General features: G+C 52.6%; 2 protein-coding genes across 3 annotated transcripts; one reads left to right on the top strand and one right to left on the bottom strand.

Moving 5' to 3' along the window:
- Positions 1–10,766: 10,766 nt before the first annotated feature.
- On the bottom strand, positions 10,767–144,145 carry PC (pyruvate carboxylase). Its single transcript, XM_065407790.1, has 20 exons — positions 144,010–144,145; positions 143,335–143,519; positions 141,837–142,002; positions 141,209–141,354; positions 139,891–140,008; positions 139,507–139,658; positions 121,588–121,706; positions 91,272–91,434; positions 54,789–54,971; positions 17,246–17,390; positions 16,596–16,685; positions 15,378–15,599; positions 14,800–14,956; positions 14,290–14,530; positions 13,686–13,935; positions 13,138–13,382; positions 12,784–12,963; positions 12,333–12,584; positions 11,780–11,920; positions 10,767–11,015 (listed from the first exon to the last, which is right to left on the bottom strand). Exons 1-20 carry the CDS (start codon positions 144,143–144,145, stop codon positions 10,767–10,769), a joined length of 3,540 nt encoding a protein of 1,179 aa, XP_065263862.1.
- Positions 27,669–32,084, top strand: LRFN4 (leucine rich repeat and fibronectin type III domain containing 4). Of its 2 annotated transcripts, XM_065408256.1 has the most exons (3): positions 27,669–29,047; positions 31,382–31,730; positions 31,857–32,084. In XM_065408256.1, the coding sequence occupies exons 1-3, from the start codon at positions 27,669–27,671 to the stop codon at positions 32,082–32,084; spliced, it is 1,956 nt and encodes a 651-aa protein (XP_065264328.1). The 2 variants fall into 2 exon arrangements, with proteins under 2 accessions (XP_065264328.1, XP_065264327.1); XM_065408255.1 differs by having other exon boundaries at positions 31,382–32,084.
- Positions 144,146–237,961: the final 93,816 nt, after the last annotated feature.

The raw sequence follows: 237,961 nt of genomic DNA, 5'->3' as shown, positions 1-237,961 counted from the left end.
CCATTCCCTGCCCCCACCAATCCAATCAGGACCATTCTGCTCTGGATTTCCCAGTCCCCCTTGGCCCCATCCCCAGCTGTTCCTGCGTGAAGTGAGGTTTGCTCCCGGGCTGCTGCTGCTGCTTTGGGGAAGGTGTTTACATTACAAATCCCAGCTGTCCCCACTCCGGGAGTCTCCGGGGCTGACAGGAGCCCTGTGCTGTGGGGCCTGAGAATGCCTAGGAAGGGGGCAGGCTCATTCAACTCCAGGGCCCCAACCACACTCGGGAGAAATATCCATGACATAAAATCTGGGCACCGGCTTTGATTCAGGGTGGAGACACCTCCTCGGACATATCTAGGAGTTGGGGGGGGGGAATCGTCCATTCCTATAGCGCCAATTCCCCAGGCCCCTCCATGCCACCGTTTCCCCTCCCCCCACTTGCAGAGCTGTCACTGACCTGGACAGCTGGGGGGATCGTGGTGACTGGAGAATGTTGATCAGGGAATTAGGATTTATCTGAATTCCCCACCCCCCAATCCTCCGCCTTATTTGTGCTGCTGTCCTGAGGCGGGGGGCTGAGGTACAAATGCTTTAATGGGGGAGGGGGAGGCTGCGTCTTCCCCCTGCCCTCTTTTCTGTGGCTCAACTGACCGGTAGAGCCCCACACACCCACCAGGTCCCCCTCCCCCTACCTGCTCCCCTCCAACACCACAGAACACCTGGGCATTGGGGTCCCCAGGATCAGGGCAATTCCAGCCCTCCACCTGCATTGCCAGCCCCAGAGCATCCATTCACCAAGGGGGGTGTCGTAGCAGAGCCCCTAGGTCAGGGGGAATGGGGTAGGGCCACGCCATGGTCTGCACCCCACATATGACCATCTGGGCTGCGTTACCCCCGCCCCTCACCTACCCTCACCGTGACTGCAGCGGGGCGATGCCAAAGACCCAGCTTCCCCCCCCACATACTAACTGCAATCCCTTTAAATCTGGGGGTGGGGGTGGCTGCCTCTCCTCCTTGGGTAGATATTGGGGGACTCTGCCAATCCCCAGTGCCAAGAGGATGGGTAGAGGGACCTGTTCCCAGCTTAGCGGGGAGCTTCCCCCCAGAGGGGACCCTGCATCCCACTAAGCTGGGGCTGCTCTAACTGCATCCGTCCTGTCCCCCACCCCCTGCATGTACAGCGGTGGGGCAGTGGGTCCTGGCAAGGGTGTAGTAGGAGGTGTTGGGGTGCCAGGGCCTGGATCCTGTTTACAGTTTGGCTGTGGGAAACGAGCCAGACAGTTTGTTAGTAATTGTGAGTTTGTATCTTTGTCTGTTTGTGAGTCTAGTAAAATCAGGGAATTGAACGAGCTCTGAGCAGTGCTCCTCACTCCTGTCCAGCGGCCCCTGGCTACCCCTGCCTGCAACTCTCTGAGCACCCCACGGCGTGTCCCCTATGGCTAAGGCTTGTCTAGCTGTACATGCAGAGTCTGGCTGCCCCCCCGCCCACTTGCCACAAACTACGTGTTCCCATAGCCCAGCTGGGGGAGGGGGGGGATACTACCAGAACCCACAGAAAGGGGGGCAGCCAGGACCATGGCTTGGCTAGGGGGCAGTAATGGAGCCAGAGCAGAGACAGCAGCTATCCCACTGGTATCCGCCCCCCCCCCCCATTCCAATCAGACCCATGGGCCTCGCCAGCCTGGTATTGCCCCCCTCTCCCTGGATCAGCTGCATGAGCCCACCCAGGTTGGGTCCCATCACGGACTCCTTCAGCCTGGCAGCCCCTCCCCCTCCAATTGTGGCCAGTTGCTGATTGTCCAGCTGGCTGGTTAGGCCAAGGAACGCTGGGTTTTTCAGGGACCCGGCCAGGTTTGCAAACCAAGGGCTGCGCCCTTCCCAGAGCAATGCCTAGCGCCAGCCGCGCTGCCATCCTACAAGAAAGGAGGCAGCGGGCCCTGCTGGCCTGGGACGTCTGTGTCAGGCTCTGGCAAGCAGGGGCTTTGTGCCATCACACCCAGAATTGCCCTTAGCTCCCCCCACCCCAGTTCCAAATCCCAGCTCTGTGCCAGCGTGCCCCCTGCAGAGCCTGGCTGGTGTGCAAAGAGATGGAGCTGCTGCCCGCTGGCAATGTAAAGTGTCCTGCGCCTGCCCAGCTCTGGCACTGGCAGTATTAGCCAGTTGTTTGAGTGCTGCAGATGCCTGTGCCCACACACCCCTCCCTCCAGCAGTGGGGGTCTCCCCCCCACCACGCTGATGGCTATTAGAGGGGAGCGCCCACTCAGCCTTAACTCTGCCCGCTGTGGAGCGGGCAATCGCCGCTGTGGAGTCTCTGCACGCATGCCAGCTGCAGGCCCTGGGCTAGGTGGAGCTGTATTGAGCGGTGGAGGGGTTAGTTGGCACAGCTTGGCAGTGCTGTACTTGGCCCATGAGCTGATCTGCGTGGGGAGGGGGTGAGTGCCTCTGCCTCCCCTCCCTTGTGTATGATCAAAGGCTAGCGGCGCATGTGCACTGTGCTGGGGTGTGTACCTCACCCTGGCAGTGATAGGGTTAAGGGGCGCTAGAGAGGCCAATTAGCCCATTCTGGGGCACCTGGGCGTTTCCTCTTTGTGAAAGGCACCGCAGAGGGCTGCAGGCAGCGCTTGGGCCCTGTCCCTGAAGGGAGGCCAGGGAGCAAGCCCCGGGAAGTAGTGCGCTGGCTAGAGCCCGGTGTCTGCGGCGGGAAGGGTGGGAGTAATTGAGCTGGGCCATGGGTCTGGACTCTCCGTGTGGCCTGGCCGGACGCCGAGTTACCGCCCAGCTGGCCAAAGCCCAGAGGAGCGTGAGGCAGAGGGACTGCGATGCAGGGTCTTCCCAGGAGGAGGCGCCCTGGGCTGGCGAGTCTGTGACAACACCCCTTGGGAGCCCCAGCGGGCCTGGCTCCAGCTCTGCGTTTTGTGGGTGTTGCTAGCCGGGCCCAGGGGTCTCCTAGCATGGGGATTGTCAGCGGCCAGGTGAGTGCTGGGCCTGCTCCGGGCGGCTGCTGAAGGGCGAGTGGCGGCCCGGCGTTAGCAGTCGACTCAGGGCGAAGGAGCGGGTGGGTCAGGCTGGGAAGCAGGCGCGGGCTGAGTGCAGCGCCATGGCCAGAAGCATGGAGGGGGGTCTCTGGGTGCGTTGGTCAGAAAGGGCCGAGTGAAAGTTGCGGGGACGTTTCCATGCACTCCGTGTTTCCTGGCATCACCGTTCTGCGGCACTCGCTGGTCGGGAAGGGACCGAGTTGGCACCGGGCGCTGCACAAAGCCAGGTCGGGGCGGGGAATTCTGCAGTGCCCAGCAAGCCCCAGCTGTTGGCTATTTGCCTCCCTGAGGCTGGCAAGCGGCCCCTCCTCTCAGCCTTTGATCACCCAAGGCTGCTCCCCAGCACCCTGCACTCGCTCAGGTGGGAGTTAACCCTTGAGTTGCTTCTGTCCAACTCACCAGTGTCTCGCTTCATGAGCCAGGCAAGCAAAGGGCCAGCAAGGTGCCCAGGAATAACGACGGGCATAGAGACCCCCTTGGTGCCAGTTGGATGGGCTGGGCTGGGCACATCACCCAGCCCAGGGCATCGAAGAGGCTGTGCATCGTGAACTTCTCTGACTCGCTACGCTGGCGACGTGCCCACCGTGGCGGTCAGATCCACGGAGACCACAGGGTTATAGCGGGCAAGGCGACGGGGGGGCACAGAACGGGGACGTGCACCCGTCGACTGCCCCACCACAGCGAGGCCCTGCATGTCTCCCACCCGCTCTGTGGCCCGCACTCAGCCTGAGATAACAGCCCCCACGGGTGGCTTTCCAAGGCCACATGGAGTCGTAGCAGTTTAGGGCCATTGGGCTCATCAAGGCTGACCTCCTGGATGGCACAGGCCAGAGCTTGTCACCCAGTTCCCCTGTTGGAGCCCAAGCACTTGAGTTGGACGAAAGCATCTACCAGAAGGGCAGCCAGGCTGGGCCTGGAGCCATCAGGAGCTGGAGGCTCTACCATGTCCCTTAGGGGCATATTCCGATGGTTACTCACCCTGTGCTGAGGTGGATGTGAGCTGAGTAAGCAAACTGCACTAAGGCACGCCTCAGCCTCCATGTCACTGCAAACAGCCCATCCCGGCCCTGTTCCCCAGAGGGGCAGCAATGTACTGAGCGATCCTCAGCAAAGGCAGCTTCTCAGCCTGAAATCCAGCTCGCCCGCTGGCCTGTGGGCAAAGAGCGTGCTGGGTCGCCGATCCCAGCGGGACACGTGCCCATCGGACCCATGGCACCCCCCAGGCTGACAGCATCGACAGAGAATCTGCCCCCACAAAGCCACAACCCTGCGTGAGCTGCAAGGGACCCTGCCTGCTCTGCTGCCGCGTTACTAGAGCTCGGTGCCTGTGTGATCCCCCTATGCCCACTGCCACCCTAAGGGCCAGCGAACTGCGCACAGGGCCTGGGGCTGGCACCCTCTAGAGGGGACAGGAACCCATGTCCCAGTGCCCATCCCCCTGAGCCAACCAGGCAGTCCACCCTGCCCTGGGGCTGGCGCAGAGGGGAAAGGCTCCATCTCCCAACTGGAATAATTTCTGTTGCTAGTAGCGATGGCAGGCAGGAGCTCTCTACAGATGGCTGCTCCCGGGGGCTGGCAGCCTCCCCGTGCATGAGCCTGAGGGGGCGCCCAGCCGCCCATGAAGAGCTGTGGGCCCCTTGAGTGGAGTTTAATTTACCAGCCCACTGGAGCAGCGGGTGAAGGGGGTGGCATTCAGAACAGTGCAAAGGGCTGGCAAGGCTCTTGGGCGGTTGTGTGTGTGGGGGTGTACGGGGATGGCTGTGTACGGGAGGGATGGGTAAGGCTTTAAATCCTGATTTGAGGCCTTCAGTATCTCAGCCAGAGGTGCTGGGCCCATTGCGGAAGTGGGTGGGTGCGGTGCTGTGGCCTGCGATGTGCAGCTCAGACCAGATGAGCATGATGGTCCCTTCTGGCCTTGAAGTCTCTGAGCCTATGCTGGGTGGGACGGAGCAGCGGGGGTGGGACGGGGCTAGGCGTGTGGGGGAGGGTGATGGGGGGCTAGAGGGGTGGGTGGAGCAGATAGCTGTAGAGAGGAGTGTGTATGGGGCTAGAAAGAGCAGGATGTATGGGGATGGAGAGGTGAGCTAATCAATGTGTCAAGCACGCCCGGTGGAGGAAATGCCAGGCTAAAGGGTACCTGTAATATTGACCCTGGCAGTCGTCCTTTCCATGATCTCCTATCCAACCGGGTCATCACTGGGCACTGAACTAAAATCTTCACAGCCACAGCCCAGACCTTGGCCTCTTGAGCTAAAGGACTCGCAGAAGTAGGTTGTTATCCTCTGTATAGCGCAGACTGCCCAAGGAGGGCAGCTCGCTCTCACCCACCCGCCTATTTGCTACAAGGTTGGGCATTTGGACTCCTGGCTTCTATCCTCAGCTCAGGGCGTGGGGGGTCTAGTGGTTAGAGCAGGAGGGGGGGCTGTGAGTCACGGCTTTTGGGGGCTCTCCTGCTCAAGGAGGGGCGTGGGTCTAGTGGGGGAGGGGACGGACTGGCAGTGAGGACTTGTGGGGTCTAGTGGTTACACATCACACAGCCAGGTGCGTGGCTTATGCACAGCTGTGGTGCATGAGGGGTTTTGTGACTCAGTTTCTCTTTGAGTGGCTGGCTCTAGGGGTTACATTGCTTGGCCTGGTGCAGGGGGTAGGGGCTGGGGCTGAATGTGCCATCAGGCATTGACCAGCCATCAGCGCGCATGACTGGAAGAGCCTAGGCTGGAGCACTAAGGCCCAGTGCGGGCGCGAGGGGCAGGCTCGTGGGTTAAACAGGGTGGTTGTCAAGGTTGCTCCTGGGACGCCCAGGGACACAGGCCCTGGTGACACTCCACCTTGCAGAGACGTGCTGGCACTAGCTCTCCTTGAGCTCGCGGGCTAGCCAGGGTAGCCAGGCAGCAGCATGGGCTAGCAGCTCCGCGTGCAAACCCATCTCCCCCCACCCACAGACCCAGCATGGCTGCCCCATGCCACGGCCCATGCCGCCCCAGCTAGTCTCACGCACTGGCTCCATGAGTTAGATTGGGGGGGGCCAAACTTACTGACCCTTCGAGCCGCGTATGACAATCGTCAGCTGTCCGAGCCGGGGCGCGCCTGCTGGGGCTTTGGCCAGCCGAGAGGGGCCTGCCGGGGCTCCAGCCCTACTCCTGCTGAACCCCTCCCTGCTGGGCCGAAGCCAGAGGCGATGCGTGTGGGGGTGTGTAGTCATGTGCCCCCCGCACACACACACACAATTTTTGCCAGGATTTGCTGGCCTCACATGGTGCCGTTGGGCCCCCTCCCTGCACGGCAGCTACTGGAGCCACCAAGCTGGGAACTGCAGCCATGGGGAGCGGCCGCGGCAAACAGCTGGGAGCTGCAGGGAGGGGCTGAGGGCAAGTGTGTGTGTGGGGGATGTGACTCAAGCTGTTGGGGGGAACCTTTACATTGTGCCCCCCACTCTCAGCAGGTAGCAGTTGTCTCTGGCAGAAGCCCCTACCCCCACCACCCGCCACAGGGCAGAAGCCCCGAGCTCCCCTCTCCCCCCAGTCTGGTAGGCAGAGACAATCTGCTGGGGTGGGGAGGGGGGTTGCTCCCTATCTGATACTGGGCCAAACCCGGCCGTGGTTTTGTCCGGTATCAGCCAGGGGACGCTGTCTTTACCAGTGCGCCGCTCCTCCTGCGGCGTGGCCTCCTGTGCGTGGGTCCAGGCCATTTCAGTAACATGTACATGCAGGGGGTGGGGGACAGGACGGATGCAGTTAGAGCCGCCCCAGCTTAGTGGGATGCAGGGTCCAACATGTTCCAGGACCATGAGTGGCCACCGTAGGGAGTCGGGATGTCACCCCAGCTCCAAGTGCAGCCGTACCCAGGCACTGCAAGCCAAGGGGGCTCCCAGCCCAGCATGGCTGGCTGAGCCTGGGCGACCCTTCAAGTGTAGGTTGCCAGAGCTGTGTTGCTCAGGGGTCTGCCACATCCTCTGCCCCCCTGACCCTGGGGCAGCCTCAGCTGGACGCATGCTGGGGCCGTTGGCAGCCTGGGCTCTCACCTCTCACTTGAGCTTGGCTTCGCCATGCTGCCCTAAGAGCTCCCTGAGGAGCTTTGCCAAGGGACTAATACACCTCAGCTTGCTCTGAGCGGGCTGCGCTGTGTCCTGGCAAAGCCTCCCGGAGTGTGTGGCACCCTGAAGCATGCTGTGGCGAGCGCACGGCTGGAGCCAGCAGGCCGGGTCGTGGAGCTGAAGAGCTGCGGAGCTCACCCTTGTGGGCGCCTAAGTGGTGGGCTTGGCAGAGGCGTGGGGATCCTGCTGCGAGCCGGTGGAGAGGCCAGGGTAGCACACGCCCTGTCAATAGGGGACAGCCCTTGAGAGCGGCAGCGCGGCAGAGTGGAGTGACTGACATGGTAACAACGTGTGTGTGTGTGTGTGTTTAGTGGCCTCCCACTAACATGGGTTCAGAAGCGCAGATAACTATTATCCGCAGAGAGTAGAAAAGGGGAGACCAGACCCATGATCTCCCAGCCCAAAGACCGTCCCCTAGGCCCTAGGCAGGGGTAGGTCAGGCCTAGGCCAGGGTGATGGGGCTGAGAGTCAAGCGGCAGGCACAGCTGCAGAGTATTGTATTAATTCTCTTACCGCACAGAGTGAGCTGAATTATTAACGACCCCGGCAGCGTAACGAGCTGGTGGGAGCGGCTCAAGGAGCTGCCATGCCAGATTGCAATGTCCTTCAAACATTAGCGCCAACCCCTGCTCCCCAGCCAGGGGCTCCTGCCGCGCTCTGCCCGTTAACACACATCTCCCCTGGTGCTGAGATGTGGCTGCTTCTGGAGTGGGGGGCAGGGGCTGTTTACACAGGGATCTCTTGCCTGGTGCTGGGACACAGCCTCCTGTGGGGTGGGGTGCGGTGGGGGGGGGGGGGGGCTGTTTATTCCGGGGGCCTGCTGTGGAACGTCCCAGCTAGTAACACCCGGGCAGCACTTCACTAAGCATCTCCGCCCAGCGCCAGGCAACTGCTCCGCTCTGGGTTTGGAGCCAGCTGCCTCAGGGCTGAGCTGAGACCTGGCACCTCATGCAGCAGCCAGGCGCCCTGGTCCTGGGGACAAGACTTAGTGCCAGTCGGTTGGTGTGCGGGTGAAGGGAGCCCCCGTCTGGTCAGTGTCGGCAGTGCTGCCTGGGGATTGCAGGTACCAGTTGGTCTGCAGTTACCCACAGGATCTGTCGGGGGATGGCGCCCTGTATTCAATCCCCTGCCCTCCCTAAGTCAGCCAGCCCCCCCAGAGGGGAAAGACCCCATGACTCATTCCCACCCACCCCCGATTCCATGGAATCTCAGCCTAGCTCGCTACGCTGCCTGAGCTGACAGCAGCACGTTCGGTTTGCATAGCAGCTACTTGTAAGCCACGATTTTCCTTTCAGCTGGGAGGGTGGGAATGTTGAACGTGGAGCCTGGAGCCAAAGTGAGAGCGAAAAGTGCACCCGCTGCCCCTGATATCCCAGCCCTGGACCGTCCCCCCCCCAGCTCTGCTGGTGCCCCTTAGCCCTGCCCAGCAACAAAAGGCTGCTAGTTGGGACTGATGGGCTTCGGCTGAGCGGGGTGCACCCCACAAACAGGCAGCCACACCAGTGGCAGTTTGGAGTCTCTCCAGCAGGGGGCAGGCTGCCCCCAATTCTCTAGTCTTGTCACAAACTCAGCCAGGCCAGCAGTGAGCGGTTAGTGAGATGAGTTTTATTGCCCAGCTGGGGCTGGCCCCTCAAGGACCCCGAGTCACTGAGTCCTTCCCAAAATGGCCTTGACCCTTCCAGCCCAACGGGGCGCTGGGGAGGGGCCCTAACGGAATCCCGCTTGGCAGCTCCTGCACCGCAGACTGTCCTCACGGATGTGAGGTTTGTTCCCGTGCCCTCAGGCAGGGGGGAAGGGATCTCACCCCCTCCCCCAGCTCCGGGCAAACAACCCTGTAAACATCTGACACCCCTCCCCCCCTAAAACCCAGCATGATTGCTTTGGTCGCTACCCACTGGGTGCCCCCTCTCACCACCTCTCCGTGCAATGCCCCCACGGAGTTCCCCATCCAGATCGACACGAGGATGGGGGTCGCCGGGAGCAGGGATGGGGGCAATCCATGGCTGGTGATACCCCTGAGTCCCCCCCCCTGCTCTGAAGGGGGGAGGGGCGTACGTATTTGGGGGCAGGGATTGGCAATTAAGACAATAGAAAAGAAACCTGATTACGCATTAGACTAACCCAGGGTTCAAGCAGCAAGAGGAGCCCCCTCAGCTGAGGGGTCCCCTGAGACAGCATGGCAGGGGAAAGGAGCCCCTCCCTCCCCGCAGCCGGGGGCAGGACCCAGGAGCTCAGGTGGGGCACTGTTCTGCCCCAAGGGAGAAAGGAGTCATGGTTGAGCCGGGGGGGGGGGACGGGACAGCAGCTATTGGGGGGTATAGAAAGCAGTGGCAGCCTGTGGGGAAGGTGCCTCCCAGAGTTGGGGGGTACCTGGGCTGGAGGCACAGGGGGACAGCACCCCACATGGTGCAGGGGGGTAACTGGGCTGGATGGGGCAGCACTTCCTGGCAGTTGATGGGTATAATGCAATTGGCAGCAGAGTAAGTGGGATGGGAGGAGACAGCACCTCCCCGGCAATGCTTAGCCTCTGAGATCAGATACCCCCTGGTGGAGGCAGAGGGAACTGCACCCCTAGGCCGCATGATGCTGACATACACGTGGGACTTCTTTGTACAGTTATGAACTATCTGGGTGACTCCAGACTGGCCACTTTGCATCGCTGCCCTCTGGGGGGAAAGAGCTGATTGTGTCCGTGGGCTCAGGAGCTAAAGGACGGGGTCTGCCATGCCTGCTGCCTGGGCTGGAATCGGACCGGACTGCAAGACACACAAATGGAAGGCCCTGCATTGGCAAGGGCCTGCCAATGGGCCCATGGGACCCAGCAAGGACAATGCAGCTGAGAGCAGGGACTCCCTCCAGCACTCCGCAGGGAGGCAGAGGCCAAAGACCTGGAGCCGGAAACAAAGGGAGAACAGGGGTGAGCAGCAGGGACAGAGAGCAAAACAGGGTCTCAGGGCAGCAGGGCATGCTGGGGTCCTGGCTCCCACCAACACAGGCTCCGGCCTGAGGACCCTGCGACGCTGGATCCCAGGTGACTAATCAATGCTCCCTCGGCCTGGCCAGGCTGCCTGGCCTCGCTGCAGATCATCTCTGGGCGCGTCGCTCCCGGAGAAGGGAGAGTCTCTACAGCAGTCTGATGGCAGCTGGACTGTCTGGAGCTCACAGGGGGAGCAGGGGGGTTGGCACCCAAAGGCCCAGTCCTGGAGTTGCTGAGGCCGCATGGGTGCCTGGGGAAAGTGTGGGTCTGGCACACCAACAGGGTCACAGCCAAAAGACTGTGTAAAGACTGGGGCGTAACACAGCCCTGTCAATCCATGACAGGTGCACAGACACCCCCTGGTGGCGACAGGAGGAATTGCACACCAGGCTGCATGATCCACAGGCTCCCCTGATGGTGGTGGAAGGAACTGCACTTTCCCCATAAGGTGCGTGACTGAGGCTAAGCAGGACTCCAATGGGGATTGCAGGACTGGGTGGGGGGAGAGAAAAAAGCTGGTGCGTCTCCTGCAAGCAAAGGGTTAAAAGTGGGCATGGCATGCCCTTAAAGTGACAGTGTGCCGGCTGCATCCGACACATTGGGGGGCAGGTCTCTGTCCGGGATGTGGGAGGGGAAGCAGAATGCAGCGGGGGGGGGGGGGGGGGGGAGGAGGCGGGGCCTATTCGATTTCCAGGATGAGGTCATCCCCCTCTAGGTTCATGTCCGGTTTGACGTAGATCTTTTTGACTGTGCCAGCCACGGGGGAGTTGACTACGGTCTCCATCTTCATGGCGCTGAGCACACAGAGGGGCTGCCCCTTGTTGACCTTTGCCCCCTCCTCCACCTTGATGTCGATGACCTTGCCAGGCATGGGGGCCCCAATCTGGCCCTTGATGTCCTTCAGCGCCTTGGGGTGGAAATGCATCTCCTGGGGGGCGAGGCAGAGAGACAAGGTTAGTCAACACATCCAGGGGTGAAAGTAGAAATAGGGACTTACCGGTACGGGGCTGTGTTGGGGCTGGCTCTGGACCCCGGAAGGGGCGGGGATAGGGGGGTCAGAGCCAGCCCCGGCCCGCCCTGTACTGGTAAGTGCCTCCCCCTCCCCCGCCGGGGTAGCACCGGCAGCTGGGGGCTCCGGCAGCAGTTTAAAGGGGCTGCTACCGCCCCGGGCCTTTTAAACTGCTGCCGGAGCCCCCAGCTGCCGCTGCTACCCCAGGGCTCCAGCAGCAGGGCTCCGGGGGCTATTTAAAGGGCCCGGGGCTCCCCTACCTCTACCGCCCCGGGTCCTTTGAATAGCCCCCAGAGCCCCGCCGCTACTCCAGGGCTCGGGGGGCTATTTAAAGGGCCCAGGACCCCCCTGCTTCTACCGCCCCGGCCCTTTAAATAGCCCCTGTAGCCCCGCTGCTGCTACCCCAAGGCTCCAGCAGCGGGGCTCTGGCAGCAATTTAAAGGGCCTGGGGCTCCAGCCGCTGCTGAGAGCCCCAGGCCCTTTAAATTGCCGCCTGGGGAAGCCGGGCCGCCCCGGTACGGCGCACTGGCTCTTGCTGGTGTGCCGTACCGGGGTGTACCGGCTTACTTTCACCTCTGAACACATCTCATGCAACAAGGCCTTAGATCGGGCCAGACCCATGTGTTCAGCCTGCAACATCAGACCCAGAGGCTCTTCCAGCCCAGTATCTACCCCCTTGGCACCTTCATGGCTTGTGTGTCCTTGACCAGGATGGAGCGCAGCTGCCCATTGAGTTCGAAGAAGACCTCACGTTGGCCAGCCCGGTTCAGGTCTCCCAGCGCGAGGGCTTTGATGTGCAGGGTCTTTCCACGTTCCAGCTCCACCTGCAGGGGGAGACAGAGAGTGGTGAGGCCCACAGGGCTTCCTGAACCTGCAGAGAGTTGGGAGTCAATTACTCTCGGGGAGGGGCGCTGCCTTGAGTGTAACTGACACGGTGATGTTTCCTGAGTCTGCAGAGAGTCTGAGCTGATCACTCCGAGAATGGGGAGCCACCCCACCTGGAACTCCTCCCAGTGTCCCACTGATCCCAAAGGCCCCCCAAACATAGGGCTTGATAGTCTCCCTTAACCCTACACCCCACAATCCCCAACCCTCCCACTTCAAACTTCTCCGCAGGCTCCCCTGGACCCTACTCCCAGGTCCAACCAGCCCCCTCAGAGCCTTATGTCCCACCATAGAGCCCAGGGTGCAGGTCTCCCCACCCCGGTCTGGTCCCTCCCACCCTGACTCGCACACCTCGAACTCCTCGGCGATCTTGGGCCCCTCCAGGAAGAGGCGGGTGTTGAGGCACTCGACGGGGCCAAAGGTGGCCGTGAACTCCTTGAACTCGTCGAACACCTTGGGGTACATGGCGGCCGAGAGCACGTCCTCGGGGGTGATCTCCTCCTCCTGGTGCCGCGTGCGCAGCTCCTTCTCCAGCTGCTGGAAGTCCAGGGCAGGCAGCGAGGCCCCCGGGCGCCCCTCAATGCGGGGCAGGTCCTTCAGCACCTGGGGGGAGAGCGTCGGGATTCCATGCTGGGGGGCTGGAGCAATGGGAGCCCAGGGAAGGGGATACCCCACCCCACCTCGTGGTCCCCATGGCTCACCTTGTAGTGAAAGGGCTCAGGGAGAGGAACCTGATCTAGCCCTGCCCCCTACGTGCCCAGGATTCCCCTGCAGCCCCACCCCACCCATTGCCCAGCCCCACCTTGGAGCGGAAGGGCTCAGGGAAGCCCCCGTAGGGGATCCCGATGTAGCCCTGCAGGAACTCCACCACGGAGAGCGGGAAGGAGAGCTCGTCTGCCGTGGCCTCCACCTCCTGCCGCGACAGGTTGTTCTGCACCATGAACTGCGCCAGGTCCCCCACGATCTTCGATGACGGCGTCACCTGCACAGGCGGGAGACGGGTCAGTGCGGGCAGGCCCCTGTCCTGGGGCTAGTCGGAACTGGCGCCCCCTAGAGGGGAAAAGCCCCATGTCCCATTCCCCACCCTCCCGAGCCAGCCAGGCCCCCTGGGTGGGATCAGAGCTGGCGGCTCTAGAGGACTGTGGGCGGCTCTGACCTTGATGAGATCCCCCAGCAGCTTGTTGGCTTCGACGTAGGCCTTCTTGACCTGCTTGAACTTGTTGCCCAAACCCATGCTGTGGGCCTGGAAGTGCAGGTTGGTGTACTGGCCGCCCGGGATCTCGTTCTCGTACACGTCGGCGTTGCCCGACTTCATGGTGGCCGTGCAGTCGAAGGCGGCGTACAGGCCCCGCGCCATCTCCCAGTACTCGCTGTAGTCAAACACCTTCTCCATCTGGATGCCTGAAGCAGGGGAGAGGGAGGAAATGGGGCTCGTCCGGGCTGCAGGGGTCGGACTTGGCCCACCCTGGTGGGTGGGACAGAGGCGGGGCTCTGGGACTATCCACGGCTCCACAGAGCATGGGGGCAGAGCTGGGCCATGCATCGCCCTGGCTCTTTGCCCTAGCCCATCTCATGCTGTTCTTAGACTGGATCGGGACAGATGCCTTGTCTGACTCTGCGCCCTCCCTGCTCTAAGCACTAGATCCTCTTCCCCTCCCAGAGCCAGGCATAGAGCCCAGGGGCCCTGGCTCCTGCGGCTAGTACCTGTGTCCTGGCTGGTGCCCCGGGTGCAGGCCACCAAGGCGCCCATGCTGGGCTGCGAGGTCATGCCGGACATGGCGTCCACGGCCACATCGACGATGTCAGCGCCGCCGGCGGCGCAGGCGAGCATGGAGGCCACGCCCGCCCCGGAGGTGTCGTGGGTGTGGATGTGGATGGGTATCTCGGGGAAGCGCTGGCGCAGCGCCCCCACCAGCAGCTCCGAGGCGCGCGGCTTCAGCAGCCCAGCCATGTCCTGCAAGGGAGGAGAGGGCTCAGTGCAGGCGTGGGGGGCAGGAACAGGGGGAGGGTGGGGGAGGGGTGAACGGGGTAGGGAGCAGGGAAAACCAGGTGTGTGTGGGGGGCAGAGACGTGGGCAGGGGCTGTGGGAGTGGAGGGGGGAAGGTTGGGGCAGGAGGGGATGGGGAGGCAAGTAAGGCAGGGCGAGCGAGCTCCGGACACCCTCCCCCGTGCCATGATGCCCCCCAAAGAGTGGCATCTCAGTCCATGATGTCCTGAGCTATGGGTCCCCCCAGGCTCTGCTCCCCAGTGCTGCCAGTGCTCCCACCCGCAGCCCCCGGCTACCCCAGTCCTGGGCTCCCCTAGGTACCTTGATGCAGAGGATGTGCGTCCCCGCTTTCACCAGCTCCTCGGCCAGCTGGACGTAGTATTCCAGCGTGTATTTGGTGCGGGTGGGGTCGGCCACGTCTCCCGTGTAGGAGATTGCGGCCTCCACCACCCCCCCGGCTTGCCCCGCCGCCTCCATCCCCAGCAGCATGTTGGGCAGGTAATTGAGGGAGTCGAAGACACGGAAGATGTCCATGCCATTCTCCTTTGCCACTTCACAGAACCTGGGGGACCAGGGTCACCCGGTGAGTCCTGGGGGAGAAGGATCCCCATGGGGACTGGGTGCCAGGCCCCCCCCATGTAAAGTTATCCCTCCTGACCCACCCCACAGGTCTGGCGTCAGGGTGAGTCAGCCAGGTGACTCTGGAATCCCACCCCCTTTTCTCACCCCCTCCCCTGGGGGGTCTGAAGCCCTGACCCTCAATCCTATCCCAGGCTTGAGCTCCCCCGCCCAGCCCGGCTGATGCCCTGTCAGCCTGCCCCGCCGGCTCACTTGAAGACGGAGTTGTCGGGGTAGTTGGTGTACCCCACGGCGTTGGCCCCCCGCAGCAGCATCTGGAAGGGGATGTTGGGGATGAGCTCACGGAGCTCCTGCAGCCGCTGCCACGGGCACTCATACAGGAAGCGCATGGCGACGTCAAATGTGGCACCTAGGGGGCGGGGCAGAGAGGTGAGTAGGTGTGACTTGCCCCCACCCCCGGTGTTATCCACAAGTTCTCCCCTCAGCCCTGCCCCCACCCCAATCCCATGGTGGGTGTTCCCTAGAGGGGAAAGGCCTGTGTCCCATTCCCCTCCCCCCCCCCCCCCCCCGGGGACAGCCAGTTCCCCACCCTGGGGCTGGATCAGAACCAGTGCCCCCTAGAGTGGAAAAGTCCCATGTCCATTCCCTGCTGGGCCCTTGAGCCAACCAGTCCTCTTGCCCTAGGGCTCAATCAGAGCCAGCGCCCCCTAGAGGGGAAAGGCCCCATGTTCATTCCCTGCTGGGCCCTTGAGCCAACCAGTCCCCCTGCCCTAGGGCCGGATCAGAGCCAGCAGCCCCTAGAGGGGAAAGGCCCTGTGTCCTGCTCTTACCTCCCCAGTTCTCAATGCTGAAGAGATTGTTGAAATTGTGGGCCACGAAGGGCGAGATCTTCTTGAGGTCATGTGTGCGGACGCGGGTGGCTAGCAGGGACTGGTGAGCATCCCGGAAGGTCGTGTCCATGAGCAGCAGCCCAGGGTGCTGCCGCACAGCCTTGGCAAAGCCCTGGGGACCCTCCCGGAGCAGGATATCTCGGAAGCCAGTAGGGGGGTCACCTGAAAAGTGGGGGGCAGATTCCATTGCTGTAGGGTTCCAGAGAGACCCCCTACACCGCTTCCTGCAGCCCCCCAGGGTGTCGTTACTTAGCCTGGGAGGAGTCACTTACACTCAGCACTGCTGGCACTCGGGGGTGCTGTGCTGCAAGGAGTGGGGTGGGGACGCAATAGGGGGCGCTCTCCCTTACTCACAGTCAGCGACTGACCCCAGCGTAATGCTAGAGGGCGCCAGGAGAGGGGTCCCTGTATAAACAGCCCTTGCACCCCACCCCAGAGGCGGCTGCATCTCAGCACCGGGACGGGGATCCCTGTATATGACGTGCTCTGTGAGGCTGACGCCTGGTAAATCTTTTCTGTCTCCAGCTAGCCTGGGACCAGCTCCATGAAATGGATCGGACAGCTAAGCCGTGGGCCTGAGGTTCCCAGCGCGTGTGTGACCGATGTGCAGGGCTGGCTTTAATTAGCCAGGATGGCAGCCACGTCGGGTTATTAGCGCAGTTTATTTCTTTGTCAGCCGCTAATCCTCAGCCTGAACCAGGCATTAAGAGAATGAACAACGGTGGCTTACATCTCATTAAGGTTCTCCCGAGCAGCCTGTTAAATCCGTTTTGAGCTGATAGACCCCTAAGTGCTCCCTCCCCGGGCCAGGGAGCAGCCTGGAGAAGAATACAGCACAGCTAATGATTTGCTGGGCAGCCACCGAACTGGGAGCGCTGACTCCCAGCCCTCCCCCCGCCAACCCACTAGACCCCACTGCCCTCCGAAGGGAAGAACAGGGCAGAGAAAGGCCCTGACTCCTGGGAGCGGGGGAGGAAGTGGAGTCCAGCCACAAGGGCGGAAGGGAGGGCACGTGGCACAGGGAACCCAGGCATCCTGCTCCCCCTTACTCCATCCATGGGGAATGGGATGGGGCCATCGTGCGGGGGAGGGGCCTGTGGGCAGCAGACCCAGTGTGTGGGAGGTGCCGGGGGTGAGGCAGGAGAGGAGGGGACTCACCCAAAGGCACAGTGGGAACAACGGGATCAATGGGGGATGGGCGGGCCTTGACAGGGATGGGCGTGGTGGGGCCGTTGACCATCACGTGGCCTGAAGAGAGAATGTCAGAGTTAGAGGGCACAGCGCATGGAACACAGCCTGGGCCAGGTATCCCACCTCCCGCTGTACCAGCTGGGGATCCCGACTGGGGGCCCACCCCACCGTACCAGCCAGGGAGCCCACCCATGGCCCTTATGCTACAGAACCAGCTGGTGATCCCAGTCCTGAGCCTGACGCCGCGGTACGGGGTGGACATCATACCCATGGCCCTGACCCGTGGTACTGGATGGGGACTCCGCCCCCTGGCACCCCACAGATGGCCCCAACCCACAGCACCAGCTAAGGATCCTGCCTTCTGGGGGGCTCCTGCCTTCTGGGCCTACCCCGCAGTGCCGGTTGGGGATCCTGCCCCTGGGGCCAGACCTCATGGTACCAGCCTGGGATCCCACCCATGGCTCTGACCCCACAGATCTAGCCCATGGCCCTGTGGTACAAGATGGGGACCCCATACCTTGGGCCTGACCCCGCAGTACTGGAAAGGGACCCTGCTCGGGTCTGGCTGGGGAGCCCACCCATTGGTCTGAGCCTGTGTCCCAGCTCGGGGCCCATACCCAGATAACGTAGCAGCTTCTGGGCCCTGTTCTGGACCGGGCGCAGATTGAAGAGCTCAGGGTTCTCGTCAATGAACTGTGTGTCCACCGTGCCCCGCAGGAACTGGTCATTGCTCAGCACGTTTTGCAGGAAGGGGATGTTGGTCTGGGAACAAACAGTAACAGGCTATCAGCATGGCTCTGGCATCCCGTGGGTTAAATCCAGGCATTAACCCTTCCCCTCCTGGCCCCTGCAAGCCCGGGCCCAGAGCTGGATGCTAGGGTGGAGAAGATGAGACCTAGCACTGTCTATGCTGGGGCCTTGATTGGCTTAACTACCTCTCCCCAGGGTGTGAATTTTGTCACCCCCAGCCTGAGCTGATTGCTGACAGCTGCCCCAAGTGTTACCGAGTCAGCCACCTTCCTTCCCCAAGGGATTATGTCCTGGCCTGCTGCCAGGGTGATGTACCCCAGGAGAGGCGCTCCGAGGAGAAGTAGCTGGTTAGTAGAGCCTCTTACTCTCTTTGAATCAAATACGTTACAAGGAGGGGGGAGAAAAATTGTTCTCCTTAACCTCTGAGATAGGACAAGAAGCAATGGGCTTAAACTGCAGCAAGGGCGGTTTAAGCTGGACATTAGGAAAAACTTCCTAACTGTCAGGGTGGTTAAACACTGGAATAAATTGCCTAGGGAGGTTGTGGAATCTCCATCATTGAAGATTTTTAAGAGCAGGTTAGACAGACACCTGTCAGGGGTGGTCTAGATAATACTTAGTCCTGCCTTGAGTGCAGGGGACTGGACTAGATGATGTCTCAAGGTCCCTTCCAGTCCTATGATTTAATTCAGTTCTCCCTGCTCCCAGCCAATCAGCTCTCATCGCGCTGCAAATACTGCTAACAAATCTAATGACAGATCAAGGCCCATCTAGTACAAGATGTGACAATGGTAGCATGGTCTGGTGGGTTAGAGCAGAGGATGCTGAGGGTCGGGACTCCTGGGTTCTCTCCTTTGCTCTGGGAGGTTAGTGGTTAGAAATATGGGGGGAGAAGAGGAAGGGAACCAGGACTCCTCGATTCTATCCCTGGCCCTGGGAGAGGAGTGGTGTCTAATGGTTAGATCGGTGGGGGGTCATGGGTGATGGAAGTCAGGATGCCTGGGTTCTATTCCCAGCAGCACAGCTGTCCAGCTGCTTGTGTCCAAGGGATGGGGAGGGGCAGCTTGTGCATTGAGGGGGAGAATGGGGACTGGCTGCTGGATGGGAAAGGCTGGAGTAAGCTGAACCCCCCTGAGCGTTGTCAGAGCTGTCAAGAGGGATTAGACTCTGGGGAGCTGGACTGTGTCTCATGGGCTGGACGGAACAGTTGCTGCTTGGGGAAGGGCAGAGCACAGGGGTGCAATGGGGGATCTGGGTATTGCAGAGTGGGGCTCAGGGGTCAGTAGCTACACTGGGCTCTCCAGCCCCATAAACACTGGGGCAGGGCATGCTAGACTCCCCAGGAGCCTAGCCTTGAGGTCAAGGTGAAAGCGCTCTGACTCTCACAGGCACACAACCACAGCATAGGCTGGAACCAGTAAAAGATGCAGGACCGAATCTAGCCAGAAGAGGGCAGTGCCTCTCTCACACACCCCCTTACACAGAAGGGGAAACTGAGGTTCTATCCCCAGCTCTTGGAAGGGAGGGGAGGTCTAGTGGGTTAGTTCAGGATAAGGTTAGGGAATGGGATCAGGACACCTGGGTTCCCTGGTTCAGCAAGAGAAGAAGGGTCTAATGGTTGAGCAGGGGGTGGGGGTGGGAACTAGGACTCCTGGGTTCCATCCCCATCTCTGCTGCATGACCCTGAGCCCGCCTTGTCCCCTCCCTGCACCTCCATTTCCCACTCTGCCATGGCGACCCTGACCTGACCTGCGAAAACCACGCCGAGCCTCCTGTGAGCAAACCCCTCCTCTCCTAACAACTCCGTCATTTAATGTGCTGCTGAGGCCCTTAAACAGCCCCCTCTGGCCATGGCCAGCAATCCTGGCACCTGGCACTGCACGTTGAGAAGCTAAAGGGCTCCTGATCCCAGGAGAAAGGCCTTCATCAGGGATAATTATCCTGCTGAGAACTGATCGCCCTGCTCAGTGCCATCACCCAGGGATGGGGATATGGGCGCTGCACCCTCCATCCTGTGCCCTCCTTTCAGTACCCGCATGCCCGCTCCTCTGCCTGCATCGAGAGATGCTGCACTTCTTCTGTTCACTCGTGTGTTAAGGCCCAAATGATGCTGTCTGCAGCTGGGCTCCCCCACTGCTGCCCACAGAGGGGCCTCTGCTGCTGCCTTACCTGTACCCAGCACCTGATTTCCAGGAGACCAGCCTCCTGGGCTCTGTTCCCCGCTCTATCCCTGACTCACTACATCAGGGCAACCTTGCTGTAGTTTTTAAACGGGCAGATGGAAAAACCATGAACTCAAAAGAAACCCAAGGCGAAAAAGCAGAGCTGGGTTCTGTCACATACACAGAGCAGGGCTGATTCACTCCAGCAGAGGGCAGCAGGACAGCTAATACACACTTCAAATGCCTGCTGCACTCGGAGCTGCTGGGAAGTAGGGATAGAACCCAGGAGTCCAAACTCCCAGCCCCCCCGCTCTAACCTGCTAGAGACCCATTTCCCTCCTAGAGCAGGGGATAGACCCCAGAAGACCTGGATTCTCAGCCCCCGCTCCCTCCAACCCACTAGACCTCCCAGAGACGGGGCTAGAACAGACATCATTCCCTTCCACGATTCTGGTTAATAACCTCCCCGGCCAGTCAGTTAAGGAGGTGCCAAACCCAGGGCTCCTGGGTGAGATTCTGTATCCCACTAATGGCTCCTTAGCAGCCCCAGAGTGGGCCCAGCTCGGCAAATGTAATCCTAGCCCTATATTAGCTTTACTACGGTTCCCTTCCCCAGAGCTCTTGGTGGGGGGTAGCAGGAGGCTGTGCCTCACGGAAGGACAGGGGGGCTTAGAGGGGTGAAGCTGGGTTAGAAGGGCAAAAGGGACCAAAGCAGAGGGTGTGGGGGCTGTTTATACAGGGATCCGTCCCCATTCCCTGCCCTCCCAGCCAGCCTATCCCTCCGCCCTGGGGCTGCATCATAGCCAGCGCTCCCTACAGGGGAAAGGCCCATCCCCAATTGCCTGACCCCCCCCCACCCCTTACCCAGCCAGCCCCGCAGTAGGAGCAGTCTAAGTTCCTTCCCACCCTCTACTCTTGCTGCATTTCCTCATTAATGAATCGATCAGGGCACTCAGCAGCTAATGAAGGAAGAACATAAGCTAGGTGCAGGGAGAAGGGCCTTGGAGCAGAAGGCTCTTGGGTGAAGGAGGTTTCAGAGAGGGAGCTACCCCCTCAGTTCCCATCTAATTCCTCACCCCATGGTAGGGCTGTACCCTTCAATCAGGTCCCCAGAGCTCTAGGAGTGAATGTCCCTCAGCGATGGGGCTCTGAGCCCTTCTTTTGCAGATACTGACTACCAGCCCCCAGAGCTGGGGATGGAACCCAGGAGTCCTAGCTCCAAGCCCCCCCCCCCCCCGTAATCATTAGACTCCCCTCCCCGAGCTGGGTCTAAAACCTGGGAATCCTAACTCTGTGTCACTACTGCTCTAACCATTAGATCCAACTCCTGTAAGTTTGAGCAATTGCACTTCTGCTCAGTAGGGAGCAGTGGTGTGTCCCCTCCCCCCACAGTATCAGCTAACCCAATCCTAAACCTCTTCAACAGAAACCCCCTCATCGCCCCCCCGCCATAAATCCCATCACACCCAGGCTTAACCTTGCCCCCATTCGCCTAAGTGAACATCTGTTCAGCATCTGGCAGAGAGGAGAAAGACTCAGAGCCCCAGCTGGCATAAGCCAGCGCTCCCCGGGGGGGGGAAGGGGAGAAGAGAGCGCCTTCCCCTGCACAGCTCTACAATTGCCCCTCAGTCCTGAACTGCAATGCCCTGCCCTGGGCTTGTACCCCCCCGGCTCTGCCAATGCCCCTCAGTGCTGACCCCTAACCCCCTGGGTCTGCAGGGGGCAGTTGTGAAGTTTGTCCAGAGCACAGAACTGCTGGGCTCTCTGGTCCCCTGGGCTCTGCAGCGCATAAACTCCAGCCTTGGAAATGTGAATTGTGACAGGAGTCAGGAAGCTACAGACCCTGAGGGAAATCCCAGCTCCCTGTACTGGGGATTGAGGGGGCTGCAAACAGCCGGGCATTACAGGGCATTGGAAGGGGGGGGCAGTAAGGTCTAGTGGTTAGAGCACAGCACGGCTAGGAATCAGGCTTCCATTGCCAGCTCTGAGAGGGGAGGGGGGTCTAGTAGTTAGAGTAGAAGGGGCTGGGAGCCAGGACTCCTGGGTTCTGTTTTTGTGATTGGAAGTGTGATTCTGATTCCCTTTGTCCCTGCTCTAACCATTAGACTCCACTCCCTACCTGGAGCTGGGACCAGGCACCAGCCCCCTAATCCCCCCACCTGGCGAAAAAGGACCATGCACCACCATCTCCCCCCCCCCAAGTCCAGCTGAACCCCCCCACCCCATCCTGATATATGGGGACCTGCACCAGCCTCCACTCCCCCATCCCCCTCTTCCCCCAGCTCCAGCTGCCAGCCTTGCACCCCCTCTCCCTTCTGACCCCCTCCTGGTGTACAGTGACCGTGCATCATCCCCAGCCCCCTCCCTAATGAAAGGGGACCTTGCACCACCCTCCCCCCGCTTTAGTTCCAGCTGCCACCCCCCCTCCCACTCTTGCCCCCCCCAGCTGCCACCTCCCCCATCCTGGTGTATGTGGCTCATGCATGAGCCAGCTCACCCCCACCTGCCCTATCCCACCAGCTCCCAGCCCCCTTTCCCCACCTGCTGATCCCCCCCAATCCTGCTGGCACCATCCCCCCAGCCTTGCCCCCTCCCCCCTCAGCTGCCAGACACCCCCCCGCCCCGCACGGTGCAGAGGGACCATGTTTGCACGACACTCTCCCCCCACCCGGGAAGGGGCAGAGCCGGCGCCGCTCGGGGAGGGGAGGCAGGATCTTCGCGGCCGCGGGCTCCGCGCAGCTCTCCCATCCCCCACCCCGCGGCACAGCTCCGGCGCCCGGGCAGGGACAGGGGGGGGCGGGGGCGCGCGCGGTTTCCACCTCCCGCCGCCGTCTGCAGGGGGGGGCCTCGGCGCTGGGGTTTGGGGCTCGGCGCCAGGAAGCGGCGGGCGGGGGGGGGGGGGCAGCCGATACCCCTCCACTCCCAGCGGACCCGTGCGCCTCAGAATCGGACCCAAGGCGGGCAGGGAACGCAGGTGTGGGGAGGGGATGGGCCAGGGGATAGAACCCAGGAGTCCGGGAGACAGAGACGCGGGAGGGGGGTGCTGTCCCCTGCCTGGGACCGAGCTATAAAGGGATCGCACCCCTGAATGTTACAGCGGATGGGACCCAGGCATCCGGGAGGCTGCGTACCCACTGCCTGGAGATGTCAGATGACCCCCCGTGGATAGAACCCAGGCGTCCGGAGGCTCAGTGTTGGGGGTGACCATCCCCCCTTCCCGGATGTATAACTTGATTAGACAGCACGGACTGCACCCAACCCCCGGCGGATAGAATCCAGGCGTCCGGCGAGTCCCCCAGAGTGGATCTAGCCCTCGCCCGGATACTGGATTGAAAACGGATTGCACCCCCCCTTTGACGGGGGACAGAACCCAGGTGTCCGGGGAGCGGAGGGGGTGCCCGAGGGAGTGTATGTAACCCCCTGCCTGGAGCTATAGCTGGACTGGACAACACGGATTGCACCCCAGGTGGATAGAACCCAGGCGTCCGGGCGGGGGGCACAGGGGGTGCCCCCAGAGTGTACATGCCCGCCCCCCCTCGGATATATAACCGGATTGGACAATATCGATTGCACCCCCCACGCCGCCGGCGGAGAGAACCCAGGCGTCCGGCGATGCGGGTGGTGGGGGGTGTCTGTGCTGGTGCTGCAGGGGGCTGCTAGCCGTGGAGGGCGCTCGGATCTAGCCGCACACGCGTATCCCCGTTCATGCCACCGCCAGCCAGGCACAAGTTGAGCCGCGCCGCAGCGGAGAGGAGCCGCCGGGGGAGAGAGGGGCCTGCTGGCCCCCCGGGGCAGGGGGACGACTGGGATGGGGGGCCCCTTCGGCCGGGGTGACCCCGGTCCCCGGGCGTGAGCAGCCCGCAAGGACGCGCGGAGGCGGCGGGGGGGGGAATCGCAGTCCCGGGGATGAGCCAGGGCGCGGGTGGGGGGCCCGGAGACGGGAGACGTGGCCCCCCCTAGAGACAGAGCGCAAGGTAAAAGCATCGGCCGCTGCGCATGGGGCGGGGGGTGTCTGAGGAGGGGGGTCTGGATCGGAGATGGGGGGCAGGGGGTCTGGATCAGAGCTTGGGGAGGGCGTGTGGGGGCCTGAAACGGGGCTGAGGGAGGGGTGGATCAGGGACGTGGGGGCCAGAAGGGAGCTGAAAGGCCTGGAGGGGTGAGTGGCTGCGGGCTGGACTGGAGGAACCTGGAGGGGCTGCATCCGAGCTGGAGGGGAACCTGGGGGTCTGCAGAGGGGCTGCGAGGGAGCAGGAGGGAAGCTAGGCAGGGGATAGGGGGCTGGACTGGGGCTGTGCAGGAGCTAGGCAGGAGCTGGGGGGCTGGACTGGGGGGGAGCTAGGCAGGAGCTGGGGGGCTGGAGGGGGCGATGGGGGAGCAAGGCAGGAGCTGGGGGGCTGAATGTGTCTTATTAACTGTCAAAGCTCTGGTTGAAGGGCACCAGAGGGGTGTGTGCAGGGGAGGGGAGGAATAGCAGAGATCCACTCCCAATCTCTGGGCTGCTGGCCCCTTCCTGGCTAAGGACAGAGCCTGTGGGTGGGCTGGGTATGGGGGAGGGGTTCTGAGGGGGGTGGAAGGAAGCAGTGACCTGCCATCTTCCTGCCGCCCGTCCCAGTCAGAGGCCACCAGGGAAGGGGACAGCTGGTTGTAGTGACCCCATCCTTCCAAAGAACGACATCCCACCCACAGCAGAGCTGGGCACAGCTCCCCTCACCCACCCACCACCGGGAGGGGCAGTTCGGCACAGAGCAGTGGGTGCCTGGGGGAGACATGGACAGACATACTACTCTCCCCCAATGGCTTGCACACACACACACAATTGTGCCCACGCCTACGCACATGCATAAGTGCACCCAGATAAGCATGCAGACACTCAGAAGGGTGCACCTGGCAACACGTGCAGAGCCATGAGCACACACCAAAACCCCAGCTCCTCCACACACACAGGACCCCCAGAAATAAATAGGCACCGACAGAGCAAATGTTTCTTGCCTTCCTTCATTCCCAGAGCCAGGAATAGAACCCAGGAGTCCTGGTTATCAAACTCGAACCCACTAGCCTCCATCAGAAAGCCTGCTCCCTGGGTATATTCTCCCAGCCAGGCCTCCAGTCGGTCTTTGAGCCCTCTGACCCGGGTGCAGCTCCCCACCCCTTATGCTTCTGCTGGCTCTGCCTGAGCTTATGTACCATCAGGAGAGCAAAGAAGGTGACAACTGTGCCTCCCTTTGGAAGGGCCATGAGGGTTCTGGGGCAAATAGAATCGAGGAGTCCTGGCTCCCAGCCCTCCCTGCTCTAACCACTAGAACCTACTCCCCTCCCAGAGCTGGGAATAGCGCTTGGAACAAAATCAGGTTAGGATTCGGGACTCCTGGGTTCTATTCCTGGCTCTGCCACTGACCTTGGGCAAGTCCCTTTGTCGCTCTGTGCCTCAGTTTCCCCTTTGCAAAATGGGGAGAGTAATTCTCACTCCTGCTTTGGGAATTACTCAGGGAGCTGCCAGCCCAGCAAATTCTGGAGTGACACCTGTGTGGCTGCTTTGACACCAATAATTCTCTTCATGGGGGTGCCCCTTAGACACGCTTTCAGGTCTCTTTTGCCACAGATTTCCCCTTAAACACAATACAAACACTGCCAGAAATCTCTTCCCTGCCTTTCTTCAAATGCACTGGAAACAGGATTATGAATATGTTTATCCAGCCCTTCCCCTTGCAGCCTCTAGGATCCAGCCAGGGCCATAGGCAAGAGCAAAATTGACTAGAAATGCAAAGAGAAACTGACTAGTCTCTTTCATTGTTGGAGTTGAGTGAAATGGAGGGACCCAGGAGTCCTGACTCCCAGTCTCCTGTTCTTAGAGCTACATCACACTCCCTCCCAGAGCTGGGGAGGGAGCCCAGGAGTCCTGACCCCCAAACCCCTCCTTTTCCAGCATCTGTGGTAGGAACTCCACTTTGATTATTTGAGAGATCTGTTTCTGGGGGCATATGCAGGGGCATGTGGAGTTGGCAGAAAGTGGGGTGATGGGAGGGGTGCTCAGAGAAAGGGGGAGGGGAGGGAAAATGGCTATTTCTGTTTTACCTAGTGGTTATCTGAAGCCCTGACATGATTCCTCTAAAAAGACAAGGTGGGTGAGGTAACATCTTTTATTAGACCAGCGTCTGTTGGGGAGAGAGAAGCTTTCAAGCTACACAGAGCTCTTCATGTCCCTCTAAGGCAGCTCTGAGATTGTTCTCCTTGCACACTGCTGCATCCTAGACCCCCCCAGCCATAGTTAGCCAAGCAGCCTGGAGCGACTCCATCCATGCACCAGGGCCCTGGAGAAAGATGATCCTGCCTGACCCCCCCTCCCCCACCCCTGCCAATCATGTGCCCATGTCACTGGCGTTATCAGGACAACCTGAATGCTGGCGCTTATTAAATCAATAACTTCCCTCGGCACTACCCTGCAGGGTGTTGCACAGGAAATGGAGTGCTGGCGGGCTCCCAATCACCTCCGTGTTACCCCCCTACGCCCCACTGCCCCTCCCAAAGCTGACTCCCAGCCCCCCTGATCTAACCACTGTACGTAGAATGTAAGTTCTTTGGGCCACGGCCTGTTAGGATTCCTGGCTTCTAGCCCCAGATCCGTGAGGGGAGCAGTGTCTGTCTAGTGGCTAGAGGGGGTGGGGGCAATGCTGGGAGACAGGATTTCTGGCTCCTTTCAGGAATAGCAGCCATATCTGCTGTCCAGAAAACCAGTTCATCCCCTTCAGCCCTCATCTCTCTTCACCCCTCCCGATTGCCTTGCCGGGAGGCGGGGGGGGGGGGGGGGGAGGGAGTAAGCTAATGCAGCAGTGTGTCCAGTGGGGAGGATGCTGGGCTCTGGGATGGATGTAGGAACCGGGTAGCTCTTTAAAAATTCAGTGGCTGAACTATCGACCTGGCTGGTTCCCTGTCTGTGGCAGTGGGCAGTGGTGGGGGCGGCAGGATTATGGGGGGGAAGGTGAGTGGCATAGAGAACACAGGCCTGGGGAGACTGGGGAGGGACCCTGTCAGCGAGGGAAGGAGGTGACGTGGGGAGCACAGCTGGAGGGGGGAATCTGGGAGGGATCCAAGTCATGGGGGAGACGACTGGCATGGGGAGTGCAGGCTAGAGGTGGGGAAGGGTTCCCAGCAGTGGGGGAGACCCCCTCCACTCCCGGGTCTGGGATAGAACTCAGCACTGATGACTCCCAGCTCCTCCTGCTCTAAGCTGCCAGACCTCACTCCCCTCCGAGTGCAGAGAACAGAACCACAGGGCTCTATAGGCCACAACAGAGACCATAGGCCCTGGATTAGTTCCTAAGCACTTCCTATGGTCCCAGCTCCTGGAGTCATGGGACTGTACTAGAACTGAAGCTTCCATTTCTCATCGTTGTGGTTGGGGAGAAAAATTGGAAAACAAAACCCAGGTGTAGCTGACCCAGCCATATCTGCCTGAGTCTGCAGATAGCCTGAGCCGATGGCTCCAAGACAGGGGAGCAGACCTGATCTCAGTGGGGTGTTCCCTCCCATCCCCACTGCTCTGGGGGTACGGTCAGTTCCACCCACCCTAAGCAGCCATACCCCAGTTACTAGGGGGCCTGCTGACAACCAATCCTCTCTGTGCAGCTGTCATTATAAATGGGGCCAGGCCACACTACAGGGGTGGGCCCACTGTTTGTGAGAGGAGCTACAGTGCAGGGTTGGGGGCCATAGGGGGTGGGGCTGCAGTGCAGGAGGGGGCCATAGTATGTGGGGGTTGGGCTATAGACAGTGTTTGGAGCAGGGTTATGATGCAGGGGGTACAGCCCTGGTGAAGGGGTGTGGCTATGGTGTGGGGGTGGGGCTATAGAAGAGGGGTGTGGCCACAGTGTGGCAGGCAGATATCTGATGCCGAGGGTACCGCCCTGGTGCCGGGGCGTGGCTGTGGTATAGAGTTGGGGCTACAGTGCAGGGGTGTGGCTATGGCATGGAGGTGGGGCTCCCATACAGGGTGGGACTATGGTATGAGGGGTGTAACCTCATGCCCCAAGCTGCCTATACCCCTAGACCACCCTTTCCCCATGTCCCTGCTCTTGGCTCACTCCATTCTCTGATCCCCTCTCTCCTGCCAGGCACTGCCCACCCACCAACCATGGCTTGCCTGCTGCTGGTGCTGCTTCTGATGGCAGGGACCCTGATGTCCTGGGTTGCCTCCTGCCCCTTCCACTGTGTGTGCCAGAACCTCTCTGAGTCACTGAGCACCCTGTGTGCCAACAAGGGCCTGCTCTTCATCCCAGCCAACATTGACCGGCGCACAGTGGAGCTGCGCCTGGCCGACAACTACATCCGCGTGCTGGAGCCCCAGGACTTCCTCAACATGAGCGGCCTGGTGGACTTGACCCTCTCCCGCAACACCATCGACAGCATCCGGCCCTTCGCCTTTGGTGACCTGGAGAGCTTGCGTTCCCTGCACCTGGACAGCAACCGGCTGATGGAGATCGGCGAGGAGGCCCTGCGCGGGATGCTCAACCTGCAGCACCTCATCCTCAACAACAACCAGCTGGTGAGCATCTCGGCCGCCGCCTTTGACGACTTCCTGCTGACGCTGGAGGACCTGGACCTGTCCTACAACAACCTGCGCCATGTCCCCTGGGAGGGCATCCGAGGCATGATCTACCTGCACACCCTCAACCTGGACCACAACCTCATCGACTCCATCATGGAAGGCACGTTCTCCGAGCTCTACAAGCTGTCCCGCTTGGACATGACCTCCAACCGGTTGTATACCCTGCCCCCGGACCCGCTCTTCGCCCGCTCCCAGATGGGCATCATCAGTCCCACCCCCTACACTGCCACCATTGTGCTGAGCTTTGGGGGCAACCCCCTACATTGCAACTGTGAGCTGCTGTGGCTGCGGCGGCTGGCCCGGGAGGACGACATGGAGACATGTGCCTCGCCGCCCCATGTGGCCGGCCGCTACTTCTGGTCGGTGCCTGAGGAGGAGTTCACCTGCGAGCCGCCCCTCATCACCCGCCACACACACAAGCTGTGGGTGCTGGAGGGCCAGCGGGCCACCCTGAAGTGCCGTGCCATCGGGGATCCCGAGCCAGTGATCCACTGGGTGTCACCAGATGATAAGATCATCTCCAATTCCTCCCGGACCATCTCTTTCCGCAATGGCACCTTAGATGTGCTGGTAACCACAGTCCGGGACGACGGCTCCTACACCTGCATCGCCATCAATGCAGCGGGTGAGTCCACAGCCCTGGTGGACCTCAAGATTATCCCTTTGCCCCATCGGGGCAATGGGAGCAGCGGCCCGGTGCCACGCCACGACCCGGGCTCCTCTGACATTGCCACCAAGACAGCGGCCAACACCAGTGACTTGGGGGTGGAGGAGAGGAGCGTGGAGGTATCCGATGTGACAGCTGACTCGGCCTTGGTGCGCTGGGCTGTAGACAAGTCGGCCCACACTGCCTGGATGTACCAGATCCAGTACAACTGCACTGTGGATGACACCCTGATCTACAGGTAGGGGGCGCCGCAGCACGGATGAGATTGGGGGAGTGGGTAGGGATGGATGGCATGGCACAGGAGGCTCTGGGAAGAGAAAGCATGCTTGGTCATGCCCCAGCCACACCACCGGACCACCGAGAGTCTTGAGTAGGGGTGTGTGGCTGCAGTGCATTGCATTATGGGCATTCTCCAGGGAAGAGGGTGTGCCTGGAACACATGGCATCACGGATTTTCTCTAACATGGGGAGTGGCCACAGTAGATGGCATTATGGGTATTCTGCAGTGTAGGGGGCATGGCTGGGCCACACTGCGTTATGGGTTGTTCTGACTACTTCAGGGAAGCAGAGAGGGCTTAGCTGGGAATTAGTCTCTCTGCTCGTGTGGCACACAGCTGCTAATCCTGCCGGGTTCTGAGTGCTGTGTCCAAGCCCAGAGGCAGCTGCCAGGGACTCCTGTACAAATAGCTCCGTGCCCCAACCCAGAGATGGCTGCATCTCAGTGCTGGGCGAGGGATCCCTGTAAAAACAGCCCCCATGCCCCAACCCAGAGGAGATCTAAATCAGCACCAGGAGCTTGTTGGAGTGGCAACGGCAAGTCCATTGGGAGCCAGACGATGGGGGTCGGGGGTGGAGAAGGCCATGCCATCCCAGCGGTTTAGGCTGAGACTATTAAACTTCAGGCTAGAGATGCGAGTAGGGGCTAGACATATGGGGGTGGGGGCAAAAAAAGGGCAGCAATGCCGGGGTGGGGCCAGATGTAGGGAACCTGCGTTCAGAACTGCTGGGGGAGGGGAGTGTGGTCTAGTAGTTAAGGCAGGGGACTGGGAGCCAGGACTCCTGGATTCTACCACAGCACCCTTCTCTGTGCCTCAGTTTCCCCCTCTCAATCGTTGCCAATTTAGACAGTAAGCCCTTCCCCTATTTTGTATGTAGAGGTGACTCAATCCAGGTCTGGAAGCCCCTATAGGGGAGGAGACTTTGTAGGGCAGAGGGCTCTTCAACCAGCCAGCAAAGGCAGATCAAGACCCAATGGCTGGGAGCTGAAGCTTGACAAACTGAGGCTAGAAATGAGGCCAAATTTGTAACAAGGAGGGGGATTAACGACTGGAACAGCTGACTCAGGGATGGGTGGATTCCCCAGCACCTGAAGGCTTTTCCAAAGCATCTACATGCCGTAGGAATTTAAGTCCCCTCTTCAAAAGTGAGGTGGGGTCTGCACCCCAGAGGCAGTGTGGTCTGTTGGTTACATCACTGGACTTGGGACCCAGAACTCCTGTATTGTATTCTTGGCTTGGCCACTGACTGACCCTGGCCAATGACCACCCCCAGCACCTCAGTCCTTTGCAAAGTGTTTGAGCTCCAGGGATGAAAAGTGCTGGATAAGAACTAGGTGTTCTTATGAATGATTCTGGGGGCCCCATCTTGAAACACCTTAAAGGGTCCTGAGTGGTAGGTACTGAGCAATGTTTGGAAACCCTTTTGGGGGTCTCAGTGTGCACCCCCCCAAATCACAAGTCACTTGAGGCCTGTTGTTGAAGCTGCGTGGGTGAGGGCCCCTGACACCCTCGCTTGGCCAGAAACGACAGAGCAGGAGAAAGACTGAATGTGTTGGTCGATCACAGGAGGACTGTGAGCCACCATGAAAACCAAAGCGATCCTAGGCTGGGTCAGGCGAGTGATTTCAGTTGAGGTAGGGACGCATTAATGCCATTGGACAAGGCACTGGGAAGAGCTCAGTGGGAACACCATGTGCAGTTCTGGTCACCTGTGTTCTAGAAAGATGAATCAAACTGGCCCGGTGCAGAGAAGGGCTCCCAGGCTGATCAGGGGAGAGGAGAACTGATCTTACGAGAGGAGACGGAAAGAGCTGGGCCTGTTTAGCCTGGCCAGGCGAAGGCTGAGAGGGGATCTGCTCTCTGAAAATACACCAGAGGGGTTAACCTCAGGGAGGTAGAAGAGCTACTGAAGCTAAAAGACAGTGTTGGCACAAGAACAAATGGGGACAAACTGGCCGGGAATCAACTGAGACTGGAGCTGAGAAGATTTGTGCCCAACAGAGAAGAGAGGGTCTGGAGCAACCTCCCAGGAGAATCAGTGGGGGGGGGGGAACACCCCAATCATTTGAAGATGGGGCTGGATACGTTTCTGACTGGGATTCCATGCAGGGTTGGGTTGGCTGCAATAGCAGAGACCGGACTCAGAGACCCAGGAGACTCCTTCCAGTCCTGGGTCTTATGAGCCGCAGATCTGGGGCTGGATGCAGGCACGGCTGGGACATTCCCCAGCCTGGGGGGATCAGCGGGGCTGCTCAGAGTGGTCCTTTCTGCTCCCTAAAATCTCTCTCTTTCAGGATCATCCCGGCCAGCAGCCACCACTTCGTGCTGAAGCACCTGGTCCCAGGCGTGGACTACAATCTGTGCGTCCTGGCCATCTTCGACGACGCAGCCACCTCTCTGGCTGCGACGCGCCTGCTGGGCTGTGCCCAGTTCTCCACACAGGAGGCGTACCCAGACTGCCACTCGCTCCACGCCCACTTCCTGGGGGGCACTCTGACGGTCATTGTGGGGGGCATTATTGTGGTGACCCTGCTGGTTTTCACTGTGGTCATGATGGTGAAGTATAAGATCTGTGGCAGCGCCCACTCTGGCATGCCCAAAGTCTCCAACATGTACTCACAGACCAACGGCGGGCAGCCGGGGGTGCCCAATGGGATGCTGCTGCAGCGGGGGCGTGGGCCGAAGGCACAGCGCCGGAGGGCGAGGGGCAAGCCCGCCCGGCAGGAGACACCAGAGCGCAGGACGGCAGAGGGGGTGGTGGCGTGCCAGGGGGACCCGCCGGACCTGGGGACCTCCAAGGCCAAGCGGAGCTGCTCGTTGGACATGGGGGAGATCTCCGCCAGCGCCTGCTATGGTTATGCCAAGCGGCTGAGCATCATGTGGACTAAGCGCAGCCAGTCAGTGCACGGGATGCTGGCCAGCTGCGCGGCTGAGGGGGAGGGCAAGAGGGGCGGGGCTTTCACCAGCGCGGAGGAGCTGGAGGAGAGCGTGGTATGACCCAGGTGGGCAGGAGCTCACCGCACTGGAGCAGCCGGCTGAATGCCGGGGAGGGGACAGCTGAGCCGGGTGAGGAGGGCCTCAAAGCTGACACGGTGACACTCTACTGGATGTGGTGACAGCTGACTGGACATGGCAATGCACAAACCACCCTGGTAGCCACCTCTCTGAGCCGGTGACACTCCAGCCAACGTGGCAAACCCTGATCTGACCTGGCGACACTTGAGTCAATGTGGTGACCCCTGATCTGACGCAGTGACCCCAGGTCTGACACCACCAGGCCAGGGCCAGCACAGCAGCACCCCCTCTGACGCTGGATTTTCCCCAGGGAGAATGCCCAGTTGGCCAGACACAGAACCTCACATGGCTGGGCGTGGGTTTGGGTTTTGCCATTGGACCTGGTTTGACTCGACATCAGAGGCAGGGAATGTCTGGAAACCCCTGGCTCTTCCTGCTGGCACCCCCACCTTGATGCATATGGTTTGAGACCCACAGACTGGAAAAGGAGAGTTAAGGGGGGAATCGGTACTGGATCAGAGAAGGGGGGCCTGGACAGGCAATCAGTACCAGATCAGAGAGGGGGTGGGCTTGGATGGGAGACTGTTACTAGAAAGGAGAAGGGGGGTCCTTTTCAGGGAATGGGCCCCAGATCCGAGAGGGGGTGCCTGGACAAGGAGTAGGCTCTGGATTGGAGAGGGGCCCGGATGGGGGATGGGCCCTGGATTGGAGAGGGGCCTGGATGGGGGATGGGCCATGGGTCCTGGATAGGAGAGGGGCCTGGATGGGGGATGAGCGCTGGATTGGAGAGGGGCCTGGATGTGGGATAGGCCCTGGATCAGAGAGGAGAATGGGCCCTGGATTGGAGAGGAGGCCCGAAGGAGAATAAAAACTGGATCGCAGAGGGTGCACCTGGATGGGGAATTGGTACTGGGCTGGGGGCTGGACAGGAAATCAGCGCCAGACTGGACAGGGAATCGGTACCAAGTATTTTATGTTTTGTTTTTGTTTTTAAAATCATTTGCCTAAATAAATAAATAACCCTGAGTCATTGAGGGTTCGAGGTCTGGCAATGGCCGGAGAGCCGCCGAGATCGGTTTGTGAGCACTGGGCGAGGGAGCCCGGTATAAACAGCCCCTCTGCCCCACTCCAGAGGCTGCTGCATCTCTGCACTAGGTGGGGCATCCCTGGATTACCAGCCTGCTGCAGCAACTCTGCCTGTAACCATGTGTAACTGACGTGGCGATGTGCCAGGAGCCCGAGCCCATGCCCTGAGAAGGGAGAGCTGCCCTGAGCATGTGTGTGTGTGGTGTGATGTTGTGGGTCGCCAACCCGCACTGGGTGCCTGGCAAGGGCATGAGATTGTGGGAGCTGGGATGGGGGGAGGGGCTGTGGGGAGCTGGACTGAGAGCTGCAGCTCCAGACCTTGACATTTCTACACAACAAGAATTACCACGGCAACAACAGCCACATTAAAGAGCCTGTAGCCTTGAAAGTGAAAAATTTACTGGGCGCAGCGTAGCTGGGGATGGCAAGGTGAGAGCGTCTTGCTGTGGAAGAGATGCACCCTCCTCCCTCGAGAGATCATTAACTCCTCCCTCCCCCGTGAGATCCCAAAGGTGCACGTGCACTCGGGACAGTGCCCCTCCCCTCAGAGCGATCAGCTCAGGCTCTCGGCAGACTCAGGCTGGTGTCATTGTGGTGGTTACACTCGGGGTAGCTCCCTCTCTCAGAGCGATCAGCTCAGGCTCTCCGCAGACTCAGGCTGGTGTTATTGTAGTGGTTACACTCGGGGTAGCTCCCCCTCTCAGAGCAATTGGCTCAGGCTCTCAGCAGACTCAGGCAGGCACTGGTCACACCTGGGTCATCTCTTCTCCTCAACAACAATGCCTGGGAGCGGTAATCCTACCACAATCACCTGACTCCAGGAGCTCGGGCCTTGGGTCTGGGCCTGTAGCACCAGTGCCGTTGCCCAGCATAGGAGCGGTGCCCGGCATGGGACACCCTCAGACCCCATAGCAGTCACCTGCACTCAGAAACCCCCCACACTCAGAGCACCCCTATCCCCAGGGTGCCAGGCCACTGCGTTGGCTCTTCCACCTTCCAGGTGCTCTTTGGAGCACAAGGGAAGATAAAAGCCAGGCACTGATGACAACAGGGGAGGGGCGGGGAGTAGGGTTAAATGGGCTCCGCCAGGGGGTGGAATCTGACTGAGGAAGAAATTGGGAGCAGGAAGCAGAATGGAAGGGGAGCTGGGGATGAGACGGCTGGTCAGGGAAGGAGTAAAGAAATTGGGGTAGGGGAGGTATGGGCATGGATAGATAGAGGGGTGTAGGGAGGTAGGGGGGATGGATGGATAGAGGGGTGGATTGAGGGGTGTGAGGGGTAGGGAGGTGGAGGGGGATGGATGGATCGAGGGGTGGGGAGGTAAGGAGGTGGATGGCTGGCTGGAGGGGTGTTAAAAGGAGGGAGGGGGATGGATGGATTGAGGGGTGGGGGGGTAATGAGGTGGAGGGGGATGGCTGGCTGGAGGGGTGTTGAAAGCAGGTGGGGGGATGGATGGATTGAGGGGTGGGGGGTGGGGAGGTGGAGGGGGATGGCTTGCTGGAGGGGTGTTGAAAGGAGGGAGGGGGTGGATGGATTGAGGGGTGGGGGGTAAGGAGATGGAGGGGGATGGCTGCTGGAGGGGTGTTGAAAGGAGGGAGGGGGAGGGAGATGGATGGATGGCAGGGAGGTGGAGGGGGATGGATGGATTGAGGGGTGTGGGGGGTAGGGAGGTGGGGGATGGATGGATTGAGGGGTGGGGGTAAGGAGGTGAAGGAGGATGGCTGGCTGGAGGGGTGTTGAAAGGAGGGAGGGGGAGGGAGATGGATGGAGGGCAGGGAGGTGGAGGGGGATGGCTGGCTGGATTGAGGGGTAGGGAGGTGGAGGGGGTGGATGGATCGAGGGGTAGGGGGTAGGGAGGTGGAGGCGGATGGCTGTCTGGAGGGTCGTTGAAAGGAGGGAGGGGGATGGATGGATTGAGGGGTGTGAGAGGTAGGGAGGTGGAGGGGGATGGATGGATCGAGGGGTGGGGGTAGGGAGGTGGAGGGATGGATGGATTGAGGGGTGGGGGGGTACGGAGGTGGATGGCTGGCTGGAGGGGTGTTGAAAGGAGGAAGCGGGAGGGAGATGGATGGATGGAGGGCAGGGAGGTGGAGGGGGATGGATGGGTGGGTCATAGACATGGAGGGCTGTGTTTGGGGATGACTCACAGGTGTGGTGCTGACTTTCCCCAGCCGGTGTGGGGTCCTTAATGAAACCCAATTCTGTGGCCTTGGCCCAAGTGAGCTCGGCCAGGCGGGGGGGGGGGGGGGGGGGGAGGGGGAGGGAGGGGAAGGAGCCTGGCAGACAGGCGGGGATTAGATTGCAAAACTGCAGGGCTAGGGGAGAGACTCAGACTGGGCTGTCAAAGAAGGCTCAGGAATGCAGGTGCCCAGATCAGTGGGTTTGAGGCATTAAGGGACTGCACATCCCAGCCTGAAGCTGATGGGCAGATTCCCAAAAAGCCGATGGGCGTCCCCTGCAGCACTCATAGGTTTCAAGGCCAGAAGTGCCCTTTGCCCCTCTCGTCTGGTCTGTATAACCCAGGATCTCCCACAGCCATTCCTGCCTCCAGCCCAGATCTGCTGGTCGAGCTACAGCACAGCTTTGGAACGTCCGATCTTGATACAGAGACTCCAGTGAGGGAGAATGTGCATGGGAATCGAGTCTGTCCCAGACACGAATGATTGTGGTTTTCTCTAGACAAGGGAAGACAGAGCTACAAACACCAAGCTAGTGTGCTCCTGTACAATAAGATTCCAGGATTGTCACCTGTCTGAGTGTCACTCGGAGGCCTAGACTGTCTGTGGAGTCAGTGTGAAGGGATGGAAGCAGCTACAAGCATGGCTGAGAGCTCTTCTGGTTCAGAATATCCCCAGGTTCAATGATCACCGGGCTTTGCAGCCTGCTACCATCCAGTTTTTAAGTTCTCAGCCATTCTGACATGACAAATGTGGTGTAACAGCCACAATAAGGCATGTATCCATGCCATACTAAGAGTTCTAGACCATTGTGAGATCAGAGGTAACTCAACCAATCACCACCCTTGCTCTACAGCTAATTTGCATGCAACAATTTCACTGATTGAAGGAGGGAGATTGCCCAGTTGGTGAATTACTTGGCCCAGCTACCACACCTGTGTGATGGCCTGGGCTTTCAGCTACTAGTATAATAACAATCCCTCGCTCTTTTCATCCCTAGATCGCCAAGCGCTTTACAAAGGAGGTCAGAATCATCATTCCCATTGAACAGGTGGGAAAACTGAGGCACGGAGAGGGAATGTGACTTGCTCAGTGCCACCCAGTAGGCCAGTGGTTGAGTCAGGAATAGAACTCAGGTCTCCTGAGTCTCAATCCAGTAGACTAACCACAAGGCAGTGCTGCCATCATCAGTTTCCCTGTCCCAGACGCTCCAAAAATCATCAGGCTGAGAGAAATCACAAGATTGTCTTACCAAACATGTGACATTATTAAAAATCCATCCAGGTTCTGTTTACATTCTGGGCTTCTTAGCTTCTAGTGGGAGACGGTCCCCTAGTTATTAGTGTTATGCCTGGCCTAATACTTCAGTATATAAATAAATAAAATGAATTAAAAGGGACTAGAGGATGCTGATTAGCAACATGGACCCTTCTGGAGACGGAAAACTGGTGGCTGAAACCACTCAGCCAGCAATCAAAAACCACAGTCCATTTGCCATTGTGATCATGTGTCTGTTTCGGGGCTACTTCCTGCTTTGGGACGCTGGATGATTTCTAGGTCTGTCCAAGGAGATGGGTAAATGTAGCTACCGGCTTCTATTTAACACCCTAGCTCTGTGCAAAATAAGTCAGCAAACTTGAAAATCACATCATTGGCGAGGGACTGTAAACTGGAAACTCCGTGAGCAAACAGCCCCACATTTGTACCACAGACTCCACCCCAGCCCCCTGTCCTGCATGGCAATTTGCAGGGGTATCAGACCTTGTGTGGAGATCTCAAGGTGTTTCAAAACCCTGCCCTTTCGTCAGACAGCCCGCAAGCTGGTTTCCCACAGGGACGGGTCTCAAGGTGGAGATGCTCCCCAGCCTCAGGTTCCCCATTGTTCATGTCATCCCTTTCTCCACTCCCGCTGCGCACCCTGCTACACAGTCCCCTCCTTGGAGTTTGCATCCAGCCCATCCACTTCAGAGATTCACAGACTTTAAGTCCAGAAGGGCCCCTCAGACCATCTAAGCTGAAGTCCTGCATGGCCCAGGCCAGAGATTGTCACCCAGTTATCCCTGCATGGAGCCCCATAACTTGGGTTTGACTAAAGCATCTCCCACTTGGGGTTTGAAGCCATCAAGATGGAGAATCCACCCCTTCCCTGGGGATTTTGTTCCAATGGATCTTCACCCGCACTGTGAAACACGGGGGCGTTATTCCTCAGTGGAAGGTCTCTGGCTTTATCCTCTAGCCATTGGTTCATGTTCGGCCTCTGTCCATTAGATTAAAGAGTGTTAAGTGTTTAGACACCATAATCAAGCCGCCTCTTGAGCTTTATTACAAGAAGTTAAACAGATTTAAGTGTAGGCCAACTCCAAGTTAGATCAGTCTAGCCATGTTGGCCGGGTGGGAAAAAACCACGCCTCTGACCCACAGCGGTGGTGACAAAACCCCCAGGGCAGACGCAGCGGGGGCCACGGAAAAGTGCTTCAGGGATGCGGGGCTCCTTCTGTCGACGGCCGCTGTGTCTGCACTAGGGGGCTCTGCCAGTATCGGCTCGGCAGCGGCCTCAGTCTCTCACTGGCAGGCTTTTTTTCCAGTCCTCGAATAATTTTTGTGGCTCTTTTCTGCCCCCTCTCCTATTGTTCAACACCCTTTCTAACACCTGGCCCCCAGAAGTGGCCGCTCCCCCGCGCCATATGCAGAGGTAAAATCCCCTCCCTGCTCCTACTCCCTATTCCTCTGGCTACTCAGCCAAGGGTCGCACGCGGAGCTCACGGTCAGTAGCTCATCCTCTATGACCCCTGAACTCTGTCCGGAGACACTGCTCTCCGGGATAGTCCCTGTTCTATAGGCACGGCTTGCGTCCCTTCGATATCTGACCTTGTTGCCTTTGGCGGCATTAAAGCGCATGGTGTTTCAAATGGCCGAGCAGCCCAGAGAGCCCTGGAGAACTGCCCTGTCCTCCGCGTTATTTATTGCGGCGATGTGCCACCCACCAAGGTTTACTCTGACCTCCAGATCACTGATAAAGTCATTGAACAGCATGGGGCAGAGAACAGGTTCTAGCAGAATCTGGAGTCGCCGGACGCTCAGCGTCCTTACAAATCAGCCCCCGCACCCTGCTCCTCTCCCTTCCCAGCCCTGCAGGGATAAGCCAGATGCCAATGGATCTCTCTCAACCAAAGGCTGCGTGGAAGGGACTGATGTCCCTCTGAGACCCACTAACAGGCTGCAGCATGGATCAATAATGCAGCACCACAGCAGCGTGGGGACAAGCCCTGGTTGGCACAGCATGCCAGTCACATCAAAATCCATTCGGGGTCGCTGGGAGTGCAAAGTCCCTGCCTGGCAGGCAGGCTTGGGGGGGATGGGGTGGCGCAGAGGTGAACAGGGCTCTGCACATTGAGGACGTCAAGATGCCCCCACTTGTGGGAATGGCGGAGAAGGGGCATGTGCCATGCCTAGCTGTGGTGCCCAGCAAGAGGGAATGCTGGAAATGGCGCTGGATGGGGAATCCTGGATTCTATTCCTGGCTCAGGGAGGAGGAGAGTGGGATCTATTGGTAGAGCAGTGGGGAGAGGGGTTAGAGTCAGGACTCCTGGGTTCTATTCCTGGCAAGCAGGGGCAGGTTCAGTGCCCATACCTGCTGGGTGACCCTGGGCAAGTCGCTTCCCTTCTTTGGGTCTCTGTTCCCCACCCGCCCCTTGATTAGCCCATGGCAGCTCTTTGGGGCAACAGCAAGCGGAGCATTGTAAGCCATCACCACACACAGACGGGGGAGGGCTCCTGGACAATTGCATTTTAACCCGCATAAATTTGTAACATGCTGTCCCAGTCCTGGGCTCCCACCCCCCAGCTCTGCCAGTGCCCCTCAATCCCAACCCACAGCCTCCTGCTATCCCAGCCTGGGCTCCCTGCTCAGTCCTACTGATGCCCCTCAATCTTGACCTGCATTCCCCTGCTATCCCAGCCCTGGGATCCCCCCTGCAGCTCTGCTGGTGCCCCTCAGTCCCGACCCACAGCCCCCAGCTAGCTCAGCTCCACTGGAGCGGTTTTCTGCTACGTGTACACACTCGCTTTGGCTCATGCATCGCTAGCACAGATCAGCAGCAGGGAACAAGGTCTCGGAGCCCCGTGGGCTGTGGATAAACTCAGAGGAATTGCAGCTGCGTGTGGCAGCATCTGGAGTGAATTGTGCTGGGGTCACATGGGGAGAACTGTGCCAGGCCTAAACAAACTACAGGTCCCTCAATCCCAACCCGCACCCCCCTGCCACTCAAACCCTGTCCCCCCTCCCCGATTTGCCAATGCCCCTCAAGCTCAGCCTGCAGTCCCTGCTATCCCAGCCTGGGCTCCCTTGGCCCACTCCACAGCTCTGCCGGTGTCCCTCAATCCTGATCCGCAGCCCCTGGCTATTCAAGCCCGGGGCTCCCCCCACATGTTTAAAAATAGCCTCATCTGTCAAGACACTACACAGATCCTCACCTGAGCTTCTGTCCTCAAAATACACAGCCAGCCTCCTCGGGGAGGGGGTACTCAGGAGTGGGGTCTAGTGGTTGGTACAGGGGGAGCTGGGAGCCTGGATGCCTGGGTGCTCATCTGTGCCTCAGTTTCCCCCAGGTGGTTGTGATGTGCGAGATGTAGTTACGATTCCCTGGGCCCTGCCCCATGACAGGCTCCTGCTGTCTGACTCCACTGGCACCAGGACAGGATAGGCGAGAGAGCCGGCTGAGCTTTGCAGGGTGTGAGGGGATGGGATCCCAGCCAGCCCATTGATACTGTGGGCTCAGCTATCCCCCTCCCCTCACTCTGCAACCCCAGTGGGAGGGCCTGCAGCATGGTGCCCTGCAGGGGGCACTCCCGCCTTTTTGCCCTGCCAAGCAGAGCTTGGCGAGATCTAGCCAGGGCATTGCCGCCTCAGTAGTACTGCTGCTCCCTCTCCAGCCTGTCAGCACCATGGGCGGGTCCCATGAATGGCAGTAGTCTGCTCTGTGCCTCTCTGAGCTCTAATACAGAGGGGAAACTGAGGCACACAGCTGGGGTGGGACTTGACCAAGATCACCCACCAGGCCAGATCTGGGGATAGAACACACGAGTCTTGACTCCCAGCGCCCTACAACCCACCATCTCTAACCACTAGCCCCACTCCTCTCTCTGAGCTAGGATAGAACCCAGGAGTCCTGAATCTCAGCTCCCTCTGCTCTACCCACACTGCCTCTCCAGCTTGAGACATTGATTTCAAGGCCAGAAAGGACCGTTCTGTGACTCTGGAAGGAGAGTGGTGGCTAGTGATTACAGCAGGGAGGCTGAAAGCCAGGACTCCTGGGTTCTACCCCCAGGTCTAAGAGGGGAGTGGTGTCTAGTGGTTAGAGTAGGATTTGAGGATTCTGATCATCCAGCCAGCTCAACCTCTGGGATATCCTAGCCCTGAGACTCACCCCCAGCCATTCCTCCATGTCACTCAGTGACTTTTGCTTATATCAACTCTTTCAACTCCAAGAACAGCACTGAGCCTCAGTTCACCCCTCGGGTGGCGGGGCTGGGAACCCCAAATCGGCCATGCCTAGGAGCTGATCCCAGAATCCTTTGGGGCTGGAGGCGCCAGCCCTACCCCCTTCTTCACTCCCAGCTCTGCAGTGCCTCGGCTAGCTGTCCCTCCAGGCCCAATTAGCCCACTCTAATGAAGCACCCTGGCTAAGCCCTTCCGCCCATGGCATGGTTTAATGAGGTGGTCTTTGGGAAAGGCTGGGTTTTAATTAACTCCGCTGCCGGACAGTTCAGCCCCTCCCCCACTGCCCCCAGGGAAGAGGTTGCTCTTGGGGGTCAAGGAGGGTTGGATTTGATTCACTGCCAGTTTGGGTCTGTAAGGTGGCTCCTCAGGAATAAGGGATGGATATTGAAAGGGGGAGAAAAGCTGCCTATAGTGCTTAGACAGCTGGGACAATGTGTACACCAACCATCAGACCCCACTTCCCTCCCACAGCTGGGGACAGACCCCAGGAGACCTGATGCCCAGCCCCCTGCTCTAACGACTAGACCCCACTTCCCCCCCAGAGCTGGGGACAGAACCCAGGAGTCCTTGCTCACAGACCTCTCCCTGCCTACTCTAACTACTGGACCCCCCTCCCCTCCCAAAACCAAGAACAGAGCCCAGCAATCCTGATTTCCAGCCCTTCTTGCTCTAACCCCTAGACACCACTCTCAGCACAGATATAACCCAGAAGTCCTGGCTCCCAGTCCCTTCCGACTCAGAAGATCAGACCCCACGCCCCTCCCAGAATCATAGCTAGAACCCAGGAGCCCTGACTTCAGCCCCTCTAGCCACTAGACCACACTTCCCTGCCAGAGCTGGGGATAGAACTAGGGTTGGGCACAGAAACTGTTTACCCAAGAATCCCTCGCCCAGAGCTGAGATGCAGCCACCTCTGGGGTGGGGCATGGAGGCTGTTAATGCAGGGATCCCTTGCCTGGTCTGAGATGCAGCTGCCTCTGGGGTGGGGTGAAAGTCTGTTTTATTGTGACACTTGTTACACTGCACAATAATTTAGCCTAGGAAGTGAAGCAGAGTCCTTTGCCCAGTTGAAAATGCACTGGGGATTTAGGAAGACAGCGTGGGATCTTCAGAGTGGGAATTTGGCTTGGACACCTGGGTTTACAGCCCAAACACTGTGAAAAATCCTGAAGGATCATTAATAACCACAACTGGGCAAAACTTCAATGTATATCTTATCTGAAATGCAGCCCAGCGCCCCCTAGCTTTACCCTGAGGCATCAGGGTCAGCACTCACTGCAAGGGGAGAGCGCCCCCTACTGAGCCCCCACCCTGCTCCCTGCAGCACAGCGCCCCCTGGTGCCACACTAGGGCAGTGGGGAGAGCACTGACTGTGATGGGAGAGCGCCTCCTACTGATCTGTTCACACCCTGCTCCCTTGGCAAATCCTCCCTGCAGGACTAATTCCCAGCTGTGTGGATCTGGGTTAGAACTTCACTAGCCATTCACTCCGAGGTGCCCAATCAATTTGCCTTCCCCCTCTGCTGCCCAGCCCAGGACCAATCAGGAAGAATTATTAACACCCAGCCCTGGCTGATGGGGCTGATAATATCTGAGGCCAAACTGCCCACTCCCTAAAGTCCCCTCACTCCCCCGGCCTGGGGAATATCTCTCTGTCCCGTTTGCTCCCTGGGAGAAAGGAAACACCTTAGTGATAACTAACTGCAGAATAAAGAGGAGGAAGGAAGTACCACATAATCCACCAGGATCAACCACAGCTGATCTAATCTAATCTAATCTAATCTAGAATTACTCAGCCAGAAAGGCTATGTATGAGAGAAGGAGTGCGATCTAGTAGATAGAGCATTAGACTGGGAGTCAGGACACCTGGGTTCTATTCCCAGCTCTGCCACCGACCTTGGGCAAGTCACTTCCCCTATCAGTGCCTCAGTTTCCTTTCCCACCAGTTGTCTATTTAGACTGCGAGCTCTTTGAAGCAGGGACTATTTCGCACTGTGTACCTGTATGGTACCTGGCAGAACAGGAGCCCGGTCTTGGTTGGGGCCTTTAGGTGCCACTGGAATAATCATCCAAGTGGCATGCTGTGTGCCTAGTGTTCCAGGACAAGCAGATACAATCCCCGAAGTACTGTCAGGATCGAGAGTCAAGCAGACTCTTAAACTGGAAGATGAGACATGAAGGGACTCAGAATGACATGATCTTAATACACGATGCCTCAGGCATTTACTAGAGCTCCATGCTGCTGGGATCTCCACCCCCATTTGCTTCTAGCTCCAATGTTTTCCAAGTTACACTGGGCCCTGGGGTGGTCTCAGGTGGCTGAAAGGAGCATGTGTGTGTGTGTGTGTTTGCATGCATGCCTGTGCCAGGGAAAAGAGCCCAGAAGGCAGCTGGAATGGGGTGGAGCTGCTTTCTCGGTGAAGGACGGGGACTGAAGGGAACATGGTAAACTCTCCTCCTCTTGTATCTCGGTTACTGCAACACCCCTGCTGTTCCCAACTTGCCCTGCTCACGTCTATTCAGCAGGTGGCTGCAAAGATCATCCTCCCAGCCAATCGCTTTGAGCCTGTCCCCCCTCTTCCTGCATCCCTCCACTGCTCCCCCTTCTCCATCACACCAAACATAACCCACTCCTCTTCCCTTTCAAGGGGCCAATCTCCACCCAACCCATCAGCTCTCATTCACTCCTGAGATGTCAGCTCCCACCTCCGATCAGCCCGAGGTGCCGGCCTCCAGCGCCCACTTGATTTACAATCAAGCCCCTTTGTGCTTTTGCCCAGGCTGCTCTGCACACTTGGGAGGAGCTGCAAACAGCCTCACTGGCCTCCTTCATACTCTCCTGTGCCGTGAAGCCTACAAACAATCAGCGGTTAGGCTGCTGGTGTGCAGAGACCACTGCCCATCCTGCTGCCCAGTGCTGGGCCATTGTTTCCTTGGGCTCCCCCGTCTGTCTGTATCCACCGGTCGGCTCTTGTCTTTGCCTTAGATTGGAAGCTCATTAGGGCAGGGGCCGTCTTTCTGTTCTGTGTTTGTACAGCGCCTGGCACAAGGGGGTCCTGGTCCATGTCACGTCCGCAATACAAACGATACCTCAGGATCACAATAAACTCCCTGTATAGGGCAATCCCAGCTAGATCTGACACGTGACTGGAATCCCCCTGCAACTGACGCTGCTGGCAGGTGCCTCAGGTGAATTATGGGCTGGAAACACGATGCGCCAGCAACCCGTGGACGTAATTCATGGCTGATCATGGGGTGTCAGGAACTGGGATCCCCTCCGCAGGCCATCAATGCCATGGGTTGTATATCTACAGGGGAAGTGACTGCAGGTTGTAGGCAGCCTGACAGTAGCTGTCAGATTCAATAGCTGAGATCCCCTTATGGCTTCAGAGCACTCCTTGGCTTTGAAGGAGAGGGGGAGACAGGCAGAAATAGAGGCAGAGGGTAAGACAGCTGTGATATTAAGTGGGGACAGGAAATGGGATATGGGGCCTTCCCCCTCTAGGGGGCATTGGCTCCGTTCCAACCCCAGGGCAGGGGAACTGGCTGGCTCAGGCGGCAGGGAATGAGACACGGGGCCTCTCCCCTCTAGAGGGTGCTCCCTCCTATCTGGATCCAGGTCAGGGGACCAGATGGCTCAGAGAGATAGTGACTAAAAATCAATTCCATCCACTCCATGTGGGTCTCAGCCCAGTTTCCCATCACCAAACCTCTCTCATACATGCTTGCCCTGAGCTACATCATGTTCCAATTTTCCACCTTGCTTTGCATGGTCATCTGATTGGGGGGAGGTAAAACAGGGGGCTCTTCTGAGCTTGTAGACAGCATGGGGCGGCCATTAGTCAGGAGTGGACTCAGATCTGTGCAGCGCCTGGCATAACGGGGCTCTGATCCTTGCTTCCATCAAAACGTAGAGAAATACCAGCAATCATTTCGCACCCCCACGGCCAAGCAGTAGCAGATTTAGAGGATCTGCAGGTCAGTTTCCCATCGAAGGAGCAATCAGTGAAGTCTGGGGGAACACGGTTAGTGTTGCTAGTTTATTTAGACTATACACAGCAGTCCTGGGACAGAAGTGGTTGCACATGGCATGCACGATCCCTTCTCTCAGATATCTCTGCCTACACACTAGTGCCTGACTCCCAGGGATCGACTGAGTCTCATTAAGGAGATTCAAGCAGGGAGCAAACTCTCCAACTGCTTGCAATAGCTCCCCACAAGAAGGAAAAGCACCATCAAACTAACAACAACGTGGCATTTGTTCAAAGACTGGACCCCGCTGGCACGCTGGGAACTTGTGAGACAATGTGCAACAGCACCACCTGCTGACTGCCTCAGAATACTAGCTGTCAGGACTCCAGCCTGCAAACTCAACAGGGGCTATGAAGGAGCAGAGTGAGTCAGTAGGTTGGGACCTAGGCATTGAGCAACAGACCTGAGTTCTAGTCCTAGCTCTGCCATTGACCTTGTGCCTCCGTTTCTTCTCCTGCCCCTTGTCTGTCTAGAATGTACATTCTTGGGGGCAGTGACAGTGACTGTGTCCATGGGGGTCCATGTGCAACATGGGGGCCTCAGTCTCAGTCTCAGTCAGGGTCTGTGCAGCACCTGGGACTCCTGATCTCAGTGGGAGCCTCTAGGAGCTACCATAATCATCAAGTGGTGGGAAAAATGCCCCGGTATGTTTTTTATGACCACAGGGGGTCAAGGGCTGCGTGTCTCTGGTCATCTGCAATGAGCCTCTGGCCAAGTGCTGTACAGACCTCGACCGAGCTTGAGGCCCTTGCTGTGCTAGGTGCTGCACAGACACATAGTGAAAGGCAATCCCTGTCCTGAATAGCTAAACAAAGTTTAGGAAGGGAAACTGAGGCACACAGTGGGGACGGGACTTAGCCAAGGTCTCACAGGTCAGGCAGCACCAGGAATGGAACCTTGGAATCCCGACTCCCACTGGACCATGCTACCCACTAGACCACAGGACCTTTCACTCAACCCATCCCCAAGCCTGATTCCTGTTCCCTTATGGAAGTCTAGTTCCTAAGCTAGAAAGGTTCAGGAGATACAAGAAAGCCAGGGGTGGGCTTTAATGGGTACAGAGAGGAGTCTGTCTCCCCAGTTGCCAGTGCCAGCCTATGTACCCACCTGGGCAAAGCAGTCACTACAGCCCGGCGAGATTTCGAACTGCCTGCAAAGTGAGACAGTGAGAAATCACTGGGCGCACGGGACGGGACGGCCCCGAACTAAACATATTGGTATACGAGGAGAGGTAATTTAGTGCTAACAGGCCAGATGGTGCCAGCCAACCGTGCCGTGATCAAGACGGATCGGGGGACGCGCCAGCGCGTGGACTGAACAAACAATACAAACGGCACGGGTTGTTGGCGAGAGAAGGGTGAGTTATGGAGCAGAGGGAGGGGAGGTGTGAGCAATCTCTAGCAAGGTGGATGTGTGTATCTTAGAGATCTCACTACCAGGGGGTGTGTGTGTCTGTGTTCTCTAGCAAGGTGTCTGTGGCAGGGGGGCCGGGTGGGTGTCCTGGCTCTCGATCATACTTTTAAAGCAGGCAGTGTGGGCTAGTAGATAGAGCAGCACACCAAGACTCAGGGCACCTGGGAGCTATTCTGGGCTCTCCCACTGACCTTGGGCAAGTTTCTGTCCCTCTTGGTGCCTGTTTCCCCTCCCACCCGAATCAATCAATCAGCCAACCTACCCTAATCTATCTATCCATCATCCTTATCCAGCCCCATCATTACAGTATCTGGACACCTTGTAACCACAATGTATTTATTGTCACAACACCCCTGGGAGGTTGGTATTACCCCCAGTATAAAGACTGGGAAACTGAGGCCCTGCTAGGCTAAATAACTTAACCCCCCACCAATTACTAGATGACAATCCTCTCCCAGAGCTGAAGAGAACCCAGGAATCCTGATCCCGGCCCCCTGGTTTAGCCCACTAGACCCCACTCCCCTCCCAGAGCTAGGAAGAGAACCTGGGGTGTGCAGCAGTCTAGCCCAGCCCCCAATCCATTAGCCAATCCTGCCTCCCAATTAAGATTGTCAAGGTGACCCAGGGCTGCTTGCCTGGGCCCTGTCCTGCCTTAAAGAGCGGGATACATGGGGTTAAGGGCTCTGAGATGCCAGAAGAAACCTGCGGCAGCCTAGTCCCCATGCCCACGGCTCAGCAAAGCTGCCAGCCGTGCCCAGCTCCCTGAGCCCCACTCTCCTGCCTTTATTGCTGTCTAGATCAATAGCAGAGGCTGGCACGCAGAGCACATTTCAGTTGATGCTCTCCCGCCCCTCCCCGCCCCCTAACTCTTTTGCCTGGAAGCCACGGGAGCTGGGCCAGGCTATTGACCCCTGTGCCATTTGGGCCCCTGCCAGGGCCTGGGAAATGTGTGTCACGGCAGTGGAGGCCATGCTCTGGAGGCACCAGGCCCAGGGGAGGAGGGGAGGGCTGTTCTGAGGAGCCCACTGCTGCCACGGCTTGCGGAGTGGGAGCGGGGAGCCGGGCAGCGCTGCCAAGTTTGCCCAGCTGTGGGCAGAAGATGGGGCAAGTTCCTTCTGGCATCTCAGACCTCTTAACCCCACGGGGGAGGGGGATGTGGGAATCCTGAGCTGGTGACTTAGGGAGGGGACATGGTAATTGAGGCTGGAGGCACAGAAGCCCTGGGTGCAGCGTAACCCCTTCCTCCCTATCCTATCCTGCCAGTGACGGATCCCCCTGCCCACGTGATAGTGACACGGCCTGGGGGCACAGGCGGGTGCTATCAGCTTGCCAGGGAACTGACGCAGAGTCTGGATCCCTCCTTTTCCAGAGCCAGGCTGCAGGTTGCCTTCTGCTAGTTACAAACTGAGCCCACCGACCCCCAGGGGTTCAAAGGTCAGATAGATGCGCCGGGGCAGCTTGGGGGAAGTGCGGTCTAGTGATCAGAAGTCAGGACATGGGGGTTCTATTCCCAGCTTTGGGAAGGGAGTGGGGGCTAGTGGTTAGAGCAGGGGGAGGGCTGGGAGCCAGGGCTCCTGGGTTCCATTCCCAAGTATGGGAGGGATGTGAGCTCTGATACGTTAGCGCAGGGGGACGTTGTCAGGACTCCTGGGTTCTATTCGTGGGGGGGGTCTAATGGTTACAGCACAGGTGGAGCACAATGGAGGTTCAGATATCTGGGTTCTAGCCCCAGCTCTGGGAGGGGAGTGAGATCTAGTGGCTCTCTCTCCTCCTGCAGCTGAGAATAGAACCCAGGGGGTCCTGAGCCCCAGTCCGGTCCCTACACGCTAGGACCTCAACGCCTCACAGCCTGACGCAGCCTAAGAAACCCAGGAGGACTCTGGGCCCTTTGCAGAGGGGAAAGGACTGTATTCCACAAAGCGGAAAGCACCTGCCATTTCCTCTGGAACAGTAGGGTCAGCTGCAGGAGGTGGGGGCGGGGGGCCTAGAACGGCACCTCTCTAGCTGGGGGGAAGGGAAAAGGCTGATTTCTCAGGGGATCGTTTTCGCTAAGGATTTATCCAAAGCCGAAATGGGTGCTGAATATTCACGAGGTGTCCCCAGTCATGCTAGAATCCTAAGCAGATGCGACCAGGCAAGAGGGAGAAATTAACAAGCTGTCAGAGCGGCATGTGTAAATACAGCGCCTTGCCACAAAGCATCAACACAACCTTCCTGGCTCGGAACAGCCCCCAGAGTCCCCTGAGCAGGTCAGGCACATGGGACAACATGATCTCTCTTACGACGATTATCTTAATAGCATCTAGAGATCCTGCCTGAGATCAGGCGCTGCACGGATCCCCACCAACATTGGGGCTCTCATTGTACTGGGCACTGCCCAGACACACAGAGTGAGGCAGTCTCTGCCCCAAAGAGCTCACAGTCTGAACAGACAAATGGGGGGGAGAGGGGGGAACTGAGGTACAGAGGGGGAAGGGACTTGCCCAAGGTGACACAGCAGGTCAGTGGTACAGCCAGGAGGCCTGATTTCTGGCCCTTCTCAGCTCAAACCACTAGACCACTCTCCTGGTGCTGGGAATAGAACCCAGGAGTTCTGACTTCCCACCCCACTGCACTAACCACCACTCCCCTTCCAGTGGCAGGAATAGAACCCAGGACTCCTGATTCCCACACTCCTGCCCTAACCTACGCTGCCTCCCCAAGTCCTCCTTCAAGCCGGCTAGCCCCACGTCTGGAACATTTAGCTCCCTTTTCACTTCCCAAGCCCGTGATTTCTCTCAGTCTCTCGAGACCCCCATCCACCACTTGGGGACAGCAAAATAACCCTTTGCCCAGTCCAGGCTCTTCTCGTGCCAGCCTTTTCTTTGATTTATCTGTGGATCATTTCCATGCAGTGAAAATCCTGCTCCATTTTCCTTTACAGGCCCCTGGAATCTCGTTCCCCCAGCTGAGTCAAGGGCATATAATTAAGATCAAATCCCCCCCGACTGACCCCATCGTGCCGGCTGTGGTGCAATATATTCTCAGCTCATATGCAGACAGAGACTTATTAAGCCAAGCGCCTATAAAAACTGAATTCCCAGAACTGAGAGAGATGGCAGTGGAACACCAAGGAGTCGTTTATTTAAAGGCCCTGCTGCACGGCAAAATAAATGAACAGGAATGCAACCGAGCGGTTAAAATCCTACCTGAATCCTGAAACGTTGCTACAAACGCTAGACCAGATACTAGGGTGATGGGCAACCGTATAAAACCCATTGGCAATGTGTTAGTTAAGATCCTGTTTGGATGATCTCACAGATCTCTGGCTTCCATTATTAGGGCACTGCCTGGGTCCCAGACTGGAGCCCCCCCCAGGCCTGGCGTCATACACACACTGGCCCAAGAGACAGGCCCTGTCCCAGAGAGCTCACAACGAGGGGAAAGGGAGGTGCAGGGATTTCCTCAAGGGCAGGGCCAGGGCCAGAACCTGGTGACAGAGCTGCAGGGATGCTTTCCATATCTTCACTGCACATGCATTTTCCCCTCCTCTCCTCCCTCCCTCACAGTTGCCCATCAAGGAGCAGTGCCAGTGGGCACTGGACGGCTGGGGGCTTGGCACTGGGAGGGGGCTGACTGAAGGAGGGATTTTGTCACAGGGGTGGGGCAGAGTCATGGCACAGGGCCATGGAAGAAGGGCGGGGTCATGGCAAAGGAGATGGAAGGGCAGGGCTGGGAGGTGGGGTCATGGCCTATTGCCTCTCCAAGACCCAGTCTGACCAGTACATCAACCCGCCACTGCTCAGGGGAATAAAGTCTCCGCTCACTAGAGGAACTGATGGGGGCATGTGTGAGTAGAGGGGAGTTCAGCAGTTGTTACATCAATCCCACACAGGGGCGCAGCCCATGCGCCCCCCCCCCACCCCCGGTACCACTGCCTGGCATCAACCTAGCCCCTTCTCCAGTACTGATCTGACGGGTTTCCTGGTGCTGGGCACAGATTTCTCTCTCCAGCAGAGCTGGCACATGGGGACGATGCTTCTCTGCCCTGGAGGGATCTTTCAATACAAAGATCTCAATTCTCTCCCCCCCACCCCCACCAACATGCCTGCCTGACTCATGCTTTTCTGCCAAGGCAATGGGGCACACGTGTATCATCCCTGTGAGATCAGTGCCCCCCCCCCCCCCCCCAGCTTCCCAGGGTGATGTCTCGGGGACACTGAGTGGGCTGCTGAAGATGGCTGAGCCTGAGCTAGAGGAAGCAGGGCAGCATGGTCGAGTGGTTGGGGTCCAGTCGGTTAGAGCCGGGGTGAAGGCTGGGAGTCAGGACTCCTGGGTTCTGTCCGTGGCCCTGTGTGGGGTTTGGGGTCCAGTCGGTTAGAGCCGGGGGGAAGGCTGGGAGTCAGGACTCCTGGGTTCTGTCCCTAGCCCTGTGAGGGGAGTGGGGTCCAGTCGGTTAGAGCTGGGGTGAAGGCTGGGAGTCAGGACTCCTGGGTTCTGTCCGTGGCCCTGTGTGGGGTTTGGGGTCCAGTCGGTTAGAGCCGGGGGGAAGGCTGGGAGTCAGGACTCCTGGGTTCTGTCCCTAGCCCTGTGAGGGGAGTGGGGTCCAGTTGGTTAGAGCTGGGGTGAAGGCTGGGAGTCAGGACTCCTGGTTCTGTCCGTGGCCCTGTGTGGGGTTTGGGGTCCAGTCGGTTAGAGCAGGGGTGAAGGCTGGGAGTCAGGACTCCTGGGTTCTGTCCCTGTCCCTGTGTGGGGTTTGGGGTCCAGTCGGTTAGAGCGGGGGGGGAAGGCTGGGAGTCAGGACTCCTGGGCTCCGTTCCCAGCTCTGCTAGTGAACTTGGGGAAATCTCTTCTCCTCCGTGTGCCTCAGTTTCCCAGTGTGTGTAAAATGGGTATACACCATCCCAGAGGTAATGTGGATCAAACGAGTGTATTGAGAGCCAGCGTGGGCTAGTGGGAAGTGCACTCAGAACCCCTGGGTTCTATTCCTGGCTCTGCCACTGACGTGCTGTTTGGGCAAGTCCCTTTCCCGCTTTGTGCCTGTATCTCCACCTACCCCGTTGTCTGGTCAGACTGAGAGCTCCTCGGGGCAGGGACCATCTCTCACTGTGTGTCTGTGCAGTGCCTGGTGCAATGGGAGCCCCGAGCTAGGCCCCGCTCCCTCCGTAAACTAGGAATAGAACCCAGGAGTCCTAGCTCCCAGTCCCCCCTTCTCTAACCCACTAGATGTCTCTGTGAAGAACAGAAAAAGTATGGGAGGGGAAACTGGAGCACAGAGAGTCGAAGGGACCTGCCCAGGACCTGCCTGAATCAGTGGCAGAACTGGGAATAGAACCAGGTTCCTGTCCTGTCTCAGGGTTTCCCATTCCTTGGCTTGTTCTTGTGGCTCTTTTTCTGTGATGTTTTGAAGTGCGCACCCCAGAGCTGGATGCAGCATCTCAGGCACTGATGCTGCATACAGACGTGATGCCACCTCCCTGCCGATTTGCCCCAGGATTGTGTCCAACCTCAGCGCCACACCACACTGGGAGCATCACAACTGGGTCAGCTGCATTCCACCAGGACCACTTTCTGGAGCCTCTGCTCCCAGCATTCATAGGCCAGCAGGCCAGAAGGGATGACTGTGATCATCTGATCTCCTGCCTAACACAGGCCACACGCCTGCCCTGAATTAATTCCTGGCTGAACTACAGCCCATCTTGATTTAAACACTGCCAGCGATGGCAAATCCACCCCAGCCCTTGGGAAGTTGTTCTCCTGGTGAATTCCCCTCAGGGGTGAAAATTTGGGCCTTAGTTCCAGTCTGAATTTGTCCAGCTTCAACTTCCAGCCACTGGCTCTTGTTAGACCTTCGGCTGCCAGATTGAAGAGCCCAGTATCAAATATTTGTTCCCCATGCAGACTGGGATCAAGTCACCCCTTAACCTTCTCTTTGTTAAGCCAAACAGATGGAGTCTCCCACTCTAAGGGACGTTTTCCAACCCTTTAATCATTCTCGCTCTTCTCTGACCCCTCTCTAATTTATCAACCTCCTTGTTGAATTGTGGACACCAGAACTGGACGCAGGATTCTAGCAGCAGTCGCACCACTGCCACATACAGAGGTAATAATACCTCCCTAATGCTACTTGAGAGTCCCCTGTTAATACATCAACAGGTACAGTCCCCCATCCCCCCAACATGCTTCATTCACTCAAACTGACACAATCATTTTGTGCCTCTCTGATACATTGGGTTGGATTCTGCTCTCCTCCCGGCACCAATCTGGAGTGACCCACTGGGTTCTCTACAGAGGCTATATTCCCTCCCTGGTCCCAGTTGGTATCCCCCTGCTCACCCCCCCATCCCAGCATCCCATTAGATCTCTTAGCCACTGTGTTGCACTGGGAGCTCATGTGCAGCGGGTGGTGTGCATACACCCCACAGGAGTGGATGGCTCTCCCACCAGACCCCTGCTCTGATATAGCAGGGATCCCAAGGAGCAAAGAGGTTCTTTAGAGAGCATGCAAGGGAATGGATCCTCCAGCAATGCAAAGAAGCAATCAGACTGGACATTCCCACTGAGATGGCTTGTTTGCGCTCAGTTCTCCATCCCCGCCCCCCACCTTCCAGCCCTTGGGTCCAAACATCATTGAAAGAACAGGGCTGTTGCCCTAAATACCCAGGACTAATGCTCTCCAGCCACAAGGGGCAGGAGACAGCAATGAGGTAACTGACCAAGGGGGAGCACCTTTATTCACCCCCCTATTAGATGCCCCATAAACAGGAAGAGAGCCCCACACCAACACCTGAATAAAACCATACTCAAAGAGGGCTGACCCCCCACCATTCTGGGGTTCCAATGCCGCTCCAGAGGGTGGGGTCAGGATCCAAATACAGGATCAGGCCCAAAGGTCAGAGTTAATTCAGCCCCCTCTCCTTGGGGATGATGGAGATGGGGTGAGGGCCGCTGGCTTTTCTGTAGGTAATGCCAACCTGTTGACAGCCTAAGCTAATGAGGACGTCCCCCCAGGGACACCACCACTGTAATCACAGCAAACCTCCGGCTCTGCAGTGCTGCCCTGCCCCTCCAACCGATACCTGAGCAATGCCCCTCTTCCTCTGCACACCGAACATAAGGCCACCAGCTGGCTCTCCTGAACGCCACCATGACCAGCACCATATGTTGCTATCCTATCAGAACAAGCAGCGCTGGAACTAGCCCACACCAAGCCCGAGGGAGGGATTGTCTGACGGACAGGCAGTGCAAGGCCGCCTCTGACCCACCACTAATATCACAGTTGATGTGTGGGGTGGGGGGGTGGGAGGAGAGAGCTTGAAAGTGCAGTGCTTCCTACTGCCACTGGGGGCTGCATTGTTTGGCTGGAATGCAGGGTGCAGAACCTCTTGCCAGCATTGGGGACCTTGTCCGCCTCTACCCCCCAAAGGTTGCATTATACCCAGAGGCCACCAGGGGAGATTCTGAAGCACATGGTCTGCATGCAGCAGAGGGAAGAGGATCGGGCCAGGGAACACAGGCAGGGATGGGGCTGATTCAGCTCTGCCCCACTCTACTGCAGCGTGTAATACCTCCGGCTACAATCAGGGGATGCAGGGTGCAGTACCTCTGGCTACCACCGGGGGGAGGCAGGGTGTACTACCTCCTGCCACCACTGGGGGATGCATTGACCACTGCAAAGTGTAGCGTAGTACTTCCTGCCAGAACTTGGGGGTTGATTAAGCACTGCAGGGTGTACTACTTCCTGCTACCATCAGGGGTTGCATTGACCACTGCTGGGTGCAGTACCATCTGCCACCACTGGGGGATGCATTATATATAAGGACTTCAGATTTTAGGTTTAAATCAATAAAACACCACAATACAAAAGAAAAAAAAAAGAGGGAGAGAAATCAGTGTTTATTCAATAAACACTGGAAAATCACCAGAAATGGTTACTTGTATCTAAGGGCTTGTCTACACAGAGCAGTTAATGCAGACTACGGGGAGGTAATTTCAAAAAGAACTATTGTCTCGCACATTAATTGGTCCGTGTAGACCCTGCTGGTGTGCACGAAAGGTTCCCAAGTGTGCTTTAAAGTAGTGCAGTTTGAAACAGTACTACCTTAAAGCGCACTAGGGAATATTACATGGCGATTACCCATCATTGTATATTCTACTATAATGAGTAGTTTATACAATATACATTACTCATCACAGTATATCCATAGAGGAAGCCCTGAAAATTTTTTTGGACAGCTGCATAAAACTCAAAAATTGATAAAAATAAATCCTGAAAATGAAATTAATACATCCCCAAAACCAGAAGCACTAATTGCACACCACAGGGTGTAGTACCTCTGGCTACCACCAGATGATGCAGCCCACACTGCAGGCTGCAGAACCCCCTCCCGTCCCCACCCTGCCCCTCCACCACACCAGAACACTCCCTACTGGCTACTTCCCACAGTCCCCAGCAGAGGCCCCTGCAAAATGCATCAGGGCTCGCTCAGCCTCTCCTACCTTGACGCCTCGGATGCGGAACTCGGCCAGGGCTCGGCTCATCTTGGAGGCAGCCGTGGGGTGGTCCTTCCCATGGGCAATCACCTTGACCAGCAGGGAATCATAGTGAGGGGAGATGATAGCCCCCTGGAAGGCGGAAGCGCTATCCAGACGGATACCCATGCCCTCCCCGCTTCGGAAAACCTGCATGAGGGATACAGGAGAAAAGAAGCTTGAGGTTATGATTCTGCTCTCTCATTACAAATGCTATGGTAGCATTAATTCAGATGGGGCAGTGTTGTGATGGGGTAGAACAGACCCCACTGAAATTGGGATCCCAATGTGCTAGGTGCTGCACAGACCCCAACTGAGATCAGGGCCCCCCCGCGCCAGGCACTGCACAGACCCTGACTGAGATGAGGGTCCCCATTGTGTGGGCGCTGCACAGACCCCGACTGAGATCAGTGCCCCCATTATGCCAGGCGCTCAGTTGGGTCCTCCAGGTGCTACAGCAATATAAACAATCAGAACAAATGATCTTTCCCTTGTCAATGCTGCTTGTTGCCTTTTTTGATGCTCAGTTTGGGCAGTGCAACCAGCCCGGTCAGTTTCAATTTGTATTTCTAGTCAGTTTCATTTTTTAGTCTGAAGCCCTGGTCTGAGGCTGGGAGGTTCAGTCTGAAAATTCCCCTGGGGAACTCCAAAGAAAACACTGTTTACAGCGGGAGTATGAAAAAACCCCCACCACAGATCTATATGCACGGTGACGTTTCAATCATGCTTAGGCTCAGGGGGAAGCTAAGCGGACCTGACAGTGCCCCTTTAGACACACACAGCACAGCCACAGCATTTGCCAGCCTGGATCACATCACTGGACCTTCAAACCCAGTCTCCAGAAACAGTTGCTCATGAAAGCTTATGGAGAAGTGGGAAGTGCCCCCCCATCCCCCAAAGCATGTCACTGCTGGCTTGTGCCCTAGATTGGGGAAACTGGCTGGCTCAGGGGGGTAAGAGAGCTGGGATGCTAAATGGGGTCTGCATCAGACAGGGGTGGGGTGAGGGGGGATATAATATGGGGCCTTTCCCTTCTAGGGGGCACTGACTCCGATGTGGCCCCAGTGTGCAGGGACTGGCTAGCTCAGGGATGTGGGGAATCGGACACTGGGTCTTTCCCCTCCAGGGTGTGCTGGCTCCAATCTGGTCCCAGGCTGGGGATGCAGGGAAGTGGGGAATTGTGATACAGGGTCTTTCCTTTTTAGCAGTGATTTTAAGAGAGGTTAGAAGGGACAATTATTAAAGTTGCAGATATTATTCCCACAAGAAATTTTCTTCTTGGGAAATGTAGCTTGGTTGAAATGGCCGTTTTGCTGCAGGAAAGCTCGGGCTTGGACAACATTTTCCAGCTGCCTTGACGTAATATTATTATTTGTATTGCAGTGATGCCACGGACCAGGCCCCCACTGTGCTAGGTGCGGTACAGACACAGGACAAAGATGGTCCCTGCCCCAAGGAGCTTCCAATCTAAGTAAAACAGGAGTTCACTCCCCTTTTTAATTTGCCCCTCATTGGAAAAAAGAAGAAAAATTATTTTTAATAAGTGTGAAGGGGGAAGGAAAAAATGAGCATTTCTCATATTGAGATTCCTGCAGAAAATCCAAATTTTTTCTCATTGAAATATTTCAGAAGGTTAGGTGTTCTCCAGGAAATGTTTCCCACCAGTGCCCTGTTATGCCAGGCCCTGCACAGACCCTGACTGAGATCAGGGCCCCACTGTGCCGGGCGCTGCCCATACCCTGACCGAGATCAGGGCCCCATTGTGCCAGGCCCTGCACAGACCCTGACCGAGATCAGGGCCCCATTGTGCCAGGCCCTGCACAGACCCTGACCGAGATCAGGGCCCCATTGTGCCAGGCACTGCACAGACCCCGACCGAGATCAGGGCCCCATTGTGCCAGGCACTGCACAGACCCCAACTGAGATCAGGGCCCCTGTTGTGCAGGGTGAGTTGTGGTGATGTGAGATGACTTGTTGGGTCTTTGGGATTTCTCCTTTTGAAAGCAAGGGAAGGATTTTTCATAGGAACCCCTTGGATTTCGGGGCAGCATGTCTAGCAGCTGGAATAATTCATGCCCCAGCAACCTCCAGCCTCTCCCTTTTGCTGCTAATGAAGCTAATAAATCAGAACAATAAACAAGGACGAAGCTGGGGGGGTTGCTTACAAATGCTCCTTAATTGGGCTCCTTGTCAGAGGACGATTAAAGCTGTTTGCTTGTTTCTACAGTGGAGGAGCCTTTCCACACGTTACTGGAGGGGGACTGGCTGGGTCAGGGGCGCGCAGAAAGGGATCCAAGGTCTTTCCCTGGATCCAGTCCAACCTCACGTCTATTGTACTAATTTAGCTCCACTGTTAGCAGGACTCCCAGCCCCCCTTGCTCTAACCGCTAGATCTCAGAGATGGGGCTAGAACCCAGGAGTCCTGGAACTGCGATCCCTCCCGTCCTCCCACCTGATTCTAAAACTGAGGCAATAACCCAAGGTGAGTCTGCTGGCAGCCAAGGGGTTAAAGTGCAAGCCAGACTTCAGACAGGCTCCTGTTATTCCCTGCCTGTGATTGACAGCTGTCAGGTTGCCATCACAACAACCTGACATGGGATGACATAGGGTGAAAGTTAAATCAGATGCAGCGCAAACGTCTAGCTCCCGGGGGCTTCTGGCTCTGACTGCAGCAGCTTGTGAGAGATCTTCCCAACTCTCCCCAGTGGGCTGCAGCATGGGGCCGTGTGCAAGGCTGGCCTGAGCAAAGAGTGCCAGCTCCTGGAGTGACGTAACTGTGGAAGATCGCAGCTTCCATTGAAAAATAAAATGAGTTTCTAACCCTTTCGGTTGGGCACAAAAGCTGGAACTCATGACTGACGCCTGCCTGAGTCTTCAGAGAGCCTGAGCCGATCGCTCCAAGCAGGTGAGCTGCCCTGGGAACAGAATGCAGGAGTCCCGACACCCTACTCCACTTGCTCTACCCACTAGACCCCACGCCACTGCCAGCGTTGGGGATAGAATCCAGGAGTTCTGGCTCCCATCCCTGCTCTGACAAAGTGAGTAAGAGACCTTTTACTGCACTGGCTAAGGGTCACTTTTGGTTCAAGTGGCTGTGGAGCTAACGGACAAGGGGTCTAGGCCCTGCTCTCTCCGTTGGTGGCTTATGGGCTCTAGGCCCCACTCTCTCCGTGCATGGGTCACGGGTTCTAGTCCCCGCTTTCTCCGTGCATGGGTCATGGGTTCTAGGCCCCACTCTCCCCGTGTGTGGGTCGTGGGTTCTAGGCCCTGTTCTCTCCGTGCGTGGGTCATGGGTTCTAGGCCCTGCTCTCTCCGTGCGTGGGTCGTGGGTTCTAGTCCCTGCTCTCTCCGTGCGTGGGTCGTGGGTTCTAGTCCCTGCTCTCTCTGTGCGTGGGCCGTGGGTTCTAGTCCGTGCTCTCTCCTTCTGGGCCCCGCTCTCTCTGTGTGTGGATCGACGGTTCTAGTCCCCGTGGTGTTCAAGCCCCAGCTGGCTGTGTGGTGAATAAGCAACTCACTGAGATATGGGTTCTATCCCAGCTCTGGCAGGGGCGTGGTGTCTAGCAGTTAGAGCAGAGGAGCTGGGAGCCAGGACTCCTGGGTTCTATCCCCCAGCTCTGGGAGGGGAGTGGGGTCTAGAGCACAGGGGCTGTCTCTTCCCTGCATGTCAGCAATTCCCCTCCCCTCAATGGCACTGTCTCTGTGCAGATATATTCACAGCGTCGATGCTTATTAAAACCCACTCCCTGTGGGGAACCAGCCCTTTGACTGACATGCATGAGGATGCATGGGGGTGGGAGTTGAGCCAAAAAGAGGGCTCCCACCCCCAGCCCCCGTAGCCAACCCGCCCTGGCTCGCTTTCCTTCGCGGCTCCCTGACGGTATCTGAGTCGTACACGCCTGCCACAATGCTCACGTGCCCGGCAGGGTCCGGCTGGGAGACCGGGGCTGTGGGAGGCTCAGTAGGGGGCGCTGTGGTGCAAGGAGTGGGGCATACAATGCTCACCCACTCCAGCTGGGCTGGCCCTTGGGCTAGCTAATCCCATGTGAGCAGGAGGGATTCTACCCACTGGAATTCCACGGCCATATGTTCCTGGGGAGCCAGCTGCGGTCTCAGCCCTCACACAGCTGCCCCGGGGCTCTCTGCAGCTCAGGAGAGCACCTGAGACTCAGAGCCATCCTCTCCCCTTGCCTGATGCAGCGTGCCTCCTCCCAAAGGGTCCGGGCTGCAAGGCCCCTACGTGGCTTTGGACATACGGCACCGAGAGCCAGCTAGAGTCTCTCTCTGCTACTCTGGTGCAGCTGAGACAGGCAGCCAGTGCGGGAGGTCAAAGGAGAGACTGAGAGATCCAGGTTAGGACACTGGAGAAGGAGTCAAGACTCCTGGGTTCTGCCCCAGCTCTGGGAGGAGAGTGGGGTTTAGTGGTTAGAGCGGGGGGGCTGGGATGCCAAACAATTGGATTCTGTTCCCAGCTCTGCTGCTGACCTGCTGTGTGACCTTAGATACTTCACTTCCCCTCTCTGTGGCAGTCTCTCCTCCCAGCCACAAAGCTGGGCACTCAAGACAACTGGGATCCCTTCCCAGCTCCACAGCTGACTCGCCATGTGTTCTTGGGCAAGTCCTTTCACTTCTCTGTGCCTGTTTCCCCTTCCACCCTCTGTCTATTCCCACTGTGTGCTCCTGTCTCTCACTGTGTGTCTATGCAGCGCCCAGCACAATGGGGCACTAATCTTGGCCAGGGTCTGGTAGCATCCTTTTAAGACACATGCATAACCTCAACTCTGCCCTCTGGTGCATAGGCACAATCAAGGCTAAAACTGAAGAGGGTCAGAAACCTATTCTCCAGCACTGCAGCTTCCATTCTAAAGAAGTCAGTGTTTTATGCTAAAGTTTGGGGAGAAAAGCTAGAAAATGGGACCTGACTGTACCCAATGAGGAGATGCCTGCCTGAGTCTGCAGAGAGCCTGAGCCCATCGCTCCGAGAGGGGGGGAGCTGCCCCAAACGTAACTGACACAGCGACACTGCCTGAGCCCATAGCTCCGAGAAGGGGGAGCTGCCCTGGGTATCTCAATAGGGTGTGAACTCCCAGCCCTGTTGCTCAGAGGGTCCTTGGGAGCCCCACCCCAGCAGGGCAGCTCTGTGTGTGAGGCAGCCTTCCCCAACCCAAGCAGAGACATACGGCTTGTGGGGAAGTGAATTTCAAAGGGAAGGGATTGCTGCAGCTGTGGGGCTGAGGGGACCCCGGCAGGAGTGGGCCATGGCCACAGCACAGGGAGGTGGCAAGGGAGTAGGAGTCACAGGGGATCCATGTGTCTCAATGCCCGGAGTGACTCTTGGGGGGGATCCCTGCTGCTGTGGGAGGCGGAGAGAGGAGACCCCTTTCCCCCCCAGGTGTGGGGCATGGCTACAGGGGTCCTCCATTTCTCTTTGCTGCACTCTCTCCTGGCATGGGAGGTGGAGGGGAGGACTGATTAAAGCTACCAGCCAGGCCTAGTGTCCCTCGCTCAACAGCTAACAGGCTGGGATGTATCACCCTCATGCCTAGGAGCAGCTGGGCTGGGGAGTGGGGGGGAGACAGATGCACAAGGATGGTGCTCAGTTCACACTCCTCCGAGGGAGCCGGGAGGGCTGGGCGCTGGGGCAGGAGGGTGCCCCCGGGTGTGAACAGAAGGCTGGGATGATGGCATGAGACAGCCCCGCTCCCGCAGTTCAGCGGGGGTGGGGGCAGGAAAGGTTACAGTGTGTTTGTGGGGTAGACAGCGGCTCTGGCTTAACCTGCTGGGAAGCTGTGGCCAGTGTAGTCTGGGGGCACTGCAGTGGGTTGCAGGATGCCTGGGTTCTATCCCTGGCTCTGCCACTGGCTTATTGTTATCCAGTATATTGGCAGGTCCCTTCCCAGGTGTCCTGCACCCGAACATACTAGATCAGCGGCACAGCCAGGAATGGAACCCAGGCGTCCTGCGCCCCAACATACTAGATCAGCGGCACAGCCAGGAATGGAACCCAGGCATCCTGCGCCCCAATACAATAGATCAGCGGCACAGCCAGGAACGGAACCCAGGCATCCTGCGCCCCAATACAATAGATCAGTGGCACAGCCAGGAATGGAACCCAGGCGTCCTGCGCCCCAACATACTAGATCAGCGGCACAGCCAGGAATGGAACCCAGGCATCCTGCGCCCCAATACAATAGATCAGCGGCACAGCCAGGAACGGAACCCAGGCATCCTGCGCCCCAATACAATAGATCAGTGGCACAGCCAGGAATGGAACCCAGGCGTCCTGCGCCCTAAATACAATAGATCAGCGGCACAGCCAGGAACGGAACCCAGGAGTCCTGCGCCCCAATACAATAGATCAGCGGCACAGCCAGGAATACAGCTCAGGCGTCCTGGCACCCTGCCCAGCGCCCAACCCACTAGAACACACTGTCTGCCCTGCAGCGCTCCAGTGATGGTGTTCCCAAGTAATGGATATTTATTAACACCCCTCCTTACCTTAACCTAGCTGTGTGTGTGCGAATTACAAATGTGCCTTAATGATTAATGGTCAATTGGCCAGGAACTCTCTCTGCATAGGTTAGTTACTGGGCTATAAATACAGCTGCTCCAGCCTGGGATCCATCACCTGAAACCTCAGCTAAGAGCTTGGCTTCGACTCTTGATAAACCTATTTCTTTATCAAAATTAGATGCTTATAATAGCTACTATTAAAAGCCACAGCCATGAGTTCATGGGGAAAATGTGCCCTGCTGCTATTAGATGTATTACAGTAGTGCTTAGAGGCCCCCACCGAGATCAGGGACCCACTGTGCTGCGCATTGCATAGACGCCAACAGAGATCAGGACCCCCTTTGTGCCGGGTGTTACACAGACCTCAACTGAGATTGGGGCCTCCCTTGTTCTGGGTGTTGCACAGACCCCAACAGAGATCAGGGCCCCTTTTGTGACGGCTCTACATAGACCCCAACAGAGACTGGGGGGCCCCCCTTGGGCTGGGTGCTGAACAGACCCTGATTGAGAGGAAGTTTTTCCAGCCTAAATCCTCCCTTGACTCAATTTTATCCCCTCACTCCCAGTTAAATCCCCTGGACCCACCATCTGTGTATGAAAGTTGACTTTGAAGTAACTCCAGGAGAAGATCCCAAACATTCTCATAGGCAGTTTGACCTTCTGCATACCACCGGCCTGAGAATCACGCTCTAGCCTGTCCTGCCTCCAGCCCAGATCTGGTGGTCGAGCTAGACTGCAGCTTTTAGACAGATGACTGGTCTTGCTTTAGAAATTTCACGGGATGGAGAATCCACCTGTCACGATGTCCCACAATGAAACACACACACCAGAAGGAGAGCCACCATGAAACACATCCGCTTCTCTCTCTAAAGGAATTTGCTGGGATTTCCCTCTGGCAGCTACTGCCTCAGGTCCCAGAAAGTGATTTCACCCCTGTCTACGCCTGCTGGGAGACCATGACTGGGATACTGCATCTCGTTCTGGTGTCAACACATTGCAGAGGGGGTCTGACAAAAAGCCACTGGAATGACGAGGTCTAGAAAAAGTCTGCTGTGACTGCTACTGGAATCCTGTGTCCAGTTCTGGTGTCCCCAGTTCAAGAAGGAGGTTGCTAAACCGAGAGGGGTCTGATTGGGAAGAGCCATGAGAATGATTCCAGGACTGGAAAACATGCCTTATAGCAAGAAACTCCAGGAGCTCACTCTATTTAAGGTTGAGGGTGACTTGATCCCAGTCTGTAAGCAGTGTTCCCTCTAATTTTATACATCCATGTGCAGAATTTTATTATGTGCACCAATATGGAGGTGATGTGTGGCAGGGGTGGGGCCGAGGGGTTTGGAGTGTGGGAGGGGGCTCAGGACTGGGGCAGAGGGTTGGGATGCGGCGGGGGGTGAGGGCTCTGGCTGGGGGTACAGGCTCTGGGGTGGGGCTGGGGATGAGGAGTTTGCGGTGCAGGCTGCCCCGGGGCTGCGGCGGGGAGAGAGGACTCCCCCCAGTCCTCTCCTGCCGCAGCAGCCTGTGGCTGGAAGAGAGCGCCTCTCCCCACCATGGCAGCCCCGGGGCTGGGGGAGAGGTGCCTCTCCAGTCCAGGCCCCTGTGGCTGCACACCTGCATGGCCCTTGGTAGGGAACTTAGACTGTAAGTACATACACAGGGAACAGAAATGTGATAATAGGGGGCTCTTCAGTCTGGCAGCCAAAGGTCTAACAAAGTCCAGTGGCTGGAAATTGAAGCTGGACAAATTCAGACTGGAAAAAAGATGTACATTTTTACCCATGAGGGTAACTGACAATTGGAACAACTGACCAAGGACTGAGATGGATTCTTCAAGGTTGGATTTTTTTCTAAAATATCTGCTCTGGTTCAACCAGGAATGAATCCAGGGCTGTCCTATGGGCTGTGTTATACAGGAGATCAGACTAAATGATCACCATGGGCCCTTCTGGCCTGAGAACCTACACAAATCTGAGGTTTGGGGAACTCGATCTGTTTAGCTATTGACCTCAGCCCATAAGCACCTCCACAGGGAGATCTGGGAGAGCAGAGGGCTCTTCAATGCGGCAGACAAAGGCAGAAATGAGGCCCAACGGCTGGGAGCTGAAGCTGGACAAATTGCGACCAGACAGAAGGTGCAAATTTTTAACAGCTGACCTAGGGACTGGGTAGATTCTCCATCAGCCGGAGTTTTCAAATCAAGACTTGACTTCTCTCTGTCAGACAGAGTCTAGCCCAACCACCTGATCTGGGGCGAAGGCAGAAACGGCTGGGGGAAATTCTCAGGCCTGTGTTACACAGAACATCAGACTGGATGACAATGGTCCCTGCTGGCCTTGAAATCTATGGATCTATGGCGAGCGCAGAGAAAAGCCACAGAAACAATCTGAGGGCTGGGAAATGTGTCGTACAGTCAGAGACTTAAGGAGCTCAATCAGTTCAGCTTCTCAAAAGGATCAAGGGGTGACTTGGTTCCGGTGCATAAGGACCTTCCTGGGGAGAAAACACCAGGTACAAAAGGGCGCTTTAATAGAGCAGCGAGAGGCAGAACAAGACTCAATGGCTGGGAGTTACAGCCAGGCATGCGCCACTGAGAAACAAGGCATCAAGCATCAGTGATGGTGATTATTGGAACAAGCTCCCAAGAGAACTGGTGGATTCCCCATCTCTCGGCGTTTTCAAATCCAGCCTGGCTGCCTTTCCGGCAGGCGCTTGAGTCAAACACAAGTGACTGGGCTCAGTCCTGGGGGGCCGGAGGGACCCTCTCGTGCCTGTGTTGCACAGGAGGTTAGACTGGATGATCTTAACGGTCACTTCTGGCCTCAGACTCTATGAACACACTGCAGATTCTTCTCCGAGCTGAAGACAAAGTTGTCTTCCCCTTGTGGTGTGGTCTCAGGTGCTTACAAGGCAACTATTTTTCCTTGGCTGTCTCCAAAAATCTCAGTGATTTAAAGGAAGTTGACAAAGGGATATTATTTATGAGACTGACAAGGGAAGATGGGAGGCAGCTAATTAAGTGAGACAGGCGGAAGGACTCATCGGCAAGGGACTCAGGTCCCTTAACCTGCTGGATAATTAAAGAGCTGAGATGCTTTGGCTCTTTATATCCCAGATGGAAAAAAAAGACCTGTGTTTGCTTGGACCTGAGAGCTGGCTTTATGCACAGGGATAACTTACATGCAAACTGAAGGGAATGTGTTGTAATAATATAACAATACTGACTTCATTGATAGCATTTTTCATTGGTAGATCTCAAAGCACTCTACTAAAGAGGTCAGGATCATTATCCCCATTTTACAGATGGGGAAACTGAGGCACAGAGCGGGAAAGGAACTTGTCACACATCAGAACAGAGCCAGACACAGAACCCAGGAGTACATCTAACCATCAGCCCCCACTTGCTTCCCAGAGCTGTGAACTGAACCCCGGAGTCCTGACGAGTGCTGGCCAGACAACAAGAATCCGTTTTGCAAAAAATGGTGAGGTTTCACCGGTTGTTTCCATTCCGATGTGGAATGAAACCAAGACCTGTTGAAAATGTTCCTGGAAAAATGAGAGAGCAGCAGGCGGGGAGCTCCACACACAGAGCTCAAGTGGCTGCCGAGCTCCCGCCGTGGAGCTGGGAACTGAGAGCCCGGGAGGCAGCCACGTTCCCGGTCGGGAGCCTTGGTGCAGTTTGGAGGGGGAAGCCCAGGCAGCAACCTGGCTGGGAGCAGGGAGCCAGGATCTCAGGGGCAGCCTGGCTCTGAGCAGGGAGCCTGGGCTGCAGCCCGGCTGGAAGTAGGGAGCCAGGAGCCCGGGAGGCAGGCGGCTCTAGCTGGAGCGCCGCACCCATTCCAGGGAGACGGTCCAAGCTGCGAGTAGCTTTCATGGTTCCAGCATGGAGCTGGGAAATTGACAAGAATGAGCGCCAACAGCTGATATAAGTAACCAGCAGTGTCTACAGCAGAGGTGGGCAAATTACCGCCCGCGGGACCCTCCTGCCCGGCCCCTGAGCTCCTGCCCCAGGAGGCTAGCCCCCCGGCCCCTCCCCTGCTGTTCCCCCTCCCCCGCAGCCTCAGCTCGCCCCGCCGCCGGCGCAATGCTCTGGGCAGAGGGCTGCGAGCTCCTGGGGCAGCGCAGCTGCAGAGCCAGGGCCTGCAGGGCCGGCTCCAGGGTTTTTGCCGCCCCAAGCAGCAAAAAGAAAAAAAAAAAAAAAAAAAGCCGCCATCTACCGCCGCCGCTTCAGTCTTCAGCGGCAATTCGGCGGCTGGTCCTTCGCTCTGAGAGGGAGTGAGGGACCCGCCGCCGAATTGCCGGATGTGCCGCCCCTCTCCATTGGCCGCCCCAAGCACCTGCTTGCTGCGCTGGTGCCTGGAGCCAGCCCTGAGGGCCTGACCCAGTACTCTGTGCTGCACGGTGGTGTGGCTGGCTCCAGCCGGGCGGCGTGGCTGTAGCGCCGCCAGCCACCAGTGCTCCAGGCAGCGCGGTAAGGGAGCAGGGGGGGTTGGATAGAGGGCAGGGGAGTTCGGGGTGGTGGTCAGGGGTCGGGGGGGGTAGGGGTCAGGGTGGTCAGGGGACAGGGAGAAGGGGTGGTTGGATGGGGCAGGGGTCCCAGGGAGGCAGTCAGGAAGGACAGGGGGGATTGGATGGGGTGGCGGGGGGCAGTCAGGGACAGAGGTTCCTGGGGCTGTCAGGGGACAGGGAATGGGGGGGTTGGATGGGGCAGGAGTCCCGGGGGGGCTGTCAGGGGGCGAGAAGCAGGAGGGGTCGGATGGGGGCGGGGTCGGGCCAAGCCTGGCTGTTTGGGGAGGCACAGCCTCCCCTAACCGGCCCTCCATACAATTTTGGAAACCCGATGCGGCCCTCAGGCCAAAAAGTTTGCCTGCCCCTGCTCTACAGGGACATCACGTCACCCTAACTGCACCGACATAAGCCCTACGCCTCTCGTGGAGGTGGAGTTATGATGTCGGAGTGGTAGGGCCCTTACATCAGCAGGAGCAAGGCTGTAGCGTGTACACTGACTGACTGACACAACTAGATCGACATAAGCTGCCTTATGTTGACCTAACCGTGTAGGCCAGGCCTAAGACACCTGCCTGGCACAATTTTGGTTGAAAGTGACCCTGTATCATGAAAAGTTTTAGTTTTGATAAACTGGTATTTTCTCATAAAAAAATATTTTGTGAAAAAGTTCCCGACCAGCTTCTGGCACAGTGGGAGCTCCAATCTTGGTCAGGGTCTTTGCAGCTCCTGACACAAAGGGGCCCTGATTTCAGTTGAGGTCTGTGCAGTGGTGGAAAATAGGAGCCCCCAATCTCAACTGAGCCTTCTCTGTGCTACAATAATACATCTAATTGTTGTTATTATTATAATGGTAGCTCCTAGAGTTCCCACTCAAGATAAATTCAGGCTAGAAATACGGCACAAATTTTTAACAGAGGTGGATTAACCATTGGAACAACTGACGCGGGATCAGGATGGATTCTCCATCACTTGGAGGCTTTAAATCAAGAGCAAATGTTTCTCTAAAAGCTGTAGCTCGACCACCAGACAGGGGCAGGAGGCAAGAGTGGCTGGGGGGGATTCTCAGGCCTGGGTTATGCAGGGGGTCAGACCGGAGGATCTCATGCTCTCTTCTGGCCTTGAAATCGATGGATTTCTGAATGATCCCTTGGAAGAGGATAGGCACTGGGCTATACCTGCCACATAAAGGAAATCTAAATAAGATCAAGCTTTAAAATTAAAGTTCTCCCCCAGGAGCTTGTGAACAGATCACTGAGCCCAGAATTAACTAAAGACAGATGAGTCTCATAATGAGGGGATTTCATAACAGGTTCAGGAAGCCAATATAACTGGAGAGCTGCCCTGGACAAGACATGCATGGAGCAATGCAGGGCCTTGCAAATGGGGTGGGGAGAGAGGAGCGGGACATGGGAATGGAGCGGGCATAGCCTTTTTAAAAGAACGAGGAGGGTTCACATCTGGGATTCCTGGGCTCTACCCCTAGCTCTGGGAGAGGAGTGATGTTTAATGGTTAGAGCAGGAGCAAGGGCTGAGAGTCAGAACTCCTTGGTTCTAGCCCCAGCTCTGGGAGGCAGTGTTACCTTGTGGTCAGAGCAGGAGGAGGGGCTGGGAGTCAGGACTCCTGGCTTCTATTCTAGGCCATGGGAAGGCAGTATGGTCCACTGATTAGAGCCTGAGTGCCTGGAAGTCAGGACTCCTGGAGTCTATTCCCAACCCTGAGAGGAAATCAAGGTCTATTGGTTAGAGCAGGGGTGGCTGGGAGTCAGGTGGGTTCTAGCCTCTACTCTGGAAAGGGAGAGGGGGCTAGTGGCTAAAGTAAGCAAGTGACTGGGATCGTTCAGTAAAACACCACTGCAGCAGCCAGTAGATACAGAGCCTATATTTTGCAAAGCGCCGATTTTTTCTATTGCCAGGAGCTTGCGAGAACAGTAAGTGGGGTTGGGCTGGGGTTTCTCATCTCCATGAAGCAGGCAGGGCTAGAGATTGGTTCGGAGTTTACAGATCAGCACTAATTAACCTCAATTGTGCTGAGGCAGTGGTTCCTGCCAAGAGTTATTGCGTCTCTCCCCGAATTCATCGACAAACAAATCCCCGCAGTGGGTAAATAATGCAATTAGCAGTTACTCTGTTGAGTCACATTGCTAGGTCACGGGACAGCTCCCAGCATTTTTCCATTCACAGTTACTTCCAACAGCATTTTATTGGGGATGGAAGGCAGCCCGGTCTAGTGGTTAGGGGACTACACTGGGAGTCAGGGCTCCTGGGCTCTGTTCCCCACTCTGGGAGTGGAGAGAGGCCTAGTGGCAGAGAGGACTGGAAAGCAGAACTCCTGGGTTCTGATAACCACACAGAACTTCCCAATGACAGTGAAGCTGTGATTCACAATCCCCCAAAGCACAGAGGGGAATCACCCCGGTCCTTGGCAGTACAGAGTTTATGACACACAGGTCAGTGTCAGAGATTCCGTTGCTCACACTAGCTGCCTTCTGTGCCTTCCGCTTGACAGCATGCTGCAGGCACCTGGGCTGCTCGGCTTTCTATTAGCAAGCTAAATGAGGCAGAGAATGAAACCTAAAAGTAAGAGCTAATGGAAAACATTAACTGCTACTATGATCACCTGTTCTGGGGTCCACAAGGGATGGTGGAAAATCAGATACACATTTTTGAAACCACATTCAAGCGAAACTCTCCTCCCTTTGAGTGATGCCTCAACACTCTAGTAACACACATGCTGGTCCCCCACCCTCACCGATGGCACAGTGCACACGAGCACTGTGGGACAAAGGCGAATACGTGTTCTCTGCTCTGGCAAAACTCGGGTTTAGATCCAGCGTAGCAACAGGAGCTACTTACACTGGTTGTGCTTAAACACAGGCCTAAACCATCACAGTGGTCCTTCGAATGGCCCCTTCCGGCCTTAGAGGCTAGGAATCTATTCATCTCCTCCCTGAGTAGGTGCTTATAGACAGGGACCCCTTAACCTTCTCGTGGAGAAACTACATAGATGAACATCGTAAAGTCCCTCCTGGAAACAGACTCACTTTAAGGCCGCTCTGATCATCAGGTCTGAGCTCTCGTATAATCCAGTCTGTAGAATCTCCCCCGAGCTGTTTCTGTGTCCAGCCCAGATATGGAGATTGAGCCAGAGCGCAGCTTTTAGACAGATGTCTCGTCTTGATTACAAACGCCAAGTTATTCGTAGATTCTAAGGCCAGAAGGAACCACTGTGCTCATCTAGTCTGATCTCCTGTCTAATGCAGGGCACAGAACTGCGCTGAAATAATTCCTGGATGAACTAGAGCAGATTTCTTAGAAAAACATCCAACCTTAGTTTAAGAATCGCCAGTGATGGAGAATCCATCAGAGCCCTTGGTCAGTTGTTTCAATGGTTAATTGTCCTCATGGGTAAAAATTTGCACCTTATTTCCAGTCTGAATTTGTCTTGCTTCAACTTCCGGCCATTGGGTCTTGTTAGACCTTTGTCTGCTAGACTGAACAGCCCATTATCAAATTTCTATCCCCTGTGTAGGTACTTATAGACTGGGATCAAGTCACTCCTTAACTCTCTTTGTTAAGCAAACCAGATTGAGCTTCTGGTGGCTCTCACTACAAGGCATGTTTTCCAGCCCTTTAATCATTCTCGTGGCTCTTAAAGAATGAAGAATGTGTGCCAGCCTGGTATCCCATGTGAAACATACACCCCAAGGGCAAAGAATGTCTCTCAATGGTTCCCACAGGTAGCCCATATCTGGTGGTCGAGCTGGAGTGTAATAATAATAATCCCTAGCTCTCATGTAGCACATTTCTTTAGTAGATCTTAAAGTGCTTTGCAAAGGAAGTTGGTGACATTATCTCCATTTCACAGATGGACAAACTGAAGCACAGGGAGGGGATTTGCCCCCAGGCCAGCCAGCAGCTCAGAGATGGGAATAAAAGGCAGGTGTCCTGATTCCCAGCCCCCTCTGTTCTAACCCACTAGACCTCACTCCCCTCCCAGAGCAGAGTTTAGTAGTTATGGGTGGGGTGCGGGGGGGGGGGGGGCAGGGGGAGGAAGGGAAGAGGACTCCTGGGTTATACTCCCAGCTCTGCCACTGACTTCTTATATGATCTGGGGCTAGTCACTTACTTTCTCAATGCCTCAGTTTCTGCTTCTGCAAAGTGGGTGTAATAATAACTGAAAGGCAGTGTGGTCTAGCAGACAGTACATGGCCTCAGAACACCTGGGTTCTATTTCCACCATTGACCTACCGTATAACCATGGGCAAGTGTGGAGATAGCAAGAGTCACTAGACAAAAGTCTCTGGCCAGGGTTACGCAGGAGGTCAGGCTGGATGATCAGAATGGTCCCTTCTGACCTTGAAGTCTGTTCATCTTGTTTCCACCAGCTCTGATGCAGCTGCCCCCACCCACCCCCAGATCAGAATCACTGTCACTGACACGTGCTTTGTAAATGTCGCCCAGCTGCCTCTCTCCCAGCTGTCCGAGGGGGAAAGAAGAACCAACCTGCATTTGCGTTTCCACAGCCTGACACCTCACCCCCGCACAGCATGGCCTGGAAATGTCAAGGCAGCATGGAAGGGATTGGGGCGCTGGCAGGGGAAAGCTCAACAGACGTGGCGTTAGCTACAGGGACTTTTAAGGGCCTTGTTGATTCTATGTAGATTTCCCCCACAAATACACCTCTCTTTGCGGTATCTTTCAGGAGAATCTCCATCCACTGAGCGTCTCCTACAAGCACTGAATTTCCTTTTCCAGTGGAACATATATCATCTATATTACAGTAGCGCCTGGAGGCCACAACTGACGACAGGCCGATTTTGGTATGTGTATTATTAGTAGCATTATGGTAGCAGGTAGAGTCCCCCATTATGGTGTGTACATTCTTAACAGTGTTACGGTCACACCTGATACACTCCAAATGAGACCAACAATCCATTATGGTGTGTGTATTAGTAGTATTACGGTAGCTACTAGGGTGCCCGCTGCTGCCCAGACAGTCAGCTAGACTGTGAGCTCTTCAGGGCAGAGACTAAATAGACAAAGGGTAGAGGAGAAACTGAGGCACAGTGAGAAAAAGGGACCTACCTGGGGTCACGCAGCAAGTCAGGGACCCCATCCCTCCTGCTCTAACCACTAGAGACCACTTCCCTCCCACAGGTGGGGATAAGACCCAGGAGCCCTGACACTCACTGCAGTGCCCCCGCCACTACACCACACTCACGTGGGCAGCTCATGCCCACTGGTGCAAATGACGTCAGGAGCTAAAGGCCAACAGAGAATCAAGCACTCTGTCTAATCCATGCTGGCGTTTCTAGTGGGCCCATCCCTGGGGGATCTGGGCTCTGCTCTTCATGGGCTCTCAGCACCTTGGGGGTAGGAGCTTGGAAGCTCAGAGCTCATGGTGTTCAGCTCCCAGGGACAAAACAATAATCCCATGAAGATCAGGAGCAGAAGCACCAAGTTTTGAGGGTGTGTTTGACCCCAGCTGCCTGTGCCTCTCTCTCTCTCTCTCTCTCTCTCTCACACACACACACACACACACACACACACACACGCCCCTCAGCGAGGGGATGGCAGCCTCCCATACACAATGGCAGCTAGCTTTTCATTGTGCTTTCCACAATCAAGCTCAGGCACCACATGAGACACGTTAATTACAGTGGCGCCTGTGTGTTCAGCACAGTCCTTGGGCCTGATGAGTTTCGATCCACCCCTGGGGAGGAGGACGGAAGACGCACAGAGAGAGGATCAGAGACACGACCAGTGCGTGAGCCCTACAAAAACAAAGTGCTGGACCTCACTTCTTTTGGAGCCCTGCTGACACCATCCCGGGTCATCTTGCTCATGGGCAGCAAAAGGGGGGCAGGGGTGTCACTATACACCTGCCAGGACCCTTCGGCCTGTGCAGTGGTAAAGGGCTTCCCTCTGCCCCACCTTTGGAAGGGAAGGGAATGCCAGCAGCACTGACCACGGGGGAGGCAGGGACAAGGACGTAATGAAGGAGGGGGCCCAGGTCTCCCACCTCCAGGCCAGCTCTGAGCAGAGACCCAGCTGCCACTGCCTCACCTTCCAGTCATGCCCAAGGCCGCAGCGTGGGATAGCCCTGAGGCCGGGGACCCACCACCGATACAGGAGGTAACGGGCTGGGGCATCCACATCCCCAGCACCGGGGGACCCCTGCCAGACTTCCAGCAGTGTGGGCTGGGCGGGGAGGCCCTGGCACTTCCCTGAGCCCCTTGCCCTGGGGGAAGAGGGGGCGAGTTGCAGCCTGAATGCCAGGGCTTTCCAAGGGGAGCAGGGGCCTGTAGGTCTGCACGGTGCCTCCCTCTGTGCCCTGCCTGGCCCCCGGGACTCAGGGAAGGAAGCACTGGGATGTGCTGAGCCTGGGCTCCCTTGGCATGGCTGGGCCCAGCCTAGAGAGCACCGAGGGAGGTACCATGCAGCCTCACAGGCCCCCAGCACCTCTGCTCCACTTGCAAAGCCCTGGCATCCAGCCCCCCCTCCCACAGTTACCCCTGGGGCAGGGGGCTCAGGGAAATGCTGGGGTCTCCCCTCCCAGCCCAGAGTGCTGGAACTCCAGGAGGGGCTCCCCCAGGGCCAGTGCAAGGAAGTTTCGCCTAGGGCGCGAAACTTCCACCTTGCGCCCCTCCCCCCAGCCCTGCGGCAGCTCCCTGCTCCGCCCTGAGGCGCCCCACCCCCCCACGGCAGCTCCCCCCCTGCCCTGAGGCCCCCCCCCGAGGAGCCGTGCGGCAGCTTCCCACCCTAGGTCACCTCTGCTCCGCCTCCTCCCAGAGCACGCCACCCCCGCTCTAATTCTCCTCCCCTCCCAGGCTTGCGGCGCCAAACAGCTGATTGGCGCCGCAAGCCTGGGAGGCGGGAGAAGTGGAGCAGCGATGGCGTGCTCGGGGAGGGGGCGTAGCAGAGGTGAGCTGGGGTGGGGAGCCCCGCGGCAGCTCCCCCCTCCCCACCCTGAGGCCCCCCATCCACGGCAGCTCCCTACCCTCCCCCCCCCCGCCCGGGGAGCCGTGCGGCAGCTCCCCACCTCAGCTCACCTCTGCTCCGCCTCCTCCCCGAGCACGCCGCCCCCGCTCTAATTCTCCTCCCCTCCCAGGCTTGCGGCGCCAAAGGAGCTGATTGGCCCCACAAGCCTGGGAGGCGGGAGAAGTGGAGCAGCGATGGCGTGCTCGGGGAGGGGGCGTAGCAGAGGTGAGCTGGGGTGGGGAGCCCCGCGGCAGCTCCCCCCTCCCCACCCTGAGGCCCCCCATCCACGGCAGCTCCCTACCCTCCCCCCCCCCCCCCCCCCGCCCGGGGAGCCGTGCGGCAGCTCCCCACCTCAGCTCACCTCTGCTCCGCCTCCTCCCCGAGCACGCCGCCCCCGCTCTAATTCTCCTCCCCTCCCAGGCTTGCGGCGCCAAAGGAGCTGATTGGCCCCACAAGCCTGGGAGGCGGGAGAAGTGGAGTGGCTGCTGCGCTGGGAGAGGGAGTCTGAGCCACACGTGTCAGCGCGCCGCCGGCAGCCCAGCCCAGGAACGCTGTAAAAAAAAAATTGGGGGCACCGCTTTTTGGTGCCCCCAAATTTTGGCGCCCTAGGCAACCGCCTAGTTTGCCTTAATGGTAGCACCGGCCCTGGGCTCCCCTGTTGGGCAGGGATACAGGTGCCCCAGCCCGTTACCTCCTGCATGGGTACAAGGTCTCCAACCTCAGGGCCACCTTGCGCTGCTGTCTTGGGCATGACCAGGAGGGGAGGGGGGGGCTCCTAGGTCTATGCTCAGAGCCGACCAAGGAAGGGCAGGGGGAGGTCTGGGCCTCCCCTTTGTTGGGCCAGTCAGAAGTACCAGAATGCCATTCTGGATCACCAAAAAAGTGCTAGACTGCCCTCTGGAGCATCCCAGCACCGCTCATGCTCTGGACACAACCGCCCCCCCACACCCACACAATCAGAGACATAAAGCACCGCACCCACAGACACACAATCGGCCCCCCGCGCACACATACAATCAGACACACACAGCAGCAGGATCAAGGTCACATACACACTCTCTTGGTTCTGTTACCAGCTCTGGGCGGGTAGCAGTGTCTATTGGTTAAAGCATGGGGAGGGGGTGCTGGGAGCCAGAACACCTGGGTTCTATCGCTGGCTCTGTGATGGAAGTGGTGTCTAATAGGTAGAGCAGGGAGGGGTTGGGAGCCAAGATTCCTGGGTTCTACCCCCAGTTCTGGGAGGGAAGTGGGGTCCATGGCTACAACAGAGAAGGCTGGGAGTCAGGACTCCTGGGTTCTGTTCCCAGCTTCCTCCTCACTATTTTATTCATGCTGGCCTCACGAAAACTAGCTCTCCAAATGGCTTATCTTAACAAGCAGCTCTTCTCTCAAGCACTTGCTCAAAGAAACACACACAGGTTTATTTCACATTAAAGTAGCACAGAGGCTCTAACCATGCTCCTGCCAGGTGGGCGCTGCACAGATCCCAACCAAGATCGGGGCCCTTGTTGTGCCAGGTGCTGCACAGACCACGACCGAGTTCAGGGCCCGCATTGCACTGGGCGCCATACAGAGCTCAACTGAGATTGGGGCCCCCAGTGTGCCGGGCGCTGCACAGACCATAGCTAAGGTCGGGGCCCCCAGTGTGCCAGGCGCTGTGAGAGACAGTCCCAGCCCCAAAGACTTCACAGTCTAAATAGACAAGGGTAAGAGGGGAGACAGGCCCACAGAGCAGAAGAGACTTGCCCAGGTAACACAGCAGGCCCGGGCCCCACCAGCCTGCTCGATCCACCAGACCCCCTTCCTCTCCCAGAGGTGGGGATAGAACCCAGGAGTCCTGACCGCCCCCCTCCCAGAACTTGGAACAGAATCCAGGAATCTTTACCCACCGAACAACACTGCCTCTCTGTTCCTGGGAATCATTCCTGCCAGACTGCCGGGTCTGTATGAATTGAGGGATTTGTTTAAGCATTGACTGACATCTTTAGCAGGATGAAATGTCCCAGGTGGGGTTTTTTCTCTAATTCCGTGCTTTGATCAGCTCCAATCCACATCCCATGGAGCTGCTGTTTCCTCCGTCTGAACTTTAGCAACCCTGCTCTTTGCATGACACCTCCCCACACCCCACCTTAGCGGGAGTCTCAATTCATGGCAGAAAACAGGTTTTGACAGGTCCCTGTTTGTTAACCTTTTGACTGCAAAACCAAGCCTGGTTTTCGAGACCCAGATGCTGCTCCTTTTCCAACCAATAGATTCCTGCCACATCTTGTAGATTATGGGGGTTCAATCTCCCCGGGGATGGTACAAGCCTCACATTTAGGTTTGTTTCAAAGCTAGAGCCAGTAGAAATGTACTGACCACATTATTATCCCCCATCTTGGCTGGGGTCTGTGCAGCACCTGGCACAAGGGGGGCCCTGATTGCGATCAAAGTCTGTGCAGCGTCCGGAACAATGGTGTCCCTGTCTCAGGGAAAGGGGGAGATGAAGATTTTAGGCATGGTACATAGTTAATTTCTCAGTAATTAGGCCAGTAAACTACTCCTGTTAGTGGCAAAGCCTTCGCCATATCCCAGAGAGGCTGGATGTGACAGGCAACTCAGACAAAATGCACAGCCCAAATCCGGAGACACTCTTCAAAGCACATTAGGAATTTTCCCCACCTCCGCGGCGGCTGATTCACACCAGAGCATGCTGGTCCGGGGAGGCTGCATTCAATTAATTTTTTTGGAAGAGACGAGTCGCTAATCTATTCCTTTTCAAGCCCCCTAATTAGCCCTTTGATTAATTATGCATCCGTAAGCGGCTAAGGCAGCCTGCTTTTGAAGAGCCATTTCCTTGCATTTCACTACAGTTCCGGCTTGCAGAGAGTCTTACCTATTCCTGGCTCTGCACGGGCAGTGTGGTCTGCTGCTTGGAGCAGGGGGCTGGGAGTCAGGCCTCATGGAGTCTCTCCCCAGGGCTGGGAGGCTAGTGGGTTAGAGTGGAGGCAGGGAGTGCCTAAGAGTCAGGACTCCTGGGTTCCACTTCTGCCTCTACCACTGACCTTAGGCAAGTCCCTTCCCCTCTGTGTCAGGACTCCTTAGCTCTCTGTTCCCAGCACTGGGAGAGGAGTGGGGTCTAGTGGTTAGGGGTGAGGAGAGCTGGGAGTCAGGACTCCTGCATTCTATTCCTGCCATTGACCTACTGTGTGGCCTTAGGCAAGTCCCTCTGTTCAGGGGCAGCGGAAGCTTCCTAAAAGGGGGGGGGGCACCTGAACCGTGCCCCCCCCCATGCCAGCCCTTCCCCTGAGGCCCCACTTCTGCCCCTGCTCTCTCGCCCTTCCGGCCAGTAAAAAGTAGGAGGGCCATGGCCTCCTGGCCTTCCCCCGCCCTCCCCTCCGTTTCCCCTTGCATCCTTTGTCTCTTTAGCCTGTGAGCTCTTTGGGGCGGGGACTGTCTCTCCTTGTGTCCGTGCAGCATCCAGCACAACAAAGGGCCTGATCGCGGGCTCTGTGCAGCACCTGGCACAACGGGGCCTGATTTCCATGAGGAAATGCGCAGCCCCCAGCACGAAGGGGCAGCTGGTCCACAACTGCAGCTTCTAGGCGCTCCTGCCATCCCACTAATGAATAATAATGTAACAAACTTCCTTTGCAATTGCCCTTAAACGGGAGCAGCAGTGGGAGAACTGCGGGGGGAGGGGCAGGGAAGGATTTTAATAGCTGGGTCCTGGACTTTAAGTGCTTTTTATAAAGATGAGTTTCTGATCATATGTCAGCAGCAGCAAAGCATCAAAACACATTGATTCACTGCTGCAGCTGGGCTGGCTCCCAGCAGACATTAGGGGCTAATGATATTTATTCAGCCTATTATGCTCCCTGCATACCAAGGTGTGATCCCATTATCTATTAACCAGTGGGCCGGTCCTGTTCCACTATTCACACAAACAAGCCTTGATGGGGTGGAGCGGCACAACAGAGGACTAGTCGCTAATACATATTCATCTGGACATGTGCATTTCCAAATCCCATTGCCCCAGGGAGCGGAACGCTTCCAGAGCAGGGGAGAGATTGTTTATTATTGTGAGCAGGGCTCTGGACTGGGAGGCAGGACTCCTGGGTTCTATCCCTGGCTCTGGGAGGCAGCAGAGTCTAGTGGTTAGAGCAGGGGGGCTGGGTTCTATTCCTGACTCTGAGACTGACCTGGGGCAAGTCCCTTCTCCTGTCTTTTCCCTCTCCTGCTAGCTCTTTGGAGCAGGGACGGTCTCTCATGCTGTGTTTTGGCAGCACGTTTTGCAATGGGAAAGGTTGGGGTCTGAGCAGCGCTCAGCCCAATGGGTGCCATTGCCGGGACCTCTAGATGTTCCTGTAATACACGCAGTAATGCTCAGAGCTACCTCTGAGTTTGGGATGTGTGTGTACAGCTCCTAGCACAGCCGGGCTCTGATCCCTCATTGGTGGGCCTTGCTGCTACCGTACTACATCTAATCCCAGGGAAGAGAAACATTTCCCACCTCTAGAACCTAGCTGACTGTGCATTCCAGCTGGGCTCCGGGCCACCCTTATTAAAGGGCCAACAACTTATTTTATAAGGGAGCCTGTGGGTAGGGATACAACACAGCTGACTCAGGACCCCTCCCACCCCCTTCCAAGGCCTGTTATGTCAAGAACAATGACGGTCTCCAGCTCCCAGACCCCTCCCCCCCTCACATCACTCCCTTCAGAGCTGGGGATTGAGGCCATGAGTCCCGGTTCCTTTAACCCCTAGACCCCACCGCCTCCAGAGCTGGGGCCTAGCCCTCAGGTTCTAGTGCGTTAAAGCCGGGGGTGCTGGGAGGCAGGACTCCTGGGTTCTATTCCCAGTCCAAGGTAGCTGTAAGCCAAACAATAAATGTGACGGATGTTCCTCTCTCACCTTCCTGTCTTTTGGTGCTTTTGAGATGTGTTGCCATGGAAATCAGACCCCGAGGGAAGGTGGTGGTGGGGGAGATGAGCGTGGAATGGAAAGTGCCTGGTGCCCTTACTCCTCTGCTATCCCCCCGACATCATCCCTCACTGGCCCCAGCCCCCCAACGATCTCCCCTAAGGCAACACCAGGGCAGACTGGGGGAGGGCTCTGTGTCCCGTGGCGCCCTGGGTAGCCATACTTTTCCACAATACCTGTGCTCCCCCCAACCTCCTCCGGCAAACAGAATCCTCCTTGCCACCCACTTTAAGGCCTCTTCACGCTGTACAAATAGGCCCGAGCTTTGCTTTCAGGGTGTGACTGGCTTCCCCAGAATCCCCCTCCGCTCCCTGAGGTCTCTCCTACCCTGCGTGCCAAAAATTCAGCCGTCCTCACTCCCCTGGAGTGGCAAGATGCCTAGCTTGGGTGGCAAGAGTCCACTGCCTTGAGGCATCATTGACCATAGCAGAGACGGCACTAGTAATTTGGCCATAGCCCCCTGCGTCTCTCCCAACATCTCATGTTCCCGTGTGCCATCCCGCTCCATGTTTCCTCCCTACTGTTGCCAGATACCTTGGAATTACATTTCTCTCTCTTGCATTCAGCACTGCCCATGCTGCATGCTCCCCCATGACTGGGCTGTAGCACCAGTAGTTCAGGCCCGTGACTGGGCTCCCAGTATCAAGTGATTGCAGCTTCCATTTAAAAAAAAAAAAAAAAAAAAAAAAAAGAGGCAGTTTTTAGCCTTTGGGGAGAAAACCTGGAACATGTGGCTGATGCCAACCAGAGCCTGCAGAGAGCCTCAACTGATTAGGTCAAGGAATGGGTGGGGGAGTGGCCCTGAGTGTAACCGATGCAGCAGTGCCTACCTGAGTCTGCAGAGAGCCTGAGCTGATTGCTCTGAGAAAGGGAGCTGCCCCAGGCATCTCAATGGGGTGATAACTCCCTCTTCTCTGAGGCACCGCCAGCCCCAGCCCAGCAGGGGGCTCTGTGTATGGGTGGCGGGGCCCAGTACACTAACCTGCCCTAGGAGAAAGGAAGGATCATTATACACATTTTACAGATGAAGAAACTGCAGCACCAAGAGGGGAAATGACCTGCCCAAAGTCATTTAGGGAACAAGTGGCAGAGCTAAGAACAGAACCCAGGTGGGCTGAGTCCCATTCTGTCTCTTAACCATCAAAATGGGATTGATTTAGAGCAGTGGTGCCCAACCTTTTTCGTCTGGCGGGTGCCAGACGACGAACCACGGAGGACCGTGGTGGCGGACGAGCATCCGCCGAAATGCCGCCGACAAGCGGCAACGTCAATAGGCGTCTTTTGGCGGCGACGCCTCTGGATACTGCTGCTTGTTGGTGGCATTTCAGCGGATGCTCGTCCGCCGGCCAGTACGCAGGCGCACTTAGACGCCCCGGCGGGCGCCATGGCGCCCACGGGCACCGCGTTGGGGACCCCTGATTTAGAGAGCTGAAAGAGTAAGGGAGGAATTTACTCTATCTCAGTGGTTCCCAGTGTGGGAGGCCAGATCCCTGGGGGTCCGCTGTGAATTATGCGGGAATATGTCCCCTGAGCCAGGGCCGGAACAGCATTTTGCTGCATGGAGGGAGCCATTTTGTTCCCAAAATGGTGTACTCTGCCCAGCATGACCTCATCTGCACCGTGACTGAGAGGTCACGCAGGCAGGGCCATTCCTGCACTGGCGGACATGTGCAGGTAGTACTGGAAATGAAAGGGGTCCGGGACATTTCATCAGCTGCCAAAGGGGTCCTTCGTGGAAAAAAGTTTGAGACCCACTGCGCTCTCTGATCTGGGGAGCTGACAGAATTCAGATCCCAGTGCAGTAAAGCGGTTGAGCAGGGGCTTAAATACAGCAGGGGACTGCTCACCTGCTTGAAGTGATGCACGTGCTCAAGCAGTTTGCAGAATCAAGGCCCAGCTGCACTGGATTTAAGCACGTCCTTGAACGCTTTGCAGAATTGCACCCAAACATGTGAAATTGACAGAAGAGAAATGGGAATCATTTAGAACCCAGATGCCGCTTTCCAACTAAGCTTCCTTGCGGGGGGAAGAAAACCCAACAGTGCTACAGCTCTGTTTATTTTAGCACAAGTGGGGCTGGCTGCCTGTTTGCGTTAAATTATTTTCACACTCTGCCGCATGACCTTCCTCTTGTCTGTTATTTGAAAACGAATCGCTGGAAATTAAATTTGCACTGATTCGGGTTTTTTTTAAGCTTCTCAAGTTGGCAAACAGCTTAAAAAACTGTTGACAGCAAAACATTCCCAGCACTGCTGAGCGTGAGGCCGTCGCAAAGACATGTATTACAACAGCGCAGCCAGCTCTGGGATCCTGGTTCCTATGTTTTAATTCAAGGTGGGAGAAAGGTTTCCAAGGAGCAAGTTCCCACTTGAAATCAGTGCTTTGCCTAAATCAAAGCAGGGCCCAGCGACGTGGTGATTACAACATTTTCAATGGAAACATTTCAGAATAAGTTGAATCAAAATGGAGGATTGTGTTTTGGCTTTTTCATTTTGAAATAATTTTTTATTTTTTTCATTCATATGAATATATTAACACATGAATAGTTTGCATTTATATATAGATTTAGTGCTATAGAACATTTATATTTCCATATTATATATAATGTAAACATATATAAATGTAACCTATTAATGTGTTCTAATGGAGTATATTGTTATTATATGTAATATTCATATATGCTCTATTCAATGTTTTAGATGACAATGTTTCAATGAGGTCCTTTTTATGTTTCCAAAATGAAAAGATTGGGTTTTTTTTGTTCTGCTGTAAATTTAGAAATATGACTTTCTTAAACCCCAGAATTTTCCACGGGACAGAAATTCCATTTTCCAACTGGCCGGGTCTTTATATCTCAAGAGGCAGGGTCATGCATACATGGACAAGGAACTTCAGCCAGACTTACAAGCTGTGCCCTGGGACACCTGGACTCCGGAAAGGACTCAAGGATCCTGGTGGAAACCAATTGATCATGAGCTCCTGGGGCAATGCAGGGGCGTAGATCTAATGAGATCTGGGGGTGGATCAGCATGGGGTGTCAAGCAGGAGCAGGGAGATGGTGTCACCTCTGTATGGGGCACTGGTGACTGGGACACTGCGCCCAGCTCTGTGGTGCGCACTTTGAAATATCGCCATGAGAATAATCCAAGGGCTAGGAACACCTAAGAGTTAGGGAACAATATTTATTTAGTTTATCCAAGAGACGATTAAGAGGAGACATGATCATGATCCATTACCGATGCAGGGAGGAGATTCTGGAGAGCAGACAGCCCCTTAACATTGCAAAGGCAGAACCCAGCCCAACGGCTGGGAGCAGAAGCTGGACAAATTCAGACCAAAAACAAGGTGCCAATTTTTAACTGGGAGGGAGACTAACCATTGAACAGCTCACCCAGGGCCAGGGTGGATTTTCCATCACTTGGTATTTTTCAGTGGAATTTGGACACCTCTCTAAAAATTCTAGCTCGACCATCAGATCTGTGCTGGATCCAGGAATGGCTCAGGGGGCAGGGAATTCTCTGGCTTGTGTTATTCACAGAATTTAAGGCCAGAAGGGACCATCAGATCATCTAATCTGAACCTCCTGTGCAGCACAGGGCATTCAATTGGATCTAAACTCCCTTATATTGAGTTCAAAATCTTAGTCCTCAGGAGACTAACCTTTTGTGAGCCCCAGGCAGGGAATAGCACCCCAAGGGGCCCCCCATTCCTGACACCCCTGACATGGCAGGGAATTGCTGAGATGATCCCCACAGGTGACCTGTGCCCCATGCTTCAGAGGCAGGCGACAAACCTCTAATGTCCCTAACAATCTGACCAGGTGGAAATTTCTTCCTGACTCCCAATCTTGTGATCAGCTGGACCCTGAGACCATGAGCAAGACGTGCAGGAGGAGGGCAGACTGGATGTGCAGAATGGGCTCTTCTAGTTTTAAAACTAAATAAAATAAAATTCTATGAAAAAAACCCACCAAATTAAAGCAGCAGCCTGAATGCCATAGCATCTTCCTATCCTACTCCCTTGCCTAGGGGACTAGTGCCTGCGAATGTAACAGTCGGAAAAGGCACCCAAGCCAAGAGTTTGTTCTGCTGTTTAGAGACATCATTCAAAGCACTCTTTGGCACGGTCGGTATTGTGCTGTATCAGTTTAACAGTCCCCACCCTCAACACACACACACACACACACACCTCGCCCCCGCCGCACCTTTCCTTGCAAAGTCTGAAAGAAAAACCCATTTCCTTCAGAAAAATCGGAGCTTTTCAATAGCCCAGGGCAAGCAGGATTGTGGCTGAGTTACCCAGCTGGAGGGAGAGGTGAGCTTGGGAGTTCCAATGCTAGCGATCAGCAATGCCGTGCCACAGCCCCGGCATGGATCTCGAACAGCAGTCAAACGTGTGGTTTAGATGGAGGAAACTGGTGGGTCTCCTAGTGACCAGCCTTTTATCTTTAGCGCTTTAAAGCCAGAAATCCCAAAGTGCTTTGCTGAGGAGATCAATGCCATTTCGCTCAGTTTTACAGACGGGGAAACCGAGGCACAGGGAGGAGAAGGGCTGTGCCAACGTCACATAGTAGAGCTGGGCAGATTTCCCAAGTCCCTGTCCAGTAGTCTGCACCATACTGTCTCTAAGACACCCACTCACCCCTCCTACCACTGAGAGTTCTCTTTCCCAATATGCCCCACTTCACCTCTGCTAAGTGCTGAAGGTAGCCCCCCCCTTCTCGGAGGAGAAAGCCTCAGCCTGCGAGTGGAGGAGCCCTCGCCAGACTGTGTATGTCTGCAGCGTTTACGCTAATAAAACGATCACACACAACACAGCCGCAGCCGCCAGGATTCCCGAGCAGATGCCAAATCCAGCATGGGCTCTTTAGCTAGCTCTGCACTCCAGGCTCAGGGAGCAGATGGGAACTGAACTACATCTATTCGCAGTGGCTCAGCTGCTTTCCAAGCATAATTCTGGGATTGTCAAGTCCATAGATCCATAGATTTACAGCCAGAAGGGACTCTGGCATCCTGGATAGCACAGGCCAGAGAATGTCACCCAGATCCTCCTCTATTGAGCCCAGTCACTTGTGTTTGATTAAAGCATCTTCCACACAGGCTGGATTTGGAGACTCAGGAGAAGAACCCCCACCCCCCTTCCCTTGGGAGTTTGCACCGCTGGTTAATCGCCCACACTGCTAAAACGCTGTGCCCGATTTCTCCTTGGAATGGGTCTGGCTTTAACTTCCAGACCAGGGTTCTGGTTTGGCTTCGCTCCATTAGCCTGAAGAACCCTGGGTCTTCTCCCCGTGAAGGGGAGAAACGTCATCCCTTACTCTTCTTTACGAGAAGCTAAGCAGATGGTGTCTCTCATGCTAAGGCATTTTTTCCAGCCCTCAGATCATTGTGGTGGCTCTTCTCAGCCCCCTCTCCAACATCCAGCTGTCCCACGCACCACTTCTCCTCTGGTCCTGAACTATAGCCCAGCAGAGGCAGCGTGTCTGCTACGAACCAGGGCAAGACCCGTGGCTGATGGTTACATCCATAGGCCTGAAGGCCATGCTGATCATCCCAGTGTGACCTCCTGCATACCACAGGCTGGAGAACTCCCCTAGCCATTCCTGCCTCCAGCCCAAAATGGAGAGTTGAGCTAGCCGCTGGGTAACATTTTTGAAGTCACTTAAGCCCAGCTCCTCGAAAGGCACTGAGGTGCCTAACTCCCATTTAAATGAATGCAGGAGGAGCCAGGCCTGATTCACAGTGGTATTGCAGTGTCTAAAGATGCAGATAGGCAGCTAATGGCCTTTACAAACGCGCTCAGGGTAAGTGCCTGACTCCTCTGGAGAGGCAATGGAAATCATGTGCCTAACTCTCTTAGTCTGTGCAGCGCCTGGCATGAAGGGGGGCCTTCCCACCCAGCTTGATTGGAGCTAGGCAAGACCTCAATGTAAATTAAACAGTGGATTCCACAGAAAGTGGAAACGTGGAGGAACTGCTAAGGAGGAGCACAAAAGAACAGCACAAACATGTAAGGACAAAAATCAGAAAGGTTAAGGCACAAAATGAGTTATACCCAGCAAGGGACATAAAAGGGTACAAGAAGTGGCTCTTTAAATACATTAGGACCAAGAGAAAGATGAAGGAAAGTGCCGGTCCTCTACTTAGCAGATACTCAACCCAAGTAATATTAAAAACAAAGGGGAAGGAACACAAGCCAAAACAGGGAACAAATGGGTTAAAGAATATTTAGAGATATTAGATGTATTCAAGTCGGCAGGGCCTGCTCAAATTCATCTTAGGGTACTTAAGGAACTAGCTGAAGCAATTATCTTCAAGAACTCCTGGAGGACAGGTGAGGTCCCAGAGGACTGGGGAAGGACAAACATAGTATCTAACTTTAAAAAAGGGAACAAAGAGGACACAGAGAATAATAGACCAGTCAGCCTAACTTTGACGCCTGCAAAGATACTGGAACAGATTATTAAACAATCAATTTGTAAGTACCCCGAGGATAATGGGGTTATAAGGAACAGCCAGCATGGATTTGTCAAGAAAGAATCATGCCAAACCAACCTAATTTCCTTCTTGACAGTGTTAATGGCCTAGTGGATGGGGTGGAAGCAGTAGACGCAATGTATCTTGATTTTAGTAAGGCATTTGACACACTCCCAAGTGACATTCTCATAAACAAACTAAGGAAATGTAGCATAGGTGAAATTACTATAAGGAGGGTGCACAAATGGTTGAAAGATTGTACTCAAAGAATAGTTATCAATGGTTCACTGTCCAACTGGGAGGGCATATCTAGTGGGATCCCACAGGGGTCAGTCCTGGTTCTGTTCAATATTTTCATTAATGAGTTGGATAATGGAGTGCAGAGTAGGCTTATATTTGCAGAGGACACCAAGTTGGGAGGGGTTGCAAGTGCTTTGGAGGACAGGCTTAGAATTCAAAACAACTTTGACAAATTAGAGACCTGGTCTGAAATTAACAAGATGAAATGCAATACAGACAAATGCAAAGCACTGCACGTAGGAAGGAAAAAATCAAATGCACAGCTACAAAATGGGGAATAACTGGCGAGGCAGTAGTATTGCTGAGAAGGATCCAGAGTTATACCGGATCACAAATTGAATAGGAGTCAACAAGGTGATGCAGTCGCAAAAGAGACTAATATTCTGGGGTGTATTAACAGGAATGTCGTATGCAAGACCTGGGCGGTAACTGCCCTGCTCTGCTCAGCACTGGTGAGGCCTCAGTTGCAGAACTGTGTCCGGTTCTGGGTGCCACACTTCAGGAAAGATGTGGACCAACCGGAGAGTCCAGAGGAGAGCAACAAAAATGAGAAAAGGTTTAGAAAACCTGACCTGTGAGGAAAAGAAAAAACAATGGGCCTGTTTAGCCCTGAAAAGAGACAACCGAGTGACTGAGGAGAGGCCTGCCAAAGGTATTCCCGTATGTTACGGGCTGCTACAAAGAGGGCAGGGATCAACAGTTCTCCATGGGCACTCAAGGTAGGACAAGACATAATGGGCTCAATCTGCAGCAAGGGAGGAGATTTAGGCCAGATATGACGAAGAACTTTCGGACTCAAAGGGCAGCTAAGCTCTGGAGTGGACTCCTCGTCATTGGAGGTTTTTAAGAACAGGTTGGACAAACCCCTGTCAGGGATGGTCTAGGTTTACTTGGTTCTGGCTCCGTGCAGGGGCCTGGACTAGATCACCTCTCCAGGCCCCTTCCAGCGCCACATGTCTGTGATTTTATAAGTGCACAGTTGCTCCTTCCAATGTTTTTAGGGTTACAGAAGGGACCAAAGCCCTGACAGGAGTTTCTGCTGTTTGAGCTGCCAGGAATAGTCCTGACAGACCTCCCCAACCTGCACCACACTTCAAAAGCACTCTCCATCCCAGCTTAAACAGCGTACGGGCCGGATCAGCCTGGCCAACCCCCAGCCCACACCCTGCTACCACGGAGCGGAGTGCTACTCTGTGCCGTGTCAATTACCCTCTCCTTCCTCCTGCTCGCAGGCACTAAGCAGCAGCCCAGCCGCCTCGACCCCCTTGGCTCTGTGCAGAAAGGCAGCAGTGAAGCACTGAGGCGAAGGGGAAGCCGGGCAGAATTTCGGCTCAGTAAAGCAGACGTGATTGATGGCTCAACTCCCCAACTGCCCCTGCAGCCAAAGGGAGCTCACAGTCGTTCTGCTTTGTGCTTCTATGGGCACAAAGGAAGTAAGGAGCCGGGAGTCCTGAATCCCAGCTCAGCCCTGCTCTAACCCTCTCAACAGGTGAGATGGGAACCCAGGAGTCCTGGCTCCCAGCCCAGCCCCCATTCACTGGGCCATGCTGCCTCCCACGCCAAGAATCTGTCCTGCCCTCCAGAGCTCTGATGTGTGGAGCAGCAGAGACCTCCTCAGAAAGTGGCTTAGGTCAGCAGCCAAGGCCCAGCTAACCCCCTCTGAGCTCAATCACCCAGCCTGCAGGAAGGAGGGGGTCACGAGTGAGTGCTGCGAGGGGTGGGGGGTAGAGTAGGGAGGGCTGAGAACACAGTGGGGGTGGCAGGGGCTGGGATAGGGCCCAGAGTCTAATCACACTCACTACCTGCGTCTGGACTTCCTGCACTAACCCCTACCCCCACTCTCCTCCCACAATTGGAGAGGAACCCAGGAGTCCTGGCCACCAGCCCTTCTGCTCTGACTAGAGTATAGATCCCAGGAGGCCTGGCCCCCCATACATCCCACCAGAGCTCTGGCAGGGAGTATAGTCTAATGGCTACAACAAAGGGGATTTCAGCCAAAATCCTGGATTCTCTTTCTGGCTCGGGGAGGGGAGTGGGGTCCCATGGCTAGAGCAGGGGGGTGGAAGTCAGGAGGACTCCTGGCTTCTGTTCCCAGATCTGTCTCTGACCTGCTGTGTGACCTGAGGCAAGTCCCTCCCCATTTGGTACCTGTGTTTCCCTCCCACCCTTTGTCCATGAGATTATAAGATCTGGGGGACAGGTACAGTCCCTCACTGTGTCTGTGCGGTGCCCGGCCCAACTGGGCCCTGATCGTGGGGGGACCTGCAGACTTTACTATAATATTATTTTCTACTCCTAGTTAATAATTAAGAGACAGCTGCAGATGCAGCGTCTCCTCCTTAATCCCCAGGGCTTTTCAATCGGAGCTGGAACCGGCTGCATGTGAGACGGAACAGAAACTGCTAGCAGATACCGAGCTGGTGGCGCTGCGCTCCGGGCCAAGGACACTGGTCAAGGCAGAGAGCTGGCTAATTTGCTGAGCCAGCCAACCTTAACAGCACAGGCCGATAAGCTCCCCTGTTGCTGCTCAGACCCAGACCACAGGGAGTCTAAGCCAGCTGGATCACATCCCAAATTCACCCAGATCAGCTCTCATCTCCCCGCCTCGCATCACTTGACCTCAGAGAACAGAACCTAGGAGTCCTGGCTCCCAACCATCTCTGATCTAACCCCCCAGACCACACTCCCCTCCCAGAGTGAGACATGGAACCCAGGAGTCCTGCGTGGAGCATGCTGATGATGCTGTTTTGCTCCCAGCAGAAGCAGGAGATGTTAAATTAGCAGAAGTCACGACATCCTGGTGGGTGGCTCACGCTGCTGAGAGAAGAGATGCAAGGGCATTCCAGAGCTAGATGAATCCTGGCACGGAGTGTGGTACTGCAGAAAGACTTCATTCCAGCAAGCCGCCAAGCAAGTGGATGAACGGGTGCCTTGTGCTTAGTGCAAGCGATGCAGCCATGCCTGCCTGAGTCTGCAGAGAGTCTGAGCCGATCGCTCTGAGAGGGGTGGGGGATGTGCCCCAGGTGTAACTGATGCAGGAAAGCAGCCTGAATCTGCAGAGAGCCTGACAATGGAAGAAACACTGCAGCATACTCGGCAATCAGTTGAGAGTGAGGACTGCCCAATGGTTTGGCACGCTGCCCGCCAGGGTAAGCCCCCTGGCAGGCCGGGCCGGTTTGTTTACTTGCCGCGTCCACAGGTTCGGCCGATCGCAGCTCCCACTGGCCGCAGTTTGCCGTTCCAGCCAATGGGGGCTGCAGGAAGCGGCGCGGGCCAAGGGATGTGCTGGCTGCAGCTTCTTGCAGCCCCCATTGGCCTGAAACAGTGAACCGCAGCCAGTGAGAGCCGGGATCGGCCGAACCTGCGGACGCGGCAAGTAAACAAACCGGCCCGGCCCACCAGGGGGCTTACCCTGGCGGGCCGTGGGCCAAAGGTTGCCGATCCCTGGGTTAGAAGTTCTAGCCTGTGTTTTGGGAGATCTTGGTTCAAGTTTTTCCCACCCATGCACAGCTGGCCAGATGTATTGTGGGTTGGGGGTAGGGATTTCGCTTTCATCTGAAGCATCAGGGATCAGCCACCCCTGGAGATGGGACACTGGGTGGCATGGGCCAGAATCCTCTCTCTAGCTGCCTGGTGGGTGGGTCTTGCCCACATGCTCAGGGTCCAGCTGATCATCAGACTGGGGTTTGGGATGGAATTTCCCCCAGGTCAGATTGGCAGAGACCTTGGGGGTTTTCACCTCCCTCTGCAGCATGGGGCGCAGGTCACCTGCTGAGATCAGCTAGGCATGGCTCAGCGCAGGGGCCTTGGGAGCCCTTTGATCTCTCCTGTTCCCTGCCTGGGGCTCACAACCGATTAGTCTCCTGATGGCTGAAATGCTTTGGTTTAACTACTGTCTTGGGGCTCAATACAGGGGGAATTGAACAGCCTGAGATAGACAAGAGGTCAGACTGGGTAATCTATAGATCCCTTCTGGCCTTAAACTATGAAATTCCCTGCTCCACCACAGTCTCTCTGGGAGACTTTGGACCAGCCATCCAGCCTCTCTGGGCCTCAGTTTCCCCATCTGTAAAATGGGGATCATTCACCTTTCCGTATCTCCCACAGTGTGGTGAGGGTAAATGCCTTTGAGATTGCGAGGTGCTGAGACATTATGGTAACAGGTGTCCAGGTAAGCACTTAAGGTAGGTTATAAATAAACCAGGCAACTGCTCTGTCTAGAAGACTCAGGCTCCATGGTACAGGGCCCCTTGTTCTAATAAGTGGCTGCATCTGAAAAGCTCTGGGAATTGCTGAAAGCAGGAAATTGAAACCACTGGCCCACAGAGCAGCTAGCTAGAATCAAAGTGGGAGGCAGCGGTGTGTCCAGAGGAGCAGCCGACTGGGCCGGCTAATGAGGCATGGAAAGCAGTAGACGAGACAGCGTCTGCTCAGAGTGGGATCCCTGAAAGCATGGCAGGGTTGGAATTAGATAATGCCACGTTCCCCGCACGATGAATCCAACTGCAGGAGCGAAGTGGGAGGTTTAGACATACTCCAGGCTCCCGCTAAGCAGGATCTTGAGTGACAGCTCATTTGGAGACCAAAATGAAGGGAGGCAGCAGACAGAGCACTGGACTCGGAGTCAGGACTCCTGGGTTCTATTCCTACTTCTGCCACTGACCTTTGGCAGGTCCCTTCCCCTCTCTGTACCTCAGTTTCCTCTCTCCTGCTCTTCAGGGCAGGGACTGTCTCTCGGGTGTCTGGGCAGTGCCTGGCCCAAAGGGGCCCCGAACTCAGTAAGGATCCAGACAGCACCCGGCACAACAGGAGTGCTACCATAACACAAACAATAATCAAATGAGAGAGAATAAGCAGTATAGCTGGCTGGCAAAAAAAACTGGGGTTCCCATCACCTTTTTGTCCTGAATGAGGCCGAAAACTGAAATGTCAAAACTTTGCAGAAGTGGAATTCCACAATCGTTTGTTCTGGAAACACCAAGACGTTCCCACAGACAGAACGTTCTGGTGTTTCCGAAAAAACTACGCTGCTGGGGAGCTCGCTAGGCCCCAGCTTCCAAGCTCCCTGCCAGGCAGGCCACCAAGGAGCCGGGGGAGCCAAGAGAAAAACAGCAGGTTTCTATCAAAAGCTTTGTTGAAACGGACCCGCTCCCCTGAAATGTGGCCATTTTGACTCATCAGCCTTTTCAATTATGCAGCCAACTTATTGGCTGGTCCAATTATCACAGAAAACAGTGCAGATGAGTAACCATTGGAACAAACTGTCAAGGGCTAGGGTGGATTCTCCAGCTCTTGGTGTCTCCAAATCCGGACTGGTGCCTTTCTGGAAGATGGTTTAGTCCAACACAACTGACTGGGCTCAATACAAGGGGAGCTGGGTGAATTTTGCGGGTCTGTGTCCTACAGGAGGTCAGACAAGATGGCCAAGGGTCTCTCCTGGCCTTAAAAATCTATGAGCAACCTGGCTGCAGGGCACTTATTTGTGTTACTGTTTACCAGTCACAGATTGGTTTAAACCTTGGCGTATGAGTTTTGCCTCCAAAATTAGCTACTGCCATTAACTGCTGTAACACTGAATATTATTATACAGACTTTAAACATGTCCCCTCAAATTCATCTCCTCTCTACAGTGAGCAAACCCCATCTAGTCAATCTTTCTTCACAGGAGTTTTACTAGGTCTCTAATTATTCTAGTTGCCACTCTGTGAACCCCCTGTGATTGTGTAGTATGGATCGACAAAGCGTGTACACCACCCGGAGAGCCAAGCTATCCCCTTGCTGCCCCTTCCCCAAGGGAAATCCAAGGGTCCCCACCAACACACACACAGCCCTACCCATCCAACCCTGGGGTAAGGGCCTACGCCACTCCTACAAAACAAATTCCCGGCACCCATCATGCCCCTACTGACACTCCCACCATTCCCAGCACATCTGAATCCACACACATGCTCAGGCAAGGATCCTAGCCCCCCACCTTTCTACTCCCCAGCCCAGTCAAGAGAGCAGAATCGGTGGGGGCTCTCACAGCCCCTCCTCTCCTGCTGCCAGCTGGCAGGGGGGCTGGGGGGTGTATCCGTGCCAGACTCTTTTGCAGCGATCCCCAGTTGTTAGTTTGAGTGGCAAGAGCTGTCGCGTCGTTAGGAAGGGAACGGGGAGTCTGAACAGCCGAACGCCCACGCCCGGGGTTTGAATGGAGCAGCCTGTCATGCAGACGGAATACAAGTGCTTCTGTTTATCGCCAGCGCCCCAGAGAATCTAGCACAATGCCAGGGAATGCGAACTGCCAGGAAGGAAACTAGCAGGTTGATCTTCACATGCTGAAGCCTCCAACAGCCAGGGATAGAACCCAGGAATCCTGACTCTCAGCCCCCCCACCCCCAACTCTAACCCACTAACTCCCACTCCCATTCCCATCCCAGAGCTGGCTCTCACCACTTAGGCCCATTTAGGCCTTCCAGAGTTTGGAAGTTCCTAGCTGGAAACGTTACAGTTCTGGGGAAAGCGTGCTGGATTTTCAGCAGTTTTCAGCCAGAAGTCTCCCCGTTTGGGGCCAAATTGTTTCTTTCCAAATCATCCAGGTTTGGGCTGAAAATTTTCGCTTTTCAATGTCAAGTCAAACTGTTCTCCAACCAAGAGCAGATCCGCACTCTGCCCTTCCCCAGCAAGGTGCCAAACTGAGCCTGGTCGGCCCCCGCACAGAAGCGGGGCGGTGTCCTACCTCAATGCGGCCGGTGTCGGGCTGGAAGCCACGGGAGGGGTCCTCGGTGGTGACGCGGCACTGGATGGCACAGCCATTGATGCGTATGCTGTCCTGCCGCAGGCCCAACTCTGCCAGGCTCTTCCCCTCCGCGATGTGGATCTGGGCATGCACCAGGTCCACGCTGCCAAGAGAGCGGAGGAGGAGAGCTTGTGTTAACCTTCAACTGACCACAGCAGCGCCAGTGTCCACCAGAACCTAACCTCCTCCATAGAGCCCAAGTGTCCCCAAATAACTCCCAAATGGGGCCTCTGATCCCCATAGTCTATTACCTCTCATGGGGCCCCCATAATGTCCCACATCACCTGCCATAGCCTCTCCTCCTCCAGTGTCCCCCACTGTCCCCACAGAGCTGGGGATCTGCGGGTGCATTGATTCTATTGCCCTTTGGGATCACACAGGGTTTTCTAGCCACCAGTTTCAAAGTCATTGGCAAACACAGGCCAGGATTGGCACCCCCATTATTATACAAAAGGGGAAACTGAGGCACAGAGTGGCAGGACAGTCCCCTCCCTGCTCAGTGCCTCAGTTTCCTCTCCCATCCTTTGTCTATTGCTCTTCAGGGCAAGGACTGTCTCTCACTGCGTGCCCGTGCATTGCACTGCATGACGGGGCCCCGGGTCTGTGCAGTGCCCAGCACAATGCCCCTCTCCCGTGATCTTAGGGCCTCCGGATGCTACAGAAATACTACCTACAATCATAAGTTAAGCCTGTATTTAAATGCTGTGTTGAACAGCAAAGGGATTACTCAAGCAGGTACTTAACTACAAGCTCTTATGGGACCTTTTTAAAAAGGCTGTTCGGAGCCTAAATCCTATTGACTTTCAATAGGGCAAGTAACTCCCATTTAGGCCTTTGAAAGCTGCCCTCGATGTGCTTTGCTGAACCGGGGCCACAAAGCTGGGATTTTAGCCAGTGATAGCGCTTGTGTGATGCACAAGCCAGGCCCAAATCCAGCTTGCAGGCCCCAGCCAGTCCAATTCTGAACATGCCTGAGTGGGAGCGCTCTGAAGACAGGGAGCTGTTTTTACATAGTCCCATAGAGCCAAGTTCAAGCATTCAAAGTCATAAATTGGGCCTCCAATTTGGTTTAATTATCAAGCGATCTTAAAATAAAAAAAATAAAAAGAAATTTGGAGGGTTTATTTGCCTCTTGATTTTGAGCCTTTAGAAACTCGTAACTGAAGGTGGAGCTAATACTCACAATCTTAAAGCATTAAATATGTAGAGTCCTGCACAGATACAAAATTTGTATCCGCATCCAATCTGCAAAAATGATCCGCGGATATAAAGCAGAGATCCGCGAGGGGATATCTGCGGATTTGCAGGGCTCTATAAATATGCCATGTTTAGCTCAATGGCCACTGAGGGAGAAATTTGGGGTGGCTGCAAGATCCCAAAGAGGGACAAAGGAAAACTGAAGGAACAATCATTCCTAAGAACAAGATCTACCAGCTACACTGTAGCCTCAGGACAGACAACACAACAAAGAGTACACCAAAGAAACAGAGAACGGCTAACATCAAGGCATCCTCAAGTCCCTGATCTTCTCTAGTTTGGCGAGTTGGGTAAAAAAACAACAACAAAACACACACAGATTTTCCAGTGCATTGGCTAGTTTGAAATAGCAAAATAAAAATTCAGTCTGAACTGATTGTTTGGTAAATCAAGATGGAGAAGAAATCTGTTTGGGGTTGAACTAAAACTTTCACTTCAATTTTGTCGAAACAATGTTCTGTTCAACCAAAATCATTTCCTCTCCTTACCCCCCCACTTCGCCCTCCTGAGTTTTATTTCAATTGAACTTTTTGGAAATGTTAAAGTCAAATTAAAGGAAAATCTGAGACGAAAAGCTGTTCTGAATGTAAAGAATTCCCCTTCTCCCTCCAAAATTGGCCTTTTCAACATTTTTTAATTTGGGGGATTTATTTCCAGAAATGAACAATTCTGCAAAAATCGACAGAAATTCATGAAATGTTTTAGTGTTATCGAATGTACATTGTTTGCTGAAAAGCGTTTCAAATGACGAATACCACCCAGCTCTATCAAGGCACATGCTTAGGCCAGCTCCTTCTCAGAATGGTGAATAGATTTTAATAACCTTCTTATCATCCTGTCTGATCTCTTGCATTGGAATTAAGGAGGGTTCCCAATATTCTGCTGAGCTCCACCAACAAAATACACTCCCCTCACTGCCAGGGCTCTGCCTACAACATAAGCTCTGGCCTGGCATGGTAAATTCTATAGAGGTTTGACTGATGAGAGGGAGGCCTTATCTGGATTACCATGATGCTCTGGTGCTAGGCACTGTACAAACAGAACAAAGATCAACCCTGCCCCAACAGCTGACAAAATGTGTCAGTTCTGTTGGGCTCGGCTCCTTCTGGGTTTCAAAACTGTACGGGACCATCCAGTTCACCCAATTTGACCTTCAGGAGCATCTACCCCAGTCACTCCTGCCTCCAGCGCAGAGCTGGTGGGCGAGCTAGAGCTCAGCTTTTGGGTTTCAATGAGTTTTAGGCCACAAAGGACCAATAGATCATCCAATCTGACATCCTGTCTAGTGTAAGGGGACTGTTGCCCCCTTACTAACACTCAGTGGGGGTGTTTTGGTTGGCTAGCTCCCAGCACTAAAAGGGGAAGGGTCGATGGCAAATCAGGAGCCTGAGACTGACAGTCCCCAGGAACAATGGGGAGAGGCCAATGCTCCAGATCAGCCTGATTGACAGGGCGGGCAGGCTAATCAGAGAGTCGGGGGGGGGGGGGTCCCGTCCTCTGTGTGAACTGGAATGGTCTGAGTCAGACAGAGTGGGGCCAAGCTAAGGAGAGAGCAGGGGCCCGAGCTAAGTTGCTGGAAGCAGAGCTGCAGTCCCAAAGCCAGAGCACAGCCCAGAGAGAGCAGACCTGCCCTGGGGGGAGAGCTGCAGCAACCAGAGCCAGAGGGGCCAGACAAGCAGCCAGGAAGCAGGTCAGAGCTGGGAGCAGAGTCACAGAAGCAGCCTGCAGAGCAGACCTGTCCTGGGGGCAGAGCTGTAGCAACCAGAGCCAGAGAGGCCAGAGAAGCAGCCCAGGGAGCTGGAGGCAGAGCAGCAGCAGCAGTCGTGCTGAGGCAGAGTGGAGCTGGGGCTGGAGCAGGCCGGAGCTGGGTGCGGTGAGCAGCTGGGGAGAGGAGGGAGACCCTGGGCAGTGGGCCCAGCGCAGGGAGACGCTTCAGCCAAGAGGCTCTGCAGGCCAGACTTGGAAGGGGATCGTAACCCTGTCAGGGCGGGGGCGACGCTGGGAAAAAGGGTCCTGCCACCTAGAGCTTGAGAGCGTGTGGCCACCGCCAGAGCAAGTGTCCAACCCGCAGCGTCTCTGCGGCACAGCCAGGTCCTGAGAAGGAGCCTGGGACCTACAAGGAACAGACTGTGAACTGCCCTGACGTTCCAGAGACACTGTTTGTGATGTTCCCTGCCACAGAGCGGGGTGATGGGTTTTCCTTTAACCTTTCCCATTTTTCCTTATTCTTTTTTAAAATTAATTGTTAATTAAACAACTTGTATTTGCTTTAAATTGTATGAAATGATCAGTGGGTCAGGGAGGTGCCCAGTGCAGAGAGAGTACCCCGGAGTGGGGACACCCTAGCCCCTGTCCTGGGTGACCACAGCAGGGTTGGGGGTCGAGCCCCCCAGGAATCCTGGGCCCAGCCTTGTCGGGGTTTACGAGGACTCTGCCAGACAGGAGAGTGGAAGGGGAGTCTTCAAGGACAGGGAGGCCTCCGGGTAAAGGAAGTGGGAGCGAGGACTCAGATCCTTTCGCTAGCCCACTTCACCGGGGTAGTGCAGAAGCCAGGAAAGTTCCCCACAATAGCGGGACCATTCCCCCGCTTACACTAGCACAGGCAATTCTATCTCAGCCAGTTCCCCCTGAATTGAGTAGAAAGACTTTAGTTAGACCAAAGCATTTCGATCCTCAGGAGCCCTGCCTGTTGTGAGTCCCAGGCAGAGAACAGGGGAGCTGAGGGGCCTCCAATACCCCAGGCCCCTGCACTTGCAGGGAATTGCTGAGGTGAGTCACGCCCAGCGGATCCCAGCAGGCGACCCCTGCCCCATGCTGCAGAGGGAGGTGAAAACCCCCAAGGTCCCTGCCAATCTTGACCAGGGGGAAATTCCTTCCCAGCCCCCAATCTGGTGATCAGCTGGACCCTGAGGAGCTGGGCAAGACCCACCAGCCAGGCAGCTAGAGAGGAGTCGCTGAACCACCTCAGCGCACGGGCCCTGTCTCCAGCTTTGGCCAATCCCCGATGCTTCAGAGAAACACATCCAGTCTCGATTTAAAGGCTCCACATGACAGAGAATCCACCCCATCCCTGGGTCAGGTGTTTCAATGGTGAATCCCCTTTCTACTTAAAAACATCTGGCCTCACTTCTAACCTGAATTGGTCCAGCTTCACTTCCCAGCCAAGGGATCTCATTCTGCCTCGAAGAGCTCTCTGCTCTCCAGAACCTGCTCCCCACAGATTAGAGACCAGGACCAAAATACCCTCCTACGGACCGTTAGGAGATAGAATGGGGCAAATCCCCCACCCCCCATTACTGATTGGTTTGGAGCTGGACAAACAGGCTGGAAATCAGGTGCAGATATTTAAGAGGGAGGGGGATTAACCATTGAACAGCTGACCCAGGGACATAGCAGATTCTCCAGCATATGGTGTCTTCAGGTCAAGATCAGAGGTCTCACTTTAGAAAATTAGCCCTAGTTCAACAACGCTGGCCTGGGAGTCAGGACTCTGGGTTCCACTCCTGGCTCTGCTACTGCCCTTGGGCTAATCCCTTCGTCTCTCCGTGCCTCTGTTTCCCCTCCCGCCCTTTGTCTATTCAGACAGTGAGCCTTGGGGGCAGGATCCGTCTCTCACCATGTGTCTGAGCAGGGCCCAGATCTCAGCTAGGGTCTGAACAGCCTCCAGCATGGCGCGGTCCTGGTGTGTGACCAATAACAAAATCATAACGATAAGGATTGAGGTTTTTACAGCGCCATCAAAGTGAGAAGCGAGCCTTCAACGCTCAGTCAATAGGACAAACGCCTGACAAAGGCTCTAACAGACCATCAGCCCCTGCAACATGCACACGTTATGGGGTGATCGATATTTTATGATCCATGAACTCAAAGCTGGGTTATAAACGCAGCTGCTTTAAATGCACCTGCCTGTGACCTAATCCCAGGCAGCTCAGATCTTGCCTTCACATAGACAGAGAGAGAGATTCTGAGTGGGGCCTAGTAAGGGGAGGGGAAATGGGAGTCAGGAATCCTGGGTTCTCTTCCCAGCTCTGTGATTAAGGGGTTAGCGCATGGGGCTGGGAGTCATGTTTCCCACTCTAACCCATTAGACCCCACTGCCACTGTCCTCCCAGAGTCAGGGCTAGAACTAGGGCACCCTGTCTCCCAGCTCTAACCACAGGCTGGGACTGAGGCACATGGCTATAATAAAGGGGCTATTTTAAAACAGAGCCAGAAACTCCCAGAGTTAAGGCCAAAGGGGACCATGAGACAATCTAGGCTGCCCTCCTGTGTAGCACAGGCAGACTGTCACACAGTTCCCCTGTATTGAGCCCAACCACTTGGGTTGCCTAAGCATCTCCCAGCAAGGCCGCCAGTCTGGAGAATCCACCACTTCCCTTGGGAGTTTGCTCCAACGTTTAATCACCCACACTGCTAAAAACTGGTGCCTTATTTCTAATCTGAACATGTCAGACGCCCTGAACTCAGGCAGAAATTTTAAATGCTTTCGCTCAGCGGAGAGCCAACTTCATTATTAGTGTTAGAGTTGTACCCAGAAACCCCCAACCAATCACAGCCTCATTGTGCCTGGTGCTCCACAGACCTACAGCGAGAGACAGTCCTTGGCCCAAAGAGCTCGCAATCTAAACAAGGAGTGGGAGGGGAAACTGAGGCAGAGAGTGACAAAGGGACTTGCCCAAGTTCAGTGGCAGGACTATACAGGACCCACAAGTCCCAAGACCTAGCCCAAGGCCACCTCTACTATACCACACTGTGTCTGCTGAGTCAGAGGGGGTTATCCCAGCAGGCTGGGACCCCAAGGGGCTGCGGGTTGGGATTGAGGGGCACCGTCAGAGCTGTGGGGGAGCCTAGGGTTGGCATAGCAGGGGGCTGTTGGTCGGGATTGAGGGGCACCGTCAGAGCTGTGGGGGAGCCTAGGGCTGGCATAGCAGGGGGCTGTTGCAAGGCCGCCCAGGGGGGGCAAGTGGGGCAGTTTGCCCCAGGCCCCGCAGGGGCCCTGCGAGCCCTGGCCCGGCGGTGGTCCGGGTGTTCGGCGGCATGGGGTTCTTCAGTGCTGCCGAAGACGCGGAGCGACTGAAGGGCCCCCCGCTGCCGAAATGCCCCACAAGCTCTGGCCCGGCGGTGGTCCGGGTCTTCGGCGGCATTTCGGCAGTGGGGGGCCCTTCAGTCGCTCCGGGTCTGTGGAGGCATTTCGGCGGCGGGTTCTTCAGTGTTGCTGAAGATGTGGAGCGACTGAAGGGCCCCCCGCCGCTGAAATCCCACACCGCCGCCGGGTGAGTACAAGCGCCGCAGCTCCCCCGCTTTGCCCCAGACCCCCTGAATCCTCTGGGCGGCCCTGGGCTGTTGGTCAGGATTGAGGGGCACTGGCAGAGCTGTGGGGGAGCCTAGGGCTAGCATAGCAGGGGGCTGTTGGTCGGGATTGAGGGGCACCGGCAGAGCTGGGGTGTGTGAGTGAGTGAGTTTGTATGGCAATGGCAGCTCAATGATGTAGCTTTGCCTGTTACCTGCCCCTCTCCAATCACGTACCTCATTTTCACGGACAATGTATCCAGTGCTGTTGCCCCCGCCCCCCCCCCCCCCCGCCAAATACAGGGTGACTGACAGCACTGTTGCTGGGGTTACCACCCCATGCAGTACAGACAGGCAGAGCAGCTGGGAAACTGATGCCAGGCTTCAAGCCATGGCATGGGGCGGGGGGAGCGTAGGAGTCTGGTCTCTTTGGAGCTGGAGGCAGGCGAGCTCTGATTTAAGCAGCTCACGCTCTCAGCTCGGCCAGGTGCCTGTTCTGCCAAGGCAGGGGGCGCTCCATTCCCAGGGGAATCTGGAGAGTGACCGTAGCCCCTAATTAACAGCCCCTTGGGGCAATTGCTGGCTGCAGGGGAGGGGGCAGCAGTGGATATGATTTGCATGAAACGCTATGGGACAATGTCCCCCCATTGCACTGCAAACTCCAACTCTGGCCTCCCACCCCCCCCAGCTCTGCCAGTGCCCCTCAACCCTGACCCACAGCCCCCTGCTATCCCAGCCCAGGCTCCACCCCCAGCTCTGCCAGTGCCCCTCAACCCTGACCCACAGCCCCCTGCTATCCCAGCCCAGGCTCCACCCCCAGCTCTGCCAGTGCCCCTCAATCCCAATGGGGGGGGCTGCAGGTCAGGATTGAGGAGCATTAGCAGAGTTCATGGGGGTGGAGCCCAGGGCTGGGATCGCAGGGGGCTGTGGGTGGGGATTGAGGGGCACTGGCAGAGTGGCAATCACAGCAATTAATTAACAATTCCACCCTGCTCCTCCAGTCACACAAACAGATGGTGTGAATTGCTGCTATTATGGTTTATTAATCATTTCCATTTCTCCTGGCACAGGGCAGCTGCTGTTCCCGGCCTCTGGACCCAGTGCCCACCCTTCGGTCAGGCAAAGCCTGAGGCATCTCAGGAAGATCCAACTTCAGTCCTTAAAAGGGTGTTTTTAAAATTTCGGATGGATTTATTTCTTCATCACACTAGCCTGGGGAACTCATGGCCAATGGATCCCACTGCCATTCACCCTGCTTCCAAATGTAGGAATGAGGGGACAGGGAATGTGCCAGGAAGGTGGCAAATTCAGGAACAATCAATGGGGAATGCTTAATGCTGGTGCCCCTTCATCCCAGGCTGATTGCTGGTAGCCAGGGGCTTGCCAGATTATTCCCATTTGGAGAAGAAATAGATGGTCCCAGTCCACTATTTCTTTGGTGCCATCCTGTTCATTTTCTAAGCATACAGAGAAAGTTTTGTTCCTTGAGCACAGGAGGAACAAAGAGCTGGCAGTTGCCTTGGTCTGAAATCCCCGCACAAGTCTCCAGCCAGTCCTGTGCCCAAGAAGCCCTGTCTCTCACTTAGGGTCACTCTTGTGACTGCCTTGCTCACTATTTGGCTCTCCCATCCAGACGCTGCTGCAACCATTCAGCACCCCAGCCCCGGAACCGGCAATCAGGAAACCCCTGAGACTACACAATTTCGCTTCTGATCAACCTTGCCACGTGGAGCACTGCCTTAGACTTCTCCAGCTCTCACTTCAAAGAGGAGATTAATTGCTCTTCCTTCCATTTAGCCTGAAAGGCGCTTAGCACACCTATCAGCTGTAGCCAGGCCTATAAATCAAAGGCCTCCTGGATGGCAGCTATTATCACCTTCCAGTTGTAAGGACACAACACCAAACGGGCTTGGGGAACTCCTCACTACAAGATCCCTCTGCTATTCACCCTGCCTCAAAATGCTAGAACAAGGGAGACCATGGCAGGGGCGCTGGAATAATGTGTATAGTGGGGGAGCTGAGAGCCATTGAACCAAACTGTAACCCTGAATATCATGAAAACCACTTCAAACCAGGGGGTGCTGCCACACCCCCAGTTCCCCTAGTTCTAGCACCTCTGGACCATGGCCCACTGGGCTGATCAGCACTGTCTGATCATTGCTTCGTGCTCCCCCACCTAGTGCTTCTTGTCTTATACTTAGCCCGGAAGCTCTTTGAGGCTGGGACCATCTTTCCATGCTGGGTCTGTACAGCGCCTAGCACCATGGCTCTGGGAGGTGTAATACAAATAAAAAGTAATTGGTTGAGCTTACACCGAACTCGACAGCATGTCTCGGTCTGTCACACCATAACTTGAACTCCGCTTCTGAGCCATTCCCATCCTTCAGGGAAGGCCCTAGGAGCAGTGGCCAGCACCCTCTGGATCCTGGGGCATAGGGGACATGTGAAGGCCCTGACAGCCCTTCAGCACAGCCCCAGGGTACAAGCCTGAGCATCCCAGAGCTCCCCAGAGCCCAGCACTTCCCCCTCAGCTTCCCCATCACGCTCTTCAGACTACTTCTCCCGCAGAGGTAACCTAGCTCTGCAGCCAAGCCGCTCCGGGGGAGCTCAGCCCTACATCCAGCTCTAAGACATGAGAACCTCCAGCCCTCCTCCTTTCAGGCAGGGCCCAGCAGCAACCTTCTGTCCTGCTGTCTACCCACCTGGGCTCCAACAGCCCAACAACTGGGGCCAGCTCTACCCACCTACCATTGCAGCAGCCTCAGCCAGCTCCTGGCTCTCCCCCAGGCTCCTTACCCCAGAGAGAAGCAGCCCATCTGCTTTCCTCCCCAGTGCTGGGCTCTCCCCGGCTTCAGTCCAGCCCTCTGCACAGGTGTAGCAGGGCCAGGCTGGCTCGCCCTTAAAGGGGCAGGCCGTCTTGTTACACCCAGCTTCAAGCACCTCTGCTGTTGTCTGTGGATCAAACAGCTGGTTGCTGGCACCAGTTCAGGCTTCCCAGCAGAACACTCCCCCATCTCATCTCTGCCCACCCTCCCAACAGAGTGTGACACAGTGACACCCAGAGGGGAGGGGAAGGCCACACAGCCCCTGGCGTGGGGGGCTAATTGGGGGGGGGGGGCTGCCACGGGGGAAGGAGTGCAGGCATGCCGAGCCCTGGCGGGGGGGGGGAGATTGAGGGGGGCTCTGCCATGGGGGAAGGAGTGCGGACATGCCGAGCCCTGGCGGGCGGGGGGGGGGCTGCCATGGGAGAAGGAGGATTGCGGGCATGAAGAGCCCTGGCCTGGGGGGCAGATTGGGGGGGGCTGCCATGGGGGAAGGAGGATTGCGGGCATGCAGAGCCCTGGCGTGGGGGGCAGATTGGGGGGGCCCTGCCATGGGGGAAGGAGGATTGCAGACATGCAGAGCCCTGGCGTGGGGGGCAGATTGGGGGGGTTGCCATGGGGGAAGGAGGATTGTGGGCATGCAGAACCCTGGCGGGGGAGGGAATGGGGGAATGGGGTACAGCTGGGTCATTCCAAGCTCCTACCATGGGCGAAAATAGGGGACCCTGGAATGGGAGAATGGGGGGAGGGGAGGCAGACCCCAGCCATGGGGGAGGAGAATGGGGACCGTGGAATGGGGGGAGGGGAGCCCACACAGGGCCCCTCCCATGAGGAGAAGGTGGGAATGGGGAGGAATGGGGGACACACAGAGCCCCTGGCAGGGGAGAGATTGGAGGAAGTTGCAGGGAACCCTTGAAATAGAGGGGGCTGGGCAGGTGGCACTGGAGGGATGCCAGGGGCCCTGGTAGGGACAGAGCACTCGGCCGACAGAAGCTATGAAGCGTGTGACCTGCTAGTAGCAATTCTCATTAGTAACGGGGACAGCAAGCGAAGCGGGAAGGCAGCACATTCCAAAGTGACCTACAGGAAACGCTTCATATGCAGCCCACCCTTAGACTGGGGTACACGCTCCCACTAGACCCAGCTGCTCATCCCCCAGTCACATGATGCAAGAACAAGGGGCAGCCATCAAAAGGTGGCAAATTTAGAAGTGAGCAGTGTTACTCTGGGGAACTCCCCGCCACAAGACACAGTTGAGATGAAGAGCTGAGAAGGATTCCACAAGGGGACTGAACTTTTGTGTGGAGAAGGGAACTATCTGGAGTGAAACTAGTAGGAATTTAAAGACCCATCAAGAGCTTTGGGTTTGGTTTAACCCCATTCTGCTCCAAAGCTTAAGGCAACTGCTTACATAGGGGTCCCTCACCCAGCACTGAGATGCAGCTGCTTCTGGGGTGGGGCACTAGGACTGTTTAATATACAGGGATCCCTTGCCTGGCGCTGAGATGCAGACACCTCTGGGGTGGGGCACAGGGACTGTTTATACAGGGAACCCTTGCCAGGCACTGAGATGCAGCTGTCTCTGGGGTGGGGCATGCGGGTTGTTTACACAAGGATCCCTCATCCGGCACTCACATGAGACTGTGCAGCACTACTGTCCTCCCAACATTACCGTATGTTTTGGAACTATGACAGATGGTGAACGTGCATGTCAGGAAGTGCATGTCATTGGTTTGAGAAGAATGTTGGGAACTGATTGGCGAGATCGTGTAACCAATGTGGAAGTGCTCTGCCACACAGTCAGCACAGTGGGGACTCAGTAATTGGACAGAGTTGGCTATGGTGGTTTGGCAGAAGCACAAGGTACGTCTTGGACTGGATTCCAGCTGTAGGAACGAGAAGGAGTGGAGGACAAGGAATGACCAGCTGCAGGACGATAGAAAAGGATGCTGCCATCATGAAGACAACTTACGATGGAGTCAAACACCTTGGTCTGGACAGACGGCTGTGGGGAAATGGGTTGTGCCAGTAGGCACAGGAGACGCTATGGGGATGTCTACACTACAGTTCGACACCGTGACTGGCCCGGCCAGCTGACTCAGGCTCACAGGGGTCAGGCTAAGGGGCTGTTTAATCGCACTGTAGACATTCAGGCTCGGGCTACAGCCTGGACTCTAGGACCCTGTGAAGTGGGAGAGTCCCGGCTACTGCCTGAGCCCAAATATCTACCCTGCAACTAAAGAGCCCTTTAGCCCAAGCCTGAGTTGGCTGGCACAGGCTAGCTGGGGGTTTTAATTGCAGTGTAGACTTACCCTCAGTCTAAGTAAGACTCAGCCACTTCTGGGGTGGAGCACAGGGGCTGTTTATACAAGGACCTGGCACTGAGATGTGACCCCCTCTGGGGGTGGGGCAGCTGTTTATAGAAGAAATTTTGTAGGAAATTTTCCCTAGAGGGCAGTTATTCTATCACTCCCCATTAGGGGGTGTCTTGCACCTTCCCCTAACAAAGCTGGTGCTAGCTGCTGTTGGAGATGGGATGCCAGGCTAGATGGGTCCCCTGAGTCACATTCCACTGATTCCCCCCCCCCCCCCCCACACACACAAGGGAAACAATATCTATTGACCAGGTGGGGAAACTGAGGCAAAGAAAGGCTACAGGATTTGTCCAACATCGTTGGAGAGCTGAGAAGAGAGCACAGGAGTCCTTACTCCCAGCTCCCCCTGCTCTAACCACTAGAACCCACTCTCCTCCCAGAGGTAGGATAGAACCCAGGCGGCCTTAATCCCAGTCCTACCAGCTTGCTGTCTGTGATGGATTTCCAACTATGCTGCGGAAAGACGGATTGCTCTGATGGGGCAGGGGGCTCCGGCTGAAAGGTGCTAGAGAAATCTTAGCTTCGTGGAGGGAGCCAGGTCCATTGTCCCGCCATGAATAAATGCTCATCAAATAGCGTTATCTCCCAAAGACAGGCGGCTGCCCCGCACAATGCCAACAACAAAGCTGCCTGGCTGCTGTAGCTGAGGTGGGGCCATCTATGGGAGCATGGAGCAGACACAGGTTAATGCTGCCCCGCAATCACACAATGTACATGCCTATAATGTGTCCAGTGCAGGAAGTGGAGGGGGGGCAGATACCAAGCTATATGGAGCTTTTGGGCTGATCTGGGTGAGGGGCATAGTGGGCTGAGATGCAGATGCCTCTGGGGTATGGCCTGAGAGCTGTTTATACATCTCAGTGCCTCTTCTGGCACTGAGATGTAGCCACTCTGAGGTGGAGCCAGGGGTGTGTGTGATTATATAGGGACCTCTTATTATTTTGGGGAAGTTCTATAGCCTGTGTTATACAGGAGGTCAGACTATGTGGAATCTATAAATCCCTCACCCAATGCTCAGATGCAGCTGCCTCTGGGGTGGGGCAGGGAGGTTGTTTATACAGAGATCCCTCACCTGGTGCTCCACCTCTGGGGTGGAATGTGGGGGCCGTTTATAAAATTACAGCTGTTGCAGGAAGAGGTGGCAGGAGATGGCTGCCAGCACTTCGTAATTCAGCAACCTATCTCAAAGTGCTTTACAGCTGCAGTTAAGTCTCACAGCCCCCTAGCAGAGGCTGGGAATGGCTGAGGGCCCCCCAGCAGGACACAGAGGTTAAGTGACTAGCCCAAGGTGACCTGGTAGAGCTGGAATTAAAATGAGTTAGTGCCAGTGTGCCACATCCCCCACCTCTAGCCAGGCCCCCCTGCAGAGAAAACAGGAGGGGGGAGGCCTTTGGAGGAGCAGCAGGTTCTGGTGGCTAGAACTTTGAAGTGGGAGCCAGGACTCCTGGGTACCTGGCTCTGGGGGCTAATACTTCGAAGTGGGAGCCAGGACTCCTGGGTTCTGTACCTGGCTCTGGGGGCTAAAACTTCGAAGTGGGAGCCAGGACTCCTGGGTTCTGTACCTGGCTGTGGGTGGTAAGTGGGGTCTAGTGTTTTAGAGGAGTTGGAACCTAGGTTCTTTCCCCAGATTTGGGAGGGGAGTCAAGTCTACTGGCTTGGGGGAGTTGGGATGCAGGACGCCTGGGTTCTATCCTCATCTCGAGGGCAGTGGGGTCTAGTGCTCAGAGGCCTGGGAGCCAGGACTCCTGAGTTCTAGCCTAGCTCTGGGAGGGGAGTGGTATCCAATGGTTAGAGCAGGGTGTACTTGAATGGCACAAAGGGGCTTTTATATAATGGGGAAGTCCACTGTGCGTGAATGCCATGTCTTCTCCCTGGGCCCTGCTCTCATCCCTTATCAGTGGTTCCCTGACAAGGCTATTTAGCCTCTTCTCCGCTTGACAAATTGGTTCCGAGCCAGATTTATTTATTTTATGCAGGCCCAACAGTCCTTAGATTGCTGTTTGGGCCTTTTAACGCAGTGATTAATTGGGAAAGGTTGGAGTTTTTTATGTTCATTAAAGGTTACAGGATAAATATGCAAATATCTCAATTTAAAGAGCTAAGCGCGTCGTAAAAGCAGCCTGCACACTGGCCCCAGCGTGGCTATAAATCTAGCTACATATTAGCAAAATAAATATAAACTAGGTCTCCTATTAAAGAAGCCTTGAAAGGTGGGTTGTTTAAGCACTGACAGCAGGATTCAAAAGCTCTTTACAGGGTAAATCCGCTGCCATCTAGCTCGGTTTTTATCTGCACCCGTCGCTATACTATGGGAACCTTGCAACCACAAATGGATTTATTTGTATTGCAGTAATGGGTAACTGAGCTGGGGGGACCCATTGTGCTGGATCAGGGCCCCAGTTGTTTTGGGTGCTGCACATATTCCCGCTTGAGACCGGGGAGACCCTGCTGCGCCCGGTGCTGCACAGACACACAAGAAAAGACAGTCCCTATCTCAAAGACCTCAAAGTCTAAACAGACAAAGGGCTGGAGGGGAAACTGAGGCAGAGAAAAGAGAAGAGACTTACCCCAGGTCAGAGGCAGAACAAGGAATTAGAACCCAGGAGTCCTGACTCCCACTCCAGTGGCCTCACCTCTAAACCAGACCTCTTGATATAACCTCACACTGCCCCCTGAGGTGAAAGGAAATGTGATCCCCATTTTACAGATGAGGAAACCGAGGCACAGAGCGAGGAAGGTCATGCAAGGGAGCCAGGAATTGACCCCAGATCTCCAGGGTCCCAGCTGGGTGCTGTAACCCCAACCTGAAAGTGGGCTTAGCAAACAGCCCGGAGTTTCTTGGGAGTCTCAGGTCTGGCCAGCCTGCCAGGTCTTTGCAATGGTAAATGCTCTGAAGTTATAAACTGGGCTGTGAACCTGTTCTGAGGATAATTATAGTGATCGGAGGAAACAATTACAATTGTTACAGCAGGAGACAGCAGGTGGCGCTATTTCTGGCAACATCTCAAGTTGTGTCAGTGAGAGAGAAGCAGGAGGTCTTCTAGTGGATAGCACAGGAGCAGTGGGGACTGAAGTATGATCCAAACTTGGGACAACCAGCAGAAAATCTTCCCAGCTTCCGCTCCTATCGCTTCTAGCTCTAAAAACAGACTCTTGGCAGCATCTCCTCCCTGCCAGAGGGCAAAATGGCCTTTAATGTGGATAAATACAAGGTTTCCGGTGTCAGATCTCGGGCGATCAAGGATACAAGAGGTGACATCGGCTAAGCCCAGCCAAAAGCAACATGCGCAGCTTCGAGGTTCTGCGGCAGTTTGCAACAGACAAGAGGTTTGTAGAGAACAGAGAGCCCTGTTGGGACAGTGCGAGTCAAAGGAAGAGCTGCAGTGGATGATGTGTCGTTTCAGCAAAGGACCTTGAGATTCGGCAAAGGCTTTAATATAGCGTTGCGTGTTCGTGTGATAAATATTTTATACTGCACCCGCTGGAGTGACAGCGAGGCCTGTGGTAAGAGAAATCAGACAGGCTGCCAGCAAGTCACACAAATCAAAAAGTGCTCCGACATCCTCATTGCTCGTTATGAGGAGTATTACGGTAGATTCTACAGACCCCAACCAAGGGTGGGGCCTCTGCTGTGCGGGGTGCTGCACAGACAGTGAAAGACTGTGCCAAGGAGCTTCCAAAGGGGGGGAGGGGAAACCAAGGCACAGAGAAGGCAAGGGACTTGCCCAGGGTCACCCAGCAGGTCAATGGCAGAGCTAGGAACAGAGCCCAGGAGGTTCTGATTGCCAGTGTACTCCTTGTTCTAACCACTGACACCTACTCTCTCCCTGGCACTAGGAATAGACCCTAGATGTCCTGACTCCCAGTCCGCCCCACTCTGACCACTACACCCACATTTCCATCCCAGAGCGGAGGATAGAACCCAGGAGTCCTGGCTCCCAGCTCCACCCCCACCTGCTTTAACAAGCAAAGTACATTGCCTCTATGATGCAGCAAGGAACTGAACACAAACCACACGTTTAGAAAGAATCGTTCTAGGGGAAGGTCGTAAATATACTTGCTTTTTGTGTATTTTTATGGCGTATTGATCTCAAGGGAGAGTAATTTGTCTGGCGTGTGCCAAAGCATGCAAGCAATTATACAGCTCAGACTCCTTCTCAGCCAGCTCCCTGGAGCTGAGGTGATAGTGAAGGATCTCAGTGGAAATGCCAGCGTATGTAGCTAGCTCCAGGCACTGACACACATGGGGATCATATGCAGAGTTTATTAAATGTGCATGCAGTGTATATTTAACAGGCATGCAACATATTATATTTGTATGCCGCATATTACACTTGCACAGACGACATTAAACAGGCACCCTGCATATTACATATGCATGTAATATATATTATATTTGCATGCAGTAAATATATATAATATACTACATGCAGTATATTAAATAAGCACAAAGTATATTACATCTGCATGCAGAAAATTACCTGTGCATACAGTAAACTACCGGTGCATGTAGCATATGCATATTTGCATGCAGTAAATACCTAACTGTGTGAGGTATATTACATATACCTGCAGCATATATATGGGCGTGAAGCATACTACACATGCATGTACTGGGTTTGCATGCAGCATGTTACATATGCATGCACTATATTTAACAGGCACTCAAAATATGTACACAATGTATATATCTGTATGCAATATATTGCATATGCACACAGGATATTAACTATCCAAACAGTACATTATATTTTGATGCACTATATCACTGGTTCTCAAACTTTTGTACTGGGGGACCCCTTTCACACAGTAAGCCTCTGAGTGCGACCCCCTCCCCTTATAAATGAAAAACACTTTTTTATATTTAACACTATTATAAATGCTGGAGGCGAAGTGGGGTTTAGGGTGGAGGCTGACAGCTCGCGACCCCCCATGTAATAACCTCACGACCCCCTGAGGGGTCCTTACCCCCAGTTTGAGAACCCCTGCACTATATTAAATAAGCACATAGTATATTAGATCTGCATGCTGCATATATATGAGCATGCAGTATATTACAGTACGTACACAGTATACGTGTGTGTGTGTGTAGGTATGCAATCTATTACATTAGCACATAGTATATTACATATGCATACTGTATATTATATTTGCATGCAGTATATATATATATATATCTTGGCATGTGGTAAATGACCTTTGCAGGCAGCATATTAGATTTGGAAGCTGAATATATATGCATGCAGTATATTGCAATATGCACACAGTACACCTAGAATGGCATGCCGTCGATTACATTTACACTGCAGCAGCCCCATTGATTTTCAGTGGCACCAGATCTGTTTGCTTCTGGATTTCCTGCCACCTCAAATTAGATTCCCCCCAAGAAATGAGGCAAAATTATCTCTGCTAACGCTGCAGCGCCCCAGCCAGGTGCAAGGTGGCCGGCAGTTTTGGATGGCTGGGCCGGATAATGAACACAGTACATTCTGTGTGTCTGGCCCTGACCTCAGAACATAGCAGTTAAGCCTGAGCAACCTTTGCTGTTAAAGAGAGACCGATTTGTTTGCACCAGCGCTGGAGAATTAAGAAGAGCAGATGGAAACTTTCCAAGGGCACAGTTGGGAAAGGAGAGAGAGGATCCTACCGTGTGCGCCCGCAAAACCAAACGCACACAACACCTACCAGCTGCCCAATTCTCTCCAGCAGGGGGCAGACACACCAACCCCAGCCTGATTCTCTCCAGCAGGGGGCAGCGGCCCCACCCCACCCCCAGTACTATCTAAGAACGTGGGAACTGTTGTGCAGAATCAGACCAATGAGTCCATCTAACCTGGTATCTGACCCCCTCTTAACCCGATCCCTGCTGGGTTGGATCAGATCTAGGGGCCATCCAGCCCAGTATCCCTCTCCCCACCCCCAGATCAGACCAATGTGCCCATCTAGCCCGGTCTTGGGTCTTTGACAAAGGCAGTCCCCAGAAGTTTCAGAAGGGTCAGAAAACTTCAGAACATGTTGATACCAGGACCCTGACTCTGTTGGCAGCCAGCAAGGACTGGGCCTCAGACCTGAAGAGAACTGCTTTGACTTTCAAACTCTGCTGACATCTAACCAAGTCCCTGCCTGGCCCCAGTTCCTGTCGTGTGCCAGCACCTTGCCATCGGGCAATGCACCAACCCTCACAATACCCTTGTGTGGTGGGGAAGCACCATTATCCTCAGTGTACAGAGGGGGAAACAGACACAGAGACTAAGTGACTTGCCTGAGGTCTGTGGCAGAGCAGGGAAGAGAGCCTAAGGGTCCTGGCTCACAGGTCCTCTGCTCTAATCCACCCCCCCATCCCCCCCCCGAGCCAGCTGACTCCCAGCAATTCCTGCTCTAATCACTAGAGATCACTCCCTTCCCACAGTTGGAAATAGAATCTCAGAGTCCTGACCCCCACAGCCTTCTGCTCTAACCACTAGACCTCACTTCCCTGCCAGAGCCAGCAATAGAACCCAGGAGCCCTCACCCATGAGTGGGGTCTAGTGGGTTAGAGTAGGGGGGCTGGGAGCCAGGACTCCTGGGTTCTCTCCCCAGCTCTGGGACAGGAGCAGAGTTTGGTGATTAGAGGAGGTGACAGGGTCCATGTAAAAAAATCACCAAGAAGCTCCCCCAGCCACTCAAGACAGAGATAACCTTCCTGCTCCCCCTCCCCCCCACCTCTCTCGCGGACAATCGAAGCAAAGAGAAAAGCGAGGCAGGCTCTCCAGCCCAATAGATCAGCCTGGATTCTCAGAGCGGGGGCTGCCCACCCAATTCAGGAAGAAAACCAGACTGAAAAATAAAAGCAAGAAGGGGGTGGGAGAGTTTCTCTAACTGCAAGCAGCAGTGCCCACCACTGCACAATGGAGAGCCGGACGCATGCGAGGGCGGAGGAAGAGAGAGCCGATTTCAAGAGCATTACATGGCTATTTTTAGGCACGGCTCTACCGGCCTGTAATCCAGGGTGGGGTGGCTAGGGGAGCAGGAGCAGCAATGGGGCGTGATTGGGGGTCTCTCATTATTATCTACAGCTAGATCCCCCCCCCCCCCAAAGGGCTAGGAGAGAAGTGGCTTGGACACAGCATTCACATTTATTATCATGGTGTGTATTGCAGTGACATGTAGATGCCAGGTGCTGCACAGACCCTGATCAAGACTGGGGCCAGACAGTCTCAGTCCCAATGAGCTTACAACCGAAATAGACAACGGGTGGGCAGGGAAACTAAGTCACAGAGAGGCAAACAGACTTCCCCAAGGGCAGTGGTAGAGCCAGGAATAGAACCCAGATTTCTGGCTCCCAGTCCGTCTCTGCTCCAATCCAGCAGACCCCACTCCCCTTCCAGAGTTAGGAACAGAACCCAGGAGTCCTGACCCCGCAGTCCACTCTCTTAGCGGTTAGAGCCCACTGCCTGACAACCATCTCATTTAAACTGATTTGCTCCCAGTGTATACAATAGGGTTGCCATCTTTCTAGTTGCACAAAATAAACACCCTTGCCCCGCCCCTTCCCTGAGGCCCCGCCCCCACTCACTCCATCCCCCCTCCCTCTGTCACTCGCTCTCCCCCACCCTCACTCACTTGCTCATTTTTACCGGGCTGGGGCTGGGAGCTGAGGTGCAGGAGAGGGTGAGGGCTCCGGCTGGGAGTGCGGTTCCCGGCCAATGGGAGCTGCGGAGCCGGTGCTCAGGGCGGGGACAGCGCGCACAGCCCTTGTGGCTGCCCCTATGCCTAAGAGCCGGAAGGACATGCCGGTGGCTTCCCGGAAGCCGCGCAGAGCCGGGTAGGGAGCCTGCCAACCCCGCGCCAACCGGACTTTTAACGGCCCGGTCAGTGGTGCTGACTGGAGCTGCCAGGGTCTCTTTTCGACTGGGTGTTCCAATCGAAAACCGGACCTCTGGCAACCCTAGTATACAACAGTGCAACAGCACCTGAGCTGAGCCAAGTTACATTGACAGCCACCAAACAATGCCACAAATGCTGCAAATTCGAGCAGTTAGTGGGGGTGTTCTCTCGGAGCCAGGACTCCTGGGTTCTATTGCAGCTCTGGGAGGGAAAGAGGGTCTAGTGGTTAGAATGGGGGACTGCAAGTCAGGACTCCTGGCTCCTATATCCTCTCCAACCCTTTACCCTTCCATGCCTCCATTTCTCTGAGAGTCAAATACTTCACGGCAACACTGGCCAGGGGTGTGTGGGAAAGGGGGTTCATGCAGCACTTCAATCAAGTCTGCAGAGCTAAAACCTCATCCCGGCCCTGAAGTGTTAACAACTCCCCCTTGTAGCTGCTGGAGCCACCCAGGCTAAGCGATTTACATTCAGCCCAGCTCCCTGGGTTGGAACGTCAAAGGGATTCTGCTTCCCAAGTCCAGCACAGGAACGTTCACCGCGCGGACGCCTCCGGCCTCCTCCTTGCCATGCCAGCGCCCTCAGCCATGGGGCCGTGGCCAGACACCCCTCAGCTGGAAATGAAAGACACCACCCCTCAATCCTTCCTCGTTGCTCTCCAGGCTGTGACCAGGAGCATCATCTTCAGGGGAGAGGTGCTGGAGGGAGTGGGGTGAGAGCGTTGGCTATGAGGGCGCTGGAGGGAGCAGACGCACTGGCTGTGTGGGAGCTCCTGCTTCCTCCAGTCCCGGCCTGTCCCAGCAGGGGGCACTTTACGGAGCAGGGCAGGAGCAGGGGCTGTGGGGGAGCTTCTAGCTAATCCAGTCCCAGCCTCTCCCAGCAGGGGGCGCTCTAGGGCACTAGCTCAAACTAAGATCAACTTGGCAAACAGTGGAGGACATGTCGTGGTTCAGAAACTGCCCTGACCATGATCTGCGTGCCCTGTATGTACCTATCTCCAGGAGACCCCTGAGGCCAGACAGCCTGGGGAGAGAAATCCCCAGAGTCCCCCAAGCCAGGCAGGCACACACTGGGCCCCTCTGTAGCGAAGCGGTCTGGAAGCTGTCAGCAGAACACATGGCCTGGCTGGAGCTTCCCTGGGAGCAGAGACGGCTGCTTGGGGAACTGTGAAGCCAGAGGCTGCGTCCCGCTAATTAGAGCTAATTTTTGTAATTGGCGGCATATGTCCAATGCTGACGAGGATTTATGGCATTGTTAATGCCCCTGGAAACACACAGCGCCCCCTCCCCCGCTTCCCATTCCTAATCTCCCAATTGCCAGCTAATTGATAACAACTTCACATTCATTATAGTGCCTGGCTTTGCCAAGAGACTCTCTCTCTAGACATGGCTGTGGCCTGTGCGTTGTTTATAAAGGATCCCTCGCCCAGAGCTGAGATGCAGCTGCCTCTGGGGTGGGGTACATGGGCTGTTTATAGAGGATCTCTCGCCCGGGGCTGAGATGCAGCCGCCTCTGGGGTGGGACACAGGGGTTGTTTATACAGGATCCCTTGCCCAGGAGTGAGATGAGCTGTCATTACCCCTTTGTTACAAAAGCAGATGCTGAGGCCCAGGATGGGGCAATGACTTGCACACGCTCATTGGCAGTGCAGGGAGTAGAACCCAGTCGCCCCAGAGCAGGCACAGTGTTCTAGCCACTCCCGCACAGCTGCAATCCAGCCCTGCCACCCTCTTCACGTCTATGAGACTATAATAGGGTGCTTGGCCCTTTAAGGGCCAGGGGGCTTGGGCCAGTCAGAATCAGACCCAGCTAAGAAGTCTCAGAGTTTTTCAGCCCTCAGATCCCTCTTATGGCTCTTTCTCTGTGATGTTTCAATGGGTATACCCCAGAGCTGGACGCAGCATCCCAATCACTGGTGCCGTGAGGTCACCTCCCTGCTCCTATTCAATGCTGCCTGCTGATCCACCCCAGGATTGCATTCAATCTCGGCCCCCCGTTCACACTGGGAGCTCACAGTCACTTGGTTTTCACCAGGATCTGACTCCTTTCCAGAGTCCCAGGGCACAGCTCCCCCTCCCCACCCCGTAGGTGCAGCTGACATTTCTTGTCCCTGTACACACGACCTTGCCTCTGGCTGTAGGAAAATGCACCTTCTTTGAATGAGCCCAGCTTCCCAAGCGACCCCGAGTTGGAAAAAGGTTTGGAAGGGGCATTCCTGTGCGGCCTAGATCCATAGATTGTAAGGCCCGAAGACACCTCAGAGCATCCAGTCTGACCTTCTGTCTGTTACAGGCCATTCCATTTCCCCCAGCTCCCCCGGGATTAAGTCCAGTATGGTGTGTGTCTAAAACATGCCCTCTAGCGCTGGGGCCTGGCAGAGACAGGCTGCAGCACTAGCTGGATGTTGGTCCTGAGCCACTCTGAGCTACATTCGCCACCGCTCAGGAAGCCACAAATTGTCCTGGCCTCATTTGCACCCATTTCACAGGACACACAAAGGATGGTGCAGCAGTTCAGGTGCTAGCACGGGTCACTTGGGTTCCGTCACAAACCCCAGACCAGACACGAGGGGCTAGATTCATAGAGGTTCTTCTGGGTTGCAGTGTCTAAGCCTGAGTGCGCCCACGGGGGCGGGGCCTGCTGCCGAGTGGAATTCTTGGCTCCAAGTCAGGTGCCCCACGCCTTGCGTGTAAGGAAAGGATGCTCAGAAGCCAGGAGTGAAATGCAGAGGAAAGGGGCAGGGCTCAGGGTCTAGCACCTCACTCATCTGTGAGCCCTCTCCTGGAGTTAGATGCCTAAGACAGGGCGGCCCTTTCTCATGGAGAACCAGAGAGCCCTGCCCTCAGATGGCCAAGAGCTTGGCACTCAGCAGGGCTGTGGAAAGATGTGTTCAAGTCCCTGCTTGGGCTCAGGCAGAGTGGGGATTCAAACCTGCATCTCCCACAACCCAGGTACGTGCCCAGCCCACTGGGCTGTTACCTATTCTGGGCCGGCCTTACACACATGCTGTCTTTTGAACAAGGCCTAATCCTGAGCATGCTCAGAGCACACCTACAGGATCAGGGGCCGCTGGCAAGCTAGCGGGGGAACACACAGTATGAGAATCCTGCTTCAGGGCCGCTGGGGTTTTGGCAGATGGGAGGCTCTGAACTGCCTGTAAGCTGTGGTGTGGCATCAGGAGTCGATGGTTTTGTGCATGCTGATTGGCAGGGAATTAGGCAGCAGCTGAGCAGGGGGCTGGGAATTCTCAGTGGCACCAAGATGTTGGACTTAGGCACCTACATCCTTTTGTGGGTCCAGTCCCTAAGGAGCTTTGCGAAGCTGGCCCTTGGCTGCTCTGTGCCTCAGTTTCCCCATCTGCACAATGATGGTAATAGCCCTGCCCCACCTCCCCCGGGGGTTGTGAGGATAATGCATTAGGGAAGCACCAGGGGCTATGGGGGGGCAAGATAAGTATCTGAGATAGAAGCACACATCTGATTTGCCGAGCACGCCTGGTCGTGATCACGGCAAGATGACATCTCATCCTGGTGCATGACCTCCAGGCCTTCATCTGCGCAGACAGTGCCCCCAAGTGGTGGGGGCTGCTGGTAGCAAGGCACCCGCTAGCCGGCAGGATCAGAAAGGATCCCGCTCTGGCTGCAGTCTGGGCTGTCTCTCACCTGCTCATGTGGCAAGGCCTTGTAACGGGGGCCAGACGTCGCTCTGCTAGGAGTGCTGATGAACTGAACAAGGTGACAATGTGCTTGGGGTTTCAATAACTGTGCAGCCGTTCTTTGCTCTCGGGGCTCGATGGTGGGGGTCTATCAATGGCACTTACATGGCCCCATCGCTACACAGTCTGAGCGCCTCATGAGTAGTAATGTATTATCTCCAAGACTCCCCGGGTAGGCAGGGCAGAGCAGAGATCACTGTTGTACAATGGGTAAAACGAGGCACCCAGAGGCTAAGTGACTTGCCCGTTTGTGGTGGAGCAGGAAGTGAACCCTGGTGTCTCAAGTCCTCAGCTAGTGTCCTAACCACTGGGCCATCCTTCCTCCAGTCTGTAATTATTTATCATTCACTATTTAATTCATTATTTATGCATGGGTTTTGAGCAATTATATGTGCGGCGTTCTGGGCCCCGATTTTGGTCTGGGGGTCTGTACAGTGCCTAGCACATGGGGGGGGGGGGGATCTCAGTTGGGCCTTTGGATTGCTACCATTATATAAATAGGCTTGAAAGGATGAGATTTTTAATCCGTAAATGTCGGTAAACATCGGTTTCACCACACACACAAACCGATGCAAAAATACTTCCAAACACAACAGTCAAAATGTACAGATGCAGGGCCGGCCCACAACATTTTGGCACCTGAGGCGGGGAGCTCAAATGACACCCCCATGTCCCCTCACTTGGGCCAAAACTTTGAATGGTCTCAATTCTGCCTTCTTCCTGTTCTACTCCTCTCATGGTAGTACTCTGCTACCTACTGCAATAAAGGAGAACTGACAACTTAAAATGCCTTGTTCAAAAATTTTAAGCAACACAACTTTCAAACGCCTGAACTGCAAATATAACTTTTCTTGTCTGCATAGTAAACACTGGCATTTTTATCTGTTCAAATAATCAAAGTGGTGCTTTCCGTGCCTTCTTGGTTGCAAAGATTTGAACTGCTTCCTGAAGGTCCACAGTCTGGGCCAACTCATGCTTTATTGAGATGGTTGCAAGGCCGACCAGCCTCTCCTGTGTCATTGTGGAGTGTAGATGTGTTTTTATTAACTTCAGCTTGGAGAAGCTGCGTTCTCCACTGGCAACTGTTACAGGAAGTGTTAGAAGTATGCGCAGAGCAACAAAAGCATTTGGAAAGAGGGTGGTCATCTTATTTGTGCACATATATTCCAGAACAGCCTTTGGAGTTGATCCTGCTGAAATGTATCTTGAAAGGGCTTTCAGTTCATCACCTAAATCACTCGCATCAATATCGTGCATGTCATCATGTGTCAACACTGTCTCTAGTGCCCTGCATTGCTGGTGTAGGTCTTCTTCAGGTAAAGTGAGGAGTTTTGGAATATCATACAACATCCCAAATATACTGCTGTGTTCCCTGAGCTGCATGAAACATTCTTGAACTGACTGTATTGCACAATCTAGCACCTGGTTAAAGAATTCAACTTTGAATTGTTGTTTGGGGTCGCTTATGGGATTATCCTGTGCCTCGTAATCAAAATGTCGTCTTCTTCGATGACTCTTGTATTCTTGAATGGGTGGGAAAATAGCTTCAGTGTGAAGTTCCTCTGCCAACTTCTGTGCACTCTTCAGAACGTTTTGAAATCCCTCATCTGACCGGTAAGACAGTAGGTATGACTTTGCTTTGTCCAGTTGTTCCATTGGTCCAGATATATCAAGGTCAATACCTTGGAGTCTCCTGCTTACAACATTTATTTCAAACAGTATGTCATGCCACAACACTAAGCCACACAGAAATTTGAAGTTATGTATGTTTCTGGTGATTCCATTTCCCTCTGCCACTGTTCTCCCACGAACAGTTCCTGTCATAGCATAATCCTCCATAATGGCAACTATGGCATCATCTATCTTCCCAATTTGGTGTTTGATAGGCTTTATCGCCTCCACTCGACTTTCCCATCATGTGGCACTCAGTGGTTTCAGTGTCAGAGAGGATGTTCCCAGATGTTGCTTCAAAATTTGCCATCGATGAGTTGATACAGAGAAAAATACATAGATGCTTTGAATTACATTAAAAAAGTCAGCAGCCTCACTAGAAGCTGATGCTGTATCACTGACCACCAAGTTCAATGGATGAGAACTGCATGGGACAAAAAAAGCTCGAGGGTTTAACTCTCGGATCCGTGTCTGCACTCCTCTGTTCTTTCCTCTCATGTTGGCACCATTATCGTAGCCCTGGCCTCTCGTGTCAGCTACTGCAATTCCCGTATCTTCCAGCTTTTTAAGAAGCACATTTATCATACCAGCTCCTGTAGTATCATCAATGTCAATAAATTCTAGAAAATGCTCTCTGACAGTCACCATTGCAGGGACATTTTCACTAGGTTCTGTTGTTGTTACAAAACGCACCATTAAAGTCATTTGTTCTGTATGGCTGATGTCAGGTGTGCAGTCCAGAATAACACAGTAATATCTTGCTGACTTCAGATCTGCCACAATCTTCTGTTTGACTTTTGTTGCCAGTAACTGTGTGATCTCACTTTGAATTGTTTTTCCAAGGTAGTGGTGTGTGTACATTTCTTGGGTGGTGACTCTTCTTAGATGCTCCTGGAGTTCAGCATCAAACTCCGCCATCAGCTCCACAATTTTAAGGAAGTGTCCATTGTTTGGCACATACAGCTGATCTGAAGTGCCACGCTGTGCTAGGTTTGGGTAGCAAGCATTCTCACAATGGCAATGAGCCTTTTCAGAACATTTTGCCAGTAAAGAGACTCTGATGCAATCTTCTCTTGATGCTGATCATCTATGATGGCCTTTAACCTTAGTCTCATCTCAAGCTCTTTCCACATATGGAATGCTATCTGGTGATTTGCTGCCTTCTCATGGCATGCCAGATTTCTAGCCAGTGTGACAAAGTTCCTCCTCTATCTTGGTGGGTCCTGCGCTTATTGGAGGATTTTCTTGCCTCAGAGATTCACCATGTGGGTTGGGGAACAGCCCAGAAACCTTCCCCTCTGGGAGAACCCACAGTCCAGGTCAATTGGGAGGTTTGGGGGGAACCCGGGCCCGCCCTCTACTCCGGGTTCCAGCCCAGGGCCCTGTGGACTGCAGCTGTCTATAGTGCCTCCTGTAACAGCTGCATGACAGCTACAACTCCCTGGGCTACTTCCCCATAGCCTCTTCCAAACACCTTCCTTATTCTCACCACAGGACCTTCCTCCTGGTGTCTGATAACACTTGTGTTCCTCAGTCTTCCAGCAGCACACCCTCTTGCTCCCAGCTCCTCACACTTGCACCACAAACTGAAGTGAGCTCCTTTTAAAACCCAGGTGCCCTGATTAGCCTGCCTTAATTGATTCTAGCAGCTTCTTCTGAATTGGCTCCAGGTGTCCTAATTAGCCTGCCTGCCTTAACTGGTTCTAGCAGGTTCCTGATTACTCTAGTGCAGCCCCTTCTCTGGTCACTCAGGGAACAGAAAACTACTCATCTAGTGACCAGTGTATTTGCCCTCTACCAGACTCCTGTACCCCACTGGTCTGGGTCTGTCACACCAGATTTTTCCAGTCCTTTGTTCCTGTAGAACCCAATGTGACTGGAACACTAGACTGGAAGAGTTTGCAACAAAAACAGTATGCAGCATTCTGGGTTTTTGAGTACATAAGCCATGGCCTCTCCACTTTGTCACCACTGGGGATTTCACACCAGTAATGTGTTGGATGGAAAGTTCTATTTTCATTGTCTTTGGGGAACATGAAGTTTTTCACTTGCTGTGGCCCATGCAGTACAAGGAACTCCCTCAGGCTACTGCTCAAGTGGGCCCACAGTCCTGGATCATCTAGACTTAAGGAACTAAACTCAGCAGCAGCTGTTTCTTGCGCCTCCACCACACTCTTCCGATCTACACTTTTCTTCAGGAATGTGCATGGTTACATCCATTTGAGATGAAGATGTGGATGCTGCAGTAGCTGCCAGGTCACCTGCACTCTGACTAACTGGAAGATCAGGCATCTCCTCACCATGCACATCCTCACTGGGGCCGGAAGGCTCACCGTGAACATTTGTATCTATGAATCTCAGCAGAGCTCCTTCCTGCTTAGATAGAAAAGCTTCCTTTGCTTGCTTTCTTTTTCTGAATGCTGCCCCAGAGGGGCGTTTTCTTCTTTCACTCATGACTGCTGTTCTGTGCCAGCTCTAATGGCTCTCAACACTCAATTGAAGGGGACAAATAAGCAGGCTGGTAGCAGGGCCTGAGTGAGGGAAGATATCAGTGTCTTAAGGGCCTAACCGGCTCGTACTACTTCAGTTGTCTGCCTGTTCTCCTCAAGTGGGTTCAGGGAAGCAGCAGGAAACAGGAAGCTCTCTGAGAAGCTGGTGTTAATCAGTCCAGGCTCCTGGGGGTGCTAGAGAGGAACATAAGAGGCTCCTCCCTCCTCTTTCTCCCTGCAGCTCCTGCTGCTTTCTGTTATTCCCTCTGACCTTTTCTCCTGCCTGCCTGTTATGTCTCTTGTGCTCTCCTTCCTCCAGCACAGCACTCCACCATCTCTGTGCATCTAGAGCAGAGAGAATACAAATGCACCAGCAGCAGACACAATTTTCTACACTCTGGGTCCTAGTGGCGCCCCCCCACCGTCTGGCACCTGAGGCGGCTGCCTCAGTTCGCCTCAGACGGGCAGTGTAAGAAAAATGTTGCTTGGAAACGTATTCAAGTTTGATTTAAGGAGATGTACTTTGTCTCTGTGGACATGCGATGTTGACAATTTGTGTTTTAACAGCTAGGAAGCTTTGACTTTTTAAATCTCAGCGTCTCCTGTCATTCAATAATTATTGTCTCACTCCCCCATTCTGTGACCCTCCCCATAATTTCCTGCAACTGGGAACATTTCCATCAATAAAAATTGTAAAAAGCTTTAAAATAAACATCCCTATTATCTGTCGCTATAAAGAATGAAAAATTCAAATCAAATTTGGCCAACCCCTCTATATAAACAACAACAGTACGCCAGGTGAATCACAATTTCAGCACATAGCACGACTCAGGCACCCAGCTTTCTTGAGCCTCATGATATTTAGTTCTTTCCTTAAAGCACCAGCTCCTGGAGTCATGAACATGTGAGAAACTCAACTTTTTTTTTCTTTTTGGAAGTAGTTTTCTAACCCTCGCAGTGGGGGAGAAAACCTAGAAAAGATTAACCTTAAGGGGCTCCAAAACCAGAAGGAAAACTAAAAAAACAAGATGAATGTTCAAAAATCTCATTATTTCCTAAGCTAATTTCCTGATTTTAAAGAACCTTCTTGGTGTTTTTTTTAAGCCAAGCTCATAATGTTTAAGCCGAGGTGGTGATTTTTAAAGCCAGTGCGGTGATATTTCCGGGGATCTCTGATTTTTTTCTGCACCAACCTGATGATTTTCAAGATGATCTGACTTGTGAATTTGGAACACCCAAGCCTCAGAGCCTCTGACGTTGCTGGTGGCAGCTCTGCTGAAACACCAGCCAAGCTGGGAGGAAGGATTTACTTCTTTCCCTCCCAGGCGGAGTGCGGGGGCTCCCACTGCTCCTTTAGAGCACGGAGTCTAAAGCTGTGTGCGTGAAAACGTGCCCCGGCTTTGGGGAGGCGAATGCTGTGAGTTCAGCCCAATGACTTGGTCTGCATCTAACTGCAAACGTGACATCCACCTTTAACAACCTGCTGAGCTGCCTGCTCATACAACAGCAACCAAGATGTGGTCTCAGCTCTCCGGAGCATATCACACAAGGCTACGAGCCACGGTGCAGGACTATTCTAGTCTATAGGTTATATGCTGATGGAATTTGGCTTGCATTAGCACTAGGAGTCCCAGTCATGGGCCACGACCCATTGTGCCAGGTGCTGTACAAACACAGAACAGAAAGACGTCCCTGTGCCAAAGTAGAAGAGACAGGTTCTGGGGCATACCTGACTGGCTGGGCCCATTAGTCTGATCTGGGACGGCAGGATGGGAGGCTGAGCTAGATGGGCCTATTGGTCTGAGATGGGGCAGCAAGCAGCGTTTGGATTCAGTGCACCCTCTTCCCCGCTCCATCCCATATGTCACACACAACATTCCCACACTCCTCCATCCTTTCATCCCCTCCTCCCAATGGCTGGTCCATGCCCCTAGGCTTGGCACGCCCCCTTGCCCCTCTGCATTTGCCATGTGCCCCTGCACCACTTCAAATCGCTCCCCAACTACCAAGCCCCTCCACAACCTGCCTTTCTCGTCCAAGGCTTTGTGTCTACCTTATTTGCAAGGATCATCAGCTGTGTGGGGCAGGAGATGGGTCTTGGCCCTGACAGTGAGCTGCTGGGTACATAGGTTGTAGTATATAAAATACTCCTGCTGCAGACGTGAGAGAGGAGGGCCAGGATGACCACCCCAGAATCACAGCTTTCGTTAAAAAAAAAAAAAGTCAGCCTGGCTTATGATTCCAGAGAAAACCTTCAAAATATGACAGTAGGGTAACTGATGCAGCCACACCAGCCTGAGTCTGCAGAGAGCCTGAGCCAATCGTTCTGAGAGGGGGGAGCTGCCCTGAGTGTCACTGATGCAGCCTGAGTCTGCAGAGAGCCTGAGCCAATCGTTCTGAGAGGGGGGAGCTGCCCTGAGTGTCACTGATGCAGCCTGAGTCTGCAGAGAGCCTGAGATGATTGCTCCAACAGGAGGGAACTGACCCATAATTATCTCTGTTGGGTGTTACCTCTGAACCCTAATGATGCACACTTCAGTGTCTACCTATCTATCAATCCCTGTGTGACTCCACTAGATATATCCCCATTTGATGATGGTTCTCCCACTGGAGATCAATGAGTTAGCCAGTTTTTAGTCCATTTCGCAGGTGTCAGATGATGCCATATACAGAGCTAATACTACCTCCCTGCTCCTACTCCATATCCCTCTGTTTAGACGGCTAAGAAGGTGCCCCACCACCGCAGAGTGGGGAGCAAGAGGCGTCACTTACTCTGTGATCTCTTCTGTCACTGTGTGCTCCACTTGAAGCCGGGAATTCACCTCAATGAAGTAGTGTTTGCCATGTTTATCTACCAGGAACTCCACGGTGCCGGCATTTTCATATCCTACCTGCAAGGAGATAAGGGGTTCATGAGGGTCTGAGCATTCTAACTGTGCCTCTCAGTGGCAAATATATACAGAGCGGTCGTGGTCTGGGTTAGCGCACAGGACTGGGAAACAGCGCCGCTGTGTTCTAGTCCTGACTCTGGTCTAGTGGTTAGAGCAGAGTGACTGGGACTCTGGGCTCCAGGATCTATCCTTGATGCTGGAAGGGGAGTGGGGTCTAGTGGTTAGAGCAGGGGGGGGGGGCTGAAAGTAAGGACTCCTGGGTTTATTCCTGGCTCTGTGCAGGGACTGGGGTCGAGTGGACAGAGGAGGGCTGGGAGTCAGGACTCCTGGGTTCTGTTTCCCTTGCAGCTGCTTCTGGTGGGGGAAGGAGACTGCCTCTGGGGATGCAAGTGGCAAGGTCCCTCTCGGCCAAGTGGGATGAGGATCCTACCCCCAGGAGATGGGTGAGGGAGGGCATCCCAGGGACAAACAAGCAGACAGGTGAGTGGCTGTCGTGGCCTCATTCTGTCCCTGGCGGTTAGCATGTGACACCTTCTCAGGGCGGCTTGGCTGGCTAGATCGCAGCCCAATCCTGGTTGAGTGCAATCAGACATCGTTAGGATACAGCTCTTAATTAGATCCCAGCCCTCCCAACCAAAGCACTTGACTCCAGAAGATGCTGCGCAGGGAGATTTCAGATGCCGGAAGGTGACACTAATGTAGCTTGCGTGATTAGCCATAATGTAACATTCATACACCGCTGGCTGCCAGGTTTTCATCCCTGGGAACAGCTGAGCAGAGTTTGGGACAGGAGGAAAAGCTGGAACTACTCATATTAACTTGGCTGGGAATCAGGGCCTCCCCATCCAGCCTAGACCCTGTGATGAAGGGGGGGGGGGGCGCTCCTCCATCGGGCTGGATGCTGCCCAGAGACACAGTCCCTACCCCAAAGAGCTTACTGTCCAAACAGGCAAAGGGTGGGCTGGAGATAGCAACTGTCTAATCACACAAACGCAAACACCCTTGCCCCAACCCTGCCCCACCCCTTCCCTGAGGCCCCGCCCCTGCCACACCCCTTCTCCAAGACCCCGCCCTGCTCATTCCATCCCCCCTCCCTCTGTTGCTCACTGTCCCCCACGCATACTCACTTTCACTGGGCTGGGGCAGGGGGTTGGGGGGGGATGAGGGGATGCAGGGTGCAGGCTCTGGGAGGGAGTTTGGGTGTGGGAGGGGGCTCAGGGCTGGTGCAGGGGGTTGGGGTGCATGAGGAGATGCGGGGTGCAGGCTCTGGGAGGGAGTTTGGGTGTGGGAGGGGGCTCAGGGCTGGGGTAGGGGGTTAGGGTGCAGGAAGAGGTTTGGGGTGCAGGAGGGGGTGCTGGCTCTAGGAGGGGGCTCAGGGCTGGGGCAGCGGGCTGGGGTGCAGGAGGGGGTGAGGGGTGGCGGCGCTTACCTTGGGCGGCTCCCAGTCGACAGCGCAGCATGGCTAAGCCAGGCTCCCTGGCCCCGCACTGCTCCTGGAAGCAGCTGGCACGTCTCTGTGGCCCCTGGGTGGGGGAGGCCAGGTGGCTCCACGTGCTGCCCCCCGCAGCTCCCATTGGCCGCAGTTCTATTGGCCACTGAGTTGGCGCTGGGGGTGGGGGCAGCATGCGGAGATCCGCTGGTTCCCCCCAGGGGCTGCAGGGACATGCTGGCCGCTTCTGGGAGCAGCATGGAGCCAGGGTAGGCAGGGAGCCTGCCTTAGCCCTGCTGTGCCGCCAGACTTTTAGCGGCCTAAAATCTCCCGGTTTGGCTTCAGTAACCTCCGGGAGATAGAGCCCGATTCCGGGAGACTCCCGGCGAAACCAGGAGGGTTGGCAACCCTAGCTGGAGAACCGAGGCGCAGAGAGGGGAAGGTCAATAGCAGAGCTGGGATTAGAAAACACATGTGTCCTGACCCCTAGCCCAGTGCTCTATCCTCTCTGCCACAGCCTTCCTGCTGAGCGTCTTTCCTGATGTCCATTGTCCATTAAGGGCATTTCTTGCATCTTCCTATGGAGCAGCGAGACTTGGCCCCTGCTGGAGAGGGGATACGGCCACAGCTGGGCCCACTGACCTGCTCGTGTGCAGGGGAACTGTGCGGGCTACCAGGCTAGATGGGTCACTGGGCTGATCCGGGGCAGCAGAAAGTGCTAGACGGGCCCATTGGTCCGATCCGGGCTGGCAGTGGGGGCCGGATATTAAGTAGATGGGACCATTACTGTGGTATCCACTAAGCTACCCCTGGTGAGCCAAACATTGGGCACCGGGGATGTGTGTTTGCTGCAGTGAAACCACAGGCACATAGATCCCCCCCTCCTAATCTCCCCCTCCTCCCTTTGATACCCCCCCCCGCCAGCCCTCCCCCCATCCTCCTCACCCTCTGTCCAGTGGCCCACGCCTCCTCTAGGACGCAGCTTTCAAAGCCATTCCCGGCAACCCCTGTCCCCCACTGATCTGTGCTGTTCCTGGGCCTCTCAACCTCTTCCCAGCTCAGCTTCCCTTTGCCTTATCCGATGTGACTCAAACGCACCCTGCGGAGCGCATGTTGCTTGCATTCACGTTGGACTGAACCCAGGCTATTTGCAAGAACCGTTTCTTTCCCCGCATCTGTCCAGGGATCCCAGGTAATGAAAGATTCACGGCTGCTGCCAGGGAGAGCTCGGAATCCCTGTGGCATGACTGGGACAGGGGTTAATGTTGCTTTGCAAACAGAAGGGGATGGAAGGAAAGACAATTTCTCTCTCTGTGTCGCTTTCCCCCTAGCACTGGTGTCTAGTGTGACTGCAGCAACTGCAGTGCTTTCTCTGCCAGCTGCTGCGTCCTCCATCCCAGCAGGCGACGTGCAGACAGAGGTACGCTCTGTTAAATCCAGGGAGGTCTGGATAAAATGTAACAGGGGAAGTCTGGAGGATTGGCACATGCCTAGCAGCTGCTGGCAGGCCATTCAAGGGGTAGGTGCTGTGCCAGGAGCCCCCTTGTGAAACGAGAGAGGGGCTCGCACCAGAAGGTCAGGAGGAGACACTTTCCACTGCATGCAATCCCACAACCCTGGGTCCCCTTGGAGAGAGATACACAGCCGTGCCTCCACCGCTTAGCCTGTGCCCAGAGGTGCTGACGATCACCCCCCTGCTTCACACCGTTCATTACTCTGGGGGTCCCAAAGAACCTGCAGTCTAATTAGACAAAGCGTGGGAGGGGAATCAGCTACGCGGGGGAGGCAGGCCTAGCACTCAGGTCTCTTCCCTGCCAGCGCAGTGCTCCAGCCACTACGCCGCAGTGGGATCAGCTAACCTGCCTCTCCACTTCAGGTTACAAAGGGTTCTCCGGGAACGCTGACAAAGTTAGCAGGCCTGCCTCTCTGGATGAACGGTTCCTTACAGGAGAGACATTAACTAGCCATAATGGAAGCAGAGCTCTCAGCCAAGGGCCCTAGGATAAGTGGGTAATTTCAGCCTGGCAATAAGCACCGCTGCAGAGTCCTCATCCCTCCCCACTTCAATCAGAAATAAACACGCCGTTCTCTGGGGAACCCAGCCACTGGAACGGAGTGAGGCTGCCACTATCTATGCCATGGGAAGGGGGTACTGAGTTCTTTGGGGCCCTCTTAGCGGTTTTACGGTAATACCTAACTGAGATCCCCATTGTGCCGGGCGCTGCACAGACCCTGGCCAAGATCAGGGCCCCATTGTGCCAGGCGCTGCCCAGACACACGAGAGCAGCCCTGCCCTGAAGCCAGCAGCTGTTCATACTCCGCTTACTCCTCTCCCTCACAAAGCTGAGGATGGAACACAGGCCCCAAAACAAGGGCATCTCCCCCAGCAATGGCTGGGAAGGAGGTCCCACGCTCTGCCCTCCACATGGTTATGATCAGCAGCAGGGCAGAGGAGGTTGCAGGGGACCCAGGTGTCTGGCATAAGCTCCCCTGACCCCTGAGGGACTGTGGGGTAATCCTCACACTGCAATACCAAGAACCCCACCCCCCAGCAATAGGTTTAAAGGTGAATCCCACTGAAGGGCAGCAGAGATAACCTCGTCTCAGCTGAGGTGCAGGGTGCCAGGTGGCAAGCGCAGACTGCTCCCTCATGGATAGAGCCCTGCCAAATTCACAATCCATTTTGGTCAATTTCATGGTTACAGGATTTTTAAAATAGTAAATTTCATGATTTCAGCTATTTAAATATGAAATTTCACGGTTATCCCTCTCCCAGAGCTGAGGACTGAACCCAGGAATCCTGACTCCTAGCCCCTCTTTCTAACCCCTAGATTCCCTTCCCAAAGCAGAGGACAGAATCCATAAGCCCTCACTCCTGCCCCCCCGCTCCAGCATCTAGACTCCCCTTCTCCTCCCAGCTGCAGGAATAGAACACAGATGTTCTGGCTCCCAGCCCCTGCTCCCCACTCTAACCCAGTAGACCCCACTCCCTTCCCAGAGCAGGGGACAAAATCAAGAAGTCCTGAGCACCAGTCTAATACTCTCCCTGAATATATATATATATATATATATATATATATATATATGTGTGTGTGTGTGTGTGTGTGTGTGTGTGTGTGTGTGTGTGTGTGTGTGTGTGTGTGTGTGTGTGTGTGTGTGTGTGTGTGTGTGTGTGTGTGTGTGTGTGTGTGTGTGTGTGTGTGTGTGTGTGTGAGAGAGAGAGAGAGAGAGAGAGAGAGAGAGAGAGAGAGATATATCCAGGTGACGCGAGGACAGAAGACGTGGCTGTTGTGTCTGCCCGTCTCTCGCAGACGCACCAGCAGCTCGGGCGACGCGTGTGAGCAGGGGACATGTCGAGGAACATGACTAACCGTAGCATCGCTGCATCCCGCTGAACAGATGCTGTGCTGCAGTGGCAAACGCTGAGACGGCGCTTGGAAAACAAGGGAGGAGTGGCCAGTGTGCCAGACTGAGAGTCAGGACACCTGGCTTCTATTGCCAGCTCTGGGGGGCAAGAGGGGTCTAGTGGTAAGAGCAGGAGGTCAGGCTGGGCATCAGGCCCCCAGGTTCTTTTTCTTCCATTCCCTGGACTGTTTAAGACCCAGGCGATGAATTACAGAAACAAAATCTGCCTGGCCTTGTCACAGCCCTGGGGGTGACCTTGGGCTAGACTGACAGGACCGGGACCTTCTCCTAGGACATCAGAGAGAGAGCATCTCTGATCCAACCCACGCCTGCTAATTAAACAGGGAGCCCACAAGCTGTGGCGGCTGGGAGTTCAAGGGGAGCTGAGGGTAGGGAAAATCCTTGAACGGAGCAACCAGGGGGGGTCAGTGCAAGGCCGGGAATTAAATAACACAGACCAGAGAATATGGATTAACTGTGCACTTCAATCTTCGCAGGGCAGGGGGGAGCGGGCGCCAGACAGCCGTAAAGAGGATAATGAAGCATGGAGCTCATTAAAGATGTTTTAACTATTCGGCGGCTCCTGAATTTTAAGAGGCATGGACAGCAATGATATTTTTCCCCCTTAAAGAGGCAGTGTGGCTGGGAAGCAGGACTCCTGGGTTCTATTCGCGGCTAGGGGAGGGGAGCGGGGTCTAGTGGGCTAGAGTGAGCAGTGTAGGAGGGCAGGACACCTGGGTTCTATTTCCAGTTCTGCTACTTATTTACTGCAAGTCCCCGCCCCTCTGTGTGCCTCAGTTTACCTGCCCACCCTTTGTCAATTTAGACTGTGAGCTCTCGGGGGCAGAGACTGTCTCTCACTGTGTCTGTGCAGCACCTGGCACTATGGGAGCCCCAATCTCAGTCAGGGTCTGTGCAGTACCTGGCCCAAAGGGGACCTCTATCTCCGTCAGGGCCCCATGGCGGTACCAGAAATTTATTATAACGCTGTGAATCAGAGCTCACTCTGCTGTCTTGAGTAGGTGGGGCTTAATTTGTGGTAGGAGCATGGTCCCACGCCCCTGTGCCAGCGCAGACGGCTGGGTGAAGACACTGGTAAGTGCGGACGACGTCTGGTTTACGACCATGCTCCACAACCTGCCTCCTCCCAGTCTGAACACTGGAATCACTTCCCCCCACCGTGCGGTTATTTTCCGATGTGCCGGGGTCACACGCCAATGCTCGGGGGCCGTGCCGAGCTATCTGTTCTTACTGCCCCGAGCTACCAATGCCACTCCCACCCCCAGCGATGTAAACGCAGTGTAAAAAGAGCACCTTAATCTGCTCCCTGCTGGCGCTGGCTCACATCAGACTGGGGAGGTTTTTCTACCCCTGCTGTGGCTGAAGATCAGAGAGGGAGCATCTGGGGAAGGGAGAGCCCCACATGAACATGGCTCATGCATCACAGGAGTTCCTGGCTAAGAAAGACATTGGTCTAGTGACACAGGCATTGGACTAGGAGCTGGCTTCTACTCCTGGCTCTGCCACTGACCTACTGTGTGACCTTGGGAAAGTCCCTTCCCTGCTCTGTGCCTTTGTTTCCCCCCCCCCCTTTTGTCTATGGTGAGACTCCGGACTCCAGAGTTCTAGACCCAGTTTTGGGACGGGAGTAGAGATTGGTAGTTATAGAAAAAGAGGCTGAGAATCAGGACTCCTGGGTTCTATGCCTGGCTCTGGGAGAGGAGTGTGACTAGAACCCAGGAGTCCTGACTCCCACCTCTGCTTCTCTAACCACTGGACCCCACTCCCCACCTACAGCTAGGAATAGAACCCAGGAGTCCTGACTCCTAGCCCAGTGCTCTAACCGTGGAGATCAGCAGCATCCTACTTCCCTCTATTTTAAACTAGCACCAGGATTTGACTTCTCCACCCCACCCCGAGACATGAGCAACACCCCAATCGTCTGTTGATTCCTATAAAGAGATGCTCCACATGGAAATGCATCTGTGTTTCCTGTAGCTTAAATTACCTGCTAACGAACTTGAGGGGAAATAATCTCTTAATTATCTATTTAAGAAAAAATGTAGTACAGGCAGCCTAATCAAATATCATTTTGATCATTAAATGAAAGCACATTACGAGGCGATTGAGTGGGTTTAAGAGCGGGATCAGCAAGGCTGGAGCTTCCTGCGCATCAGCAGCTGGAGAAAAGACAGGGTAGCTACATGCAGAATAGACATTAGATAAGGCTGCCAGGCTGGCAGTCAGAACGCCTGGGTCCTATCTCCACTTCTGAGAGGGGCGTGGGGGCTAGTGGTTAGAGCAACGGGGCAGCTAGGAGCCTGTATTCCTGGATTCTCTTCCAACTGGGCCACCAAACTTACTGGGTGAACTTGACTGAGCCCCTTTACCTCAGTTTCTGCTTCCACGCTCTCTTTACACTGTGAGCTCTGTAGGACAGGGACTGTCACTCAGGGTGTGTCTGTGTGGCACCCAGCCCAGCGGGGCCCCCAATCACACTCAGGGTCTGTGTGGCACCCACCAAGACAGGGCCACTGATTGCAGTCAGGGTCTGTGCCGCACCTGGCACGATGGGGCCCCCGATCTCAGTCAGGGCCTCTGGGAGCTTCCATAACCCCACCAATACTGGAGTTGCAGGAGACAAATTTAGGCCTTTGTGATGTCGGTCCTTTCCTGCCTTAGGTGGCGGGCACATGAGGCCATGCACGACCCCCCGCAGTTTGCAGCAGCACCAGGAATGCTGGGTTGCACTCCCAGAAGCCCTTGCACCTGAGACTACATACCCAGCTGATGGGACAGCCATCCCTGCACTGCACACGCATGGATCAGACCCAGGAGCCTCCTGATTCAGGGAGCCTGCTCCCAAGCTCCCTATTATTTCAGGTAGAAAGGCTGGGGGAGGGATGTATTCAAATGAGATGATGTATATTCAAATATGCAAATCAGGGCACTGCCTTATTTGCACAGAGCACCCAGCTCTGCACCCTAATGGGGCATGGTGGCTGTGCTAGCCCGCAGTGAGGGCACAGTGAAGTGGCTGAGCAATGAAGCCAAGGAGACGTGAAAGCAGCTGGGGTTTGAAGGGGATCTGGGAACGTAAAGGAGATTGATCAATGGCCCCGCTCTGTGGCTGGCGTCTCATCTGCTCCCTCTGATGTCTCTTTCCAGAGGAATCCCCCACTGAACCTGCTGCTCTGCAGATGCTGCGAGAGACACCTCAGTGTTGGGCTGGGTTGGCTCCGGATGCAAATGTAGCAATGTAGACACTGTTCCTGGCCCGGCTTTGTATGATCGGGGCCCCCCATCGTGCTGGGTGCTGCACAGACACGACACAGATCATGGTGACATTGGGCTGGGTGCCGCACAGATCCCTGGCTGAGGCTGAAGGAAGGGAAGTGCTATTATCCCGGTTTTACAGAGCCCCAGACAAAGTGAGTGGCCCAGGGAGTCTATGGCAGAGCCGGGAACTGAACCAATCTCCCAAGTCCTAGGTTAATAATCTAACCACTGGGCCATGCCTCCTCTCTGCGAAAGAAGGGCCATAGGAATACATAGATTCAGGCACAATGGAGACACAATCTAGACAGGTTGAATGAATGTAGCACTCAGGACTCCTGGGTTCTATTTCCCACTCTACCATTGCCCTTGGCCAAGTCCCTTCCCCTCTCTGTGCCTCAGTTCCCCACCCCTTCTTAGTTAAATTAGCCTGTAAGCAATTTGGGGCAGAGATTGTATCTGTATCTGGGGCCCATGGCTGGCGCAACCCATTAGGTGACCTAGGCGGTCGCCTAGGACACTAACATTTGGGGGGCGGCAACCACGGTGGCCGGATCTTCGGCCACCCTGGTCGTCGGCAGTATTTCGGGGGCGGGACCTTCCACCGCCTAGGGCGGCAAAAAAGCTGGTGGCGCTCCTGCTGGGGCCCCACTCGCGGGCGGGGTCTGCACAGCATCAGGTGCAATGGAGGCCCTGCTCCCAGTCAGGGTCTGTGCAGCAGCAGGCACCTTGGGGATCCCAATCTTGGCCAGGACAGGCAAACACAGTTGCTTTATTGACCGGGGGAGCAGAGAGGAAAAAGGCTGGCTCTACCGGGGAAGGAAACTTGAAATCCTTCTCGCTGACTAGCAAGGAGGGAGGAGGCTGAACTAGAAGGAACTGGCTGAAAAGCTAAACACGATGAGGAGTAAATAGAAGCCTGTTTTCAGAGCCCCGATCGTGAAGGAGTCTGAGAGGCAAAAGGAAATCAGGGTGAGCAGCCTCGGGGGCTTTAATCAAGCCGCAAAGAAGAACCCATCAGCCAGGAAAGGCAGTTCTCAGCCGATTCCGCCAAGCGTGCTCTGTGCCCAGGGCAATGATGCCACACAGGCCAGGATCTGCTCAGTGCTCTGTCTGGTAGTTTCGAGGCCTCATCTGAGATTGTAGCTGTGCTGGGCACAGTGAAAGCCCTTGTAGCCTCCACTGGCTACACCCTGATCACCGTCCAGGTCTGTGCAGCGCCCAGCACAATGGGGGCCCTGATCTTGATTCATGTCTGTGCAGCACTTGGCACAATAGGGCCCCTAATTCCCCTCAGAGTCTGTGCAGAGCCCATTATTGGCAGGCGCCTTTAGAGCTCTTAGCAACCTCAATCCACCGCGTTCCAAGTGGCTCCGTTAGTTTGGTGTGGCCATAACAATCAGGAGCTCGTTTACAGAACAGGAGCATCAACTCGTAAGTCCTGATTCCCAGCCTGTTATTTTATCCTGTCATTTGCGATTCATTGTCCCTGAAGGAAAATAACCCAGCAGGGCTTTGGATGTTGCTCAAATGCATCACTCCCAGGCAGAGATGCATGGAACCCACAGACTGTGTGCATCTGCTGGGCAAACACTGCCCCCTAGTGCCAGGCATCCTGCCGAGCGACTGCATCTGCACCTATGAGGCAGGAGTCACCCAGATAGCTATGCCAAGGAGGGAGTGGGGGCACATGCCGGGAGGCTTGGAAGCTCCAGTGGCCCACTAGGGGCATTTGCTGCCTACTTCAATTAGATGGGAGAGGGGAGAGCGCAAACAGGAAATGACACTTGGGATCTTGATGAGATGCAGAATAACAGGGAAAAATCTGCTTTTTTATGTCTTCTAGCCTGTAGACCCCACACCCCTCACCACCTGAGCTGGGAATAGACCCCATGAGTCCTGACTCCTCGCCCCACTGCTCTAACCACTAGACCCCGCATCCATCACCACCTGAGCTGGGAATAGATCCCACGAGTCCTGACTCCCAGCCCCACTGCTCTAACCACTAGATCCCACTCCCCTCACCACCTGAGCTGAGAATAGACCCCACGAGTCCTGACTCCCAGCACCACTGCTCTGACCACTAGACCCCACTCCCCTCACCACCTGAGCTGGGAATAGACTCCATGAGTCCTGACTCCCAGCCCCACTGTTCTAGCCACTAGACCTCACTCCCCTCACCACCTGAGCTGGGAATAGACCCCATGAGTCCTGACTCCCAGCCCCACTGCTCTAACCATTAGACCCCGCATCTGTCACAACCTGAGCTGGGAATAGACCCCACTAGTCCTGACTCCCAGCCCCACTGCTCTAGCCACTAGACCCCTCTAACCACTAGACTCCACGCCCCTCACCACCTGAGCTGGGAATAGACCCCACGAGTCCTGACTCCCAGCCCGCCGAACTCATGGCTTAAAGCGGATCACGGATTGGTTGCCACGAGGTTGCCAAGGAGTCTTGTGCAGGTCCAGATGCCAACAAAGAGCGGGCGTCTGGAGGGGGAGACAATTAAACCCAGCAGCAGCTCTGCCGCTGGCTTTGTCTTTTCATAATAAGAGATGGAGGTGGCACTGGTAATTTCAGGAGTGAGGCTTATACTTATGCTCCCTCGGTGCATTTCATGGCTGCCTGTCTTCCAAAGTCATGTGGCAGGACTGTAAATCCCGAAGGGGACATTCTGATCAGCCACGAGATCCCTCTCCCCTCCCAGACTTGGGAATAAGACCCAGGAGTCCTGACTCCCAGCCCCCCTGCTCTGACAATTAGACCCTACTCCCCTCCCAGAGATGGGGATAGAAGCCAGGAATCCTGACTCCCAGCCACCCTTGCTCTACCCACAAGATTCCATCACCCACCAGAGCTGGGATAGAAACCAGGACTCCTGGCCCCACCCCCCTATTCTAACTACTAGACCCCACTGCCTTCCCAGAGCCAGGAATAGAAGGAGTTCTGGCTGTCCATGAATGTTTCATACTAGGGGTGTCGATTTCAACAGCTGCTGCCCCAACTTGTCATGCCGTCAGCAAGTGGGAAGTGCACTGAGTTCGTTAGGAAGTCTGGTAATTACTCACTTCACAGAGGAACAATGGGGACCCAGTGCAGAGGGGGAAGGGACATGCTTAGACAACAGCTGCTAATGTCACCACTCAGAGCCGGCTGTCACAACGCTCCGCAGTATCAGCACAAATCACTTCTCCCAGTGCTGGAACCCTGGGCTCCTTCTGACAGCCCACGTTCCCAAAAAACAAAGCAGAGCTAAGGGTAGAACCCAGGAGTCCTGTCTCCTGAGCCCCACCCCCCACTCTAATCATTAGCTCCCACTCCCCTCCCAGAGCTGGGAATAAAACCAGCCCCTCTGTTCCAACCACTAGACCCCACTCCCCTCCCAGAGCTGGGACTAGAACCCAGGAGTCCAGACTCTCAGCCCCCCTGCTCTAACCACTAGACTCCCCTCCCCTCCCAGAGCTGGGGCTAGAACCCAGGAGTCCTGACTCCCAGACTTTCTGCACACCCCTCTCCCCAGCCAGATTCTCCCGAAGTTGAGCATGTGTCACATCACTAGAGGTGGCCTGGAATTTTTCGGGAACCAGAATTTCCATTTTATGGGGAATTCCGCGATTTATTTATTTGTTCGTTCGGAGGCGAATTTTCAAAATTTCCCGCAGAACAAAAATCCTGGAACCTTTGGACTTGAGGCCATCAAATCAATCAATTTCCAGTTTATCGTTTCATTTCGTTTTTGCTCTTAGATGATATCAAAATATGAAATAGTATATATTAGGCATTATTAAATGTAATATATATCAATCTGACATAATATAAAATATAATATGCATAAATATAATTTAAAAATTAACACTAAATTAGAATTAAATCCTAAATTAAAAATAAAAATTAAATAAATATTTTAATATAATAGCAAAGTCCAAAAAAACAGGCAGTGTTGCCTAGTGGCTAAAGCACTGGCTTGGGACTCAGGACTTGTAGGTTCTATGCCCAGCTCTGCCATGGGACTGCTGAGTGACCTTGAGCAGGTCTTGTCCCCTCCCTGTGCCTCAGTTTCCCCATCTGTAAAATGGAGATAATGCTACTGGCCTCCTTTGTAAAGCGCTTTGCGATCATGGGATTAAAAGCTGTAGTGAAGAGCTGGGGGTTGTTGTTGTTAGTATAAACCAAATACATTGAAATATCAAAATGATAAAAATTGAACCCAAGTGCTAAGATTTCGCTGAAACTGACAGCTTGCTGCAAAACCTGTTGATTTCAGCTAAACTGTATTTTCCAATGGAAAACTGTCCCATACAAAATTTTTCAAGCAACTGGGGGAAAAGGGACCATGATTGCTTCAACAGTCCTCCTGCATTGCTATGAGCACCTGGCATCTTCTGTTCACCAGAGTGATTCGTCTGGATTTTGTTCAGGGTTTGTATAGAGCCTAGCGTCATGGGTCCTGCTCCAGGCCTTAACACTTTCCCGTTCTAGCTTTTTGACAAAACGCCAGAAGAGTTCAACAGAAACTGCCTCAGGTGCTCACTGGACCATTAATGTTGATTTTCAATAAGTCTTGGAACAGTGGGGAAGTTCCAGAAGACTGGAAGAAAGCTAATGTTGTGCCAATATATAAAAAGTGTAAATGGGATGACCCAGGTAATTATAGACCTGTCAGTCTGACATCGATCCTGGGCAAGATAATGGAGCTGATACGAGACTCGATTAATAAAGAATTAAAGGACGGGGATGTAACTAATGCCATTCAACGGGGGTTTATAGAAAACAGATCCTGTCAAACAAATGATATCTTTTTATGATGAAATTACAAGTTTCCTTAATAAAGGTAAGAGTGTTGATGTAATACACTTAGACTTCTGTAAGGCATTTGACTTGGGACGGTACAACATTGTGATTAAAAAACTAGGAAGATATCACATGAACATGGCCCACATTAAATGGATTAATAGCTGGCTAACTGATTGGACTCAAAATGTAATTGTAAACAGGGAACTGTCATCAAACAGGAGTGTTCCTAGTGGAGTCCCACAGGGATCGGTTCTTGGCCCTACGCTATTTACCATTTTTATTGATAACCTGGAAGAAAACAAAATCATCACTGACCAAGTTTGCAGATGACACAAAAATGGGGGGGAGTGGTTGTGACGAAGTGGGACTGTTCTTAATGTTTTCTCTGAATACTGTGTGGGTGCCTCAGTTTCCCCTATGCATTTCTTAAGTCTCTAGGTGGAAGGATAAAGGCCAGTGTGCATAAATCACTAACACTCTGTCTCCCTGGCAACAAATGGCCAGAGCCCTTCCCCCCCTTGCAAGGAAATAGCTAAAGGTGAACAAAGAGATCAGGTGACCTCCTGACCCGGGAAAGAGACAAAGCCCAGAGAAGGAGGGGCTGGAGGGGGTTTCAGTTGGGTGCTTGCTGGGAAAGGGGAAGGAAGTGCAGCCGGGGGTGTCTGGCTCTCTAAACCCCAGAATGGACCCGGCCAAGGGGTCCCGTTCGCCAATGTACCTATAAGCTCTGTTTTAGACCGTGTTCCTGTCATCTAATAAACCTCTGTTTTACTGGCTGGCCAAGAGTCACGTCTAATTGCAAAGTGGGGGTGCAGAACCCTCTGGCTTCCCCAGGACCCCGCCTGGGCGGACTCATTGTGAAAAACGCATGGAGGGGCATATGCTAAATGCTCCAAGGTCAAACCCAGGAGGTAAAGCCGTGTAAGCTTCTTGCCATAAAGACGGTCTGCTCAAAGGAAAAGAAGGCTCCCCAAAGTCCTGACTGGCTTTGTGGGGAGCAGTTCCAAAGCATCGCCCGGGAACTCCGTGACAGTGGTAAATAAGAAAGAATGCAGGTCACCGATACAGAGGGATCTGGATCACTTGGTAAGCCAGGCACAAGCAAACAATATGCGTTTTAATATGGCTAAATGTCATTGTATACATCTAGGAACAAAGAATGTAGGCCATACGTACAGGATGGGGGACTCTATCCTGGGAAGCAGTAACTGCAAAAGATTTGGGGGTTGTGGTGGAGAATCAGCTGAACATGAGCTCCCAGTGCGACACTGTGGCCATAAGAGCTAATGAGATCCTTGGATGCATAAGCAGGGCAATCTCGAGCAGGATTAGAGAGGTTATTTTGCCTCTGTATTTGGCCCTGGTGCAAAGTCTGCAGGAATCCTGTGTCCAGTTTGGGTATCCACAACTCCAGGAGGATGTGGATAAATCGGAGAGCCAGAGAAGAGCCATGAGAATGATTAAAGGATTAGAGAACATGCCTCACAGTGAGAGACTCAAAGAACTCAAGCTATTTAGCTAACAAAGAGACGCTTGAGGGATGACTTGACCCCAGCCTGTAAGTACTCCCATGGGGAACAGAGATTAGATAATGGGTTTCTCAGTCTACAGCCGAAGGTCTAACGCAACCCAAAGGCTGGGAGTTGAAGCTAGACAAATTCAGACTGGAAATAAAGTGTCAATTTTTAACAGAGTCATTATTCATTAGGAAAACTTATCAAGGGCTGGGGTGGGATTTTCCATTTACTGACAATTTTTAAATCAAAGATTGGATGTTTTTCAAAAAAAAAAAAAAAAAAAAAAAAAAAAAAGATCTGCTCTAGGGATTCTTTTGGGGGCAGGTCTCTGGCCTGTATTCTCTACAGGAGGTCAGACTATGATCACAATGTTCCCTGATGGCCTTGGAATCTGTGACTTTATGAAATGTTCATTTTGGACAAAAAGGACATTTTGTGCTGAAAACATGTTATGATTCAAAATTTCATCCTGATCTTTTATCTCTTTTGTGATGACACCTGCCTGAGTCTGCAGAGAGCCTGAGCTGAACACCCTGAGAAGGAGAAAGTGGTTCTGGGCATCCCAAGGCGTGTTTACCCCAACCCCATTGCTCTGGATGGGACAGATCTTAACTCCCAGTTTCCCTTGCTGCAGTCTGGATGCCACCCATCACGACTGCCAGGACAGAATCTGCAAGATGCCCCTGCCCCATCTCATGCTGCTTGTTGGGACAAAAACCCCAGCCTTGCAGAAATTTGAATATGATTCACCTCCATGAAGATGAAGCCTCAACCTGCTCCTGTCTCCTCTTAGACACAAGGCACCCTCAACCTCAACACACCCTATCCAGCTGCTGAAATCTGCCCCTTGCTTTAACCCCTAGGCTCTACTCCCCTTCCTGATCCAGGAATAAAACCTGGGGGTCCAGGCTCCCTGCCCCCCATTGCTCTAACTACTAGACTCCATTCCCCTCCCAGAGCTAAGGAGAGAACCCTGGATTCCTGACTCTTAGCCCCTTCTACTCTAACCCATTAGACCCCACTCCCCTCCTAAAGCTGGGAATAGAACCCAGGAGTCCTGATGCTTGGATAAAGTTCACATTTAACACACACACACACACACACACACACACACACACACACACACACACACTGGGAAGTCCAAACTGTGCACACACACATACGTTGGTACACGCGCACAAAGGGAAATCCAAACTACACACACACTCACACCAGCCTCATTATCTCCAGCAGGGGGCAACATCTCACACATGAGCACACACTCCAAGCTCACTGCTCTGCTGGGGGCAGCTGACAGATTCCATTACCCCAGTTCCCCGCTGCAGTTAGTCTGGCTCAGAGCTGCAGTGATGCTTTACTAAACTGCAGAGCCTAGGAGCATCCTAGTGGGGTTCTCAACGGACATTCAAGAGGTGTGTTCCCATACAACAGAGCCAGTGGATTTAAGTTTCTACATTCCACCACCACCTCTTGCAGGAGGAAATCAGAGCTGTAGTGTTATTATATGTATTATGGTAGCATGTGGAGACCCTTGACATTGGGCTAGTCCCTTCCCCACTCACTGCCTCAGTTTCCCCTCCTTATTTTACTATTTAGACTGCGAGCTCTTTGGGGCAGGAGCTGTTACTCTGCGTCTGCTCAGTGCCTGGCACTAAGGAGCCCCTGATATCAGCCAGTGTCTGTGCAGCACTCAGCACAACGGTGACCCCTATCCCAGTCGGGGTCTGTGCAGCGCCTGGCACAATGGGGTCCTGATCTCAGTCAGATCCTCTAGACGCCACCATAATACACCTAATAATGAAGAGGATTCCTGGCCACACACCATAGCCATGCAGGATGCAATCAGGCTGGCAAGTTGAGCCATCAAGTCCCCACAACCGAAATCAGGTGCTCTGGGAATGAACGCCAGCTAATTAAGACATACAGCGGGCCCTGGCTCTGTCAAGATCCATCATTCTTAACGCCTATCGGATTCAGCTACTCCATCTCCAGTGCATCTGCAAAGGACTCGACTACCGAACGTGGGTGACAGAGATGGACAGATGGGCCCCACCCCACAACGTGGGCTCCCGAACTCAGAGAGCTGTCAGCATGGGCCGGTTCGAGACTACTGGACAAGGGCACTGAGCTGGGGGTCAGGGTTCTTGTTATTTACCATTTGAATTGCAGTAGCGCCTAGGAGCCCTAATCATGAACCAACACCCCAGTGTGCTAAATGCACAGAACAAAAAGAGGGTTTCTGCCCCCCAGGGGCTTCCAGCCTAAGGATAAGGCAAGGGACAAGAGATGGATGGAACCAGATGGGCAACTACAAGTAAACAGAGTCCTGGGCAGCGCGATGGGCAGCGGGCTCAGCACACTAACAGCCTAACCACTGGCACGTTTTTTGTAGGCATCACAGCAAAGGAGAGTTTTGAGGAGGGCTCTGAAGGTGGATAACGAGGTAGATTTGCAGACTCCTGGGTTCTATTCCAGGCTGAGTGGTGTCTAGGGGGTTAACGCAGAGGGAAGGCCTAGAAGTCAGGACTCCTAGGTTCTATCCCTGGTTCTGGGAGGAGAGTGGGGTCTAGTGGTCAGAGCAAGGGGGTGGGGAATCAGGACTATCCTCAGCTCTGACAGTGACTTTGAGGGGAAACTGAGGCACAAAGAGGGGAAAAGTCATAGAATATCAGGGTTGGAAGGGACCTCAGCAGGTCATCTAGTCCAACCCCCTGCTCAAAGCAGGACCAATCCCCAGACAGATTTTTTGCCCCAGATCCCTAAATGGCCCCCTCAAGGATTGAGCTCACAACCCTGGGTTTAGCAGGTCAATGCTCAAACCACTGAGCTATCCCTCCCCCAAGTCCTGATGCCCAACCACTTCTGCTCTAACCCCCATGCCCCACTCCCCTCCCAGAGTTGAACCCAGAAGTGTTGGCTCCCAGCCCAATGTCCTAGTTACCGGATTACACGCCCTCCCGAAGAAAGCTAATGTTTTGAGATGGAAAGGAAACAATTTTGTACTTCAAAAAGGGTCAGTGGTGAAACAGATGATACCAGAAAGTTAACATAAGATCAGCCACACTGGGTCAGATCAAAGGTCCATCTAGCCCCGTATCCTGTCTTCCGACAGTGGCCAATGCCAGATGTCCCAGAGGGAATGAACAGAACAGGTAATCATCAAGTGATCATCCCCTGTCGCCCATTTCCAGCTTCTAACACTGCAAAGGCTCCTAATAAACAATTAAACCACAACCACCCTTCCCCTAGTCCCGATCCACAGCCCCGTGCTATCCCAGCCCTGGGCTCTGCACACACACAGCTCTGCCAATACCCCTCTATCCCAACCTGCAATCCCCTGCTCTCCCAGCCCCAGGATCTCCAGGGTGGCTCGTACCTGCTTGGCCAGTCTGACGGCATCATTGGTGAGTTTGGTACGGAGCTGGGAGTCAAGGTGAGCTGCCGGGGCAATCTCCACAACCTTTTGGTGCCGCCTCTGGATGGAGCAGTCCCGCTCGTAAAGGTGCACCACATTCCCATACTTGTCCCCTGCAGAGAAGGAAAGTCAATGCTGATCCCCTTCCAGGGACTGGGGACCCTGGATCACGTGTAGAAGAGCCTCCAGGCAGGCAACACCCAGTCAGTGTCCCCCAGCCGTGGGGCTGGATCAGAGCCAGCGCCCCCTAGAGGGGAAAGACCCTGCGTCCCATTCCCTGCACCCCTTGAGTCAGCCAGTTCATCCTGGGCTGGATTGGGCAGGCAGAGGGATATTAGGGCTCACCCAGAATCTGGACCTCAATATGTCTTGGCTTCTCGATGAACTTCTCCACAAAGAGAGCCCCGTTCCCAAAAGCAGACAGTGCCTCCGAGAACGCCCGGGTGTAATTCTCCTCCAGCTCCTGTAGGGTGCAGATAGGAGAGAGATTGACTCAGCAGTGTGGCCTAGTGAATAGAGCATTTGACTAGGACTCAGGACTCCTGGGTTCTATTCTCAGCTCTAGGAGAGGACTGTGGTCTGGTGGGCTGGGCCGCTGGGGTATAAGTGGCTGGGAGTCTGGGTTCTATTCCCAGTTTTCCCACTGATTTACTGGTGATCTTTGAGGAGGTTATGAGATTGAGGTTCCCATTTTCCCTTGTGTTTCACAGAGACAGTCCCTGCCCTGAAAAGCTCAGAGTCTAAAAAGACACAGGGTGGGAGGGGAAATAGAGGCACCAAAAAGAAGAGAGACCTGCCCAAGCTCCACACCAGAACCAGGGATAGAACCCAGGCATCCTGACTCCCACTCCAGCACCCATGCTCCCAATATAAAGATAACGTAAGGTCCCTTCAGTCAAGGGCAACCAGACAGCAAGTGTGAAAAATCAGGACAGAGTGTGGGGGGTAATAGGAACCTATATAAGAAAAAGCCCCAAATATCAGGACTGTCCCTATAAAATCGGGACATCTGGTCACCCCAGTTCAGTCCCTGCTACCATCCACTTTGGAGCAAAGGGTAAAATTAGGGCACCTCTCTCTCTACTGTGCTATAGAGTGAGTCCTCCAGGCAGTGTAGAGATGTCACACTTCCTGTACACTCTTCATGCAGCCTCAGGGTTTCCTGGGGCTCGCTTCAGGCTGGGAGCAGAGACAAAGCAACCCAGCGCAGGGCTGGCACAGGCTGCAGCCTGAGCATAGCAGCAAGTTTTTATCATATTTCTGTATATAGTTTCCATTCTCAATAAAGGGTTTATCTTGAAACTGCACTAAGATACCGCATCTGTTTTCACCCCCCAGCTGACCTCTAGGAGGGGAAATTAAAGAGAGGTAGCTGTCCTCTGGCAAGGGGGTGCAGAGATGGCAGATGATACATGGGAGACGGCTCTGGGGCCCAGTGGTTTGGCACAGGGACACAGGAAGCCAGCACTGTGGCTGGGGGGTTTTCACCTGGGATGCATAGGAGAAGGCTCTCGCGCCATCAACGCGCCAGCCAATCAGAGTAGCTGCACTTGCGCCAGCCACAGGAACAGAAGCCACCGACACACTCAGCCCCAGAAGCTGAGGCCAGGAAGCCAAAAGTGTATTAAGGGCAGGTGTGTCTTTGCTCTGGAATCAGTGGTACCTCATAGCTGCGCACGACCCTCATGCCCCGTCCGCCTCCGCCATACGCAGCTTTGAAGATGATAGGGAAGCCATACTTGTTGGAGAACTCATGGGCCTCATTGAGAGATGATATTGGGGAGTCAGTGCCCGGCACCACAGGGACCCCTAGGAGAGAACAGATACAGCATGTCATTCCCAGCTCCGCCACTGACCTTGAGCAAATCCCGTCCTCCCTCAATGCCTCAGTTTCCTCTTCCACCCTTTGTCTAATTGGAACATGAGCTTTTCAGGGCAGGGACTGCCTCTCGCTGTATGTCTGTACAGCACCTGGTACAACAGGGGCCCTGCTTTCAGGTGGGGTCAAAGCAGTGCCCACCATGACCGGGGTCCCGATCTCAGTCGGGGACTCTAGGCACTACTGTAATAAACTTAATGAGAGTGGCTTGCCTACACAGTGAGTCATGGGCAGAGCCATGTGAGATGCAGCACCTCCAGCAACACAGCGGCCCCTAGCGCCACTCAGGGGTCAGCCCTGCCTGCAAGGAAATGCAGCCCATACTGCTCCTCCCACCCCATGCCCTACAGCACAGCAGCCCCTAGCACCACACTGGGGCCAGCACTGGCTGCAAGGGGAGAGCGCCCCCTACCTGCAGTAATGGCGATGGCGCGGGCTTCCACCTTGTCACCCATCTTGCGTACCACCTCTGGGCTGGGGCCGATGAAGCGTACTCCAGCATCACTGCAAGCCTGGGCGAAGTCCGCACGCTCAGACAGGAAGCCGTAGCCGGGGTGCACAGCATCCACTTCATTCTCCTAGGGACACAGACACAGGGGGAGAGGCATTAGAAAAATGGTGTGTTGGCTCTTTAAAACCCACAGGCCTTCAAGTGCCCAGCAGATTAGAGAAACTGAGGCATGGAGATGGGCCAGCTGAATGCCAGAGGCAGGAATAGAACCCAGGAGTCCTGGCACCCAGTTCCCTGCACTGTAACCTACCAGACCCCATTCCCTTCCCAGAGTCAGGAACAGAACTCCCAGCCGAACCTCCAATCCAATCTAATTTGTAATTATTAATCATAATTAGGGCTGTCAATTAATAGCGGTTAACTCAAGCGATTAATGCAAAACAAATTAACTACATAAAAAATAGTCACAATTAATCACAGTTTTAATCACACTGTTAAACAATAGAACACCAATTGAAATTTATTATAAATATTTTTGGATTTTTTTCTATATTTTCAAATATATTGATTTCAATTACAACACAGAATACAAAGTGTACAATGCTCACTTTATATTACAGCAGTGCCACGCAAACGCCTGTTCTCACTTTCAGGTGACATCGTAAATAAGAAGCAGGCAGCATTATGTCCCGTAAATCTAAACAAACTATTTGTCTTAGCAATTGGCTGAACAGAAGTAGGACGGAGTGGACTTGTAGGCTCTAAAGTTTTACATTGTTTATATTAATTATTAGTAATTAATCAACATACAACAATATAACAATTGTGTTATATAATAATTACATATACACCTCTACCTCGATATAACGCTGTCCTCGTGAGCCAAAAAAATCTTACCACGTTATAAGTGAAACCGTGTTATATTGAACTTGCTTTGATCCGCCGGAGTGCGCAGCCCCGCCCCCCTGGAGCGCTGCTTTACCACGTTATATCCGAATTCATGTTATATCAGGTAGCGTTATATCAAGGTAGAGGTGTATATATATGTAAAAAAAATTCTACATTTGTCAGTTGCACTTTCACCATAGAGATTGCACTACAGTACTTGTATGAGGTGAATTGAAATCTATTTCTTTTGTTTATCTTTTTTACAGTGCAAATATTTGTAATCCAAACAAATAATATAAAGTGAGCAGTGTACACTTTGTATTCTGTGTTGTAACTGAAATCAATATATTTGAAAATGTAGAAAAACATCCACAAATATTTATAATAAATTTCAATTGGGAGTCTATTATTGTTTAACTGTGCAATTAAAACTACGATTAATCGTGACCTTTTTTTATGTCCCCATTAATTGCAATTAATTTTAATCGTGTGACAGCCCTAATATGATTGTTCACGATTACACTTAATATTAATTATTAATTGTAACTCCCCGCCCTTGTTCCTCTCATACCTTGGCTACTTTGATGATGTCAGGAATGTGCAAATACGCCTGGACTGGGGGCAATCCCTTCCCAATGAGATAAGCCTCATCCGCCTTCTGTCTGTGCATGTGCCCTGTGTCCTGCTCGGAATAGACGGCCACCGTCCGGATCCCCAGCTCGGTGCAGGCTCGGAACACCCGGATGGCAATTTCCCCTGCAAACACACACACAAAAGAGTGACCCACAGGGGTTTGTGCATGGAGGCAAAGGAGTGTAACCGGCTGCCTGAGTCTGCAGAGAGCCTGAGCCAATCACACTGCGAGTGGGGAGCTGCCCCAAGTGTGACTGGCACGTCAATGATGCCTGAGCTGATCACTCCCAGGGGGAGGCCGACCCAGGGCATCTCAATGGAGTATTTGCTCCCTCCCCCATTGCCCTGGAGGACCGTACCAACCCCACCCTAAGGAGACTCAGTGTAGGGCAGGAGGGGCTCAGCTCCCTGACCCAAGGCTGCTGGGATCAGTATGGAAGGGGGCCTGCTTCCAGCCTTGGTTCTCTGGGAGGGGACACCCTCTGCCCCTGTAGTGGGGGGGTCATGATCATGGGACAGGATGGGGCCTTAGCATGGCAGCAGGGCCACAGAGGAGTTGCTGGGATCCACTGCTGGGAGGGGTGGTAGCAACGGGGGCAGGTGCATCTCTTACCTCTGTTGGCCACCATGACTTTCTTGATGGGCTTGTACTCCACCCGCTGGGTGCTCTGGAAGGCGGCATGGATCAGGGAGAGGCGCTTGGCGCCCAGGAACCCGAGGCCCCCTCTCATGAAACACAGCTGCAGCATCTGGGGAGACACACGCAGGGGGGCAGGTCAGGGTGATGCAAAGGGCAGCACGTGTAGAGAACAGGTAACCCTCTGCAAAGGCTCCTGGACACCAGGGACAGCAGGGGCAGGGCTGGGAGAAGAACCCCCTGCTTCAGTGATTGGGGGTATGAATATACCAGAGAAAGGGCTCCCTGCAGCCAGACGCCTGCCCAACAGTGGCCTCCTGCAGCCAGATCCCCACCTAACCAGAGGCAAACGGGCTATTTGCAGCCGAGGAGGAGATCTCACTGGGACTAGTGCCTTAGAGGTGAATGGATGTGAATTCTGCCCTAGGATGAATGGGTCTGAATTCAGAGTGACCCTCATGCTATTTCATCTCAATTATTGTGTGTGTTCCAGCCGCACCCACAGGACCCAACCAAAATCAGGGCCTCCACTGTGCCAGGCGCTGCACAACCCCGACCAAGTCCGGGACCCCGTCAGCGGCACAAATCCACAGATCAAGGACTCCCTTGTGCTGGGTGCTGCGCAGACCCTGACTGAGATCGGGCCCCCCGTAGTGCTGGGAGAAGAGTGGCCCCTGGTAGGAGAGGAGGGAGAATGGCGGGGTGAGGGGGACCATACAAGAGCCCTCAGCAGGTGGGAGCAGCTGCAGGGAGTGCCTGAAATAGAAGCAGCTGGTTGGGTGGCCCCCAGGGAGCATGGGGGAAATGGAGGGCAGCAATGCACCCGGCCCTTTCGTTCTCAACTCGAATAGCTGCAAAGGGCTCTTTGTGCACAGCCCGAGGAACCTGTCTGCAGTTAGCACGCGCCTTGCGGTTAAACAGGGAAGTGGTAAAAAAAAAAAAACACCAGGCGTTTAGCAGCAGATTTATTTTTACAGCCAAGAATCAATCGCGCCTCCGACGCACGGGCCCAAAATTAGCTTTCAGGTGTCGTCAGGCTCTGGGCTGGCTTCTCCCCCGAGTCGGGTCCTTGGAAATGAGACAAGTGGAACAAAGGAGATGCTAACACAGCAAAGGCAAAGTGGCAGCTTGGTCTGGATAATATTGTCGGGGCTTGGGTGTGTGAGAGAGAACGGAGTGGAGGGGAATGGGATCTGGGGCCTTTCCCCTTGAGAGGGCACCAGCTCCAATCTGGCAGGGGACTGGCTGACTATGGAGGGTGGGGACTGGGAAATAGGACATGGGGCCTTTCCCCTCTAGGGGGCACCGGCTTCGATCTGGCTCCAGGGTGGGGGAACTGGCTACAGAGACTGGCTAGGTGCTGTCCCTCTGTGACCCAAGCTCCACACTCCCTGGAAGGGGATAGGCACTGATCCCCACTTCTCTGCAGCAACACGTAGGGCAAAGTGGTGCATTGTTATGAGCCTCTCCTTGGGAGGCAGGTTTTCCTGCCCTTGGATTGTTCTTGTGGCTCTTTCTCTGCAGTGGTTCGAAGTGCGCACCCCAGAGCTGGACGCAGTATCACAGTCACAGATGACGCATTCAGAGGTGATGCCACTTCCCTCTCCTGCTCGACCCCCCGCTGCTGATCCACTCCAGGATCATGTGCGATCTCAGCTATCGCATTGCAGCAGGAGCTCACGGTCATTTGGTTTAGAGAACCGAGTCCTTTCTGGAGCCCTGTGCCTGGAGGTACGCCCTTGCCTCAGGCTGTATTTGAGCGCACCTTGTTCAAATGAGCCTAGGTTCCCAGCAACCCAGCTCCCTTTGTGCAACTGACCCCTTCGCCATTGCTCTTCCCCCCTCTGCCAAGCTTTGCGCCAACCACAAACTTTACCAGGCATGGGGAGTGACTGTGTGAGCCCCCCGCATCATGCCCGGAGCTTACAGCCAGCAGGTGTCCCAGCATTGCAAACCCAGACATTCAAAAATCATGAGTAGGGCCCTACCAAGTTCACGGCCACGAAAAACACGGACCGTGAAATCTGGTCTCCTGTGTGAAATCTTGTCTCTTGGGTGCTTTTACCCTATACTATACAGATTTCACGGGGGAGACCAGCGTTTCTCAAATTGGGGGTCCCGACCCAAAAGGGAGTTGCGGGGGAGGGGGTCACAAGGTTATTTTAGGGGGGTCACGGTATTGGCACCCTTATTTCTATGCTGCCTTCAGAGCTGGGCGGCTGGACAGTGGCGGCTGCTGACTGAGGGCCCACCTCTGCAGGCAGCAGAGCAGAAGTAAGGGTGGCAATACCAGACCATGCCATCCTTACTTCTGCGCTGCTGCTGGCAACGGCTCTGCCTTCAGAGCTTGGCTCCCAGCCAGCAGCCGCTGCTCTCCAGCTGCCCAGTTCTGAAGGCAGCACCGCCACCAGCACCAATGCAGAAGTAAGGGTAGCAGTACCGCAAGACCCCCCCGCCCTTCAATAACCTTGCGACTCCCCCCCACAACTCCTTTTTGGGTCAGGACCCCATCAATTACAACACCGTGAAATTTCTGATTTAAATAGATGAAATCATGACATTTACTATTTTTAAAATCCTATGACTGTGAAATTGACCAAAATGGATTGTGAATTTGGTAGGGCCCTAATCATGAGTCAGGCCCCTCAAAATCTTGAGATCAGCTTAAAAAGCATGAGATTTTTTTAAAAGAATAAATATCCGGTTATTTTTATTTAGCCTTCAGGGGTCCCATTTTCAATTTTTCTCCCTAAACCAAATGGACAGAAATTGTTTTGAAATGAAAAACTGACAGGCTCACATGCCTCCAGGATTTAAGAAAACACACCAAGAAGGTTACGGGTTGGCTTGATCACAGTCTATAAGTACCTACAGGAGAAACAGATATTTGATAACAGAGGGCTCTTCAGTCTAGCAAAGGTCTAACAAGATCCAATGGCTGGAATTTGAAGCTGGACAAATTTGGACAAGGAATAATAAGGTGCACTTTTTTTTGTTTTTTTACAGTGAGGGGAATTAACCATTAGAACAATTTACCAGGGGATGTGGTGGATTCTCCAACATTGGCCATTTTTAAATCAGCTTGTGATGTTTTTCTAAGAACTCTGCTCTAGTTGAAATGGGAATTAATTCAGGGCCGGCCTATGGGTTGTTATGTAGGAAGTCTGACTAGCTAACCACAGTAGTCCCTTCTGGCCTAACAATCTCTGAAATATCGCCAGAGTTGGCAGTAGTATTGTAACCACCATGATCCACAGTCCATTTCAGAGTCACTGCTTTCCCCCATCCGGTAGCATTCCACCAAGCCACACAGTGGGCCAGGAAACAGCTTCATCGTGGAGCGAACGGTGATGGAAATAATTTGTTAGCAAATCGCCTAATCTCCTGGAGGCAAAATAGCAAAAAGTGCCTTCTTTTCTCTAATTAAGTACAAAACACAGATAAAAAGAAAAGCCCAGCACTGGTTTCCTCTGGCTTCTTTGGGAGTCAGGAGGGTAGAAAGTGATTGCAAACGCCTCCAAATCTCTCTTAACGAGATTTTCGCCGCTCCAGGCTTTAGGCATGCCAGGAGCAACACCGTGAACAATTCTGTCTCCCTTAGATCTGCTTTCCTACTTTGGTTTTTCTGCACAGATCCAACGCTTTTTATAAAACCTCACCCAGCGTAAGAGAATTTCAGGAAGAGAAATGGATGTCGGATAGGGATTTAAAGAGAGAATTGCAACTAAAAAGCCCCACAAAACACAGGCACTGTTGTGGATAACACTCAGAACTGGGAGTCAGGACGCCTGGGTTCTATTCACAGCTCAGCCACTGACCTCACCGAATCATAGCAGTGTAGGGCTTGAGAGGTCATCAAATCCAGCCCCCTGGGCTGAGGCAGGACCAGCTAAACCTCGACCCTCCCTGGCAGGTGTTTGTCCAGCTTTTCTTAAAAATCTCCAGTGATGGGGATTACACAACTCCCTTGGAAGCCTGTTCCAGAGCTTAATTGCCCTTAAGAGTCAGAAAGTTTTTCCTAATATCTGCCCTCAATCTCCCTTGCTGCAGGTTAAGCCCATGACTTCTTGTCCTGCCTTCAGTGGACATGGAGAACAATTGGTCACAGTCCTCTATAGCAGCCCCTAATATATCTGAAGTCTCTCCTCAGTCTCTTTTCTCAAGACAATATGCCCAGAGTTTGTAGCCTTTCCTCATAGGTCAGGTTGTCTTCTAAACCTTTTTCATTTTTAGTGCTCTCCTCTAGTCTCTCTCGAATTTATCCATATCTTTCCTGAAGTTTGGAGCTCAGAACTGGACACGGTGCTCCAGCGGAGGTCTCCCCAGTGCTGAGCAGCGAGGGACAATTACCTTCCAGGTCTTACATACGACACTCCTGTTAATACACCCCAGAATGAGATTCGCCTTTTTCACAACAGCGTCACATTGTTGACTCATATTCAATTTGTGATCCACTATCATCCCCAGATCCTTTGCTGCAGTATTGCTGCCTAGCCCGTTATTCCCCGTTTTGTAGGAAGAAAAAATCAAATGCCCACCTAAGTGCAATGCTTTGCACTTGTCTTTATTGGATTTCATCCTGTTGATTTCAGACCAATTCTCCAATTTGTTTTGAATTCTAATCCTGTCCTCCAAAGTGCTTGCAACCCCTCCCAGCTTGGTGTCATCTGCAAATTTTATAAGCATAGTCTCCACTCCATTATCCAAGGTACCAATGAAAACATTGAATAGAACCAGACCCAGGAATGATCCCAGAGGGACCCCACTAGATATCTCCTCCGAGTTTGACAGCGACCCATTGATAACTACTCTGAGACGGTCTTTCGACCAGCAGTGCACCCACTTCATAGTAACTGTGTCTAGCCACAGTTCCCTAGTTTGCTTATGTGACTAATGTGGGACTGTGCCAAAAGCCTTACTAAAATCAAAACATACGACATCTACTGCTCTCCCCCCGCCACTAGACCGTAACCCCATGAAAGAAGGAACTTAGGCTGGCTTGGCATGATTTGTTCTTGACAAAGCCATGCTAGCTATTTCTTATCACCCAAGTCACTTTCCAGTTAGGCTGGATTCTGCCTGGACCCTGACCAAGACTGGGGAACCCCATTAAGCCTGGACTGCAAAGACTGCAATGAGGGGCTCCGGGCGCTGCACAGACCCCTGACGGAGATCAGGGCCCCCACTGTGCCAGGTGCTGCACAGACACCGGAGGCAGTCCCTGCCTCAAAGAGCTTACAATATACATAGACAAAAGCTGGGTGGAGAAACAGAGACTTGCCCAAGGTCGGAGCTCAGAACAGTCCTAATCCTTCCCTGCTCTAACCACTAGACCCCACTCCTCTGCCAGAGCAGGGACTAGCACCTAGGAGTCCTGGCTCCAAACCCACTGCCTTTATCCACCAGACCTCACTGCCTCTGACTTAGCCTCTTAAGGAACAGGGATTTAGCCATGAAGCACCATGGAATTTGTTCCAAGGCAGCCGGCTTCCGTCATCCATTCAGCAGGCTCACCAACTCTGGCACCTGGGTCAGGAGATCCCTGAAAGTTGGCTTCTATTTACATGTGCTAGCGACTGCAATAAAGAGCCAGACATGAGACTCTAATGGGTTTGCACCTGTCAGACTGAATTTGCCAGAAGCCCTTTTAAAGCATGTGAAACGTCGCTACTCTTGGCTCTTTTAAGCATGGGAGACAGGGCACAAATCGCTGTGTCCAGGACGTGGTGAAGAACACGCATGTTACAAGAGATTAGCCCGATTCAGGCAGGCTTTTCACATTGCTCGGGCCTAGACATATGTGTGCAGCAGAGACTGAAATGTACTTGTTCAAATTGAGACGTTTTGACCTTTTGATTCAAAACAACTTTTCGCTTTGAAATTTCCTTTAATTTTTTGTAAAAGCTTGAAACAAAATGTTTTGTTCAACCCAAAATGCTTTTTTTTTCAACTTTTCGATTCACCAAAAATTCCAGATAATGTTGTGCTCAGTTCGACCTAACACGATTTTCTTGATTTTTTTGGAATCGCTAACAAAAAAAACCCAACCTGTTATTTGACACCCTCTACCTTTAACCTCATTGGAGCTCAGAAAAATGTGGGCACCAGGGATTGAAATTTATCCTGGCCCCACTGCTGAGAATGCAGTAGTGAGAGATGCATTCCTTTCCAGCCCTTCCTGTTTGGATAACCTCACCCTCAAATCATGTCCTTCCACCTGCCATCTTGCTTCTCCCATGATGCATCTCTTCTGTGATTACATCAGCCACCACTAGGGGCAGAAACCAATCATTTAGCCCATTTGAAAGCCTGGAATCCCTGCTCCCAAATGGCATCAGCCACTCATCCCTCATCTCAGAGGCTCAGCACAGATCAGCTGTTTCCCCTCTCCCTCTTTTTTACTGTGCATGTGTCAACTGTAAGCTCTTCAGAGCAGGACAAGTAGGCAGCGCATTGCACTGGCCATCAGTACACTGGAGTTCTATTCCCAGCTCCGCCACTGACCCTGGGCATCCATGGACCTTCCCCTCTCTGGGCATCTGTTTCCCCTCCCACCCTTTGTCTATTTAGAATGTGAGCTCTTCGGGGCAGGGGCTGCCTCTCACTGTGTGTCCGAGCAGTGCCTGGCACAATGAAGGGCCCTATCTCAGTCGGGGTCTATGCAGTGCCCAGTACAACATGGGCCCCTCCGATCTTGGCTGGGGTCTGTGCAGCGCCTGTCACAATGATGGGACCGCTGTTCTCAGTCAGGGCCACTAAACACTTCCATGATGACAGAAGGGTATAAGGACAGTACGAAAAAGCCCATGCCTCACTGGATGGATTCAGTGCCATTATTGCCCATTGTATGAGCACTACCTTTCCATTCCAGGTAGCCACGTATGTGTCCAGTGGAGCCACAGCATCAGCTGTCAATATCACTGTGCCGAGAGGAGAAAACTCTCTGTACACAGGGGCTCTGCAATGATCCATTTCTTAATGCCAGTCATTTGGGGCCTTCAACCAGAGACCCCAGCCCAGATAACAGACCAAAGTGGTAGCTAAATTCCTCTCCATCCCTGAAACACCAGAGTCATCTTTACAGATGAGCAAACAGGACCATTCAAAGGGGCTGCGATTCCCCTAAAGCTCCTGAACTGAGACAGTTCACCAGAGAAATGAGGATCTATAAAACAATCGGCAAATGTTAGCAGAGCCAGTGCAACAGCACTAGGCAGGCGCTAAGATAGGTCACGCATCCTGCAAGCTTCAGAACACCCCCCCACGCACCCCTCAGCCACCGGATGCCTGTCAGGAGGCAGGCAGCTCCCTGTGTGACCAATAGCTGCCTTCCATGGATATTTATGCATCCTCTGCTTTGCTCATTCCTTCTCAGACCAGCTACGCGTAGACAAGCAGAGCAGTTGCTCCAAGGGCACAGTGGATCTAGCTTCAATCAGCTGGGTTTGGCTAATGGGCCTTTGTTGGTTTCCAAAAATATGGCTTTGCGGGGGAGGGGGAAGAGGCTGCCAAGCTTGTATTGTCGAATGCCCAACTGCACATGCCTAAGTGGCAGTTTTATGGCATGGGGGGGGGGGTCTATTAAGAAGCACAGCTCTGCATTGCAATGAGAAATCTCATTACTGTACGTTAGCCGTTCTGCGCCGAATACAAAGCAAAGTAGGGTTGTACAGATTCAGCCAGACGTCTGGCTCCAGCTGAGCCAGCAAGGCGGGATGAGGATGCCCCATCCCTATGATTTGAGGCCTGGAAAACAATGCCTTACAGTGAGAGGCTGAAGGAGCGCCAGCTGGGTAGCTTCTCCAAAAGATCAAGAGGTGACTTGATTACAGTGTATACGGACCTTCATGGGAAGAAAATCCTGGGTACTAAAGGACTCTTTAATCTAGTGGAGAGAGGCAGACCAAGAAGAACCAATGGTTGGCAGTTAAAGCCAGACACATTCACATTAGAAACAAGGCACACATTTTTAAAGCTGCAGGAGATTAACCATTGGAACAAACTCCCAAGGGCAGTAGTGGAGTCTCCATCTGGCTTCAGACCCAGACTGGAAGCCTTTCTGAAAGATGCTTTAGTCTGGCACAAGTTAGTGGGCTCAATGCAGAGGTAAATGGGTGACATTCTCTGGCCTGCGCTATACAGGAGGTGAGAGTAGAGGATCTAATGGGCCCTTCTGGCCTTAAAAATTTATGCATCCAGTTCCCAACCCAGAAAGGTGAAAATATTGTCTCTACCGATGGCATTAGCAGATTTTTGGTAACTAAAACTGTGGTCAATTCCAAGGTGGTTTGTAGCTTTCATACTTGGTTGCAGGTCGCGGTGATCACTGTGGGAAGACTAGGACTGATCTCAACCTTCTACTATACATTCACAGAGACTAAAATCAGATTCTATGATCATCTGTTCTGACTGCCCGTATAACACAAGCCACAGGACTTCCCTGAAATTCCCTGAACTTAGAGTTTGAACGAGAGCAGATCTTTTAGAAAAACATCCCATCTTGATTTAAAATTCCCAGTGACAGAGATTCTACCACAGCCCTTGTTCAATTATTCCAGTGGTTAATTACCCTACTTGTTAAAAACGTGTGCCTCATTTGTAGTCTGAATTTGTCTAGCTTCAACTTCCACTCTTTGGCTCTTGCTAGACCTTTAGCTGCTAGACTGAACAGCCCATTATCAAATTTTTGTTTCCTGTAGGTACTTATAGACTTAAGTCACCCCTTAACCTTCTCTCTGTTGAAACGAACTGATTGAACTCCTGGAGTCTCTCACACATGTTTTCTAATCCTTTAATCATTCTCATGGCTTTTCTCTGACCCCTCTCCAGATCATCAACATCTTTCTTGAATTGTGGACACCAGAACTGGACACAGGATTCCAGTAGCAGCCACACCAGTGCCAAATAAAGAATGCTTCCACAGAGGGAAAAATCACGGGGTGTTGCAAACACTTGGGATTCTATTATAAGTCTCAAAATATAAAGACAAGTATCAGGGGGTAGCCGTGTTAGTCTGTATCTACAAAAACAACAAGGAGTCTGGTGGCACCTTAAGGACTAACAGATTTATTTGGGCATAAGCTTTCGTGGGTAAAAACCTCACTTCTTCAGATGCACTTCTTCATTTTTGCATCTGAAAAAATATAAAGAGTTTGTCTTGTAAAGTCTCAGCTCCCGGAGTCAATGCTTCTGGGAAAATCACAGCTTTCACATCAAAAACAAAAACCAAACCAACCAATTTTCTAGCCCTTGGAGTTCTAGAAAAAAGCTGGAAACCATTAACCCAAAAGGTTCAAAAGCCAGAAGGCAAATCAAAAGAACCCTCCTTTTGTTATATGAGAATCTCACGATGTTCAGCCCCATCATGCGTTTTTGAAGGCTGATTCCTGAATTATGAACACTTGGTGTTATTGGGGGTTTGTGCAGCACCCGGCACAATGGGGCCCCAATCTCAGTTGGGGGTCTCTAGATGATACTGTAATACAAATAATAAGATAAGCAAAAACACAAAACAAACATCATGCAGCCAAGTAACCTTCCATGTTCTATTAGGACTTTACAATCTCCTGCTTCTATGCAGAAGTAGTTGAAAAAGGGGAATACGCTTTGTAACACATTTTGAAGTTGTTTCCGGTTTGAAACAGACTCATTTCTTGTCTTTCGCTAAAACTTCCCCAATATGGTTTTTATTACAGAATCCCATGTTTTCTCCCCAAACCCCTGCATTTTTGTTAAACAAAGTGGCAATAAACTTTCACTGTGAAGGTGGAAAAAATGGCGGGGAAATTTTCCTGAGAAACGGAAAAATGCTAAAATTGGTAATTATTTTCATTGGGGGGGGGGGGGGGGGAGGTTGGTTTTTGAGCAAAACCAAACTTTCCCTGGGAAAAATTGTGATGGTCACTGATTTTGTGAAAGGGGAAGAGCTGGGTGAAATTCCATAGCTCAGCAATAGCCTTTGCCCTACTTGGCCAGAGAATACAGAACAACATTTCCGAACAACATCAGCCTGGCCAGTTAAACAGTAGCCTCCTTTACCTACGTATTAACTTAACACATGGGGGTAGATGCGAAATAGAATGACGGAAGCTGAGGTTCTACTATGGGGATCAAAGTTTGCCCCATAGGTCTGTTGTATAGTAAACATATCACTTATTTTTGTGTGCAAACCAGAGACACTGGGGAAAATGAAGTCAGATAAGCCACAAAGTATACACAGGAAATCAACAGGGCAGAGATTCAGCCAACAGATGGATAATTTTGGGGTGGCAAGTAAGAGCATTGTAATATTTAGCAATTATTCACCAAAGCTGGGATCTATTTATTAATAAATTCATAGAGTTTAAGGCCAGAAGAGATGGTTAGATCACCTAGTTTGGCCTCCTGTATAGCACAGAGCAAGGAATTCTACCTAGTTCCCCCTGTATTTTCCCAATCACTTGTGTTTCACTAAGGCTATATCTTCACTACCAAGCAGCGCTTTAATGTGGCTGCGTAGTCGTGGCACCAGTGCTGGAATAGAGCTCTCCCAGTGCTGTAAAAAACCCACCTCCACGAGGGGCATAGCTACCAGCGCTGGTGCACTGTCTACACTGGCACTTTACAGTGCTGAAACTTGCAGCGCTCAGGGGGGTGTTTTTTCACCCCCCTGAGCGAGAAAGTTTCAGCGCTGTAAAGTGCCAGTGTAGACAAGGCCTAAAACATCTTCCAAAAAGGCATCCATCCAGTCTGGATTTGATGACATCAAGAAATGGAGACTCCATCACCTCCCTTGGGCATTTGTGGTTAATTATCAATGTTGTTAAAAAACTTGGAGCCTTGTTTCTAATCTGAACGCGTCAGGCTTTAACTTTCAGCCACAGGATCTTGCTCTGCCTTTCTCCACTAAGTCAAAGAGCCTGTTCGTACCTGGGATTTTCTCCCCCAGAAGGTCCTTAGGCTTCAACAAACAAATCACCCCTCCATCTTTTCAAACCCCAAACAGATGGAGTTTGTTAAGTCTCACTGCATTCAGCCCAGATCCGGTGGCAGAGCTACAGCATTTTTTTGTTCAACCCAAAATGGACTTCAACAGCTGAGGGTTTCCGATTCAGTTTGACCTGAACTAACTTTTTCTTTAATTTTATTTTTCAGAGCTGCCAGTTAACCAAAAAAATCAGTTCTTTGTCCAGCTTTAGTTGGAAACCTTCTTCTCACTGCCAGCCTCAGTTCATTCCTGGCCAGTTTGTTCCCATTTGTCCTTGTGCCAACATTGTCCGTTAGCTTCAACAGCTCGTCTCCCTCCCTGGGGTTAAGCCCTCTGATGTATTCAGATGTGATAATCTCCACTGACCTCCTGTATAACACAGGCCATAGGACGGCCCTGAATTAATTCCTGGTTGAACCAGAGCAGATCTGTGAGAAAAACATCCCATCGCAATTTAAAAATTGCCAACGATGGAGAATCCACCACAGCCCTTGGGAAGTTGTTCCACTGGTTAATTTCCCTCACTGGTACCCGTCTGAATTTGACTAGCTTCAACATCCAGCCATTCGATCTTGTCAGACCATTCAACAAAACTTTTTGATGGAAAACTGTCCCATTGAATTATTCTCTGAATTGCACTAGTGATTCAGGGCCTCGATTCAGATCAGGGTCCCACTGCACTAGGAGCTGTATAAACACGTATGATCCCCGAGAGGGCTCTATTTCATTGCTGAGGGGGAGGGCGGTTTTCAAAAGGGGCCAAGGAAATAAGGGCCTAACTCCCACTGATAGTCAACAAGGAATTGGATGTGAAACTCCCTCAGGTCCCTTTGGAAATTGTACCCTAAGGATAGGGCCCTACATTTTCAGTTTTTATTTTATTTAATTTTTCCTGGGAATTTATCAGTGTTTATTACCACAGCAACAAAAACAGGTAAAAAACCAGTGCAAAAAACTATTAATAATTTTTCTGGGTAAATATCGGGCTTTATTTCGGTGGACGGAAAGATGGGGAAAAAGTATTCAACAGATTAATACTTTGAATTCCGTTCATCAGTGTGGTTTGCTGCAGGACTAAAACAGAACTCAAAACACACCACCACCTCGGAGTTTAAGAAAACAATAGATCTCTAATCCCCAAATAAAGCTTTACATTTGAATAACCATTCGAATAACTTTACATTTGTTTATTGTGTGTATCTTCTAGACTTATACATAGACTTACTTCAACAGGTAGCTTTGCATATACATGCAGACTAATGTATTATCGTAATATATAGATCTCATGCAATGTATTGTATTTTCCTAATAAAACAAGTTATTTTTTATATAGTTGAATGATACATAAGTAGGGTTAAAATTAGAAAAAAGTGAATAATACTTTTTGTAAAACCCGGGAATTTTTCAGTAAAAATCGGTTTAAACTGAAAACGAAGGGGCTTACCTAAAGAGCAGGGATCCCCATGGCGCAGATAAGGAAAGGGAAAAACAGTGAGTGATTAACACAAACTCAGCGTCTGAGCTGGGACTAGAACCCAAATGTCCTGGCCCCCTCTGCTCTAACCACTCGACACCACTCCCCTCCCATACATGGGAATAGAACCCTGGAGTCCTGACTTCCATCCCCAATCACTCGACCCAATCCCCTTCCCAGAGCCAGAGATAGAAACCAGGAATTCTGACTCCCAGCCCTCCCCTACTGTAACCACCAGACCTCACACTGCCCTCCCAGAGCCAAGAATAGAGTCCTGACTCCCAGCATTCCCCTGCTCTAACCACTAGACTCCACTCCCTTCCCATCAGGACGGGAGTACCATGCGTTCCCAGCAGGGCGAGCTGGCATGTACACCAGCCCAGGCAGCAATGCGCACTGCCACACGGGTTACCATATGCCATTTTTCCAGTGAGTTAATGAAGCGAAGGCGGAGCAGGAAGGAGGAGGAATCTCTGAACAGCTGTTCTTGCAAGTCACCTGCAGCCCCAGGGAGATGGTCTCATACTAGAGTTGCCAATTTAGGTTGGATGCATTCCTGGAGGTTTCATTACAGGACATAATCTTTAATTAAAGGTTACTCTTTAATTCCTGGAGACTCCAGGACAATCCTGGAAGGTTGGCAATTCTACCTCATGTGGGCTGCCATACTGCACAGCCAAGCTGGTCTGCTCAGCTGCACCAATCTCATTAGAGCACAGGCCATTATCCCACATCGCCCCCTTGCTGAACAGAGCCACGCCGCTGCTCCTTCTTATGCCTTTTTCCACTAGTAAAGAACCCTGCGTGCTGAGCTTTCCCAAGGATGACTGTCAGTCTACACACTGCCCCGCCCCCAAAGCCCAAATGAGTCCAACCCAGCATGTATCTAAGCTGAGCTCATGGTGCCGCTGGGTGACAATGTTCTGACCGAACACAGATTCAGACAGTCTAATGCTGTGGCCCTCCAGCCCGATCTCCTGCCTAACACAGACTACAGGCCAGCCCTGAAACAATTCCTGGTTGAACCTGAGCAGAAAAACATCCAACCTTGATTTACAAATTGTCAGCGATGGAGAATCCACCCCAGCCCTTGGGAAGTTGTTCCCATGGTTACTTACCCTCACTGGTTAAAATGTGCTCCTTATTTCCAGTCTGAATTTGTCTCCTATGCTGGAGACAACTTCTAGCCATTGGATCTTGCCAGACCTTTGTCTGGGACACCGAAGAGCCTATTATCAAGTTATCAAACATTGCTCCCCTCAGCGATTCTCGGCCATCACAGGGGCCTCACAACAGCTTAGTCTCCTGAGGACTGAAATGCTTTCGTTTAACTAAAGTCACTGGGCTCCCGTGTGAGGCCCATCGTCCTGGAGCGCCCCTCACAATAAGATCTAGCATTACAGCGCTCTGCCTTAGCGTCCCTTTAGTCAGCCTTTGGCCTATTCCTGCTGTAGCAGTGATTTGCTGCTATAGATATGACTCGGCCCTCCAGCCATGCTATTAATATAAGTCCACCCCGTCTGGGGTATCCAAATCCAGCTGTAACTGGTCAGGCCCTAAGCTGGCTACTCCCAGCTGGTCTCTTCCCAGTCCCCTGGCCTAGCTCCATCTGGGCCAGCCGCAAACTCTTTTCACACTGAACAAAACTCATTGGACTCGCACTCTTCTCTTCAGAGTAGCAGGTCCCAGGACTGCCCCGGGGGTCCCTCAGGAGAACTCAGACAAAACCAAACACTTCTGAAGCATCTTCTGCCCCCTCTGGGCTTGAACCTCATGTCCCCCTCATGTCCCCCTCCTAGACTTCTCTTCAGCTCCCTGTTCCTCTACGCTACGGCAACACCAGCCCCAGGACGGCCTCCTTGGAGCTGCTCCAGCTACAGCTCAGCCCAGCTGCTTTCCTCCTCAGCCACCCCCTAACTGCTGGCCTTGTCTCTTTTTCAGTCCCACACCCAGCATAGATGTAGCAGGGCATGGCTAAATGACCAAGGCCTGCTGGCCCTTAAAGGGTCAGGCTGCCCTTTTACAGCTCAGTCTAGGGGTAACTGGGTGAAATTCAGGGGCCTGCGCTATACAGGAGGCCCCTGAATTTCACCCAGTTACCCATAGACTGGATGATCTAATGGGTCCTTATGGCTCTGAACTCTCTGACACTCCTATCCAGACTGGAAGAAAGGCATTGCCAGGCTGGATCAGACCTGAGGTCCCTCTAGTCCAGTATCCCATCTCTGTCAGTGACTGGCAAGAAATCTGGAAGCAGATGGAGACAACCTGACCCCACATTAGATATCACCCTGGTTCCTAACGATAAGAAATCACCTCAAGCCCTGAATCTGGAGGTTTAATCTCCTAGCCAGCATTTGCATTAGCCTCAGCTATTCCAACTCTGGATTTCTTGTTCTCCACAGAAATGGCCAATCTTACTAAATTCTTGGCCTTAACACTTCCTGTGGAAGGGAGTTCCACAGGCTGTGGGTGAAAATTTATAGCTATGGGTCAGTGTTGAGCTTGCCACTTTTTAACATCATGGAACGTCCCTTTGTCCCTTTATCCCTGTGTGACAAGACAGGAAGAACAGAAGCTCCCGATTAGAGCTGGGCAAAATTTTTTGCACTGAATTTTTTTCAGCGATAAATGCGGATTCTGCGACACTGAATTGATTTGCAACTTTGCCTTGACTTTGCCAAATTTTTCATTTCAACAACAAAAAAACCTTCCAAAAATGTTAATAAATCAAAACCTTTTATCTCCACATTTTCAACGTTTTGATTGTTCAGGTTGATCTGATGTTTTGTTTCAAAACTTCCTTTAATTCTTTTAATAAAAAAAGTTTTAAAATGATCCAAAACTGAAATTAAATGTTTTATTCGATCAACACCTTTTTTTTTTTTTTTTTTTTTCAAATTTTCAATGTGCTGAAAATATTCATTTTTGTTCCAAACTGGAACACGTTTTTTTCTCTGAAATTCTGAAATTGCCAATGAACCAAAAGATCCATTTTTGGCCCAACTCTATTGCCAATCTCCCGCTTCTAGACTAGTCATTCTTTTGTATTCTTTTTTTCATTGGGATAAACACTGGCTAGCTTTTCAATCTCTCTTCATAAAGCCTTTCCAGGCCCTTGCTCAATCCTGCTGCCCTTCTTTGTACCCTCTCTAGCGATGCAGGTTCCTTTCTGAGATGACCAGTGGTTTGTCCAGTAACCAGATTAGGTCACACCGCTGATTTCTATAATGGCATTATAACAGTCTTGGTAATATTCTCCATCCCGTTCCTTCTGCAGCCTTGTTTGAGCTCAGCTTTGAGTGGCACTAAGTTGCTTCCAAAAAATTAAACTTTTCTTTGCTTGTCCTTAAATTGCTTCCAGAGCAGCGTGATTATTTCACTGCATAGCACGAGATACACTAGAACTAGACAATGTGTGGATTGAGCCAGTTTCTGCTGGAAAAACCAGTCAGAGCTATTCCCATGTAAACATGGGGTAATATTTTCAAAAGCACCTAAGTCATTTAGGAGCCCACGTACCATTGTGACCATCTAGTCTGACCTCCCACATACCACAAGTCAGAGAATCTCCCCCCAGCCATTCCTACCTCCAGCCCTGATCTGGTGGGTGGTCAATTTATGGGCTTCTTTTTGCCCAGAAGCAGCGTTGCCAACTCTCGCAATAGCTGACATTATTTTAAACCACAAGCACACATCCCATACTAAGAGTGCAGGATTATTATTCATTCACATTTATATTGCAGCGAGGGATGTAAATAGTGTTTTTAAAAAGTAACCATTTAAACGTTTAACCGTTAACAAGTTCACAACATAGGCACGGGAACTTGGGGTGCAGGGGTGCTGCAGAAGCCCAATGTTTTACACGGGGTCCCGGCTGCCAGCCCCGTGCCCGTCCCAAGCCTCGGCCCTGTTACCTTTTACTGAATACATTACCAGTAAGATTGATGCTTATCGGTTAACTGGTTAACATTTTACATCCCTAATTGCAACAACGCCTACAATACAACCAGGTCAGGGTCTGGTTGTGTTAGGCACTGTACAAACAGAGGGTGAATGACAGTCTCTGTCTCAAAGAGCTAACGATCTAAGCAGACAAAGCGTAGGAGGGGAAACTGAGGCAGACGGCGAGGTAGGGACTTGCCCAAGATCACATGGAAACCTGGGATGGATCACAGGCGTCCTGATTTCCAATTTAGTGTCATGTCCACTAGACTGAGAACACACTGTAACTACTGGCTTATGCTACAGGCACAGCCCAGACTGCTTTGTAGATGTTACAAAGAAATGCCTAGCTACTGACACAGGAGGCAAGAATTAATGGGTGGATGAGACTAAATGAGTGAGTCATCATGGAAGGTGGAAATGTGGCTACCAAAATGACCACATGTGCACAATTCCTAGCCCATCCATAGCATCGATCACATTAACCAGAACTGTCTGAAAAACTGATTTTTCCTTTCATGGAAATTTTGAAATTTTGTTTTGAATCTAAACAAATGTCAGAATATCAATAATTTTCCAGAAGTTTCAAATGGGAAAACCCAACATGGAAAACCTTGATATTTTCAATCAAAACTAAATGATTTGATGTTTTGTGCCTCATGGGAATTGTTGTTTGGGTGCCTCAGGCTCCCATTCAATACAGGATGGGATCCTTGACCAGACTACATTTACCACGATGGTCTCCCCTCTTGCTGAGCTGCCACAGACCGGTGCGTCATGGGAGTTGTAGTTTGGATGCCTCATGCTCCCATTCTTCTGTTAGCCAGGCTCACTAGTTGAACTATATCTCCCACAATGTACCATGATCTCCCCTCTTGGAGTGGGGAGGTGGTGCCTTATCGGCGCCCCTAGCAGTAGCGTCTCATAAGAGATGTAGTCTGGCTGGGCAGTCCAGCCCATAGAGAATGGGTCATGAGGCATTTAAACTACAACTCCCATGAGACATTACGGTAGCGTTTCCAAATTCAAATATTTCATTTTTGGGGCATTGTGGGTTTTGACAAACAGCTGACATTTTCTTTATTCAAAAACCCAATTTTCCATCAAAAATCGTTTTGACAGAAAACGTTTGACTGGCCTGAGTTTTTCACATTAGGATTTTGCCAGCTGGTGAAATTCTGCACCTTTTTTTCCTAGTGTGGACGCAACTTTAGAGGGACGGAGATCATTGAAAACTGAGCAGAAGAGCAGCATGGAGCTGAGCAAAGGAACGCAAATAAAAGGCAGGTAAACAGAACTTTGAGCCAAAGGCTGGGTTGCTATACAATTATCAGACCAAAGACTCCCTTTAGCTCGCTAGCAGCTGGCTGGAAATGCACTGACATTTCCCATGAAGGACGTTATGAGGAAACAGACTGCAGGGTAATTGGGTATGGAGTGTTAACCTCCACACGCAAGCAAGAAGCAAAATTAAATTCCACCGCAAGGGAAAGTCATTCAGAGCGATGCATGGTGCACTAAATAGAGCACTGTGCTGTGATATAGGAGGCCTGGGTCTACCCCTGGCTCTGCCACTGGTCTTGGGCATAAACCTTCCCCGCTCTCTATGCCTCTGTTTCCCCTGCCCTCTTTTGTCTAGTTAGATTGTGAGCTTTCTACTCTCTCTCACTGTGTGTCTGTGCAACGCCTGACAAAAAGGGGCCCTGCTCCCAGCTGGCTGTTTGCCTGCTCTGTGTCTCTTCTTTCCATGCTGTCGTTGAGTCCAGTCCAGGCCCAAAATTGCCACCACTACCAACCTCTATTTAGGTGCATGTGAACAGAAATTGTTCCCACCAATGGCTCTCTGCTTCCCCAGCTACACAAGTCGCTCCCTTTTCCAATCGGTAGGTGTTAAATCAGTCTGGTGGCCGCAAAGCCAGGTCCCATTTCCAATTTAACTAACAGCTCATCTATGCAAAACGCAGCACCAAAAGAGATGCATAGATTTTCAGGCCAGAAGGGACCATTACAATCAGCTGTTCTGACTTCCTGTATGACACAGGCCAGAGAACCTCACTTAGCCATTCCTGCATCAAGCCCATAAGTTCTGTTTGAGCTACAGCGTATCTTCTAGAAAGACGTCAAACCTTGATTTATAGATCCCCAAGGGATGGAAAATCTATCACATCCCTGGGTCAGCTGTTCCAGTGGTTAATCTCCCTCCATGTTAAGAATTTTCACTTTATTTCCAGTCTGAATTGGTCCAGCTTCAGCATCCAACTACTGGATCTCAACCTGCCTTTTTCTGTTGGATGAAAGAGCCCTGCTCTCTGAAATCTCCTTCCCCTGCAGGTGCTTATAGACCAGGCTTGAGTCACCTCTTAACCTTCTCTTGGATAAACTAACTACATTGAGCTCCTTAAGTTTCTCACTATAAGGCAGGTTTTCCAGACCTTGGATCATTCTTGTATCTCTTTTCTGAACCCTCTCCTATGGCTCAAAGTGCAGACACCAGAAACAGACACAGTTTTCCTGTAAAGGTCTCACCACTGCTATACTGGAAAACATGCCAGAGAGTGACAAACTCCAAGAGCTCGATCTATTCATCTGAGCAAACCGAAGGCTGAGGGGCAATTTGATCCCAGTCTATAAGTACAGTACCTACATGGAGAACAGAAATTTGATAATAGGCTCTTCAGTCTAGCAGCCAAAGATCTAACAACTCCCAAGGGCTGGAAGCTGAAGCTAGACAAATTCAGACTGGAAATAATGGACAAATTTTAACAGTGAGGGGAATTAACAGTTTTTCAGGGGCTGTAGTGAGTTCCCCATCACTGGGCATTTTAAAATCAGGACTGTATGTTTTTCTAAGAGAGATGCTCTAGGAATTAGTTAGGGCAGTCCTGTGACCTGTTATACAGGTGGTCAGACTACTTGGTCACAGAGGTCCCATCTGGCCTTGGAGTCCATGAATCTATATACAGAAGTGATGCCACCGTCCTATTCTGACTTAATATTCCCCTGCTGGCCCACCCCAGGTTTGTGTTATATCTCTAAGACTTGGTCTACACCTAAAGCCTAGGTTGTCCTGGCTCTGTCACTAGGGAGTGCAAAAGTGGTCCCTTCTGGCCTTAACCTCTATGAATTCTGCTGTTGACCTAGCTACCGCCTCTCTGGGAGGTGCATTTACTACACCAAGAACCACTTCCATTGGTGTAGCAAGTGTCTAGACTACAGCGCTGCGCACTGCACAGTCCCTGAGATCAGGGCCCCCACTGTGCCGAGCGCTGCACAGACCCCGACCAAGATCAGGGCCCCATTGTGCCAGGCGCTGCACAAGTGAGAGACAGTCCCTGCCTCAAGGAGCTCAAAGTCTAAATAGAGAAAGGGTGTGTTGTGCCTTTTTGCTCTTTAGATAACAGCAATACGAAGAAACCCAGAGCAGAGCTGGCTCCCAAATAACCAAGATTACTAACCTCACACACATGCCAGGTCTAGACCCAGGCACATTACTGATCTGGTTGCCTTCAGCAGCTTTTAAACAATGTAACACACTGAGCACCACTAGACAGTTCACAAGCTATTCCTATATCCTACAGGGGAGGAGGGGAAACTGAGGCACAGAGAAAGGCAGTGATTTGCCAAGGTCACACAACAGGTGAGGAGCAGAGCTGGAAACAATCTAAATGTCCAGCCCTCATCCCCCTCCTTCCCAAGCCAGGCATAGAACCCAACCCAGGGATCCTGATTCCCAGGCCAGCGGGAATACAGTGCCCAGCACCCCAAAGCACTTATGAATCCCCACTCTCAGGCGGAGGGAAATTGGCAGAGAGAGGGGAAGGGATTTCACAGTCATGCAACAGGTAAGGAACAGACTCAAGGACTCCTGAGCCCCAACCCTCCTGTTTTATCCCACCAGACCCCACTCCCCTTCCAGAGCTAGGAAGGGAACCCAGGAGTGTTGAGTCTTCCTCTAACCCCCAGCTCACGTTCCACCTCCCTAAACCAGGGCTAGAACCCAGGCCCGTTGGTATCCTACCCACTGACCATATTGGTCTTGCTCCCTGCCATGCGTCCCAGAGGTAACTGTCCAATTAGCAAAGAGGCAGGGAGTCGGGGCATAGCCAGGCCGCTCTTCCCCTGTATCAGAACCAGGAAGGGTACCTACTGTGAGATTCGCTCTGAGGAGGAAGCGACGTCAAGGCAGCGCCTGCCCTGGCTGAACGTCCCTGATCGCCTGTGTCTTTATACACAAGCTGTGCTAGCCCCCCGGAGTGATGCCAGGCTGGTGGGCTGGAAAATCCGCCTGCACTTTGACAGCGATTGCTCAACAAATAAACACACTCGCCTGGGGGGTGGGTAGGAGTCAGAGCGTGGAAGGTCCAGTTCATCGCCCCCTCATGAGCCTGCCTGGAGGCTTACTGCCCCTGGGATGGGTCTTCTCGGAGGGGGATGGATGCACTTAGGGAGAGGTGGTGTGGGCTAGTGGGTAGGGCAGTGGTCTGGGAGTCAAGCAGGACTCCTGGTTTCTATCGTCAGCTCTGAGCGTGGAGTGGGGTCCAGTGGTTGGAGCAGGGGGTTGGGAGCCAGGATGCCTGGGTTCTATTCCCAGTTATAGGAAGAAAGGAGTTCTAAGGGCAGGGGCGAGACACCTGGGTTCTAGTTTAAGCCCTGGGATGGTTGGTGGAGTATAGTGGGTTAGAGCAGTGGTGGGCTGCCTTGTGGTTAAGACCTCAGCCTGAGATTCAGGGGATCTTGGTTCAGGTTCTGGCTCTGCCACAGACTCTCTGTGGGACCTTGGGCAAGTCACTTCATCTATCCTGTGCCTCAGTGTCTACCTCCCATACCACCACATAGTCCTTTCTTTCTCTCTTCTTTTTAGACTATAAGCTCTCCAGGGCAGCTGTCTCTCACTAAGCATCTGTGCAGCACTCGGCATGATGGGAGCCCCAATTTTGGTCGGGATCTGTGCAGCACCTGCCACAGTGGGGCCCTGATCTCAGCTGAGGTCTTTAGCTACTACTGTAATTCACCTAGTAATCAAGAGACTGCCTGCCATTGTCTGTCTGTACATCTCCTAGCACCATGGAATCCCAATCCTGATTGGCATCTCTCAGCACTACCGGTTTATAAATAAAAAAAATAGCACTCATAACCTCATTGGACCAAACACACCTGCTATTGTTCTGAGCCAGCTGGCACCATACCGGTAAGATAAATACACCGGGAACATTTCCCTGCAAAATTAGATGGTGACATGCAGACGGCGAGCTGAATACTCAAGCCCTCATCAAAGTGAAATATTCAGCTCTTCCTTCTCATCCCATTTGCTGTATCCACCGGTGTCTAAAAAGTGCTACCCATTCAGAGGGGAGATTCCTACAGGGGGTGGGCCATGTGGACAGAACTGAGAACCAGTGGGAATGAGCGAATCAGGTATCGAATGCCAAGGCGTGATGCTAATGTCGCATGGTTAAGACTCACACTCGGGACACGGCTGCATGAAGGCTTCCTGCAGAAAGCTCAATCCCCGTGTTGTGCAGCTGCTGTTTTCTATCATACGTGTTTACAACAGGAATAAATAAAGCTTCACTGGACAGTAAGGAAAGACAGGGGAATAGAAAACACTAAGAGGGCGCAGTCTTGGTCTACACACAAACTGGGACCTAACCAAAAAATAAAATAAAATAAAATCACATCTTAAGGCCAGCAAGGGACAGTTTGGGAGTAGACAGATTGGGACTACATATCAGTGGGGTCAAGTGGCTAGGGGCTGGCAGTCAGGACTCCTGGGTTCGGTGCCCAGTTCTGGGAGAGGAGTGGGGGTCTAGTGGATTAGAGTGGGCGGATGGGAGTCAGGGCTCCTGGGTTCTATTCCCGTGGCATTCAGCGATCGCTCAGTGCTTCAGGAGCTTGCAAGAAAACTGCTTTATTCTGTGTCTGGTTTCAGCTGGCTGTTCATAGCAAGAGCTTCACAGTGCGCACCCAGACTCTGTCTGGGAAGCTCAACCCTTAAAGGCACAGCCCTTCATACCACAATTCCCAGCTTTGGAGGGGAGTAGGGTATAGTGGTTAGAGCAGGACAGGCTAGGAGTCAAGACTCCTGGGTTCTATCCCTGGCTCTGCTAATATGTGACCCTGGGCAAGTTCACTCACCTCTCTGTGCCTCAGTTTCCCCTCCCACCCTTTGTCTCTTTTGATTGTAATCTGTTTGAGGCAGGGAATGTATTTGTGTCTGTGCAGCACCTGTTACAATGGGGATCTTGGCTGGGCCTCTAAAGTGGTCAGTATTAGAAGAAAAACTTGCCCGTTTAAAGTGCATCAAGTTGTACATCAAATATTTTTATCGTTTGCATTACAGTAGCAGCTAGAGAGATTGGGGCCCCTGTCAGACCAGGTGCTGAACGAACTCCAAGCGGCATCAGGACACGCACTGGGCTGGGAGCTGCACAGATTCCAACCAAGATCAGAGGCCCCGGCTGGCTGGGTGCTGCACATACCCCAAATCGAAATTGGGGGCCCAGATGTGCACAGCAGAGACATTCGGTGAAAAACAGTCCCTGCCTCAAAGAGTTCACAGTCTAACAGACAAGACAGACAAAGGAAGGATTGATTGGGGAAACTGAGGCATGGAGAGGCGAACGGAAGTGCCCAAGGTCAGCAGCCGAGCTGGGGATAGAATCCAGGTGTCCTGACTCTCAACCCAAGGCCTTAGTCTACTAGATAACACTGCTTGTTCCAACGCCCTGGGCCAGCAGTATCCAAGAGGGTCTTGCTCTGCTCTCAGCTATGGCCCTCATTAGTGACACAAGTAACGGCACTGGGTCTTTTTCCCACCTTAGCCTTTGTACTCGACACCTTTCCACCGGGACGTGAAATCCATTCTGAGTGTACAACACACCACTCGACACGCAGCCGGCAGCACGAAAACTCTGCCCCTTCTCCTCCCTGCGGAGCTGCACTAGACAAGACTTGTGACCTACTTTCTCTGCAAGAACACCCGCGCTGAGCGATCAGAGAGAGACATGCCAGTGTCGGGAGAAGATCGCTTGAAACAGAGTCAAGCCGACAAACGGAGACGGCCTCAGCTTGTTAATTGCTCCCTGATCTGATCAGAAGTGGAATTATAATTAAACAGCAAATGCAATATCTGAAGACTTGTCTTCACAAAAAAAACTCCAACCCACCAACCTGAAAATGGTGTGTTCTTACCATGTAGCAGCTAATACCTAGAGAAAATCCAGCATGGACAAGGTAGTTTCTAGTTTTCGCACATGGTGTGACTTGGTCCCAATCTGTAAGGACCCACATGCGGAACAGAAATTTGATAATGGGCTCTTCAATCTAGCAGACAAAGATCTAACAAGATCCAGTGGCTGGAGGTTAAAGCAAGAAACTCAAACTGGAAACAAGGTGCCAATTTGTAACAGTGAGAGGGATAAATTGCCGAACTCTCAGGGCACGTCTACACTACAAAATTAAGTAAGGTGACATACAGCCACCGCAATAATTACATTGATTTTTAATATTCACACTATGATCCTTCTGTCGGTCGTGCACGTCCTCACCTGGAGGGCTTGCGCCGATTTAACTGTCAGTGTGGGGCACTGACAGCCCAGAGCCCTGCCATCCGGGCCCCATTGTCAGCCCCCAGGGGCAGGGCTCCAGGCTGTCAGCCCCCTGGAGTGGGGCTCTGGGCTGTCAGCCCCCAGGGCCTGACAGCCAGAACAGTCAACTCAGTGTCTACACTGACACTGCGTCGACTTAACTACATTGACCTAAGCTCTGTGCCTCTCGCAGATGTGCAGTTATTAGGTCAATGTAGTGGGCAACTTACATTGGCAGGAGCAAAGTTGTAGTGTAGACGCTTACAGAGCTAGGTCGATGGAAGTTGCATTACATCGACCTAATTCTGTAGTCAAGTATCAGAGGGGTAGCCGTGTTAGTCTGAATCTGTAAAAAGCAACAGAGGGTCCTGTGGCACCTTTAAGACTAACAGAAGTATTGGGAGCATAAGCTTTCGTGGGTAAGAACCTCACTTCTTCAGATGCAAGAAGTGAGGTTCTTACCCACGAAAGCTTATGCTCCCAATACTTCTGTTAGTCTTAAAGGTGCCACAGGACCCTCTGTTGCTAATTCTGTAGTGTAGACCAGGCCTGGGTCACTGGCAATTTTTAAATCAAGATGGGAAGCTTTTCTGAAATAGCTGCTCTCACTCAAACAGGAATTAATTCAGGGCAGTCTTATGGCCTGTGTTCTACAGGTCACCTAGGTGATCACAATGGTCCCTGCTGGCTTTATAATCTATTAACCTACGGTAGCAGGTCAAGCTCAACTTCAGCCTTCCCCCAGTGGTTACCACAACCTGCTACCACGTGTGAAAGCTACAAACTGCCTTGGATTGGACCACAGTTTTAGTTACCACATCTTAGCGAACATGGTAAGAAAACTCCTTTGTTTCTAGTGTGAATGCAACCAATGGAGCTGATCAAAATGTTTTCTCCAGAAAGGCTTTTCCAACAGAAAGTGGGTTTTTGGTCAAAATGGAAATCTCCATAGAAAATGCCCATTGTGTATGACATTATTTAGTTTATTGGAGGAAAAAAAATAAATCAGTTTTCAGTAAGTGATTTTTTTTTCCAATTTTGAACTAAAAAGTTTCAGTCTTCCAATAACCAAAAGTTTCATTTTTCAATTTTTCCCAATAACCACAATATTTTGCTGTTCAGTTTCCCAGTAACTGAAATGTTTGATTTTTTGGATTTCCAACATCTGAAAGATTTTGCTTTTCAATTTTTTAGGAAGAGCTCTAATGTGGTGGGATAATTTGCCCCCATCTGCTACTGCAGGGTTCATACACCTTCCAGGGACGCATGTGAGATGCTGGCACAAACGGGCCAGTCCTCTGATATTGATGCTAACCTTCCAGATCCTCTCTTCTTTTCACAGCTGTGCTCTGAGTGCATTAAGAAATAAGGGCTGCTAAGGTTTGTTGTTTGCTTGGTTTTTTGACCTTGCTAATATTTACCCATCCATTTAGGTTTTGCTTCTCCAGCACAAAGCACGGAGCGGGGAATATCACCCTGATCACACTGCCTGCCGAGACACACCCCTTTGGAGTAATTTGGCTCCATCAGAGGGTTGTATGTACTGAGTTTTTTCCACAGTGGCGTGGTTACTGGTAATAGTATAGTAGCACCTAAAGGCCCCAGACCAAGATCAGGGCCCCCAGCTCACAGACCCTGACCAAGATTAGGGTCCTCAATGTGCTGGGCACTGCCCGACCCCAACTGAGATCAGAGCCCTCACTGCACCAGGCACTGCCCAGACCCCAACTGCCCATCAGTTTAGATCTGCAACGAGCATGTGCTGCGGACCTGCGGGATCGGTCGACGCTACACACGGCTCATGCGGCGCCTCATGGTCTCAGACATCATCTATATGTCTAGGGATATCTACATCGAGCACATCACCGGCCACCGACAGTACCAGGAGGCATGAGCCAGAGTGACATCGTTCTTCGACTACAAGAAAGTGACCAAGAGACTTTCTCCGTTGGATCATATGAACTGGAACCATAAACTCCCTGAACATTAAATCTCACCAAATGAGGGTCAATCCATCCTCATCATCATATCCACTCATTATACTCCACACCCGAACATGGCCACTCTATGAACTTCATACCCTCATATCTCAATGTCTGTACTTTGACCCATCAACCTTTTACCCCCAATCGGGGATATTGCAGATTATGTATTCCTTATGCCACCCAATCTTAAACCAAATTTTGCACCCTCGATAATCTGTACGTTATTCCCTGATAACCAGAAACTTCTATGCTTAAACTCTGTACCGTTTACTTTTTTTTTTTTTTTTTTTAACATCTTAATAAAATCTTTAAAGCTCTTCTCCAGTAAGGAATGCGGACTGGGGAATCTCAGGATAGCTCAGTGGTTTGAGCATTGGCCTGCTAAACCCAGGGTGGTGAATTCAATCCTTGAGGGGGCCATTTAGGAATCTGGGGCAAAAATCTGTCTGGGGATTGGTCCTACTTTGAGCAGGGGTTTGGACTAGAGGACCTCCTGAGGTCCCTTCCAACCCTGATATTCTATCTCACCCTGCTCAAGTTGTCTGCAGACACATACCCCTTTGGAGTAATCTGGTTTAATGGAAAGCTTGTGTGTAGTGAGGTTTTTGCAGTGCCATGGTAATTAGTTATGGTAGTGCCTAGAGGAAAGCTGCATATTTGGGGAAAGTTTCAGCCAAACTGGTTCAGCCCTTTCCAAGAATGAGGTCAGGGAATATGTTGTTGTGCCCATGTTTTAAAAAAAAAAAAAAGGCCTTCACATCTTTTCTTTGAAAAGATCTAACGTCTCCATGTTTTAGAGCAGGGACTTGAAATTTGGCCACAGGCTGGCCTTGGGCTCCGGGTGGTATCTTTTGCTGTCCCCGGGAAAATCTGCCCAAATCTGGGCCACGTGATAAGCCTTTGGAAAATCTCACTGTGTATAATTTTCTCATGTCCCTTCTTATTTCTATCCTTTCTAGCGATGCCAATCTCTTCAATGTCTCTTCACAAAAGAGTTTTCTAAGCCCTGGATCAATAGGGAAAAAGCATTCTCGCCTGTTTGCTAAAAGCAAATATGGGAAACCTGCCAGCATTATCTGCTCCTAAGAGATAAAGTGGAGTTGGCTCTTCTAAAGGTTCAGAGACTCTGCAGCGTGGAGGTAACAGCAACAAGCAACAGTGGCTCTGAGACGCTAAAAATGCCAGAAAGATGGCAACTCTTGTTGCATGCAGTTAGCTACTGAAATCTCTTGGCAGATTCCAAATAATTCTATAACCCAGGGGTGGGGGGTAATGGGCTGGGAGCCAGGACTCGTGGGTTCTGTTCCCAGCTCCAGGAAGGGAATAGGGCCTAGTGGTTAGAGCAGGGGGGGCCAGGAGTCAAGACTCCTTGTTCTATCCCCAACTCAAGAGGGGAGGGAAATCTAGTGGTTAGAGCAAGGCAGGGACAGGGAGTCAGAACTCCAGGGTTCTGCCCTTGCCTCAAGGAGAGGAATCTTGTGATGGGGGGAATCTAGTGGAATCTCTGCAGATTCAGGCAGGCAGCGCTCGGGGCAGCTCCCCACTCTGAGAACAATCAGCTCAGGATCTTTACAGACTCAGGAAAGCATCGCTGTGTTAGTGACACTTGGGGCAACTCTCCCAGGTTGGAGCAATCAGCTCTGGCTCTCTGCAGACTCAGCCAGGTGACTTATACCTAGGTAACATTTTCCAGCTTTTCTCTCCCACCACAAGAGTTAAAAACTGTCCATATTTTACTACATGGAAGCTGAGATTCTGCTGCAATCACATGACTCCAGGAGCCAGGGCCTGAGTCAGCAGCTTATAGCACCTTTGCATCAATCCAGCCCTGCCCACCAGATCTGGCTGCAAAGTGAGTCAGCAGAAGAGCTCTGCACCATCAACCAACACCTTTATAAAACCCAGTCATCCTGTCCTGAAGAGCTATGCAAATACACGCTCTTACACTACAGCATGACCCCATCAATTGGTGAGCTCAGCACAGGGATGACTGGGTGAAATTTAATAGCTTGTGATAGACAGATCAGACCAAGATAATCTAACAGCTTTAAACTTTATGAATCTATGACAGCCACCCGCAGTCTCCCCTTTGTGGCCTGCGAACAGTTTTAGCTGCACAGCCTCCCCCCCCCCCCCCGCCCGCTCCCCAAACATAAATTAGCCAGAGTACAAGCAGATGCTCCAATTACCAATGCAAATTGCTAACCATTCCGAGTTGAAATTTACAACGCCTCCGAAGACATCAGTAACCAAGGCAATAAAACCCAGGCTTTATAGTATTTTAATAATTCTTACGCTCCCAAAAAATCACCCTCTGTTAGAAGAGGTTGCAGCTCAGATTCATGACTGACCGGCTGTGTAATACCATGCTGAGGGAGCCAGCTGGGCTTAATGGTGTAATAAGCGTGCATTTGTTGCTGCTAAAACGGCACACAATTGGGACTGTCTACGGGCCGCTCATTTAAGGTGGATTTTTTTCACAACTGATGTGGTTTTTCAGTGTGAAAATGAGCCTAAAGGTGATCAGAAAAAAAAAAGCGTATTCTTCCAAAAATGTGGACAGTGAAGTGTGCACAGGTCCTGTGGGGCAGTCTGGGGGGGATTCACTGTCACACAAGCATGGGGATGCATCCACATTAACGTATTACTGATCTAACTCCTGTCTAATTGGATCACAGGGATTGCCAGACTGGAGCAGAGCCGGGGTCCATCTGGCTCGGTATCCTGTCTCAGACAGCGGCTTGCACCAGATGCCTCAGAGGAAGGTGCAAGAACCCCACAACAGCATATGGGGGATAATCTGCCCCGAAAGTGGGTCTCAGCCTGATCTCTCTGCCTGGCCAAGCTTGTGAAAGCCTTACACTCAATTCAATGGCATGTCTCTGTCTGTTAGTCCTTCTGTCTGTAATGTGATAACCTTTCAACACCACAGCCAATCAACTCCAACATTTCAGGGAATGTTCCAGGCACCAGTAGCCACTATGGATTTTGGGGGAAATGAAGAAGGAAAATGGAGGACATATGAAGCCCCTACCAGCTCTTTATCACAGCCTCAAGCACCTCTGCAATGGTCCGTTGATCAAACAACTGGTTGATGGCACATTAGGACCCTCCGGCATAACACCAGCCCATCCCACCAGTGGATCCTCCCTGCAGAGTGCCTGGTGACACCCTGAATGACCCATCACCCAGAGAGAAAGCAGAATGGGGAAGAATGGGCATATGTGCACAGCCTCTGGTCCCTGGTATGGAGGAATGGGGCAGACAGAACCACAGGCAAGTGGGGGTGAAATTGGGGACTCTTATGGGAGCAGGGGGCCCCACAGAGCCCCTGGCCTGGAGGGGGAAGGGATGATGTGGGGAAGAGTAATGAGGGTTCACACAGACCCCCCACCATGGGGCAAGAACAGGGGACCCTGGTATGGGTTCACACAGACCCCCCTTGTGTGGGGAAGGGAGGATGGAGGGCACACAGAGCCCCTGCTTTATGGGGGAAGGTGGTAATGGGGGCACACAGAGCCCCTGGCAGGAGGGAGGTTGGGGGACAGAGAGATGCAGAGTCCCTGAAATAGAGGGGGATGTGAGGGTGACCCCCAGAGGGCAGTGGGGGGAGGGGGAATGGAGGGATGCAAGGACTGACACAAGCTACAAAGCATGGGACCGGCTCGTACTTACAGGGAGGCTTATGCCCTGAAGCAGGAGGTTTAAAATCCCTTCCAGAATTTGTGTTACCTTCAACTATCGCTATTCTCCTTCTCCAGATCATTGTCCAATCCCCTTTTGACCTTGCTAAGATCTTGCCCTAATGGCTTCCTGTGCCAAGGAGTTCCACAGGCTTGTTACACGTTGCCTGGGGCGGGGGGGATATTTCCTTCCCTCCATCTTTGAATCTGTTGCTTTTTAATTTCACCAACTGACCCTCTTGCTCTTTCTTGTGTTACCAGACAGGGCGAACGGAGGGACCCGCTCTCCCGTCTCTAGCCCAGTCATTATAGTATAGGCTCCTATCATGTCCCCTCTCCTCCGTCTCCTTTCTAAGGCAAGCAGCCCCGTCTCTGCAATCGCTCTCCGGATGAGCGTACTTGTGTGTGTGGTGTAAACGGGTAATGTGCACTAAGGACATACCAAGACACCACATCACTGATTTCCCCTGCAGCAGAAAGTCAGTCTGCAAGGGCCCGTTGTCTGTTACTATTTGGCAACGGGGCGACAATATTTTTGTACCACACCAGACTGACTGTGGCCTTCATGCATCAGCCTGACACAAACCTTATTTAATAACACTGCTTGAGGGGCAGTCCTCAGGCAGACCGTGCAAACGTTGAGCTAAGGAGGCAGTATCGCCTAGTGGACAGGACACTGGATGGGCCTCTCTCTCTGTAAACACCTACAGGGGGAACAGAAATTTGATACTAGGCTCTTCAGTCTGGCAGCCGAAGGTCTAACAAGAGCCAAGAGCTGGAAGTTGAAGCTAGATAAATTCAGACTGGAACTAAGGCCACATTATTAACAATGGGAGGAATAAACCATTAGAACAACTTCCCAAGGGCAGTGGTGGGCTCTCCAGCACCGGCAGCGGCTATATGGAGATGGGATGTTTTTCTAAAAGATCTTCTCTAGTTCAGCCAGGAATTAATTCAGGGCAGGCCGATGGCCCGTTATACAGGAGCTCAGACTAGATGAATGCAGCGTCCCTTCTGCCCTTAGAATCTATGAGACTTGGGTTCTATTCCTGGCTCTTCCACGCACCTGCTGGGTGACTTTAGGACAGTCACTTCCCCGCTGTATACCTCAGTTTCCCCACCTGTTAAATGGGAATAATGATACAGGCTTCCTCTATGTAGTGCTTTGAGAACAAAGGGTGAATAGCACTAAAGAAGAGCTAGGGATTATTAGTGCATGAGAACTAGAATACAAGACTAGGGAGAAACAACCGTGAAGCACACCAGTCTGCCCACAGAGAGAACTGAGTCAGAGGGGGGGCCTTTAAAATCATGTCAATTTCAGGCCTGGTTAGTTTCGCAGGTGGAAGCAATATTGCTGGCTCTTGCACTTTTACCATGAGCCTCAAAGTGTCTGGTATTTTCCTTAAATCCCATGCTCCCAGAGTCCTGGGATTACAGGCAAATCTCAGTTTCAACTGAAAATAATCAAGTTTTTAGCCCTCACCCCGGCAGAGAAAGGCAAGAAAACATGAGCCTTTCCAATCTTGTGATTTTTTGAGGCCGGAGTCCTGAGTTTTTTCAATGCCTGGGGCTGGCAAAACCACAGGGGGGGTGTATTTTTTTTTAAGCATTGATTTTTAATCAGAAAGCATTCCTCAGGAACAAGACAGCTGGAAGATTTTTTCAGCCTCCATCACAACAGCTCATCATTTCACTCTCTCACATTTCTGAACATGCTTTGCGGTGCTTTCAATGTGCCAGCACACAGTGCCATCTGGAGCCCATAGTGGGTGTCTCAGGCATTGTCATCTACCTTTATGACGACAGTTTGGCAGATGCCACGCTAGCCATCAGCATGCAAAGAATGAGTCGTAGTGATAGCGAGGTCTCCCCGCGGCTGAGCCTCAACAGCAAGAAGCTGCATAAGGTTAGATCACGCAGAATGGACGGTCAGGGAAATTCCTAGCAAGGCAGAGAGAACTAGGAGAAAGTTTTCAGCAGAAACTTTTCTTCCACCGAAAAATGCACATTTGGAAACACTGGAACATTTTGCAAATTTGTGGTGGTTTTCCCAAATTGTTTCAGTTGGAAAAAAAAAATCCCTCAAAATCCCAAAGTTTTGATTCAACAATTTCAAAAGGAAACATTTCAATTTTCCAGTTCAAAATGACGTTTGGGTTCAAAATTCCCTTTAATTTTATTTTTTTAAACGTTGTAAACTATTTTAAAATGTTCCAAATCAAACAAAGCATTTTGTTGCAAGTTAAACTTTTGGTTTGCCTGACCCAAAAGTAATTTTTCTCCACTTTTCAATTTGCTGAAAATTTTCTAAAATTTTGACTTGTGTCGAAAATGTTTTCCTGAATTGCCACAGAGCCAAAAATCCATTATTCACCCAGCTGTAAATGCAAAACAAGCAACCAGCGTCAGAACTCCTGATTCTCCCTTGTAATAAACCCTAGCTCTCAGAGCACTTTACAAAGGCAGTCAGTATTATTATCCTCATTTTACAGAAGGGGACACTGAGGCACAAAGAGGTAATGTGACCTGCCCAAGGCCAGTGGCAGAGCCAGGAATAGAACCCATGGCATCACATGACTCAGAGGTAAGGTTTTTAGAAAACCGTCCACTATCGTGAGAGTTGGCAACACTCCGAGACCATAAGTTGATCAACCACTAGATCAGAGCTCAATGCAGGACTGACTGGGCGAGTTTCTTTGCCGTGTGTTATACAGGAGGTCCGACAGATGATTACAAAGGACTTGGGCACTTTGCAAATGTTGTATCAGGTGAGGTGTTTCCAGTTGAAATAGGGAAGTATTAATGCCACTGGACAAGGCACTGGGGTAAGACAGACCTCATCTGGATACTGTGTGCAATTCTGGCCACCCATGTTCAGGGAAGGTGAATTCAAATGGCAGAGAAGGGCTCCTCGGGTGATGGAAAGCAGATCTTACCAGAGGAAACTGAAAGAGCTGGGCTGATATGACGAGATTGGCTGTCATGATCCAGAAGCTTTCTTCCTGTGTTCCTATATCTTACCCCGTCTCTACATGAGAATGCGGCTATAACTGTTTTTTCCAGCAGAAACTGGCCCCGGGCCCTGCACCCACTGTCTATTGCGGATTTATTTCGTGCCATACCATGGAATCATTAAGCCTCTTTAGAAGCAACCTAAGGACAAGAGAAGGAAAGCATTAAACTTTTAGAAGCAACGTAGGTCTGCTCAGGGCACAGCTGCTGTCAAAAAAAGCCAGCAAGAGATTAGGATGCAGAAGGAACAGGATGGAGAATAATACAGAGAATCCAGCCTAGCCCTTTGCTATCGCAGACAGCCCCAGCAGAGAATCCCAGTCAGAAGCATATCCACCTCCGTCTTCGGACTAGTGTTTGCCCCCCACTGCTCCTATGGGGAGGCTGTTCCAAAACCTCCCGCCTCCTCCTCAGCTCCAGCCTCAATTGATTCCTGGCCAGTTTATCCTCATTTGTTCTTGCGCCAACACTGTCCGTTAGCTTCAACAGCCCTTTTCCCTCCCTCGGAATCAGTCTCTGCTCATAAGATCAGTTCTCCGTTCCCCTGAACAGCTGTGACACTTGCAGGGTTACTCACGGGGTACAGGGGGAATCACTACTGTCTGCTCTTCGTGCCAGGGAGCCCTGTCTGTGCCCATCAGGACAAACTCGCCCAAAACTACTGGCTGCTGGCAGCACAAGCGCTCCCACTCCAGGCTCGCAAGCCCTCTCTTCCCTCTGTGGGCTAGCAATTTGCGCACCTCCGACCTTAGACTCCCGGAGTCCTTGGGGGCAAAGCAGAGATAAGCTGTGGCTAACTCTATGGAGAGAGTTCTCCCCAGAGCTCTGGGGCACAGGTCCCTCCAAACCTGTCTGTACACCCTGCTGCGTTACACTCAAGTGCACAGTCCCTCGACTTCTGGTCCCTGGCAATGCCCCCAGATTCACTGCCCCGCCGTTCCCTAGCTTCACCTCAGTGCCATGCTCTGCTCTCTGTAGCTCTCAGCACATAGGGATGTCTATGGTCAAACCAAAGAGACGTTTATTTGACAAAGCTCAAGCCTGAAGATAAAGATCCAAACTGAAGCAAGCATAAGGATTGAAAACGTGGTAACAGATCAAAGAAAAATATAAAACGCAATCTAGAGGCTGTACTTCGTAAGCAGTCCGCTTCTCTGCCAGCGGTCAGTCCATCCATTCGAGAGAGCTGGAACCCACTTCTTGTGAGACACGCTGGCAGAGTATCACCTCAGTAATGGATACCGTCTTGCACCCTTCTTTCTCCTATTATACAGTTCCAGACCTTGCCTCTTTTCATAACCAGGCCACTTGGGTAACCTCAGTTTGCCACATTGGCCCCCTACTCAAGATCTTTTTCTTGGGCTCTTTTGTGCTTTGTAAAGGCCCAACTCTGCATCTTATGGACACTGTGAACATTTGGCCGGGTCAAAGATGTCCATTGTTCCGACTCTAGATTGACTTAGGTCTGAGAACCACCCCACCACAGGTGAATCACCTCCAGCAGCATCAGAACATGATATTCTACATGTTACATAACTCTTAAAATATTCTCTGTACATATATCCTGCAATAACCATGACAACCAGCGAGTTCTTCGCTTTCGGCAGAGACCACACATGGCCCCCCATGTTGAAATATCATGAAGATGGCAATCACAGGGGACACACACCCATCTGGGCACATCTAGACAAGTCCTTGGGTATAGACTCATAACTGTACCTCCGGTCTGTTGCCAACATGGGGCACCTGGGTCACATCAGCCTAGGGGCCCTTCTCGGCATCTGGGCCAGTTTGGATTCATTAGTCAAAAGGAGAAAGTCGAAAGGAAATGTTTCAATCATTCCCTCTTGATAATTTCGACATCATTGACAGTCCTGTGAAACATTTCGATTTTGTTGAATCAGTATTTTCCAACAGAAAAACGTTCCGCCAGGAAATTTTCAACCCACTCTCGCATTAGCTAACCTCAAGTGAGCAATCAGTTAACTCAAGGGACGTATAACTCTCAACTTCTTGTCCTAACCTAGTCCCCGATGCTAATGCAGGATAATCCAGGCCTGGCGTGGAGGATATGAGAACATTTGCAGAACCTCTGACGGAAGACGCCAAAGTGTTAATACTCAATCAAGTGCCTGAGCCGTATTTTATTCTAACCACTGCTCCTGTCATGCTGCTTTGACTGGAAGAGCTGCAGAATGAAATGAGACACGAGCTAATCAGCCATTCTGTTAGGGTAGGCGAGAGCAATTTGTACAGACAGTTCTCTGCATCGTACACATGCAGCCTTCCCCCGCTCTGCCTGGGAAATAAAGTTGACATCAAATACCGTGCTGATCAGCGTGGGCCCAAGGCTCTTTGGGGAAAGACTGTCCTTTCATTCTGGGTTTGTACAGCACCTAGCGCACTAGGCTCCTAAGCACTACTGTAAGCTATAGCATTGGCAGATAAGAGACCTACAACCACACTTCTGACACGGATTTAGCTCTGCATCAGAGTTGGTCCTGAGAACTATATTCCCAGCTACCCCAGCAAAAAAACAACAACCCTGCAATGAAAAGAATTCCCCCACACCCAAAATTCCATCCAATTTTTTCTTTTTCTTTTTTTTTCTTAATTTTGGGCAGCTGAAACCCGAACACTGTTTTTGGCAACCAAACCAATTCGGTTAAAAGTTGAAAACATTTGGGACAAAAACATGACAATGTTCACAAACAGGAATAAATCAGGGGAAGAGGGCTTTTAATCACTGTTTAAAACTGGTTAGCATCTGTTTAACTTTAGGGGGCAAAGCTCTTTGGTTAAGATTCAGAACCCACTGCCTCATCAGTTGATGAACTGGGAGTTTTCTCCATCCCTGGTCTCGTTCTTCCCAGATTCCTCAAGCAAAAACAGAAGAACAGACTTTCTAAGATGACAAACAAGCAAAAACAAACCCTTTCAGGTTTTGCATTATATGGCATTAAAATGGCATAAAAAGCTATTTTGATTGGTCACTGGGAATGGGCGACAGGGGATGGATCACTCGATGATTAACTGTTCTGTTCATTCCCTCTGGGGCACCTGGCATTGGCCCCTGTCACAGACAGGATACTGGGCTAGATGGACCATTGGTCTGACCCTGTATGGCTGTTCTTATGTCCAATTCTGGACAAAAAACAGCCTTTTTTTGGGTAAAATGTTATCAACAAATAATTTTCCATCAAAAAAACAAACAAACATTTGGATGAAAAGATTTTGAGTGGCTCTACTTGGGACTCTTTGAACATGAATGAAAGTGCTGCAGGCACAAACAGCGGTCCAGACACATTAGGGATGGACTGGGACAATTATGGAAAGTTGAGACTTGAGCCATCTGGGAATGTTTGCTAACCCATTTTTTCCATCAAAAAACGCAAATTAATTGAAATCGAAACAGGGTCAAATTCAACAAATTTTCTGGCTCAAAGAATTTTGCAAAGAAGTTCTGAAATTGTTGAATTGTGACATTTTCAAATCGGAAGGCTTAGGTTTTTCAAATCAAAAAGACTTTCAATTTACTAAAATTTTGAAATGAAGACAAAAAACGTTAAAGAAAAGGTCAAAATCAGAATGAAACTCTTGGAATTATCTGAATGGTCTGACTGACCCAAACTGATGGTTTTTTAATATTCGGTTTGTGAAGTTTTCAAGATTTCAACTTTTTGTCTCAATGCAGGTTGGGAAAATCATTTCCTGGCCAGCTCTAGTTGAGATCCTACTTAAAGAAAATACAACCAAAGCAATCCCACACCACATCCCATCCCATCCTACAACTCAGTCATGTGATCATGGTGCATGGCACCTTCATAATAGGATCCACCCTCCTCTTTCTTACAGCCACTGTGTCATTACTGGTTTCTGAGTCAGCACCCATTGAAACTGGCTAGGCGGTTCACACCTCAGAGCTGTTGTTTCAGGCTCTCTGCAAACTCAGCTGTTCTTCACAACCAGAACAGCTAGAGACCAAGGCCTTGACTGCACACACAGTTTTGGCCAAGCTTGTCAAATCTAGCACTCAATTTGATGGCATTTCTTTGTCTGCCTGTAACACGATAACTGGACCACCAAATCCAATCATTCCCAATTCATTCCCAATTTCTGGGACTGTGCTAGGCTGGTATTGGCATGGGAGGACCCTGGAATGCAGGCAAGGGGAAAATGGGGGTCACACACAAAGCCCCTGGCACAGGGGGCAGAATGAGGGAACCTGGTCTGAGGGAAGAGGGACTGGGGGGTACACAAAGTCCCTGACATGAGGGAAGGGGTGGGGGGGTTCAGGGATGCCCTAAAAGAAAGGGGTGTGGGAGGGTGGCACCCAGGGAACTTGAATGGGTGTGTGTGAGGGGGAATGGAAACGGAGGGCTGCAAGAAGCCCCTGATATGTGCAGTGAGCTCTGCTGACAGAAGCTATGAAGTGTGTGCCCCTCTACTCGTATGGATATAATCCTGTTGATTGCAGGGGTGATTTTTTGACTGATCTAGTACAACCCCTACTGTGGATGCAGTTATCATAGAATATCAGGGTTTGGAAGGGACCTCAAGAGGTCATCTAGTCCAACCCCCTGCTCAAAACAGGACCAATCCCCAGACAGATTTTTACCCCAGTTGCCTAAATGGCCCCCTCAAGGATTGAACTCACAACCCTGGGTTTAGCAGGCCAATGCTCAACCCACTGAGCTACCCCTCCTCCCCACAAGAGGAGAGAGATTCTGGAGGAGCAGAGAAGCTAAAAATAAAAAGGAGTCATATAAAAAATGGAAACTAGGACAGATTACAAAGGATGAATATAGGCAAACAACACAGGAATGCAGGGGCAAGATTAGAAAGGCAAAGGCACAAAATGAGCTCAAACTAGCTACGGGAATAAAGGGAAACAAGAAGACTTTTTATCAATACATTAGAAGCAAGAGGAAGACCAAGGACAGGGTAGTTCCCACTGCTCAGTGAGGAGGGAGAAACAGTAACAGGAAACTTGGAAATGGCAGAGATGCTTAATGACTTCTTTGTTTCGGTCTTCACCGAGAAGTCTGAAGGAATGCCTAACATAGTGAATGCTAATGGGAAGGGGTAGGTTTAGAAGATAAAATAAAAAAAGAACAAGTTAAAAATCACTTAGAAAAGTTAGATGCCTGCAAGTCACCAGGGCCTGATGAAATGCATCCTAGAATACTCAAGGAGCTAATAGAGGAGGTATCTGAGCCTCTAGCTATTATCTTTGGAAAATCATGGGAGACAGGAGAGATTCCAGAAGACTGGAAAAGGGCAAATATAGTGCCCATCTATAAAAAGGGAAATGAAAACAACCCAGGAAACTACAGACCAGTTAGTTTAACTTCTGTGCCAGGGAAGATAATGGAGCAAGTAATTAAGGAAATCATCTGCAAACACTTGGAAGGTGGTAAGGCGATAGGGAATAGCCAGCATGGATTTGTAAAGAACAAATCGTGTCAAACCAATCTGATAGCTTTCTTTGATAGGATAATGAGTCTTGTGGATAAGGGAGAAGCGGTGGATGTGGTAAACCTAGACTTTAGTAAGGCATTTGATACAGTCTCGCATGATATTCTTATCGATAAACTAGGCAAATACAATTTAGATGGGGCTACTATAAAGGTGGGTGCATAACTGGCTGGATAACCGTACTCAGAGAGTAGTTATTAATGGTTCCCAATCCTGCTGGAAAGGTATAACAAGTGGGGTTCCGCAGGGGTCTGTTTTGGGACCGGCTCTGTTCAATATCTTCATCAACGACTTAGATATTGGCATAGAAAGTACGCTTATTAAGTTTGCAGATGATACCAAACTGGGAGGGATTGTAACTGCTTTGGAGGACAGGGTCATAATTCAAAATGATCTGGACAAATTGGAGAAATGGTCTGAGGTAAACAGGATGAAGTTTAACAAAGACAAATGCAAAGTGCTCCACTTAGGAAGGAAAAATCGGTTTCATACATACAGAATGGGAAGAGACTGTCTAGGAAGGAGTACGGCAGAAAGGAATCTAGGGGTTATAGTGGACCACAAGCTAAATATGAGTCAACAGTGTGATGCTGTTGCAAAAAAAGCAAACATGATTCTGGGATGCATTAACAGGTGTGTTGTGAGCAAGACACGAGAAGTCATTCTTCTGCTCTACGCTGTGCTGGTTAGGCCCCAACCGGAGTATTGTGTCCAGTTCTGGGCACGGCATTTCAAGAAAGATGTGGAGAAATTGGAGAGGGTCCAGAGAAGAGCAACAAGAATGATTAAAGGTCTTGAGAACATGACCTATGAAGGAAGGCTGAAAGAATTGGGTTTGTTTAGTTTGGAAAAGAGAAGACTGAGAGGGGACATGATAGCAGTTTTCAGGTATCTAAAAGGGTGTCATAAGGAGGAGGGAGAAAACTTGTTCACATTAGCCTCTAAGGATAGAACAAAAAGCAATGGGCTTATAAACTGCAGCAAGGGAGGTTTAGGATGGACATTAGGAAAAAGTTCCTAACTGTCAGGGTGGTTAAACACTGGAATAAATTGCCTAGGGAGGTTGTGGAATCTCCATCTCCGGAGATATGTAAGAGTAGGTTAGATAAATGTCTATCAGGGATGGTCTAGACAGTATTTGGTCCTGCCATGAGGGCAGGGGACTGGACTCTATGACCTCTCGAGTCTATGACCCTTCCAGTCCTAGCATCTATGAATCTATGAAATTTGTCTAGCTTCAGCGACCAGCCATTGGATCCTGTTAGAACTTTGTTGGCTACAGTGAAGAGCCCATTATCAAATTTCTGATCCCCATCTAGGTATTTAGAGACTGTGATCAAGTCACCCACCCCCTTAACCAGTAGTGTAGCTAGTGGGGTGCAGGGGAAGCAGACGCTTCCCCTCACCATATTTTCCAAAAGAGGCGCCTTAGGTTACCATGGCGCCAGCGGGCGGGGCCCAGCCCACGCTCCGCTCTGAAGCTTGGCCTGCCGGCCCGCGCTGTAAACTTCTGTAGTCAAGGGTGGGGGGGCAGAGGCTGGTCCCTGCGGTGGGTGGCACGGCGCCGGGCACAGGAAGCGGAAAGCGGCGGCACTAGCAACTGCAGCAGCGGGGCTGGTACCGGGAGGAGCATGGAGCGCCCGCGAGAGGTGGGTGCGAGCGGCCCAGCTCCCCCTGCCTGGGGCTCCCCTCGCCCGCCGCGGGCTCCTCCTCTGCAGCGCTTCCCGCCGCGGGGCTGGGGCTCTGCCCTGCACGCGTCCAGCACCCCCGGGGCTGCTCCTGCCTCCCGGGGCTGGCCCCAGATCCCCTCTCCCAGGGGCCTGGGGGCCTGCTGCGGCTTGCGCCCCTCTGCCTCCTCCGTGGGGCAGGCAGCCCCAGGGGGTTGAGGCCGTGCCACCCCTTCCCCAGCTTCCCCCTCCAGGCTCCAGCAGCCCCCGCACTGCCCTGCCGGGCCTGTTCAGCCCTCGGCCCCAGCAGGTGGCTAACCTGGGATGGGGTTCGCGCCTGGTGTGCTCTGTGCTTGGGGCGAGGCGGAGATGGAGAAGCGGGCGTTCAGTAGCCCCGCAGGCCGGACTACCAGCTCCACGGAGCCGCTGCCGCCTCCTCGAAGCCAAGTGAGGCCGCAGAGACCCAGCGCCCTCCCCAGTCGGGGAAGAGACTGAGAGTCCCTCCCATTCGGCCCGGATGGGAAGGTGAGTGACCGAGCGCGCGCTGGGCGCTCGGCCCGGGGCCCAGTGCCCCATCCCCCTGCCCGGTGCCCCCCGCAACACCCCATCTCACCCGGTGCCCCGCCCGGTGCCCCCCAGGGCCCGCCAGGCGGATGGCACCAGGTCCTGCCCTCATGCAACCCGCCCCTACTGTGCAGGTGCAGGGGGCGACCCAGCCCTGGGGGAGCCGCAGCAAAGCCCCGCCCGGAGCTGGTGCATGAGACGAGCAGGGCTCCGGCATAAGCCTGCAGCGGGGAGTGGAGCCACCCCCCCCGCTGGCTCGGCTCAGCCCAGCCCTGCTCTTAAAGGGACACGGACCCCACCGCGGCTCAGCCCGGCCCGGGGCACGTGGGGGTGTCAGGGTGCGTGCAGGGGGCTCCCGGGTGCCTGCAGGGCCCTGGCAATAGATGGGTCTGGAGGAGCCAGCCAAAGGGGGGGGGGCTGGAGCGGCCGGAGGAGGAGCCAAGGGGGGCACCTTTTTTATGTTTGCTCCCCCTGCTCTTAAAACCTGGCTACACCACTGCCCTTAACCTTCTCTTTACTAAGCTAAAGAGATTCAGCTCCTGCAGTCTATCACTGTAAGGAATGTTTTCTGGAGAACTATTGGGATGTCACCTAGCCAGAGCCTCATGCCCCTCCACACTTTGGAAAACACGCAGAGCTGGTTATTTATCCATGAAATGAATGCTGGGATACACAGACAGACCGACACACCAGTAATAAATTCTCTACTTCCTATCACGCAGAGACAGAAATAAGGTGAATTCTACTGAAGCATTGGTAGGTAATGCTACAAGAATCAGATAGAGACACAAGATTAGTGGAGAACACTGAAGAGAGAGAGATTTCAAAGGTTTGAAGAGATATTTAAAGGGTAGCTAACATCCCCTTGGAAGGACTGGACCTGCCATTCTGCTGGGGAGAAAATGCAGCACAGATTGAGATAATATTTATCATATTATTACTTGTGTGTGTTACGGTAACAGAGAGAATCTAGCTGAGATTGCAGTCCCTATCATGCAGGATGCTGCACAGACCCTGACCAAGATCAAGGCCCGCACTGTGCCAGGCCCTGCACAGACCCCAACCAAGATTGCAGTGCCTATTATGACAGGGCCCCATAGATGCATAGTGAGAGATTTACCCTCCCCCGAAGAGTTCACAGTCTAAAAGGAGGAAGGGGAAAGAGACTTGAGCCAGGAATAGAACCCAGGAGTCCTGACTGGCAGAGTCCAGTGCTCTAACCGCTAGATCAGGGGTTCTCAAACTGGGGGTCAGGACCCCTGAGGGGGTCGTGAGGTTATTACATGGGGGGTCGCGAGCTGTCAGCCTCCACCCTAAACCCCGCTTTGCATCCAGCATTTATATTAAAAAGTGTTTTTAATTTATAAGGGGGGTCGCACTCAATGGCTTGCTGTGTGAAAGGGATCACCAGGACAAAAGTTTGAGAACCATTGCACTAGATAACACTGCCTCCCATATATCCTTGGGTGTAATCATTTCCCCCTAATGAAATTGTGCAAACACTAGCTAACCCAATCCTTTGCTTCATTGGATCAAAGCTCCTGAAAGCAAACCATCTTCTTTGAAAGGCAACCACTTCTTACGGAGTTCAATTGTTATTATTATTATAAGCAACTTTTACTGGCTAATACAATCACCAGGCTATTTTGCAGGTTGCAAACAGGGAGCTTGTTCCACAGCAGAGCAGGGAGCAATGTTTAGGGTTAAATCATGTCAAACAAATGCTGCCCTGCCTTTAATTCAATCACTGAGTAATCTGATCAGAACCCAAACTATGTGTATTAGAGGGGCAGGGTCAACTTGTAAATCATCAATTTCAGGAGCAATGAGTTAAGATACACCAGCCCTCCACCAATTTGTGCTGTGTTTACAATCACATTTTCTTGCTTTAAGGCTGATGCTTCTCGAAAGAGCCTGAGGGATTTGGAGACTCAATTCTCATTACAATTAAATGGGAATTGGACAGTCCAATTCCTTATTCAGCTTTGAAAATCTAAGCCGCAATATATCGTTCCCGTGTCATCATGTGGAACACCAGCATAACCACAGGCAGGGACAACAGTGAACATGACCATCCACAAGGTGCTGCCAAAGAAAATTAAGCTCTGGCCTGGGTTCTGTCAGCCCAGGTGATCGGAATGCTCCCTTCCAGCCTTGAAATGCGTGAATCTGTAATTTAGGGGAAATTACTTTCCTTTTAATCTGCTGACAATAGAAGGCAATAGATTCAGACAAGAGTGTGGTGGCTGTGTGCCCCTAAATAACTTCCACAGCTATTGTGATCAATTGCTATCACCTGAGGTTGGCACTATTATTTCTACTTTAGGCTCTGACTGAGATGGGGTCCCCTTTGTGCTGGCATGACACAGGCCCCAGCTGAGATCAGGGCCGCGTTGTGCCAAGCGCTGCACAGACCCTGACTGAGCCTGGGACCCCCGTGCCCCGTTGTGCTGCATGAGTACACAGTGAGACACAGTCTCTGCCCTCACAAGCTAAAGAAACAAAGTGTGGGAGGGGAAACTGAGGCACAGAAAGGGGAAGGCACTTGCCCAAGCTGACCCCAGAATCCCATGTCTCAGGACAGACAAGAAGTTGGGGCGGGGGGAACAGAGGCACCAAGAAGGGAAAGGACTTGCCCAGGGTCCCTCTGGGGCACCTGGCTTTGGCTACTGTCGGATACTGGGCGAGATGGACCTTTGGTCTGACCCAGTATGGCCGTTCTTATGTAGGGTCAGTAGAGCTGGGATCAGAACCCCGGAGTCCTGAGTTCACTGGATCATACTGTTTCCCCAAGTTGTGTTGCTTCCCCCTAGTGGCCACATGGCTTAAGCGCTTCATTCTCAGGGGTGGAACAGACTTGATCATAGATGTCATATTAAAAAGCTGGGCACTGTGGGAGGTTCTCCCTAAGGTTTGCCATGAGTCACTGATGGTTCTCTAAGTTGATCATAAATAAGCCACGGAGCTATTTGTAGTAGGCACTCACCGATAAAGAAGCCATGTGGCCACACAGCAAACAGAGGCACAAGGCATGTTGTACAAGCTTCACTGAATCACTTAGTTTAGATAGCTACTTAGTTTATAGCTATCAGAAGCCAAAGTACACACAGATTTGAAAGGAAGGGATTGTGGTTAAGTGCCCGGCCTGGTGAGGCCCCCAATCTTGACCAGGGCCCAGGCAGCGCCTGGCACGACAGGGGGCATGGTCCATGACTGGGGTTCCTAGACTCTAGTGGAATACAAATACTAATAATTATTTTAGAAAGCGTGACATGGTGCCCAGTGGCCTAGGGACCCTGATCACCTAAGTACAGCCCTGTCTCAGATGTTTTATAAGCCACTTGAAATAAAACCTTGTACCCATGCTAGATTGGTGGGGGTGGTGGGATGGGAAGGGGGTTTTACCTTTATACTGATTCTCCTGTAGTCACTAGTATGCTGCCACACCCTGGAACAGTATTAATCTCAAACCAGCTCTGCAGCTAATTCCTTTATATTGCTGCATTAGGAGGCAGGAGACCTGCTACATTCCTGACACGCCTGTTGTGTGGCACAAAAAAGGCTGATCCTTGCACAACAGTCAATATCCCAGGCCCCGCACAAAACGTAGCATGGTCTAGTGGATGGGGCACTGAGCTGGAAGCCTGAACACCTGGGTTCTGTTCCCAGCTCTGCTACTGGCCTTAGGCAAATACCTTCAGTCCACAGGTTCGCCCGTTGTCTATTCATGTCGTTTTTTTCTTCTGGCCAGAGATTGGCTCTCTCTGTGCAGCACCTGGCACAAAGTGGCCCCAGTCTTGGTTAATGGCCTCTAGGCACCACTGGAATACAAATTAGTAACAGTTCCCATGCTGTATGTATTCAAATGGGTGCCTCCAAAGATGCATTGCTACAGCCTGTGTTGCAGTGCTAGCCCCCCTCCTCCTCCTCCCCCCCAGTGCTGTTGAAACTGCTGCTGACAGCTCTGTACCCTGTATAAAGGATGGCCACTGGTAAACACAGCAGCTTGTGCCACAAGGCATTAGCTTCAGAAACACAAGAGTAGATGTAATTGGTGGTTATTTGTATTACAGTACTATCTAGAGGCCCTGACCGAGACCAGGCCCTCCATTGTGCCAGGTGCTGCACAAACTGAGACCAGAGTAAGCTATCCCAGAACAAGGCATTATGTCTCCTGCAATCTGCAAGGCCCAAACCAAAACAGAACTTGAACTCAATGGCTGCAGCATGGGTCAAAGGGCAAAGCATGAATTGTTAGTACAGAAATGTGTTCTCATCTTGTTAGGGACTAAGGTCCTGTCTACCTTGTGGGAACTACCATGGCCTAGCTATGGTGCCATGGACTTTTCACACTCTGGAGCACTGTAGCTATGTCGACCTAAGTTTTAAGCATACACAAGGTCTTTAGCGTTTCTGGGAAACAGCCCACACCGAATTCCCGCATGGCTGCAGGGGGTTTATATCCTATCACTGGGTGATTTGGTGAGAATTAGAGAGGGGGGTGGAGCCATCAAGTACTTGATAGGGTTGTGCAAATATAGCAATATAGAGACACTGTGGGGAGAGGGGGCAATCTCCTCCCCCGCCACCTGTTGAGGTAGGTACCATTCTCCCCCTTATACAGATGGGGAAACAGAGGTAGGGAGAGATTAAATGACCTGCCCACAGCCTTAGGGTTACCATATTTCAGCAAGCAAAAAAGAGGACGGGAGGAGCCCCGCCCCCATCCTGCCCCACCCCTGCCCCTTCCACTCCCTCCCACTTCCCGCCCCCCTCAGAACCCCCAACCCTCCCCCCCACTCCTTGTCCCCTGACTGCCCCCTCCTGGGACCCCTGCCCCTAACTGCCCCCCAGGACTCCACCCCCTACCTAAGCCTCCCTGCCTCTTGTCCCCTGACTGCCCCCTCCTGAGACCCTCCTCCCATCCTAACTGGCCCCCTAGGACCCTACCCCCTACCTGTCCCCTGACTGCCCCAACCCTTATCCACACCCCCACCCCCAGACAGACCCCCGGGACTCCCATGCCCCATCCAACCACTCCCCACCCCCTGACAGCCCCCCCAGAACTCCCGACCCATCTAAACCCCTCTGCTCCCTGTCCCCTGACTGCTCCGATCCCTCTCCCCACCCCTGCCCCCTGACAGCCCCCCCCCAGAACTCCCAAACACCCCCCCCCCGCTCCTTGTCCCCTGACTGCCCCTCCTGGGACCCCTGCTCTTAACTGCCCTCCAGAACCCCACCCCCTACCTAAACCTCCCTGTTCCTTGTCCCCTAACTGCCCCCTCCTGAGACCCTACCCCCTACCTGTACCCTGACTGCCCAAAACCTTATCCACACCCCCACCCCCAGAAAGCCCCCCCCCGAACTCCCAACCCCCCCCCACTCCCTGTCTCTTGACTGCCCCCTCCAGAACCTCCCTGCCCCTTCTCCGATCCCCTGGCCCCCTTACCCTGCCGCTCAGACCAGCGTGCTGGGGAGGAGGAGCAGGGGGAGGAGCTCCAGACTGCCGGTGCGAACGGCCGGCTGGTGATCTGCGAATGCAGGGAGGGAGGGAGTGCTCTCAGCTGCAGGGGAGAGGAGGGGGAAGCGGAGGAGGGGCTCTCTCCGGCTGTCGGAGCCCCATGTAAGTGGCACCATCTGGCCGGCTGCCCTGTCAGCCGCGCGCACTCTGCATGGGGGGGAAGTCTGGACATTTACAAATTCCCCCCAGACGCTATTTTTAACTCTAAAAGCCGGACATGTCCGGGGGAATCCGGACGAATGGTAACCCTACACAGCCTGTGGCAGAGCAGGGAATTGAAAGAACCCAGGTCTCCTAGGTCAACACCCTAACCCAGGGCCGGCTTTAAGTCGATTTGGCCGATTCCCCGGAATGGGGCCCCGCGCCTAAGAGGGCCCCGCAACGTCCGGGGCTACCGGCGGAGCGGGAAAAAAAAAAAAAAAATGGCGTCCTGCTTCTCCCCCCTCCCTCCAGCGCTTGCACCGCCATACAGCTGATCAGCGCAAGTCTGGGAGGGAGGGAGGAGGAGGAATGCAGTGTGCTTGGGGAAGACGCGGGGCCAGGGCGGGGATTTGGGGAGGGATCCAATGGGTCAGGGAGGGGGCGGAGTCGGGGCGGGGCCGGAGTTGGGGCGGGGTGGGCCGCGAGACAATTCGCGTCCCGACGTGGGGCCCCGCACCTGCTAAAGCTGGCCCTGCCCTAACCATTGCACCATCCTTCCTCTCCTCAGGACAGATACACCAAGCGAGCGTGACGCCAGCCAGGAATAGAACCCAGGAGTCCTGGACTTCAGTCACCAGGCTCAAGTGGCCTTTGTGGATCCATTTGAGACAGATTCTTGTTCTGCTTTTGTTCGCTGGACAAAAGAGCCCTCTGCTATCAGAAATCTCCTCCTTGCAGGGGTACTTATAGACCAGGATCAAAACCACCTCTTAGCTTTGTCTTGGATAAGCTAAATAGACTGTGCTTCTTTAGTCTCTGAGCTATTATTGTGCTATAGCTATGCAGGTCAATTTCCCCATGTAGACGAGTCCTCACTCTGTTTTCCAGACCATGAATCATTCTTGTGGCTCTTCACAGCCTCCCCAATATTCCACAAAATGTGGACCCCAGAACCAGGCACAGCACGCAGGCCTGGCCTACCCAGTGCTGCATATCTCCTCATTTGGAATTTCAGGTTATTCTCCAAACACCACAGCTTGGTTTGTTCAGAATGGTAGTGACAGAAAAGCACCGATTTACCACTCACACACACACACGCGCACGCACACAGAGTCCTCCTTAACATCTAAGATGCTATTATCCCCATTGTACAGACGGGCAAACTGAGGCAGAGACAAGCTAAGTGACTTGACCAAGGTCACACAGGAAATCTGTGGCAGAGCAGGGAACTGAACCCAGGTCAGCCAAGTCCCAGCTGCTGGAACATCCTTCCACTTCAGAAGAACATTTCCAGCTACCAAACACGAGCCGACGAGCAGAAAAACAGAGTAAAGACAGAAAGGCAGTCACATGGAGCAGTAAGTCACTCCCTACTCCCCTCTATAGAGTTTCCCTTTAGTTAGGTTGACCTGGAGCTTCCTCTAATGACATCTTTCAATTACCTTATACTGCTCTTTCCAGCCCTGCTTAAAATTTGCAAATCATTCACCCTGGAAATGGCTTCCTATCACGCACATTTCTTTAAAGGCCTTGTGCGGGCTAAGAAGAGTGCTGGGCTTCACTAACACATGCTAGCTAAGCCCCAGTTACAGCCCATGCTAAGGAAAGAGGTTAGCACCTAGAGCGAGATTTAGGCGACAACCCGATCAGTCACACTTGAGATAAAAGGTTTTAACCTTACATCTGCCTGAGAAGAAAGGCTGAGGTTAGGTTGGGTTTCACTAGTATATGTTAGCAAAGCAGATCCAAAACACGAACTCTTAGCCTAGTCAAGACAAGGTCTTGTCGATGCATATTTACGGGCCGTTTGTGGGCAAGACAGGTCACATTTTGCATGTTGCGAAGGCCCAAACGTCTCCAAAGGAAATCAAAGCGTGCTAAGTTCCACACAGCAACCCCCACACTCCCCCCAGATGCCTCTTACCTCTGCCAAGGCTGCAAGTTGACCCAACAGCTGAGTTGAACCCGTCTCAGTGTGAGAGACCAAACGCAATCCGCCTGTGGCTCAGAGGTGCACCAAACTGGTAGGTTGCACAGTGGCTAGCCTATTACCTGCCTCCTAGGTAATCCCCTCTCAATGGAGCTGCTTGGAGGCTGTTTGCAGGAATTCCAGGGCTAATGATTTGCAAGTTTTAAGCAGGGGGCTGAAGAGGCCACTGGAGCAGTGAAGGACACCCAAAGATTGCATCAGGCTAGAGGAAGTGCCAAGTCAACCTAGCTACAAGGAAACTATACAAAGGGGAGTTCCAACAAATTGTGTGAATTTAAAGCAGATTAACTACTCCGGATTAGCTCCCTGTGTGGACTGCTCTTACTCTGAATTAGTTTAAACAACTCCCAGTGACTAATAATGAATCAGTCTGATACAGCAGCCCCTCCCTGTAGCAATGACAGCAGGAACTCTACACTGCAGCTGAGAGAGTGGTTCCCAGAGCAGATAGAGCTGCCGGTGCTAGTTCTACTCAAGATAACACACTACAAGGAGCAGCATGGCCGGGGCAGCACAGGCAGCGGCCTGGGCTAGCCGCCCGAGTACAAATCGCCCAACCCCTTGGGTACCTACTTGGGTGGCTAACCTGAGCTGCCGCCCACGGCCACATGGCTACTTTTAGCACAGCTAGTACATGACTGTCTACCCACCCCCGGAAGCACACTCCCAGCCACAGCGTACACAAATAAATGTGTTAGTCTCTAAGGTGCCACAAGTACTCCTGTTCTTTTTACAAACTCTCAGTGAGTCAGGACACACTGACATTAATTCACTTAGTTACAAGCTAATAGTTACCTTTATCTCCCGTTGAAAGATTGTATTTTTCAATCATGGCTGATTACACCTAGCAGGTCACTCACTGTATTTTTCTAACATCTGCCTCTTTTTTTTCCCCCCTCTTCTTTTCTATTCCTCCTGCTTCTGTGAAGTCTCTCTAGAAGGATCCCTCTCCCTGCCACTCGTCTCCTCTAGACCTCTCTCTTTCTATCCATCTTCGTTCCTACAATAGAAAGACATGATTGTTTTGTAATTTCATTTAACAGGTGGTTGGGATGACCCATTTGTATTCCCTTCCCGTCTGCATTACTACAACTGATCGGAAAAAAACAATGACATTTTCCCCTCAAGGAACTTCAGACAAGAAAGTCTTCACATAGTTTCACAGATTCTAAGGCCAGAAGCAACCATTAGGTCAACCACTCTGACCTCCTGCATACCACAGGCCATTTATTTTCACCCTGATACCCCTGGGGGCGAGGGAAATCTGGGCTACCTACGTTAAGTTCCGAACAAATTCAAAATAAACATTTGTGTGTCAACTCCCATTTTCATTTGTATTTAAAAAGACCACCATTATTTAGAAATTTGGCCACCCTTTTCAGCGTACTCTGAGGAGGACAACAAGGAGTCTGGTGGCACCTTAAAGACTAACAGATTTATTTGGGCATAAGCTTTTGTGGGTAAAAACCTCACTTCTTCAGATGAGGACTTCTTCTGAGGAGGACGGCATCCCAGCCATCAAGCCAGAATCTTTGGCCAGGTTCTTTGATTATTAACCAGATCCATAATAAGTAATGTATGATGTAACATGTTCATGCTGAATTGTAACTTTGCCTTAATAAAAAGTTATGCAGATCAACATTTTAAGTCAACATGAAAAAAAATCTTGTTTCTAGTCACCATTTTGATTACAGCATCATTTCATTTTTGGGGAGGTTTAAGCAAAAAACAAAACATTTTAAGTGAAAATTATTTTCTCTACTTGACATTTTAACCAGATAGTGTCATTTTGTCTTGGGAGGATTTTTAATGGAAAAATAAGATGACATTTTAAGTCAAAATTTGTGCTATAAATCATTTTGTTTCAGAGTTGTTGCTGCTCTGTTTTGGTTTTTTGGGGTTGTTTGTTTGTTGGTGTTTTGGTTTCAACCATAATGACATTTTTCATCAAAAAACTTGTTTCTAATCAACATTTCGATTAAAGTGTCATTTCAAGGGTTTGTGATTTTTAAAAACAAAACACGCCTACATGGAATTTAAGTCAAAACAAAATAACAATTCTCATTTCAACTGAAGTGTAACATTTTCATTTGCTTTTAATTAACGTTTTTAAAAAACGAACAGATTTTAAGGCAAAACTAATGTTTTTCTTTTCAAACCTGGACTTGTTTGGTTTCCCCTGCGGGGAATTTCATTTCATTTCTCATTCAAATTGAGATTTCCTGTGGAAAGTGTCCAGTTTCGATTGTTCAGCAAAAAAGCTTTCCACAGGAAAAAATTCGGATTAATTTTCTTTCTGGATCCTGGTAATGCAGCGTGATTCTTTGTCTCCCTCTAGTGGCCAAAGTATGTATAGAGGTTAGAGCCTCCGAGCTAATGGACCTGGTTCTTTGACTACGTGGCTCTTAACTGTTTCCAGACTGCAAGTCCTTTTTTCCATGACAGGGGCCCATCCAACCAGGACTCTCTCCTTTTAGAGGGCACAACCCACAGGTTTCGAATCTATACTTTAAAATCCAACTCATGCTTGAAGATCCAGTGGTCTCAGGTTCACTCAATCAGAGGCATTGTTACAATGGGTTCTTTCTTTCTTCTGTGTAACCATCACCCCCAGAGACCTGGCAGCCCCCCTCCCTCGTCACTTTCAGCGGGTTTGTACAGGAGTCCCTGTTTGGCCCTATAATAGGAAGTTGGTGAACTATTCTGATGCAGGAGCTAGAATAGACTCCAGCTCACCATACCACAGCTGAATGGTGCAGAGAAACTTCAGTGCTCAGACCAGCACAGCGTACACCAATGCATCCTTTCACATCATTTTCAAGAGCAGACTGTCCCTTTAAATTCACAGCAGTTGTAACTTGGGTTCCTCATGCTCCCATTCTCCTCTAGGGGCTAGGCTCCCTGGCCAGACTACCACCGCCACCCCCATGATGCCCCATGGCCATGGACTCCCATGATGTACTGCCTCCCCTCTCCAAGAGGGGGAACCATGGTACATCATGGGAGATGTAGTCTGACCAGAGTGCTCAGCTTATAGAGGAGAACTGGAACATGAGACATGTGAACTACAGCTCCCATGAGGCACCGTGGCAGTATTTCAATAGAGATTTTCAGTCTTAGAATTTTCACCAAAAAAAAGGAGAATTTCCCACAGGACCACCATCCCCCTTGCCAATTTTCTAGGCTCTGCACTGGCTCAAGGTACAGGCATGCATTAGAAGCACTGGATCAAGCTAAGCATGGCTCTGCTGAGCTTAGAACGGCATGGGAAAGGACCCAGTTACCCTAGTGAGAGCACAAGTTGCACTGCTGGATGGCTGTATTAAATGGGCAGAGCTTTTTTGCCCTGTAAACTGGGTGAGGAGTCACTAATCTACCCCTGGGCCCTGAGCACTGAAGAAAATTAAAGGGGGCTAACTTTTGACCTTTGCTGAGTGGGTCAAACACAGCGGGTGGCTTGAACCTGATCTCTTGCAGTTTGCGGTTGCCAAGATTCCCTGCCGGCCAGACTCTTTCACCAAGCTGTTGTCTGCAACTGAACCAGAGCAGGGGAGAGGCAATGAGCAGGCACTACATCAGGGCTGGCTCTAGGCACCAGCAAACCAAGCACGGGCTTGGGGCGGCACATTTTCAAGGGCGGCATTCTGGCCGTCTTTTTTTTTTTTTTTTCTCTTCGGGCAGCAAAAGCCAAGAGCCAGCCCTGGCAGCAGCAGCGCGTTGTGCGCGGGGGGCGCCCTGAGGCCGCTGCGGTTCGCGCCACGGGGGAGCAGCGCCGCACCTTGTGGCTGGGCCGGGCAGGCTCCTAGCAGGGACACTTGGGCTGGGGGCCACCCCTCGCGGCACACGGAGCCGCCTGCAGATGCCGCAGGGCGGCCGCCCCCCAGAGCCACAGCTAGGGGTGGGTGAAGCGGCCCGAGCCACCCAGGGACTGCCGCAGGGCGGCCAGAAGCAGCAGCAGGGCCATAGAGGGCGGGGCACTGCCATGCGGGACCCGCATCCCGCTCTCCGGGGCTCCGCTGCCTCTGGGGCTACCCTGCCCCGGCTCCTCATCCCCCTGCCAGGGCGGTCACCCGGCTCTGCCCTCTCAGGTCTCGGCCGGTCCTGGAGGCGGAAGCCCTGGATGGAGGGACCCTGGGCTGAGGCGCGGCCCGGGAGCCCCGCTGCTTACCCCGACCCTGCCAGCGCCGGACCGGCTGGAGGTGAGCGGGGAGCGGGTGGAGTCAGCACTGGTGGGGGAGAGCCCAGGGCTGGGGCGGCAGGGGGTGCGGGTGGGGTGGGGGTGAGAGCCCAGGGGTGGGGGTGGGGGGCAGCCAAGAAATGTTTTGCTTGGGGCGGCAAAAAACCTAGAGCCGGCCCTGCACTACATTTTTTGCTAGCTAAAATCCTAGTACTAAACATGTTTCTATCTCAGATACTTATATAAGGGTCCCTCAGCTAAGCCCACTGTAATTTTACATATGCTCCCCCTCCCCCCAACCCCCCCTCGTGAGGCAGGGAGGTGTTGTTATCCCATTTTTACACATGGCAAAACCAAGGCACAGAAAGATTATGGGCTTGTCTACACCACAAATGCTTTACCAGTGGCATGGAGTCACCTGGCCAATGCTCTGGAACTACTCCATACGAAGCCAGTCAGGACTCTGGGGAGCCTCCTCTCTCTGAGCACATTGTCACCAGGGCAAGAAGCTTACACAGCTTTGACCTTCTTGGGACTAACTTCGGAGCATTCAGCATCCCCTTCCACACCGTGTGCTTCCCGCAGCGAGTCTGCCCAGGCAGGGCTCCTGGGGAAGATAGAGGGCCCTGCACCCCAACTCAGCAGTGATTCTCAGCCAGCATGTAGAACAGGAGGGTTTATTAGTTGACAGGAACACAGCATAGAACAGAGCTTGGCTATCACAGAAATCAGTGACTTTCAGTCAAGTCCATCTTGGGGAGTCTTGGGCCAGACAGTCTGGACTCCCCCTCTTTCAGTCCCCCAAGCAGACTGCCAGCTTCCAGCGATTGGACCTCCGACACACCCCTTGCTGCTCCTCCTCCTCTTTGTCCTGCTTCCCAGGCAAAAGGTGTCACCTGGTCACACCCCCTCCTGGGTCTCAGGTTACAAAGGGCCCTGCCATAGCATACGTGCAGACCGCTGGGCAGCCTCGCCTGCCCCAAGGGCCTCCGCAAAAATCACACACCCAATTCCCACCACTGAAATATTGGTGCAGTACACAGGGAAACAAAGGTATACACAGTATTAGTATAGGACAATAAGACTCACATGCAACATAACAAGATGAATAAAACCCCACTTCATCACAACCAGCATAGTTACTCCAGGATCGCTATGCAGCGTAAGCCGACAGGAGTTCTTCCCACACAGTAACACCACCTCCCTGGACGTTATCTATGCCAACAGAGGCCCTCTTCCGTCGGTATAGTTGTGTCTGCCCCGGAGGGTTTGCCAGCCTAGCTATGTTGGCTAAGAGGGCAATCTTTTCACACTCCTAGCTGACATAACTATGCCAACAAAGCTTTGTAGCATAGACTAAGCCCAAGTGACTTGCCCACACACAAAAGCTGGACCTCTGTACCGGTACAGTTAAACCAGTACAATCCTCCAGCTCCAGTGTGGGGACTCAGTTTACCAATATGAAAATGCTTATAACGGTACAGCTCACGTCAGTATGGGAAGGGAAGTAAGCCACCTTTATACCACTCTCTGGAGTCCACAGTTGTGGTGGAGGTGTTAATATTAGGGATGTTAAACGGTTAACTAGTCAACTGGTAAGCATTAGGCTTACCGTTAACCAACCTTAACAGTTAACCCCCTGCACACCGGCCAGAGGGACCCCAGCCCTGGCCACCCTGCGCCAGCTGGAGTGACCTCAGTTAACCGGCTAAACGATAAAATTATATTGTTTAAACAGTTAACTTTTTAAACGATATTTACATCCCTAGTTAATATTGCTTTGCCTAGAGACTGATGCAGAGGAGAGCCTGCAGAATCACTGAGAGAGGTGTGAACTACCCCATTCATCTCTGGGACCCAGGCGCAACAGTCAGCGACTATAAAGCCAGAAGGGACCACTGTGATCATCTAGTCTGACCTCTTATATAAACACAGGCCATAGGAATTCCTGGAATTCACAGCGGGTTGCATTAGAGCAGATCTTTTAGAAAAACATCCAGTCTTGATTTTAAAATTGCCAGGGATGGTGAATCCACCACAGCTCTTGGTAAATTGTGCCATTGGTTAGTTATCCTCATTGTAATGCAGAGATGAGCCTACAGAGAACCAGAGCAATAGCTTGGAGAGGTATGAACTGGCCCATTCAGCTCAGTGAAAGGTCAGCTCAGCTGCTCAGTGACCACTGGCTCTGCACAGTAAGTGCACAGTCAAACAAGCTGCTACGTTCCACCCCAGAAACAGCTGCATGTCAGCAGCGGCTAAAGCAATGGCCGTATAGCTTGTATTCCAGTTACACATTCCCAAAGTGCCCAGGGGAATTCAAGCAAGACGAAAGGAAGTTTATGAGATACACAGTTGTTATTGTAATAAGAAGCTTGTTGTAAACTCCCACTGGGCACGTTGGAAGTGCTGTAGATGGAAGAAAATTAGGTGAGTGGCCTGGGCTAAACCGTATCTACTGTTTTCTTTTCAACCTCATTTCCTTTGTTTCTTCAAAAAGCCTGTTTACTGAGCAGTTTTACGCTGCAAAGGGACACTAAAGGGGCCATTGTGTGCTGTATATTTATTGTCTCTGACTACAGCCAATTTGCTCAGTCTGCGAATAAAAAAAGATCAGTCCCAACTGCTAGCTCTGCAAATTTAGCTCAAACGCCGAACAGCCCTGCATGAAGTCCCGGGATCTAGTCCCAAGACGTGAGACCTGGCTTCTGTGCCTGATTCGGTCACTGACCTTCTGTGGGAGTCTGGGCAGGCCCTTTCCCCTCGCTGTGCCTCGGTTTCCCCACCAGGTCTACTTAGATTATAATCTTGTTGGGGCAGGAACTGTCTCTCACGGTGTGTCTAGGTAATGCCCAGTGGGACAGGGCCCTGATCTTGGTTGGGGACTTTATGTGCTACCATAATATTAGTACTAGAAGGAGATGTGTGGTCATATAGTTAGAGCAGAGGGACAACAGGAAGTTAGAACTTTTGGGTTCTATTCCCACCTCTGGGAGTGTAGTAAAAACAGAGGCTTCAAACCCAGGCTGCTAACTTCCAATCCATGTATGTGTTTAGAAAGCATGGTAAGTCCTGGATAAACACAGACTCCCTTTGTGACCATGGTCATGTCACTTCGCTCCATGCCTCAGTTTCTCCTATCTGTAAAATGGGCCTATGTCCTGTGCTGTGTCATTCCATATTCTTTATGAAAATATGCTTATGATATGAATATGACATAACTGAGATATACTTTATGCAAGATGGCTCATGTAAGATATCATTGGAAAGGTTATGATTTACTGAATGCTATTATCTTATTTGCATGCATGTATCATTTCTGTATCTGAAATTAGGAATATTGGCTATTTATCTGTATTTCAAGACGCCCACTGCTAACACTTCAGGTCAGGAGCGCCGCCAGCTTTTCCGCCGCCCTAGGCGGCGGAAGGTCCTGCCCCGAAATACCGCCCCCCTCCCCACAGAGGCGGCGGAAGGTCCCGCCGCGGAAATACCGCTGGGGTCGCTGCCCCCCAAATCGCAGCGTCCTAGGCAATCGCCTAGGTCGCCTAATGGGTTGCGCTGGCCCTGCTTCAGGTTCAACAATGGAAAAGCCAGCACTGCTGATGGCCCATCAACAAGGACAATGGACTGCAAAAGAGCTTAATCTTCCTGTGAAGGTGTGGGTCAGCCTGTGAAGAATGGCTATAGGGGCCCTACAGAGGCATGTGACCATGTCACCTGATACTGGGACCCATCTTGAATTCTGTACTTTTCCATGAGAAGAGGGGGTGTGTGTGTGTGTGTGTGTGTGTGTGTGTAAGAAACTAGGAAACAAAGGACTCCTGCCTTATGCAAATCCTATTTAAGCGTGGGGAGTGAGGTAATCCAGGTCAGCAGATCTCCCCTGCTACCCCACCCAAGATGGCTGCTAGAAACAGCTAAAACTGAATTGGGGGAAAGAACTGGACCCATCTGGTCTGTGAAGAAGATTATTAGAACCACATTTAGGGGAAGAACTTGCATGTAACCAGTTTCTTTAGTGTATTAAGCTTAGTTTGCGTGCTCTTTTTTATTTTCTTAATAATCTGCCTTGTTCTGGCTGCTACCTCCTTAACTACTTAAAATACACCTGTGATAGTTAATAAAAACATTTCTGGTTTACAATATAACCCAGTTTATGTGATTTCTAACTGGGGCGGTGAGGAGTTGTGCACATCCTCCTCCACATTGAGGGAAAGGCAAATTTCATATTATTTTGGGTTTGTACTCCAAGGGGGGTGGACATCTGGGTGCTGTGGCAAGTCCCTTAAACTGAGCCTTCTCAGAGCGGATCTTGGTCTCTCTGTGCAGCTGGGTGTGGCCCTGCCTGTGTGCGTGGCTGGAAAAGGCTGGGGAGCCTAGCCCAGCAAGGACAGCTAAAAGGGGACCCAGGCTGGCAGAATAGTCCGACTCAGTGGCGTCCCAGCCCACCAGGTGACACCCCCGGGGGTTCAACCCGTCACATGTCCAATGACACGGACGGGAATGTAGATCAACAGCACAACTCATTGGCCTGACACACAAATAATAAGCGCAGTACCTAAGTCTCTGCCTGAGATCGAGGCCCCCGTTCACACCCTCACTGATATCATCACTCTGGGCACTGCAGAGACAGGCCCTGCCCTGAAGAGCTCACAGTTTCTGTTGATAAGAACAAGCTACGTCAGTAGAAGGCACCTTTATACTGGAGTCACAGCATCTGCACAATGGAGGTTGGACCAATGCTGTTCAAGAGGCACAGGATCCGTAGGTACAGCCACGCTCAGATGGAAGTGTTCATGTGTGGGGCATGGGATCATTTAACTGGTTCAAATACTTCTCGCAGCTAAAGGAATAAGAGCACAAAAACAGGCTAAAGCCCGAATCAGTACTTTTCAACAAAGATCTCATTCTTCTAAAGCTCCCAGGGTTGTGCAGGGCTGCAGTATTAAAGGACTGAGCTGGAGCACAAGAATTCTCGCATCCTTTGAAAGCCAGATGAAAGTAGGAGAACGTTTGAAGCGTCAGATACAAGGCGTGGCCGGAACGCCACTGAATTTAAGCAGAATAAAGAGCTCTGCTGTATGAATGACGTAAACGGAGCCCTGCTGCTCCCAGAAATATACGCAGTCCAATTCACGCTGCTATAGCGAGCCGCCTACCCAGCTGCCTCTGATCTGCTCTTTGTCGCAGGGCCCCAGGACAGAGCTTTCTGCTGCTTCTCTTTGGGGATTTCCCCATTTTTCAGAAAGCACCGAGCACTTGCTCTTGGAAAAACAGGCCCTTTTAAGGAGGCTGAGGACGAGCAAAGCCCTGAGATTGAGATACTCCAAAATCGCTAGTCATGCCTGAAAATCCTGCCCTCTCTCTCCAGGAGTTTAGCAGCAGCTCCCCATCAGTTCAGGTGGAAGGCTCACTGATCCCAGATCAAGGATGTCTGTCTGTTATTAGCAGGATAGCAGCACCTAAGGCCCTGACCAAGATTGGGGCCCAGTTCCTCTAACTACTAAATACCACTTCTGTTCCAAGATCTGGAAGGGAAGTGGGGTCAAGTGGTTAGATCAGGGGCTAGGAGTCAGGACTCCTGGGTTCTATTCCCAGTTCTGGAGAGGAGTCGTCCGAACAGGAGTAACTAGGAGTCCAGGACTTCCAATATAATTAGATTAAAAGCCCCTTGGGGCAGAGATCATCTTTTTGTTTTGTGTTCGAACAGCCCCTAGCACTGTGGGGGCCTGGTCTGTGACTAGGGTGCATAGGCACCACATTAATACAAATAATAAATAATAATAATGGGACTCTCAGGTTCTATTTAAAAGTCTGGGGGGTTAGTGGGTTCTAGTGGTTAGCGCAGGGGACCTGAGGGTCCAGGACTCCTGGGTTCTATGCTTGGCTCTAGAAATAGAGTGGGGTCTAGTGGTTAGAGTTTGGGGGGCTGAGAGTCAGGACTCCCACCTCTGACTGTCAGAGAATTTGGACAGCAAAAGTCACTGCTCTGAGAATTGAGTGTAAAGCCCCTGCCCCATAATGCAAGGTAGTTGGAGACCTTTGACCAAGAGGAGCTAGAGAGGATGTTAGCGTGAGACAAGGCTTGCTCCTTCCTTGCGACTTTCAATCCCTCCCCCCTCCCCCCAGCAGCTCCTCTTTGTTGGGAAGCACTTAACCAATCACAGTTAATGCATCCCCAGTCAGTCTTCAAATTAATTTCTTGAATTAATTTAAAGAGTAAATGAAATGACTGTCCCCAGGCCATCCACGGGCTGGGATTCTGACCCGGGCTGCAGGGTTGAGCATTGGTGATACGTGAATGGGAGACCATGATTGCTTGTTCCTCTGGCACCGTGCTGTCCCCAATGTCCCAGGCAGTGCTAGAGGGCACTGTGCAGCCAGGAGGGGGAGGGGCTCAGTAGGGAGCGCTCTCCCCTGAGACAGTGCTGATTGTCTAGGCTGTACTTTTAATCCCTCCCCCCACCCCCCGGTAATTAAGCAAGATCAGCATTATAACCCCCTGCCCGGGGGTGATCTCGCCTAGTGTGGACACAGCTTAGATCAGCAAAACTGAAATAAGGTATAGCAGCAAGAGTGTCGCAGTGCTGGTATAATTGCATCTGGACTAGTGGCTTTTCCTGGCATAGCTCCACTGGTCACAAATCACCTCACCACACCCTCAGCCAGTAGGATACTGGAGGGACTCATGGCGAGGTTATGCAGGGACGAGGTGGGCCCCCCCCCCATGTGTGGTTATGGGCTGTTCTAGCAGAAATCTGTAGTGTAGACCTGGCCTACGACTACCAGTGCCTTGCCTCCACTCTGTTTTACAACAGGACAGCGACCATGTGTTAGTCATCCCACAGTGAAGGGTTTTTTTGGTTTTTAATGCAGTGAAGACAAAGTCTAAGGCATTTAAGGGCATGTCTACACTACAAATCTAAGTCGATGTATATTAGGTCGACTTACAGCCACCGCAGTAATTACTGCAGTGGTGCATGTCCACACGACCCTCCTTCTGTCGTGGGTGCAGGTCCTCACCAGGAGCCCTTCCACTGACCTAAGAGGGGCAGTGTGGGGAGCTGAGGGCCTGGTCTCTCAGCTCTGCTGGCAGCTCCCTGCCAGGAGCCTGGCTGCTGCACAGGCTCCTAGCAGGCTCCCCCCATCCCTTCCCCGCCGCTCCCCATTCCCCACCAGGAGCAGTGGAAAGCTGCCTGCGGCTTCTCCCCGTTCCCCACTGGGAGCACAGGGAAGCTGCCCCGGGCTTTTCACCCCCAGGGAGCGGAGTCCAGCTGCCCCAAATTCTCCCCCCTCCCGCCGGTAGCCAGGCAACCATGGCAATTTCACGGCTCACCCAGCTGTGAAATTGACACAGCTGCCTGGCTCCTGGCAGGGAGCGGGCTGCTCAGGCATCTCACCCAGGCTCCCAGCTGGGAGCAGGGGGAAGCCACCCAGCTCTCCAGGGGAGCTGGGCTCTAGCTGCCCACTTTCTTGTTAATTTCACAGCTCCTGCCATGAAATTGACAAGATAGCCAATATAAGGGACACAGTGTCTACACAAACGCTACACAGACACGGTCACCCTAACTACACCGTCACAAGCCCTTGTGGAGGTGGAGTTATGTCGGTGTCATAGGGCGCTTACGTCGGTGGGAGGAAGGCTGTAATGTAGACACTGACATAATTAGGTTGACAGAAGCTGCCTTATGTCGACCTAATTGTATAAGATAGGTGAGACTTAGGGCTGGCCTTTGTTCCTTCGCATGGCTGAGCTGCTGGAAATCTAAAAGCTGATGAAAGCTAATTGGGCTGAAAAAGACCACAAGCGCATTTCCTTTTGATTCAACATCTGCTTCCATTGCCTGGAACAAACCAAATTTCCATGAAGGCTTAAAAGTCCAGGGGATTTCCAGGAATCAGTGACTCTGAGGCCAATTAACCACTGGAGCAGCTTGCTAAGGGAGGTGGTGGAATTGTCTTACTATTTCCTTGTGCTCCCCTATGGGTCCGTATGCGCCTGCTGTCTCTTGTAAGCCCTTTGGGGCAGGGACTTTCTCTCATGGTGTCTCTGAACAGCACCCAGCACAATGGGGGCCTAACTTGGCCAGGGTCCATGCAGCGCCTGGCACGATGGAGGCTCTCCAATCTGTTGAGTGCTGTGCAGTGCCCAGCCTGACAGGGGCCCCGATCTCACAAGAAAATTGGCATGGAAGGGACCTCCTGGGTCATCAAGTCCAGGCCCTTGCTATCGCAACCGACCATGCCTCAATCAGAGTCTGTGGAGCACCAGCATAACAGGGCCCCCAGTTCATTGGTCCAGGCCTCCAAACACTACCCTAATGCAATAATGATTGCCTTTACCTCTCTGATTCTTCAAGGTTGTGTATTTTTCCCACTGACTGCAGACTCCTCCCACCTTCTCCCCAAGCCCTCCTCCCTGGCTGTCACTCTATGGGCAAGCTTGCTTCAAACTGCCTAATGCAGGGCCCGATTCTGAGAGGCACTGCGTGCCATCAGCTGCTAGGGAAGTGATGGGAGGGGGTCGGGAAGTGACTTACAGGGTTCAAGCCCAAACCTCTGAGCATTCAGCTGTATGTTATGATTCATCCTTTTAAATGCCACTTCATTTCCAATTGCTGCAACTGAAATGCCTTTTGTTCTGAGGGTTGGAAGGCTCTGTGTGTGTGTGTGTGTGTGTGTGTGTGTGTGTGTGTGTGTGTGTGTGTGTGTGTGTGTGTGTGTGTGTGTGTGTGTGTGTGTGTGTGAGAGATTAACAGACATTACCGTGCAGATACACTGGTTTACACAGCTGCAACATTCTTATCTTATTCAAGACAATCCACTCATAGACCAGTATATTCTTCCAGCCTTTGTATCTCTGGCAGTCCATGGGGAGAGACACTAGCTTGGAGTGAAAACACAGGCATGAATCATACAGCTGCAGGAAATATCAGTTTAGAGATGAGTAGCCCCCAGAGTCCATTAATTGCACGTTCGTTAAACCAGCTAATTTAGGGAGGTTTCCAAATGTACTCACTACAAGGCAATGTGGGGCAGTGGGTAGCCTCTGGTGCTGAGCACTACACAGATACCCCTACTCTGCAACTGAGATCGGGGAGTCCCCCCCCAACCATGCTAGGCCCCACACAGACCCATCCCTCTGACTGAGAGCAGGGGGAGCCCCGCCCCATCATGCTGAGTGCTACACAGACACATAATGAGACAGGCCTTACTTGCCCCAAAGATCTTATAGTCTAAATAAAAGAGAGAGGGGAAACTGAGGCCCCAAGAGGGGTTGCCCAAGGTCAGTGGCAGAGACACTGCCAGCAATAGAACCAAAGTGTCCATACTCCCAGTTCTGGGCCCTAGCTACTAGATCACAGCCACCAAAGAGGAGTTTTGAGCTCTGATTTTAGGCCGCACGTGCGTGTAAGGAAATGACACCACCACTAACCATGCTCCATAAATCTACTTTACATGGAACGGAAGTGACACCAAACACTAACTCAAGCTTGGTGGAAAACATTAACTGACTCATTCCTGGTGCCATTTAGTACAGGAATGAATGGCAAGCATCCATCGGTCACCACTGGCACCAAACCACTAACCCCGCCCTTGGCATCTGTTTACGTGCTTAGATTCACACACGGCCTCTCCATCACCGGGCTCTCTCTAGACTTGAATGTGCAGTTGTGCTGAAGAGTGTCATGATTTACTGGCTATTAACATGCATCTCCCAGAGCTGTACAAATAAATGAGTTTTCAATTCACTGGTTAAACCAGGGGGAAAAAAAATTAAAAATTGGTTTTGGGTTGGTCAGAAATGAAATTTTTTAAAAAACTTTTTTGGAGAATGGAAAAAGAAGAAAAAAAGTTCAAAGCAAAATGTTTTGTTGAGTTTGAGGGTTTTTTTTAAACACTTTTTTTTTTTTTTAAACAAAACTGAAGAAAAAATTGAAAGTCATTTTGAATAAAAAAAACAAATCAAAACTTTTTTTTAATATATTTTCCAACTGAAACAATTTGGTTCGGCACAAATTCATGAAACATTTCAGTCAACAACAAACCTGCATTTTATGGTGAAAACAAGTTTCACCTGAAAAATTCTGTCCATCTCTATTAAACAGCACAACTGGAAATTCTAACGAGGACACTTCAAACGGCTTATTCCCAGGCTCCAACGAACATCATCGTGAAGCATAATGCAGACACGTGACAAAGGATTGTTCCCAGTCCTGGCCACGACGAACAGGACAACCCAAGATTTGTTATGAACACCTAGAGATTGTGGCACTGGAGTTAATTCACGTTAATAATAATACCACCTAGCTCTTATCTAGCGCTTCTCTTCAGTAGATCTCAAAGCACTTTAAAAAGGAGGCCAGTATCATTACTGGTAGCTGAAAGCCCAGGCTGTCTCACAGGTGTAATTCAGGAAGTCATGTGGATTAAAAAAAAAAAAAAAAAAAAAGCCAAAAATGGCTGAGAACTTAAACATTGGCTGGTAACAGACCACAAATCCCAGCGATGATTGAACCTGGTGATATTCTGAACAAAGAGAGCTCTCGGCCAAGCTACTTCCATCGCTTCATGCTGACTCAAGACATTCTAGACTTCACAGTGGCACACAGAGTGACAATCCTGGAATCTTATTTTGAAGATTCCCATTTTACAGATGAGGAAACTGAGTCACTGAGCAGGAAAGTGACTTACCAAAGGTCATCCAATAGGCTAGTGGCGGAACCAGAAAAGAACCTGATTCCCAGTCCAGTGCTCTATCCCCTATACTAGCCTACACTGCCTCTATACAGTCTACAAACTTGAAGCAGTTTGGTGGTTAAGGCACCAGACTAGGAGGCAGGGACCTGCGGGATCTAGCTCCAGCTCTGCCACTGATCTACTGTGGGACCTTGGGTAAGACACATCCCTGCCTTGTGCCTCAGTTTCTCCTCCCAAGCTTTGCTTATTTAGAGTGTGATTTTGGGGGGAACTGGGACTGTCTCTTGCAGTACCCAGCATGATAGGGCCCCAGTCTTTGTTGGGACCTTTAGGTGCTATCCTAAGGAGAAGGAGTTTGGTCTTGTGCCTGGTACCACATAGACCCATAGTGAGAGACAGCTCCTGCCCTGCAAAGCATACACTTGTAGAACCCAGGAGTCCTGAGTCCCAGACCAGTGCTGTATCCAGTAGGTCACATGGTCTCATTTGGTTTTGTAATTTGCCTGTCAAGGGAACTCTTTCTTTTTAACAGAGCCTCCCAGAGGGGGGGGGGGGGCAAGTGGGGCAATTTGCCCCGGGCCTCAGGCCCCGCAAGGGCCTCCACAAGAATATAGTATTCTATAGTATTGCAACTTTTTTTTGTGGAAGGGGCCCCCGAAATTGCTTTGCCCCAGGCCCCCTGAATCCTCTGGGCGGCGCTGCTTTTTAAGCAACATAAAAACCAACCCAGATTATTCAGAGAAGTGATTACTCTTCCCAGACGGCAGAGAGGGAATGTAACAGAGGAGCAAAGCTGAGCAGCCTTAGAAGTGAAACAAACATGTCCCTGTGAAAAGAGTTTTAGTAGGAAAAGCCAAAGAGACCTACGTTCAGGGAGCCTGCACCTCACTTCTAGCGCATTGGGATCGTGGGTGAGAAACAGGGCGCGGTCGCCGATCCGAGCTGGGTTTCCAGGAGGGGAAAGGCTTTATCCTGCAGAGACAAACGAGGAAAGTTAAGGGAAGCAAAACAACAATAAAACGAGCCAGGGAGAGTTGTGCTGAGAATAGCAATTGGTGCAGAGTTGCAATTGCTGAGGGAATAGAAAACCCAGGGCTTCAAACACAGGGCTGGAAAAAAACCCTCCCGAGTCAGTGAGTCCAGTCCCTGCTGTCGCAGGCAGCCATGTCATAGGCTCCTGGTCAGAAACTTATCAATGTTTGCTTCTCTGCTCCTCCAGAATCTCCCTCCTCTTGTGGGGAGGAGGGATAGCTCAGTGGTTTGAGCATGGGCCTGCTAAACCCAGAGTTGTAAGTTCAATCCTTGAGGGGGCCATTTAGGGATCTGGGGCAAAAATCTGTCTGGGGATTGGTCCTGCTTTGAGCAGGGAGTTGGACTAGATGACCTCCTGAGGTCCCTTCCAACCCTGAGATTCTATGATTCTCATCTCTAGCTGAAAGTGATTCCTGGCCAGTTTATTCCCATTTGTTCTTGTGCTGATATTGTCCTTGAGCTTGAACAACTCTTCTCTCTCCCTGGGATGTGCACCTGGATGCATTTCTAGAGAGCAATTCGATCCCCTCTGAGCTTCAAAGGAGACAGACAGACATCAGCTCAAGTCATCACACCAAGTGGTTGGCTCATCTAGAGAGGATGAATCAGTGGTCAAGGTGTTAGCCTGCAGCCTGGGAGACCTGCTCCATGTATGACATTGGGCAAGTCACTTCGGCACACACAGATCGGTATAACTATTCCAGTGAGAGCGGTTTCCCCTCTCACCCTTTGTCTGCTTAGGCCTGTTCTAGGCACAGATTTTGTACCAGTATAACCATTTCAATTATCGGGTCTGATTTTTTTAAATTGATTTATATGTGGATTACGGTAGTGCCCAGGAGCCCTAGTTATGGAGCTCTCCACTAGGTGCTGTACAAACACAGAACAAAAAGATGGTCTCTGCCCCCAAAGAGCTTCCAATCAGAGGCTTGTGTACACAGCAAAATTGACAGGCATTAGGGATTTTGGAATAACTTCTGCAGTAGTTATTCCACAATAGCTCCCCCTGTGGATGCTCTTATTCCGGAACTAGGGTGATCCACTTTAGAAACTGACTACAGAATAAAAGCCTCCCTCCTCCCCCCGGAGTAACTCCAGAATAGACTCAAATTATAAAGCTAGACGGGACCACTATGATCATCTAGTCTGACCTCCTGTATACCACAGGCCCCACAGGACTGCCCTGAATTAATTCCTTGTTGAACTAGCATGGACCTTTTAGAAAAAACATCCAGTCTGGATTTAAAAATTGCAGGTGATGAAGAATCTGCCCCAGCCCTTGGTAAATTGTTTCAATGGTTAATAAACTCTCACTGGTAAAAAAAAATTGTTTGCCTTATTTCAAGTCTGAATTGTCGAGCTGCAGCTTCCAGCCGCTGGATCTTGCTAGACCTTTTCTACTAGATTGAAGGGCCTGGTATCAGTTCTAGCATTTTAAAATTTACACCCTCCCTTTTTCCAGCACATCACCCTGCATAGACAAACCCTGCACCGAAACAGGTGGACATAGACAGACAAATGGCCAGCAGTTATGCCAGTATAAAGGTGCCTTACACCAGTATAGCTGATTCTCCTTCCTACATGGGAATAGCGTTACCAGTATAAGCACTTTTATCCCAGTATAACTGCATCCGCATTAGGGGTCCTGTGAGGCGCCCAGAATAACAGGGCCCCCAATCTCAGTTGTAGCCTCTAGGCCACCACCACAATACAACTGAGCAGCACGCTGTCACATGGGAATGACGAACAAGGACCAGGCAGCTGATATTTCAGTATTGAACAAGACACGGCATCTGTTACAAAGCGCGGTATTCATGGAGGGAGGGGGAAAGGTTGGAGTTGAAAAATTAATGAATCCTGACAGGAAGAGCAGGATTTAACTGAGCATCAGCTGGGGCCTTTTCTCGCAGCTGTCTCATTCACGGAGCTCGGGCTGAGGTGCTTTGACAGCTAGAGACCGGATTGGCGTCAACCACATCAGACAAGCTGGCAGTCAGATGCAACAAGAGGCAGATGCAATAATTCAAGAGACACTCTAGTAGGCACCTTGAGTCTATGTGAAAGCAGCAAGCATCCACCGTTACTGCCCACTAGGCTAACGATCATGGGAGTAATACTGGGACTGCCAGACTGGATCAGACAAGGGATCCATCTCATACTATTGTAGCAGCCGGCACAACAGGGGCCCTGATCTCAATAACGGGGTCTGTGCAGTGTCTGGCAGGATGGGGGCCCCCCCATCTCAGTCAGGGGATGGGGGCCCCCCCATCTCAGTCAGGGGATGGGGGCCCCCCCATCTCAGTCAGGGGATGGGGGCCCCCCCATCTCAGTCAGGGGATGGGGTCTGTGCCAGGTGCTGCAAAATGGAGTTCTGATCTCGGTGGGGTAGTATGCAGCACCGATCTATGAGCCCAGGCATAATCTGACTGAACTACATCTTCCATGACGCACCATGGCCAGGGACTCATAAGAGACATCTCCTCCTCAAAAAGAGGGGAGAAAGTGATGCATCATGGGAGATGTAGTCTGGGCAGGGAGCACAGCCCACAAAAGAGAATGGGAGCATAAGACCCCCCCTCTCGCTGAACTACAACTTTCATGAGACATCGCAGCACCATTTTGAATCAAAACATTTTGGGTTTAGATACTGCACTGAAAAGCAGAAATTTTCTGCAGGATTGAAAGAAAACAAGCCCTATTTTCCAGTGTGTCAGCAGATGTAAATTTAATGTAATCACACCTTGAAATCGTAGTCTGGACATGCCTTAGTGACAAAAGGAGCCTCTGTTTAGCATACTGGCTCAGCAATGCGAGGCCAAAGGCAGCTGAATTTCTTTCTGCTTGTGTAGGAGAATTGTTTGCTAAATTCCAGCTGTAGGCAAATTCTGCCTGCCTGTGCTACAGATAGTGTGACCAGATCAGAGACAGAAAATATTGGGAGCCGGGGGGGGGGGGAGCAACAAAAAAAAAAAAAAAAAAAAAGGCAGTTTCGCTGCACACGGAGGGCCCGGGGCTGGGAGCGCAGCGCAGAGGCTACTCCAGCCCTGCAGCCCGCGGGGCAGTGCGGAGCGGGCAGGGGCTGGGTGGGCGGCGCGGGGGCCGAGGAGCCCCGCGCCTCTCCCTCCCGCTCTCGGCTGCGCTGCGATCCAGCGGCTGCGGCTCCTTCCCAGCCGCGCGTGCTGCCCTCCCCGCGGAGCCTCCCACCCCCCAGCCCGCCCTGGGCACATGCGGCGCGCGTCCCGCCGCTGGCGGGGAGCCCCGCGCCTCTCCCGCTTGGCTGCGCTTCAGCAGCTCCTTCCCGGCGGCCGCCCCGCTGGGAAGGAGCCGCTGGAACACAGCCGAGAGCGGGAGGGAGAGGTGCGGGGCTCCCCGCCGGCGGCGGCACGCACGCCGCATGTGCCCGGGCCGGGCCGGGCCGGGGGGCGGGAGGCGCGTCCTGCCAGGAAGGAGCCACAGCCGCTGGAGCACAGCACAGCCGAGAGCGGGTGGGAGAGGCGCGGGGCTCCCCCGGCAGCAGCGGGGATTTGGGCCGCGCTGCCCACCCGGCCTCTGCCCGCTCCGCGCTGCCCCCGCCCGGACCCCACCGCGCTGCCCCGCCGGCTGCAGGGCTGAAGCAGCCTCCGCGCTGCGCTCCCAGCCCCGGGCCCTCCGTGTGCAGTGGCCCGGGGGCTGGGCAGGAGCCCTCTGGCGCAGCAGGGGGCTCAGAGCTGAGCCCCCCCCTCCCCGTCTCCCTCCCTCCCTTGCCAGCCCCCCTTTGCCCGCCCAGTACCCGGGTGCCAGAGCTGACTGACTAGCTCCAGGATCCAGGCGCCGCCGTCGCCACCCCCTCCCTCCAGGCTTGCACCGCCATGCACCTGCAAGCCCTTGAGGGAGGAGGAATGCCGGGTGGTTAGGGAAGAGGTGGGGCCAGGGCGGTGGGCGAGAGTCCCTCCGGGAGGGCAACATTTCTTGTTTGTCTAGTGTCCCGACCAAACATCGGTCGGGATGCGGGACAAAGAAGCAAATATCGGGACAGTCCCGATGAAATCGGGACCCCTGGTCACCCTAGCTACAGAGGAACCTAGTTTTACTCTCTGATCAAAGCAGTGGTGCATTTACCCTCAAACTAAGCACATTTGCTCTGCAGTCCTGGAGAGACAAACAAACACACACACAGGGCCCTGCAGTGCTGGTTACTTAGGGCCTGGTCTACATTGGCAAGGTTCTGCGCAGTAAAGCAGCTTTTTGCGGTGTAACTCCTGAGGTGTACATGCTGCCAAACCAGTTAGTGCACAGAAACTGCGCAGTTGCAGCACTGTAAAAAAACCACCCGGATGAGAGGCGTACAGCTTTCTGCGCTGGGGCTACACTGCTGCGGTGCCAGTGTAGACGCCCTGGTCGATTACAGTGCTGCAATTGGGCTCCGGGAGGTGTCCCACAATGCCTGTTCTCGCCTCTCTGGTCATCGGTTTGATCTCTACTGCCCTGCCCTCAGGTGACCAACTGTGAGCCCCACCCCTTAAATTCCTTGGGAATTTTGAAAGTCCCCTTCCTGTTTGCTCGGTGAGGCGTGCAGTGGTCTCAGCACATCTTTCCAGGTGACCATGCCTGCTCCACACACCAGGCAATCCCCCGCTTGGAGCAATGCCGAGCTGCTGGACCTCATCGGCATTTGAGGAGAGGAAGCTGTCCAGTCCCAGCTGCACTCAAGCCATAGGAATTATGATACCTACGGATAGATTTCATGATGCATGACAGAAAGGGACCATGATCGGGACACACTGCAGTGCAGGTCCAAAGTGAAGGAGCTGCAGAACGCCTACCACAAGGCGCAGGAGGCAAACCGCCGCTCCGGTGCTGCGCCCACGAGCTGCCAGTTCTACAAAGAGCTGGACGTGATACTTGGTGGTGACCCCACCTCCACTGCGAAGGCCACTGTGGATACATCGGCGACTCGTGTGCCAGTCAAGAGTGGACCGAGCCAGGAGGAGGAAATCTTGGATGTGGAGCGGGAGGGGGGACCCAGAGACAGAGGACAACTTGGAGGTCAGAGATTCATGCAGCCAGGAGCTCTTCTCTACCCCGGAGGAGTATAGCCAGTCGGAGCTTGGCGAAGCGCAAACAGGAGATGTGCATACTACCACATGCCTAGTCTGAGTGGTGGAACAGGATGTTGATTGACTCCCTCACTTCACGGGAATCTGCCTCAGAGATCTCCAGGAAACTCTCATGGAGATACTGGGCAATCCACTGCCTGCAGGATCTTTGGCAGAGCTGCTTTGTTTCTTGCCCCATTAAGGGTAACTTTCCCGCGCCACTCTGCCATCACTGGGGGGGGGGGGGGAAGAGGGAGACACAACACACAACCATTGCTGCACACAGGCGAGAGCCACATAAGGGCCAGGGCGGACGCCGCAGTCTTGGAGAAGACCCTCCCTTGATTCCCTGCTCACCCTCAGCAGCGAGATGTCTTCCATAACGAACACAGCCTGTGGAAAATGTGGGGACAGGAATGATTATAAGGCCCCCCTACAGTGCTGGCTCTTCCCAAGAGCCACGTGCCCAGTGTACAGTACAGTCCTGGAAGACTGATCTCACCTGCCCCTGTGGTTACTCACCATTTTGGGGTCTTGTGGCTCATGTGTGCTTGCCTGGGGTCAGCCAGTAGTGACAGGTATGTGAATAGTGGCTGTGTTTTAAATCACTGAATCAGTAGTCTGTGTGTTGCAAACAATACTGCTTCTATAAAATTTGCATTTTGGCTTCACAGATATGATCTTGGGAGCCCAGCCTCCCTCTCGGTTATCGCCAGCTGAACGGCTGCGCAGAATTAGAAAGTGGCCATGAAGAACTCAAGAGGACTTTCTGCGTGAGGTCATGATGCAGTCCGCGGCCGAAAAAACAAGAATTGAAGGAGTGGTGGGAAAGCGAGAAGAGGGACCGAAAGGAGAATGTGGCGCACCAGAACGAAGCCACGGAGCGGCTCTTAAACGTTATGGAGCGCCAAGCGGACACGCTCCAGATGATACTAGCACTGCAAACCAAGCAGCTCCACGCCCACCCTCCCCTGCAGCCGCGGTCACAAAACTCTTTCCCATGTGCCCCCCAGACACCACCAACACACTCTTATCAACCTCCTGGCTCCAGTCTGTACCCGCTGCATTCCACTCCTCCCCCGTCATAGTCCAGCCCTGCAGACTCCCAGTACCCACTGCACTCAACACCCGTCCCTCTGCAGTTTAGCCCTGCTGAAGTACACTACCCGCTGCTGCACTGTACTCCAAAGGACAAGGTTGCATATGATAGCTGCCTGGACATACACAAATCTTTAACCATCCCGGGACCCCACCTCCTCCTGGGACCCACAATGTCACGCACGTTGCCCAGAGTCACGGTCTTTCGGAGCAGGATGCGATTAATGGCCCTGCACATTTCTATCAACATGAGTCCAACAGTCGACTTTCCCACTCCGAACTGGTCAGTGACCGATCGGTAGCAGTCTGGAGTAGCCAGCTTCCACCGTGCAATCGCCACGTGCTTCTCCAACGGCAGGGCAGCTCTCATTCTTATGTGTTTACGCCACAGGGCTGGGGTGAGCTCATCACAGAGCCCCATGAAGGTGGCTTTCCTCATCCAAAAGTTCTGCAGCCACTGCTCATCATCCCAGACCTGCAGGACGATGTGATCCCATCACTCAGTGCTTGTTTCCCAAAAGTAGCATTCCACTGTGGTCAGCACCTCCGTGAATGCCACAAGCAATCTCGTGTCATAGCTACAATGCATGGCGAGATCAATGTCAAACTCCTCTTGCCTTTGTAGTTTAAGGAATAGCTCCACTGCCACTCATGACGTGTTAGTGAGAGCGAGCAGCATATTGGTCAACAGTGCGGGATCCATTCCTGCAGCCCAAAGATGCTGGGCACACAGTACACAAACCATTGAAAGATGGTGCCAAATGCGGACAGAAGCACAGGGATTGCTGGGATGCGAAGCAATGCATCACGGGGCATTGGGAAAGGACCCAGGATACCCCTGAAACTCCTCTACCTTCCCACAACTCTCAGCGGCAGAAGAGGAAGAGATGCTCTGTGGGATAGCTGCCCAGAATGCACCACTCCGAATACCGATGCAAGTGCCACAAGTGTGAACACGCTATTGCGCAGGCAGCTGACAGTGTGAACACACAACAGCTCTCTGAGTGGCGATGTAATGCCGGCGATGTAACTCTGCCAGTGTAGACATACCCTTAGAGTCAAAGTCAACAGACCCTATCAACCCACATTCTCTCGGCTCTAAGGAGCTTGCTGATGAGTCTTCATTCCATGTTGCTCAGTCTGATTTCTCTGTAACACCTCCATTGGCCCTAACTGCCCTCCCAGTGCTTTGACTCTTTCCACTATCTTCAACGCACATGCACAGTCCTGCCCTTATCATGGGAGACATGTTAATTCCTCTCTCTTTTAATCTCCCCTGCATTTCGCCCTTGCAATTCTGAAACTTCACAGCACCTCAGCGGAGCTGCTGAATAGTATTGTTACTGCAAAGGCTGCTATGGAGTAACCCCTTCTTGAAAACTAGAGAGCACCCGGCAACTTTCACAGCCAGCCACTCAGTGATAAACTTGGAACAGCTGGGGAGAGCGTAGCACACTAGGAACAGGACTCAGTGACCCAGGAGGTCCCTTCCAGTCCTATGCACCCTCCTACCCCCCAATGGCAACACAATTCAAGTGCAATAGACCTGTTCCGGAATCAGATCCTCTGTTAGGCATTGTGGTCCAGTGGAAAGGGCACTAACTTGGAAGTCAAAGAAGCCTGTATTCTCCTCTCAGCTCTGCTACTGTGCGACCAGCCAAGACCTGGTCTACACCTAAAACTGATAGTAGGCACAGCAAGATTGTTTAAGGGTGCAGTTTAGTTTTCTTTTACTGACATAACCGTTGGTATAAGCCCTAGCATAGGCACAGTTATACCAGCAAGACAATCCTTTTTTGTTAGTAACAGCTGTGTCTACATTCTTACCTCATAAGGGACCACTATGATCATCTAGTCTGACCTTCTGCATAACATAGGACATAGGGCTTCCCTGAATTAATTGGTTTGAACTAGAGCTCTACAGGCATAGCTTTACTAGCCGACCATTTCTAGCATAGTCAAGGCCCAAGTCAATTCACCTTTCTGCACTTATGTGCTCCTTCCATCTGTCTTGTCTATTCAGGCCTTGTCTACCCTAGACCATCTTTGCCGGTATAACTCTCCCAGCAAATCCTAAACAGACGCAGCTTCTATCTGCAAAACAAAGTGATTTTGCCAGTAGAGGTTATACCATCCCCAAGTGAAATAAGCTATGCCAGCAAAAGGACTTTTATGCCAGTATCACTGCATATACACCAGGAATTTTGCTGGTACAAAAAGGTCAGAGAAGTCACACAACACTCTCCCTCTCCCTAGAAGACATCATGGGCAATTTTTCAATCAAAACTGAATTTTTTAATTTTCCCCCTTCTAAAATATCTGCTTTAGCTCAACCAGGAATTAATTCAGGGCTGGCCTATGGCCTGTGCTTTACAAGCAGTCAGACTAGTGGATCATAGTGGGCCCCCTGGCCTTAGAATCTATTAATCTAGGACATTACTATACCAGCAAAAGTTTCTAGTGTAGATCTGGCCTGAGGTTTTAAGATGCACCCACACTAAAAAAAGAAATGCTCTGACCACATTAGCAAAAGATGTGGTGAAATCCTCGTGAAGAGAAGGCAGTTTGTAGCTTTCACACGTTAGCTGATCAAGGTAAACGTTAGTGGGGAGCCCAGGGTTTGCCTCATGTTTGCCTCCACATTAACAGGGAGGTGATTTCACCTCTGTATACGGCACTGAGGAGACTGATCCTGGACTACTGCATCCAGTTCTGGTGTCCACATTTTAGAAAGGATTTTGAAAAATGGGAGAGGGTGCAGAGAAGAGCCATAAAAATGATCCAAGGGCTGGAAAAAACGTCTTACAGTGAGAGACATCAGAGAGTTTAAGGCCAGAGGGGACTATTATATCATCTAGCCTGACCTCCTGTATATTACAGACCCTTAAATTTCACCCAGCTACCCCTGTTTTGAGCCCAGTGACTTAAGAAGTTCAATCTGTTCAGCTTAATAAAAAAAGATCAAGAGGTGACTTGATCCCAGTACATAAGAATCATTGCAGGAAGAAAATAAAAGGCTTTTCAATCTAGTGAAGAAAGGCAGAACAAGAACTATTGGCTAGACGCTAAAGCCGGACAAATACAAAATTAGGCAGAAAACACAAATTTTTAATAACGAGGGCTATCAAGCACAGGAACACACTCCCAAGGGAAGTGGTGGATTCCGCATCTCTCGATGTCTGTGAATCCAGACTGGCTGCCTTTCTGGAAGATGCATTAGTCAAACACGTTATTGCACTCAATATAGGGGTAAATGGGTGAAAGTCTCTGGCCAGTGATATAAATGGAGGGCAGAGTGGATGATCCAGTGGTGGCTTCTGACCTTACAAATCTATGAATCTTTTTCCTACAGAAGACAAGGCTTTAGTGAAGTTAGCTGGTTGTGTTCTAGCACAGACACTAAAACTCAACCTGATGGCGTTCTCCTGCATTTGCACCTGCATTTCTTATGCCCAAGGTTAAGAACAAACATGGGCAGCCTGGGAGAAATATGTGGCATGCATCCATACTAGTCCTAGTAACTCCCTAGTCCTTACCTTGACCTGCTAACACACATGAAAACTACAAACCTTGTTAGTTAACAAGTAAGAACATACCTCTTTGCCTAGTGAACAGTCTGCAAAGCATTCAGTCAGAGTTCTCACAATTCACCTTGCGGGAGGTTAGAGAAAAATGTAAACCGGAATGTTTGCTTTGGAGTTCTTGAGATTGATAATCTGACCACACGAATCATGTGAAACAAAGAGGGGGAGGAAACAAGATTGTCTTGAGCTACCAGGGACTTGTGCGAAATCCAAAGAATTCAAAGCATTTGTAAGTAATTCCTCCCTCCTTGCTTGCAAAAGCATTGTTGTCCTTTGCGGAAGGAGATGTACTTGGGGGCAGAGGTGAGAGTAAGCCGGTCCGGTCCAGTACGGCGTACCGGCAAGAGCCAGTACGCCGCGCCAGACCGCACCGGCTTCCGTGGCAGGGATTGGCGGGGAGCCCAGAGCCCTTTAAATCCCGCCCACAGCTCGGCGCCCAGGCTGGGACCGGGATTTAAAGGGCTCCGAGCTCCCGCGGCTGCGGGGAGCCCAGAGCCCTTTGAATCCCGCCCGCAGCTCCGGCGGCTGGGCTGGGGCCGGGATTTAAAGGGCTCGGGGCTCCCCGCAGCGGCAGGAACTCCGGGCCCTTTAAATCCCGGCCCCAGCCTGACAGCCGGGCTCGGGCGGGAATTCAAAAGGCCTGGAGCTCCCGCGGCTGCAGGGAGCCCCAAGCCCTTTAAATCCCCCCTGCAGCTCCGGCTGCCGGAGCTGCGGGGGGGGGGATTTAAAGGGCCCAGAGCTCCGCAGCAGCCGGAGCCCTGGGCCCTTTAATTTGCCCCTGAGCCCAGGGGGCTCCCAGCCACCTCTGCAGCTGGGAGCCCCGGGTTGATTTAAAGGCCCTGGGGCTCCCAGCCACAGCCGGTGCCCCAGGGCTTTTAAAACTTGAGAGGCTCCACCTCTTCCGGTTGAAGCCACACCTCTTCCAGATGAGGCCACACCCCCTCAGGACTCTAGCAGTACCGGTAAGTCCTGTAAATTACTTTCACCCCTGCTTGGGGGGGGGGAAATACAGACTACATTTTTGAAGTGCACAGTCAGAAAAATGACAATGCGACGGGCAAAGAAATTTTTCTTTCGCAGCCATGCTTAGTGTTTCTTCAAGTCCTAACTTCTGCCTGTAGGGTGACCAGACAGCAAGTGTGAAAAATCGGGACGGGGGTGGGGGGCCCAATAGGTCTCTATATAAGAAAAAGCCCTGAATATCGGGACTGTCCCTATAAAATCGGGACATCTGGTCACCCTATCTGCCTGTGATCATGAAATCCAAGGCCAACATTTTCACAGATTTTTACGGCCAGAAGGACTCGTCCCAAATCAGCTACTCTGACCTCCTACATAGCACACGCCAGAGAATCTCATTCAGTAACTGCATCAAGCTCCTAACTTCTGTTTGAGTTAGAGCGCGAGTTCCTTGCAAAAGGGACTGTCTTTTTGTTCTGTGTTTGTACAGTGTATACAATAGGGTTCCCTGCTCCAGGACTGAGGCTTCCAGGTGCTACCCCAATAATAAATAATAATAATAATCTTACGGAAAGATATGCAGTCTTGATTTACAGACACCGAGGGACACCCCATCCCTAGGTCAGTTGTTCCAATGGTTAACACCTCTCCCAGTTAAAAACACATGGCTAATTTCTCATGTGCATTTGTCCAGCTTCAGCTTCTAACCATTCAATCTTGTTCTGCTTTTTTCCTCTCACAGACTAAAGAGCCCTCTATTGTCACAAGCCTTCACCCTACACAGGTCCTTCTAGACAATGGGCAAGTCACCTCCTAGCCTTCTCTTGGATAAAATAAATAGATTGAGCTTCCTAAGTCTCTCCCTATAAAAGTGGAGCACAAATCATTTTGTCAGCTTTAGAAAAATGTGCTACTAGTGTGACGGAATAGGAATTTTCTGTAATATTTTGTATGAATGCTGTGTGCACCTCAGTTTCCCCTATATGCTGCATTATTTGCATACCCCTGGGAAAACCCATAGAGGGCGCACCAGAGGGGGTGGAAACAGGCTGTTTACTCTCGGGCAGGGTACCGCACAGATGCGGCTGACGCCTAGCTGTCTTGAGTTTGGGGCCCCATCTCATGAAGACAGCAAAGCCAAATCCCCAGCACATTTTTTACCTAGCAACTAATATGACCATGGATGTTCCACCCTCTGCAGGAAGCCAGCTGGGTTTGACCAGCTGAACAATAAAGGACTGAGGAGGGGGCAACCTGAACAAATGGGGACAGAGCGGGAGCGGGAGCCAAGAGGGGGATACATTGCTTAGCTAGGGCTCTGGGCTAAACCAGATGGACCGTGCTGCAAGTTCCTTCTCTCTCTGCTAACCAAGGATTCTCTCTGCTGTGTTCCAAGTGAAGTAATAAAACCTTCGGTTTTGGCAATGCTGTGTAAATGTAGGGTGACCAGATGTCCCAATTTTATAGGGACAGTCCTGATATTTGGGGCTTTCTTATATAAGCACCGATTACCCCCCACCCCATCCCGATTTTTCACATTTGCCATCTGGTCACCCTAGATCACTGCAGATGCTGGCGGAGGTGCATTGCTCCCTGAGATTGTACAAGTCTCCCTCCAGGGTCTGCCTCAGTGGGACTCCCTGAACAGAGCTCACAGTGGGAAGCAGGAGGGCTGAAGGAAGAGTGAGACCCCTAGGGGGTCTGGCTCACTGAAGGGCTCCCCCCAGAGGCTGTTCTAAAGCTGGGGTCATAGCAGCAAGCCTGTGGATCCATAACAACTAGTAATTTAGGGCCTGAGTTGAGACACTGCAGAAAGTGCAAACTGCAACTGCCTGCTGTGCCCGTTCTCAAACCAGAAGACAAATACATTTTTTTTTAAACCTCCTGATTTTTAAGGCAATCATGATTTTTTGGTGCCCGACTCATGATTTGTTTACTCTTTGGAGTTGGCACTACTGAGTCTTGGGGCTTTTCTAGATGGGGAAATTGACTGGAACAGCTATAGACCTTTAAATTCACACCCTACCTTATTCTGAAATAACTTCCCTCTGTAGCCCTTGTACTTGGACCGTAAGCTCTCTGGGGTCAGGACTGTCCCTGTATTGTGTGTGCGCACAGTGGGGCCTTGAGCCATGATTGGGGTTCCTAGGCGCTACCCCAATACAAATACGAAATCATTCTGGGTAGCTGAGCATTGTGGGATAGGTACCCAGAAGCCACCGCATTTCAGGATAGCGCGGAAATATGGCAAAACTTAAGCCAATTCACTCTCCGGTACTTACACAGTCCTCTACAACAGCAGCTGAGCACTTGGTAATCTTTACTGCATTTACCCTCCCACCACCACCACTGTAAGGTACAATTATCCACATTTTACAGACAAGGATTGAGGCACAGAGAGGTTAAAGCCCAGATTCCTCAAAGCTCTTTAGGCACCTAAATCCGTCTGAGGGGCTGGATTTAAGTGACATGCCCAAGGAGGCACAGGAAGCCTGTAGCAGAGTGGATACTTCAACCCAGGTCTCCCAATTGTGGGCTAGTACGCTAACCACTGGGACACTCTTCCTCCATTCAGCTGGGCCAGTGCAGTTGAACCAAACTGTTTTGTGCTCCAAAATGGTTCAGCTCTCCAGATCAGAGAAGGGAGATCGCAGCAGCAGGAAAAGCCAGCGAGGTTCAGTTTTTAAGTGGAGTTTGCAATGCTGGCAGGGCTTGACTTGCAAAGACACAGCACGGCAGGCTGTGGGGTTTCTACTGAGTCTCACAGCCCAGGTCAGCTGACTCGGGCTTGGGCTTCAGGGCTATAAAATTGCTGTGTAGACACTCAGGCTGGAGTCCAGGCCCTGAGACCCCATGAGGGGAGAGTCTCAGAGCCTGGGCTCCAGCCTGAGCCCGAACGTCTATGCTGCAATTTTACAGCCCCGCAGGCTGAGCCCAAGTCAGCTGGCCCAGGCCAGCCACAGCCATGCTGTGGGTCTTTTATCACAGTGTGAACGTACCCTGAGAGAGATGATAAATACACAACCCTGCGCTACCAGGATTTGCAAAAGACCTTCTGTGGCCCAGGGGGGCCTGAGGGACTCTGGAACTGCCAGGATCCCCATGTGGAAGATGGGTGACACCTACTAAGCTAGGCCTGCATATAAACTGTTTAATTGTTTTCAAGTTCTGTTTTCTCCAGAAGGCTTTGGTTCTGAATAAACAGTGCTTTGCTTTGGGAAGGCTGGCTGGTCAGCCCTGTCACTGCCCCTGGGAGAACAGGACTGCAGGCACTCAGACCACAGTGGGTTGCAGTAGTCTGCAGCCGAGGTGCCCGGTTTGGAGGGAGAGGATCTCACCCTAAGAAAGGTGACAGCTAGAGGCCTGAGGCCTAAGTATGGTGCCTTCAAGGAGGACAGAGGTGCAGTTACCTCAGGAACTGTGACTCCTCCACTAGCCACTAACTAGGCTGCCAGATTATATCCCCTCGTTCCCACCAAACCGTTATAGACACACTGGCAGGGCCTATTGGGATGTTAAAAAGAGTCAGATCTATTCAAACTCTGCACCAAAGCTCAGATAGCAGCAGAAAGAGTCCCTATTAAGTCATCAAGACTCATTGAAGAGAATCAGGCTTATTAAGTAGATTTGCTCCAGTGGAAAGCCAGGCTGCTCTGAATGCTCCTTTTAAGCAGGGGAAAAGAAACATCTAGTCTTGACCTTTGCTGATTAGAGCTAAGCTAATCATACAGGGCTCCTATTAAATTCCATCTGCCAGCTCCACGCACGGACAATTCAGGCCAAATAGCAGCAAAAATGGGCAAGTGATGTTCAAAAATCAAATCTAGCAGAAATGGAAGGAGTCTAGAGCAGGGTAATGACCATCATTAGAAGCAGGAAATATGAATATGAGGAGAGATTGCAAGAGATTAGTGTTTGATGTATGAGAGCAGAATACGAGAGAGGTATATAAAATAATGAATAGCGTATCTATCTAATGAACTTAGACGGTCCTCACGGAGTACCTCATGATCTTTTAATAGCGTTAGCCTCACAAGACATCTGTGAGGATAAAGGGAATACTACTGGAAGGTTCCACACTTCATAGCTGGTGTTGGCCAAGTTCACTGCATCCACCAGGGCTCCTTGCATCCCTCTATTCCCACCTACAGCTCCCTGGGTGACATACTCCCTAGGTCAGGGACTCCTCCCAACTTCCCCCCCACCCCAATAGTCCCCCTGCCCCCCACCAGGGGTTCTGTGTCTTGCCCCATTCCCTCCCATACCCAGTCTCCTCCCCTCCACCAAGGGCTCTAAGTGCCCCTCATTCCTCCATACCAGGGTGCCCCATTTCCTGCCCCTTGTCAGAGGCTGTGCACCACCCCCCATCAGCTTGATGGCATTTCTGTCTGCCAAATGGGGAAACAGAGCACAGATAGACTAAGTGACTTGCTCAGAGTCTCACAGGCAGGTCTTTGGCAGAGCACGGAACTGAACCCAGGCCTCCCAAGTCCTAGGCTAGTGCACTAACCATTGGACCATCCTTCCTGTCCTGTAAAAGATTGTCTTTCAATGTGCCAGAACTCAGGGAAAACCAATTAAATTGAAGAGGTAACATTTAAAAACAGACCAAAAAACCCCACTTATAATTTTAGCCAGTGGAAGTCCCGGAGATTGGATGCTGAGGCCAATAAATTAACAGGATCCAGAAGCACATTACACAACAATGCGACTGTCGAGCCACGTGGCAATACGAGGGAGAAGCTCTGCACACCCTCACCTGGAATGCCGGCTTTAGTTGTGGTTTTACCCCATCTCAAAAAGCAATATTGCCATCTTAGAACTGAACACTGCAAAGGTAATTAAAGATCCCATCCCGCTGTGGAAGATGCCCACTTTATTTGGGAGCTGTTTCATGAGAGGGATGGTCCAGTGAGTCACCCCTCCTCACTGGCTTCCCCTTCTCTATTGTTACAAACATAAGCTACTGGTCTTCCCTTTCAAGGTCCTTCACAGCCATTCCTCACCTACCCATCATCTTTCATTCACCATCAAGCTGTCAATGTCCACATGCCATCAGCCCATGGTGCCAGCCTCCCTTGCCCACTTGTTACATTTGGAAACAAACCCCTTCATGTATTTTCCAATGCTGCCCCTCCTGCTTGGGAGGATTGATTGATGATTCCCTGTTCTGTTCATTCCCTCTGGGGCACCCAGCATTGGCCAGTGTTGGAAGACAGGATACTGGGCTAGATGGACCTTTGGTCTGAGACCACTGCCTACCATGCTGATTCCTTAGACTCCCCTGTCTGTCTCCATCTGTTGTCTCTTGGCTTATACTTAGATTGGAAGCTCTTTGGGGCAGGGACTGTCTTTGCTCTGTGGTTGTACTGCACCTAGCACAGTGGGGTCCTGTTCTAGGACTCGAGCTCCTAGGTGCTATGGTAATACAAATAATAATAAATGCCGATGAACATGGGAGAGATCAGAGCACGGCTGGGTAAGCTAATCAAAGCAAGTGCCCTTTATTTAAAGGGACAGGATCCCCTAGCTTCCAGGGCTGTTACCCTTGCTGCAGATGGTTAGTCCGTTCCCACCTGGACTGGTGACCTGTGTGCACTCAACAGCTCTGGGGTCATCTGAAGTTCTATTTAAATGCCACTGGCAGATGCTCAAGAATGACTGAAGCTGGCAGCAAATGCACAGATCCAAACTCTATGGAGAAAATCCCGGGTATTAAAAGGCTCTTATCTAGCAGAGAGGGAGGACAAGGACCAATGGGTGGAAGTTAAAAGCCAAACACATTCAAATGAGAAACAAAGCACACCGTTTTAACAGAGCAGGGGATTAAACAATGGAACAATCTCCAAGGGGAAGTGGTGGATTCTTCATCTCTTGAGGTCTTAGAGGTTTTTCTGGAAGATATTTAGTCAAATGTAAGTGACTGGGCTCAACACAGGATAACTGGGTGAAATTCTCTGGCCTGTGCTATACAAATAGGTTTATTATTTATATTACTGTTGTGCCTAGGAGTCCTAGTCATGGACAGGACCCCATTGTGCTAGGTACTGCACAGAGCAAAAAATGATCTAATGGTCCCTTCTGCCCTTCAAGTCTATGAGGGGGCAGAAAAAAGAGTCTAGATGACCTAAATGGAGAGAGAAAGGGACCTCCCTCTGATTTGAATCATTCTACAGCTCTTGTATCTTTAGGCTCTGTGCAACAAAGAATATGTGAGTTTTGTCATAGACGCAGTTGGATTTCAAATAACTGTGTTTATTAACTAGGCCTTGTACGTTTGTATATAGCTACTTATATACACGGCTGCTGCACTACATTCTGGTGGCTTCTACAATAGAGGACAGGGAGGCCAACTAGCAGGGGTCCTGATCTATTTAAAGGGTATTACTCAAATCCTAGACACTACCCTGTCCATTTCTAACCACGCCCCAGGTGGATGATCTGTCTTTGAGAAACGCCCATGGGACACTGTATCTGCACAGATTTTTTTTTTTTTAAACCCAATTCTGCGTGCATGCGATTATTAAAGATCCCATCTATCCAAGCTCTAACTTAAGCCATGTAGGCCATGTGACTACAAAAGCAATCTGTTAGGCAAAAAAATAAAATAAAAGAGCCCAAACAATCATCATGTGTTCCCTTTCAAAATCGGGCCAGCCACAGGAGTTGAGACTGGCACCTTGGCAAGCTGTCAGCTGGCACGACCCATGAGAACCGACACAGCACCTCCCTCTCTAACCTTGCACAAAACCCTGCTCAAACGGAGCACTGTGGGATTCTGCTACAGTGTTTTGCTATCAGTGAAATCTGCATCCTCGCTCCTAGTAGAGGCATCATTAAATGGGGTGGAAGGTTTTTAGTTTTGAAAGCATCTTTATTTGGGGGGGAGGGGGGGGAGGTGGACAGAGGTTTTACTCCAAAATGAGTTTGAAGTTAAAGTTGTATTTTTATTTTATTTTATTAGCACCATGGTAGCAGCTAGAGACCTGACTGACATCAGGGCCCCCATTGTGCTAGATCCTGTGCAGTCCCTGACTCAGACGGGGGGGGGGGGGGGGGGGGGTATTGCACTGGGCACTGCTGAGACACAGCAAGAGTGAATCATTGTGTACAAATAGGCACTAGTTTAAGTCAATTTTGTTAACCCTCTACAGGATGCATGCAGACACTTCAAATCGATTTAGACTCAGCTTGTATTGATTTAGCTTAATTTAGTAAGGAAACTATTTTTGCTAAAAATTCACATAAATCAGGTTTAAATCAAATGATGAGTTTTCTATTTGTTTACCAGCACAGGTTTTTAAACTACTATGTATTAAACCAAAGTAACTTTATGTGAGCAGGCTCCTATCTGTGTCCAAGAGAATTTACAGTCTAAGACAGGAGTGAGCAAACTTTTTGGCCTGAGGGCCACATCGAGGTTCCGAAACTGTATGGAGGGCCGGGTAGGGAAGGCTGTGCCTCCCTAAACAGCCTGGCTCCTACCCTCTATCCACCCCCTCCTACTTCCCGCCCCTTGACTGCCCCCCTCTAAACCCCCCACCCATCCAACCCCCCCTGCTCCTTGTCCCCTGACTGCCCCCTCCCAGGACCCCCTGCCCCTAACCGCCCGTCCCCGGGACCCCACCCCTTATCCAACCCCCCCTGCTCCCTGTCCCCTGACTGCCCTGATCCCTATCCACACCTCCGCCCCCTGACAGGCCCCCCTGGACTCCCACACCTATCCAATCACTCCCTGTCCCCTGACTGCCCCCCAGAACCCCCTGCCCCTTATCCAACCCCCCCACTCCCCACCCCCTTACCATGCCACTCAGAGCACCAGGACGGGCAGCCATGCCGCCCGGCCAGAGCCAGCCACGCCACCGCGCAGTCTAGGGCACCAGGGCAGGCCGGCGGCTCTCGCAGCCGCGCTGCCTGGCAGGAGCTCGCAGCCCCGCCGCCCAGAGCGCTGGCGGCATGGCTAGCTGAGGCTGCAGGGGAGGGAGGGGGCCAGGAGCTCCCCAGCCAGGAGCTCAAGGGCCAGGCAGGACAGTCCCGCGGGCCAGATGTGGCCTGCAAGGCGTAGTTTGCTCACATCTGGTCTAAGATCTAAGGCAACATATTTCCAGTGGAGATAGGGAAATATTAATGCCATTGGACAAGGAAGACCTCATCTAGAATATTGTGTGCAATTCTGGTCACCAAAGATGAACCCAAATTGACCCAGGTGCAGAAAAGGGCTCCTAGGCTAAATCGGGGAATGGTGCACCCATTTTATGAGAGGAGACTGAAGGAGCTGGGCTGTTTAGCCTGAGGGGCATCTGGTTGCTCTCTCTAAGTACATTGGAGGGTTAACCCCAGGGTGGGAGAACCACCATTGAAGCAAAAGGACAATGCTGGCACGAAACCCATTGGAGATAAACTGCCCAGGAATCAATTAAGGCTGAAAATGAGAAGAAGGTTTCTACCTATCGGGAGAGGGAAGTTCTGGAACAGCCTCCCAGGAGGAGGAGTGGGGAGCAAACAACCCAGATAGCTACCAGTGAGGGTAATTAATCAGCAGAACAACAGACCAAGGGTTGTGGTGGATTCTCCATCACGGGAGATTTTTAAATCAAGACTGGATTTTTTAAAACAGATCTGCTCTAGTTCAACCAAGAATCAGCTCAGGGCAGTCCCTGTGGCCTGTGATATACTTCAGGCCAGACTAGATCAGTGGTTCTCAACCTATTTACCATTGTGGGCCACATTCAATACAACCTGCATGGCCATGAAGATGTCACATGGGCCGCAGCTCTGTGTTGATTGGGCTGCAAGTGGCGCGCGGGCCATAGGTTGAGAACCACTGGACTAGATGATCACAGTAGGCCCGTCTGACCCGAGAATCTATTAATCCAATTTTATGATAAATTTATGAATGGGATGATACAATAGGGTTGCTTGCAATAGCAGAGAACTGGACTCAACGACCAGGAGGTTGCTTCCAGTCCTATGTTCCTATCTTGTTTACACAAACAAGTTGTCCCACTTTAACTCTTCTGGTGCACAACCCTGCTAGTGTGGATGCAGTTATATTGCTATAGAAGTGCTTGTATGGTATAACTATGCCTACATGGGACACAGAACAAGCAATATCAATGCCAGGCACCTTTATACCGGGTACTAAAGTCTCTTTAGCCTGGAAGAGGAAGGCAGAAGAGACAGTTACCTTTTTTCATAACTGGTGTTCTTCGAGATGTGTTGCTCATGTCCATTCCATGTTAGGTGTGTGTCTTGCCACATGCACCGGTGCCAGAAGTTTTTCCCTCAGAGGTATCCATAGAGGACCAGCTCTGGCACCCTCTGGAGTGGCGCACGTATGCCGCGGTATAAGGGGCACTACCAGCTCCCCCCACCCTCAGTTCCTTCTTGCCGGAAACTCTGACCATGGGGAAGGAGGGCGGGTCATGGAATGGACATGAGCAACACATCTCGAAGAACACCAGTTACGAAAAAAAGTAATTGTCTTTACTATTTCTTCAAGTGCTTGCTCATATCCATTCCATTGTAGGTGACTCCCAAGCAGTACCACTGGAGGCGGGTAGAAGTTCATGGACGTGTCAATTGCAACATAGCTCTGTCAAATCCTGCATCATCTCTTGCTTGCTGAGTGATGCGTAGTGCGTCATGAATGCGTGTACCAAAGACCACATCACAGCCCTGCAGATGCCCTGGATAGGGACATGCGCCAGGAAGGCCGCCAAGGACGCTTGAGCCCTAGTCAAGTGGGCCTTCACTATAGGCGGTGGCTCGGCCTGAGTCATCTCATAACAGGTCCGGATGCAGGTGGTGATCCAATTCAAGATCCTCTGCGAGGACACTGGGAGACCCTTCATCCTGCCCGCTGTCGTGATAAATAGCTGGGTTGACCTGTGGAAGGGCCTGGTGTGCTCCAGGTAGAACGGTAGGGCGTGCTGGACATCCAAAGTGTGCAGCTGCCTCTCCTCATTGGTTGAGTGCGGCTTCGAGCAGAACACCGGGAGGAAGATGTCCCCTTTTCATGTCAACCTGGCTACCACCTTAGGCAGGAAAGCCATTTGAGGTCGCGGCTGGTCCTTGTCCTTGTAGAATACCATATATGGAAGCTCCGAAGTGAGGGCCTTAATCTCAGACACGCGCCTTGCCGAGGTAATGGCTACAAGAAAAGCAACTTTCCACGACAGATGGGAAATGGAACAAGAAGCCATAGACTCAAAGGGTGGGCCCGTGAGCCTAGAGAGGACCAGGTTGAGGTCCCATTGGGGAACTGGGTCCCGGACCGGCAGGAAGAGCCTTTCAAGGCCTTTTAGGAACCAGATAGACATCTCATGCGAGAACACCGATTTGCCCTGGACACACGGGTGGAAGGCCGATATGGCTGCCAAGTGCACCTTGATGGAAGAAAGTGCGAGACTGTGGTGCTTTAGGTGGAGCAGGTAATCCAGGATGGACTGCAGAGACGATCGGATCGGGGAGATACTACGCTCTGACACCCAGCAGGAGAAATACTTCCACTTTGCCAGGATACAAAGCTCTGATGGAGGGCTTTCTGCTTTCCAAGAGAACCTGCTGTACCTGACTAGAGCAGGCCTGTTCCTCTGGGTTCGGTCACACAGCAGCCAAGCCATAAGGTGAAGAGAGGGAAGGTTCAGGTGCAAGCCAACCGTGGTCCTGCGAGAGTAGGTCTGGGTGGCTAGACAGTGGCCACGGGGCAGCCACTGCCAGATCCATGAACATGCCAAACCAGTACTGGCGAGGCCACACCAGGGCAATGGTAATGACTCGCACCGTGTCCCTTTTGATTTTTGATAGGACCCTGCTGATCAGTGGAATCGGTGGGAATGCGTACATCAGACCCCCCCTGCCCATGACAGGAGAAAGGCATCGGCGTGGGCGCCCCTGCTGAGGCCTTGGAGAGAGCAGAACTGATGACACTTTCTGTTCTCTCTGGTGGCAAACATGTCCACTCGGGGAGCCCCCCACTTCTGGAAGAGCACCTGGACAACCTCCAAGTGGAGTGACCACTCGTGGGGAGAGAAAAAAGGACCCGCTGAGGTGATCCGCCAGCGTGTTCCGGATGCTGAGGAGATATAAAGCTTTCAGGTGGATCGCGTGCTGAATGCAAAAGTCCCACAGGCAAAGTGCCTCCTGACAGAGCGCCGATGAGCATGCTCCCCCTTGCCTGTTGACACAGAACATCGAGGCCGTGTTGTCCGTCAACACCTGCACAACTCAACTGGACAACTGGGGCAGGAAGACACCACAGGCTAGACAGACAGCTCTGAGCTCCCAGACGTTTAAATGTAATGCCAACTCCTCTGGAGACCATGTCCCCTGGGTCCACAGCACACCGAGATGTGCTCCCTAACCGAGGTCTGAGGTACTTCACAAACACAGAATACAAAGATAGTCCCTGGGATGGGATGGGATGGGATGGGATGGGATCTTTGTGGAGAAAAATCCACATGATCAGGCCCCCAAAGAGAGAGTGAAATATCCTCCAGCTACATATACCTACTTGGGATTTCTGATGCCCAATTCCTATTAATTTTAAATGGGAACTGGGTTTCCGAATTCCTCTGGCAGCTTTTGAAGAGATCAGCCGTGTGTGTGTTAAGATGGAATTCAAGGCCTGGAGCGATTGCTAATCACTGTGAGGAAGAAAGAGGAACCAAGTGCATGTAGCTTAACTAAATGATGACTAAGGGGGAAGATAGCCAGCTATTTTTGAAGCACGTTAATCCTGAAGAAAGGGAAGGATTTGGGTGCAGTGCAAGAATCAGTGGGTGAAATTCTCTGGTCTATGTGATGCAATCTAGAGCAGTGTTTCCTCATCCTTTTCAGATTGATGCCTTATTCCAAGTCAAAAAAATGTCTGACACTTCCTTTAGCTTCATAGTACGTGTATTGATGATCCCCCCCCCAGTACTTTAAGGGTTATGTTTCAAGAGGTTTCATAGAGTTTAAGGTCAAAAGGAACCATTACATCTATTCTGACCTCTATAGCACAGGCCAGTACATTTCACCCACATACACCTATACTAAGCCCATAGACTAAAGTGAGGTTACATTAAAGTATTTCAGCCCTCAGGAGGCTAAACTGCTGAGAGCCCCAAGCAGGGAACAGGAGAGACCAAAAGGCCATCAATGCCCGAAGCCCCTGCACTGGCAGGGAATTCTGAGATGAGCCATGCCCAGGGGATCCCAGCAGGCAACCTGTGCCCCATGCTGCACAGTAAGGAGAAAACCCCCAAGGTCGAGCAGTGAAGTAAGCCATCCCAGCAATAGCACTAGTTTGCTGTGATTACTGCACCTACCCCAGGGCTTTTGCTGGCATAGGAATGTTGTCCAAACACAAAAAGCACAACCCAACCTCTCCCGCAAGAGGCACAGCTATGCCAGAACTCTCTTGTGCAGGGCTCCTCTAGTACTCGCTTAACAGCTTACCTTGAAGGATCGGAAAGAGACCATGCCAGAGCGACTACAGCGATCTCGTTCTCCTGGGGAAAAGCCCAGACCTGTTTGAACAGGAAGGGTCGGACTGGAAGAACCAGACTGAGGGGCAGCGGATCTGGGCTTTGCTTGGAGAATAGAAACTGGTTCTGTTCCTGTAACTTAAGACAGGCCTTTCCTACGTACTTCTGCCAATGTTCAAGGGAGAGGTCTGACTGAGTAGTGCCAGCGAAAGCCTGTAGTCTAGAATAAGGTAGAGTGTGAACTTAAAGCACAACAGCTATTCCAGAATAGCCCCCATGTGGACACTTATTATTCTGAACAGAAGTTCCTTTTTCCAGTTTAGCTGAATCCAAATTCAAAGTGGAGTACATAAGAAGGGACTTCCAAGATTATCAAATCCAGTCCCTGCTATCGCAGCCAACTCCCACCTAGAATCCTGGTAGAAACTTATCCAGCTCCATCTTCAAACTAATTGGGGTGTTTGTTCTCACCTGCTCCTATGGGGAGACTGTTCCAGAACCTCCTTCCTCTGATGGCTAAAACCCTCCTTAACAGCCTGATTCCTGGCCAGTTTAACCCCATTGGTTCTTGTGCTGACATTGTCCTTTGGCTTCAATAGCTCTTCTCCCTCCCTGGAGTTCTCTCCCCCCCCCCCCATGTATTTAGAGAAGGAGCAACCAGATCTACTCTCAGCCTTCACCTGACCAGGCTAAACAAGCCTGGCTCTTTCAGTCTCCTCTCATAAGATCAGCCTCCATTCCCCTCATCAGCCTAAGAGCCGTTCTCTGCCCCTAGTCCATTACACTAAACCAGAGAAAGGCACTCTTAAATCAGCATCCATAGAGGAAGCTATTCTGCAACTGCTATTGCAGTCAATTTCCTTGAATAGATCTAAATGCTGACACTATTGCAGCATCGCCAACCCCCGCGATTTTATCAAGAGTCGCACAATATTTGCCATTTTCCATAAAGCCTCAGGCTCCCGGCATCACAAGATGGTGTTAGAATGTCAACTTTTTTTTTTAAATGAAAAGATAAGATACCACCCTGCACCGTTCCAAGAAAAAACTTGAAACTGAGACTCAGAACCACCTCCTAAAGACTCAGAAACCAGAAGACAAAGACCCCAATGTTTTTTAAAGTCTCCTGATTTTTAAGCCAGTCTCACACTATGGTCGTGCTAGACTACTGATTTTTTGAACACCTTGGTAGAGCCCTGTGTGGATACAAAATTTGTATCTGATCCGCAAACATGGTCCGCGGATATCAGCAGATTTGCAGGGCTCTACACACCGGCAATATTGATGTCCTCACTGGAGACCCACTGAATATTCACTACGTTGCCAGATTACCTGTGTAAATCTACAATAATTTTCAAGCCCTTGACCTCTTACCAGTATAGTGTTTCAAGTCCTGTTGGCTTGATAAACAGCCCTCCCTCTCAATCACAGGGGCCTTCCTTTACACTGCCAAATAGCATACACTGTTCTCCATGCTCAGTCATGCAGGCAACCCAATTAGTAACCAAAAAATTGCCAGCTATTCAAAGAAAGGAGAGTTCTAAAATGAAACAGATCTCAGCTTGTCTGGGATGGCAGATAACCTGAGCCAAACTGCTCGGGGGGCGGGGAGGGAGGAAGGGACCTGCCCCTTGCGTAACAGACATAGCTATCTACCTAAGGAACTTACATAGCCCTCATTACTCTAGTATCTGAACACCTGACAGTCTTTAATGCATTTAGCCTCACCACCTGTGAGGTAGGGCAGCACTGTTATCCCCATTTTACAGATGGGGAAACTGAGGCATATAGCAGCTAAGTGACTTGTCCTGGGTCACAAAGGAGATCTGTGGTGGAGCAGGACCTTTGAACACAACACAAGGGTGGCTACATCGTGGAATTGTGGGCAGCATTTATCTAGTGGTTAGAGCAAGGGCCCGGGTTCTCCTCCTGTTTCTGAGAGGGGAATCTTGTGGTTAGAGGACAGGCGAAGCTGGGAGTTAGGATTCCTGGGTTCTATCTATAGGGAGGGAAGGGGGGGGTATGGTTAGAGAATGGGTGGGGTTGATAAGACACACGAGCTGTATTCGTAGCTCTGCCACCGATTCACTGTGTGACCTTTCCTGCTCTCCGTGCCTCCCAGTACGAGTTGGGGGCAAACATAAGAATGGCTGTACTGGGTCAGACCCAAGGTCCATCCAGCCCAGTGTCCTGTCTACTGACAGTGGCCAATACCAGGTGTCCCAGAGGGAGTGAACCTAACAGGTAATGATCAAGTGATCTCTCTCCTGCCATCCATCTCCACCCTCTGACAAACAGAGGCTAGGGACGCCATTCCTTACCCATCCTGGCTAATAGCCATTAATGGACTTAACCTCCATGAATTTATCTAGTTCTCTTTTAAACCCTGTTATAGTCCTAGCCTTCACAACCTCCTCAGGCAAGGAGTTCCACAGGTTGACTGTGCGCTGTGTGAAGAACCTCCTTTTATTTGTTTTAAACCTGCTGCCCATTAATTTCATTTGGTGGCCCCTAGTTCTTATATTATGGGAACAAGTAAATAACTTTTCCTTATTCACTTTCTCCACACCATTCATGATTTTATATACCTCGATCATATCCCCCCTTAGTCTCCTCTTTTCCAAGCTGAAAAGTCCTAGCCTCTTTAATCTGTCCGCATATGGGACCTGTTCCAAACCCCTAATCATTTTATTTGCCCTTTTCTGAACTTTTTCTAATGCCAGTATATCTTTTTTGAACTGGGGAGACCACATCTGTACGCAGTATTCAAGATGTAGGCGTACCATGGATTTATATAAGGGCAATAAGATATTCTCCATCTTATTCTCTCTCTTTTTTAATTATTCCTAACATCCTGTTTGCTTTTTTGACTGCCGCTGTACACTGCGTGGACGTCTTCAGAGAACTATCCACGATGACTCCAAGATCTCTTTCCTGATTAGCTATAGCTAAATTAGCCCCCACATCATATTGTATGTATAGTTGGGGTTATTTTTTCCAATGTGCATTACTTTACATTTATCTACATTAAATTTCATTTACCATTTTGTTGCCTTATCACTTAGTTTTGTGAGATGTTTTTGAAGTTCTTCACAGTCTTCTTTGCTCTTAACTATCTTGAGCAGTTTAGTATCATCTGCAAACTTTGCCACCTCACTGTTTACCCCTTTCTCCAGATCATTTATGAATAAGTTGAATAGGATTGGTTCTAGAACTGACCTTGGGGAACACCACTAGTTACCCCTCTCCATTCTGAAAATTTACCATTTAGTCCTACCCTTTGTTCCCTGTCTTTTAACCAGTTCTCAATCCATGAAAGGACCTTCCCTTTTATCCCATGACAACTTAATTTACGTAAGAGCCTTTGGTGAGGGATGTTGTCAAAGGCTTTCTGGAAATCTAAGTACACCTCTACCTCGATAGAACGCTGTTCTCGGGAGCCAAAAAAAAAAATCTTACCGTGTTATAGGTGAAAGCGCATTATATTGAACTTGCTTTGATCCACTGGAGTGCGCAGCCCCGCCCCTCCTCCCCCGGAGCACTGCTTTACCGCGTTATATCTGAATTAGTGTTATATCGGGTCGCGTTATAGCGGGGTAGAGGTGTACACTATATCCACTGGCTCCCCCTTGTCCACATATTTGTTGACCCCTTCAAAGAACTCTAATAGATTAGTAAGACATGATTTCCCTTTACAGAAACCATGTTGACTTTTGCCCAACAAGTTATGTTCTTCTATGTGTCTGACAATTTTATTCTTTACTATTGTTTCAAACTAATTTGCCCGATACGGACGTTAGACTTACCGATCTGTAATTGCTGGGATCACCTCTAGAACCCTTTTTAAATATTGGCATTACACCCCACTTTCTGACTGGGATTCTATCAGAGGGTTGGCTGCGATAGCTCAGACCAGTCTCAATGACCCAGGATGCTCCTTCCAGTCCTAAAATAAGCCCATTTTACTAAAAAATATTTCTGTCCCTCGGATCCAGGAAGCTTCCTCCAACCATTGATCTTCGCTGCAGAGCTAATTTGAGTCACTCTAGCTCAAGTAACAGCAGCCACATTGTGAAATAACCCCTGAGTTGGCTGCGTCCGCACTACACTCCCCCTGTGAGCTGCAAGGGATGCATTTCAGGGTTACTCATCAGCTGCAGTTCTCGCAAGGACATGAATCAAGACGGTGCCAGCGGCAAGATCAAAAACGTTCTCTGCCATCGCACGTGGAACAGGATGTTCCTACTGGTGTGAAGGCTAAGAGCAATGTCTCCCAGCCAGGGAGAGCGGGGGCACTGGATTAAACAAGATAGGGCAAGACAGAACAGTGTGGGAAGGTGCAGGACTCAAAAGCATGCGAGTAGAGCAGCAGGCAGCTTTATGGAAGAGGCCCATCTCAAATGTCCGCTGCAGCCAGTTGGACTGCCATTCCGGTTCTGATGGAAAAGTGTTAAGCAAATAGGAAGGCTAGGGCAGCATTTCCTGAAGGAGATCACACACTGGATTTCTCCTGTCTCCCCGGAAGCTCTTTCCCCAACCAGATCCCCAGGGATCCTTGGTCAACACGTCTCCCACAGCTGGGTCATAACAGAGGAGAGTGGCTGTCTTGGAAGTTAAATAAATTCATAGATTTTTAAGGCCAAAAGTAGAGTTACCATATTTTAAAAGAAAAAAAAAAAAAAAAAAGGGACACTCCACGGGGCCCCGGCCCCGCCCCTTCCTCACCGGCCCTGCCCCAACTCCGCCCCTTCCCTCAAGTCCCCGCCCTAACTCCGCCCCCTCCCCTAAGCGCCCCGCATTCCCCCTCCTCCCTCCCAGCCACGTGAAACAGCTGCCCGAGCGCTACCGGCTTCACGGTTTGCCGGGCAGCCCCCAGACCTCCAGACCCTGCGCCCCCAGCCGGGCGCTTCCCCAGCACAGCTGGAGCCCGGGAGGGGAAGTGCCCGGCCGGGGGCGCAGGGTCTGGAGGTCTGCCCGGCAGACCGTGAAGCCGGTAGCGCTCGGGCAGCTCGGCTCTTCAGCTACACAAAGCCGAGGTGTCGGGGGGGGGAGCAGCAGCAGCCGCCGCTGCGTGGGAATCCACCTGCAGCTCGCAGCCTGCCGGAGCCACTCGAAGGTAAGCAGGGGACTAGTATTTTCCCCGGACATGTTCGGCTTTTTGGCAATTCCTCCCAGACGGGGATTTGAGGACCAAAAAGCCGGACATGTCCGGGAAAATCCGGACGTATGGTAACCCTACCAAAAGGGCCCATTAAACAATCTAATCTAGTCTGACCTCCTATATAGCACAAGACCCAGTTACCCTGTATGGAGCCTAATATCTTGTGTTTCTCTAAAGCATCTTCCAGAAAAGCATCCAGTCTGGATTTGCAGATATCAAGAGATGGAGAATCCATCCCTTCCCTTGGGAGTTTGTTCCAATGGTAAGTCACATGCACGGTTTAAAAAAAAAAGCCTTATTTTTCTTTTGACGGAGTCTGGCTTTGACTTTCAGTCATTATTATTGTTGTTTGTATTACCATTGTGCCAGTCATGAACCTGGACCCCATTGTGCTAAGTGCTGTGCAAACACAGATTTATTGGTTCCTGTTCTGCCTTTCTCTGCTAGGTTATGGAGGGAGCCCTTTAGTACACAGTATTTTCTCTCTGTGAAGGTACTTAAACACCATAATCGAGTCACCCCTTGATCTTCTTTTTGAGATGCTAAATAGACTGAGCTCCTTGAGTCTCTCACTGCAAGGCATTTTTTCCAGCCCTCAAATCACCTTTGTTGCTCTTCTCTGCACCCTGCATGGAGCTCTCTTCAAGGTTCATGTTGGTTTCGCTTTCTCCAAATTAAATGCACTCAGTTTGGATTTTTTTGAACTGCAAACTCACCCCAGGATCTGAGTCACTCACACGTCATGCCCAGGAAGAGAGAAATTGAGCAGCCCAGACTCTGCCCTCAGCGATCTCCATCCCATCACACAATGCCCTTGGCAAAAACCAGGCCACCCTCAGAGAGGGAGGGAATTTGGATGAGCAATCGTTTGCTGATGCCAGAGCCAGAATGGAATCCAGCTCTCAAAGACTTGAGATGCTAAGGTTTGTGGATCTGACTCCGAGGCCTATTGGAAGCAGATCTGTTGAGCAAGAAGGGTGCTGTTTAAACAGTTACTTTCCAAAGCAGCACCATATTTTTCATGCAGTTGGCAACAACCAAATCCAGTGCTCTTGGAAGGAGAAAATGAATTGCCTTAACAGAGCGTCTGGTGCTACCACAATATGGAATCTCTCCTGCAATCAGAGATCAGACTTGCCTACCAGCCATAATAATCTTTTTGCTGAGGACTGTGTGCTCAGAGCTGCCTGGCTCCATTGATGCCTTGATCCTGGTTTTGTAAGTGGGGGGAGTAAGTTGAAGACCACATCTTCCACAGAGGCTGGCAGAGCTCAAGCTACAGGTGAAACAGATGTGCTTACCCTCTCAAAATAGGCTGAGATCCTCCACGAGTAATGCTTTCTACCATCTCCAGTTAGCTAGGAGACTCCATCCCATCCTGGACTCAGTTATTCCCCCCTTTGTCACTTCTCAGTTGGACTCCATCAACGCGACATACCTGGGCACAGTGCTTAAGAAACTCGAAGTACAGAAAGCTGCCACAGCACATCTCGCCAGCCATTCAGGCTACCACACGCACATCAGCCCCGTCCTCCACACCCTACACTGGCCTCCCATAGAATTTCTAACCAAGAGCCAAGTCTCAGTCTTTTATCTGCAAGGCACTCCGTCCGTGGTCTGGGCCCAAGGTATTTAAAAGAGCCGCAGTG

Source organism: Emys orbicularis, chromosome 7 (genome assembly GCF_028017835.1).
Source record: "Emys orbicularis isolate rEmyOrb1 chromosome 7, rEmyOrb1.hap1, whole genome shotgun sequence".
Lineage (NCBI taxonomy): Eukaryota > Metazoa > Chordata > Testudines > Emydidae > Emys > Emys orbicularis.
This window is presented reverse-complemented; position numbering and strand designations above follow the sequence as displayed.

Excerpts from the sequence above, each read along its gene's own strand:
- LRFN4 (XM_065408255.1), top strand. The coding sequence starts at position 27,669 with ATGGCTTGCCTGCTGCTGGTGCTGCTTCTGATGGCAGGGACCCTGATG. Across the intron at positions 29,048-31,381 it reads GATGACACCCTGATCTACAG|GATCATCCCGGCCAGCAGCC; the intron begins GTAGGGGGCGCC and ends TCTCTCTTTCAG.
- PC (XM_065407790.1), bottom strand. The coding sequence starts at position 144,145 with ATGCTGCAGCTGTGTTTCATGAGAGGGGGCCTCGGGTTCCTGGGCGCC. Across the intron at positions 13,936-14,289 it reads CGCACATCCTCTGCATCAAG|GACATGGCTGGGCTGCTGAA; the intron begins GTACCTAGGGGA and ends CCTCCCTTGCAG. Across the intron at positions 11,016-11,779 it reads AGGACACACAAGCCATGAAG|GAGATGCATTTCCACCCCAA; the intron begins GTGCCAAGGGGG and ends CTCGCCCCCCAG.